Genomic DNA, 287211 nt, shown 5'->3' with positions numbered 1-287211 from the left:
GGAGGGGAGTTGCAGGGCAGAGGGGAATAAAGGGGGAAAATGGGACAACTTTAATAGTATAATCAATAAAATATACTTTAAAAAATCAAATAAAAAGCATTTAACCTTAAAAAAGGACAATCCTGGGAAAATCGTGGAGGAAAAAAACCCTGATACTTTTAAAAGTTGCCTTTGATAAGGAGTAAGATAGAATTAATGTTTTTGATTTCTGTTATTAAAATGAAATCCTATTTTAGGTAGACATTTTGGGAAAATCAACAGGCCTACATGAAGACTGTTTTCAGCAACATATCCTTCAGCTGGTGATGTTTGGATTTAATTCCCTCTCATTAGAATACAATTTGTTATTTTTCACTTTCCTTCTCATTTAAAGAGTTCGTAATAATTAGTATGTGCTGAATATATGTGACCAAGTCTCTTTAAAAAATAAGATGAATACATTTTTTCTCTGGTTGAAAATATACTTCTGTGTAAGAACTGGAATTATTATCACCATATTGAAAGTATTACACTGAGCTCTTTCTCCCTGTTCCTTTTTAGACAGCATAGGAACACTCTCTCATACTCAACAGCTAACCTTTAAGATGAGTGCCTTTTGAGATGTTTTTCTCCTTACTGTACATGCCTGAGTTGCCTCTTAACAGTGTGAGATTTACAACAGGTTTTCTTTAAATATTTCACATTCTCACACATGAAGTCATGCAGTATCACATATTTTGTAAAACATTTTCTTGAAAATGTAAAAAATATATAAAACTTATGTAACCAACTAATATATGATGCATGTGGTGTTTTAATATAACAATTATGAAGGGACTAAAAAGTAAAATGGAACAGTTATTAATATATACCAAGTACCACATTTAAATTTTTTCTTTTAAACATAAATTAGTCATTTAACTACAAAAACAAAAATCTCTTTAATCCTGAAAACCATGAGCCCGAGAGATTAAATGTTTCTCTCAAGTTTGCACAGCTAAGGAGGGACAAGAACAATATTTTTTAGTCCAATCTGTTAGTTCAGATACTAATCCACTGATTGAACTTTATTGGGCAAGAAAAAATATGGGATTATTCTCAAGAAAGACATGTTTCATTATGAACTACGTGCATGGCCTGATAAATTATGATCTAGTCAACTTACCTGTTTATGAAAGAATAGTTGGACCCAAGTTGTGTTTCTGGCAGATAAAATTAGTTATCTGTTCAGATGGCTAAAGAGTTTACTAATATTTGTGGGAAACACTTTGAAGGTTTTTCATTCATGTAGTTTTGAAATAGCCCCCACTCCTTTTTTCTGATAAGAATTATCTCCCTAAAGTTTGCATTTCAGGAGATGACTCTGGATTCATAGCCAAAACAGACAGACAAAGAATGTAAATTTTTCCATGCAGAGATTTTGTTTCCTAAATCCAGATATTTTACAATATCTTCAAGCCTTTGAGATGACTAGAAGAGTTTGGGGTTGGTAAAAGGGATACCGTTACATTATTTCTACAGCTCCAGTTCTATTCTCCTAAAGACTTGATTTGTAAAACAAGTGCAGTTGTTTTTAATTTCTCAGAGAATTGGGTTGTAACCTGAATGATATCCAGAAGCTGACCCAGGCATGCAGCTACATTATCCTTGATTTGCATCTTCATTTTTTTAAGTAAATTTTATTGATTTTGTTATTACAGTTGTCCCATTTCCCCCCCCTTTATTCTCCTCCACCTACACACCCCCTCCCACCCACATTCCCACCACCCTCAGTTCTTTAGCTTCTACATTTCCTATACTGTTCTTCACCTCCCCCTGCCTATTTTCTACCACTGTTTATGCTACTTATTCTTGGTACCTATGCCCCCTCTCTCCCCCTCCCACTCTCCTACTGATATCCCTCCCTGTGATCTCCATTTCTGTGGTTCTGTTCCTGTTCTAGTTGCTTGCTTAGTTTGTTTTTGTTTCTGTTTTTTAGGTTCAGTTGTTAATAACTATGAGTCTGTTGTCATTTTACTGTACATGTTTTTTATCTTCCTTTTCTTAGATAAGTCCCTTTAATGTTTTACATAATAAAGGCTGGGATGATGAACTCCTTTAACTTGACCTTATCTCTAAGAAGCACTTTATCTGCTCTTCCATTCTAAAGGATAGCTTTGCTGGATAGAGTAATCTTAGATGTAGGCCCTTGCCTTTCATGACTTGGAATACTTCTTTCCAGCCCTGTCTTTCCTGCAAGATTTCTTTTGAGGAATCAGCTGACAGTCTGATGGGAACTCCTTTGTAGGTAACTGTCTCATTTTCTCCTGCTGCTTTTAGGATTCTCTCCTTATCTTTTATCTTGGGTAATGTAATTATGATGTACCTTGGTTTGTGTTTCCTTGGGCCCAACTTCTTTGGGACTCTTTGAGCTTCCTGGACTTCCTGGAAGTCTATTTCCTTTGCCAGATTGGGGAAGTTCTCCTTCACTATTTTTTCAAATAAGTTTTCAATTTTTTGCTCTTCCTCTTCTCCTTCTGGCACCCCTATGATTTGGATGTTGGAATGTTTAAAGTTGTCCTGGAGGTTTCTAAGACTCTCCTCATTTTTTTTTTGAATTTTTGTTTCTTCATTCTGTTTTGGTTGAATGTTTATTTCTTCCTTCTGGTCCAAACTGTTGATTTGAATCCTGGTTTCCTTCCCGTCACTGTTGATGACCTGTAGATTTTCATTTATTTCACTTTGCATAGCTGTCATTTGTTCCTTCATTTTGGGATTGAGATCAATCAATTCTGTGAGTATCCTGATTACTAGTGTTTTGAATTGTGCGTCTGATAGGCTGGCTATCTTTTGGTCGCTTAGTTGTATTTTTTCCAGAGTTTTTTAAAATATATTTTATTGATTATGTTATTACAGTTGTCCCATTTTCCCTCTTCACTCCCCTCCACCCTGCACACCCCCTCCCACCCATATTCCCCCTTTAATTCATGCCCATGTGTCATACTTATAAGTTCTTTATCTCCTACATTTCCTATACTATTGTTACCCTCCCCCTGTCTATTTTCTACCTACCATTTATGTTATTTATTCTCTGTACCTTTTCCCCTCTCTCCTCCTCCTACTCCCCTGTTGCTAACCCTCCATGTGATCTCCATTTCTGTGGTTCTGTTCCTATTCTAGTTGTTTGCTTAGTTTGTTTTTATTTTTGTTTTAAGTGTGGTTGTTAATAATCATAAGTTTGCTGTCCACGTTTTTTATCTTCTTCTTCTTAGGTAAGTCCCTTAACATTTCACATACTAAGGGCTTGGTGATGATGAACTCCTTTAACTTGACCTTATCTGAGAAGCATTTTATCTGCCCTTCCACTCTAAATGAAAGCTTTGCTGGATAGAGCAATCTTGGAGGTAGGTCCTTGCCTTTCATGACTTGGAATATTTCTTTCCAGCCCCTTCTTGCCTGCAAGGTCTCTTTTGAGGAACCAGCTGACAATCTGATGGGAACTCCTTTGTAGGTTAACTGCCTCCTTATCTCTTGCTGCTTCTAGGATGCTCTCCTTCATTTTAATCTTGGGTAATGTACTTAAGATGTGCCTTGGTGTGTTCCTCCTTAGATCCAATTTCTTTGGGACTCTCTGAGCTTCCTGGAGTTTCTGGAAGTTTATTTCCTTAGCCAGAATGGGGAAGTTCTCCTTTATTATTTTTTCAAATAAGTTTTGAACTTCTTGGTCTTATTCTTCTCTTTCTGGGACTCCTATGATTCGGATGTTGGAATGTTTAAAGATGTCCTGGAAGTTCCTAAGCCTCTCCTCATTTTTTTGAATTCTTATTTCTTCATTCTTTTCTGTTTGGTTGTTTCTTTCTTCCTTGTGGTCCACTCCATTGATTTGAGTCCCAGTTTCCTTCCCATCACTGTTGGTTCCCTGTGCATTTTCCTTCATTTCACTTAGCGTAGCCTTAATTTTTTCATCTAATTTGTAACCAAATTCAGCTAATTCTGTGAGCATCCTGATCTCCAGTGTTTTGAACTGTGCATCGGATAGGTTGGCTATCTCTTTGTCACTTAGTTGTATTTTTTCTGGTGCTTTGATCTGTTCTTTTGTTTGGGCCATTTTTTTTTTTTTGTCTTGACACGTCTGTTACATAGTGAGGGGTGGAGCCTTAGGTGTTCACCCAGATGGGGCAACCCAGTCACTGGGTTGTAATGCTGTATGTGGGGACAGGGTCTGAGAGGGAACTATGGCACCTTCTCCACGCTCTGCTGAATTTCAGTCACTTCCCTCACTTCCCCCAAGCAAACTGGGCTCTTCTGGTGCTGATTCCCATGTGGGTGGGTTTGTGTAAGTTCTAGGACCCTGTGGGTCTCTCCAACGAACTCTCCTGTGAGGCTGGGAGTTCCTTCCAGCACCTCAAACCCCACAGGTGTTTTCAATTGGTGTTTTGAGACTTTATTTCCCCACGCTGAGACCCTGGGTTGTGAGGTCTGTCTCGCTCCCCAGTTTTGCCTGGTTTATCTGTACACGAATGTGGGATCACCAGGTCCACCAGTCACTGCCTTGCATGCTGAGCCCCTCCACAATCCACCACCCTGCTGGATCCACCCACTGACGCTTTGCACACCCAGGGTCCACCAGCCACTGCTTGGCCATGACCCCTCTCCACCCAACTGCCTGACTCTGCCCCTCCTACCGGTCTGGATGAATATGTCTACTTTAACTCCTGGGTAGTCGGACTTCCATACAGTTCAATTTTCTATCAGTACTGGTTGTTTTTTGTTTCTAAATTATTGTTGCCCTTCTTTTGGTTGTGCAAGGAGGCACAGTGTGTCTACCTATGCCTCCATCTTGGCTGGTTTTTCCAGAGTTTTGATCTGTTCTTTCATTTGGGCCATTTTTTTTCTCTTGGCACACCTGTCACATATAAGGGGTAGAGCCTTAAGTGTTCACCAGGGTGGGGCAACCCACGTGGCTGCATTCTGACACTGTATGTGAGGGAGGGGTCCCAGAGGGAACGGTACTGCTTGCTCCACTCTCTGCTGGTTTTCAGTCACTTCCCTTACTACCCACAAGCTTCCCAGGTGGGTGGGTGGGTTTGTGTTCATTCTAGGACCCTGTGGGTCTCTCCAACAAACTTTCCTGTGAGGCTGGGAGTTTCTCTTGCTGCCTCAACCCCCACAAATGTTTTTAGTCAGAGGCTTGGAGGCTTTCTTTTCCCATACTGGAACCCTGGGTTGTGTGGTCTATCTTGCTCCCCAGTTGTTCTTGCCAGTTTATCCACACACAAATGTGGGACCACCCAGTCTGCAAGCCACCACCTTTCCACAGTCCTCTCCACCTGGCTGCCCATGTCCACCTCTCCTACTGGTCTGGATGAATGTTTCTTCTTTAACTACTTGGTTGTTGGAGTTCCATGCAATTCAATGTTCTGTCAGTTTGGGGGTTTTTTTTGGTTTTTAAATTTTTTGTCCTTCTTTTCATTGTGTGAGGAGGCACAACGTGTCTATCTATGTCTCCATCTAGGCTGGGAGTCCTGCTTCTTTTTTCTTTTTAACATTTTATTGTTGTTCAAGTACAGTTTTCTGCCTTTTCTCCCATGCTTTCCCACCACCCCAACCTTCCCCATCTCCTTCCCCTCTTTCCACCCCCCTGCTTCTTTATATTGAGGAGATCATCAACTAAGATGGAAGTCAAAATATTCCTCTGTTCTAGATTTAGAGCTCTGTTTTCTTGGAATGTTTTAGTAAATCCTTCCATTCAGAGGCTTCAGAATGTTTTTCTTCACCTCTGGCTTAACAGTATCATTTTAGCCCTTGCCAGTTTCTGTCAGTTTTCCCAGGATCCCGGCCGGCGGCAGGCTCTGGAGTGAATGGAGTGTCCCAGCAGGCCTCATCCTGCTTCCCAGAAACTCTGTCTGGTTGCTCAGTGCTCCTGGCAGCTTACGAGTGTCTCCTTCCATTTCCTCTTTTGACATCAGAGATGTTAAGAGATTAACTGGAGCATATTAAACATTTAAAGAGTTCATCTGAGCAAAAATCAGTTCTAATCGAGCAGCAACAAACTAAAAAGTGGTGAGGAGTGCTCCACCAACAGGAGCTCGAGGAAGGACCCAACAATTTTTGTAACATTGAGTCTCCCCAGAGTGACTCATAATTACTTCAGACTGAGACATTAAAGCAAAGGGGGAAGAAGAAGGGGAGGAAAAGATGTTTTTAATTAAAAAATTAATTTTTCTAACATATCCATTGACAGCTGCCCAGCTATAGTGCTTTACTACCCTGGAGACAACCCCCCTCTATCCCTCTCTTCCTCATTAGCCTGCAGGGAGGATAAGGGGTGATCATGGTGGGAGCAGCCCCTCCCCTGAATAAAAAGCTTTCTCTCCTTTCAACTGAAGCCTCCCCCTCTCTGATCTACTGTGAAGTAAATGGATGAATCACAGGATTCCAAGTGTGAACAGCAGACACAGAGCTCAGACATTGGAATCAGACAGATATGAGTTCTTATTCAGTCACTTGGGACATGTGGGATTTGGCCAAGCTCACTGGCACCTTCCTATTCAGGTGAGGTCTTTGGGTCAGCAACATCAACATCACCTTATCACCCGTTAGAAACCAGAACCTTGTACTATACCCTAAATCACCTGAATCTGAATCTGGTTTTAATAAATCCCTGGTGACTCCTATGCACATTACATTTAAGAAGCCCTGCCCTAGTGGCTCTGAGCCTCAGCCATCTCCTCTGGAAAATGGAGATAATAACAACATCTGGCTTGCAGCTTAGTTTGTAAAGGATTATGAAAATGTACGTGAAAATAATTTGGCAAACTATAAAGCAAGAACCTACAAAAATGTTCACTACTTATTACCCTGAGCCATTCTGTTATTTTTGTCAAATTTCACATCTGGTAGCAATTCAGGAATTTGACCCAACAAGCCAGAGGCCTTCTGCTTTCCCAACACTTTGCTTCCTGTATCTGGGGCGCAGGCAGGAGTGTCCTAGAGGATCCAAATTGTTTGTAACCAAAGAACACTTGACTAGAGAAAATAAAGTCTCTTGCTTCCTGAAGCATCATTCAGGTCTTCCCCTGCCCCCAGCACACTAAGAGCTGATGGTGGTGGGTAGTGCTGGGGGTGAGGGCAGCTCAAATTCCAATGTCATAGGAATGCAGGTGCCTGATCTAGATAGATATCAACAGCCAAAGGCTCCAGTTTTTAACTTGTCATTCTTTTCTAGAGTTTTTCCTAAAGACATAATCTAAAGTGTGAGTAAAGCTTTATGCCATCAGGTTACCTCTAATTATGAATATTTGGAAATAGCACTGAGAGAAAGAAGTAAATGATAGTAAAGAACTAAAATACTAAATAACTTATAATGACAAGAGGAAATGTTTATGATGTACCGTGGGATACAGAACAGCTATGAATTCACATATTTTTTAATTGTATATATAAATGATGGGAGGGACTGTTTCTGGCCAGTGAATGCTGTTACACTGGTTTTCAGTGTCTCTACAAGCCCAAGTCCCATGTCCACGGGACCCTATGAGCAAAGCCCTGCTCCAAAGCCCTGCAGAAACCAATGAGAGGAGGGTATTTTTATTTTATTTTTAATTTTTTTATTGTTCAAGTAGAGTTGTCTCCACTTTCCTCCTACCACTCCCCCCATCACCCTATACATCCCCACCTCCCACTGGAAGGAGGGTATTTTTAGAGAGAGGAAGAGAGAGAAACATCTGTTTCCTTTTGCACGCCCCCAACTGGGGACCTTGCCCGCAACCCAGGCATGTACTCTGACTGGGAATCAAACTGGCAACCTTTTGGTTCTCAGGCCTGCTCTCAGTCCACTAAGCCACATCAGCCAGGGATAGGATGGTTCTCTAAATTCATGCTCTGTAGCCCTACCACTGACTCCCTCCCCTTTTCTGCAAACCTGTAACCAAGACAGAAAATTTGGAAAGAAACAAATGAAGACGGTGTAACCGAGAGAGGCCAGAGAAAGCTGGCTCAGGGACTAGATTTACAATTCTTACAAAATCATCAAGGGATAAGAGTCCTAAATGGCATATGAAAAATGGAGTAAAACCAAATTGTAGATAATAATTAAAAAGTAAATTAAAGACGTGATTTTGCACATGGGACCTCAGGGAATTTAAGTGAGCAACTGCAAAAGCAATCACTGTAGGAACAAAACAACAGAGAAGAACTTCCCAGCAAAATAAGCTTACAGAGCAAAATTTCGAAACATGCAATAAAGGTCGATACTAAAGCAAAGTAATTAAGTGCTGAGTATTTGCTATGAGTATTTACTCTGCTACGAACATTGAGGTGCATAGACTCTTTTGGGTTGGTGTTTCAGGGTTCTTAGGGTATAATCCCAGCAGTGGAATTGCCAGGTCAAAAGACAGTTCCATTTTTAGATTTTTGAGGAAATTCCATACTGTTTTCTACAGTGGCTGCACCAGTCTGCATTCCCATCAACAGTGCACTAGGGTTCCCTTTTCTCTGAATCCTCTCCAACACTTATTGTTTGTTGATTTCTTTATGATGGCCATTCTGACTTTTGTGAGGTGGTATCTCATTGTGGTTTTAATTTGCATCTCTCTGATAGCTACTGATGTTGAACATCTTTTCAAATATCTCTGGGCCATCTGTATGTCCTCCTTGGAGAAGGGTATCTGTTCAAGTCCTTTGTCCTTTTTTCAATTGGGTTGTCTTCCTGGGGTTGAGTCGTATGAGTTCTTTATATATTTTGGAGATCAAACCTTTGTCCGAGGTATCACTGGCAAATATGTTTTCCCACATGGTTAGTTCCCTTTCATTTTAATGCTGTTTTCTTTAGCCATGCAGAAGCTTTTTATTCTGATGAGATCCCATTTGTTTATTCTTTCCTTTATGTCCCTTGCTCTAGGGGACATATTGGTGATAATATTGCTGTGTGGAATATCTGAGATTTTCCTGCCTATGTTCTCCTCTAGGACTTTTATGGTGTCACAACTTATATTTAAGTCTTTCATCCACCTTGAATTTATTTTTGTATATGGTGTAAGTTGGTGATCGAGTTTCATTTTTTTGCATGTAGCTGTCCAGCTCTCCCAACACCATTTGAAGAGGCTATTTTTACTCCATTTTATGCTCCTGCCCCCTTTGTCAAATATTAATTGACCATAGAGACCTGGGTTTATTTCTGGGTTCTCTATTTTGCTCCACTGATCTATGTGTCTGTTCTCATGTCAGTACCGGACTGTTTTAATTACAGTGGCCTTGTAGTGTAGTTTGATATCAGGTATTTTGATCCTTCCTACTTTGTTCTTTTTTCTCAAGATTGCTGCAGCTATTCAGGGTCATGTTTGGTTCAATATAAATTTTTGAAATATTTGTTATAAATCTGTGAAATATGTCCTTGATATTTTAATGTGAATTGCATTGAATCTATAAATTGCTTTGGGTAGTATGGACATTTTGATTATGTTAATTCTTCCAATCCATGAACACAGTACATGCTTCCATTTGTTTGTGTCTTCCTTAATTTCCTTCTTCAGTGTTGTGTAGTTTTCTGAGTACAGGTCTTTTACCTCCTTGGTTAATTTGTTCCTAGATACTTTATTTTTCTTCTTGCTATAGTAAATGGGATTTTTTTCCCTGGTTTTTGTGTCTGATATTTCATTGTTGCTGTACAAACATGTCTTCAATTTCTGAATATTGACTTTGTATCCTACCATTTTGCCAAATTCACTTAGTAGGTCATCAAGTAGTTTTTTGGTGGAGCCTATAGCGTTTTCCATGTACACTGTCATATTATCTGCAAACAATGACAATTTTACTTTCTCCTTTCCACTTTGGATGCCTTTTTTTTTCTTATCTGATCACTGTGACTAGAACTTCCAATACTATGTTCAATAAAAGTGGTGAAAGTGGACACCCTTGTCTTATACTTGATCTTAGGGGAAAAGCTTTTAGTTTTTGCCTGTTGAGTATGATGTTGGCTGTAGATTTCTCATATTTGGCCTTTATTATGTTGAGATATGCTCCCTCTATTCCCACTCTGCTGAGTATTTTTATCATAAATGGGTGCTGTACTTTATCAAATGCTGTTTCTGCATCTATTGATATGATCATGTGATTTTTGTCTTTCCTTTTGTTTATATGGTGTATTACGTTTACTGATTTGCAAATATTGTACTATCCCTACATCCCTGGGATGAATCCCATTTGATCATGGTGTATGATCTTTTTAATGTATTGCTGAATGTGGTTTGCCAATATTTTGTTGAGGATTTTAGCATCTATGTTCATCAGCAATACTGGCCTGTAGTTTTCTTTGTTGATTCTTTACCTGGGTTTGAAATTAGGATAATACTGGCCTCATAAAAAGAGTTTGGGAGTTTTCCCTCTTCTTGAATTTTTTAGAATAGTTTGAAGATAGGAGTTGGCACTTCCTTAAATGTTTGGTAAAATTCACCTGTGAAACTGTCCAGTCCAGGGCTTATGTGTGGCATGAGTTGTTTGATTACTGCTTTAATTTCACTAATTTTTATTTGTCTCTTCAGGCTTTCTGCTTCTTCTTGATTCAGTTTTGGAAGATTATATGTATCTAGAAATTTGTTGATTTCACCCAGGTTTTCAAATTTCCTGGCACATAGTTGTTCATAGTAATTTCTTACAATCCTTTGTACTTCTGTGGTATCAGGTGTAATATCTCTTTTGTTTCTGATTTTATTTATTTGAATCCTCCCTTTTTCTTCATGAGTCTGGTTAAAGACTTGTTGATTTTGTTTATGTTTTCAAAGAACCAGCTGGATTTATTGATACTTTGAATTATTCTCTTAATCTCTATGTCATTTAATTCTGCTCTGATGTTGGTTGTTTTCTTCCTTCTACTCACTTAGGGCTTTCTTTGTTGTTGTTCCTCTAGTTCTTGTAGAAGTAGGGTTAGGATGTTTATTTGAAAATTTTCCATCTTTTTAGGTAGGCTTGTATTGTTATGAACTTCCTTCTCAGGACTGCCTTCATTGTGTCCCATATTTTTTAGGCTGTTGTGAGTTCATTTTTGTTTGTTTCCAGAAACTCTTTGATTTCTTCCTTGATCTTATTGTTAACCCAGTCTTCATAAATTTGAATGTTTTTGAGGTTTTTTTCCTTGGCATTGGTTTCTAGTTCCAAGCCATGTGATCCAAGAAGATGCTTGATATGATTTCAATTTTCTTGAGTTTATTGAGGCATGTGTTGTGACCTACCATGTGGTCTGACTTTGAAAGTGTTCCATGTGTATTTGAAAAGAATGTATATTTTGCTTTTTGGAATGAAAGTTTCTGTATATATCAATTAAGTCCATTTGATCTAGAGTATTGTTCAATGCCACAATATCCTTGTTGATTCTTTCCTTGGAAGATCTATCCATTTTTGACAATGGGGTGTTAAAATCCCCTACTATGAATGTGTTGCTGTCAATATCTTTCTTGAAGATCTAGAAGATTTTCCTTGTATATCTGGGTGCTCCTATGTTGGGTGTATATATGTTTACAAGGGTTATATCTTCTTGATGGATTGTTCCCTTGTGTATTATATAGTATCCTCCTTTGTCTCTTTTTACGGCTTTGTTTTGAAATCTATTTTGTCTGATATAAGTATTGCTACCCGGCTTTTTTTTTTTTTTAGCTTATTTTGCTTGGAATATTTTTTTTCATCCCTTCACTTTCGGTCTGTGTAGATCTTTTGTTCTGTGGTGGCTCTCTTGTAGGCAGCCATACGTGCAGGTCATGTTTTCTTACCCATTCAGCTACCCTATGTCTTTTAATTGGCGCATTTAATCCATTGACATTTAAGGTTATTAATGACAGGTACTTATGCATTGCAATTTTTCCCCTTCATTCTTGTGTTCCTCTCTCTCTCTCTCTTTTTTCTTCTTCTTAAAGCAGTCCCTTTAGCATCTCTTGCAATGCGGGTTTTCAGAAATGTGTTCTTTTAACCTTTTTTTGGTCTGGGAAGCTCCTTATTTCACCTTCCATTTTAAATGAGAACTTTGGTGGGTAGAGTAGTATTGATTGCATGCCTTTGCTTTTCATTACTTGGAATATTTCTTGACATTCCCTTCTGGCTTGTAGTGTTTCTGTTGAGTAATCACTTGTTAGCCTTATCAGGTCTCCCTTTATGTTACTAACTGTTTCTTCCTTAGTGCCTTTAATATTCTCTTTGTCTTTAAATTTTGCCATTTTTATTATGATGTATCTTGTAGTGGGCCATGTTGATTGGAAACTCTGTGCTTCTTTGACTTGCATGACTTTTTCTCTTATCAAGTTAGGGAAGTTTTCTGTCATTACTTTTTCTAACAGGTTTTCTATGCCTTGCTCTTCTTCTCCTTCTGGTTTTCCTGTGATATAGGTATTATTCCATTTCATGTTGTCCTGAAGCTCCATTAAACCCTCTTAATACTTTGTTAGTCTTTTTTCATTTTGTTGCTCTTTCTCTGTATTTTTTTTCTACCTTGTCCTCCAGCTTGCTGATTTGATCCTCTGTTTCACCTAGCTTGCTTTCAGTTCCTTCTACTGTGTTCAATTCAGAAATTGTATTCTTCATTTCCTTATGGCTCTTATTGATAATTTCTGTGTCATTTCTCATGCTGATGTAGTTCACAGTAAGTTCCTTGTTGCTTCCCTGTAGTTCTTTGTAGTTCTCATTGAACTTACTTATAACCATTATTTTGAACTCAGTGTCTAATAGTTTATGTGGCTCTATTTCTTTTAGTGCTCTTTCTGGGGATTTCCTCGGAAAGGCTCATTTTCTTTTGTTTGGTGGGGTTTTTTTGTCTCCCCATTTTAGGTAATCTTCTCATTTATATCTGCTTCTTAGATTGAACTGCTTTGACTCCCTGTCATCATGGTGTGAACCTCTATGGTAGGGAGCCTATGTGATTCTGTGGTACATTCTTTTTGATCTCCTAAACTTGATGCTTTTGGGATGCCCTTTATGCTGTTTATGTTAGTTCTCTGGTTGTAATTGGGTTTTGATTGTCATTGGGTCATTTTTTGGTGGGTCCTTCCCTCCAGCTGACTGATGGAGAGTCATTCCTCCTACTATATCTCGTATGCTATTGTGCAGGTTCACTATTTTTTATTTCTGGATCTGCCTCTGGTTATGTCAGATGGTGTTCCAGTCTGGCCCTAGGCAGTGTGTTTAAGACTAACAATGACCCACAGTCTGTGGCTGACTTCTTCCATTGTTAATCTAGTCAATCTGTAATCAGCAGTCAGGCTTAAGCACCACAAGGTGAGGCATATTAATTCCTGTGAGCAGGGCAATTGCTTCCTCTTAGGCACTTGGAGGGGAGTGGTCTGCCTGAGCAAGATGGCTCCTATAGCATGGGGAGTGAATCAGCACAGGGATCCTGGCAGCTGCTCTCTCAGTTCTCTCCCCAAAACCACCAACCCCAGTCTCTCCTCAAGTGTCTCTAGTCCATTCTGCCCCACCTTTTCCAGAGCCCAGTATAAGTGGCTACAAATGAAATGTTATGCATTGGCCCTTTAAAAGGCTCTCTGTGTTTCCTGCCATTGTTCTTGGCAGAGAGAAACCCTGCCATGCCCTGGCTGGTGTAGCTCAGTAGATTGAGTGATGACCTGTGAACCAAAGGGTTGCTGGTTGCTGGTTGCTGGTTTGGTTTGGTACACACTTGGGTTGCAGGCCAGGTCCCCAGCACGAGGCACATGAGAGGCAACCACACACTGATATTTCTCTCCCTCTCTTTCTCCTCTTCTTCCCTTCTCTCTAAAAAATAAATAAGTAAAATCTTGAAAGAAAGAAAAGAGAAGGAAAAGAAGGAGACCCTGCCACTTTTTGCAGCAGGATGTTATCTGGGTCCTTTTGTGCTCTGGTGCTATAGGCTGGGCAGGCCAGCTTGGGGTTTAGACCCCATACTTCTCAGGAGGAATCCCCTGGCCACTGAAATATTCCTCTGGCACTTCAGCTGCCACCCATGGGATCCCAGACAGCCCTCTCATGTCTCATTTGCACTCTGTGCCAGTCACATTGTGGTGAAGCTGTTTCTTCTGTCTGCCTATGGGTATAAGACTTCTCCCTCTATTGTTCAGCTGTTTATGCCAGATGATTTCTCTACAATTTAGCTGTAATTCCAGATTAGTCCTGGGAGGAGATTAGTGTAGCTTGTACTTACTCCTCTGCCATGTTGTGTCTGCTGCTAAAAAGAAACAATAAATTGAAAGATAGTATTAAGGAATTTACATAGAACACAGCATAGAAAAGTGAGGATATGATAGCTGCATTAAGAAAAACAGAAGATAAGTTGAAAGTTCCTAGCAAACACTAAATGGAATCAAGGGATGGGAAAGAAGCAACAGTCAAAAATATAAAATTAGATCATTTCCCAGTATTAAAAAAAAAAAAGGTAAGTTCTCAGGGTGAAAGTGAAGTAAACATTGAGTGTCTGGCATCAAAATAATCAGCTAATCATAGCTAGATATGGTAATAAAACTGAAGAATATCAAAGATAAAGATAAAAACTAAAGAGCTACTGAGCCCTGGCTGGTGCAGCTAAGTGGATTGAGCAAGGACCTGGGAACCAAAGGGTTTCCACTTCAATTCCCAGTTGGGGCACATGCTGGGTTGAGGGCCGGGTCCCCAGTAAGAGGTGCTCAAGAGGCAACCACACATTGATGTTTCTCACCCTCTCTCTCTCCCTCCTTAACCCTCTCTCAGTGAACAAATAAAATCTTTTTTTTTAAAAAATCAGTAAACTGAACCATTGATTATAAAATAATAATAATAATAATAATAATAATGGCTAAAATGGTGGAAGTTTTTAAGGTGTAAGATTCCACACAATTTTTTAAAAATTTTTTTACTTGTCTGAAAGGACAATATAGATACTGAATAACCCTTGACATTTGTTAGAAAAACTTATAGGTAAATGTGTATATTAAAATGTAAAAGTAACTAGCAAGGATTATAAATACAATTGATTGCTTGTAAGGCACAACTAATACAACATTTAGAAGTAAATGTATGGCCTTACATGAATTAATTAAAATATAGAAAAGATTTAAATAAACACATTGAGGTCTTTAACTCAAAGAGAAAGAAAAAGAACAAAAGAATAAATTTAAAGAAAGTAGAAAAACAATAAAGAGAAAGGTCATTTTTTTTTAAATTAGGAAACAGAAAGCAACAGAGAGGTGTAGCAGTCCAATTATTTCATCCCCCACAACTGTTCTGCAAAAGCACATCTTTACATGCTATAAAAATTTCATTCTAATTTTGTCTGTATTTGAAAGTTACAACGTGTATATCTGTTTTTTCCCCCAGGAGGTTTAATGATGGACTTTGGGTACAAGCTTAAGTGTTTTGACTAGGGGATGGAGGTAGAAATCCATGACAAATAATTTAGGATTCCTACTGCATTTGTATCCTGTCAACACCAGTGCAGTTGAAGGGCAGGGCTATCACTGAGAGTCAGAGAGGCAGAGACTTGTCTACGCTTGTCAGAGAGGCAGAGACTTGTCTACGCTTGTGCAATGGTTAGTGACATAGCTAGAAATAGAACCCATGTTTCTTCCCCATCCCCTCAGTTTTCCTCATGCCTCACCAGCCCACCACCCCATGTTATAGAGGGATTAGAAGTATTTTTCCTTGAAATCTCTTTCCTGTGCCAATTCAGATCACTCTTCTGTGACCTCATCAAGATGCCAGAGGTGAGAGAACCCAGGGGCCCTGGGACTACCGCAGAGCAGTCCAGGCTCCCCTGCCCCTTCCTTAAGAGCATGATAGATCTTCAGACCAGGAGAGCTGTATGCTAGCCAGAACACTGTCTCCATCACCCAGTGTTTGAGACTCAAGATGGCAGACAGACAGCAGGGAGTGGCTGGCGATCTTACAAGATCAGAGGCAGCATTTTTCAGGTAGATAGAAAAAAGCTGTGAAGAAAATCATTGTTCTTTGGATCTGCTTAAAATGAGGCCCAGCCATTGTCTAGTTAATAACTTCACTGACTGGGAAGAAAGGTAAATTATTGACAACTTTTCACTAGAATGACTTGGCCCAATGTTGTGGTTATAAAACCATAGATGGATAAATTCCCTCTTCTGTGGAATGATCTTGCCCAGAGAGTTCCTAGAGCACAGCAGACATCCAGCAACCTGAGATGTGTTAGAGGTGGTAACCAGGTTCTCTGTGGGGCCCACTCTACCACCTCTTTCTCAGGGGTGTTGGGAACCACCCTGACTGGTATTAGAAGCTGAGACCCCCGCCTAGGCTAAAGCTAAGGGAACGCCCTTGGAACCGTGAGCCGGCAAGGAGAAAAAAGCTTATCTCCCTGGCAGTAATGCTGTTTCTGCTGCTGAACCCCAAAAAAGCTTGGTCGGTTAGCCAAAGACGGGTAAGATTCCCCACGGGGGGAACAACCCAAGCCAGGCACGATCACTTTGGGAGGCCCCCCAAAAGAAGGACTTGGGGGGGCTGCAGCAAAAGGGGGGTGATGGACCCTCACTCCTCGGCTCTGACAAAGTCTGAGTTCTCAGCGTCCGGAAGAAAATCTCCTTATCTCTCCGTGGCTTTAGTTCCCGCGCTCCACCTAAGCCTGAAACAATGACGGGGAAGTACAGCTCGGTACTGGGAAGTGCGGATTTCCCGGGGTGATCGGGCCTAAGAAAGAACATGTAAATTACTGTGAAACCTTCTTTGTCCAAGAATGCTCTTAGTTGAATGAGGAGGGTCTTAGGAGGAAGCTAGTTTGTTCCTCAGCCTTACAGCTCTTTGACCCCCAACTCAATAGACCGGCAGAGTTCTTTGTTTTATATGTTCCTTACTTCCCCTAATGAGTATTGTACGTTACCTGAGTTATTATGTAGCATGAGCCCAATAAAAGCAGGTATGGACTGTAAATCGGCGCGCTCCCCACTAGGGGGGGTGGCCATTCTGTCCCTACTTCCCCACAGAAACTAGTTTGTCTCTGTGCATGTGTGTTTTTTCTCGCGTATTGTCGAGCCATCCACAGTGTGCCGTGGTCACTGCTGGCCGGTGACCCACGCGCAACAAGGGGCAAAAAGCTAATTGAGTCAAGATGTCATCTGACTGCCTACCATTCTCACCTAGTGGGTTGAACTCTTAAGCAGCCTTGGGGACAGTCACTAGCCTACTGGCCTGGGGCTTAGTCACATGCTTCCCTGGAGGATAAAGAAGGGTGCCCTCATTTCCTGATGTTTCAGCATGCTGGTCTCACCATTGTCCCACCCAGTTCTTGATGGGACACAGTCTTGATCACTGTCATGATCTTGGAAGAAAATGCTGTGCAACTTGCTTTTAGATTTTAAAAAAGTAATAAGCCACAGAGTAGGCAGGGCCAAAAGGAATCTCAGAGCATGACTGCTCTAGCCCTTATTATTCAGAGGACACAGGCCCAAGGTCACACGATGAAGATAAAGAGATACAGAGCCCTTGTCCAAAGCCCAAATCTATAGCCCCTGCAATCAGCATCTGCTGCCTACAGTTTACTCCCCCAAGGCCCATTCTCTGCTGCCAGGAGGGAAGCCTGTGGAGCTGGAGAGGAAGAGGCTGGGTAGAACAGAAACAGGAGCAGGAAGTGCCAGGAATTTGCTCAGCCCCTTTGAAAATTGATCAACTGTAAGCAGGTGAATGACAGTGGGAACCGCTGCTGGAACTACAGCTCCCCTGAGTCCCATCACTCAGTGACACAGTTATAAAGTGGCCAGGGCTGGAAAAATGCTATGAGACTCAAGAGAACTCAGTCTCTTCCCACTAGATTATAACCCTATTATTAACACCCCTGGGGCTTGTTCTGTCTCCTTCAACCCTAGCCCTGGAGATGAAACCTACCAGGGGCATCAGGAGGTAGGGGTGCTGGCTGATGGAATGCAGCCTGACCCAGCCCAAGGGCTAGCAGGGAAGGGAGGCAGAATGGGAGAAACTGACTTGTCCAGTGCCACACTTGCCATTGATATCTGGGGGTGACTCTTCTCCCTGAACCCCAACTCCAGTATCCACTGAGGTTTAGATATGCACTGGCTATGCCATAGGGGGACAAAGGGAGGAAGAACTGGGGGCCAGGCCTGAGGGTTCTGCTGTGCTTGGGGCACAGTCTTCACCAGCCAAAAAGTTAATGTACAGCAGAGATTGTGTGATTCAGCTGTGGATACTAAGAGACAGAAAGGGCCTTGAGGGTTTCAGAGGAAAGAAAAGCTTCCTGGGTGCTGTGAGGCTGCACAGGCTGGAAGGATCAGAATGCCATTATTGAACCACTGCCACAGGCTCCTCCCACACATGAATCAAAGAGCACACAAAGCAGCAGATGCCCGCTGTCATTCTATGTGTCACTCTCCCCAGCATGCCAGTGCTTCCAGGGAAAAGTCAAAGTCCCATCACATGATCACAGTATTCAGTAATACACAGACATGAAATTCGGATATGTGCTATAAGACAGATGAAATTTGAAATCATTATCCTATGTGAAATAAGCCATACACAATAGGACAAATATTGCATGATTCCACCTATATGCAGTACCTAGAATAGGCAAATTCACAGAGACAGCAGAATGGTGGTTGATTACCAGGGACTGGGGCAGGGGGATCATGGGAGAAGGGGAGTTATTAATGGGAAAGAGCTTCTGTTTGGGAAGATGAAAAAATTCCTGAAATACATGGTGATGGCTACACAACACTATGAATATACTTAGTGCCACTGAATGCACACTTAAAATGGTTAAAATAGTAAAATTCATGTCATATAATTTTACTACAATTAAAAAAATCTATCACGTGTGGCCATGCAAGGCCCCCACCACCATTTCCTAACTTCAGGAGAACATGAACCTAGAATGAGGGAGAATCAGAAATCTTGCTAACCACAGGCAATGCCACCACAAGCATATACCTCATCTCCTGAAGGGCCCTCTGTCCTAGCCACTGCAAACTGCCTTCTGCCTTCTGTAGACACCATGTCCTATCATGTCTCTGTGCCTTTGCACATGCTGTTTCTTTGGCTTGAAGTCCCACCTTCCCCTTCTCTTCCTAACTAATGCCAGCCTGTTCTTTGGCACTCTGCTGTAGTGCCATCCTTTCTATGAATTTTCTTCCACCCTGCTCCTTATACAAGCAGAGTTAGACTCACCCTGCTCTGAGAATCATGCCTGCATCAACATGTGCTGAATTTGTGGGTGCTTAAGATAATGCCACCCTCTTGAAGAGGGGCTAGACTGGGCATATACGGAGTGCATCACAGCAAAGAGTCACCTCCAGTAGGTGTTCTTAGTTAAAACAACAACAAGCTACATCACTGTTTGGAGGTAGAATTTGGGTGATTTCCCCAGCATTTTCTATATGAATGTAAGCCATGGTTCAAAAACAGTGTAGACAATGCTGTAACATTAGGACCAACCTCAGTATTAACTTTTCAAGAGAATGTAGTGATGTTTTGGTCTACCAGCAACAGAGAAAAAGAAGAAGACAATGGTAAGAACTTGGAGAAAATTTAAAAAGCAGCTAACCATGTTCATAGATTGGAAGAATTAACATAATCAAAATGTCCATACTACCCAAAGCAATTTATAGATTCAATGCAATTCACATTAAAATATCAAGGACATATTTCACAGATTTATAACAAATATTTCAAAAATTTATATTGAACCAAACATGACCCTGAATAGCTGCAGCAATCTTGAGAAAAAAGAACAAAGTAGGAAGGATCAAAATACCTGATATCAAACTACACTACAAGGCCACTGTAATTAAAACAGTCCGGTACTGACATGAGAACAGACACATAGATCAGTGGAGCAAAATAGAGAACCCAGAAATAAACCCAGGTCTCTATGGTCAATTAATATTTGACAAAGGGGGGCAGGAGCATAAAATGGAGTAAAAATAGCCTCTTCAAATGGTGTTGGGAGAGCTGGACAGCTACATGCAAAAAAATGAAACTCGATCACCAACTTACACCATATACAAAAATAAATTCAAGGTGGATGAAAGACTTAAATATAAGTTGTGACACCATAAAAGTCCTAGAGGAGAACATAGGCAGGAAAATCTCAGATATTCCACACAGCAATATTATCACCAATATGTCCCCTAGAGCAAGGGACATAAAGGAAAGAATAAACAAATGGGATCTCATCAGAATAAAAAGCTTCTGCATGGCTAAAGAAAACAGCATTAAAATGAAAGGGAACTAACCATGTGGGAAAACATATTTGCCAGTGATACCTCGGACAAAGGTTTGATCTCCAAAATATATAAAGAACTCATACGACTCAACCCCCAGGAAGACAACCCAATTGAAAAAAGGACAAAGGACTTGAACAGATACCCTTCTCCAAGGAGGACATACAGATGGCCCAGAGATATTTGAAAAGATGTTCAACATCAGTAGCTATCAGAGAGATGCAAATTAAAACCACAATGAGATACCACCTCACAAAAGTCAGAATGGCCATCATAAAGAAATCAACAAACAATAAGTGTTGGAGAGGATTCAGAGAAAAGGGAACCCTAGTGCACTGTTGATGGGAATGCAGACTGGTGCAGCCACTGTAGAAAACAGTATGGAATTTCCTCAAAAATCTAAAAATGGAACTGTCTTTTGACCTGGCAATTCCACTGCTGGGATTATACCCTAAGAACCCTGAAACACCAACCCAAAAGAGTCTATGCACCCCAGTGTTCATCACAGCACATTTTACAATAGCCAAGTGCTAGAAGCAACCTAAGTGCCCATCAGTAAATGAATGGATCAAAAAACTATGGTACATTTACACGATGGAATACTATGCAACAGAAAGAAAGAAGGAGCTCCTACAATTTACAACAGTATGGATGGAACTGGAGAGCATTATGCTTACAGAAATAAGCCAGGCATTCAAAGACAAATACCATATGATCTCACCTATAAGTGGAACCTAATCAACAAACAAAAAAGCAAGCAAAATATGAGCAGAGACATGGAAATTAAGAACAAACTGACAGTAACCAGAGGGGAGGTGGGAGATGATAATTGGGGGAAAGTGGGAAGAGTTTTCAGAAACATCTATAATAAAGGATACATGGACAAAACCAAAGGGGCTTAGGATCAAGGGTGGAAAGTGGAGATGACTGGGGTGAGGGGAGTGGTAATGGGAAAATGGAGACAACTGTACTTGAACAACAATTTTAAAAAGTTAAAAAAATTAAAACAAAAACAAAAGAGCAGCTAAAAGTTGTATTTACCCCCATCTCTCTAGGGGAACTTTTGAGTGGTTCCAACTAGAAGAGTTGAAAACGGGATATTAGCTTACAAACGTTATGATCTATAAAAGTGATAATTCACCAATCAAGATCTGGTTTCCTATTCTATTCCAAGATAGATGATGCTGAATTTACATAAATAAAATCACATTTTATGTATGCATATATACATAGAGACAGAGACAAAGAGACAGAAAAATATGAGAAAAATACTCATATTTTTTAAAATCCTTGTAAAATTACAATGAGACCTGCACACCTATACTTCAGCAAATACAGTATTGCATCTAAGTCCCTGTTTTCCCATCCAGACAGTAAGCACCTTCAGGGCAGGTCCCTTTGTGGTCCCAGCCCAAAGGAGTGTACACAGAGAAAGTAAACAACTGTCTGCTTTGTAACTTACCAAGTTATTCCCATGGTTAAACAGTCGAAGCTTAATACACATTGGGAAAAAGGAAAAAAAGACCTGACCATTGACAGGTTGTTCTCAACTGTAACATGGTCCCGTCTCCTGTTGTAAGCGCATGGAGAAGCAGAGCTGGTACACACAGGAGAGCTCTGTCCTGCCTCATTAGTTTGCCAGCACCAGCATTGGGGAGTGGATGGCAGGAAGGTGGCCTCTACTGCTGAGAAGCCAGACCGTGGCTCTGGGGCTGTGAAGGCTGAGGTGGGAGCTGAACAGGACTCTCTGTGAGCCAGGAGTAACTCAAAGTCTACAATTTGGATGATGAAATCCAAGTGACATTTCAAGAAGAGATTATTCACAATGGCATTGTTCATAACATAAAAAAAAAAAAGTCAGACAACTGAAATGCCCCATAAAAGGGAAATGGGTTCATGGGGTAGAGGCATCCTGGGAATGACTGGATGGCAATGAGATGAGGGAAACCACAGCTCCATACAACAGTGTGGATGAATCTTAGCAACATAATGGCAAGAGAAAAAGTTAATCTTGGCTTTGGGTCAAGATGGCAGTGTAGGGAGACATGGCTCCCCTCTTCCCACAACCACATCAAAATTACAACTAAAATATAGGACTTCTGGCCAAGATGGAGGCATAGGTAGACACACTGTGCCTCCTTGCACAACCAAGATAGGGACAACAACAATTTAGAAACAGAATAACAACCAGAACTGACAGAAAATTTAACTGTATGGAAGTCGGACAACCAAGGAGTTAAAATAGACAGATTCATCCAGACTGGTAGGAGGGGTGGAGTCGGGTAGCTGGGCAGAGAGGACCACAGCACAAAGAGCAGTGGGACTGAGTGCGTAAGGCATCCTGGGCACACAAGACCACAGAGGGCAGACCCTGGGTGCAGGATGGCAACTGGTAGACACAGCAAGGTGGCAACTGTGAAGCGAGGCACTGCATGCAATCCAGGGTCCAAGTACTGGGAAATAGAGCCTCGGGGCACTGATTGAAAACACCTGTGAAGGTTGAGGTACAGGGAGAGACTCCCAGCCTCACAGGAGAGTTCGTTGGAGAGACCCATGGGGTCCTAGAACATGCACAAGCCCACCCACATGGGAATTAGCACCAGAAAGGCCCATTTTGCTTGGGGGAAGTGGTGGAAGGGACTGAAGTCCCATGGAGAGTGGAACAAGTGCTATTGTTCCCTCTCAGACACCTGCCCCACATACAGCATCACAACCCAGCAACTGGGTTGCCCCGCCCTAGTGAGCACCTAAGGCTCCACCTCTCATACATAACAGGTGTGACAAGACAAAAAAAATGGTCCACACGAAAGAACAGATCAAAGCTCCACAGCAAATACAACTAATTAACCAAGAGATAGCCAACCCATCAGATGCACAGTTCAAAGCACTGGTGATCAAGATGCTCACAGAATTGGTTGAATCTGGTCGCAAATTAGATGAAAAAATTAAGGCTATGCTAAGTGAAACGAAGGAAAATGCACAGGGAACCAATAGTGATGGAAGGAAACTGGGACTCAAATCAATGGAGTGGACCAGAAAGAAAAAAGAAACAACCAAACAGAAAAGAACGAAGAAATAAGAATTCAAAAAAAATGAGGAGAGGCTTAGGAACTTCCAGGACATCTTTAAACATTCCAACATCCGAATTATAGGGGTACCAGAAGGAGAAGAGGAAGAGCAACAAGTGGAAAAGTTATTTGAACAAATAATAAAGGAGAACTTCCCCATTTTGGCAATGGAAATAGACTTCCAGGAAGTCCAGGAAGCTCAGAGAGTCCCAAAGAAGTTGGACCCAAGAAGGAACACACCAAGGCACATCATAATTACATTAGCCAAAATTAAAATGAAGGAGAGAATCCTAGAAGCAGCAAGAGACAAGGAGGCAGTTAACCTACAAAGGAGTTCCCATCAGACTGTCAGCTGGTTTCTCAAAAGAGACCTTACAGGCAAGAAGGGGTTGGAAAGAAGTATTCCAAATCATGAAAGGCAAGGACTTACCTCCAAGACTGCTCTATCCAGCAAAGCTTTCATTTAAAATGGAAAGGCAGATAAAGTGCTTCTCAGATAAGGTCAAGTTAAAGGAGTTCATCATCACCAAGCCCTTATTATGTGAAATGTTAAGGGACTTACCTAAGAAAAAGAAGACAAAAAACATGTACAGTAAAATGACAGCAAACTTATGATTATTAACAACCACACTTAAAACAAAAACAAAAACAAACTAAGCAAACAACTAGAACAGGAACAGGACCACAGAAATGGAGATCACATGGAAGGTTAGCAACAGGGGAGTGGGAGGAGGAGAGAGGGGAAAAGGTACAGAGAATAAGTAGCATAGATGGTAGGTAGAAAATAGACAGGGGGAGGGCAAGAGTAGTATGGGAAATGTAAAAGCTAAATGTAAAGAACTTATGACACATGGACATGAACTAAAGGGGAGGAATGTGGGTGGGAGAGGGTGTGCAGGGTGGAGGGGAATGAAGGGGGTAATGGGAAAACTGTAATAACATAATCAATAAAATATATTTTTAAAGGAGTAAAAATTACAACTAAAATATAGAACAACCATCACTCATAATCATCAGAAATCAAGTTAAGTGGAAGTCTGACAACTAGTGAATTAAAGAAACAACATCCATTGAGACTGGTAAGAGGGGTGCACAGTACAGGCTGGTCTCTCACCTGCATGTGATGGATACAAATTTGGGAGGGATATCTCAGGAGTGAGGAGTACCAGCACCACACCAGACCTCCAAGCCCAGGGTTCTGGTACCAGGAAGACAAGTTCCCACAACTTCTGACTGCAAAAACCAGCAGGGACTGAGTTTGTGGAAGAAACTGCTGGAACACCAAACATTTCCTGTAAAGAACCTACACAGAGTCTCATTTACTCTGTTGCACTCCCTCTGAACTCTAGCACTAGGGTGGCAGCTTGAAGGGCACCAATGGCATACTGGGAGAGGCTGAAGTGTCTAGTATCAGGGCAAGCAGAGGCCATTGTCCCTTTTCTGAGCCCTCCCTCTGCAGAGCCACGGAGCTGTCAGGCCAGTGCCATATCTGAGACCCTGTCAACCTGACTAACACTGTTTGACCCACCTTGGAGATCCCCAGAAACTCCGCCCCAACCAACTTACAGGTCCACCCAAACTGCTATTCCAAATGAATGGTTGGTCTTGGCTTATACTGCACAACTTCCTAAATTCTCTCAAATAAGCAACAGCTGGCCTCAGTGAGCCCTAAACCCAGCACTAGCAGTGGCCAGATTAGTTTCACAGCTTGGCCTTGCCTAGGAATCTCCAAACCCAGCACAAATAGAAGCCATCTCAGATTGCTTTGTACATCAGGAAGGGTGGCCCAGGCAAAACACAGGGGGGGTCTGACCTTGGCCTGTACCACCCAGGAAATCCCAGGGCCGCACCCCCACTGGACAGCTACAAACCATGTTGGAGCACCACCACCATGCCCCTGCACAGCTGATCCTCCACAGAGGTCAGAGGTTGGTGGTAAGTGGTCACAACCAATCATTGCAGCTGACTGGCCTGGGTAAATCCCTCCCATTGATCTACCAATAGCAACCAAGGGTCAACTACAAGAGGAAGATGTAGTCAGCCCACACAAAGGGCACACCTCGAATACCCAGCTTGGGTGATAGGGGAGGCTGTGTCACGGGACCCTACAGAACACCTACTACATTAGGCCACACTACCAAGACATGGAGTCAAAGCAGCTCTACCTAATACATAGAAACAAACACAGGGAGGCTGCCAAAACAAGGAGACAAAGAAACATGGCCCAAATGAAAGAACAGATCAAAATCCCAGAAAAAGTGCTAAAGGAAATGAAGATAAGCAATCTATCAATGCACAGTTCAAAATTCTGATTATAAGTATGTTCAAGGAACTTAGAGGGGACCTCAACAGCATAAAAAATATCCAGTCAGAAATGAAGCATTCACAAATTGAAGTAAACAACAACTTACAGGGAAACAACAGTACAGTGGATGAAGCTGAGAACTGAATCAATGATTTGGAACATAAGAAAGCCAAAAACAACCAATCAGAACAACAAAGACAGAAAAAAAAATAAGCAACCTCTGGGACAACTTCAAGAAGTCCAACATTCACATCATAGGGGCACCAGAAGGAATAGAGAAAGCAAAAAATTGGAAATCTATTTGAAAAAATAGTGAAAGAAAACTTCCCTAATTTGGCTAAGGAGATAGACATGCAAGTTCAGGTAGCACAGAAAGTCTCAGTCAAGTTGTACCCAAAGAGGACCACACCAAGACACATCATAATTAAAACACCAAAGGTTAAACATAAAGAATCTTAAAAGCAGCAAGAGAAAAGAAGAGTTACCTACAAAGGAGTTCCCATAAGACTGTCAGATGGTTTCTCAAAAGAAACTTTGCAGACAAGAAGGGGCTGGCAAGAAGTATTCAAAGTGAGGAAAAGCGAGTACCTACAACCAAGATTACTCCATCCAGCAAAGCTTTCATTTGGAATGGAAGGGCAGATAAAGTGCTTCCCAGACAAGGTAAAGCTAAAGAAATTCATCATTCACCAAGCCATTATTACATGATAAAGGTACTTATTTAAGAAAAAGAAGATCAAAACTATAAATATTAAAATGACAACAATCTCACGACTATCAACAAGTGAATCTAAAAAATAAAAACAAAAACAAACTAAGCAAACAACAAGAACAGGAACAGAATCATAGTTATGAGGATCATTTGGAAGGTTATAAGCTGGGAGGGATAAGGAGAAGAAAGGGAGAAATGCTTTTAGGATCAAGAAGCATAATCGGTAGGAACAAAAAATACAGGGGGTGGTTAAGAATAGTATAGTAAATGGAGAAGCCAAAGAACTTATATGTGTGACCCACGGACATGAGCTAAGGGGGTGTGATATTGCTGGAGGGAAGGGGGGTTCCTGGCAGAACAGGCAAAGGGAAAAAAATTGAGACAACTGTAACAGCACAATCAATAAAATATACTTTTTAAAAAGCTAATCTCAAAAGATCACTTATAACACGATGCCCTGTCTATAAAGTTCACCAATAAATGAAATCAAAAACACTGTTTAGGCCTCCACAGATACATGGTTGTGGTGACATTATCCATGCTCAGCAAGACCTCTGGTTCCTCATTCTTCCCAGGTACATGCCCTCCTGAAACTAGGGAAAGCCTGGGCCAATAAAATGTCACTGAAGTGCTCATGTGTCACTATTGGGTAGAAGAAACACCTAAGAACTGATGCTGAGTTCCTTTTTGTTTAAAGATTTTATTTATTTATTTTCAGAGAGAGGGGAAGGGAGAAAAAAAAGAGTAAGAAATATCAATGTGAGAGGGAGACATCCATCAGTTGCCTCTTGTAGGTGCCCCAAATGGGGACCAAACCCACAACCCAGGTATGTACCCTGACAAGGAATTGAATAGGCAACCTTTCGCTTTGTGGGATGACATCTAACTAACTGAGCACACGGGTCAGAACTAGCACTGAGTTCTTATTCTCCTCCCCTGCTGAAGCAAACCCCAGGTCTTAGTGTTGATAGCAGCATAGTAAGATGACTGCTGCACCCTGTTCTACTATGCCTGCAGTAGGCACAGGCCACCAGCCTGCACTGGTCATGTAGCAGGAGCGAGAAATAAACCTGTTGGGGTGAGCCACTGAGAATAGTGGTTATTTGTTACTGTGGCATCTAACTAATTTATCCTGGCTAATACAATAATAAAATTTCATTTTTAAAGGTGAGATAATTATAAACACAAAATTCAGTAATTACCTCTGTGGGGAAGTTAGGGGATATCATAAGAGAGGAATAAGCACAAGATAAGTGAAAAGATTGTTAAGACTCTAGATCTCAGGTTGAGTTCTGAGTTCTGACATATTCACCATGTCATTGTAAACAAATTAATTGATTAAAGTGGGCCTACAGGGCCAAAATTGAGAGTGTGTTATTAAGTAGGGCCTGTGATTTACCCACTTCTGCATACCTGAAGGGCATTTAAAAAGGAAAAAAAAAAGGAAAGGGAGTGCTGTTCCAACATGAACGGGAAACCAAGACACTCTACCTGCCCAAGGGATGCTGCTATCTCACCTTGTAGGCAAGGGACACACACAAAAGTGTGTAAGGAAGGGCAGGGGATGAGCTCAAAAATGTTAGGTTTTTTTTCCTCCCTAATCCCCTGAGATTCTATTCTAGACAGCCTCTCCTCCAGCCATACCCACCCCCCAAAATTGTCACTAGAGCCAGCTGCTTGGGAAGGTGGAACACGGGAGCATCACAGCACCTTTGTTCCTGGCAGCTTGTGAATCCTGCTCCCAAAGCCTCATTACAGTACATTTCATAAGGTGGTTTCATCACAGCCACCTCCTCCTCTCTGCCCCCACCCCAAGGGGCAGTGTAGGCCCAGACTAGGCTCAGTGACCTCACAGGCCCCTGGGCCAATCCCAAACCCCTTTAATGATATCATTATTTATGAGGAAGAATTCTGCTTTTTCCATCTGTGCCCAGGGCATCATGAGATTTACATACTTTTTCTCCCTCAACCTTGATGCTAAAAGTCATTGCATTCGATGAGAAGCCATTGGGGAGTTTTAAGGAAGAGGGGATGTGGTAGGATTTGTAACTTGAAAGCTGCTCTGGTTACCAGTGAGAGACAAGGGTAGAGGCAGGGGGACCACTGAGGCATTTGGACTTGGGTTGGGGAGAAGGGGAGAGGAGTTGGAGGCCCCTGGACAAAACCAAGAGCCACTGAGAAAGTAGAATCCAGAGCCCGGCAGGGAGTCACAGGGGTAAAGCCTGCCTACCAACCCATCTCAGGCACCGAAGCTCATAACTAAGGCTCCTACCAGCTGTGCCAACACCGCTCAGGGAGCTCAAGGTCACGAGTAAAGGAGAGAAATATCAGGGGAAATGGCTGCAAGTGGCCTCTGGAAAAGCCTGGGTCCAGAGGTGGGGGTGAGCAGAGCAGCAGCCATTTAACTTTGGACTTTTAAAACTATTTGCATATATCAATTTGACCCCCAACAATTCAACAACAACTTTTGAGTCACATTAGAGTCAGAATGCCTCAGTCATGTCTTCTTACACAGGTGAGCTTCAGGGAGTCGATAACCCTAAAAATTGTGCACTGAGAGGAGTATGTGAGTGCAGGTTTCTTCTGAAAATGGTCTAAAAGTTTATTGGATTTTCAAAAGAGCCTGTGACCTGGTAATAATTAACATTTATATAACATTATACTTCAGGCTGTACATCATTTAACCCTTATTTAGTTATATCATATACAGTCATTTAATTCTCACAGCAACCCCATGAGAGACATTCTACTGTCATTCCTGTTTTACAGATGTAGGTACTGAAGCACGAGGAGGTTGAGCCAGTGGCTGAAACTTGCTCAGTTAGTGAGATTTGAGCCCCCAGAATGTCAACCACTAACATGGACCTGGTCTGGTCCAATACTGAATTTGCCCCCCAAAATGAGCCCCCCACAGGCACCAAAGGGTTCGCTGTTCTCAGGTCTTGCAGACAATGCTAGTCAGTGAGACGGTAGCCTCTGTGCTCCCAGCCCTTCCCATGCCCCTAACCTCAAGAGTAATAGGAAATCTGCACCCTCACTGTCATCCCTGCCCACGGCAGAGAAGGCATGTTTGTGCCAGGACATCCCAGGAGCAATCGTGGGGGAAGAAAGCCCTCCCACCCACCAGCCCTCCAGCTTCCTCAACAGCCAGGCCTTATTATCTCCCTGGCCAGGCTGGAGACCCTCTCCAGGGAATGGTGGCAAAGGCAGAACCCTGAAGATGATTCAGGGAAGGAGGCTGCCAGCAGAGTAGAGCTGCCTCAGACAGCAATGAGGGCACTGTCCCAACAGGCATGTAAGCAGAGGCTGGATCCCCAGCCATCTGAGAGGCACCTGGACACTGGTCATACCCAGATCTCAAATTCCCCCCCTCTAGGACTCTGTGTGGGGCCTGGTGACACTTACAAGACATCACAATGGGGTATGCAAAGAACCCTAGCCAGACCTTGATTTCATGGAGGCCCAGAGAGGGACAAAGGCTTGCTCAAGATGCCACAGCATCTCAAGCTGCACTAGGGGAAGGGAAGTCCCAGGGTCTGGATGGGTGGAGGGTAGAGGGCTAGTGGGATGAGCTTGAAGGAGGGGATGGTGCCTTAAGCAGAAGGACCAGAGGGGCTTCCTGGAGGAGAGGAGACATACAGGAAGGATCCTCAAGGGAGGGAGAGTTAGAATATGCTGAGAAGGGGGTGGACCAAGAGTAAGGACACATTCAGGCAAAGCAGGAGATGTAGTAAGTGGCTAAGGGTCCCCTGATGGAGGGGACTGGGTGGAAACTGTGGACTGGAGTCCAGAGAGCTCTAACGTCTGGCTGAGCTGGAGAGGTGCCTACAGAGCTCTCTCAGCCCACCTAGGACTTCTAGAAGCCCATTCTGGTGCCTTGTCTCAGCCTGGCAGGGGCAATTCCTCACTTATCCTGACAGTGTGGGAGTGGGGAAAGGCAGATCTGAGACTACCTCTACCCACTCTCAGATTGGAGCCCTCAAGTCAGGGTTCTGTCTCCCCCACAGTCTTCCCAGGACAGGGCCATGTTCCTCACCAGGTCCATCCCACCTCTGGGCCCCAGCAGCCCACACCCACACAGGAGAGGTTTCCCTGGTTGCCCCCACTCCTCGAGCCAGACTTTCCCAGTATACAGAGCAAGAACAGAGTGAAATTTGGGCTATTTTGACAATCCAATATGGAATCACTGTCAGCCATGACAGTTGTGTCAAGTTCTATGTCAAGATTGGGGTAATGGGTATAATGGAAACACCTTTAAGAGGAACCCAGAATGGGTTCCTGATGGGTTTTAAGGACTCAGAGGTGTAACCACCCAATGCTCAAGCTTGGCTATACCCACAGGTCATGCTGGGAGCCCTGCTGAACTTCCACTCCACCAGATGTGTGCCACCATTGTAGCTGCCTGGCTTGAGACCAATGCCCATCTCTCTAACCTGCAGATGTTGCCAGTGGCTGGGACTCCTCACCAGACACTCATTCTGCTCGCTCTGCTCACTTCTTTCACATAAGTGCCACATCTGTGTATAACCCATGTGTGACTCTATTGGCTTATTAAAGAGATCTCCCCTAATAAGCCTAGAGTTGTGGAAAGATACAAATATGTGTGAGTGACTCCTTTTGGGGATACTCCCCTGCTCATGACAACTGGAGTAACTCCATATTAAACTGTCAAAATTGTCCAAAAGTCCACTCTGTTTTTCCTCTGTATATTCAGGTTCCAGCATCAGCCCAGAATCAGGCTATTTTTAGCAGGCTCCCCACAGCAGCACACTGGCTCAGAGTGGCCCCATACTGTTCTCAGCTTTGAGCTCTTTCAGGGAGTGATTCTCACACACAGCATGCTCCGATTACCAGGGTCACCTGAGCAGCTGCCTCAAATCTCCTGGTCTGCTGAGATCACTGGTGGGTGACATGAGAGGAGGCAGTGGGCAGGCTTCCCCACTACCTTTCTGCAGTCCTACTGCCTCAGGAGAGCCTGGGGGTAGGGGGTGGGTGGACAAGCGGGCTTCCTTGACTTCATTTGCATAAGGTATCTGGTGCTTCATGGGTTGTGAGTAACATTCAAGAAGTTCCACATACCTCAGCCTTTAGCAGAAGTTAATGCCCTGGAGAGTGGTGGGTCAGGTATAGGTCACCTAAGTGAAGAGAAACTCTGTGGTGAAGAGCCATACACTGCCCTTGACAGAGGTCAGAAACACAGCTGTTTTCAGGAAGTTCAACAGCACCAGGAGTACAATGATCTGCTTTGCATGTAAAGCAGATCATGCTGTTCATGCTGTTCTTCAGTTCCACAGAGGGATATGTGTACGCTGCAATGATAGAGCTTTTAGTTTTATAAGAATTCAGAATCCATTGTGGGGAATCTCCCAGGTTTTAAATGTTGGCAACCAGGTCAAATTTTAAAAGCATTTGTGTGGTTTCAACAAAACACATCCAGGAACCATGCTTGACCCAGGAGGTAGAAGTGGTGTCAACAGTGGAGCCCAGCTTCTCAATGCCTGCCCTGCCACATACCAAGATGTGCCCCTGTGGGAGAGCCTTCCAGGGGTAGGAGAGCTGGTCTTAGGACCCCAGATCCCAAAGGACAGGGCACTGCACTTTAGGGCCCAACCAGCATTTTCCAAAGAGTGGTCCAGGGAAGCTGGCCGCTAGAGCTATTCATAGCTGTCCTTATTCATGGGCAAACACTCCAGGAATCTCTGGGTTAAATAAAGCAAAACAAAATTCTTTTACTACATGACTTGTCCCAGCCTCTAACATATAACAAAGTGTCTTGTGAATTTCCAGGATATAGAGTATGTGCCGTGCTTCTTAAAAGAATTCCACATGATACCCATTCTCAAGGCATACCCATTAACTCCGGAGAGACACTACTACTGTTCCACTTTATGTGGTTCTGGGAAGTATAGCTCACCACACTAACCTACCTGTTCCACAGGCTCAAAATCCCAGGGGAGCTGGAGCACAAGACTGGAGATGGATGAGGAGGCAAGGAGAGGCTGGGACTACTGGCAGGCGATGGTCAGAAGCACGGTTTTTTTCAGAGGGCAATGGGAGCTACTGGAGAGTTTTAGGCCAGGAGGGACATGAGGGCAAAGAGCGCACTGCATGGAGAGCAGACTGCAGGAGGGGAACCAGGCCAGAGTTAGGGAAGCTTGTACAGACTGTCTAGCAGGTGAAAAGAACAGTCAAGACTAGGCAACTGGAATGCTGTAGGAGTGCAGCGGGGTGAGGCGGTGAGGATAAGACTAGGAAATGGCCTACATTGGAAGAGCCCACATGGAGGCTATGGGCCCCTGGTGAAGGGAGGAGTTACAGCCCAGGCGGGGGATCAATCCTTTCCACATTCCCTGCCCCACTACCCATCTTGTCAGGGAGCCAAGCTCAGGCAAACTTTAGCCACCTGGGGTTCCCATGGTAACTGTGGAGTGACATAGTGGAGCACCTGAGCAAGCAGGAAATGAAGAAGCTGGTTGAGGAGTGCCTGCTGGCCTGATCAGGGCACGGTGGGCTCCAGGGGTTCAGAACCTGGCCTCTCCTTCCCCTAAGCACCAGGCCATGGCACATGGTCCAAGGAGCCAGGACAGAGTATCCAGGCTCTGCCCCCAGGCTCCTTCTCTCAGAGACAGATTATGAGAGTGGTCTGGAGAAGCCCAACTCCACTCTGGGTCCAGGCCTGTATCTGTCATCTGTCAGCAGCCTTTGTCACTACCTCTGAAAGGAAAGGCAGGGGCAATTCCTGTGACTGTCTCTCCTGCAGCCTCCACAGCAACAAGGCTAATTTTAGCCCTGATATCAGGCTGCAGTCAGAGGGGTTGGGTTGGAGTGGACTCTGTATCTGCCCAGCTCTAAATGCAGGTGGGAAACCTGACGGGAGGGTCAGAGGGCTGGCTGCGCCTACCCCCCAGGCAAACAGAGCAGCTCAGCCAAACAGGCCCTCTTGACACTGCCACCTCCACTGCCTGCTTCCCTCTGGGCCTTTCTGCTCTCACCCAGACCCCACCTACCCCACTCAGCATCACTTCCTGCCAAACAAGAACCAAACTCTTAGCCACACACTTGCCCTTCAGGAGCCAGCCCTGCCCCCACCTCTTTTGATTAACTCCCACTGCTCTGTTCTCTCTCACCAACCAAGTTAGGCCAGTGAGTACTTAGTCCCCCATGCCCCTGCAGAGCCATTTCTCCTGCGGCACCATCTACATCTGCAGAGGGGATTTTTCCAGTGACCTAGCTAAAGTCTTTACTTTGTGGCTCAGATCACATATCACCCCCTCCATGAGGTAGGACTCCTACCCCTCAGTCAGAGCTGAATTCTCCCTCCCTTGTGCATCCTAAGCTTCTGATATCCTTGTATTTCCCACATATGGACACACTGTCATCCGCATGAGACTCTAGTTCCCTGAGAGCAGGGCCTCAGTCTTGTTCATCTCTGTTTTCCCCCTAAGCCGAACTTGGTGGTTGGTATACAGTAGGCATTGCTGGGGTCCTGGTGGAGGGGATGGGGAGAATGCTGTGTCTCAGCCACTAGTGACCCCCTGCCCCAATTCCCACCTTGTTTTAAGGAAGCCCACCCTGAGAGAAGAGAGTTCTGATCAAGACGGCAGAGTAGGTAAACACCATGCTTGCTTCTTCCCAGAACCACACTAGAATTACCACTAAATTATATAGCAATAAACCTAGATAATCATCTGAAGACTAGCTGTATGGAATTCTTAAAACTAAGGACATAAAGAAGAAGCCACATCAAGACTGGTTAGAGGGGCAGAGATGTAAAGTGGGCTGGTCACCTACACCTGCATGTGGCAGTTGAGAATCAGAAGGGGTATCTCACCTGCGGAGGTCCCCCCTGAGGAATAAGGGTCACAGCCCCACACCAGGTCTCCAGTCCAGAGTTCCAGTATGAGGAAGACAAGTCCCCAGAACTACTTACTGTGAAAATCAACAGGGATTCCATCCATCCTTGTGAGACACAAGGCAGCAGGAGTCCCAGGCATCCTCTTAAAGGGCCCGCACACAGATTCACTCACTCACAGGCACTCACCCTGGGCTCTGGCAGAGGGACAGCAGCTTGGAAGTGCCAGAGTCATACAATGAGAAACTGAGTTGTATGGCTTCGGGGCCATGCTGGAAGGAAAGCAGCCATGTCCCTGTGTTGAGCCCTACTCCTGCAGTTAGCAGGTGAGCACCATCTTTATTGTGTTGAGCCCTCCCCCAACACAGCCACATATGAATCTGCATTAGCCTGGTGAACTCCACTTGCACCACCCTGGTGACTCCCTGAGACCCTGCCTCAACAACTTTATGTACCACCCGAGGCTCTTTCAGCAGCTGAGGCTTACAGGCAGCTGGCAGGCCAAGGCAGGTCTCAGGGGCCCTGAGCCTTTTGCTGAGCAGCCCCAGGCCCTATACTGGTGGCAGCCATCCTTGGCTTGCAGCATGGCCTCCCCCAAGTGCCTCCAACCCAGCATGGGCAGGTACCAACCACAGATTTCTTTGTAGCTTCTACCAGTGAAAACCGGGCTAGTCACAGACATCGGCTGACCTTGGCCTGCTCTAGCCCCTCCCAAGAGGCCCCAGAACCAACACACGCAGTAGCCAGCTGTAGACCATAGCAGAGCACCACCTGATTAGCTCCATAAGCAGCACACCCAAACGGTGATCTTGGTAGGCTTGAGAGCCCACTGGGATACACCTTATTCCTTGGGGTCAGCCCATACATAGCAGCTCATACACTGTGGCAGTGGCCAGTACTGAGTCTGAGGGTCAACCCCACCCATTGACGTGCCAACATCCATCAAGGCTCAACTACAACAAAAGGACACACACAACCCACACAAAGGACACTTCTGGAGCCCCTAGCTCAGGTGATCAGGGAAACTGCACCACTGAGCCCCTCAAGACACCTACCAGATAAGGCCACTCTGCCAAGACTGGGAGATGTAGCAGCTCTACTTAATTAATATATAGAAGCAAACACAGGAAGGCAGCCAAAGTGAGGAGATAAGGTGAACAGGTCCCAAATGAAAGAACAGGAGAAATCTCCAGAAATAGGACTAAATGAAACAGAGGCAAACAATCTACCAAATACAGAGTTCAAAACACAGGTTATAATGATACTCAAGGAACTTAGTGAGAACTTCAACAAAGAGATAGCAAGCATTGAAAAGGATATAGAAACCATTAAAAAGAACCAGTAAGGGGGTTCTGGTCAAGATGACAACATAGGCAAATATGGTACTTGGAACCTCCCACAACCACATCAAAATCACAACTAAACTATAGAACAACCATCATTCAGAACCGATGAAATCTGGCTGAACAGAAATCCTACAACTAAGGATATAAAGAAGAAGCCATGTTGAGAGTGGTAGGAGGGGCAGAGTGGAACTGGCCGGTTCCACACCTACATGTGGTCATTAAAAACTGAGAGGGTTATCTCAGCTATGGAGATCACCCCTGAAAAGCCAGGGGTCCCAGACCCAAACCAGACCCCCCAGCCAAGGGTCTGAGTGCTAAGAAAAGAAGTCCCCATAACTTCTGGCTGTAAAAACCAGTTAGGATTGTGGCTGAGTGAGACAGAAGTAGCTGGAGTCTTAAGAATTCTTTCTCTTTTTTAAAAAAGATTTTATTTATTTATTTTTAGAGAGTGGGAAAGGGAAGAAGAGAGGGAGAGAAACATCAATGTATGGTTGCCTCTCACATGCTCCCTACTGGGGACCTGGCCCACAACCCAGGCATGTGTGCTGACTGGGAATTAAACTGGCAACCTTTTGATTTGCAGGTTGGCATTCAGTCCACTGAGCCACACCAGCCGGAGCATCAGGCAGCTTCTCTTAAAGGGTCCTCACATGAACTCACACCATCTGAACTCCAGCACTAGAGCAGCAGCTTAAAAGGCACCAGGGCCATATTGGGTAAAACTGAAGTGTCTGGCATTGGGATGAAAGCTGGAGAAGAATTGTCACAGAGAAAAGTGCTGGCACAGACCATTGTTCCTTTTCTAAGCCCTCCCCTCATTGAGTCTTCAGGGGGCTGTCATATCTGAGTCTCCATCAACCTGGCTTATATTGTTTGCTTCACCTTGGAGGTCCCATGAGACTCCCACCCCCGCAATTTGTGGGCCTACCCAAGCCATTTCCAGTAGCTTTTCCACACAAATGGCCTCTCTTGCCTCACAGTTCAGACTTTCCTAATATCTCTCAGACAAGTAGCATCTGGCCTCTGAGTACCCTATACCTTTTGCTAAGTGACCCCATGCCTATCATTAGCAGCAGCCAGCCTTGGTTTACAGCTTGGCCTCTCCTGAGCACCTCCAAAACCAGCACATATAGCAGCCATCTGCAGATTGCTTTGTAGCTTGTGCTGGGTGGCCCCAGGCAGGGCATAGATGGTGATTATCCTGAACAACCCTGGAAGCCCCAAGAGTCAGTGCACCCAGTGGATAGCTTCTGACCATGCCAGATTTCAACTTCACTACCTCCATGAGCAACAAACTCAAGGGTCAGATGTGGTGAGCATCAAAGTCCAATGAAGCAAAAACTGCTTCGTAGGGTCGGCTCCTACACAGTAACTCCTTTGCTGTAGTCACAGCCAATTCTTGCAGCCAATCGGCCTGGGGTTGGGGGGTCAATCCCTCCCAGCGATGCCCACTCAGAGGCAGGGTTAGCTAACCCTCACTTTATAGACCAGCTGCCAAGGCTCAGAAGTCAGGTGGCCCTGAAAGGGTCATGCAGCATCTTCTCTAAGCTAGTGTTCCTCCCTCCATCCATCCCCCGACATGAGGTGCCTCACTTTAGGGAAAGTGGCAGAATTGGGCTGTCAGTCCCAATCTCCAGCTCTGTCTTTGCTTCTCTTCACATAAGATCTGCCACATCCTGGCTCTGACTCTCTATCTGGACCCCCTCTGTGTCTCTGGGTCTGCCTGGCTCTCACTGTCTCAGTCTCAGTCTCTCACACATCTTTCTCTGTCTCTTTCTTAGTGTCTCTGCATCCTCTCACGCCCTGTCTCTGTGTCTCTCTGCACTCCTACCCAGCCCCTCCCCCCACTCTCCTGGCTCACATCCTTTCGCTCTCTCAGAGTCCCTGTTTTTTTTTTTAATATTTATTTACTTACTTAGTAATTTATTTATTTATAGAGGGAGGGGAAGGCAGGGAGAAAGAGAAGGAAACATCAGTGTGTGGTTGCCTCTCGTGTACCTCCAACTGGGGACCTGGCCTGCAACCAGGCGTGTGACCTGACTGGGAATGGAACCGGTGACCCTTTGGTTCACAGGTCAGCCCTCAGTCCACTGAGCCACACCAGCCAAGACCCTCAGAGTTCCTGCTTTTGTCCACTCCTGCCACCCTGACTTTGTCTTAGGGATGAGATCAGGGCAGGGCTTTGGGGAGCTTTTCTGGTGTTCAGGAGGGTCTCTCTGGGCAGTCGAGTAGTTGTGTCTCTCCTGACCCTGGCCTCTGAGCCAATAAACACACAAAGAGGAAGTGGGACTGAGGGTGGAAGGTTTCTAGAGGCAGATTTCTACTCAGTGAAAGACAGTGAGTCCTCCAACCCCAGAACTGTGCAGAGGGAGTTCTGCAAGATTTCTGCGCCATCTAACTACTTGTCTTGAAGGATCCATTGGGTTGCTGTTGGGATTTGAGCTGGGTGATGGGGTCCCTGGGCCTTCCCTAAGCTAAAAGGGTTAATGCCCTGGGCCCTGAGGGTCTTCCAACATGCTCCCACCTCCTCTTCATCTTCACCCCTCCAGCTGCCCCTCCTTCCCTCTCCCTTGTCCCTCTCTTCCTCCTTTCTTCCCTTTCTCCCTCTGTCAGAAATGATAAGAGTTCATTAAATGCATCCTCAGCTCCCGTCTCACTTCCCCCAGGGAATTATCCTTGAGCCCTGTGAGATTCCAGGAACATACCACTGTGCACTCTGTTGCATGGACCTGTGCATGTAGGTATTCTTGCATACAAAGGGCACACTGTGTGCTTCTGCCTGTTTCTGCAGGTTCATCAGTGTGGACACAGCTGCGCACAATCCCATATGCACCTCTGGGTCTGCAGACACATCAGGTTGTGTGTATGAATGCGTGCAGGAGTCTCCTGGTATGGGTGCTGGTCTCCATTCTGCCTGTGCACTTGTGTGTGTGCACTGTATGTCTTCACATCTAAGTCCACCTCTGTGTGTACACAGCTCCATATTGATTCTGTGCTTGTATGGCCTCTGGGTGATACATGTTGGCATGCTAGCCTGTTTGGGTGTAGAAATGTTTCTGCACTCTACATGTGTGTATGTGTGTACATGTGCATACACCTAGCTGTGTACATCTTACCATGTGTGAGTGTGTGTGTGTGTGTGTGTGCGCCACATGTGTGCATGGACATGGGTGTGTATGCAGTGTACACACACCCTGACACCTTACACACGCACCTCCTTCCTAGCTCCCCAGCAACAGCCATTGTTCCTCATCTCTGGGGTGAGGACGGTAACGGCAGTGGCAGTGCAGATGGCAGGAACTTGAAAGCAGGACAGTGGCAGTGGTACAAGGAAGATGCTCACTAATGAGGCCACTTGCCTTGCCAAGCTGGAAGCTGGTGCCACTATTATCGCCTCAGTAAGCAGCTCAGCTGCTGCCTGAGTCCTACTCTCCTCCTCCCCAGGAGCCCTTTTCCCCACCTCTTCCCTGTCTTGAGGTGCTGCAGGAGCCATGGGCACCAAGAGGGGCAGCCACAGCACAGGGTTGTGCCTAGTCCCACCAGGAGACTTAGGTACCTGCCTGCCTGCCCATCATTCTGCTGCCAGGAAGTCACTGTACTCTGAGCACTCTCCAAAAGGCCTCTAGGGACCCAATGTGCTCCTGGAAGAAAGAAGGCCTCCACACACAGTGAGCATGCTTCTGTAAAATGAATACTAGGTGGGGAGCCAGGTGGGCTGGCTGATAATCCCAGCACTGTGTGACCTTGGGCAAGTTCCTATACCTCTTGGGGCCTTGGTACCCTTGCCTGTAAAATGAAGGAAGAGGACTAAAGCCACTTTATCAAAACATGGTGTGTGCATCCTTGGTGAGAGACAAGACTATTGCAGATAGTATGCAGATAGCATTTGCTATTTTAACTATGCATTTCTTAATTTCCCTTTCTAATAGTTCATTATTGGCATATGAAAATGCAAATGAGTCTTTCCATACATCTATTCTCACGTGTTTGTTTAGCTAGCACGTCAGATACCTGATTTCACAAATATTACTAGTTTAAAGAAAAATGTTAAGTAAATAAGAAAGGCTGGCATCTGAGCATAACAAAAGTCATGGTGGAAGCTGACAAAGGACTACGGCCTTGTGCCCACAGGTCTCTGAGGCTTTCCCTCCCTGAGAGGTAGTGGGTTCAGGGCTCCAGATGCCCAGGAATGAAATTACACAGGCCAAACCCTGGTTCTCACCTCATCCTCACCATCACCAAGATGGACTGTCACATGCAGTACCAGGAGAAGTTGGGGCAAGTGGGTGGTCCCCCATAAGATCTCAGAGGACACAGAAAGTATCCATACATGTGATCCCTGGGGTGATTCAGGCCAGATCAGGCAGGGGCACAGGAATGGCTGAGATTGAAGGCTGAGGTAGCCAGGTCTGGGCAGAGATGACTCAGCTTGGATTAAGGTGTCCTAGGGTCCTCAGCAACTGCATCTCCTGTGGAGCCTATGAAGGGGGATGTCTGAGCCCCTAGGTCCCATGAACAGGCTACTCCCCCTGTTTTGCTCAAGGGAGAAGAGCCTGTCCATAGCCTGAATGTCTTTGTCTTCTAAGAGGCTGGACATGAATCACAGGAATTTACAACCCAGCCCAAAGTAAGAGTTATGAGTCTGTCTCAAGCCTGGCTGGCAGAGACTGGCAGCCTGTAGGTCCCCCATTGCCACTGATTGATGAGGCTGCTTCCTTTGAGAAAAAAAACCTTCCATGGCAGACAGCAGAGGAAAAGGCTCCTGGGCCCAAAGGCCAGCTCATCACTCTCCATTCTTGTCCCAATCTGAACTGCTCTTCCACTCTCAGAGTCTACACCTCCCCCTGATCGCCCCCAGCTCTCCACAGTACCAGGCAGGAGGTGTACCCAAGGGGCCAGGCTCCCTGGCCATAGCTCAGCCCTCCCAAACCTGCTGCTTGCTCACTCCTTCTCATTGCCCTTCAGAACAATCCATCCCAGGGCCAAGCCAAAGCTGGACACACCAAATCCCAGAGCCAGGGACTTCCAGCCAAGATGGAGGCATAGGTAGACACACTGTGCCTCTTCACACAACCAAAAGAAAGACAACAACAAATTTAAAAACAAAAAACAACCAGAACTGACAAAAAATTGAACTGTATAGAAGTCTGACAATCAAGGAGTTAAAGAAGAAACACTCATCCAGACTGGTAGGAGGGGCAGAGATGGGCAGCTGGCGCAGAGAGGACTTGCAGCAAGGCAGTGGCTGGCAACCAGGTGAGGCGGTGGCTGGTGGAGAGAGAGGTCCCACATTTTTCATGCAGATAAACTGGGAGGAACAACTAGGGAGCAAGACAGACCCCATAACACAGGGATGCAGTATGGGGAAGTAAAGCCTCAAAACCTCTGACTGAAAAAATCTGTGGGGGTTGAGGCAGCAGTGGGAGAAACTTCTAGCCTCAAAGGAGAGTTCATTAGAGAGACCAACAGGGTCCTAGAATGTACACAAACCTACCCACATGAGAATCAGCACCAGAAGGGCCCAATTTGCTTGTGGGTAGTGGAGGAAATCACTGAAAGCCCACCAAGAGCTGAGCAAGCAGCATTGTTCACTCTTGGACCCCTCCCCCACATACAGCATCAGAATGCAGCCACAAGGGTTGCCCCGCCCTGGTGAACACCTAAGGCTCCACCCCTCACTACATAATAGGAGCACCAAGACAAAAAAAAAAAAAAAAAATGGCCCAAATGAAAGAACAGTTCAAAGCTCCAGAAAAACTACAACTAAGTGACAAACAGATAGCTAACCTATCAGAAGCACAGTTCAAAATACTGGTTATCAAGATGCTCCAGGAACTCACTAGGTACTTCAACAGCATAAAAAAGACCCAGGCAGCAATGAAGGTTTCATTATGTGAAATAAAGAAAAATCTATAGGGAACCAACAGTGATGGGAAGGAAACCAGGACTCAAATCAATGGTTTCGAGCAGAAGGAAGAAGAAAACATTCAACCAGAACAGAATGAAAAAACAAGAATTCAAAAAAATGAGGAGAGGCTTAGGAACATCCAGGACACCTTTAAACATTCCAACATCCAAATCATAGAATTGCCAGAAAGAAAAGAGGAAGACCAAGAAATTGAAAACTTATTTGAAAAAATAATGAAGGAGAACTCCCCCAATCTGGAAAAGGAAATAGACTATCAGGAAGTCCAGGAAGCTCAGAGAATCCCAAAGAAGTTGGACCCAAGGAGGAACACACCAAGGCACATCATAATTAAATTAGCCAAGATCAAAATGAAGGAGATAATACTAGAAGCAGCAAGAGAAAAGGAGACAGTTGCCTACAAAGGAGTTTCCACTATACTATCAGCTGATTTCTCAAAAGAAATCTTACAGGAAAGAAGGGGCTGGAAAGAAATATTCAAAGTCATGAAAGGTGAGAACGTACATCCAACATTGCTCTATGCAGCAAAGCTTTCATTTAGAATGGAAGGGCAGATAAAGTGCTTCTCAGATAAGGTCAAGTTAAAGGAGTTCATCTTCACCAAGCCCTTATTATATGAAATGTTAAAGGGATTTATCTAAGAAAAAGAAGAAGGTCAAAAATATGAACAGTAAAATGACAACAAACTTGCAGCTATTAACAACTGAACCTTAAAAAAAATAATCTAAGCAATCAACTAGAACAGGAACAGAATCACAGAAAGGGAGATCACATGGAGGGTTATCAACAGGAGAGTAGGAGGGGGAGGGAGGGGGCAAAGGTACAGAGAATAAGTAGCATAAATGGTAGGTACAAAATAGACAGGGGGAGGTTAAGGATAGTATAGGAAATGGAGAAGCCAAAGAACTTATATGTATGAACCATGGACGTAAACTAAAGGCAGGGAATGCCGGTGGGAGGGCAGAAGGGAATAAAGGGGAGAAATGGGACAAATATAGTAGCATAATCAATGAAATATATTTTTTAAAAAATTCCAGAGCCAGAATGGATCTCTGAGGTAATCCAGAATATACACAGATATTTTACAGATGAGGAACCAGAAGTCCAAAGAGAGGCCTTGCCCAAAGTCACACAGCACCACAGTGGCGTGGCTGAGACATGAGCTCCAAAACATCTGGACCAGTCACTTCAGTGTCTGGTCATAGTCAATTGTCATATGGCCATGGGAATAATTTTCATCTCCAAGTGCAGGCCCCTCTCCAGAGAATGGATGGACCTGGGTTTGAAATCCCTGCTCCACGACTGTGTGTCTAAAAGTTACAACCTCTCTGCCTATTTCTTTACCCAAAAATTGGGGCTCAAAAATTACCCTCACCTCCTGTGGCTGTCATGAGGTTCAAGTGATATAATGCAGGTAAAGTCTCAGGACCGAGTTGGGCTCCTGGCAGGTGCTCCCTGCTTAATGAAGATGGTCCTTCATCATCATCCTTATGTCTCAAGGGGCCCCACTGCCTGACTTGCTTAGGGGTGGGGGACATATCAGGGCAGATGCAGCAGGAGGAACAAGAAGAGATGTGTGTAGGGCTTCAGGGTAAGAGTAAGGCTACTTCCTGCTGGAGGAAACACTGAAAGACTTGCTGGAGAAGGTGGCTTCAAGCGGAGGATTCAGAACTCCATCTCTCTTATCCTGAGGCCCCTTAGGGGCTTCCTGAAGACTGCAGGGCTCAAGGGAGGCACCTGCCCTGAAAGCCAATACAAGTCCAAGCTTCTAGCCTGGGTATCCTGGGGGTAAGTCCCTCACTTCTCTGGGCATCTGCAAAACAGGGCCGGAGAGGACCAGACCACCCTCCCTTAAAGATGTCTTCCAGCTCCGACCCTTTTGCAATTCCATCCATACCAATTCCCTGCAGTATCCAAATCTTGCCACTGGGAGGCATTAGGGAACCGAGCTGGAGTCCCCCTCCTTCCAGCTGCTGAGGCTGGGACTACTGCTGGACAATCTCTCCCCCAGCACCAGGTGTTCTTTGTTCCCCCACATGCTCAGTTGTCTGTCCAAGGAACCAGAGCTGGGTGAACATACACATCCAGACATTTGATCCTTCCCACAGCCCTGCAGAGCAGCCAGTATTCTCTCCACTTTTCAGATGGGGAAACTGAGGCCCAGAGAACAGAGGATTTATTCAAGGTCACATACCAGACATGGCACAGCCAAGTCTCTAGCCCTCTTTCCCATCCCCAGCCCCAGAGCAGAGGCTGTGTGAAGGGAGGATTAGAGTCAGATAGATTTGGGCTGGAACCTTGGTGCCCTACCCCTGGCTGTGTAGCACTGAGCAGGTCACCCACCCCTCTGACTCAGCTTATGTAAGTGCCTGGCACATGACAAGTCCTGAACACACGAAGCCACCGCGATTTTTTTCCAGCAGATTTTACAGCCCATGAGAACAGGCACTTGTCTGTCTTACATTGGCATCCCCAGAGCCTGGAGGCCCCCTCCCTCCTGGGCCCTGCCTGGGACTCAGTGTAAGGGTCGCCCTCCTAGAGCCCTTTCCAGCACCCCAGACCAACTCTTTCATTTGCCTCCTCCCCCTGGCAGCCCTGCCCAGTGCCCACACCCACCCGGGCCCTGCGGCAGGGCTCTTGCTCACCCGCCCCCCCTTTCTCCCATCTCTCAGTTGCCTTGTCTCTGTCCCTACCATTTTCTCAGTGCTTCTCTCCTTCTGAACCCCCACTCTACACAACACGCTGTGTTTACAACAACAGTTTTTTATTTCTCTTTTGTCTCCCTTCCTCCCCTGAAGGGAAACATGCTTCCACACTCCTAGGAAAAAATGAAGCTCCAGAAGAGAAGAGCAAACAAAGGACAGTGAGCATGTGGGTGCCCCCAGCCATACCACCCACAGGCCACCCCACTCACAGGCCTCCTCTTGTCAGGGCCTCCAAAAAGGGATCTGTTATTTGCAGAGTAATTAAATGTTGATCTTTATTCTAAGGATAAATAGGGCAGAGGGATACAGGAGCAAGAGGGAGAATGAAGGAAAGGAGAAAAGTAAGCCGGAGGTAAGCAGAGAGATGTGGAAGGAGAAGAGCCAGATGGAAGACTGTGGACAGAAAGAGAAGGGAGAGGAGAAGCCAGAACAGGACTCTCCGCCTGCAGGGAGCTTGGGGATGCAGCTGCTGACCCCAACCGGGAATCTAGGGACACACGCCCTCCAACCAGCGATCCTGACCCCAACAACCCCACCAAGGACGAGAACCTGGAGGGCTGGGTGGCAGGAGCTCCAACTCTAGTCAACCCATCCTTGGGCAGCCCCTCAGGTGGGCATCTTTGAGTGCTGGGTCTGGCTTATCTTGGTGGGCAGGGCCATGTGCACCCCATCTAGATGTAGGACCCTAGTCTGGAGGTCTGGGAACCAGCCAGCAGCAACTCTAACTGCAGGGCTGGGAATCACACCCCAGCTCCTTCCTGAGCACAGAAACCCTCCTGGCAGAGGGAGAGTAGGAGTCATTCTCTTCATCTGTCTATATTATTCTCCAGGGCACTGGGCAGTGTGAGTGAGCTTGGGTGGACACAGGTGTATGCATGAGATAAGGGGGTGTCTAGAGGGAAAGGGGCATGCAGGTGTGGTAGTAACAGGTGTGTGTAGTGTATGCTGTGGTATCTAAGTATGTGTTGTGTCTGTCTTTCCCTATGAGTATAGTATAAGGCCAGTGTTTAAGTATGTCTGGTATTGCAGGGTGGGGTCTCTGCCTATGAGAGCAAACACATGTGCGTACACACACAAGCGAGCATATGCAGTGAGGAGTGCCGGTCTTGTCTCTGTATGTATGGGTAAGGGACATGAGTTTGTGTACAACTCCAACCTATGTGCCTGTCTGTGGTGCATTATTGTTTCCCTGAAAGCAGGTCCCCAGCTTTGCTCCTGGACAAGTGCCACTATCCCCCCAGCTCCTGTGAGCCAGAGTGACAACTGGCCCTTAGTGTCTCTCCAGCAACGATACAGTGAGAGAGACCAGCCCCTGAGCCAGTGGCAAGGAGGGTTACATGACTATAGTTTTACCACCCAGCTGTGGCAGGGGTGGCCCATGGAGTGAATGCCCTGGAAAGAAAGGAGAAAGCTCTTGTGGGCACCCTGCCATACCTTCAGTCTCATCCACTGAGCCCTGGCCCTGCTCTCAGTGAGCCCCAACCCTCCTCACACTGAGCCCCAACCCTGCTCACACTCTGAACCCTGACCCTGCTCACATGCTGAGCCTTGACCCGGCTCACACATAGATCCCCAATCCTGCTCACAGGCTGAGTCACAACACTGCTCACACTGAGCCCAACCTGGCTCACATACTGAATGAAGACCTTTATTTAGAGACAGGCATTAAAATGTCATACGGCCAAAGTTATTTTCCTAGCTCTGCACCTCAGTTTCCTCATTTTTCCACTGACAGTCCTTTGTAGGGAGGGGATTGAGCATTAAATCAGAAAACCCTTATTCGATGGTGGTGCCTTGTAGCTCCTCTGACCCAGTGACACAGAAGAGCATCAGCTGCTGCCACCAGCCAGCCCCCACTCCAACACTTTCAGACCAAGCATCAATAATTTTTGCAGCCTTCATAATAAATAGCATTGTCAGCAAAATGACATCTTTCTAATCTGCTGTAAGACAGATGGATCCCTAAGCTTACTCACTCACTCCCTATCACGCATGCCCAGCCCAGTCTTGTTAAAGAGTGTGGGACACAAGATAGACACCATACCCCAGATAGGGGCTCCTGCAATGCATCCCAGTATCCCCACCCCTCATTCAGAGCGGGGCCCAAAGGAAGCAGTCATGAACATTTGCAAAGGAATAAATCAATAAAAATATTTAATACCTTCTGTGTGCTAAATATAGTAGGTGCCAGTTCTGCTACTCAAAACCATGATCAGTTGATCAATTTGGTATAGAAAATATCATCTGTGGGGAGAACTGGGTGAGTACAGCACAGCCTGAGGGGACTCAGTCATGAATGTCAATGACCAACGAGCACAGATGGGGTGAGTGTTTGATACCCATGGTGAAAGCAGGTGTGCTGGGCTTGTGTATTGTGACCTGCTGGACATCATGGGAACCTGGGCCAGGCTGAGGTGTGTGGTCCATTGGGTAGGTGAAGCGCTTGGCCATGCTGTAGATGGGGCTGCGGTTCTGGTAGACAGATGGCTCAGGTCGGGTATACATGGCTGGCCCAGGACCTCCTGCCACATTCTTCTTGTAGAACCAGTTCTGGTCTGTGGAGGCCAAACTATAGCAAGGAGCAGCTCGGCTGATGGGGTTGTTGGGCCCCAGCAAGCGTGGCAGATGGTAGCTGTTGGGGGCCGGATTGGGGTCCATCACTCTGTATGGGCACCGGTAGCTGAAAGTGTACTTCGGAGCCCTGCGTTCCCCAGGAGGGTGGGTCTTCTCCAAGCAGTAGTGGCAGGAGGCTGGGGTGGAGCTCAGGCCTGAAAGTGGGTGAAGGTGGGGAGCTGAGGCCTTAATCAACCTGACGTGACTTCACTAGAGCCTCCTTAGCTTTGGGCAGGGACACAACCAAGCCTGCACAGGGCTATGGGCAGGGGAGGGACTTAGGCCATCCTGACATCAAAATGTAACACTATTGTCATAATATAAAACCCACAAGTGTCAGCAGAACATCACCCTTGGGCTATCAGCATTCTGACATTATCCCTGTGATGGCACCAAGGAAACACCCTAAAATCACAACAGCCCATGAACTCACTGGTACAGCAAAATTGCTGCCCCAACATGAGCCCCATTTCTATCATAACAATCGCCCTGTGACATATATGTGTAATGTTGGCTTCAAGATAGTAAGTGCTATGACACAGACATGGTGACGTTGGTGTCTTAATGTGACATTGCAGGGAGATGCCAGCATCCACAGACACACCTAGAAAGGGGAGTTATGGCCCTTTGTTCCTGCTCAGGTCCTAAGGGTATAGACCTCCATCCTTCCACTTCCCGAGCCCCGTCCCCTCTCCCATCTTACACAGGTTAGAGATGCGCTCTTCCATGGGTATCTGTGGGCAGCTGGACATTCCAAACCGAGTTATTTTAGGATCCAAGAAATAACAAGGTCCAGGGCTACACGTGTCTGTGATTCCTGCAGGGCAGCCAAAGAGCTCAGTCAGCAACAGAGGCTGCCCCAGAGTGAGCCTGGACTGTGCCCACGTGAGACCCTCCTCCCCAAGAGAAGAACTAAGGGTTCCCTTTTGATAACTTGGGATCTTGGGTGTTTTGGGAACTTTGATTTCCTCATCTGTAAAATGGGACTTTCAACATTCTCAAGAGCTTGCTCAGAAGGACAGATGAACTAACAGATGAACAGCAGCTTGGTTCACAGGTCAGAGACCGGTGTCAAGGGTCGTAATAGCCACATATGGCGACTGTTAGGGTTAGAAAAGGTCCCAGCCTCAGCCAGGGTTTCGCCTGCTGAGGTGAGGGTGTCACCCGAAGAAGGGACCTAGCAAGCACCCTAGATCTCAGACCCCATGTACATACGCCTGCCCAGCCCTCCCTTTTGCTGGCCTTGGCCAGCAGCCTCAGCTCTTCTGTGGCTCTCTGCTCCCACCCTTCCAGGAGGTTCTAAGCCACCCAGGAACGCTTAGGGGCCGCCACCTTTACACTCTTTCCCCATTCCCCAGCTATTCCTACTCAGCTGCTGTGGCAAGTGCACCCATAATAGCCAGACTGAGGGGCCTCAGCCAATGACCAGACAGAAGAAGACCCCAATCTGCCAGCTGGACAGTGACAACATTCCTTTCAAGTCCCCTCAGGTGGTCGAATTGGGAGACACCCACATAGTCACCTCTGTGGTGGGGTGGGTCACTGGGCATCTCAGCCGACTTCCTTCTGGACCCAGCAGATCACCTTGTTGTCCAGCTCAGGAGAGGCTTGGGTTCCCAGGGGCCTATGGCTACAGATGATGGTCCCTTTCCACTGCCACCCCCAAACATACAATAATAATAACCCTCTACCCAAGGGGGTGATGAGCGTGGGGGCACTCACGCTTCTCTGCGTGCCGCATGTGCAGACTACAGGCTGGCTCCCGGAACATGGAGCTGTCATGGCCCAGGTGGCCTATGCAGGATGGCCGCAGGTATTTGGCAGGCCCTGGACCTGTGAGGAGAGACCACCAGATCAGAAGCAGGAAGCCCCCAATACAGTGCAACATTTAGGTCTTTGCTCCCTTGATGTCACATTGCCACAAATCCCACCATCAAGCTGCTTCCTTGAGTGACAGGAGGTGCTCCCAGATAAAATGCAGTTTCTCTTGGGCAGGCAATGAATAATAAGAAAGGAAGAAGTTACAATTAACTGACAACTTATTCTGTGCCAAGTACTACACTAAGCATTTTATATGGATTATTTCAGTTAAGCCTCCCAACAACTCTATAAGATAGAGACTACCATTTTTCCCATTTGACATATGAGAAAATTGAGGCTTAGATATATCAATTTCCCAAAGTCACACAAGCTAGTAATGTGAAAATTCTCAATCAGCCAATAGAGCCCCAATATTTAATCTCATACTAAACCAGCATAGAGCAATAATCAGTCATTAACAATGTAGTAAAAATTAGTATTTTTTTATATCTTATTTATTTATTTTTAGTGGGAAAGGGAGGGAGAAACAGGGAGAGAAACAGCGGTGCCAAAGAGAAACACTGATCGGTTGCCTCCCATGTGCCCTGATCGGCAATGGAACTGGCAACTTCTTGTTCTGCAGGATGACACCCAACCAACTAAGCCCTACCGGTCAGAGCTAAAAATTAGTATTGCTGCTTTCATTTGAGAATAAGATTCAAAGGAAGTGAGGAAAGCTAGAGCTGGGGTGAAGGCTCCAGTAAGTCTCTAGTCTTTTCCCAAAGCTGTTTTCACTTCATGCCTCATGCTGCCCTTCTCTCCTACCTACCTCCCCCTGAAAATTCCCAGCTGCTAACCACTACTGGCAAGATTCAGCTTGGAGGCACAGATCTTCTGTGGGATTCAAGGGGAAATTTTAGGAGGCAGAGCTGGAAGGCTGGAACACCTTCAACAGCCCTGAAGAGAGAGGAAGGAGACCAAGCTCAGGGCAGAGGGGTCTGATCTTACCTTTGATCATTGTCATGATCATAGGGGTCTGCTTTACCTCCTGCCATAAGGGCACCTTCGCCTTCTTCTTTGGGTGCTGCCCATTGAACACAGAGTTCTTGGACCCCTTAGGCAGTTTCATGGCTAGGGGCAATAGCAGCTACTGAGACATCTAAGCAGCAGACAAGGAACTGGACTTGTGTGGGCTCTGTTCCAGGTGCCCCTGCCCAAGCCCTTGTGTCCACAATCTCCCCCACTTCAGAGGTGGTTTTGGGACTGAGAAGGAAGATACTACTCCATCCTGAGCAGCTGAAACCATCTAGGGTACAGCTACCACAGGGCCTAGCAGGCAGGAGCTGGAGATGACATCACTACAGAACTTAGACTGTGAAGCCGTGTTTATTTCTGTCTGTTGCCATGGTGCCTGAGCTGTGATGTAGGGATTCAATGCTGGCAGATCAGTTGTGGAACCCTGAGAACTTGTCCCCACTGCCCCCCCAAACTGGCTACAGAGTCTAAAGAGTCCCCAGGGCCCTGGGTCATTGAAGGAAGAGGGAAAGGAGGAGTGACAGGGCCAGCTCTTTAATCCTGGTGGGAATCCTAAGACTGGGGAAAAGTATAGAAAGAATGAGTCAGTCATGGGTCAAGCATTCCTACAGCCCTCACAGCCCCCTAAAGTGGCCTTTTACCCCCTATCCCTCTCACCTATCTCCCCAATTTCCCACCTATGACCGCCCTTGTACCAAATCCATTTTTCCTTGGGAAAGGATCAAGCCAATTATTTCACACTAATAATTCAATAATTCACTAATAACACTAATAATATTTCACACTAAGGTATAACTGTCTGATAGCTTCCTAGACTCTAATCCCAAGGCCAGTGTCTGTAGAAATCCATGTCTAGCTCAAGGAATACTTGCCTGTTGCTGATATTTCAGGCAGAAAATGAGAATCAAATAAAGGGAGATGGTGGGAGTGGTGCTGAGGCCTTAAGAAACCACTTCCTGTGCCTGTGGTCAGGAGCAACCTAGGATGGTGGGGTGTGAGAAGAAACACTGAATGGTAGGGAAGATACCCAGCTGCCATATGGTTGATATGTGAGCCCCAGGGCCGAAGAAATGCTGGAGTCTTCATCCCTAAAAGCCCAAGAGTTTGGGGGGCCCGGGGGCCTGCTTGCACCACCAGTTCATAGCTCAGATGGGATTTGATGGAAACCAGGAGAGAGGGGTTTCCCTCTAGGGAATATTGGGACTAGATGACAGCTGGCTATAGAAATGTCTGTCACAGCTCCAGTACATACATAAGAAAGCTGAGAGCCAAAAAAGAGAAGGACTTGCCTAAAGTCTCTCCTCAAATCAGTATCAGAGACATCATAGCCTCTCGTCTAATGGAAACCAAAATATGCTGTGCCCTCATTCCCACCAGCAGGCACAGTAAGGAGCAGACCAGGCATGCATGCTCAGAACAGCAGGTAGGGGTCCATCCCAACAGCAGCAGACCTGACCACTCCCCTCACAACACCCACAGAGGAGCCAAGCCTCTGATTTCTGGAGAGGCGAGGCTTGGCAAGGTGGGGATTGGCCCAGCCTCCACTGGCCTGGGGCCACAGGCAGTGCCGCCTCCACACCCCCATTCTCATCAGATTTTCCTGGAGGAAGAAGCTGTGGGCCCGCTGAGCCAGAGCCCTGATGGTCCCCTCGTGCCAATAAAGGCCAGATGTGGGGCTGGGACCTCCACCATCTTGGTCTGGGGGCAGTTTTCTGATATTTCAGACCCAGGGAGCCTCCCTGACACTTCCCTCTGCCTGCACTACTCCTGTCTGTCCTCCTTGTGCACAGTTCTCTCAGAAAAACGGACCCACTCCACACCTCTGCTTCTGCTCCAAATGCTCTCCTCCCTCCAGCATTCACAGACACCTAGCTCACCCCGAAGACAGCTATATGTCCTTTCCAAAGCTTGTGTCTGTCTCCCATTGCCCCTTGCCTGCTCAGTACCCACCAAACAGTGTCTCCTCCCTGTCAAAAGCACCACTCCTCCAAGGGTTCCGGCATCCAGAGTGCCCCTCCTCATCTCCTCAGAGCTGCCATCTGTCCTGGCTCAGACACCTGGTAGCCCTGGCTCATGGTTTCATCCCCCATCTCCCAAATTCCTGCCATTATCCTTGTGGCTTACGTCTCCCCAGGGACCTCCACCAATCCTTTGGCCTCCCAGTTGCCAGACCTCCTCATCTCCAAATACCTCCTCTCCACTCCCTCTCAGCCACCCTCCCCCAGCACATCCTGGCCTTCTCCCTGCCTCACTGGCACTCACCATCTGCCTCCCTTTGGAACACAAGCCCACAGTGCCACCTCACTTACACTAGTACTCACACACAAATTGCCTGCTATCACCGAGACCCTGCCCCTGACTCTGCACTTTCTCCCCGTCCTTCAGTTCCCTCCTGCCTTCATTGCCCTCCTTACCAACATTTTTCCTGGTAAATCACCAGGACTGCCTTGTCTACCTGCACAAGGCAGCTAAAAGTTCATGGCCTTTAAACCCTGGACTTGCCTTTGTGCCACTCAACTGCCCATCTCCACTCTGGTGGGCTTGTTGTCTCCCTCTCCGGAGATCATTTCAAGCATGGTTCATTCCCCTCTTCATGCCTGGCCCTTCCTCCAGCCCCTGCTCCACCTCTTCCTCAGCTGAGAAAAGAGAGGCCCCTCCCCGCCTCATCACCAGTGCCACTGGTTTCCATGGTCACCTGCTCCCACTTCCCTCTGGGGCTGGGAAGGACCCCCACCCCCACCCCACTAAGACTGCCCATCTCCTCTGCCTCTTCAAGAACATTTTGTTCTCCATAGTCCCTTTCTTTGCTTTCACCTCTCATCTGACCCCTTACTAGCTCACTCTACATACCCTTCATTATTCCATCTATCAACTCCCTGGCCCCACATACCTCCTTGTCATAGCCTGGATCCCTCTCCTCCAGTCCACAGACAAACTTCCCCAAAGTAGCGTTTTCCTGTTGTTCTCGCCTCCCTTTCACACTTCCACTGTTCTCACACCTATCGCTCCACTTCAGCTGTGACCTGCATGTGGAAGCTGCAACCAATAGACACTTTCACCCATGCCCAGCCAGCCTCTCAACAGCCCAGAACCAAACTGACTGACCTCCCTCCTCCTTGCAGTACCTCCTCCTAGTTCCAAGATGTTCTGGTCTTCCTCCCATATCCCCACTGCACCTTCACAAGCTTTCTTCCTGGCTCTTCTTCCCCAACCTGACCTTTCAATGTTGGCACATGCCTATTAATTGCAAAGGGAAAAACAGCAACTTTACTGGGAGAATCCTGACAGTCACCACCTCCACCAAGTGACCTAAGTTAGCATCATCTGCAATGGGACAGAGAGGTGCTGTGTACCTCCAGAGAGGGTGCGCTGAGGACACACCATCTCCTCTGGGCTGTTCCCACCAAAGATGCATAATCTGAATCCAATTATGAAGAAACCAGATTAAACTCAAATCAAGATCCACTTTACAAAATAACATTTCCATGGGGTAGGGAGCAACCAGGGGGATGGAGGGATTGAGCAAAAAGAAAAAGAGAAAGACCTCATTGGCAACAGTGTGGTGATTGCCAGGAGGAAGGGGTGGGGAAAGGTGGAGGAGGGTAAAGGGGGATAAATGATGATGAGACTTGACTTGGGGTGATGAATACACTCTACAGTGTACAGATGATGTGTTGTGGAGTCGTGCACCTGAAACGTGTATAATTTTGTTAACCAGTGTCACCCCAATAAATTCAATAAAAAGGAAGAAATATATAAACAGAAAAAATAACATTTCTGAAATGTCATGAAAGACAAAGAAACACCAAAGCATGTTTCCTGATTAATAGTAACCCCAGAGATAGGACAACTAAATGTCACATAGGAGCCAGAATATTCCTTTACTATCAAGGATGTTATTGGGGAAATGGGCAGAACTGGAAAAAAGTTTATGGCTAGTTAAAAGTATTGTACTAATGTTAGTTTCCTGATTTTAATCACTGCACTCTGATTATGAAAAAGAAAGTCCTTTGTCTTTAGAAAATATACACTGAAATATTTAAGGGTAAAGGAACATTACATCTGCAACTTACTCTCAAACAGTTCAGGAAAACACATGTATGTACATAGAAAAGAATTTAAACTGTGGTGAAACATTAGCATTTGGAAAATCTAGGTGAAGAATATGTGAGAAATATTTATAGTGGTCTTGCTAATTTTCTGTAAGTTTGAAATTATGTCCAAGAAAGTTAAGAGAAAAAGATGCTGATGTGTCACAGTTTGATCCCAGGCCTTCCTCTCATCCACCACCCTCCTTGTGACTGGGTAGTCTCCTCTTCTCTTGTTGCTTCGGTCCCATCATCTGCACCCCAATAATTCCTGGATATATGCCTCTGACCAAGACCTTTTTAGGAGTTTTAGACCCACATATCTGACAGCCTGCATAGTGTCTCCTGGGTTTCTCATAAACATCTCAAAATCAACATGCCCAAAGCTTTTGTCATCAGATGCCCCTGGGCCCGTTTATCTCAATGAATGATGCCAGCACCCATCCAAGTGCCCAAGCTATGTCCTAGGCATCTCACTTGTCCTTAATCACTAACAATCATCCAACAATCACTAAGTGACATTGGGGAGCCTGCGAGCTCCCAAAGACAGTTTCTGTCATTTACTCTTTGTGTCCCTAGCCCCCAGCATATGGTAAGTGCTTGAGAAATATTGTTGAATGAATGAATGAATGGATGAATGAGTGAATGAATAGATCCATTGCTTGATCAAGGAAGCATCACTCCTCAAGGGAGCAGAGTCTTACTTTCTGAGTCCCAGACACATTTTAATTCTGACTCACTGGACTACCAGTTATAGTTGTGCAGGTTTATATTAGTTATCTATTGCTGCATAACAAACTTTCCTCAAAACCTAAGCTGTTTCTGTGTGTCAGGAGTTCAGGAGTGGCTTAGCTGGATGGTTCTGGCTCTAAGTCTCTCAAAAGTGGCAGTCAAGATGTCACAAGTAGGGTCTGGAAGTTTGGGTCTGGCAAATCCACTTTCAAGATGGCACTCACATGAATGGTGACTTGATGCTGCCTGTTGGTAAGAGAACTCAGTCCTGTCCACATGAGTCCTCCACAGGCTGCTTTACTCTTCTCAAGTCACTATGCATGGCTTCCTCTGGAGCAATCAGTCAGAATAGAGCAAGGCAGAAGCTTCTGTGCCTTTTATGGTCTCCCCTTGGAAGTCATAGTCCATCATTTCTGCAATGTCCTATTGACCGTGCAGGTCAGCCCTATTCAATGTGGAAGGTGGCTACACAAGAGCATGAATGCCAGAAGGTGAGGGCCATCTTGGAGGCTCGCGACCACAGGTTTTTACTGCTCAAGGACTTCTAGCCACCAGGGCAGAAATCCAAGATCTGTGTTCTTGTGTAGAGTGGCATATCTACCACTCCCCACACAGGCTGATCACAGACAGCCCTGTCTGCTGGTTCCAGCTGACTTTTGGTTGTTAGTCTTGCTTCTCCTCAAAGGGACTCACAGGAGTCATGTGGAGAGCAGGACCCTGGTATTAACACTTCCCATCAACATAACCATCAGGCACTGCCCTTCACAGTTTATGAAGTCCTAGCACCTCTGTTGGAGGGTATCATCCAAGCACCATGGTGGTTCTACAATTTACAGGTGAGGGGAATGGAGCAAAAGAGGTGCAGTGACTCACCAGAGGCCACACAGAGAGGCTTGGCAGAACCAGACTTCTGGCTTCTAACCCTACATTCTTTCCACTGCCATGCCCTGCCACCAGCTCAGACTCATGTCCCCTAACACCCATTGAAGCCTCATTCATAATCTTGAGCAGGTATTTCTCATCCTTATGGGAAGACCTCCCCAGCCCTGGACCCTGAGCAAGTATATGCACAGGTTTTCCATTCAAACGGGGACTGACCGTTCCCCTCCCCTCCCCTCCACCAGGCTCTCTCTGCAGAAAGCCAGATCTCTACTGGTAGTGCACAGCATGGGTTAACAACATGAACCAATATTTAGAAATAGTGCAACCCCAGGGGAAGTCAGCTGCAGCCAGCTGGTCATAGCCACTGTAGCCGCAGCCTTTGTGGACGCAGTATGGAAGATGAGTGTCTGCTCCTGGGAACAGAGGCTCTGAGAGGCTCCTCCCACCCCCAGTCTGTCCCCCCCAGTAGGGCTTAAGCATGGCTCAGGCCCTGTCCCTGGCCAAGGCAAAGTCCTGCCACTGGCCTTCAGTCCACATCCAGCCCCCGAGGTCAGCAAATAAAATTTTTCAGCTCCTAAATGTTGTGATTGTTGGGAGTAGCTGCCCCACCCCTTCTGTGCCTGGCTCCTGCACTTGGAGTAGCTCCATCAATACCTTCAGCCTAGAGCAGGAGCAAGATCATTCCTAGCAGAGGCCCCCGGTCAGAGGCCCAGGCCCATGAGACTCCAGGGCCATAGAATCGGGGCCAGAAGCCTGTGTCCCCTTACACTGTAGTGGCCTGAGCTCTGTGTTCATGGAAGAAGGCCAATTCCCTGACAGCAGGACCTGGGCAATGGGAGCATACCCCGACTCAGGTACCATCCCATCTAGGGCACAAGCATCACCCTTTACCAGCAAACTGACTTTGGCTACAGGCTTTTGGGTGGGGCTCAGGCGGTCAGGGTGCAAAACATAGAGGCATTCAGAGTGCCAGGCCTTGGCCAAGGCTACTGCCAGAGTGAGCACTCTTCGTCCCAAAGCATTGAGGGTAAGAGTGACCAGGAGGCCCTGGCCAGCTCTACTCAGGGCCAGAGTTTCAGGGTCTCAGGGAGCATGCTAAAGAGGCTAGGGAGGGAGCAACTGAGGAGAAGGCAGCAGGCACTGCCCAGTCCAACAACTTGCTCTGACACAGTGGGAGGTGGTCAGGGACCAGTTCAAAAGCAATGCAGGGTCCCAACTTTCTGACAGTCTGCCTGGCATGATGCCTCTCCGCACTGCTCTGGGATTTAAATGCTGGACTGCAGGCTGAGCCAAGGCCAGGCTTGTGTGTGCCAGAGCTCCAGCATCACTCTTCCACTGCAGCCTCAGTCTTCTCATCAGTGAAAAGGGAACACTGTCTCCAGACACACCACCTCCCAGGGTTGTCAGAAGACCAGATGAATGTTTTGTAAACCAGGAGGCCCAGCAGAGAAGTTGAGTTGCCGTCATTTTTCTGGGCCTATTTCTTTCCCTAGCGAGCAGTAAGGTAGGTGGGGCTTTGAGCTAATCCTGACTCCATTCAGAACTGAGGCTGGAGGTGCCACAGTGGACTCCTGGTAGGTAAATTTGTATGCATAGCGATCGAGCAGAGGGCAGGAGATGGAGAAGGGGAAGAATGGCAAGATGGGGTGCATGGAAGACTCCACCTAAGTTTCCAATTCATAAATAAGCAAAGGCCTTCTCCAATCTTCCTTTGCCATTCCTAAAATTAAAGCTCTATTCCTCTAATCACAATCTTCCCAGCAATCCCCATGCCATGCCCCAGGCCCACACTTGGGCAGTAATTAACCCCTAATAAGGACCAGGTGCCTTACTGACTTGGGGAGAAGGGGAAAAAAGGGACAAATTGTGGAATCAATGGTTTTATTGCCACTGAAATGAGCTGAGCACAGCCCTGCCCCAGGCCTTTTAGGGTGAACTAGACAGGACTTCTTAGGTTTGCCAAAATTCCCATAGAACAGAAGCAACTGGCTTCTTAGTCAACCCTGGAATGCATTTATTGAGTGCCTACTATAGGCAGCTGCCTCCGAAGAGGGAAGGAAGTTCAGCCTTTAAAGGCTGAGGGTTTTCCTTTAAGGGAAGTAAAGAGGGTAAAACCTATGCTAACGGAAACACAGGAGGATGGGCAGCAAAGGAGAAAAGGAGAAACAAGGACTAGTATTTCTGAGCACTTGCTTTACACCAGGCCCTGGGCTAGGCCCCTGAGGTACATTAAAGCATTTAACCCTCACAAATCCAATTTTAGAAATGAAGAAACCAAGCCACATAAAGGTAAAGCAACTTGCTCAAGTTTGGACAGCTAATTATTTAGCTGGATACCATGGAATTGAGAATCCTTCCTGCCCTGTGGGCAAGCGTAGCACATCTCTCCTTTACAGACTGGGAAACTGAGGCCCTCCCTGCATGGCAGAGAAGGTCAAGCTGGAGTTTGAAATCAGGGCTGGATTCAAGACCAATGCTCACAACCACCTCACAGACCTCAGCTGCCGCACTATGCCATGATGGGAGGAGTGCTGGGCTGGGGGTCAAAGACCTGGCTCCAGCTCTTAGCAGCTGTGGACACTTACCCAAGTCCTGTAAGTTCTCTAAGTGTCGGTCTCTTCATCTGAAAATGGGGCTCAATTTTGTTGCAGACTGTAAAGTTTGTACACATGGTGGGGATGTTACTGGGTCAAGGGGGAAAATTGGGGAGAGTGTACTTGGTGAGACTGATGGTGGGCTGAAGCAGGCAGGTGGGACAGAGAGGTTCTGATGGAAGAAGGGAGAGCACTCCAGGGGCGCTCTGCCCCCCACTCACTGGACATAAAAACTGAGGCCAGGCAATGCTGATGCTGGGGCCAGCAGAGAACAGGCAGAGCCTCTAGGCCCTGGAAGCTCTGCAATAATATGGCATTTTCTCCTCCTATTTGGGACAAGGATGATGTTGTTGCCTGGGAAGGAGCCAAGAGGAGCAGGGCCCCAGCCCGAAGCTGTTAGGTAGGAGCTAAATCCAGGGCCAGATTTCCAGGAGGCAGCCCCAGAAATTTGAAACATCAAATTCAGGAGCCAGGAGGCCTGGAGTCCTGGTACCAAATGGTCAGGGGCCTCATCTCCACCTGGGGGCCTTGAAAGAACCACTTCCAGCTCTGAGCCAGTTTCCTACTCCATGAAATGGGGGACGGGTGGTTTTACCCACCTGGCAGTGTTATTTTGAGGCAAATGATACCATGGAATTGAGAATCCTTCCTGCCTTGTGGGTGAGTATAAAACATCTCTCCTTCACAGACTGGGGAACTGAGGCCCTACCTGCATGGCAGAGAAGGTCAAGGTTGCAACACCAGTGAGCACAGAGCCAGTATAAAACCTCAGGCTGGTGCCTCTCTGCACAAAGAGTCCTGAGGAGACCTCAGAGCCAAAGAGGCCCCAAAGCAGTCTGTGTGGTGGGGTCCTTTCTCCTAGGCCTAGTGTGAGGACCCCTCCACCACCACTACCAACCCTTGCAAGAGCAAAAGAAGAGAGAAGTGAGTGGGCTAGCCCAACTCATGTGGGTCTGGTGTCCTCTGGGACTTTGGTCCAAGACTTCAAAGTGAAGCCTGAGTCTGACTGAGCTGTAAGGATCCCCTGACCCCTGCATGGGAAAGAGCAGCCCAGCACTGGCCCTTTAAGAAGGTTGTTGGGGGGGCAGGCGGGGAGCCCCAGCCTGATGAAACCGGAGCGCTGGTCTGGCCTGGTCGCGCCTCCCGCTCCGCCCCCCGAGTTAAGTCAGCGGCAGACACCAGGAGCCCAGCCCACACCAAAAGAGCCTGATCTCTCAACTGGAGACTTTGTTGCCCAGGTTCTGGATCCTGCTGGGCTCCTCTCAAGTCCTGCCACCAGCCTGCTGTGATGCATCCAGGCCCTCGGCACCCAAATCTGGCCCCTGCCCTGGCCCTGGCTTTGACCTTGGCTATGTTGGCAGAACCAGCATCTGCAGGTAAGTGAGGGGCCTGAGACATGGACCCAGACTGGCAGGAACTGTGGCAGATTTCTTAAAGAAAAGGGGCAAGAGGGCCCAGGAGTGGCCCCCAGACCAGGAGACAAGGAGGCTGCGCTTCTGCCACCCTAGGCTGGGGTCTCCGGGAGTTCCAGCAGGCACCGACACTCTCTATCTCAGGGTTACATGGGCTCTGGTTTCCTGAGCTTGGCCCCAGAGTGGGATTGCCTAGGGCATGGCTCTGTCCAGGATTGTTCTCCATACCCAGTGGAGCCACCTCAATGCCACCTGGGCTCCCTGAGCCCAGCAGGCTTTCCGTGACCACATACTGCCCAAAGAATACCCAGTGAGAAGTACCCCAGCTTCAGCTACCCAGGCCAGGAATGGGGAGTACTGCAAAGCAAGAAATGGGGATACAGCCACTCTGCCCCACCCTATGCTGGGTGGGGTGGGGCACAGACACCTCAGCCTCCACCTCCTCCAGCTGCCTCCCAGCTCAGCTCCTGTTCCTCCTACCCCCACTTGTAACCAGGTGAATTTTCTGTCTGGCTTCTTCATCACCACCTTCCTCCTGCCCTCCTCTTCCCCTTCCTGTCCTTCTCTCTCCTCTCTCCTCACTGAGAAGACCTGGTGGATGACAGACAGGACCACCCACTCTCCAGCCTCCTAGATGCAGGGATGGTGCCCTCCATGTCCTACCCTCCAGCATGCGCTTGTCGCCCAGACAGCCCTGTGCAACCTCCCTGTCTCAGGCATTGGTGGCTGACCCCAGCAGAGGCTGAATGGTAGTCTGCCTTCTGAAGGGTGCTAGGATATGTCTCCTCTCAGTCACATGCCAGAAATCCCACCATTGCAGCATTCTCCCTTTAGTTAAGGCATAGTCTAGTTATTCCATAAGAACTGTAGCCTCATGTATGAATTAGTGCTTCAGCCTACAGATTTCGGGACCATTCCCAAGAGCAACTTTGAGCAGAGAAAGAGCTGAGTCTCCCTTCCAAGAGCCCAGGACATGAGAAGGGAAATGAGTCAGGGGAAGACCCCCCACACACACACTAGTGTGAGTCAGAGCCGGATCCCCAGGCTTTCTGCTACTATTCCCAGGGATCCCATTCTCCAAAATCTCAGGGCCTAGGTGATGGGCTGAGCCTTTAAGGAGGCGGGAAGGGGACAACTTAGGTGATTGGGGACGTCCGTTCATGTAGTTCCCCAACCTCTAGTCAAGGGAAAGGTTCCAATACCACTACTTTCTTGGGCTTCAACTTGAAAGAGCCTCTCAAAATGTCTTTGGCATTGACACCATGCTGGACAATGAGGAGTACACAGAATGCACAGGCTGAACTTGGATTCATTCAGGAGGCAGAACAGCAAATTAAAAGTCAAACAGCAACTCCTATCATTTCCATCAAGATCCAGAAAAAAAAAGTATGGAGAAGAGAAATGCAGAAGCAAGCTGAAGCAAGACAGAGAGTGACCCTTGGGCTAGGACTTGGAGGGTGTGAAAAGGTCGGGACTCCAGGAAGGGTCTCGGGGAGCAGAGGCCCTGGGCACGAGCAGAGAGATGTTGAGCTGAAGGCCTGGCTGCAAGGCACATTTTGAGCACAAGCCAGGGAAAGCAATTGCATTGGGCACAGAAACCTTAAATGGCAAAATGCCTTCTTGAGGAGCCACCTATGTTTTCTTGAGGAGCCACCAAAGGTTTTAGAGAGGAGAGCTGCATGTGCCAGTGGAACTTTATAATGTTGAACCAACTCCTGCCTTTAGGAAGGACTTGAAAATGGATAGGGAGTGAGTGAGCCGGTATCCTCTCCTCCTCCCAGGCACAGCTCCCCTCCAAAAACCCATCTTTGTCACCATGCCTGGCCTTGCTCCCCATCCTAGTCTCTGCAATAGGGAAGCCCCTGCCTGAGGAGTGTGTCCCTCCCACCACCCATGGACATCCCTGGCCCCAAAGGCCTGCAAGATCTAGGTACTAGATTGACACATATTAGGCTTTCAGGTCATAAGGCCTGAGAGTCAAGCACCCTTGGAAACAATCTAGGCCAACCTTCCAATTGTACAGACATGGAAACTGAGGGCCCAGGGAGGAAGCAAAGTGCTGTAAGTCCCACAGAGGAGCCCAGCTACTGAGGAAGAACTCCCAGTCTTGCTTTGAGGAAGTTCCTGCCTTTTTGGGGGGCTAGGCTTGGGCCACTCTGACTAGAGGTGACAAGTATGGCATCCAGCTCCTTCAGAGCACTGTGGGAGGCCCTCAGCAGAGTGACAAGCATTGAAGAGACTGGGTTTGAGCTGATGTGGAGAGGCAAATCTAGAGGTCAGAGTAAGCACAGGGCCAGTGGCTCCTGCATCTCTTCCTTGGCCGGCATAGCTGACTTTGAAAGGTAGAAGATGAGGGGCTAAAGTGGCACCTGGAAGGGAGGGTTCCTGTGTAACCTGGGCAGGGGGAGAGGCTCTGAACTAACAGGGGTGTCTTAGAGAACATAGGGGGATCAGGTGCAAGGAATTGAACCAGGACAGACTCTGAGGGTATTCTGGGGTAGGGAGGGAACCAGTGATGTTGGAGACAACCTCTGAGCCACGCACATGCTGCCCTGAGCCTCTGGGGCAGGGAAGGGGCCAGGGCCCTTGGCCCAGCCCACCAAGACTCTGGAAAAGCTGTTCCAGAACCAAGTATAAATGAGCCCCCAATGTTTGCCCACCGACCTGGGCAGGACAATAAGGGCCTTTCAGCACAGCCACCTTGGGGGCCCAGGAGGGGCCGGGCCAGGTGGTCCAGGCCACTGGCCCTGGCCATGGCTAGGAGGGAGTAGTTTGTGTGGGGAGCTCTCAGAGGAAGTATATAGGCTTTGTCTGGGAACTGGGCGTGCTGCCCAGGAGGTGGCCAGCAGGGGAGGGCAAGTTGGAAATCACCCCCACATACACACTCACCGGTGCATACAGATGTGGGCTCACGCACGAAGACAGAGAACCCAGCACACAGCCAACTGCACTCACAGACCTGGGTGGGTGGCTGCTGCCTCCTACCTGGGTGGTGCCTGGATGAGGCAGGTGAGGACAAGATGAGGGGAGGGTGCTATGTTGGGCTGTGGCTCCTATTCAGTGCCCAGAGCAAACGAACAACAGGGCCTTTGGGCCTAGGACTTGAGCCCACTCCCTCCGTGGTCCTCTGCTCCTTCGATTCCTGGCCCTATCCAGCTCCCCTTTGCTTCCAACATGCCTCCAGCCCCAACTCCAGTCTAGTTCTGTAGAGCCAGAATTCTAGTGTTAGGATTCCTTCTTCAGGAGCAGGCTTGGGCTGTATTCTAGAAGTACTATGTTACCATTATTGAGGCATGTGTAGGAATAATTTTTTAATTAACTGAATTAGTATGAACAATTTTGTACTTGGATATTCTCTGGGGTAGGGGGTCCTAGTTCTTCCTGCTTCTCACGAGGGCCCATAACTGCCACCAGGGGAGAGGGTGCAGCTATGTTATAACAGGGCCCCTACCTCCAGAGATGGCCTGGGGAGTGCGCCAATCACACTGCTGCAGCCTCACAGCCCTGCACGCCAAGAAAATCCTGTTTTACAGTTGAGAAAATGAGGCTCAAGGCCCAGGAGGGGCTGGCCTCAGGTCACTGAGCACACAGGCCACGGCACCAACAACAGCTGGCTTTCCAAGTTATGGCCAGGTGGACGGCCACCCACCAGTAAGCTCAGGCCCCCAAGCAGGGCAGAGAGGTCTCCCCGAGGCCCCTAGATCTCTGTTCCCGTCTCCCCATTCCCCTTCAACATCCCCTCACCTCTCCAAATTTTCTCTACTTTCTGAAAGAATAGGTAAATACTCTTCAAGAAAGCCCACTTCTCCTCTAACAGCTGAAATGGCAGAGGAAGCCACATTTGTCTCAGATGCAGGGTAGTGGCTCTGGGGAAGCCACAGCAAGGTGACTTGGTGACATATTTTAGACAGTGCCTATCCTGTCGACCATGTCTTCCTCTCACTCAGCTCCTGCCCAAGCCCTGCCGGCTCCCAGCCTGTGAAGGAGCTGGTTCTGCCAGGCCTCCCGCCACTGCTCCTACTAAATTGTCTCAGTGTGTGTCTCTCCCATGGTTTAACTGTCATGGTGGGTCAGCAAGACCACCTCCCCTCCCAGACCTTACTGCAGAGACTCCCCACCCCAGACCTCTGCCCCATGGTTCACAGGGAAACCAGGGCCCAGAGAGGGGCAACTACTCTCTCAGAGTCACACAGAAAGTCCTTAGCAGAGTAGGGATTGGGCCTCTCTGCTCATTGTCCTTATACCCTGGTTTGGGCGTGGCCTTGCCACAGGACCAGCAGCTGCCCAAGGACAGACCTCCCACCTGCTTTTCTCAGGGGTCTCCACTATCTTGCTGCACACAGGACTGGGCCCTCAAGGGGCATAGAGATCACTGAGCCTACCAGGGGTTTGCAGACTCTACCCAAGGTACTCCAGGGCTCTACAGCCGTGTCTGTGGAGAGGGAATGCATGTTCCACTCTAATTCATGCATAGAAGCTCTGCGGGCATATGGTTATAGAAGACTGGGGTTTTGTTTTTGATAAAGTGTTCTATGACAGGGAGGGAGGGAGGGAGGGAGGGAGGGAGGGAGGGAGGAAGGAAGGAAGGAAGGAAGGAAGGAAGGAAGGAAGGAAGGAAGGAAGGAAGGAAAGAAGGAAAGAAGGAGGGGGGGGGGAGGGAGGAAGGAAGGAAGGAAGGAAGGGAGGGAGGGAGGGAGGGAGGGAGGAAAGAAGGGAGGAAGGGAGGGAGGGAGGGAGGAAGGAAGGAAGGAAGGAAGGGAGGGAGGGACGGAGGGAGGGAGGAAGGGAGGGACAAAGAAAGGCAGGCTTGAAAACCAATAAATTGCTTTGAGTTAAAACATACTGACAGCAGGGGAGATTCAGGTCAGACACAAAGAAGAACTTCCTGGCTTTCAGAGAATCCAGATCATAATATAACCAAGGACCCCCTAAAAGCTGTCCTTTCCCAGGTGGAGCATAGTCTGGGGGCCCAAAGGCAGGGAGTAAAACACAGTCCCAGCTATCTTCCAGCCAGTCCTGGAGGCCCAGCTTATCCTGCCCCCAAATCCCATTCCTACCCTCCTAAAGCCGAAAGGAACATTCCTAAGCATCCAGGTAGGCAAGAGCCTCATGGTACCACCTGCCTGCAAAGGCACCACGGCTGGGCTGAGACCCCTCCCCTGCTTCATTATCAGCCTCTGCATTCAAGGTGATCCTGGGTCCCACAGCCTGACTGATGAACTAGGTCATCAGATAATAACCATAGCCCCTGGGACCCTTTCACTTTTGCCCAACCTGTTTCCTGCAACTTGGTTTTCATTTTTCCTCCCCAGTCTTGGAGGTCCAGCTCCAGCACCACCACCTCTGGGAGCCTTTCTAACCATTGATTGCTGAGGCTCATAGCCTGGTCTGCCCTCATTCTGAGCCCCTGGACTGTATCTCTATGAGGTTACAGACCTTTCTTCCCCTACCCACACATGGCCTTTGTCTCCTGGTCATGACTTCCGTCAGTATGATGTTCAGCATGCACATACTCACACAGTGTTGCTCAGCGACCTGGCTCAGTGCCTAGCAGGAAGAGTATTCTCCTGCCCCTGAGACAGAAGTTCTGGGGAAAATCCCTAACTCAGGACACATAGCCTCTAGCTCCACCACCAGAGCAGAGCCTCTGGCCTGAGCCAGCCTGCTCTCTTGGGACTTAGAGGAGGCTGGGGAGAAGAGACCCACTTCCATTCCCATTTAAGAGCAACACTTCCCCACACACACACACCGCGGCCCCGTCCACCCCCACCCCCATATTTCAGGAGGGAAAACTATAAATATCAGTGGGCCGAGGATGCTGATTCCCATGACACCAACCCCTCCTTGTCCCTTCCCTCATGCACAGTGACTGAGACCGGCCCAGCTCTCCTGCAGCTGAAGGCCAGCCAGGCAGGCCTTGGGCCCAGACACACACATGCACACACACAACACTCTTCCTACCGTGGTCAGGGAAGGAACGAATCACCCTTTTTGGGCATCTCGGAGAAACTAGAAGTAAGCTCCTCTTCCACCCTCAGTTCTGACTCAGGCCCCACCTCCCCCCACTGAGAGTACTCAGCTCTGGAAACCTCCACAGGGCTGGAGGAGGAAGGAGGCCAAGCACCTAATGGTGGAGAACAGTGTTAGAGAGCCTATGGTTTAACTGCTGTCCTATGACTGGATGCATGACCTTGGGCAAGTGACTCGGCCCTTCTAAGCCTGTTTTCTCCTCTCTAAAATGGACGAATAATTCCTCCCTCCTCTGTTTGTTAAGGATGAAAGCCCTTTGCCTTGAATAAAGGCTTAGTAGGTAACTGCTCCTGAGACTGCTATTACTCTATTTCCATCTCCTTCCAGAATGCAGGAAGCCCTCACAAGATGAGGGCTCCTGCTTAGGAATCTTTCACAAAGGCCCGAGGTGGGGATTGGATGTGGTGACCCTGAGAGAAGGTCTGTGCAGGACAAAGTGACACAGACAAGAGGAGGTAGGCTTCTAACGGAGCTGTCAGCCAGCAACTGATAGCCTTCCCAGGACCCTTCAGAAAGGGGGATCAGGAGGGGGATATGCATCTGACAGACCACCGGGCAGAGACCCACACACCCCTCCCACTATGAGGAGAAGCAGAACAGCCCTCCCAGCTCCACCCCAAACCCTGACAGTCCCTGGATGGAGATCCCTGAGCTGGGGCACAACACAATCAATGTGAGCTGAACAAATGACCCCAGGACACTTGGACATGACCCAAGAGAAGATGAATGAATGGGGACAAATAGAGGACCAGGCACCAGAACCTCCTACATGATGGGGAGCCTAACCATCTGTGTTGTCCCCACCTGCCTGACCCTTGGAGCCGTTCTGGAGGTAGGTAGGGGCAGAAGGCCAGGGCCATGAGGTAGCTCAACTGCCAGAGTTGCCATGGGGCTGTTACTACCACTCATTAAGCAGTAGTGGCTACACAGTGGGAAGCAAAATGCAGACTGAAGGAGTGAGGGACCCTCTCTGCCCTGGGCTGTTTGGAGCCACTGGAGTGTTGGTGATGAATCCCTGGACGTGCAAGATCAGAGTTGGTAGAGGTAAGGGAAAGTGAGTCTCAGGACACGAGAAACCCAAGCAGGTGCTAGAGGGACAATCAGGATAAGAGTCTGGCCGGGGTCTGGGCCCCCAGCTCAAGATCCCCATGTGTGAATGTCCTCTGCCTTCAGCACTATAGGGTCGACTCTTCTCAACTGACCTTTGTGCAGAGCCCAGCTAGCTTCCCAGATGTGTGCTCATGCAATCCAGGTGCCAGCCACCGACTGAGGCTCCATTTCTGGGCATCTGGTGCCCACGTACTTCCAGCTGCCCATCTGGAGCCCAGCTGAGCCCCTCTATGGGCAGGTACAGTCGTCCCTCCTTCTCCCTGGGGGACATGTTCCAAGACACCCAGTGGATGCCTGAAACCACAGGTAGTATCAAACCCTATATATACTATATTCTTTCCTAAATGGTACACCCAGTTTTATTGTGCTTCACAGATATTGTGGTTGGTTTGTTTTACAAATTGAAATTTTGTGAAGACCCAGCATCAAACAAATCTATTGGTGTCATTTTTCATATCATGGGTAGCATTTTTTAGCAATGAAATATTTTTAATTAAGGTATATATACTTTTTCTAGACATAATGCTATTGCACACTTAGTAGACTATAATAGAGTGTAAACATAACCTTTATATGCATTGGGAAACAAAAAAGTTCCTATACCTCATTTTTTTTTTGCAATATTTGTTTCATTGTGGTGGTATAGATTCAAACCTTCAATACTTCCAAAGTATGCTTATACATACACACATTTTCACTTAAAGGAAACACTTTATACCTTTTCTTTTTTTTAAGATTTTATTTCTTTATTTTAGAGAGAAGGGAAGGGAGGGAGAAAGAGAGAGAGAAAAACATCAGTCAGTGCCTTTCATAGGCGTCCTAACTGGGGACCAAACCTGCAACCCAGGCATGTGTCTGACCAGGAATCTCCCAACCCAATGAGCCACAGCAGTCAGGCTGCACCACTAATCTTGCACTTCGGGGCCATTAAGTAAAGTAAGGGTGACGAACACAACAATCGATCTGATCATTGAGCCAGCTAAGTGATTAAGAGGTGGGGAACGTGTACAGCATGGAGAGGCTAGACAAAGGGATGACTTTTCATGCTACTCAGAATCGTGCACAGTTTAAAACTTATGAATTATTTCTGGAATTTCCATTTAATATTTTTGTATCACGGTTGACCACAGGTAACTAAAGCCACAGAAAGCAAAACCACAAATAAGGAGGGACTTCTGTACTCAGATGAGAGCCTGTCCCTCTAACTGTTGACAGCCCTGGGGCAGGGGAGATATAGGAACCTGAGCCAGCTATGTAGCTCTTATGTAAGATACCTGGACTGCTGCGTGGCATTGGGCAGACTTCTGTCCCTCTCTGGGCCTGTAGGTAGAATCTTCATTCTCCAAGGTCAGCTCTAAAATTCTGAACTCAAGCTTCTTAGGAACAGAACAGGGGACTCTGCTTCTGTCCAGAGAGAGCCAGAGGCTTGTTCTGGGCCACATAGCAATGTGTGATGGGCCTGGGAAGGGGCTGAGAGGCAGCCCAGCCCGCCAGAGCTCCCTGGCATTGGGAAACTACTTTCCTTTGTGGCACAGGGCCCTGGGGCTCTCCCAGAATGAGAGTAGTAGCTCTTCTCCATCCCCAGTTCCCATCTTCCACTCCCTGACCCCAGCCCCACCCTATCAAAAATAGACCCAGTCCACCCCACCTTGTACCAGCTAGACCCACCCAACCCCTCCAGAGCCAGATGAGTCATGGCTTGGAGATGCTTCTTTTTTTAACTGTCTGAGTCACCAGTTGTGGCTTTGGCTCCCTGAAACTTGCCCCAAGCTACAGCCCCCCAGTGGTCCAGCCTAGGAAGGGGTCAGAATAGAGGCTGGCAGCAGGTGTGAGCTCAGACTAGAGCCTATACCTGCATCCCTCCAGGCCTAGGATCTCACCCCCTAGCAATACAGAGCCCAGATCTGCCCCGGGTGCTCCCAGTGTTACCCTGCCCCATCTACCCAGGACAGTCATTCAGGGATCTTGGTGACAAAGCCCAACTGCATTGGCTATGCTTCTACAGAATTTCTTTGCCTCCAAACAGGCTTGGGCCTCCCACCCTGAGATTACAAGGAACAGAGGGCCTCTAGGTACTGGGCCCTGCGGGGTAGGTGTGGGCGTGGCCTGGCTTTCTGAGGTGAAGGCCATGGAGATGCCTGATTCCTGCCCTTCCTCACTGGATCCAACTCAGACTCTCACCACTCTGCCCAGAGCACCAGGAGGACTTTCTGTGGGTCAGAGGCCCCATTTCAAACCTTCCCTTGCTCCCTGTATATCCCCCTTCCACACACAGGGTCATCTGGACTACAGACCTCTTCCCCATCCTGTCTCTCTCTCTGTCTCTGTCAGCCCCCTCTCTCTGGCCTTGCTCTATTCCTCCCTTACCCAGTCCTGGTGGCAGTCCAAAGTGTTCCCTCTACACTGGGCACCTCCTCAACTCCTTCTTTGCTTTCCCAGTAGACATGACACACCTCACCTCCACCCATTCCCACAGGAACTCTGGGCCCCAGGGACCAATCCAGAGAGAAATTTTCCATCCTCCTCACCCAAGTCCCCTCCTTCCCCTGTCCCCAGCTGCAGCTACATCCTGTCCCAGGGAATGTCAAGATCCCACAAGGCACTTCCTTGGCCACTGAGAATGGGTGGGGTGGGGGGTAGGGAAGGCGTGGGAGGCCCCACCCCCAGCCCCCGTGGAGCCTGCACAGCCTCAGATTCCATCTATCTCCCGTCTGTGGCTATGGCCTCCAGCTATAAATAGGGGCTGTGATTCTATTTTCTTTAAAAATACGCACCAGACTGTGTCACCACAGGCCCAGAAAAGCACTCCCTGACTGGGCAGGGTAGGGACATTTTGTCCAATCCCCTGCCCCTGCGCACAGCAGAAAACTAGAAAGAAGCCTTGCAGGTGAGACAAGGTTGGGGGGAGCTGGTCAAGCCCTCCGGTGCAGCCCTTGCCAGCAATCCACAAGCGAATGTGGCTGCCCCTCCCGCTCTGCTGGGCCCTCCCTCTTCTCTTCCCATCTCCTTTCACCAAGCAGCCAGTCTTGTCCCAAGACTCACAGTGTTAATGGAAAGAGGTGACAGTGACATAAATCCCCAAGCCACAGCTGAGTACCTTTGCATTCCCAATGCAGAGGAGCTTTGGGCTGTGGGGAAGGGTGGGGAGAACTTTTCTGAAGGAGCATGAGGCCATTTCACAGGCAGAAAGGAAAGAAGTGCTCGCCAGATAAAAGGCCCTGAGCAGAGGCCAGGAGCTGGGACCTAACAGGTGTAGATGGAAAACAGCCCAAGGTCTGCTGAGGGTGGTAGGTGGGGTGTTTGAGGGAGGTGCACAGGAAAGCCTGTGGAGCAGGAGCGAGGCCACCCAGCACCAGGCATCAGTGCTGTGCGAGAGGGCTGGGGCTTGATCGTGAGGCCGTGGGGAGCCATTGGAGGCTTCCAGGCAAGAGAAGGATGATGGAGTAGTTTCCATTTTAGGTTAACTGTGGCTACTATGAGCAAAACAATGCGGAAAACTTATTAAGCCAGGCAAGGGATGGTGGCCTTGTGGGATAGCACAGAGGAGCAAGAGGGAGACAAGAATTTGAAGGAGAATTTAAGGGTAGGATGGGCAGACCATGAGGAGGGACAAGGAGAATGTCTGAAACAACATTTGGATTCCTGCCCAGAAATAGGTGGATGGTGAGGCCTTCACTGGATGGGGAGCAGGTTTGGGGAGAGATGACACTGACTCTGGCTTGAGATGGGTGGGCTTGGGTTTGAGGGCTCCTAGGGATGTTCCTGGTATTATAATGTCTAGGGGGCATTGGCAGGTGCCAGAGATAGAGATGGGGACCATAGCAAAGGGGTGGTGCCTAAGGCCAGGAAAGAGATGAACTAGGGAGTGTGGCAGGGTGGGCACGGCTCGGAGTTGTAGACAGACTTCGGGGGGGCGCGGTCTACAGAGTTAGTGGGGGTGCTAGGCAGGAACATGTGCCAGGAGGATTCAGGCCTATGGTGGGGAACTCAGTCTGGGGATCTCTGGGGCAACTGGTTAGCACAGAGGCCACTAGCAAGGACACTGAGGTTACCTGGTCTACCTTCCCAGGCCACACCTTCCAGCCAGCCTGCCACCAGTACAGGAGCTTCTGCTTTTCCAGTCTGCTATCAGCTCTGCCGATAGAAAATCATTTATATAGGCCAAATGCCACCTCCATTTGGTCCTCATATTTCCTTAGATACTGATGCTTCCTCTATCAGCACATGTGTATGGTTCTCCTGGATGACAGATGCCCTGGGCACAGGACACAGGCTCTGGGCTCTGTCCTTAAGAGCTTCCAATGTGGCCAGACCTGTGGTCCCTTAGGCCAGAGGTAGCTCTGCTGTAACCACTGTAGTGACCACATCTTTTCACCAGCCAGTTCCCACTGGCCTGGGTGGGCTGAGCTGGCCAGGGGCCAGGTGTTTGTGTCAGTCTCCCACCCTAGGTCCCTTTCCACAGATGGGAAAACTGAAGCCAGAGAGAGTATGGCAGCATGTGGCTCTGAGTGTGCGTGTGTGTGTGCACATGCGCACATGCATTGTGCGTGTATGTTGTAGGGTGAGGGGAGCTGTGTCCTCTGTTTCCCCCAGGTGTTCTGGACATGGGACCTCTGTCTGTGGGGCCATCCTACCTCCCTTTCCTATATTCAGATGGAAGAAGTAAGGCAGAGATACTGGTGGCTTCTCTAAGACACACAGCCTGTTGAGCACAAGCCAGGTCAAATTGATCCAGACCTCTGTCCAAACCAACAGTCATGGCTTCCACTGTCCCCCCATCCCAGCCCACACCCTCACTGTCTCCAAGCCCAGTCTGCCAGGCTCAGGGAGGCCCTGAGCCCTCTCTCCAACAGCCTGCCCTCAGCTGTTTCTCATCGATGGGCAGAGCAGAAGGGATTCTGCCAGAGGGGGGATGGCCCCTCAGGCTCCTGGGAGCAGGCTTCGCAACCCAGGTGGAACCCAAACCTCCCGCCACTCCAGCCTCTTCTCTGACCTCTAAGATCTCAATGGGCTGGTGGGTCAGGGAGAAACGTTCTTCAGGCCTGGCTCAGTTATCACTGTTTTTTGGAACATGCCATCTTCAGCCAGTCCTGGAGAAGGTCCCTCCCTGATCCACCAGGCCCCAAACCAGACCCTATCCGCTGGGAAGGCCAGCTGCCAAACCACTCATGGAAAGCCAACACTTCCCACTGCCTCACTCCCACCCTCTCCACCCTGCTCCCCACCCCCTCAACCCTGAAAGAAGGAGGCTTGAGGACAGAAGGGGAAAAAGTGTGTCTTCCCCAGGCAGGGGGCCAGTTCTCACACCCAGGCAGATGTTCCACTTCCAAGTTCCACATAACAACCAACACCCCCTTCTCTGTGCCATACCCTCCCTGAGACCCACAGCATCACACTCCACACTGCTCTTTAGGCCCTCACACAAGTAACTGCCCTCCTTGCCTCAGTTTCTACAGCTATAAAATGGGAGCAATCTCACAGGGACCCTGCTGGGGGTGGGAGGCTGGGCAGGCCCAACGCCAGGCCAGCTCTCTCACTCTTCTTTCCAGAACCACTACCTTAGCCTGGTCAACTGAGATGAGGGACCCATATTTCCTTCAGAGTCAGGAAAGCCAGGGGAAAGAGGATGTGAACAAGGGCCTAGAACTCCTTCTGTATAAGGAGGAAAGTACAAGGCAAGGAAAAGCCTCTCTGAATTGCTCCAAGCCACAAAAGTTCCACCCTTCCATGCCTGGAGCTTGGAGAACAGCAGCCTTCCACACACTCCACTGCTGGCCCTGCTTCCTCCTGCTCCAGCCTTCCAGCCTGTGTGAACACTGGGCTGCTTCTTCCAGATAAACCTCTCATTTCATTTCCTCTCTCACGTCCTCTGTGCCTCACGTGGTCCCAGGGTAGAGACACAGGGCAGAGAGCCCAAGGCACCAGCCCTGACCCATCAGCATCTGTGGACCAAGCTCAGCATCCCATCCCACTGGTTCCCTGCTTCCTCTCCAGGGGCACTCACCTTCCAGAGGGGGTCCCTAAATTGGACATGTTCCTCAGTATATGCCCAAAGCATGGGTGGCCTCCAGGTACTTGGTTAGAGGACCAGTAGCTGACATCAGTGACCAGGGTCAGGAAGCCATTGCTCTGCCCTTGTGTTTGGCCTGCAATCAAACACAAGGTCAAGTACCCTGAGATTGAGTCTTGTTGCTCAATAGTTCTCCAAGTGAGGAAAGACAGGGCCACTTTGACCACAGCTGAGGTCCTATAGTGTCAAGAGGTAGAGACAGTGGTCTGCCCACAAGCACAGGAGCCTAGTAGAGCCACACTCTACTAGGGCAAGCTCTTGCCTCCTGAGAGGGACAGGAACAACTGCTGTTTTAAGTTCCCCGTGGCACTGAACTAATCTGCTGTTGTTCCTATGGCCATGCCTTGTGGGTGCTGGCATGCCCTGCACTATGGACTCAATCAGGAAACCAGGATGTAGGTAGTGAGCACTGAGGATCTGCAGGCAGCCAGCCCTGGCAGGGGGTGAGTCTTCTTCAACTTGGCTCTTGCAACCCCGATGTCACCACTGCAGGCAGGTTACGTTGTACCTTTGGTCTGACACGAAGTCTGCCTTTGTAACTTTGCCCCTTGTTACCTTTGAAGGCAACAGGCATGGGGGAAAGTGTAAGTTTGGGAGGGCCAACCTTTGAACCTTGGGGGTGAGGGGCTGTAGGACATGCTGAGGGAAGGGCTGACACTTGAATAGACACAGTGACAGCTTCTCCCTTGCCCAGGAGTCCAGATAGATGTGGATGGCCAGGAAGGGCCATGGTCCAGTATTCAGAGCACCAAATCCTCCCTTGTCCTACACTCAAATCTACCATTACCTGCTGTGCAGTGCAGGGTCTGCACTGCCCTGAGGAACTGAGTCCTCATTCCAGTATGTTTGCTCTCCCAGCTCTGCAATCAGAGGGGACAGCATAGGGAGAGCCAGCCCCACCAAGTTGTAAATCAGAGGGAATTTTCACCCTACTTCTGCTTCCTCAGAGGTTCCCTGGCTTGGGGAACAGAGCACTGGGGATCTGGCATGAGGTCCAGAGAGCCTGGTGACCATAGGGAGGGCCCAGCTGCAGGGGAAGGGCACCTGGCCCATCCCTGCTCTCACACAGGGCCACTCACACACACATCTGCGAGGGAAAACAAAGAATCCTTCATCCTTGTCTTGGCCCTCCCAGAACACCCCACCCCTCAGCCCCTCAGACTCCCAGTCAGTGGGACTCTCCCAGTCTCACCCCTTCCTGCTCTGAGTCTGGAATCAGGATTTGTCACCACCGGTGACAAAAGCTATGGTGCAAGAGTCCACCTTCACCTAGAGCAGGAGCCCCTCCCTCCCCACTGGCCGGTGGTGCCTCTCCTCACCCTCCTCGACCCTGTCCACAGTAGCAGGCGCACTGCCCACATCCGGCCTTTTCTGTCTCTCACAGGTTTTTCCTCCTCCATCTCCCTCAGGCCTCAGTCTGGACCCCTAGGTTCAGTCTTTGTGGAGGGTCTTAATTTTCCATTCTCAGTTTTAATATCTTTCCCAGGCTGTCTTTTCCCAGGTCTGTTCTCCTTCTCTATCCCCATCACTCCAGTATTGTATTTGTGAATGAATGAATGAATTTACATTGTTCCACCCTCTCTTCCCTCCCATCTCGCAGTTTCTGCTCCATCTTGGCACTAATGTGTCCCTCTTCAACAGACACGTGTCCAGGTCTCCCACCAACCACCCTGACTGTGGGCCCAGGCAATCCCCACATGCCACCCTGCCCAGTAGCTCTGGGCTCCAAACTCTCCCTTATAAAGTCAGGCAGCAGCAGACACCAAGGAATGCTGCTGTTGCCCATGACTCATGCTGGCTGCAGGGCTGCTGGCTGCCTCCAGGCCACCAGGAATGCAGTTGGAGCTGGCACACCGGGATTGATTGCCAGGGAGGGGTGAGCTGGGGTGGGGGTTCCCAGACAGGTGGCAGGGCCAGGACTGCAGGTTTTCGAAGAAGTGGGAGCCAAGTCCCCCACTGTAGGCAGAGCTGCAGAGAACCCTGATAGTGTGGAACTCATTAAGCAGGAAGTGGGGATGCAGGGCTGACAGTGTGGAATTGATCCCCCGGGAAGTGGAGAACCAGGGATGAGGAGGCAAGAGGCCCAAGCCAGGCTCCCTAGACTGTTCTGGAACAAGAGTGATGCTCCCATCTACAGCTAGGATGAGGCAGAGGGAAGAAGGGAGGCAAAGACAAAGACAGGAGGAGATGAAGAAAAGCAGAGGAAGAGACAGGCAACAGGGTGACTGAGAGGCCAAGACAGAGACAAAGACAGATGGGACAGAGCCATGGAGACAGTCTGGCTAGCCCTAGGGGTTCTGAGAACTCAGAAGAAGCAGGGCCTGCAGCAGTCCCCACACAAGAAAGGCACCCATGTGTGAGACCTGCCCCTAGCTAGCCTGGGGTAGGGACCGCCTGATAGGTACATACTCTGCCCCTTGTCCCAAGAACCTGTTGACAGGCAGACAGTTGGGCATTATGATGAAAGTAAGCCTCGTGTTTGTGGTCCCCCAGGAGCAGGGACCAGGTTCCCATTCATAAACATCCTAGGAGTGCCCCCTAAGGAGCCAGAAGATACCCATGTAACCATGCTCTGCAAGAGGGAGGCTGACTTGCTAAGGGCCCATGTGAGAAGGGGGTTGGTAGGGAAGGACACAGGCTCTTTCTGTGTTCCCAGCCCTTGTCTTGGGAACAGGGATAGAGCCACCCAACCCTGGGCCCAGACAGCAGTGCCCTGTTCGTGGGCAGGAAGGGTGGGATGTTATGGGTCTTTTCCACCTTCAGTAAATGTCTCGGATGGATGGGCGCTGAGCAGGAGGGGCAGGAACCCTCCAGGAACACAGAGCTCCTTTCATGGAGCTGGCGCAGCCAAGTCATGGTGGGTAGGCACCAAGGGGCAAGACAGGCCTGGGCATAATCGCCGCTCTGTCCTGGCAGCTCCCAGCCCACACACGCACACATGCACAAACACACAGCCTTACATAAATCCTAAACACACCCAGCAGCCACCCACACACTTGCACACACGTGCAAATACACATCTCTGTAGCCCTGGACACTCACCTATATGTCTTTTTCCAGGCAGAGAAACCCATACCCAGGGGGCTCTTCCCATGCCTTCACTTATCTCCAGACCCTGTGGCCATCCTGCTCCCCCTATTCAGAAGGACTGGCACTGCCCAGGCAGCCCACAACATGAACTCTCTGCATACCCATATGCAGATGGGGGAGGGACCTCCATTAGTAATCCCCAGACAGAAGGAGGGAGGAGTGGGAAGGAGTACTCATTTCACAAAATGGTGAACTGGAGACCAGCACGCAGCCCTTCTCCAGCTGCTGCAGGCCTGAGCTGGTGTTTTGATGAAGTCCAGGGAAGATCTCCAGGCAGTGCTGATGCCTCCTCTCTTCCCCCACCACCCAACACCCCATCAGGCCACTAAGCTTGGCTTATGCATGTTCCCTTTCCCTCTATTCCTCTGTCTTCAACTTTCCAGACCCTCTATATTTCTGGCAGGCTCCCACTGTCCTTGCTATCCATTCTCCTCCCTCTCTGCTCCTCTACACCCCCGAGGAAGCCCTTGGGGATTGACCTCTAGTTCATTACTTCTTTTTTTTCATCCTCATTTGTGTACACAATAACTGATTTTAGAGAGAGAGGAAAGGGGGGAGAGAGAGAAAGAGATCAATGTGAGAAACTGATTGGTCCTAATGGTGAATAGAACCCACAACCTAGGCATGTGCCCTGACCAGAAATCGAACCTTCCACCTTTCAGTTTATGGAATAGCTCTCCAACCAACTAAACCACACTGGCCAGGGCTAGCTCATTACTTCTTTATCCTGCACCCCCTATCCATTCAAAGTCCCTTTCCCACTGCCCTCCCTCCAGGACAGAGTCTAGGTTCTTGCAATTGCAGCCCATCAGAGACAGTAAGAGAAACAGAAGGAGGCCAGGAAGTAGGGGTGGTGGGGGTGTAGGGGGCACTGTCAGAGTTTCCAAAACCCTGGCCAGCAAGGCCTCAGAAACCTCTGTTGCGGCAGGGTGGAGGGGCTGCCTGACCTATGCACTCCCAGCATAGCACAAGGCTGCTTGTATGAGTCCTTCCCCGCCTGGTCTCACTGGAAACAGCAGGGCCCAGCCCCTCAATGAGCCCATTCAGACTCTAGCCTTCTGGAAAGTACCTCTACTTCCTGCTGCCCTCCCACTTAGGCCTGGAAAACCAGGCCAAACTGGTCTGCTCTGAGGGCACTGGAGGCAAGTTGCTCAGTGGTTAGAGCCAGCCAACTACTTTAGTTCCTGCCTGGTCCAGAGCCCTGAACTTGGCCATGCTCAGAAGGTTTATATCCACCTTTAGCAAAAGGAAGCATGGATGGGTATGTGGGCTCAACTCCCATGCAGGACTCACTCCTTATGGGTGGCAGGCAAGTAAATGTTTAGCAACAGCCTCTCTGGGAGACAGGGAGCCCTAACTTGTCACATTGGCCTCTTTCCCTGGTATAAACATTCTCACTGGGCAACATCACCTGGCTCACAAAAATCTCTAAAAATTTACGATCACCTCTTGCCAGCTGCTGTGATCTCTGGCCCACCATGTTGGTGACTCTGTTCTGCAGGGACCACATGCCCCACCCTCTGCTCTGTAGCTGTGGCTGCCCTCAGTATAGCGTGCTGCATTTTATTCTAAAGAATCAGTGGTCTGCTTAGCTGGGTAGCTCGGTTAGAGCATCATCCTGATACACAAAGGTTGCAGGTTCAATAAATACCTGGTCAGGACACATACAGGAATCAACCAACGAATGCATAAATAAGAGGAACAACAACCTCTCTCCCTCTCTCTCTCTCTCTCTCTCTCTCTCTCTCTCTCCCTCCCTCTCTCCCCCCCCTTTCTCTCTAAAATCAATAAATAATTTTTTAAAAAAAGGAATCAATGTCCTTGCAGATAAGTCACCCCATAGGTGCCCAGCACCTGCCAGTCCCCTGGCATGTCCCTCACCAACACTGAGGTCTACCGGGCCTGCTGGACCATGAGGGCCAGATGGTTTTTCAGTTCTTATTTGACTCTTTTAGCTTCCAAACTAAGGCTCTGATGTTTCCAACAAGTGCTGGCAATGGAGATGATTAGAGGGCATTTGGACCCAGCCCAGGGAAGAGCCCCTCAGGTGGTGCTGGCTGCCTTAGGGCGTGCAAGCCTCAGACTCCTCCAGTGGCTACTTCCTCAGGCACATGTCAACTGACACAGGTTGGCCCAGGATGAGCAGGTATGTAGCTGGTGCCAGATCACCCCTATAAAAGCCATCAGCCTTTATTCACTCACACATGGTTTAAGGGAAGCCCAGTGGAGATGAATCATCTCTTTAACCCATTCCTGTCTGCCCTTCCCAGCCCTGGACATCTGCGGGACAGACTCAAAGTTATATTTGGCCCTAATCTCCACAAAGGAATAGACCAGAAATTGTGGCAGCTGGTTGGAGGTCGAGGGAGGTTAACTTTGGGAAAAGGCCTGGAAGGAGGTGTCAACTTAAAAAACGGAAGCGTCCCAGTATGAGACAAAAAGGACGCTGCACAGTGAGCTTTCTGCCTTGGGAGGCCCACTAGCCTGCCCAGCAGACCTTTAGCATCTCCTAGGCCTTGACTTTAATATCAGACCCAGGCTTGGAGAACCCAGCTGTTGTCATTCCTGGCTCCTTAGCCATGGTGGAAACAATGGGACCGGATCTGACTGCTCATCAGGGACCATTAATAGCTCTATAGCAGGATGCAACATGGAGTGATGTAGGAAGTTTTGGCCCATTTGGGGTCCAGCACTGCATGTGGCCTCCATCTGGCTTTAGAACATTTGTTCTTCACTGAACTCAGGCCAACAAGCTGCCTCTGCCACCCCCCAAAGGCAGCTGGGAGCATGGCCCAAGAGAGAAGCAAAGATGGGTGGGCTGCCTGACAACACCACCACCAGGCCTCAGCAATGGCCCCAGCCCACCTACAGAGGTAGGACAGAGCATGGAAAGCATGGCCAAAGTATAAGGGCACTTAGGAGAAGGAATCTGAGCTGGGGTCAGTTGGGTTCTTCTGGAACTCCAGTCCTGGGATCTGTGAACACCAGGCAGGTGATCATGCCAGTGATGGTTCCCATTGGGCCAGGGAGGAGCCAGACCCAGGATGGAGATTCTGCTGGAGTCCAGGGGAGGAGAGCCATTGTTGGCAGAGGCCCCTAGCCCCAGAAATCTCTGAAGAGGAGACCCAAGTTGCTTGGAATTGCTGGGTCTGGCCTTCTTCAGAGATAAGATCTAGGCTGGGCACCTTACAGCCACATGGAAAAACCATGAGGGTGTACCAGCATAAAACCCTTCCCTAAAGCCCACCTATCAACTCTGTAGTACCTCCCCTTCTCCAGGCAAGGGCCTGAGACTTAACCAAGACTCCTGCTCCCACACAGCCTCCTTCTTCGGTGAGAACCACCTGGAGGTGTTTGTGGCCACAGTTCTGACCAACATAGACCTACAGCTGCAGTTCTCCACATCCCAGCCTGAAGCCCTACTTCTTCTGGCAGCAGGCCCAGCCAACCACCTCCTCCTGCAGCTCTACTCTGGACACCTGCAGGTCAGTGACAGTTCCCTGCTGGACTCCAGCTTTCAATGGCCTGTAACCAGCTGTGTGACCTTGTGCAAGTAGTTCCCACCTTGGGGTCTCAAGTTCTCCACTGTGAGATGGACAACAGTATTCCAGAAGCTGTGAGTCCCTCCTGCTCTCCAGCCTCACTTCTCACCACAACTGTATGTTGGGGCCCACCCTGCCTGGTCTCAGGAAGCTGTAACCCCGGTGACTTAGGCTGAGTGAGAGACCTCCGAACCAGGAGCCACTAAGGAGACAAAACTTATTTCCCTGGCATGAACTCTGCCTGTTCTGTGCCTGGCCTCCTATGCTTGATCAGTTAGCCAATGACGGGTAAGATTTCCCACGGGGGGAATAACCTAGACAGGCATGATCATGAAGAGGCCTCAGGGAAGAGACTTGGGGCTGTGGAAATGAAGGGGTGATCGACATCAATCCCTGCCCCCTTGGCTTTGTCACAGCCTGAGTCCTTGTTCTTAGTTGCGAGAATTTCAAGTCTCCTGGCTGCCTTTGTCTCCTCTGGCCAACTCAGGCCTGCAGAAATAACAGGGGCGGTGCAGCCCAGACCAGAGTCAGCGGACCCCTGGGGTAATCAGGCCTGGGACATAGAATATGCAAAATCCTGTGAGATCTGCTTGCTGGAGGATGCTCTTGAATTAGAATATGAAGGCACGGGCAGGAAACAAGACTAGCCTTTTAGGTCCTGTAGTGATAAAACCCCAAACTCTGCCCAGAATCCCAACAGGAGTTCTGTCAGACCCTTTGAAAATTACCTATTCCTTTTTATCTTCCCTGCCAGACTGTTAATCCACAAACTGTGTCTGTATTCTTAATAAAAACTTGCCTGGGCAAGAAAACGGGACACTCTCCACTAGAGAAAGTAGCCATTTCATCCCAATCCCCCACAGGACTCGGTTGTCCCTGTGTATGTTTTTCTCGTGTTTCAACGAGCATCCGCAGCAGGGATGGATACTGCTGGCCAGTATCCACCACAACTGTAGCTGGCCCTTTGGGTGCTGATAGCACTAATGGCTTTCAGTTCCCTGGTTGTCTATGGTCTCTTGCTGCCAGGCCTTTCCTCACTCCACTCCCTCTGCCTGGTTCCTGTCTCACCCACTCCATGCACCTGCCCAACTCTAGCCTCTCTTTCAAGTCTCAGTGTGAACATCCCACCCGCCCCACCCCACCCCACCCCCCATGCTAACCTAGGCTCTGTATAACACCAGTCATGCCACAACTTTCTCATCTTTCCATTTCATCCTTCAAGTCACCACAGGCTATATTGCAAGGATTATCTGGCACTCTCTTGAGGCTCCCCCCTAACCATGAAGGGTTTGAGAACCCAAGGTCTTAGTCCAAGTGAGAGCCATCTGTGTCCACACCCCACTGTGGCCTAGTCATCCACCAGTCCATCTGCTGCTGCCATGGCTTCTCACTGCCATAAGGTGTCACTGTTGAACATGGCCTGGTACAGCCTAGTGCTTATAACCTTCCTCTCTGTCAGAATCAGTGAGGCCACACCCCTACTGAGGGGCTCCATACTTGGACTCCCAAGGTCTCAGTCCTTAATGCTCTGCTATTTCAGTTCCCCTACTCTGCCACCAACCGTCCTACCATCTGGCTGGGGGCAGCACTTCACCAAAGTCGGCTCTGGTGTCCATGTCCTGTACACAGAACCGTGTTCCTCTTCTCTCCCCAAAGATCTCCCCTCACTTTAGGTCGGGGAGCTTTTCTTACTAAACCTCTACGATGCAGAGCCTCTGACTGGACTCCGCATCCCTGAACAGTGAGCCTGGCTGCCTCTGTGACTGCCTTCCCTGCGCCCGCCCCATCTTTGCCCCACTCAGGGCCCTCAGCAGAGAGTTTCTAGGTGCCCATGATACAATCTTGTGTATACTAAGGTAATTTTTCTGGCATCTCTCACCCAGAAAAAGAGGGAAAAATAGCCCAAGTTGGTGTGGCTCAGTGGGTTTAGCACCAGCCTGCAAACCAAAAGCTTGCCTGTTTGATTCCTGGTTGAGGCACATGCCTGGTTTGTGAGCCAGGCCCCCAGTTGGGGGCATGCGAGGAGCAATGGATTGATGTTTCTCTGACACATCAGTACTTCTCTCCCTTTCTTTCTCCCTCCCTTCCCCTCTCTCTCTAAAAAAAATAATAATAATAAAATCCTTTTCAAAAAATGAAAGAGAGAAAGAATAAAAAATCCAGGTTGAATGTCTAGGACAGCATCTTCTAGATGTCAGTTATTCGTGGACAGGGACTATGTCTGACTCATATTAGGGTCCAGAGCCTGTCCAGGCCTCCCAGGGATTACTCTGGTGAGTGTTTATGGAGTGAGTAAGGAGAGAGGGGTGGCATGAGCAGCCCTTGTCCTAGGCCCTCCTCTGCAGACCCCAAGCATTCCTGGGGACCAACTTTGCTTTTCCAACAGAAGTGATAGATTCATAGTGCTGTCTTCCCCAATCCCTGTCTCTCCTCAGGTCAGACTTGTGCTAGGCCAGGAAGAGCTGAGGCTACAGACGCCGTCAGAGATGCTGCTGAGTGACTCTGCCCCCCACACAGTGGGGCTGAAGGTGTCCGACGGCTGGGCCTGGTTGTCAGTAGATGGGCTCTTCAACACTTCAGCCCCAGTCCGGGGGGGCCCTCTGGAGGTCCCATATGGGCTCTTCGTGGGAGGCACTGGAGGCCTGGGCCTGCCCTATCTCAGGGGAACTGGCCGACCCCTGAGGGGTTGCCTCCATGTAGCTACCCTCAATGGCCACAGCCTCCTACAGCCACTGACCCCAGATGTGCATGAGGGCTGTGCTGAAGAGTTTTCTGCTGGTGATGATGTGGCTCTGGGCTTCTCTGGGCCCCACTCACTGGCTGCCTTCCCTGCTTGGAGCACTCAGGTTGAGGGCATCCTGGAGTTTATACTCACCACGAGAAGTCAGCAGGCACCCCTGGCCTTCCAGGCAGGGGGTCAGCGTGGGAATTTCATCTACTTGGATATATTTGAGGGCCATTTGCGGGCTGTGGTGGAGAAAGGCCAGGGCACTGTGTTGCTCCACAACAGTGTGCCTGTGGCTGATGGGCAGCCCCATGAGGTCAGTGTCCACATAGATGCTCACCAGCTGGAGATCTCTGTGGACCAGTACCCAACACGTACTTCCAACCGTGGGGTCCTCAGCAACCTGGAGCCTCGAGGCAGTCTCCTCCTCGGGGGGCTAGATGCAGAGGCGGCTCGCCATCTCCAGGAACACCGCCTAGGCCTGGCACCAGGGGCTGTCAGTGTCTCCCTACTGGGCTGCATGGAGGACCTCAGCATCAATGGCCAGAGGCAAGGGCTCCGGGAAGCCTTGCTGACTCGTAACATGATGGCCGGCTGCAAGCCTGAGGAAGACGAATATGAGGAGGATGCTTATGGCCCCTACGAAGTTTTCTCCACCCTGGTACCCGAGGTTTGGCCAGCCATGAAACTGCCTGAGCCCTGCGTGCCTGAACCTGGACTGCCTCCTATCTTTGCCAACTTCACCCAACTGCTGACCATCAGCCCCCTGGTGGTGGCTGAGGGTGGCACAGCCTGGCTCGAGTGGCGGCACGTGCAACCCACCCTGGACCTGAGGGAGGCCGAGCTGCGCAAATCCCAGGTGCTATTCAGTGTGAGCCGTGGGCCACGTCACGGCAAGCTAGAGCTGGACATTCCAGGTGCGCAGGCTCGGCAAATGTTCACCCTCCTGGATGTGGTGAACCGCAAGGCCCGCTACATCCACAGTGGCTCTGAGGACACCTCAGACCAGCTGGTGCTGGAGGTGTCTGTGACGGCTTGGGGACCTGTGCCCTCCTGCCTCCGGAGGGGCCAAACTTACATTCTGCCCATCCAGATAAACCCTGTCAATGACCCACCGCACATCATCTTCCCGCATGGCAGCCTTATGGTGATCCTGGAACACACACAGAAGCCCCTGGGGCCTGAGGTTTTCCAGGCCTATGACCCAGACTCCACCTGTGAGGGCCTTACCTTCCAGCTCCTCAGTGCCCTGGCTAGCAGCCCTGTGGAACGCCGAGACCAGCCCGGGGAGCCAGCAACAGAGTTTTCCTGCCGGGAGCTAGAAGCGGGCAGTCTTGTCTATGTCCACCGTGGTGGGCCTGCCCAGGACCTGATATTCCGGGTCAGTGATGGGCTGCAGGCCAGCCCCCTGGCCACACTGAAGGTGGTAGCTGTCCGGCCAACCATTCAAATCCGCCACAACACGGGGCTGCACCTGGCCCAGGGCTCAGCTGCACTGGTCTCGCCCGCCAACCTGTCAGTGGAGACAAATGCTGTAGGGCAGGATGTGAGCGTGCTATTCCGAGTCACCGGGGCCCTGCAGTTTGGGGAGCTGCAGAAGCAGGGGGCAGGAGGGACAGAAGGCACAGAATGGCGGGCCACACAGGCCTTCCACCAGAGGGACGTGGAGCAGGGCCGAATGAGGTACCTAAGCACTGACCCACAGCACCGCACGGAGGACACAGTGGAGAAGCTGGCCTTGGAGGTGCAGGTGGGCCAGGAGATTCTAAGCAATCTGTCCTTCCCAGTGACAGTCCAGAGAGCCACTGTGTGGATGCTGCGGTTGGAGCCACTACACACTCAGAACACCCGGCAAGAAACCCTTACCACAGCCCACCTGGGGGCCACCCTGGAGGAGGCCGGGCCAAGCCCCACCACTTTCCACTATAAGGTGGTTCAGGCCCCCAGGAAGGGAAATCTGCGGCTCCAGGGCACACGGCTGTCAGAAGGTCAGAGCTTCACCCAGGATGACTTGAAGGCTGGTCGGGTGACCTATGGGGCCACAGCACGTGCCTCAGAGGTGGTTGAGGATGTCTTCCATTTCCGTGTCACAGCTCCACCACACTTCTCCCCACTCTATGCCTTCCCCATCTATATTGGCGGTGACCCAGATGCTCCCGTACTCACCAATGTTCTCCTGTCAGTGCCTGAAGGTGGTGAGGCCGTCCTCTCTGCTGACCACCTCTTTGTCAAGAGTCTTAACAGTGACAGCTATCTCTATGAGGTCATGGAGCAGCCCCGCCATGGGAGGTTGGCATGGCAGGGGGCACAAGATAAGACCACCACAGTGACATCATTTACCAATGAAGACCTCCTGCATGGCCGGCTGGTGTACCAGCATGATGACTCCGAGACCACGGAAGATGATATCCCATTTGTGGCTACCCGCCAGGGTGAGGGCAGTGGTGGCATGGCCTGGGAAGAGGTACGTGGTGTCTTCCGAGTGGCCATCCAGCCAGTGAACGACCACGCCCCTGTGCAGACCATCAGCCACATCTTCCATGTAGCCCGGGGTGGGCGGCGGCTACTCACTACAGAAGACGTGGCTTTCAGCGATGCTGACTCCGGCTTTACTGATGCCCAGCTGGTGCTTACCCGCAAGGACCTCCTCTTTGGCAATATTGTGGCTGTGGATGAGCCCACTCGGCCCATCTACCGCTTCACCCAGGAGGACCTCAGGAAGAGGCAAGTACTATTTGTGCACTCAGGGGCTGACCGTGGCTGGATCCAGCTGCAGGTATCTGATGGGCAGCACCAGGCCACTGCACTGCTTGAAGTGCAAGCCTCGGATCCCTACCTCCACGTGGTCAATGGCTCTAACCTTGTGGTCCCTCAAGGAGGGCAGGGCACCATCAACACAGCTGTACTCCATCTGGACACCAACCTAGACATCCGCAGTGGGGATGAGGTCCACTATCATGTCACAGCTGGCCCACACTGGGGGCAGCTGCTCCGAGCAGGCCAGCCAGCCACAGCCTTCTTTCATCAGGACTTATTGGATGGGGTCATCGTCTACAGCCACAATGGCAGCCTCAGCCCCCATGACACCCTGGCCTTCTCTGTGGATGCAGGGCCTGTGCACACAGATGCAACCCTGCATGTGACCATTGCCCTAGAAGGGAAACTGGCTCCACTGCACCTGGTTCAGCACAAGAAAGTCTACGTCTTCCAGGGGGAGGCGGCTGAGATCAGAAGGGACCACCTGGAGGTAGAGGGCTGGGTGGTGGGCAGGAATATGGGCCTTCATGCTGTGTGTGCTTAGATGTTTCAGGTGTACCTGCGGTGGTTTCTGAGTTGGGTGTGTATGCATACCTTGCATCTGTGTGTTGTGTTCTCAAGGGTTTCTGGGGGATCTGTTGTACATACAGCTGCCTATGTGTGTGCATTGTGTGTGTTCCACGTAACATGTGCCTATGTGTACATGCTGCAACTAGCCGTTCAGATTCCTGGGCCCCACCCAGACCCTGAAACCTCTGAAATTGAGCCTCAGAATCTGTATTCTACTAACAACAATTTCTCTGAAGAGTTTTCATGGGAACAACTCTGAGGACTCTAGGCCTTGGAGACAGCCTTAGCTGCCCACTAGGCTCCCATCACCTCAGTTCTTTTCCCAGACCTCAGGCCAGGACCCATGGTCTGGAGAGGGCTGCTGACCCCCAGTAGCCTCATGGAGCAACTGTACGCCTCCCAGCAGGCCCACGAACTTGCTGTGTGACCTCAGGCCAGTCTTTTGCCCTCTCTGGGTCTTATGCTCTTGTACTGCTCATTTCTGAGCCCCTTGCGGTTCTGGCTGTCTGGACTTTCGGGCAGAAACATGTCTGGCATCAGGCTGTCTTTGTCCTGTAGGAAGCAACAATTGAACCAGGTTTAGAAGAGTCTTCTTGGGTTTCAATAACAGGAAATGGGGAGAACTGTAGTACAGGCAGAAGAAATGGTCCAGGCAAAGGCACAGAATCAGGAATGTTAATTTGGGGGTGATGAACAGATGAGGGAGCACCCAGCAGCCCTTGGTCTGGACTGAGTCTGCAAGCTCCACAGAGCCTATAGTGTCTTAGAGTCTTGTGTCTTTAAAGAGAACAGTGTGCTGTCTGGTGGTGAGAAGTGGCAATAGTGGGGGTGGGACAACTTGTGTGTGTGTGCCTGTGTGGGATGACCTTGTGTCCCTGTTCAGATGTCAGTGCTTGATGAGATTATATGTTTGTGTCACTGAACCTGAGGATGTGTGATTGTGTACATCTCAGGGAGTGTGTCTCAGAGGCCATGATGGCCCCCTTCTGTGCCTCTGATGAGTCCCCCTGACCCTCTGTTAACCAGGCAGCCCAGGAGGCAGTGCCGCCTGCAGACATTGTGTTCTCAGTGAAGACACCCCCAAGTGCCGGCGACCTGGTAATGTTGTCTCACGCCACCACTGCGACCGAGCTGCGCAGCCTGGACCCTGTGCGAAGCTTCTCTCAGGAGGCAGTGGACGCAGGCAGGGTCCTATACTTGCATTCCCGCCCTGAGGTCTGGAGTGACTCCTTCTCCCTGGATGTGGCCTCAGGCCTGGGTGCTGCCCTTGAAGGTGTCCACATGGAGTTGGAGGTGCTACCTGCCACCATCCCACTGGAGGCACAGAACTTCAGTGTCCCCGAGGGTGGCACCTGCACCTTGGCCCCTCCACGGATCCGCATCACCAGGCCCTACTTCAGCATGCTGCCAGACCTTCACCTGCAGGTGCTAGAGTCACCCCAGCATGGGACACTGCAAAGAGAGGGAGACCCTCAAAATGAGACCCTCAGTACCTTTTCTTGGAGAGAGGTATGCTGTCAGGGAAGCCCTGGGGAACAGTTCAGTTCTGGGGGCAGAGTGGGGGAGCCCTAGGGATGCCCAGCCTGGGGATGTAAGCAGAGAGGAAGCATGGAGCCCACCTTTGCAGAGTACATCTGTTTTCGATGCCGTGGCTCATTCCTTCTTCACTGGGCAGGTAGAAATGACCATTCCCCATTTCCTTCATCCCTTTATTCCTTCCCTCTGGGAGAAAGGGTTGTCCCCACCTGCAGAAACTGAAGCTCTGAGGGACTCAGTCTCCTCCCCTTCCCAGAGGCATAGTAGGAAGAGTGCTGAATGTGACTCCTAGCTCTTGGCTGGCCTATAGGTGGAAGAGCTGCTAATCCACTATGTTCATGATGGGAGTGAGACACAAACAGACAGCTTCATCCTGGTGGCTAACGCCTCAGAAATCAACCGCCAGAGCCATCCAGTGTCCTTCGCCATCACCATCCTTCCTGTCAACAACCAACCCCCAATCCTCACCACAAACATGGGCCTGCAGGTGAGAGCGATCTAGGACTTCCTCCCACTGTCCCTCCTGGAGAGAGGCCCAATGCCTAGCTTCCCCCTCTCTGAGTCTTAGTTTTCCCCTCCTTAGAGTAGGGACACTGCCACATGCCTCACTAGGTTGTTGGAAAGAGAGAAGAGCTACTGCGCTGAAAATGGAACACAGGTGTGAGGCTTTGCTCTCGGACACTTTAGAAGACCTGTAAACAGCCTTGTGAGTGGCCACACTGGGCCCTGCTCTTTCCAGGACTCACCCTCAACAGGAGGGGTTTTCTGTGGCTTAGGACCAAACTCCTGAAGAAAGTGCTTTCAAGCCCTTAAGGGCTGACTCCAGGTGCAGAGCCACTACATTCCCCACTTCCACCCTCAGCAAGTAAAGCTCGCAGCCTGGTTTCCCAAGCCCCTACCCCTTGCACAGGGCACAGTGGTGGTGCTGTTACCCAGCAGAGGTGAAGGTTGAGGCCCAGACAGGTGACAGAACTTCTCCACAGTCTCAAAAGTAATTATAGACGGAATGGAAAGAGTGTGGCTTGACCAAGGAGTGTGGCTTGACCAGCAAGACAACGGATGAGTAGGACCTTGAATGCTGACTTCTAGGGTGTGGGCTGCAGATCAGCAGGAGCCTTGGAAGCTTCAAAAGAGGGCTGACAGGCTGTCTGTGACGTGAACATTGGGTATTTTGTGGGACAGTATGTGCCGGTCGAGAGCAGCCCAGTGATAGGAAGACCAGCAAGGGCTGTGAGGGCTGCCCAAGGACCACAGGCAGGTCATGCTCTGTGGAAGCTCAGCCACCAGGGGGTGCTATCCACCTTGTTCGCACCAGGAACCTCTATGCAAAGTGACCCTCCTCCTAGAGCTCTGGTAGGGGTCAGCCTGGGGCTGGGTAGGGGAGCCCTGCATGGCAGAGGGCTCAGTTCTCCAGGTATGGAAGCCCCTCCTTCAATACTGCTCACAAGTTGCTAACTCAGCAGGACAAGTAACAGGGCTCTGGGAACAGATCCTGCCCTGCTGGCAGGTAGGAGGGCTGAGGGGCATTCCCCTCCACTCTGAGCATGGGGTGGGGGGAGGGGGCGGGGGGCATTCTGTATCCAGGTGTCCCTCACCCACCCTTGGGGGCTGCTAACTGCATTGATCCCAGTGCTGCTTCAGCTCTTCCTGCCTCCCACCCAATCCCTCACCTGGAAGAGAAGCCCATTTCTAAGTATCCTAGGCAGGCAAAGTCACTGTTCCCATAGACTGCCCAGCCCCTGCCCAGACTCACTATGGAGGGGCTCAGGGACACCTGCCCTGCCTGAGAGACAGCCAGATTGAGCAGTGCTGTTGATCAAGCTTGGGAGTCTTTAGGGGTGAGAAGTCTGTGAGGTAAGAGCTGGGAGCTTCCTGAGGTAGACGGACAAGAGCTGCCCTTGAGGGACAGTCGAGATTAGGGCAGATGGGAGCAGGGAGCCTGGGTGTGGGGGCCCTGGGACAGCAGGGAAAGGTGAATAGTGTGGGCCACTTTGTGCAGGGGGGCCCCATATGGCGCGGTGGGGGCAGAACCTTCACAGGCCTGTGTCCCCAGATGTGGGAGGGGGCTACTGTGCCCATCCCTACGGCAGCCCTTAGGGGCATAGATGGCGACTCAGAGCCTGAGGACCTGGTCTACAGCATCGAGCAGCCCAGCAATGGACGGGTAGTGCTGAAGGCGGCACAGGGCACCGAAGTGCACAACTTCACACAGACCCAACTGGACAGTGGGCTCGTGCTGTTCTCACACCAAGGTGGGTGCCAAGAAGGGGAGGCCCTATGAGGGTCGGGCACCCTGAGGGTGGGCATGGACAGTGAGACCCAGTTCTCCATCTGACCTCAGGGGCCCTGGATGGAGGCTTCCGCTTCAGCCTCTCTGATGGCAGGCACACTTCCCCTGGACACTTCTTCCGTGTGACAGCCCAGAAGCAGCTGCTGCTTTCACTGGAGGGCAGCCAGATGCTAACTGTCTGCCCAGGTGGGTCTGCCAAGGGTAGGTGGCATGCCAGGGTCAGGGTGCCTCTCCAGCAGTCACAGGCCTTGCCCTGGCTCCTGGAAAAGTCTGACAGGCCCCTTTTGCCTCTCACAGGGTCCGTCCAGCCACTCAGCAGTGAGAGCCTGAGAGCCAGCTCCAGCACAGGCTCCGACCCCCACCACCTACTCTACTGGGTGGTGCAGGGCCCTCAGCTTGGCCGACTGTTCCACACCCAGAAGGGCAGCAGTGGGGAGACCCTGGTGAACTTCACTCAGGCTGAGGTAAGGGCCCAACTCTACAGCCACAGCTCAGGTGGCCCACTCTGCCACAGATTCACACGTGGACATGGGTACCTGCTCCAGCATCATTTGCGCACTTCCCTGAGCCTCCTGTGGTCCAGGTCATGCACGCCTTGCCCTCCAGAAGCCACTAGGCCCAAGCAAACAAGGCTTACTATTCCACAGTGAGAGACAAGTATCACCATGAAAAACATCCAAACCTGTAAGAATTTTTATGAGTTTATTTGAGCCAATCTGACAATTGCCCAGAAGCAAAATCTCAACTGATTAAGAAAATGCTCCATAGAATGGCAGTTATTTTATATCCAAGGGGAAGCTATAAGGGGGTTACATAAAATTCACTGATGATAGATTAGGGAGGTGGGGGAAAGCAAAGTGGGGAAAACCCTGGGATTGGATAAAAAGGAAAAAGAATAGACACATACTTCTTTTACGTAGACCAGTATAAGACAGTTAACAGTTAACAATTAACATGATAGTAAACCCTGGCTGGTGTAGCTCAGTGGATTGAGTGCCAGCCTGAGAACCAAAGGGTCACTGGTTTAATTCCCAGTCAGGGCACACGCCTAGATTGCAGGCCAGCATCCCCAGTAGGGGGCATGTTTCTCTCCCTCTCTTTTTCCCTTCCCCTCCCTCTAAAACTACATAAAATCTTTTAGAAAACAATAAACATGATAATAATGACATATTCTGGTGGAAGATTGTGCCCTGAGGGGTCTAGAAAAAGGGATTGCTCAGACATTCCAAAGCTATGTTATCATAGGTACAAAAAATAGACAGGCTCAGTCAAGGAGGATACCAGCCTAGGACATGACTACCTGCCATGGCTCACTTTTAGTTAAGAAGTTTTCATTTCAGAGCATCCTATGTGGTTACTTTAGGTCTCTGAGTTTGTAAGGCTGCCATGCAGGATACAGGCCTCCCCTGAGCTTGTCAGTTTAATATGTGACCCCTTTTTTGTCCATACATCCCCCTTTTGGTCATAAATTAATCCAACACATGTATTGATGACCAACCTTTTGTTTGGATAACAGGGTCCCATGGTGTTAGGAAGCCTCATTCCTAGAAGTCTTAGTTTGTCTTGCTGAACAATGGACCACTGGGAAGGGAGCAGGACTGTAGCCCTGGATGGAATTCAAGGCTGAATTTTTCTCAAAAAATGAAAAGCAGATAAATGGGAGTCAATCAGGTCTTAATAAAGGTCTGATAGGCCTTTATTAAGAAAAACACTCTGGCCCTGTCTGGGGTGGTTCAGTGGATTGTGAACCAAAAGGTCACTGGCTTGATTCCCAGTTAAGGCACAGGCCTGGGTCGCAGGCCAGGTTCCCAGTTGGGGGCATGCAAGAGGCAGTGTATTGATGTATCTCTTGCACACTGATGTCTCTCACCATGTCTTTCTCCCTCCCTTCCCCTCTCTCTAAAAAAGGGAAGGGAGGGAAGGAGGGAAGGGAGAGAGGGAGGGAGGGAGGGAGGGAGGGAGGGGCTCTGGATCATTTCTAACCTATCAGCTATGACCCAGGTTTTGCTGTCTGTCTCACTTGTCTCTATTTTCCATCTAATATAACATTTTCTTAGTTTGAGGGCACACCATATACCTTTTCAGTTTTCATAATCTGACCATGAGATGGGTTTCTATTTACTATGCCCCATACTGCCCATTGGAAGCACTCAGGTGTTATTATTAATCTGATTCCTCCTAGTTGTACAGGTGGAAGCTGTAACCTTAAGGTTTAATCAGAGCCAAGGCTGTAAAAACACAATGTTATAAATTACAATTACCATCTAAAATTCCAGAGGCCAGGAGGACAGTAAGTTTTTTTTAAGAGAGATAAACATTGATTTGGTTTTCCATTTATTTATGCATTCATTTGTTGATTCTTGTATGTGCCCTGACGAGGATTGAACCTGCAACTGTAGCATAGGGGGGCAACACTCTAACCAACTGAGCTATTTGACCAGAGCCAAGAGTTTCATAAATAAATTTCCTGTGCCTCAGCCCCAGTTACAGAGAGCAATGTTTTTATAGCCATTTCAGCTTCTATAGTTGGCAGTCCCGTTATCAGTGAGTTTGCGTTTTTGTCTCCTGGATTAAAATAATTTAGACTAGGGACATTGATAAAAGCAAAGGCAGATATATTGAGGTTCTACAGAGGGTGAGAACACTGAGATAGAGCCTCAAGTTCTTTACCCCAAATGTGGGGCTTAGGGATTTTTAGCTTTGGGAATGTGGAAGTTGCATGGTTAACCAAACAGCATATAGTTTGGCTGGCTTTTTCCTTTTTAAGAATGCTGGGGTCCCACTGAAGTCCAGGTATACATCAATAAACAAAGGCATTCTGGGATTGTGCAAGACTTATGCGATGCAGGAAGGGGCTTCCCAACCAGGTATTGAGTGTTGTCTCTGGGGTTTGTAACTTGGCTTTAGATCTGAAAACAAACTTAAGAGAAGTCATGGTAGTTTCTGTCCCATTGTTTTATAGCTGCCTATTGATGACTGTCAGAGTTCCGATGGGGCTTGACTTAACAGAGCAATTTAGGGGAACATTTTATTCTACCTGTTTCAGTCCCTGTTGGGTTAGGAGATAAGCATATTTCCATAATTAGGTTCTGGCATTTATATATAAAATTTCTTTCTTTCTTTTTCTTTCTTTCTTTCTTTCTTTCTTTCTTTCTTTCTTTCTTTCTTTCTTTCTTTCTTTCTCTCTTTCTTTCCAAACTAAAGCCAAGTTTATTGTTTCATTTCTTGCACTTGAAGTATTCCTCGATGACATCTTTGCCTAAGACTTGGCGGGAAAAGAGTAAATTTCTTTCTTAATATTCCTTTTCCACTAACCTTCTACAAAAACAGCTTATTAGGACAAACTACTCCGGTTTAACTTCTCTTAAAAATATACGCGTCCTTTTCCTTCTCTTCCCAATAGCATTTCTTCTAAAGTTCAAAACAGAAACCATAAAAAAGATATTAATAATACAAAAGTTATTTTATACACCTTCAGCAATTATTAACATCTGGGCTGTATACACAAGGTTTGAGAAAAGCCTGAAGAACAAGTACAGTTATTACTACTAATGTTAGCAGACAGGTAAGAACAATCAAATGGCCTGACTGGTGTGACTCACTCAGTTGGGCAGCATTCCACAAAGTGAGAGCCCACTGCTTTGATTCCCTGCCAGGGCACACGCCTGGGTTGCAGGCTTCATCTCCGTAGTTGGGGCACTATGAGGCAACCAATCAATGTTCCTCTCTCATATCTATGTTTCTCTCCTCTTTCTCCCTCCCTTCTCCTCTCTCTTAAAATAAATAAACAAAATCTTTTTTTAATCAAAGTTCAACATCAATTTGTAGGTATACAGGTCTTATCAATGTCTTGAGATAGCTGTCTACCTCTGATGTCAAAGGCTTCTCATCCTTGAGAAGTCTTTGATCTTCATGGTAGGTGGAGGCAAGTGTCAGAAACAGGGGCAGATGTCCATTCTAGGTTAGGTACCTCATAAGGTTCCTTCCAACAATGTTGGAGAGAGTCTTTAATTAATGTGTTTTTTTCCAATGGACAAAAATCTCCTGATTGTAAGTTGTGGTCTTCAAGGTGTTCATCACCTGGGAGCACACTGTGAAATGATAGTTACTAATTTATCAGTCTCTGTAGGCTGATTAATGAGCCCATGACAATAATGCAGAATGTTTCCTTTCAGAAAAGTTGATTTGCATGTCCCTTCATTCAGATTCCTAGAGTGGCTACTAGCTATTTCATAAGGAGAAATGCTGTTTACCAAAAGCAGATTTCAGGTGGAGGATCAGTATAGGGAAAGCTTTTGGCCAAGGGAGATTAAAAGCTTCTGAAAATTACCTAGTTGAGTTTTAATTGTACTGTTTTATGTTCTACCAATCCAAAGAAATGGGGATGATAAGCACAATGAAAATAATGTAGAATGGGCCAGATATTACACGTGGATTGCATTATTTGCTCAGTAAAATGCATCCCTCAGTCGCAGTAACTCAGAAGGAATTCTCCAACTGGAAATTAATTTTTTCCTAATAATGTACAGACCATAAGGCTGTTGCTTTCCTGCAAGGAATGTCTCAACCCATACAAATCATAACTAACACATATTTGTACTCATGAAATGATAGTATTTGAATAAAATACAATTACTGTCCCTCAAAAGGATCTGAAGAAAGTGGGAAATGTTCTTGAGACCCATGGAATGATTTTCCAGGGTTATTATTGGATATATAAAATCTGCTGTACACTTAATGGGCTGCAGTACCAGTAATGCTGTTTACTTCATGAAATCATCTCTCAGGACTCTGTTTTAGCTCATGCACATGTTAAGGTGCAGGTAATTAAGCCCCAACTGGTAAGATTGGTTTCTGACTGGGTTCAAGCCATATCTGTTTGCCTGGGACAGAGGTTCCCTCTTTTTGTTCCCATATTCTCTTTTCTTCTGCAGCTGTCCATTTAAATTATAAAAGAGAGTCTTTTGTTGGTTTAGTAGAAAGCAAGGAATAATCTCAGGTCTGGATAACTTGGTTGTTTAATGTTGCTGGTCTAGCTGCAGCATCAGCTAAATAACTTCCTTTTGCTTCCATGGTGGCAGTTTGAGAATGTCCTGGAATTTTTGATAATTGCCAATTGTTTTAGTTTCTGTATGACATGTAATAATTCTGCAACCTACTTTCCATTCCTTATGGGCTACCCTGAGAAAATTAAGAAGACTTGCTGCTTTAACAATATTCTAAAGTTATGAGCTATGCCAAAGGCATAACTACTATCAATGTAAATATTGGCTATTTGATCTTTGGCCAATGGACAAGCCCGAGTTAGAGCTATTAATTAGGCTTGTTGGGCAGATCTTATTCAGTTAAACAAGAATCTTCAATTATGCCCACCAGGGAAGTTATTGCATATCCAGCTCAGTAATGTCCCTGTTCATCTTTCAAAATCCATCTGTAAATTAAGTCAGCGTTATCAACAGGGGTTTCCTGTCAACTATTCCTAGGAACAAGAATGTGATCAGTAAGCAAAACGCAATTGTGATGTCTCCATCCTACAAAGAAGGTAGCAAAGTCACTGGGTTAAGACTGTTACATAGAGTTCCAGTTAGGTGCAGAAGGCAAGAGCCAGTCAACTGACAGAAGTGTTAAGTGTGATAAAAATTCAGTGGAGATTTACTAGTAACAGAATGGGGAATATAAACAAAGGAGAGCCTATAACTGGCTTTTCTGTTTGTTTGCATAACATGTCTACAACAGAGATGGTTGTCATGCAGGGAGGGAGCCATCTGGCTACTGAGACCAGTTGCTGACTATCATATCCTATAGGTCTGTGATGATCACCATGTTTGAGTTTAAACTTCTAAAGTAGTTCCTTCATTTTTATGTATAAAAAGTTATAAAGTTTATAATTAAGGTGTCTCAGAATGGGAGTTGTAGATAACTTTTTAGAGATTTTACAGGTTGTTTTCCTTCTGGGTTCCACTGAATTAGATCAGGTCAATTTGATTTTGATAAAACATATAAAGGCTGGGCCATTACTAAAAAATTGGAATCACCCTGGCTGGTGTGGCTCAGTGGATTGAGCACCGGCCTGCATAAGAACCGAAAGGTCACTGGTTTGATTCCCAATCAGGGCACATGCTTGGGTTTCGGGCCATGTTCCCATTTGGGGACGTGCAAGAAGCAACCAATTGGTATTTCACTCCCTCTTTCTTTCTCCCTCTTGTCTCCTCTCTCTAAAAGTAAATAAATAAAATCTACAAAAAAATTGGAATCCAATTATGACTATATCCAGTCAAACCCAGAAACTCTCTGTTGTTGTTTTTTTTCTGCTGTTCATTTGCTTGTTTTTAGAAGAGGAAAGGATATTATTCCTTTGAGTTTTCACGGTTAATTAGTAGCCCATGTTTAGATATTAGATACCAAAGTATTTTACCTGGAGTAAACAGAATCAGAACCTGTCCTTTGATATCCTGTGTCCCTTTATAGCTAGCTGTTGTAATAGATAAATTGTGTCCATTTGGGAGTCTAGTAATTTCCTAGAGCATAAAAACTAAATCATCCACATTCTGGATTAGAGTAGAATCTCTAGGAAATTTAACATCATTTAAATTTTCTTTTAAAAAATTGATTGATTTTAGAGAAAGGAAGGGAGAGAGAGAAACATTCATTTTTGTTGTTCCACTTGGAATATTTATTCATTCACTGGTTGATTCTTATATGTGCCCTGACCAGGGATCAAACCAGAAATCTTGGCGCTTCAGGACAACACTCTTACCAATGAAGCTATCTGGCTGGGCTAAATCAGCTTTTAGTATCTAAGACAAGAGGTGGGACTCTGAGTATATTCCTGGGGAATTACTATCCAAATAAACTTGTTATCTTCCCAGGTGAAAGCAAAGGGATATTTCTGAGGTTTTGTTGTTGTTGTTGTTGTTGTTGTTTTACAGAAATGCTGAAAAGGCACTACATAAATACTTGCAGTCCACAGGAATAGCTGATAATAGGTTTTATGGATTAGGAACTATAAGATGTTTGGGAATAACTATTTAAAGCTAGGAGATTCTGTACAGATCTCCATCCTTTCCCACTGATTTTTTTTTTTTACTAGAAGGATAGAAGAATTACAGGGCTTGTATGTGGAATTATAAGCCCCTTTTTAAAAGTAATCTTGTATTGGGCTTAATTTTAGCTTGTGTATAAATGATATCAGTGACTGGAAAAGTCCTGAAGTTGACCCAGAACATCCTGTACAAATGTTCAGTCTCAAGACTATATTCCTCCTGAGTAAGTTCCTTTAAAGTCATTATCTTCCCAATTGGTTCAGGATCTGATTTATTTATTTCTAAATACATTTCCCCCTCTGGAAAAAGGATATGTGGGCATCATGGTTTCAAGAAAAGCTTACCCTATCAGGTGACTTGGGGCAGATTTGATTAGCAAAAATATATTGAATATACTGCCACGTAGCATTCCCTAGTTGGAGGGGACAGGTTATGGCTCATTTATTTATTTTAAAAGATTGTATTTATTTATTCATTCATTTATTCATTCATTCATTTCCAGAGAGAGGGGGAAAGAGGGAGGAAGAGGGAAAGAAACATCAGTTGGTAGCCTCTTGCGTGCCCCCAACTGGGGACCCCGCCTATAACCCAGGCATGTGCCTAGACTAGAATCCAACCAGTGACCCTTTGGTTCACAGGCCAGTGCTTAACCTACTGAGCCACACCATCCAGAGCCAGGTTCTGATTTAAAAGCAGACATTGGTTTATAGATAGCCCTACCATTTGCACAGAATCTTTATTTCAAGGGAGGAGGCAACTTCATTTGGTTTAGTTAAGAAAGATAAAACAGGCTCTGGCTGGTGTGGCTCAGTGGATTGAGTGCTGGCCTAAGAACCAAAGGATCACCAGTTTGATACCTGGTCAGGGCACATACCTGAGTTGCTGGCCAGGTCCCCAGTTGGGGGCATGTGAGAGGAAGCCAATCAATGTTTCTCTCCCTCTCTTTCTTACTTCCTAACCCCTCTTTCTAAAAAATAAATAAATAAAATCTTTAAGAAAAGAGAGAGAGACTTCCGGCCAAGATGGAGACATAGGTAGATACACTTTGCTAAAAGGACAAAAACATATTTAAAAACAAACAGAACTGCAAGAAAATCATATGAAAGTCCAACAACCAAGAAGTTAAAGAAGAAACATTAATCCAGACTGGTAGGAGGGGTGGAGATGGACAGCTAGGGCAGAGAGGACTTGAGGCAAGACAGCAGCTGGTAGTCCCACATTTGTGTGTGGATAAAGCAGAAGGAACAACTGGGGAGCTAGACAGGTCATGCAACCCAGGGTTCCAGTGCAGGGAAATAAAGCCTGAATAAAGTCTTTGACTGAAAAAACCTGTGGGAGTTGAGGAGGCAGGAGAAACTCCCAACCTCACAGGAGAGTTCATTGGAGAGACCCACAGGATCCTAGAACATACACAAGCCCACCTACCTGGGAATCAGTATCAGAAGGGCCCAATATGCTTGTGGATAATGGGGCAAGTGACTGAAAACCAGCTGAGAGCTGAGCAAGTGTCATTGTTCCATCTCAGACCCCTCCCTACATACAGCACCACAATGCAGTGGCCTGGGTTGCTCCACCCAGATGAATACCTAAGGCTCCACTCCTTACAGAGTAACAGGTGCACCAAGCCAAAGAAATATGGCCAAAGTGAAAGAACAGATCAAATCTCCAAAAATAGAACTAAGCGATGAAGAGAGAGCCAACCTATCACAGAGTTCAAAACACTGATAATCAGGATGCTCACAGAAATGGTTGAGTATGGTCGCAAAATAGAGGAAAAAGTGAAGGCTATGAAAAGCAAAATAAAGAAAAATATACAGGGAACCAACAGTGGAAGTAGGGAAACTGGGACTCAAATCAACAGTTTGGACCAGAAGGAAGAAGTAAACATTCAACCAAAACAGAATGAAGAAACAAGAACTCAAAAATTTAGGAGACTCTTAGGAACCTCCAGGACAACCTTAAACATTCCAATATCTGAATCATATGGGTGCCAGAAGGAGAAGAGGAAGAGCAAGATATTGAAAACATAATGAAGGAGAACTTCCTCAATCTGGCAAAGGAAATAGACTTCCAGGAAGTCCAGGAAGATCAGAGAATTCCAAAGAAGTTGGACCCAAGAAAGCACACACCAAGGCACATCATAATTACATTAGCCAAGATGAAAGATAAGTAGAGAATCTTAAAGGCATCAAGAGAAAAGGAGACAGTTGCCTATAAAGGAGTTCCCATAAGGCTATCAGCTGGTTTCTCAAAAGAAACCTTGTAGGCAAGAAGGGGCTGGAAAGAAGTATTCAAGGTCATGAAAGGCAAGGACCTACATCCAAGATTACTCTATCCAGCAAAGCTATCATTTAGAATGGAAGGGCAGATAAAGTGCTTTTCAGATAAGATCAAGTTAAAGGAGTTCATCATCACCAATCCCTTATTATACGAAATGTTAAAGGGACTTATCTAAGTAAAAGATGATAACAAATATGAACAGTAAAATGCCAACAAACTTGCAACTATCAGCAGCTGAACATAAAAAAAAAACACAACTAAGCAAATAACTAGAACAGGAGCAGAATCACAGAAATGAAGATCACATGGAGGGTTATCATTGGGGAGGGGTAGGGAGATGGAGAGAATGCGGGAAAAGGTACAGGGAATAAGAAGCATAAATGGTAGGTACAAAATAGACAAGGGGAGGTTAAGAATAGTATAGGAAGTGGAGATGCCAAAGAACTTATATGTATGACCCATGGACATGAACTAAGGGGGGAATGCTGGGGGTATAGGGGGTACAGGGCAGAGGGAAATAAAGGGGAGGAAAAAATGGGACAACTGTAATAGCATAATCAATAAAATACACTTTAAAAAAGAAAAAAACGATAAAGTAGCCCCAGTATCTATAAGGGCCTCAGTAATTTCCCCTTTTATGGTAATTTCAACTTCTCCTAAACTATAAGGAGAAGGAGTAAGGCCTTCTCAGTCCTCAGAGAAAGTATATACTTGCTCCTGTTTCTTTTCTCTTTCTAAATCCCATTTCAATTTCCTATAACTCTTCTTAAGGTGACCTGGCTCTCTACAATAAAAACAGATTCTTCTATAAGAGTTTCCCAGAAAAACCCTATTTAGTAATTCTCTTGCTTTTACTCCCAGAAGCTAGTAGGTAGATTAATTGGAATAGGTCAGAATAGCCTCAGGATCACATATTCTAACAGTTAAATTAAATTTCTTTGCAAACCCATCAGGGTCCCAGAGAAAATTGGGGAAATCTGTAAGATTTAACATATACAATTGGATATGTTCCTAAAACTCGATTTTTTTCTAAGGGGGCTTCTAGAATTCCTGGATTATCCTTGTCTGAATTCCTATTCTTGTTGTCCCCCAGGTCAGCAGGGAGCGGTAGTGGAGGAGATGTAGAAGAGACAGAGGGAAAGGGAGGGGGAGGGCAGTCTAGCCAAGGAACCTCAGAGAGCAGAGAATGTAGTGGAGAACTATAGAGGGGGCAGGAATGCAGTGTTGGCATTTATTAGCTTTAGAAGCCTCCTTTAGTTCAAAGACAGTCTTTAAAATTTTTTATTAACTTTTTAAAAAACAAATATATCTGTGCCTCTCCTGGAAGCTTCTAATCTCTAATCAAGATGCTTCCCTTTCATTCCATGTAATTTTAGAACCTGCATTTTCTTTTTTTTCTTTAAGATTTTATTTATGTGCTTTTGGAGAGAGGGGAAGGGAGGAAGAAAGAAAGGGAGAGAAAAATCCATAGTTTGCCTCTCAAGTACCCCAACTGGGGACCTGGCCTGAAACCCAGGCAGGTACCCCAATCAGGAAATGAACTGGCGACCTTTCAGTTTGCAGGACATTGCCCAACCCACTGAGCAACACCAGTCAGAGCTAGAACCAGCATTTTCTAATTTTGGATGCAAAAAATTAATTTAGCCTCCCCCCCCCCACCCTGCCAAAACCCCTCCATTTTGGCCATCTTATATTGATATAATTTCTAGTTAAATCTTCCCATTTCTGTAAGTATTTGCAGATAAAGGCTTCCTATTTCTTTTGTATCTGCAGAAATGTTAATGGGAGCTGGAGGCTGGGAGTTTCTGACCTTGGAGGCATGATTTCCCATGTTAATTTTGTTTTATTGTGGGATCTGTAGAGCCTGAACAAATTTCTAGGGATATTGTGTGGTGGGTTGAAGGGTGCTACTTATGGGTTGAGTTCCAGAAGGCTGTCACCTCTCACCTCCTGAGTCATGTCAAACACTCTTATGTGTCTCAGTTTCTCTCACCAGCTGTCTAATACAGCCATGAGGACTCAGAGTGTTAGGTAACCAACCTTCATGAACATATTCCCAGACGAGTCAACTTAATTACAGTCGAGTTGGAATTTCTTATAGGGCTCTTGCACATCGTGAGATGTACCCTCTGACACTTCCACATAGATTCTTGGCCACCTAAGAATACTCAAAATTTGAGCTGGAGGAAGTGCTTCTTATCTCTGGACCCAGCGAGTTCAGGCTCTCATTTGCCCAGCAAAATGTTTTTTGTTCAGACTCTCAGAAAGCAATTGCAAATGAAAAGACCAAGTTAAAAAATCAGCCACCTATTTTCCCTCTTGTACTGCCTTAGCCTATGTTCTCTCAACCCTTAACCTATAGTTTTACCTCAAGGAATTTAAAAAAAAAAACAAAAACAGCTCAAATAAAAACAGAGCCTCTTACCTTAAAACAGGGAGGTCTGAAATTCCACGTGAAACTCACCCACATTCACCTGATGCAAAATGAGGAGCAGGTGGAACACAATGGGTCCCTGCTGGTACCTAGGATGGGATCTGGGTCTGCAAGGTGGTCCTGGGTGGGCTTCTTTGGAATCCTGTCGCACTATGCCAAGTAAATGTCAACATAAGAAATGTCCAAACCTGTAAGAATTTTTATGAGTTTATTTGAGCCAAACTGACAATTGCCAATTGCCAGGAAGCAAAATCTTAACTGATTGAGAAATTGCTCCAGAGAATGGCAGTTATGCACCTTATTTTATACATCAGAATCAAAGGAGAAGCTGTAAGGGGGTTATAAGAAATCCATTGGTAATAGATCAGGGAGGTGGCAGAAAGCAAAGCGAGGGAAATCTCTGGGATTGGATAAAAGGTAAAAGGAAGAGACAGACACATACTCCTTTTACACTGGGTGGTTATAGGATAGTTAGCAGTTAACTATTAATGTGATAACCATAACAATGAGGGTATCCCCGGTCTTGCACTCTGGTAGGAGATTGTGCCCTGAGGGGTCTGGAAAAAGGGGTTACTCAGACATTCCAAAGCTATATTATCATAGATGCAGAAAGACAATAGACAGGCTCAGTTAAAGTAAAGATTGACCTTTGTCAGGGAAGATAACTGCCTAGGACGGGACTACCATGATTATTCGCTTTTAGTTAAGAAGTTTTCATTTCAGATCATCCTATGCGGTTTCTTTTGGTCTCTGACTTTGTAAGGCCACCCTGCAGGCATCCCCTGAGTTTGTCAGGTTTAGCGTGTGGCCCTTTTTTGTCTACAGAAGAATGCAAGAGGTCAAGATAAAAGGGGTTCTGATCAGGGATCGGGTCCTGGGGCTTGGCTTCCACAAGGAAGCAGCAGTTGGACCTAGGGGCTAAAAATGTGTACTGGGTGGGGGGACACTAGTGGCTGGTGAGGGGCAGTGCTTGGTCTAGGGATAGAGTATGAGTTGAAGAAAGCTGTTGGGACTGTGGACAGAGGTGTGAGCCTGGGGCTCAGGTCAGGGGCCAGCAAGAAGCAGAGTGGGTCCTGGGAGCTTATGAGTGGATGGAAGGCAGCTGAGTGAGTCTATCACTGCAGTGGCAGGGTGTGACAGTCCTAGAGCACAGCAGAGGCTATCAGTAAACACTCAGCCTGCAAGGCTGCTGGGATCACACGGCTCAGTGCTAACTGTACCTACCAGTACCAGCAACCATCACTTAATGCCCCTTCTAGGGCAGAGCAGGTGAGTAGCTTTCTGGCCTCAGGAAAGGAGGGCCTTTAACAGGGGTGGGAATGGTTTCTTGGGTCTCTCCTATCAAAAAACTCCAGGCCTGGGTTCTCTGTTCTCCTATAGCCCTGGCTTCTGCTGTGCCCCCTTCCTGCCCTTCCCTACAATGAAATACTCAGCAGGCTGGTGGCTACAGCAGCTGTACACCCTAAGTCCCTGGGAACCTTTGTCATCAGATGCCCAGGAAGTTAGAGGGACTGACCCAGCCTTCAGAGCCCTGCCCCCATCCTACATTGTTTTCCCCACAAACCCCAGCAATCTGAAAATGGCCACCAGGAGATGCGCTGGCCGTGTCATGAAGGAAAGCTGGGAGGAAGCTGCATGGCAGAGACCCATCTGCCCTTGGGGAAGGAGGCCAGGCAGGACTTGCTGGTGTCTGACATCACCACTGCCCCACAATACCTGAGCTGGGTGGGATAGGGAACAGGTGAGGAAATTTTGTCCTCATTTTGCAGATTAGGAAAGTGAGGCTCACAGAGGTCCAGTGAATTTATTCAGAGAACATGACCAGTAAGAGGCAAAGCCAAGAATGTGCCTTCTGATTGTTAGTCCAAGGTTTCTTTCCCCAGATGACACTGCTTGCTCTCAGAGCTGTGGGACCCTCTCTACCTTGTCTGTGACTTGCTCCACCCTCACCAGATCCCTCCCACCCAAGATGCTTCTATACCCAGGCATCCAGCCTCCCAGGGGTCTTCATTTCCTTCCTGCCCACCCTTCAGCCTGAGCCAAAGGTTACAGCTGGCCATCCTTGCAGGCCACATCTGGCCGACAAATGTGTTTTAACTGGCCTGCATATGCATTTAATATTTTTTAATTAATGGTCAACATACAACCTTTGGGAGATTTCACCAAAAAACCTAATTTCCAGTTTCTAGGCCTGTGTTCCCTCTTACAGCAGGCATCTGAGAAGCCTCCACCCTCCAGCTGGGCTGTGCTCCCCAGCCACCACAACCCCGCTCTCCTAGAAGTCTCCCGCACCATCCGTTTCTGTCTTGCTATTGCGCAAGTCCTATTTTTCTGAGAGAAGGAAAATAGTTCTGTGTCTTCTAAAAGGAGAAAACAAAAGATAAGCCAAGAGGACACATTTGGATCAGAAGGGGGTAATAGGGTCACAACAGGGTCTCTGCAGTCAAATGGTAGGCTACTGCATTATCTGAGCAAGAGTGATATAACCTTACTTTTCAAAAGCTTACTCTAGATTTTGTGTTAAAAACAAACTGTAGGGGAAGGGAGCAGGGGCCAAGGCTGGGCCACAGTTAGGAGGGTACCTGCTTAATCCAGGCAGATATGGTGAGGCGTGGGGAGAGGAGGGAAGTCAGGATTGATGCCAGAGTTTGCCTTGAGCCTTTGGAAGAACACAGCTGCTGCCTTCCACAGTGGGAGGATGGAGACGTGGGCAGATCAGGAGTCCGCATGGCACATGCAGAGTTGGAGATGCCTACTAGACAATCCCCTAGGAGCTGCCAAGGACACAGGTGGATATGAGAAGCTAGGGTTCCAGAGGGAGCAGTCCAGGTAGGAGACACACATAAGGGGGTCATCCACAGAGCTGGCACTGAGGACTGAATGAGTGTGCAGGGGCCTGCCTGTCGATGGAGAAGAGTCTCAAGGCCCATCCACAGATGCTGGGGAGAAGTAGAGGGACTAAGAGAGTCTGTGAAGTAGCAACTACTGAGGTAAGAAGAAAACCAAGAATGGAGTATTTCTTTCCCCTGAGGCTCAGAGAAGAGATTTGCCCAAGGCGGCAGAGTTCAGATTTGACACAGGCATCTGGCTGTAGAACCTGGGTCTTCACTGCCACATGACCGTCTAGTGGTGACCCACTTAGCCAGTGATGGAAAGTGCAGGTTACAGATATACAGGCAGACACAACTGGGAGAGCCTAGATGGAGGCTGGCACTGAGGGGTGATCTGGGGAGGTGTCAGAGTGCTCAGTGCCAGCCTGGGAAGGGGCTGCTGGGCACACAGTTTGGACCTGCCTCACCCTAACAACATGGATCTCCCACAGGTGTATGCTGGAAATGTTCTCTATGAGCACAAGATGCCTGCTGAGCCCTTCTGGGAAGCCCATGACACTGTGAAGCTTCGGCTGGTCTCGCCCCCTGCCCCCGATTTGGCCACCACCCTTGCTGTGGCTGTGTCTTTTGAGGCTGCCTGTCCCCAGCACTCTAGCCGCCTCTGGAGGAACAAAGGTGAACAGCATGACAGGCTGACAAAATTAGGGGGACACTGGGAGAGGACCAGAGAGGAGGGGACACAAAGCCAAGGTCAGCCCCAGGACCTGGGATGTTATAAGGAGGGTGGGCAGATGGAGAGGCTTTGAGGTCAGAAAGGAGACATGGCCCTTATTCCTCCTGGAACCTCTGAACCCCATCTTTGGGTACCTGGTCTGAGGGGGGAGGCAAACCATGCCTTGGGGGCCCCAGTCTGAGGGTCCATGACTCTTCATTGGACTGGACCTTCATAGCCTGTGTTCTACCCCCAGGTCTCTGGGTCCTCAAAGGCCAGCGGGCCAAGATCACCAGAGCTACCCTTGATGCCTCCAACCTCCTGGCCAGTGTCATGTTGCCGCAGCGCCCAGAGTACGATGTACTGTTCCAGGTCACGCAGTTTCCCACCCAGGGCCAGCTGTTGCTGTCTGAGGAGCCCCTCCATGCCCGGCAGCCCCACTTCCTGCAGTCCCAGCTGGCTGCAGGACATCTGGTGTATGCCCACAGGGGTGGGGGCACTCAGCCGGATAGCTTCCACTTCCATGCCCACCTCCAGGGGCCAGCGGGGGCCTCCTTGGTGGGACCTCAAACAGCAGAGGCCTTCGTCATCTCAGTGCAAGATGTGAACGAGCAGCCACCTCAACCACAGGCCTCTGTCCCACTCCAGCTCACCCGAGGCTCCCGCGCCTCAATCTCCCGGGCCCAGCTGAGTGTGCTGGACCCAGACTCAGCTCCCGAGGAGATCGAGTTCAAGGTGCAACGGGCACCCCACAATGGCTTCCTGAGCCTGGCAGGAGCCAGTGCAGGGCCTGTGACCCACTTCACACAGGCCGATGTGGATGCAGGGCGGCTGGCCTTCGTGGCCAATGGGAGCAGTGTGGCAGGCATCTTCCAGCTGAGCGTATCTGATGGAGCCAGTCCACCCCTGCCCATGTCCCTGGTTGTGGATGTCTTGCCATCCACGATTGAGGTACAGCTGCAGGCACCCCTAGAGGTACCCCAAGCCTTAGGGCGATCCTCACTGAGCCGGCAACAGCTCCAGGTGGTTTCAGACCGGGAGGAGCCAGATGCTATATACCACCTCACCCAGGGGCCCAAGTACGGTCATCTCCTAGTGGGTGGGCAGCCAGCCACAGCCTTCAGCCAGCTCCAGGTAGACCAAGGTGAGGTGGCCTTTGCTTTTACCAACTTCTCCTCCTCCCATGACCACTTCAATGTCCTGGCACTGGCCAGGGGTGCCAACACATCAGCCACAGTGAATGTCACTGTGAGGGCTCTGCTGCATGTGTGGGCAGATGGGCCATGGCCCCAGGGTACCACCCTGCGCCTGGACTCCACCATCCTAAATGCAGGTGAGTTGGCCAACCGCACAGGCAGTGTACCCCGTTTCCGGCTTCTGGTGGGACCCCAATATGGCCGCTTGGTCCATGTGCCTGGGGCCAGAACAGAGCCCAGGGACAGCCGGCCTGTGGAGCACTTCACACAGCAGGACCTTGAGGATGGAAGGCTGGGGCTGGAGATACGCAGGCCAGAGGGTAGGTCCCCAGGCCCTGCAGGTGACAGTCTCACTCTGGAGCTATGGGCAAGAGGTGTCCCACCTGCTGTGGTCTCGCTGGACTTTGCTACTGAGCCTTACAATGCGGCCCAACCCTACAGCGTGGCCTTGTTCAGTCTCCCTGAGGCTGCTCAGACAGAAGCAGAGAGGCCAGAGAGTAGCCCTCCAACTGGCGAGCCAGGCCTGGCGGCCTCCAGCCCTGTGCCCACTGTGGCAACAGAGGGCTTCCTGGGCTTCCTCGAGGCCAACATGTTCAGCATCATCATCCCTGTGTGCCTGGTCCTCCTGCTCCTGGCACTCATCCTGCCCCTGTTCTTCTACCTCCGCAAACGCAACAAGACAGGCAAGCACCATGTCCAGGTGCTGGCAGCCAAGCCCCGTGATGGCCTGGCCAGTGACACGGAGACCTTTCGCAAAGTCGACCCCAGCCAAGCCATCCCACTCACGAACTTGACTGGCCAAGGGCCCTCGCCAGGGGGCCATCCAGACCCAGAGCTGCTACAGTTCTGCCGGACAGCCAACCCTGCCCTCAAAAATGGCCAGTATTGGGTGTAAGGCCTGGCCTGGGCCCAGACACTGAAGGGCCAGGAACAAGCTTCCTCAGGCCCCAGCACCACTGCTCCCATGCCCTGGTGCTGTCTGAGTGTCCCCAGGGCCACAGAGACCTGAGGATGCCAGGGATGGAGGGTGCTGGGAGAAATCTGCAGAGGTCCGGGACAGAGTACAGTCAAAACTGGCATCTCCCCAGCCTATTCCATGCAGAGAACTACAGGGGCCAAGGGCAGAGGCAGGCTCAGAGAGTCAGTCCCTTGCCCTGGAGCTACTTTGAGCTGTCAAAACCAGAGCAACCTCCTACATGGGTGAGAACTCTGGGTCCTGGATCTGTGACCTTGGGTGAGTCACTCCTGATCCTCTTAAGGACGAGGAGGAGAAAGGGAGGGGCATACATGGGTTCCTGGGTGTTCCCTCCACACCAGGCCTCCCCTTGTCTCTGCCCCAGGGTTCAGAGAAAACTTTTCCCTCTGGTCTTTTAGGGAGATGGCATTCCCCAGAGCAGAGAGCAGAAAGAAAGGGACCCTTTACTCCCTGGAAGGCATAAGCCAGTAGAATATGTTCAGAATGCAAGTTTGGTGGGCTGCTCTAGGGACAGGTTTATTTAAGGGGGATTACAAGGAAGCTATTTAACACGGCGCTTAGCTAGCCCACACTGATGGAGCCCCTGGCAGTGTGAGATGGAGGCCAATTCATTCACAGGCTGAGAGCTAAGCAAACGGGTCTGTGGCCCTGCAGAGGGTTAGGCTGGGGAGCATGCGGGGTCTGAGGCCACAGACACTGTAGTGCCTGTATTCCCCTGACAGCTGGGGGGCAGGCAGTTGGGGGCACTTGGCTCCATGCGGCCTGGATAAACGGTGCTTCAGAGGTTCTGGACAGCTTGTGTGTTGTTTGTCTGACCATGCACTGGACCCTTGTCCTCACCAACCTGCACTCCCTTAAGCCTCAACCAGCAGTGTGGCCAGGGCCACAGGAGCCCTGTACTTCTACCTCCTGGAGCCTTCCAAATCTCTGCCTCCTCTTTGTGGGATGGGACCAAGTCCTTTGGTTTAGTAGACATAGGCTAGGCCCTCTCCGAGGAACTTAAAGCAAAAAAGGAAACTAAGGGATGTTCAGCGTCCAGCCCTAGATTTTTTTAGCCTGAGTTTTGGCCTCCCAAAACTCAGGGACGGCTCTGTCCCTCCCCACCCACCTCGCAAGAGGTCAGAACAGAAAAAGTGAGGAAAGTGAAGGGAACATGGGGACCCCAAGCCTGGACCCTGGTGCTGATGAGTAGGCTGAGGCACTGCACCCACAGGTGCCTTCCCTCAGCTCACTGGAGATTTTCACAAGGAAGATTTCTGCTGGCCTCTACCCTTCCAACAAGAGGCCCAAGGGGCACTACTTCTCAAAGGCAGAGTAAGCAGCAGGATTCTGAGAGCTGTCCCTGTGTGTGGCCTGAGAGGTTGTCATTTGATTAGGAGTGAGTTTGAGACACAGTGTCTCCAGGAGGCCCCTATGAGTTCCTGTGGAGCCACCGCCCTCTGGTTCTTTCCCCTTTGAGGGTCTCTCCCAGGGTTGCAATGGAGACAGATTGTGGGTCCCAGGGGATACCCCACGTGAAGTCCCCAGAAGCAGCATGAGAGGTGTCTGAGCTCTGGGGTGGGGTAGGAGGCAGGTTTCTGAGCACAGCCAGATTGGAGATCAAGTGCCCCAGACAGCCTTTGGCTGTTGACCTGCACCTGGGGAGCAGAGTCACCTCTTCCCTGTGCTTCGACATCTGTCACATCTAAACCAGGAACTAGGGCTAGAAAGAAGATCCCCTCTTCTCCACAAGCTGTCCCTGGACCACCCCTCCCTCTAATGCCCTTTACATCTCAGCATCTGGCTGCCTTGATCCTCTCCACTCTCTCAGAAGGTTCAAGAGGGCCCCTGGAATCCTGGCATGTCACTGCTGAAAGAGCCCAGGGATCACAGGGAGACAGAGTCAGAGAGGGAAAGGGTGTCACACTCAGCAAGGCAGCAGTACAGTAGACCAGACCCCTAGGCCTAGCCAGCTCTTGTTGCCACAGTGAAAAGCTTGCCCTGGAGGGCAGCCAGGAGCCATAGGTGGGGAGGCCCACAGAGATCCCTCAATACCCACAGCTCAAAATCCTGGCCCGACTTCTGGGTCTCTTCAGCACTCTCTAGGCCAGCCTCATACAGGGCCTTGTCAAGGGTGTCTACAAGCCATACCCCATGCTTTGCCCAATCTCTCCCAAAAGCCCAGGACTGGATCCTCGGGGCCCTGGTATCTGGGACCAGTCTCCACCCAGAGCAACCAGTTTCCTTGGAACTGTAAATTGAGACAAGGGTGACAGTCCTGAGAGGCAGGATCTGGCCTCAGCTTGGATTTCCCCCAGAGGACTGACCCAACCCTCTCTGTTCACGCAGGCCAGCCTGCCCTGCCCCCAGTGTCTACTCCAGCTCCTCTAAACTTCTGTTGGACAGTGGGCTGGCACCCAAGGCTTGGGGCCAACAGCTCTTCCAGGATCTTGCAAATTTCAGATATGCCTCTGAAGCTTAAGGGGGTTGCTATCCACTTCACTAAATAATTCACCACCTCCTTCTGGTAAAGAGCCAACTCCTCCCAGGCACTGAGGATGGAAGCCAACCTGTATACAAGTGATCAGAAATGTCTGGAAGCCTCTGACCCTCTTTCTCACATACACACAATGTGCACTTGTACAAACAGCTGTGCACCTTCAGCTCTTCAGACATCCAACACAGAGATAAACACCTACCTACCTAATACATACTTGTACACACAAACTTTGGGGATATATGCTTCTTGCCTGTGGCCTTCCCACAGTCCCAGCAACTAGCACATTGAGCCAAGGGCCATGATGCCCTGCCCATCCAGGGAACCAAGGTGACATCAGCAGATTGGGGAAGTGCCCCACAGTGGGAAAGGTGGCATTGGAGTGAGTGTGAGGAACAGGATAGGGGTTCCAGAGAGATCCCCAGCTTAGGAGCCCTGCCCACCAACGTAAATGGTTTAACCTCTTAAGTGAGAAAGGACTCACTTTCAGCCCCTCTCCTCATTCTAGAGGCTGGCCCTTTAAGTGGAGTTGCTATTGCTGCTGGGAAACACAGAGTTAGAACCATCATTCTCCGATAGGAAGCAGGAGAAATGGTCCCCCACTACCACTTCCTGCTGACCAATGTGAACTGCTGACATTTTCCTCTGGGCCCTGAATATTCCATATCTTAAAGAAACAGCAGACATACTTGTGCAGCTCCCCAGAGCTCCCTAGTTGAGTCTCCTGTTCCCGGCCATAACAGGTGAGGGAGCCCTAGCAAGTGCGTGGAGCAGGAGCTCTCTCCACAGCACCTGGCCCACTGTAGGTCCTCTTAGTTAATGTCATGTAGTTACTGCTATGATTATTCAGGTGTTGCCAAGCTCATTTTGTGCCAAAACTGCTGCGGGAACTGCAAATAGGAATCCCTCCATCCCTTCCTGAAGAGCCCCAGACCTGCCAGTGAGTACCTAGCACACCATGATGTATGCCCTAGCCCCGTGGTTGGAGCTGGCTGATGAGGCGGAGCTCAGAGTGAGAGGGCAGCTGGCTCTGCCTGCATCCTTCTCTCCTTAAAGAGTGTGGGATTTTCCTAGGAAGGGGCAGCCATGCAGCTGCCAAGCCTAGCATGCCCAGCTTACCTCCTGATTACATTTCTATTCTCAGTGCAATGAGATGCATAATTTAACTGAGAGCTGCTATCCTCATAAAGGGTGCCAGCTTCTCAAAGGGCACCTGTGGCCTCTAGGATAACTTCTAAACTTTACAGTGTTCCTTCATGTTTCAGGTGTCCTAAGAGCTCCTAAAGACTGAGGCAGCCCTTGGTTAAATCAACCAGTGGCCAAGAAGGGACTTTTCTACCTAAACACAGCCTTACTGGGGGCTGGAGGAGCTCCCCGGCTTCAAAGCTTGGAACTGCCAACTCTGTTAGCCTGGAGCTGGGAGCTAATCCCAAGGCTTCCTTCTGATGGCTGGTAAGGTCACAAAGGACTCAAGTGACCAGTCCTGAAGGCCCAAATTCAATGAGTTCTCTAAGTCTTTACTGCTCAAAGTAGGGTCTAGGGACCAGCAACACCTGGGAGCTTGCTGGAAATGAGGAATCTCAGGTGCACCCCAGAGTTCTGAATCACACACTGCATTTGAACAAAGTCCCAGGTACTTAGAACACAACCAAAGAGCAAAATTGAAGACACACTAAGTCTTCCCCCTCAACCACTGGGGAAACCGAGTCAGAAGAGACAGGGACCAGGCAAATGTCACACTAGGCAGCGATTTTCAATCCTTTTTTTCATCTCATGGTACAGAAACTAATTACTAAAATTGTGCAGCACACCAAAAAATACAATTTTTGCCGATCTGACAAAAAAATAGGTATGAGGAGCAAAGGGGGGCAATCAGGACAACTGTAATAGTATAATCAATAAAATAAAATTATATTTTTAAAATATAATTTTGATTCATTCACACCAAATAGCTATTGTTGTATTGGATGTTGTCATTTTTTATTTGACGATCTAAAGGAAAAGAGGTCAGTGCCCCTGACTAAAAGAGTCAGGTTCTGCATGTCGTAAAAAACTTTTGTGGCACATGGTTGAAACTCATTGCACTATGGCAGTCACTCAGCCTGGAAGGAGGTCAGACCTTATGACTCTGTTCCACTGTCTTTCACTCCACTCGAAGTGGATGTTCATTGAACATCGACTAATCTCTCCTCAGCCTTTTGGCTAAGATCAAGAGTAGTATCTGAACATCTACTAACCACCTAACCCTGGGCTCCCTGTCCTTCTCCCCCACACTCCTTTGAAGTGCCTATATACCGCATATATTTGGGGGGATAGGGTTCTTTTTATAAATTTTTTATTTGTTTATTTTTATTTTTTAAGATTGTATTTATTTATTTTTTAGAGAGGGGAAGGGAAGGAGAAAGAGAGGGAGAGAAATATCAATGTGTGGTTGCCTCTCACGTACCCCCTACTGGGGACCTGGCCCGCAACCCAGGCATGTGCCCTAACTGGCAATCGAGCCTGTCACCCTTTGGTTCTCAGGCCGGTGTTCAATCCACTGAGCCACACCAGCCAGGGCTGGGAATAGGGTTCTGATGTGGGGGTTCCTACTCCAGGGGCCTCCAGGCAAAGAAGGAAGCAGAGGAGGGTGAGGCTGGAAGCCAGGTCCAATCCAGCAGGGAGTGTCTTTAGGAAGAAGCCCACTCTCACCCTTACGTCCCAAAGACTGGTCCCTGTGAAGTGCAGCAGCTCCTTACACCCTGCCTTCTGCAACCCAGCTTGGTCCTCTCCCTGGCTTCGACCCACCTGTCTGGGTCTCACATACAGAGTGAAGGACAAAGGGAGGTGTCCAGGCAAAGTCACCAGCTGGTCACCTGTCTCAGCCATGGCAGAGCAGAGGGGTCAGCAGAGACAGGGGAGGAGCTACCTGTTTGTCAGGCTTCCACCAAGCCTGGTCAGGAAGGAGGGGCTGGGCTCCCAAGAGTTCTCTGTCCCACAGAGGGTGGAAGCTAGAGACACTGCTACACTAACTGTCCCTTCTGTCCCCCAAAACAAATATTGTCCATGACCCCCAGTCTAGGTGCTGCCCTGGTCCTAGGACCCAACTCCCCTCCCCTTCCAGATTGCTGTGACCCTGGCATGAGTGAGGTTCCTCAGTACCTTTTACAGTAAACATAATTCTTTGCTGTGTGCTCCTTCAGGGCAGTACCCAGCCTGGCCCAGGGTCAGGTGTACAGTAGATGTTCAGCAAACATCTATCACCCGACTATAGCCCCTCCCCACATAGGCCAAGAAGTCTCTAACCACCAATTCCAACTGGACCTCCTTTCTTGAGTTGCCACTGGTTCCCCTGCTTCCCTCATTCCCAGGGATGCTGGCTGGGCTCCCAGTTGTTGCTCTGGCTCCCAGATACCTTTCAGGGCCCAGGCAGAACTGACCCCAGGCCCTAAGTTTCTAAGGAGCAAGTTTAATCTGTCCCTTTCAGATTCTTCAGAGCTCACACCTCTCTCTCTCCCTATGGCTCCTTCCAACCCAGATATCCCAGATCTATCCACTTTCACCAAATCATACATGAGAGCCCACCACAAATAGAATCAAAGTTGATTACATGGGGCAGAAGGAAGAAACAAGGCAGAGACCCCTCCTACTCAGCCTTCTCCTGCCCTACAGCCCATCCTCAGAATCTCCTGTGCCAGCTGATCTAATGACTACAGCACTCACCTGACCTAACCTTCAAGAGGAAGGAGCACAGTAGAGCCAAAGGTGCCCCCACTGCTACCCACCCAGAGGACTCTGCATGCAATCGATCGGAGGGCTCAGAGTCCCAGCCTTATGGGAGTAACTGTCACAACCACACAGAATAATTTCTAGAAGCTCAGAGCCCCTCCAGATGCCAAGGACACATCTCTCAGCAGTGGAACCCTGGGCACCAAGAGAGGCATTGGGTAAGTGTGAGTGGGCCAGAAATATCAGACACTCTGGCCTTGGCAGTGACCTCCAAGAACCAGGGTCTTGTTGGGGAAGGTGGAGCCTGTTCTAAAGGGTCATTGAGCGAGCAGGCAGGTAGGCAAAGCTGGTAGAGTCGTGGAAGTGACTCAGGACAGAAAGGCCCCTTCTGACTCAACCTTGGTAAGAGGTCTCCTTGTGGGCATGGCATCCAGACAGGCAAGTGGGGCAGAGCCCATGAACCCCAAGAAGATTCCAGACCATAGGACCTCAGACCCTCTGTCCCATGATCTACCCTGAGAACCTCAGAATCTAGGGACAGAACCCATGACCTAAAGGAGGGAGGGCAGGGCTGGTGACTGTCTCTGCTCAATGAACTTGTGCAAGTCCACCTACCTACTCTAACTCAGGTGGGATCATTAACCCAAGACAGTATGGATCTAAGCCTGGAGGAGCTTGGTCCCTGGTTTCTGCCTAAAGCCCCACCCCCTGTCTTTATTTCTGCCCCATTGCCCATCCATATCGGTACCCATGAGATGTGGCTAGCAGGTGGCCCCAGACCAGGTCCCACTTATCTGTTGGAGTTAGGACCTATCAAAACAGAGCAACTGACCAAGATTTCTTTTCAAATAGTCTTTGTTGTGAGAGTGCTCTTAGAATAGCATCATACATAGTAAATGCTTAGTAAGTGTTCACCATATGATTAGTGTTGTTATAATGGTGATGATTTTGAATTGCCTAGCACATGGGAATTGTCTGGCATATTCTAGATGCTTAACAAATGTTCAAAGTTGATATTTTTGTTATTATTATAATTTACTACAGCCATCACTAGTGCCTGGCACATAGTAGGTGCTAAACAAATGCTCAGTCATCCTGGAAAGTCAAATGCATGCATTCCCCTTCTGGAAAAGAGCACATCGAGGCACTCATCTCTGCTGGGTTCTGGAAGGGAGAGTAAGCTGTGCAGCAAGGAGTTAAATTCTGGGGTAGAAGCTAGCAACCCCACTCTGACCTCCCTTTCTCCACCCCTCCCCCGCTGATTCAGAGGACTACCCCTGAGGTTGGGGGGGGGGCGGCTGGGACCATATGGCCTACCTTGGAGGAAGAGGGCAGGATGGGATGGGTGGGTTCAAGGAGGGCCAGAACACAGGCTTCCTGGAGGAGACCGGGGCTTTGGGGACCAGGCTGAAAGAAGCTGCGAAAGGCCCAACCTGTTAGGGAGAGGCCCCAGGAGTAAACCTCGTACTGGACTGGAGGCATGTTCTTCCACCACTGCCCACCTCTCAGGGTCAAATTCTTTAAGATGAAGAAATGGGGGGAGGGACTGCTAAGACCCTGGGCCAGAACTTTGTACCCAGTTGCCCCTAGTTTGAGTGGCCTCAGTTGTCCAACTACCCAGGAGTCATCCTAGGAGCCTCAGGAGTTGGCCAGGAAGGGATATCCCCACCCTGCATACATGCATACCCTATACCCCACCCAGCCGATGCCAGCAATACTGGACTGAGCTTCAGTGCCAGGGAAGAAGGAGGTTTCCCACTCTGCCAACTGGGACAACACAGCCTCCTGTTAGCCAGAGAAGGACAGGGAAGGGCTCTCTAGGCCACCTTGGCTTCAAGCCAGCCTTCCAGAGGGTGGGGCAGGGACTGGCGCTTACCCTCTCCTATCCCTTCACACCCATGCCTTGCTGAGAAAGACAGAAATACTCCCCAGAGCAAGTCCTGGGTCCTGGAAGGTGGGAGATGATGTCAGGGTGGAAGCATGCATTCAGAACCCAGTTGCCGTGGCAGCACACATGCACACGCACACATATTCTTGGGACTGCCCCATGCAGCTGTGCACAGTCGTGTGCAGGCGTACTCACTGGCTGCAGTGGGCCTGTGCAAACTAGAACCTGAACACACCCTCCTCGGAGACCTGAGACACAGCCTAGCAGGCATCTCAAATCACCTGCTGTGAGCCAGGTACTGTTCTAAGCACTGAGGACACAGCAGTAAGCAAGACAGACAAACGTCAACTGCCCTGAAGGCTGCCTCCTAACAAACAGATACATGTAAAATCTAACTTTTGCACTGAAGTATTTACAGATAAGATTGTGTGATATCTGGAGTTTGTGGGAAGCAAAGGATGTGGGAGAACAAAATATTGCCCAGGGTTGAAAACTTGAGTCTGAGGTATAGCACATGGGGATCCACTGTACTGTATTAGTTTCTCTATTGCTGCATGTTTGAAGCTTTCCATAATAAAAAGTTAAATACATACACGTATATAATTGGCAGTTGGTAATAAGTAAAACAAAGAGAAAAAGGCAGGGTGTGGGAACAGAAGACTGACTAGAAAGACTCTTTGGATGATCAGGAAGCCTTCTCCAAGGAGATGACATGTAAGCAAAGACCTAAATTAACTGAAGTGTGAACCAAGCAGACACTGGGAGGAAAAACATTCTACATAGAGAGGACAGCAAGTATAAAGGCCCTGAGGCCCAAGCAAGCTTGGCCTATGTAAGGAATAGCCAGCAGTCCAGTAGGCCTGCAGTTCTGTGTCCACAGTGAGATTAGAGGCCTTGTGGTCTGTGGTAGGAGTTTAGAATCTATGCTACAAATGGCAGGAAGCCCTGGAGGTTGAAAGCAGGGGAGGGACATAATTTGATTTAGAACATGGTTTTAAAAAATCACTCTGGCTCCTGTTAGACTGATGTGGAGCAGAAAAGAGGGCAGAGAGCAGCTTGGAGGCTGCTGTAATAGTCCAGGCAGGCGTGTCTATGGCTCAGGTCAAGCAGCGAGATGATGAAATGGGTCAGGTTTGGGACCTCTTTTGAGGATCTAACAAAGTTTTACTGGTGGAGGAGATGTGGAGTGTGAGAGAAAGAGAGGAGCTGAGCGTGATTCCAAGGCTGGGTGGAGCCCTGGGGTGAGAGGTAGCTCACCCAGGCTGGAAAACATGCGCCTGCAGCCATAACGTGCCTCCCCGAGGATGGTACAGTCAGGCCCAGGTGCTCACAGATGCACTCAGCCACCACACAGCTGGAAGCACACACTCCAGGGCACCAGGCATATGCACGGACCCCACCACTCAACAACTCAACATCTGCTGCTTCACTCTCTCCCACATTGAAGCCCCCAGGTCAGAGCTCTCACCCACCCCCATCTTTCCCAGCTCAGCCAGGTCACTCACAGGACATGCCCCCCACCCCAAGTGTTTCTCTATCAACCCGCACTCCTGCCCATACTGGTTCCTTTAGCAAGGAGGTTCCTGATTCAGATTCTTCTCAGAGATCAGAGTCTGGCCCCTGACTCCAGCTCCTTCCTCCATTATCAGATCCTGCTCTCACATTCCAACCTGAGGCCTTACAGAAAATAATCCCTCAGTAAATATTTGCTCAGTGCTCTCTCTGGGCCAAGCCCTCTGCCCTTTCACCCTGACTTGAAGGCCCACAGCCACATTCACCCAATACCCACCACCTGCCCCCCACTCTCCTCAGTTCCCAGCACCTCTGCATTCACTTTGCAGGATGGCCGCCCCCTACCCTCCTCCCACCATGGAGCAGCTGCACAGCCAGCCCCACAGACCCACACAGGGCACTCAAAGCCTCTGAGTCTCTTCATCTGCAGGGACAGGTCAGCAATAGTTCTCACCTGTCAGACTGTCATGGAAGATCCTTAGCATGATGTTTAGCACATAGTAGCTGTTGTGCACTCAAGGCACCCCTGCCTTACTGGCCTGTGCGGCTTTGAGGGCCTAACACACCTGGGACAGTGGCAGTGCCTGCAGTCATGATTTCACGTCCCTGTGTAATTGTGCTTACCATAACTTGAGTGATGTGGAGGAAAACCGAGACGGAGTGGTGACTTCGCCTGAGGTCCCCCAGTGAATCCACAGAGGTAGTCCTGAGGTGTGAGCCTGCCTCATAACCCCTGGGCCATGCTATCCTGTGTCAGTGGAATATATGACAGCATGTGGCCCAGTGGATGCCTCCTGCCTTGTACTGACAAATAATGTGACAGCCTGGAAGCCCCAAGAAGTCTGCTCTCACGAAGATACAGTGGCAATATGTGGCAAGGCTCAAGGTCCAGGAGTAGCTGGGGCCTGGTCCCAGGCCCAGCCCTGCCATTTACCCTGAATGTGGCTTTGAAGGTTTCATCCAGTCAGTTTTCTCACCTATAAAATGAAGCTCCCATATTCTTGGCCTAAACTGCTCTAAGTTTCTGCTCAAAGGCTTATAATCCCTGAGGCCCATTACTAAGTACTTGCTACATGCAGGCACTGACCCGCTGACCTGTTTTGTTTATGTAGCTTTTTTTTTTTGCTAAAAGCCACCTGACACTCCTGTTATAAATGGACTCATGAAAGCATGGGTCAGTTAAGAAATATCCCTAAAACAAGTATGTACAGGGCAGGATTTGTGCTTGGGCTCAGCCACTTGGGTCCTGACTCTGGATAGAGCAGGGAAAGAAGCCAGAGAGCTTATCAGTATCTGGGGGACATCGTGGCTGTCTAGCAGAGCCTCATACTGACCCACTCCACCCAGAGCCTTCCTGCCACACTGGTGGACCAGAAGAGTCTCCAGATTCCTCGAGGCTCTAACCAGCCTTCTACCTCAGGCATCAGCTACTTCCCTCCCAGCACCAGTGGCCCAGGACTGCACAGGTGGTCTCACACCAGCCTTGGATGCTCCAGCACCTGCCTCGCTGGGCTTCATTTCCTCGTCCCTTGTACACAGGGTGGTTATGAAATACTGACCACCCAGTGTCCGTCACGGTGCTGCCTGCACTGGGATAACAGAGGGTGGCAGTGTCTCTAAGCAGCCCCCAGAACTCCTTGTGCTTGACCGTGAGATGGGAGCTTGGGATTGATGGCCACAAGCCCAGAAGGAACACTGCCATCCCTGCCTGTCCCCACAAGGTACAGGGGCAACTGAGGGCCAAAGCAGAGAAAGGGCCAGCCCCAGAGGCCTCAGGATGGGAAACAAAGCAGGTGGGAAGGCTGCAGGTGAAAAGGCAAAAGAAAGAAAAGACAAAATCAAAATTAATAAAGTTTAATTAAAATCTATAAGACATTGTCGAGTAGCAATGAACTCAACTCAAGTAGGTATATATTAATGACTTTTAATGTGGAATGCCAGCAAAATTTCCTGTGTGACAGAGTGTGGGGCTTGGCCTGTAAAATTCAAAGTGCCAGGGGCCTGCCTATGGTCTTCAAATGTGCCACCCCCAAAACATAGATGCATTCCCTCAAGAAAGAAGCAGTCCCCCTATGATCTGAGATTAATTTTCTAACATGTGGGGCAATGAAACAGCAAGAAAGGAACTCAGGTTAGTTACAGAAAAATGAAGCGGTGCTTCTCAGACGTTCATCTGTAATGCAGTCCAAGTCCCTCCGTGCGATGCCGCCGCCAGCCTCTTCATCTCTGGGGCCTGGTGGGGCCCACCTACCCTTGAGCCCTTCCCATTTCAGCATTTGGGTTCACCAGCCTTCCCATTCTTTCCCACCTCTGAAATAGAAATCTGCCACCCCCTCTTTCTTTGAACCTAAATGAATTAATTTAAGGAATGAAGCCAGAGAGCTGGATTCAAGCCTAGAGGCCTCAGACTCATCGTGTGAGTCTAGGCAGATCCTATCCTCCCTCTGGCCAAGTCTTGGTCTTTTGTCCATGAAATGGAATAATGATGCCTACCTAGCAAGGCTGCTGTAAGGACCAAGGAGGCTGTGGCCTCCTGGGGCCTCCACAGCTGTGTGAGAGACACCGCTTCTTAAACAAACTGGACTGCATTGAGCTTTGACTAACAAAATGAAACCTAAGGAAAAATGGTTTGTGTTAAGCTATGTTGAACCCCAAAGAGGCGTTTCACAATTGGCCTTCCTGAGCTAAGTCTGGGGAGGTGAATTTTTATTGTTCCCCATGATCTTTTTGCTAGGACTCACCATCTCTTTCTACCCTTCCCAGTGAGAGAGGTACCGGAGCTGAATTGGTGGGGAAACAGTTTTAGTGGGGAGAGGCAGGGAACTGAGGCTTGGCTCCTGGAGATCTGAGTCAGCGGGTAGGCAGTCAGGGCGGGCCCAGTCCTTGCATGCTTGGGGAGATGGTGCAGGAATGTTCCTCCAGCCCAAGGCCTGGGCTCTGTCCACTGCATCCTGGCTCCTGTTCTTATGGACACAGCTGCCTCAGCTCTGATTCAAGAAATGGGAGATGCCTGGACACTTGTTTTGTGGCTTCATCCAGGGGACTTCAGAGGCAGTCCGAGCCTATTGACTGGCCTGGGCATGGGTGGTGTGGAGGGAAGCAGGCAAGGCCAGGCCACATAGCCTACAGGGAGCTGAGCGCTAGCTTGAAGCATCCCCCATCCCCCGGGAACTCTGGGTAATGCAGCCAACTTCCACCAGCCACTAGAACTCAAGTTCCTTGTGTGTGCACGAAAAACTGGACATGGTAGTGTCGGGTGATGAATGATCCTAGGTGGCTCCCCCAGAAGGTGGTGCAGGTGTGGTCCAGGTACAGCTATGCGTGTGTGACACCTTTGCTATGTGCATGTGTGACTTTGTGGTAGTATGTGTGTATCACTGTATGAGGGTATGACTGTGTGCATGAGATTGTGGAATGACTGTGAGTGATGACACAGTGGACACTGACACTGTGAACAGATGACATGTGTGGACGTGGCTGTGAATGTGAGTGTGTGTGGCACTGTAGCTAGGAGTACAACTGTGAGAGCACATGACCATGCATACATGTGCATATCGCCAGATGTGACATATGTGCCTATAGAGGAATTGTGCAGCTGTGTGTGACTATGTGTGCTTTGGGTTGGGCCAAAGTGTCTGGGACCATGTGGATATATGGATGGTTTTGTCACTGAATGGAGGGGCAGTGGTGGACTGAGCCTGGGACCACAGGTCTCCCCTAGCCCCTGCTCTGCTCCAGATGTGGCACAGTGGTTCACAGCCCTCCTGTGTCCAGGAGACACCAGGATGCAGGATCTGAGAACCACCTCTCCACCCCACATACAGCCACAAAACAGACTCCTTCCCTGGATTGTGCCAAGACTGGGTATCAGGGGTCCCAAACCCTCAGGTCCTGGTAGTTGCACAGGGCAGAGAGACCTTGTTTTCCACTTCTCTCAGAGCAAAATGAGAGAGGGGACTGGAGGCAGCATGGCCCAGTTCAATCTGGAACATGTGCCTGGCATGTAACTGAGGCCAGCCAGCAAGCCATGTTACCACCAGGATACTCCCCACACTATTCTCCCAGCCCCAACAGATCTCAAATTCCTCCAACACCCCAACCCACACACAGATAGAAAGAAACCAAAGAGAGGGGCTGTGATATTCTCAGCGCCCACCACATATGATATCTCAGCCTAGAGACCTCAGGATACCTAGAGTAGGCCTGGCCCATCCCAAGACTTCACATTCTGGTTCTTCTCCTAGGTCCAACTCCCTCTCCCTGAGGAGGAGAGCTATAGGAGACCACCCCTCTCAAGGAAGGGATACAAGAGGGCAGTCCAGGGCAGGAAGTATGAATGGGGACTTTCCAGGCACTGTGGGTTTAAGAAGAGCATTCCCATCCCACCCAGACTGGCCTCGAGAAGGAGCCATCAACCCCCCAACCCCCACAGGCCCCTTGCTGTGGTCAGGTTGCCCTCTGTAAAGGGACGTGAACGTCAAAGCTAAGAAAAGATTAAGGTAGGAAAGGTCCTCAGAGGAGATGGAAATGAGGGGAGGAGGGCAGGGAGGAAGGAGAGGCAAGGTCCACAGAAAGTCCCAAATCTGACCTAACTTTGACCCAGGATCAAGGGCCCATTCGAGACGTTCCTCTGAGGACGTTCTGCCCTGAATAAGGAGCCCTTGTTGCCTGCTCCCCGACTCCAGCTGGCCCGAGCTCCTGGGCCCCTCGCCTGGCCAGAGACTCCCCTGATGCCCAGACCACAGCACTCCTCCCTCCACCAAGTCTCCATTGCCCCCAAAGAACACCATGGTTTCACCACACTCCTCTTTCCCAGGTGTGAAGATTCCTGTTCATGCTGCCTGGGACAATCCCAAGGGCAGGGCTGGGGTGTCCTCAGTGTCCAACACGGAAGCTACCACATGGCTGGATACCCAGGACAGCCTGGGAAATGACAGTTTCTGAGCTCCGTCCCCTTCTCCTGGACTGAGGTCTCCTGGTGAGAGGAACCCCACCAATTAGGCTGTCCTGGGACATAGCCTCCCATCCCTTCCTCGTGTAACACTTAGCCATAGATAAGAGCAGCAGAGTCAAACCCCTGGCAGAACTCCACCGCTGGTGAGATGTGAGTGAGGTCTGGGAAGGGTGTGCATCCAGCTGGGGTCCTTGGCCACCTCTAGATCCCCAGATAACACCTCCCACCAGCACAGCCCTCCCCCCAGCTGTTGAGGTTATGGGGTAAATTTTGTGCCTCGGGGACAACTAGGGTTCTATCCTTCCCCCACCCTCATCCTCTCTAGGATGTAAATTAAAAAGTCATGTTTTTATTATCTTAATTGTAAAAGGTTCATCAGAAAAAAAAAAAAAGAAAAAATATTCAAGCAGCAGCAGCCAGGAATAGCCATGACCTCCTGGAAGGGCTAGCAGTAGCACTTGTCAGTTCTACCCAACCCAATGCTGGACCAGGCCCTGGCCTGGGGGGTAGGAGTATCCCCCTTGAGGATGTAAACAACTGGCCAGGACCCAAGTGGGCATTGCAGTGAGGCTGGCCATGGGTGGGCAGGCTCAGGGTCCCTGGGGTAGTAGGCAGGTCAGCCTGTCTTTTCCCCTTGGGTTTCCTACCATGCACCAGGAAGGGTTCCAGGATTCACAGGGCAGAGGACCCCAGAAGCCTGGGGGTGTGAGCCTGCTGGAGTGTGAGGAGTTATTGCTGGTGAACTCAAAAATCTGGTACTTTTTGGATGTCCCCACCAGGAAGACAACAGCAGGGTCCTGGGGTCCATGACTTGTCTTAGCACCTGGAGCCCAGGGGAAAGATGCTGCATGGTCCCTAACCAAGGGCAACAGGGGCTTAGCAGGTGAATGGGGGTCAGGAGGGAGTTGGCCAGCAGCCTATCCCACAAGGGGTGGGGGTTGGACCGGGAAAGGGATGATGAAGGAGCAAGGAAGATCCCTCCCCATCAAGGTAGGGAAGCAAGGTAGGAAAAGTGAGGGGGAGAGGAAGGGTGTTTTCATGCCTCCATACCTTTGCTCATGCTGTACCTCTCTTCTGAATGTCCTCCCATCTACTGCACTCATTTACTACCTAACAGGTCCTTGTCATTCTTCAGGATATCACTTGAATGTCACTTACACCATGGAGTCTTCCCTGATGGGTAAAATGAGTGGTCTCCTCTGTGAGCTTCCAGGGACCCCTTATTTACTGTGGGTAATTCTGCACTGCCCCCATGTGTTTCTGTGTCTGATCCCCACCTTGACTGGGGACATCTTGAGGGCAAGCATGCCACAGCCCTGGTGTCTAGCATCCAACCCAGGACCACAGCAGGCCCCGGTGTCTGCTGAGTGAATGAGTGGGTGGCAGCCAGGAGAACAAGCTCTGAAGGTTCTAAGGTTGGCTAAGACCCTGGCCTGGCCTCAAGTGACTGACCAGCAGCCCAGGCTTCAGCCTGGAGGGTTCCTGGCCCCATTCTCACCCCTGTTGTCCCCTGACCTCTAAGGGGTAAGAGACGACCCCAGGGGTAACCATGACTCTTCCAGAGCCCACCCCCAGCTACTGCTGGTGCGGGAGGTCTGGAAACCAGAGTACATTGCAGTGACCAGGCAGAAGGCAGGGTGGGGCCAGGTACTTGAGATCAGAGGTTGTCGTACATGCGTAGTGTCTTCTCCAGCTGCTGGCCTACCCGCTGGTAGAAAAGGATCTGCTGGCGCAGGTAGCTCTGCATCATGTGCTTGAAGTCGAGCTCACGGCGCTGGTGGAAGTGGTTCATCTCAGCTTGCAGGGCGAAGCCCACCACACGGCAGCGCCTGCGAATGCCATCTGCTTCGTCCTGCACCATGCGGCCCTCGTCACTCATGCGTTGGCTCTCCTTTACCTTGGCAAAGGCGCCTGGCACAGGCAGAGCGGAGGACAAGGGAGGTTAGGGCTCTGGTCTCCCCAATATGTTCCCTAAACCCTCCACGAGTCTCCTCAAGGGCAGACAGCACCCTTATCAGACAGTACCTTTATCAGCTCCAGCTCCAAGACTCCAGACCCCTGGTCCAGCCACTGGGTATCTCCACCAGGATGTCCTCAATCCTCACCCAAACCTGTGGCATCAGCAGCAGCTCACACCCAAGTAGTCACAGCTCTGCTTGCTACATTGATTTGTAGGACCAGGACATCTTAATTCAGCCCAAACATTACCTCCAGAAAGCCTCCCCAGTATCCCCACTGCATTAGGTGCTCTCAATGCTCCCACAGCTCTTACCACCCTGTGGTTTCTCTAACTGCATCCCTCTGGGCTGTGAGCTCAATGTTTCAAACACCCAGAACAAAGCCTAGCCCACAGCAAATCCTGATATGTGTCCACTGAGCTGATCCAGCCTGTTCCTCACTGGACAACTACAACAGCCTCCCATGGCCTCCCCACCTCAGTCCCGACCTCTGAGAGGTCTTCTACAGCACCTGAAGAGCAGCTACGCTGGACACCCAAGCCTTCCCTGGCTCCCCTGTGTCTGCAGATCAAGGTTCACACTCATTCGTGAGGCCCTCTGGGAGCTGGTCCCTGCACCCATTCCACACTGACCCCATGTTCATCAGATTCACCCTACTCTTTCCTAACTTCATCTCTCTGCCCCCTGGATCCCTATGAACAATTTAGTGCCTTTCATCAGGTACACCAGAAGCCTTCCTCAGAGCTCCCAAGCATAATGCTTCCCACCCGACCACACTGCTGATTCTAAAACAGAGCCTCAAAGGCCACCTGGAGATTTCCTTTGTGTGTGTCTCCCCCACAGACTGGTCCTGGCCCCTCCTCACTCCAGCTCCCAGGGGACTAGAGGAGGCCATTGTAATAACCAGGTGACAGATGGAGGGCAGGAGATAAACCTGGGCAGGTGACCCACTTTGGAAGAATCTGAATGAATCAACAAGCAATTGGAGAATAGATTCCAGTTCTGAATTAACTGGTATTTGACTAATTCTGCATTGAAGCTGGTGGAGACAGTTGCTAAGAAGAGGAGGCAGTTTGGCAGTGCCCGGCACTCACTACTTGCAGGGCTGTAGAGAACCCACTGTGCAAAGAATGAGATGGGAAGGGTTGGCACAGTGGGCAGCACCCTCCCAAGTACTTCAAAAGGATCCACTGCACAAAACTAACATGCTCATTATCCATGCTTCCCATTTCTTCTTTAAGAAGGCTTCTCAAGGGTCTTCAAATTGTATTCTTTTTCCCTTCAAATTGTTCACTTCATTCAAGATCAATTTACTGATCATTTACTATATGCCAGGCCCAGGGCTCTAATTCTGGAAATAGCTCTGGAGGCTTTTAGAACTGGCAGCACCCATATTAGTAATCAAGTACATAGCTAATTGGTTAACACTGGCATTTTGAGCAGACAGACTCAAGGTTGGACTGTCTCCACGGCTGCTCGCTGCACTCGTGGAAACTCTGCAGTCACCAGCTCCCAGCCCATTCAGTCCTGTTCCACCCCAATTGCCCAGACCTGAGCAGCAGAAGTCGCATCAATTCAAAGCCTGTAATGAAGATCAATACAAGCCTTCAGAGCAGGAGAGGCCCTAGAGGCCAGATGCTCTGCCTATCTGCCAGGCCCCTGCTAAACAGAGGAAACTGAAGCCAAAAGGGAAGGGACTTGCCTAGGGGCTTCCACCTCTTTCCTGCCCCTCACATGGGAGATGCCTGGCCCAGAGGTATCCCTCCACAGCTGGGGGGTAGACATGACTTCTACTGCAGGGTGCCCGTACCAGGTCAGCCAGGCATTTGTGTGGGGCCACCAGACAATGGACTCGGGGATTTGAGAAAGTCCCGAGGGATAAAGAAGGACTATAAAAAGGTAGAAAACAACAGGACAAAGAAACTAAAGTTAAGCTTTAGCAAAAGGAACCTACTGGAAGAGGAGACACAAACTAGCCTGGATTCCACCTGCTGAGAAAGTCCAGGTACAGTGAGGGTGGACCTGTACTTGAGGGGGTACTTCTTGCCCATGGCCTTGGAGGAAGGAAAGGCCCCTTTTGTTGATGAGGAGATTAAGGCCCAAATAATAGAAATGAATTTACTGCAATTGCTAGGTATCCACAGACAGGCAAGGAGCCAGGGAGTGAGGGGAAGGGGGAGGCCCCACCCTGCTCTCCATCACCTCTCCACCCTGTGACTCAGATCTGGGGCCTAGACCAGCTAACACGAACATGCCCCAGAAACTGGCTGGGAGTCAGGGCTTAGGCCTGTCCAGCACTCACCCTTCATTCTAATGTGGACTCAACCTGAGAGCTGAGGACCCAGGGGAGCCTCCTGCCATGGCAGTTGTCCTGTAGGCGGGGTCCCAGAAAGAGGGGAAGGGAGGCTGGAGCTTCAGAGCTCTAAGGTCCCAGGCGTAGTCCCACCTTAATCAGTCTTGTCCCACCTTTTGGAGATTGTTACCATCTACTCCAGGTTGCAGGCAGGAGTCCTAAGTCCTGGTCCTCACTGTGTCACCTCTAGCAAGCCACTCCCCTTGCCTGGTCTACAGGTCTCCCAATGTCACAGGGGTCAGGTTGGACTAGATATGATGTTACTGCCAACTGCTCACAGCAGAATAATGCTTTAGTTTCCACATCTGAAAAATAGGTAAGAGTACCTTTCCTCTAGTTAACTGAGGTTTGACTGAATTAATGCATGAAGTACTTAGGACGGCAATAAGAGTTCAAGATGCTGCATGCAGCTGTGTGCAAACTGCTTTTTAGTCACAGCAAGAACCAGCTGGTGGGGTGGTTCATGGAGATCATTCTCTTTGTTTATGGAAGCCTAGGATGGCTGGTAGAGGGAGGGTTAGATGATGGCCCAGAACAGAGGGCCCACCTGACCCAAGGCGGGTGCCTGGACTGCAAGGGCCACTTTACTTTGGCCAGTCTAGAAGCTCCTTGGCCCCTCCATGCATGCTCTGTGATCCTGGGACTGCCTCCAGCCCACCGAGCATTCTAGATAAGTTAGCGCTAGAGCATCTAAGCCTCCCTTTCCTCTCCTTCCCCTCTTAGCTCATCTATGACAAGCAGCCATCCCTGCGGGAGCTCCTTCCCTCATCTGTCAGGCACAGTGGACACAAGGCTGTGGAGTCAGACACACCTGGGCTCCAATTTCTGCTCTGCTCAACATCCCACCTCACTGCGCCTCCTCTGTAAAAAGGAGGGTGTCACAGTGGCCTTCCTGGCTTGGAGGTGATGAGTCTTAGGATGGAGCCATGGCTCTCAGGTGGGAGCCCTAGACGGTCACTGTCTCCCCTCATTGTTCCAAGGTAACTATTATCAGAGCCCCCTTACACCCTCAAGACTGCCCTGGTCTGGACTAAGTCCAGGGGCTGGACCAGTGGGCAGACAGGCTAGTGAGCCTCATCTTAGCGTCACCCAGACTCTGTGTCCCATTTTACTAAGGTAAACACTGATGGGAGAGAACTCTCTCAAGGTCACCCCAGAGACAATGTTTGTCCAAAGCCTGGTCTCCTGATCCGATCTAGGCCTCCCATTCCTTTCTTCCATGGCCTCTCCCACACCCTCACCATATTTCTGATGTCCAGACAAGCTGGACAGAATCTTGAGCACCCAATTTTCCTGCTCCTTCCTCTGAGAAAAGGCTCTAGTGCAGGGCCAGCATGGGATCTCTCCTCCTTCCAGCAGGCTATCAGCCTATAAAACCTGCCCAATTCTGTGTCAGCCAGATTCCAAGCCCCCTCCCTAACTCACCAGAACACAGGCCTAGGAATGACAGTGCAGAGTCCAGAAAGAGAGAGAATAAGCCCAGAAGGGGCTCGCTTATTGGGGAGGTGGGCTGGACTCTGCCTAAGCTTGAATACATCATGCCAGAGGACTGTTGGCCACTCATTCTTAGAAACACCTCAAGTGGAAAGTCAGAAATGGCCTCTCTTAGTTCTGTCTCCCTGCACAAGGGTCAGAAAGGCCAGTCTGGCTTCACTCCCTTCTATTTCAGTACAAGCCTGGGAGCCCTGGGTATGGGGCTGCCTGACGCACCTAGCCCTGCCCTGGGTGAAGGTCCCCAGGCACCCCACGGCAGTGGTTTAGAAGCACTTTAACCACTATGCCCTTGCTTCCCCCTCCCACTGCCCACATAGAAACATGCCATCCAAGGAACTGGTTAAACCAGCTTTCCCAGGCCCTAAGGCTGCAGTGGGTGTGGCTCCTCTTTGAACCAGGGAGACACCTGCCCCAGTGGGCCCCAACCAGCCAGGCCATCTCCTCTGCCCTATCCCTGCCCAGAGCTCAGAGCTAGATCTCAGGCATCACTGTCCTCAGTCAGACCCTCCGCATTAAGTCTCCCTCCCCAAACCTGGGCCTAAGAGCTCACTGAGTCCACTCTCCCTTGTTTTATAGATCAGGAAACTAAGCCCCAGAGGCAGGAAGGCACTTTCCAGGGGGAAGAGCCAAGACTAGAGCTCAGGCCTCCTGTCTCCTAAAGCTGAGAGAAGACGAAAGGAGGAGGAGGGGAATGGGGAGATGAGAGAAAAGGGCAGAGAAGAGAAAAGAGAAAGTGAAGGGAGAAGGGAAGCTTGGAGCTACAGAAGTCAACCTCCTCCTAAAGGAGAGCAGGGCTGGTTTGTACCACACTCTCCTGGATACTGAAAGCCACCTGGGCCACCTGGGGGTGGCCTTTGCTGACCCCCAGGCATTATCCAGAGGTCCGACTCCTGGCCCCACCCAGAGGAAAACTCCCTACCAAGCCAGGCCTGACCTCAATGCCTAGGGGCCAAGGAGCCAGCCCCACGCCCTACAGTCTTCCCGAGTTACTAAGCAGCCCCAGGGAGGACCACACCTTCTTCTGACATCTGACCTGCCTGTTGTCCCCAGAACTCAGTCACCGCTAGGTCAGGTCAGCCCACTCACTGCTCAGGCAAGAAGACAGCTCAGGAAGGGGGAGTTAGATGGGCCATGAGACCCTGGTTCCTCCCTGGCCCAGCCTAGGTGCCCCTGGGTAACCCGGGATGAGTCACTTCCCTGGCAGTTCCTAGACAACCCTGCAGTAACAGAGAGGGGCCCATCCTGTCCCTCCCCTACACAGGGTCCGTGAGAACTGAAAACATGGCCAGGTTTGGGAGGTGGCCAACATGGATGTGTGCTTGGGTAGGCACAGAAGGAAGGGACAGTTTCAGCTGGGTCATGGGCTCCCTGTGCAACCACTCTTCCGTGGACACCACCTTCTTCATCTGCAAAATGGGGACCACTGACCTTTGGCACACAGATTGGGAGCTTACAGATAGGACATGCAGTGGTGAGAACAGACTCTGGAGGGAGGTGAGCTTGTGACTTAGTGGGAAGATAGGCCACATTGTGCTCGTTGTCTGGGTCTATAGCTGTGTAAGCTCCTCAAGGGCAAGGTCCGGGCCCTGGTCATCCCATGTTCTCAACTCCAGCCAGATACCTTGAAGGGTACATTGTATAACACATAAATGAGAAAGTGAGACAGAAACAGAAGAAAGCAATGAAGAAAGGAAGGAAAGGGCAAGAAGGTAAACAGCAAGCTCCATGAGGACAGAGACCAGATCTAGGCACAATAATATCCCTACACCTAGAATAGCACCTGCCACATAGTGGGTGCTCAACACACTTGTTGAATGAATGAACAAGACAGAGACAGAAAAACTCGAGTTGTTCTATCTGTGTAGGCCATGTTCATAACCCCACATCCAGCAGACAGCAGACTCACTGCAGGTCTCCAGACACTCTACACTGGCTCTTACCTTTCTGCAGGTGGATGATGTCTGGGAAGTTGGAGAGCAAACCCTGGTAGAGAGACAGCATGTCAAGCATCTGGAAGAGGTCATTCTTGGGCTGCTCAGCAAACATCTCACCGACAGCTTCATAAGTACGGCCCGTATGAGAAATGGCACTGTTGAGGGCCTCAGAGCTAAAGAGGGGGTCCAACTGGAAGGCATGACTGATGGCTTGGAAGGCATTGCCCAGCTTTTGGAACTCTTTGCGGAAGCCCCCTACATGCTTGCGCACCAGCTCCAATGCTACAGTGCTGAGCTGCAGGACGCTGTCGTCCATCTTCTTGCTGAAGGCCTTGAAGGTGTCCACACGATCCTCCACATCCTGCAGGTCCTGGTGCTCTGTGGGGATCTGGAAGGTGAGAAGGAAGCTGGCACCCACCATCTCATCCTTCTCTGCCCGGCGTTTGCCCATCTTCCACTGCTTGTCATCCAGGCAGCTGAGAAAATGCTGGAAGCCCTCATACTGGGATAACACAGGGTGGCTGGTCATGTGGTCCATCCAGAGGATGAGCCGCCGCTTCCGCTTCTCAATAAAGTCCTCCTCAAAGCGGCCTGTGGCCTGCTTCTCTGGCAGGTGGGGCACAGAGATGACAGTGAATTTGTGAAGCAGGCGGTTATAGAGCCAATCAAAGTGCTTGTATCGCCGGTAGACAGGGGAGCTAGCATGGGTGGGTGTGAGCTTGTAGGAAATGTAGCTTTTGATGCCCTTGAATTTGGTCTGTTTGGTGGGTTCCTCCACGGAGCAGGCAAACGGGTGGGGGTTGGCCTTCCACTGGGGGCCACGAGGGCCCATTTCAATGGAGTATGTCTCAGTGATCTTAGCCATCATGGGCACATCGCCCAGGATGAAAGCCTCCACTCCAGAGCGCACAAAGCATGAGAAACGGTTGAGGTTGCGTCCCACCACACTACCTCGCTTGGCAGATGCCAGGCTGTCCTGTCTCTCCAGGGATGGCTTGGGCCGGAAGACCATGTGCTGGCTGGGGTAGGCACCAGGGTAGGAGAGGTTGAGTGGGGGGTGCCCATTGGTGCCCAGCCCACCAGCCCGTGGCTCCTCCATTACTGTGCATCCATCGTCCCAGTCATCCCAGTCATCATCATCGTCCTCCTCGAAGCTACCCTGGTTTAAGAGGAAGCCACTGCCCCCACCACTCCCAGGGCTGGCTGCACTGGGGCTGTCGTACAAGCTCACCTGGGTGCCTGGAGAGCCTGCGGGGCTGCTGGAGTAGTCAGCATGGTTGAAACTAGTGCCAGAACGGATGATCTCCACATAAGAGGCAGGGAAGAGCCCTGTCTCACCGCGGCTGTTCTGGCCCTGCAGCCAGCCATCTAGTGAGGTCTCACTGAAGATGACCAGGTCCTCACCCTGTTGGATGTTGATTTCCTCCTTGTTCTCGCTGTGGAAGTCATAGAGGGCTCGGCCTTTTAGTGCCATGGCTGGGCCAGTGGTAGAGAAAGATGAGGAGAGGGTCCTGCCCAGAACTGAGGTGTCCAAGAAGGTACTAGCAAACCAATGCCTGCCCCAGCAGCTCAGTCTCTCAGTCCCTAAGGCAGGTCTCAGCACCCAGAGATGCTATCTGGCCTTCTTCTCTTCAAAGCTGTGCCCATGGCCCAGAAACATCCCTATCAAGTCCCGCAGCACGTGCCTGGGGGCAGGGGGACCTCATATCCATAGTTTTCCTCCCTTCCCTTGGCTGCCCCTTAAGGGGAGTCTCTCCCTCCTCCCACTCTCAGTAGAAAAGTCAAGTGACTCGGAGAAATCAGCCCTGAGAGGGCAAGAATTCCACTTTCCACTGGAACAACGTTCTGAAACAAAAGAGAATCACTCCAAAACGGTTCCAGAATGCCTGCAGCTCTGGCTCCCAGCTCCTTCTGGCTCCTCAGGCCTTGGAAGACTCTGTCACATTCCTCCGAAGTTCTGCTCCTTCCTCCTTCCTACTCCTCTTGGGCCACTGGGTTTTCAAAAATCCAGAAAATCCAAGAAGGGCAAGGAGAAAAGCAGTGGCTTCCTGAATCGAGTCCAAGGGTGGATGTGTCCAGCTTCCCAACGAGCCAGGCTGGGAAAACAAGGACTGAGGCTTACACAACAGGCCGCCAACTCTCGGACCAGACGGGCCAGGGGGTCCCGGGCAGCTCGGGCACCCGCTCCTCACTCAAGTGGCCAGCCCCCACCCAAGGGAAGGAAGGGAGCAAAGTGACGTTCAGGCGATTTCTGTCCACCAGTTGAGTGGCCTCTTTTGTTTGCCTAATTATTCAGCAGTTTATGAGCCTGAAGCTGACCTGATCCGAGTCCGAGGACCCCGTCCAAAGGTAAGCCGCCCAGCGCCCGGCGTACAGAACCCCTGCCCAGCCCTGCACGCATACACTCAACAGGAGTTAGCAGAGTGAGCTCCACCGAGCAGATGGCGTGGCGGGCCGTCGGCCTCCTTTCCGTGGGTCCCGCAGTGGGCGGTAGGCTGCGGCCCCTGCGCCCCAGCCGGCTCCTCCAGCACTCGCAGACCCTCGGCACAGCCAGCGAGTGGCCAGCTCCAAAAAGTAAAAAATAAATAAAATAAAAAAAGTCGATTCCGGGAGGTGGCGTCCTGGAGGAGGAAACAGCCGCAGGGGAGGAGCTGGGTAAGGAGAGGCGTGGAGAGAGGGAAAGCAGGCAAACTCCACTGCTCTCCCGAGCTGCGCAGGGCAAGGCAGGGACGTCGGCTCCGCCCTCCCCGCCCTCCTGCCCTTAACTACCGCAATGCTTTGGCCCATCGCTAGCTCCTTTATCCGGATACGGGAAGACCCGGACCCGGCTGGGGGTAGGGGGTGGGGTACGAGCCTCTAGGAACAGCCTGCCCTCACGGAGAAAAGCCTCTGCCCTGAGGGTCTTGTGCATCTTGAACTCTCTCCTCCCCTGACAGCCACTGCCGCCTCCTCTCTTCCTAGGATCCAGTCACCCTCCTTGCCTTTTCCATGACGCCAGTGGAGAACTCTGAAAGTTTGCAAAGTGAGGGGCTGCAAGGAGGGTGCCAGTGCCGGGACCACGAGAGGCGATTAAAAGAGGGTGCCTGGTGAGTCACAGACGTTCCCCACCTCAGCTCTGGTGGGACTGGGCAGTGGTGGTGCAGCCGGAGATTTTTCTCCGGAGGGGCCCCCAGAGGCGGCAGCACCCTCATGGAAGAAGCCTCAGTGGCCTGGGATAGTGGCCGCTGCGGGTCCTAGTACCTTAGCCAGTAAGAGCCAGGAACTGCCTTGGGAAGTTTCCTTCATGGAAGTTTTTTGATTGACATGTTGTAGCGACAGAAACAGGCCCAGGTACCACACCTGGTTCCTTGTTGCTTCGTGACGCGGTGGGGACAGGGTGTTCTGTCTGCCAGCAGCTGCAGAAGCCGGGAGACTTCCAGGAAGAGGCAAGGGGGATTTGACCCTTCATTGGCCAGCTCATCCAGAACATTTTGGGTACTGACTGCCAGGCACTGTTCAGGGGCCCTGGAATTACAGCACAAGGCAGTCTGGGTTCCTGCTCTCAAGGGTTTACAGTTCACCCTCTTGACCTTAATCCATCCTTTCTGTCTCTGTCTCATTCATCCCAATCATGCACTCAAGAAAACATTAACTAAGTAGCTTTTTCAGTACCAAGTCCCTGGACTACAAAGAGGAATAAGACATTGTCCTGACTTTCCAGATGCTCAGGTGTGTCTGGAGAGGTAGACAGATGCTCCCTGCCCAGTGTGACCAGTCCCATGAAATGTACTACAGATCGAAGCCTGTATGGAGCAAGAATCAAGGAGCAGGGAAGTCTTCCTGGAGGAGGAGATGTGAAGCAAAGGCTTCAGTTCCTACTCCTCTTCCTGGCCATGCCCTGGAACCTTACCTACCCCTCTAGCTAGGATTTACTTCCCACTCATTCTCACTCTTCCCACTTGTTGCAGATTAACTGGGCACCAGTTAAGGTGGACACCTTTGGCTATTTTGAGGGATGTGATCTGCAGGCTTCTGGCTCTAAACTCAAATTCATTGGTGCAGTAAATAGATCCAATACCCTCCCTGTGCAAGGCTGGCATTTGACCCAAATAAAGTCCTTTTTTAAAAAAATATATTTTATTTATTGACTTTCAGAGAGAGGGGAAGGAAGGAAAAAGAGAGGGAAAGAAACATCAATGTGTGGTTGCAAAAATCCAAATTTTTGCATCAGTAGATAGAGGCAGTTTGGGCTGCTCCTTGGGAAGCCCAGGTACCAGAAGGTTAGCACTGTGAACCAGGAACCCCCAGGAGAGGAAAAGAGAATGGTATGACAAGTCTGTCAACCAAGAAACTGTAAGATCTTATCCCCCTCTGTGGTAGCAGCCTTGATTCTAAGGACTCAGTTTAGCCTAGTATCTCTATGACCAGAGCATAAATACATGTTTCTCCCAGCTGCTTTGAGAGGCCTCTTTTCTGTGATCTCTCTTCTGTTCACAAAGCCTCACTCCAAGCTAGGTGTAACAATAGCAGCTACTTCCTTAGTGCCTCACACTGTTGTAAACATTTTATCTTTATTAGCTCACTAAATACAATTGGGATTTCTGCTCTCATATGTCTAGGGTCCTACTTCAGTTCCATCGCCCTGAAGGGCCCCCAGCCATCACCTTGATGGTCTTTGCTTGGTTCCCAAACACTTCAGTCACACATTTACAGGCCAGCCGTCTTTGATTTACTCCCACATCTGCTCTGGGTGGGTTTTTCTAACTCTCAGGGGCCACCCTTATTTCCAAGTTCTTAGGGAAAACTCACTCTTCAGCCTCACAGACATTTCCAGAGCTTTTATCCTCCATTCCCACCCTTCCAGGGACTCTCTTCAAGCCTAGGAGTTACAGAGCCTCTGGTCACACTTCCCAGGAAACCACTAACCTTTGTGGTTTCCCTACACTCTGCCCATTAGTTTGGGGAAAGTTCCTTTATTAAATTATCTTCACATTATTGTAATTTGAGTTTGTTCTCTCTTTCCTGCTGGGACTCTGATTCCTGCACAGGAAACAACATCCATCCCCCCATCCAGGCATCCAACTTCCTTCCTTAGGAAAGGAGTGAGCAAGGGAGAGCCATGGCCAGTGGTTTCCAGGGAGACCTGGCCAGTGGCAGCCCAGCAGACACACTGGACATTACTACAGTAATGCAGACAAGAGATGATGAGGGCATGAAACAGGGCAGGAGTAATGGGCTAGAGAGAAGTAAATATGGGAGTTTATGGAGGTGGGACAGATAGGAATGTTAATCAACAATATGTGGGTATTAAGGGAAGAATCAACCCACACAGTAAAAAAAAAATTGATTCCTCTCCCCTACAAGCTACTGCCCCATTTCTCTGTTCACCTTTGCAGCAAAGCTCATGCAAACGGCACCCATACCAACCAGTTGCCTACAATTAAAAAACCCTTTTTCTTCTTAAACCTCTCTCGCCATTCTTTCACCTTCACACTCCACTGAAACTAAGCAAGGTCATCAATGACTCACTAGTTATTCTCAGTCCTCCTCTTTCTACTCAACTTAGTAGCATTTGACCAATTTGGTAATTCCTTCCCCTTGCATACACTTTCTTCACTTGCTTTGGGGAGACCATATTCTCCTGGTTTCCTTCTACTTCCCTGATTCATCCTCTTCTTTCCAATAATTCTTAACACTAGAGTGACTCCAGTATTGTGGCCCTCTTATCTTTAGACTCATAGCTTCAAACTCCATTCATCTGCCAATAACACCCAATTTCTTTTTTTAATCTCCACCCCAACCCTTTCTCTAAAACTCCAAATTCACATCTTTCTCTTTGACTTCTCCCCTTGGATATATACACATCTCCAACCCAACATGGCCAAGATTGAATTTCTGGTCTTGCCCCCCAAAACTGTTCTACCTGGCACCCTTCCCTATGTCAGATAATGAATACTTTTTTTTCAGTTGCTCAGGCCAAAAACTGGAGGCATCCTTGACTTCCCTCATTATCCTGGGACTCCTCTAATCATCGTCTCACTGCTACTGCTGCTCTCCTGGTCCCAGCTACCATCTTTCTCGCCTGGATCACTGCAACAACTTCCTAATGGTTTGTTTCCACCTCTGCCTCCCGATAGTCTGTTCTCAACATGGCATCGGGGTGATCCTTTTAAAACGTAAGTTAGATGTCAACCCTCTGCACAAAACCCTGTAATGTTCTTATCTCACTCAGCAGAAAAAATCCTTACATAGGCCAACAAGCTTCTTTATGTGAGTCCCCTTGCCTGCCTGCCTAGCCCCCTTTGCTTCAACCAAGATGGCTGTTACTCCTCTTCTGACATGCCAGGCACATTCCTGTCTTAAGGCATTTGTACTGTTGCCTCTTCCTGAAATGCTCTTCCCCTAGATATGCACATGACTACCTATTAAATACCACTTCAATAAAACCACCCCAACATGCCCTATTTAAAATTATAGCCCATCTTCACCCCAAGCCCTTCTAAATCCTGCTGAATTGTTTCATGATACCACCCACTAACATATAATTTACTTATTTATCATATTTGGGGAGAAGTGCTCCAGACATGTTGAGCAAGAGCTAGAAGGGAATGAGGCTAAGGGAATATGAAGGGTAGAGATAAAGTGCAAACTGGGAGAAGATATTTGTACCATATATAATTGGTTAAGGATTAATATCCAGGATATATAAAGAACACCTTCAAATCAACCAGAAAAAAAAAAGAAAGCCATCTATATAAGTTTGTTACTGTAGTTATTGTAACAAATTACCACAAACTTAATGACTTACGACAACACAAATTTATTACCTTACAGTACTGGAGATCAAAAATCCAAACTCACAGGGCTTAAATCAAGGTGTCAGCACAGCTGTGTTCCTTCTGGAGACTCTAGGGAAAAATCCATTTCCTTGCTTTTATGGGTTTACTAGAGGATGACCATATTCCTCTAGTAAGGACCCCTTTCATCTTCAGAGCCAGTGATCATATCACTCAGACTTTTGCTTCCATCACCATATCTCTTCTGGTTCTTCTGTCTCTTTCTTTCACTTACTAGGACACTTGTGATAACAGGGCACCCACCCAAACAATCCAGGATAATTTCATCATTTCCAGATCCTTAATTTAGTTATATCTGCAAAATCCCCTTTGTCATGTAAGGTAACATACTCACAGGTTCTGGGTGGACATCTTTGGGGGTGGGGGGCATAATTCGACTTACTATACAGTCTAATAGAAAAATAGACAAAAGACATGAAAAGACATTCCAAAACGGAGTAAACACATCAGGGAAATGAAAATTAAAATTACAATGAAATACCATCACACACTCTCCAAATTACTAAAATATTTTAAAAATAACTGAGAACGAGGAACAAAGGACAACACTTTCGTTAAATATTTGACAGTATGTAGTAAGTTTGAACATGCACATACTTTACAACTCAGCAATTGGGCTCCAAGATATTAGAAGTTATTATATGTATATGTGCAAAAGAAAACCTACAAGAATGTTACTGGCAGCACTGCTAAAAAAAAAAAAAAGTCCCTCCAGCCCTGGCTAGTGTGCTCAGTGGATTGAGCGCTGGCCTGTGAACCAAATGGTTCCCAGTTTAATTCCCTGTCAGGGCACATGCCTGGGTTGCTGCCAGGTCCCCATTTGGGAGCAAACAAGAGGTAGCTAGTCAATGTTTCTCTCCTTCACTTTCTCCCTCACTTCTCGTCTCTCTGAAAATGAAAAAAATAACATGGCTTTTTTTAAAAAAATAGTCCCTTCAAAAAAAATCCAAAAGGAAAAAAGATTAATAAATTGGATAGAGCCAAACAATGGAGTATTATGCAGCAGTAAAAAACAACTATAGCTACATATAATTCCATATGGTGTGATTCCTTCTAAGCAACACTTCTCAAATGTTGGTATATATACAAATTACCTGGGGATCTTGTTAAATGCAGATTCTAATTCTGTAGCTCAGGAATGGGGCATGAAATTCAGCATTTCCAATGAGCTCTCTGCTGGTCCACAAGCTACACTCTGTGTGAGAAGGATGCATATTTAGGGATGCATGTATAATGATAAAATTATTTTTCTTTCTTTTGTTTTTGCCAGGGCAAATGCAGTTTCCCACTACCAAAAATGATGCAGTGGTGTCCTGGCCAGTGTAGCTCTCAGTTGGTTGGAGCAATGTCCTGTAATCAAAAAGTTGCAGTTTCCATTCCCAGCCAGGGCACTTGCCTAGGTTGTGTTTCCATCCAGGTCCCTGCTCATATGATCTCACTCCAGGCATGTATGGGAGGCAACCAATGGATGCCTGTCTCTCACATCGATATTTCTCTCTCTCCCTTCCTCTCTCTCTAAAAGCAATGAAAAAAATGTCCTCTGTTGAGGATTAAAAAAAAATTTTTTTTAATTATGCAGTCGAGTTTCCCACATTTGGGGAAATTGCTGGGGTCAGCACATCCAGGGTGCAATGGATAAACCTCACTCTGAGAAAAACCACCTTTGTGATTATAGTATCTCCCCAGCCAGTTAAGTATAAAACTGTTTTTCTTTTCTTTCCATTTAAAAAAAAAGTTACTTATCCATTTTTAGAGAGATGGGAAGGTAGAGAGAAAGAGAGGGAGAGAAACATTGATGTAAGAGATACAGCGATTGGTTGCCTCTCACACACCCCCAGCTGGGGGTCCAGCCAGCAACCCAGGCATGTGTCCTGATTGGAAATCGAACCCTCAAATCTTTCCCTGTGGTACTCAATCTACTGAGCCACACCAGCTAGGGCTAAAACTTTTTTTTTAAACAAAAAATTCAGAATAGATACTTTTACCTCTATTTAGGAGACTGGGTGGGAGACCTGGTGACATTAAACTGGCTGTTGGGTTTATAAGTATTCATTATACTTTATAACTTACATATGATACAAATTCTATTTATCATATACCAAATATTATACTTTAAAAAAAAGCATACAAAAAATGATCAGCGAAGAAGCTAGGTGGCGTCAAAGGCTTGGACAAATAAAGAGGTTAGTCTTGCAGCCTACACGCAGGTATAGGTTAGAAATAACTGAGTTACCTTTGTTAACTCAGTATTAGGTGTGACCGGATATCCACCCTGTCAAACAAATTCGTTTGAGTCTGCACTGAAGGGTCAAGACTTGTACCTACTACCCAAGCTTCTCAAACTTGCTGGGTTTTATGAATCAAGTGGAATCCTGCCAAAATGCAGGTTTCCAGGTAGCTCCCATACAGATCCCGATTCTGTGCATGTAGGAAGCGGCCGGAGAATCTGTATTTCACAGGTTCACTGCAGCCCAGCCCCATTTAGCAGGAAAAAAACGTTCCGCCCTCCCGCGAGGTCTCCCACAAACTAAAAAGAACCTAACGGTCAGCACTACGTAAACCCAACGAAACAAGCGCCGCCTTCCCCCTTCCTCGCAACTGGCCTCTTAAGCTCTTGTAGGGAGACTCTCCTATGAGTCCCTAAAACACATCCATCTGAATGACAAAAAATGATCACGGTAGAAACAGACGGGCTCCTGGCAATTCAACTCGGCTCCGCCCTCCCGGCCCCGCCCAGATCCCTCTCCCTCCGGGCGAGTGAGGGAAAAGAAAAAACGCGAGATACAGTGTGGAGGCGTGGCCCCACCCTGACCAATGGAAGCTGGGGGCGTGGCCATGGGCCTTCCCCTCATTGGCCCAGTTGTCCGAGTGGGCCATCGTTTGTAGAGGCGGAAGTCACGCTGAACCCGGAACGTGTGCTCTGCCTAGCGTCCTAGGGATACTGCAGCTGCCGTCATGGTCCGGAAGCTTAAGTTTCACGAACAGAAGCTCTTGAAGCAGGTGGACTTTCTGAACTGGGAGGTCACTGACCAAAACCTACATGAGTTGCGCGTGTTGCGGCGTTATCGGCTGCAGCGGCGTGAGGACTACACGCGTTACAACCAGCTGAGCCGTTCAGTGCGCGAGCTGGCGCGGCGCCTGCGCGACCTGCCTGAACGCGACCCATTTCGCGTGCGCTCCTCCGCCGCGCTGCTGGACAAATTGTACGCTCTTGGCCTGGTACCTACGCGCACGTCACTCGAGCTCTGCGACTTCGTCACGGCCTCGTCCTTCTGTCGCCGCCGCCTGCCCACCGTGCTTCTTAAGCTGCGCATGGCGCAGCACCTCCAGGCTGCCGTGGCCTTCGTGGAGCAGGGCCACGTGCGCGTGGGCCCCAATGTGGTCACCGACCCCGCATTTCTTGTCACCCGCAGCATGGAGGACTTCGTTACTTGGGTTGACTCATCCAAGATCAAACAGCACGTGCTGGAGTACAATGAAGAGCGCGATGACTTTGATCTGGAAGCCTAACGGGTCTTCTCTCGCCACTGCTGCATTTTATAGGTTGGGAAGCTGAGACCTGATGTTGGAGATTCTATAAGGGCGCTTTTCCCCAAGTGTGTCAGCCAGTCCTAGCACACTCGGAGCCAAAGGGTACGCCCCTGATTTCCACGAAATTTTCCTAGCCCTTGGACTATTGATAATTAAATGTGACTACCTTGAAACAACGGGAAGCGGTTTTGTGCCGCGCTGGGGAATTATTAGGTTCAGGTTCCTTTAACATTGTAATGTGAAAGCAAAAACTTCGCATCCCACCCCTGCTTTCCTCTTATGCCCTAGCGGGACAGTTTGGTTCATTTAATTCTAATTTTTGTTGCTGTTCATGGTTAAGCTATGTGCCAATGTAGAGAATTTGGTCTTAAGTTTTTATAAAATGGGTAAGACTTTAGTGAACAGTATCCCGTCCCTTGTTTAAAGGAATGCTTTTTTTTTAATGCTAATAAATGGTCCAACTGCTTTGTAAGTACAAATTTTTGCCTGTTTGATTTTTTTCAAGTGAAGTCAGATCTACAGGTCTCCTTGGCTCAGGAACCTAGAGAAAAGTAATAGGGTCAGCAGCTGCCTGCCGGTAAGTGAAGCCCTACAACGGGTAGCATGTAAGGTTGCAGGGTGTTTGTTGTACAGACTGAGCAAATTTGTCATTTTACCAATCTCCTTTGCAATGAGTGTTTCCACAGAGCTCTTTCCTGTAGAACTTCCTGTTGATATTCCAGCCCAATACTATATTAGAGGGCTGAAGTGTTTGCTTCCTTAAGGAAATAATCGACCTGTAGCTTGGCCATCCAGCCACTGGCCCCTCCAGTGGCCCAGGAGGTTCTTGAAAATGTAGATGTTACTAGGCGTGGGAGAGAATTGGAAAGAAGAGTAGGGAGACACTTTGTTTTTCACACCAGACTTCTCCAAGAAGAATAAATAGAATGCCAAAACCAATAGAATGGCTTTTACATGTACCTCTTCCATATCCCCTGGCAAGAGGCAGCTCTTGAAGAATCAATGAAGGGAATGAGGCACAATGAAGGGATGACAATAGCAAATGTGTTACATGCCAGGTATGGTTTTAAGGACATTACATATCTTAACCATTTCATCCAATACTCCTATGAAGTAGGGAATCCAATTACTGTATTCTACTTTTTAGGTGAGGGAACTGAGACAGCGATGGGTCAAATTACCCCAGATTGCATAGCCAGTAAGTGGTGTGGCTGGAATCATGCTCCCTTAAGAAACTCAACATTGGCACTGCTGACACTTAGGATGTGTCAGGTTTTCTTTAAGGTCTCAACTATGCCTCAAATATTAATAAGATGCCCTATATACATATTTATTTGCTACTAAAAATTGAAATAGCTCACCAAGAAATATATTACAGTTCAAATTTTTGAAAACCAGAGAATTGAATTAATGTACCCTGCACTAATCATACTCTAGCCAAACCACTCCATGTTTTCTTTTCTATATTCCTTCTACACAGGTCACTTGCTTTTAAATCTTGATTTTGGGTGACATCTTACTGACTTCAGGCTTTTAAAACACAACACCACCCAGACCTATTAGTGCTTCTTTCAGTCAAATGAAAAAAGGAAGTGTATTGAAGTCATTCAAATACAAACTACATATTCTTTATAAATTACTGACATCAAGGTAGACAAGGAAAAGATACAAGAAAAAGACATCACAAAATTTCTATAATAGGTTGTTAAAATACTGATATGCAGCCCTGACTGGTGTAGCTCAGTGTATTGAGTGCTGGCCTGCGAACAGAAAGATTGCTGGTTTGATTCCTAGTCAGGGCACACGCCTGGGTTGCTGGCCAGGTCCTGGTTAGGGGGCATGTGAGAGGTAATCATGCAGTGAAGTTTCTCTCCCTCCCTCCCTCCCCTTCTCTCTAAAAATAAATAAATAAAATCTTTTTTAAAATATTGATATGCCGTTTATCCTAGCATAGAGTAGCTTTTCCAAGCTGCTGCATAATGACCTTAAAATTACTAACAAAAAAAAAGTACAAGAATGAGGTTTATGACTAAAGTGGCTCCATGTCATAATTATTCCCCATGCTAATATTATCAGAAGGATCTCCATGATATAGGCAATAATGACAGCTACATCTACATCTAGATTTTCTGAATCTTGATTCAATCTCAGGTTTCCTGTGAGTTTTGTTTTTAGAGAGAACGTTTATTAAAGCTGGGGACAGTGAAACAAGGAACAGCCTAGGATAGGGAAGCAACAGAAGAGACCTAGGCGGGGCTGCTTTGGCTCTCTAGAAATGTTATGGGAAAGAAGTGAGCCAAGATAGAGCTACTGTCAGCTCGATGAGAAGTCAGACAAAAGGGGCTTAGTGAACAGTTAAGGGGATTAACCCAGAACAAACTGCTGCTGCCCATTGCTCCCTTGGTTGCAAGTCTCATGGAGACCCTTAAGAGTTTAGGAGTTGCATGGAAGGGAAGAAAGACATGGGTATGCTTCCAGGTGGGAGAGCATGCTGGAATGTGTGGGTTCTTGACTCCTTGCAGAAAAGGTTTCAAGACACTAGTCCAAGTGATTTTGAGAGTACGTTTATTAAATCTGGGGTCAGTGAAACAAAGGAAGGGTTTAAGATAAAAGAGACAGGATCACAGCGACAGGAATGAGCCTAGACGGGGATGTCTAATGAAGGAAAGGAAGTCACAGTAACAGAAGTGAGCTGGACTGCATGGACTGAGGAAAGGAAGTTACTGAGGTAAAAGGAGGGCCCTTGGAGACAGATTCAGGGGGTTAGACCAGGATGGGTAGCCACTGCCTGCTGCTCCCCTGATTGCAAGTCTCCTGAGAACATTTAGAGTTTAGGAGAAAGAAAGCAAAAGTACCTGCCTGAGGAAAGGGGTCTGGGGATGGGTGTGTTCAAGAGAGAATACACACTGGGTCCTTTGTCTTGAGGGTTCTTACCTGTTGGGGGTTTTTTTAGGATTTTATTTGTTTCCTTTTAGAGAGAGAAGAAGGGAGGGAGAAAGCAAGAAACAACAGTGTGTGAGAGATACATCCATTGGTTGCCTCTCACATGCCCCCAACTGGGGATCTGGCCCAAAACCCAGGCATGTTCCCCATCTGGGAATCAAACTGGCAACCTCTCAATGTGAAGGCTGGAACTCAGTCCACGGAGCCATACCAGCCAGAGCTTATTTGTTTTCCAAAGGCAGGAGTTTTAGGGGAGAATTTCAACAATATTCAATAGGTTTCCAGGTGTGTCCTTTAATATGCTGATGCATCAAAATGATCATATAGGAGAGTTTGGGATCATTCTCTGGTCAGCTTCACTGCTTTACTTTTATCTTGGATTTGGGTCTAATTGAGCTTTTTTTGGTTTTTATTCCCCTGACTTAATTCATTCTGGGGTTTGGCTGGCACTAATGCCACCAACTGGGTCTCTGTTATCTAATCTCCGTAACCAGGATGATTTAATCTACTCACTCTACAGTTAGGGAAGAGAGTTATAAACCATCTGCTCCTAAGTATCCTTGGTTAGGGAAGATAAGATCTTGTGACTTATTAGCTGGCTACTAGTTGCTCAGCCTTATTTAACTATCTTATCTCTGTTTTCCTCATTCCACTTGCCAAGGAATTTTCCTAGCTTCTTACTATTCTGCCTCAAGGCAGCAGTCGCATCATGGAACAGTCTACTACAGAATGTCATGTCTGATAGGAATGCCTCTGTTTGCCTGGTGTCCTGGGACCAGTCAAATAGCAGCAATGGTGGGAGCTCTGAGCCACACCAACAATGTGACGTAGGGTGGGAGCTTTGGGTCCTGTAGCTGGACTTCTTGACAGGCTGGAAATTGAGATCAGCCTCATGGGCAGTTAACTGTTTCTGCATGATGGAACCTTAATAAAGACTCTGGATACCATGGCCCAGTGAGCCTCTTTTGGTGGCAGTACTCCACAAATACTGTCACACACTGAAGCTGAGAGAGGTATGCTGTCCTAACTATATGGAGAGAGCACAATGGGAGCTCTGCACTATGTGCTTCTTCCCTTGGCCTGATTTGTATCCCTTCTGTTTCTCAACTATGAGCATAGCAGCTTTTAGTGAGTTTGGGGAGTCTTTCTAATGAATCTCCAAATCTGAGAGTTTGGGGAACCCCCTGAACTTGTGTTGTCCAAAATGGGGACAGTCTTAAATTTTTTTTAAAAATGAGGACAGTCTTGTGTGGATGGGCTGTATGCCCTAATTTTGCAGTTGGCTAAACTCTCATAACAATTATTTTCTCAGTAATTTTCTTTAAATCATATTGCTTTTCTTTTTACTTAAGTTTTGTTTAAAAGTAAACTGCCCAAAGAAAAGCTTTAAGGATGTTAACCAGTCATATCTGAGAGTGAAGGCAAGACAAATTGCCTTGATGCCTTCGGATTTAATCATAAGTTTACGGTGTTCTATAATAGTGAAATTACAGAATTTACAGAATAAAGTATCTGAAGTTATAGCAGGTGGGTTAACATGTTTCCCCATAATTAACACCTAGTAGCATTTGCCTGAGGTGAATGATACATTCTACAGGTTTTAACTGGAAGCTTTTGAAGTTAGGATGTCTCCAAAGAACTTTTTTTTGTTCCCCTCACTTCTTTATTTTTTTTCTTTTCTTCTTATTTTTCCCCTCAAGGAACTTCTTGAAGACAAATTAGCCAGGCCATTTCATGAAAATAGGAAAGTGAGTAAGCACTAATCAAACAAGAAGGGATGTTCAAGGTAATATTATTTTTATTTTTACAGTAGTCAATAAAAAAAGTACTTCAAGCACTTACCAGTTCTTCTTTTTCTCTTTTTTTCTTTTGAGGTAAAATGCCTGTAACATGAAATTTACCATCTTAACCATTTTTAAGTGTACAGTTCACTGGCATTATATACATTTACATTCTTGTGCATCATTGGCACCATCAATCGCCAGAACTTTTTCATCCTCCCAACTGAAGCACTGTCCCCATTAAACACTCACTCCCATTCTTACTTCTCCATCCCCCTTCCCCACTCCAATGCTTCTACTTCTGTATGAACTTGACTGCAGTGGTTACTTAAAGAAAAAATCTGTTTCTCTTCTTTACTCTACCACACACTACTCTCAGAATACTTCACTTTGGGCACCAGAATATATGTGTGTAATGACACTCTGGGCACCAAATGTATGTGTGGGGGTGAGTCACACATCAAGCAATTCTGTCAGATGAGTTTCCTACAATTCAAAGCTGGATGGCTGCAATTCAGCTCAGCTCCAATACATGGATGTGGTGTAAGAGTGATACAGAGAGAGCTGATCAGATCACTGGGAAGGTAGGGAGGGGCTGTAGGAGGAGGTTGCCCAAGGCAATGGTAAACAGCCCAGGACCAGATTGGCTGAGAAACTGAATGCCACCAGAGCCCATGGAATTATGGGTAAGAAGATTTGAAATAAAAGGAGCGCTCTCTCTTTCTGTTGATAAAAACCTTCCATTTATACAACTGCACTTGGAGTGCTCTTCCAGTTGCCACAATCCATTCATCACTTAATAAAGCCAATTAGATTTCCAAATTTATTCAGATAATGTTTTTTCAATTTTTATTTATATTTTAGAGAGAATGGGAGAGAGAGACAGAGAAATGATTTGTTGTTCCATTTATATATGCATTCATTGGTTGGTTCTTATATGTGCCCTGACTGGGAATTGAATCCACAACTTTGGGGTATTAGGATGATGCCCTAACCAACTAAGCTACTCATCCAGGGATGGTGAATTTTGTTTTTAAACAGTATATACCACCTTTTTAAAAATCTACTTATCTGTCTCTGGGCATTGCTTTTGCTTTTTAGCTGTTTTGAATAATGCTGCTATGAACATGTACATACAAATATCTGAGTCCCTGCTTTTAATTCTTTTGGGTACATTCAGGCTTCCTTTCTGTCATTCATTCTCATTTTGTTGTGACTCTTATGTCAGTTAACCTATGGTAAACTTAAGTTTCTTATGCAATTGACCCTTGAATGATACGGGTTTGAACTGTAAGGGTCTGTAGTAGACAGTTAAGACAGGCATGAGCAAAGCAAGCATGATAGGCCAGGTATAGAAAGTCACCAGTGAGGAAAGCCCTGCATACCTCACAATGGGCAAAACTGAAAACAAGGACTTCACCCCTGGGGCTATCCTTCTTCCCCTAGCGTATCACTGGAAATGCAGTTTAGACCATGTCATTGGTCATATGGTTTGGACTCTCCCCTGACCATTTCTTTCCTAGCATGTCACTAGTGATGTGGTAGACTCCCTTAGAGGAGGAACTAGAGGGCTAGAAAATATGTATTTTGCCATGTATAATGCACTCCCATCTATGATGTGCACCCATGTTTTTATGTGCATTATACATGAAATTATTAGATCCCATTATTATATCCAGGGTATGTAACCATTATATCCAAGTATAATACACATCCTTGTTTTTTCCTCAAAAATTTGGGCAAAAAAGTGTGCATCATACATGGCAAAATATGGTATCCTCATAAGACTCCCATAGAAACCCTTGTCCTTAAGCATTAAACCCTCGAGACAATGAGGTTATGACCCATGTCAAATACTCTTAGGATCAAAGCCTCAAGTCTGGGTCAGTTGACCACAGAGACACAGTTTTGGTGCAACTAAAGATGACATTTAGGCCTCAGTTGTATTTCAGCTCCAGGCTCATAAAAGCTGCAAAACCAGACACCATGGCTGACATCAGGACTAGCTGCATTGATTAATCACCCCCCTGCCCTGGCACCAACCACTTAGCAGAGACCATGACCCTGAAAGGACACACCTGGAAAAGCTGATGAATATTTCATTGAGATTCTTCCCTGGGACATTCCCTAAGATCCCCACCTTTAGAGAGTGGATAAAACCCTCAAGAAGTGCCTTTCCTCACCCTATTCTTCCCCAGGGAGGGTGGGGGGACTCTCTCTTTTTCTCTCTCTCAACTCTCTCAACTTTCTCAGGCTCTTGCCTTTCTCCCTCTTTCCTTCCCCATGGTGCATTTTCTTTGCCTTTCTTTTTCCTAAGTTCCAAGGGCCCTTCTTTTGCCTCTGTAATTTGTTTCCTGAGCCCATGCAGCCCAGCTGGTTTACTTCTTCCAGGCCTCACTTCTGCCTCTGTGACTTTCTAAATAAACTTTTGCTTGTATTTGAGTCTTGGCTCTGAATTCTTGCATAGCCAGAACTCAAATACCAACATTGCTGATCTGAGAGGTCCAATTGCTGGTAACATTGTGGTGCCATTTTGCTGCTAAGGAGTCCACTTATATGGGGAAATTTTTTTTCAATAAATATACACTTAGCCATCTGTATTCTTGGGTTTTACATCCAGGATTCAACCTGCTATGGATTAAAAAAATATTTTTGATTCTCAGTTTGGAATCCTTGAATTTGGAGGGCTCATTTAAGTTATATTAGACTTACAGGAAGGGGGAATGGGGTGGGGTGGGGTTCAGTGTCCCTAATCCCTGCATTGTTCTTAACCTATTGTATAAGTTAAGTGAGGATTTACTATGTTGACATAAGAAATCTCCAAACCTGTAGAGAATTTTTACAAAAGTTTATTTGGGCCAAACTGATGACAATTACTGGGAAGCAAGATCTCAAACACTCCCAAGGATGAGATAAAAAATGTGACTACTGACACTGACCTGTCCAATTAGGAATTGATGATCAGATTACTCTGTGAGGTTATGTTCCATGACTGGACTTGTCAGTTTTATTATAGAATCCCTTTTCATACACAAATGTATACTCAGAAGTGGTAATTACTAGATCACATGATAATTTTATGTTCAATTTTTTGAGGAGCCACTATTTGTTTCCATAGTGGCTGCACCATTTTATATTCCCACCAACAGTGTGTGAGGGTTCCAATTTCTGCACATCCTCACAACATTTATTTTATTTTTAACTTATTTATTTATTTATTGGGGTTTTGTTTTGTTTTGTTTGCTTTTTCCCTTTAACTTTTTTGTTTTCTTTTTGTAAAGGCAGAAACATTTTTTAAAGATTTTACTTATTTATTATTTTAGAGAAGGGAGAGACAAAGAAAGGGAGAAATATAAACGTGTGATAGATACTTTGATAGGTTGCCTCTCGCAGGCCCCCAGCTGGGGACCTGGCCTGCAACCCAGGCATGTGACGTGCCTGGGAATCAAACCAGCAATCTTTCTGTTCATGGGCGGGCACTCAATTCACTGAGCCACACCAGCCATGGCTGTAGACAACTTTTGTGAGAGTTTATTTGAGCCAAACTGACCAGATATGCAGGGATCAAGTTCTCAAATGCTCCTGAGAATAACAGTTTTGCATCTTCTTTTATGCATTTGAAATTAAGGAGGGCATGTAAGGAGGATTGGAGAAAGCAAGGCTGGGATCAATTACAGGATAGTTAACAAGATTTTATGTGCTCTCTTAAGAATTAATATCCTTTTCAAGGTATATTACTTCTATCATTTCAAATGTGTGTTAACCTAGATGCTCCAGAACAATGGACCAGACAGAGCTATAAGAATTCATAGGCCTGCGGCATGACTACCCACCATGCCCTGCCCAGTTAGCAATATATGATCAGATCACCCCTGAAAAAGTTACTTTCCATACAACCCCCCTTTTTTGTCCACACTTTGGACTCAAAATGTGCCAACTTTGTATATTTTCTTTCTGTAGGACAGACAGTAATATCCAATTTCTAGGTCAAATATTCAGCAAATTCAAATATTTTGCTCAAAAGTTGGTGTGACTTAGGAGTTACTTAATCTCTCTGGGCTTGTAGATTAAGTGAAATAATACACGTGAGGCAGTGTCTGGTAAATGTAAGCATTCAATAAATGGTACTCCTATTTGTATTTTGCATCTCATTAGTCATCTCTTTTAGAGGCCGCACTGTAGTTTGATTAGCTCGCCTTGTATCTGGGCGCCTTCCCCTAGCTTTGTACTGAATGCTCACCACTTAAGCAGGAATCAGCCATCCCTGCCTTTGCCCAGCCCCCCATCTGATAGGAAATAGGCTCCCAAACCAAACAAGACAGGTCTTCAGGTCCGGTTCCAGGGTTGCACCGGCGAACCCGGAGCGGGTGTGAGGGGTGTGGGGAGACAGTCACGGACCGGGCAGGGAGAGGGGCAGGTTGTCGGAGGGCAGTGCACCCTGAGCGGGTCTGGGGCAGGACCCACAGCTGGAGGGCTCAGAACTCCCGGGACCAGGTCGGGGCTCCGGCCGTAGGCACGAGGAGCCCAGGAGCTTGAGCTCCCGGACAAGGAAGCGGGGAGGCCCGGGCACCACACCCAAAGGGCTGGGAGCCAACGACACGACACCTTCAGCCCCCGGGGCCGGAAGTTGCGAAATTGTAGAAAACGCAAGGCGGCGGAAGGGCCGGAAACTCTGCAGTTGGGGCTTGTGGGCCGGCCCTTGGCTGTCGAGGGGCGGGACGTCTTTTTCGGGCGACGGATTGGCCGCAGCGGCGGCGGCAACTGGGCGCGTGGAACTGTCACCTCGGCCGGGTGAGCTCTGGTTCGAGCCTGGGCCCCATCAGCTCGATCTGCCCCTCGGTTCAGGCTCTGACTTGCTGCGGCCGGCTCTACACCCCTAGCCACCCGAGGTCTCCCCTTCAGAGGCGAGGCCTGCCAAGCCCCGGCGCGCTTCCGCTTTTCTGGTCCGGGCGGTGGGGCGGGGGAAAGGGGGAATCCCGCAAGGCCAGAACAGCCCCATCCCGAGGGAAAGGCAGTGGCGGGGACAGAAGTTGGAGTGGACAGACGCTCGGTGAGAGATGCCCTGCAGGCCTCGACCCGGGCTGGAGATGCGCGGCTGGGACCTCGGCAGAAGAGTAGGGGGACGCTGGTGTCGCGCGGGGCGCTGGAGCGCGGGGGAGGGGCCTGGATGAGTCGGAAATTTGGGAGTTATTTAGGGGGCAGACGCAGCTGGAGGATGGGATCACCCCAGCTAAGGTGAGAACCCTTCAAGAGGAATGGTTCAAAAAGCAGGAGCCAGCCAAGAATAGTACAGGGAGCCTTCCCAGTATCCAAAGCTACGATTAAGGATTTTTGTGGTTCTGGGTACAGCAGGAACCCACAGCTTTTATTATGGAAGTGTTCAGACTTATACAGAAGTAGAGAAAAATACAGAAAATAGCACACCATTATGGTTCCCAGCTACTCATCACCTAGCCTCAAACACAAATGACCACCCTGGTTGCATTACAAGTGTGTTAAACCTCAAATCAACAGAGGTAATATGTTCATTTCAATGGGCTATGTTTTGCTAGATGAAAAGAGTTCTGGAAATCGATTGCTCTAAAGTGTGAATGTACTTAACACTACTGAACTGTATACTTAAACATGATTAAAATGGTAATTTTTTTGTTTTGGTTTGGTACAGTAAAATGGTAAATTTTATGTCATGACTTTCTAACCACTATTTTTTTAAGCTCTTTCCTTTTCTTTCCCTTTTTATTGACTTTATTGGGGTGACGCTGTTAACAAAATTACGCAGGTTTCAGGTGCACAATTCCACAGTAAATCATCTATACACTGTATTGTGTCTTTACCACCCCAAGTCAAGTTTCATCACCATTTATCTCTCCCCATACCCTACTCCACTCCTTTGCAATCACGACACTGTTGTCAGTGTCTATGAGTTTTTTTCTCTTTTTTCTTCTTTTTTGCTCAGTCCATCTACCCCCTCAACCAGAACCTCCCCATCCCTCAGCTTTCAGCCTGCTCTTTAATAGTCTGTCTTTATTTTGTTCATCAGTTTATTTTGTTCATTAGATTCCACATATGAGTGAAATCATATGGTACTTGTGTTTCTCTGATTGGCTTATTCCACTTAGCATAATGTTTTCCAGGTCCATCCATGCTATCCCAAATGGTAAGGTTTCCTTCTTTTTTACAGCTGAGTAGTGTTCCATTAACCACAATTTTTAATAAGCTCCTTTCAAATAAAAAAATGTAATGATGAAAATTAAGAAAAAATATCTGATTTCAAGTGCACAAGGGAAAGTAAGTCGTTGCCAAGTAGAGGTCCATGAAGTTGTACTTTTAACTATAGAGGCTCTGGAATGGACCTGTTAGTTGTAGTGCTCCAAGCAGTGGAACCTGGCCTGAGGTGGACTTTAAGCACTATAATGCCCACTAGAACTGAACTAGCACTAGAACTGAAGGGCTAAGCCAGTCCAGCTGTGTGAATCAGACTTCTCTCAAATGTTTCTATTTTCTTACCTTCTGAGGCACACCTTTAACTGTTAGGCTAAATTTGCCACCTTATACCTTTAATTACAGGAGAGTGATTGAAGTGTGAATTCACCTCTTTCTCTCCAGTTTCATTCTTTAGGATCTACCTGGGTAGTCTCTCTCCCATATGACCTCTGCTCTTTGTTCTCCCAAAGGTACATCAGTCCTTCACTTTATTTATCCTCACTGGAGGACATGGTTATTGATTTTAGAGAGAAGGGAAGGGAGGAAGAGAACCAGAGAGAGCAGTATCAATTGATTGCCTCTCCTCTGCGCCCCAACCTGGGACTGAACCTGCAAGCCAGGCATGTGCCCTGACTGGGAGTCCAACCCTCAACCTTCTGGTTTACTGGAAGATGCTCCAACCAACTGAACCATACCAGCCAGTGCCTGTCCTTCATGTTTCTAAAGCACATGGTATTAGCCAGTAGATAGCCTTCCACATTCTAACTATCATTGTTTTTGTTTCTTTAGCTATTATTCTTCCAGTGTATCATTCTATGTATCATTCTACATAGGTAGTCCTGAAACCTTTCTTCTGCCCTTCCCAAACAAACAAAGTACAAAACGGGAAAGTAACGGCCAGGTTTGGGTTTTTGGTTTCATTTGTCTTCCTCCAGGGAGCCCAGAACCAGTATTTTTCCTGGAGCTAAATCTTCTTAATATGAATTGTAATTTATTAGAGAGTTAAACAACCAGTTGAATAAAATTTGCATCAGAAAGTTATATTAGTTAATAAGTAATGACTAACTAGAACTATTAAGGAAAAAATTAAGTACTTGATCACATCATTGGTTAACAATGATGGTAAGAAGGAATTAATGACATGGTGATAGATGACAAAGAGCAAAAGTTAGATTCAGTCACAGGTGAGTTTGCTTAGTGACTAATGGTTAAGTTTATACACTTAGAACTATCAGAAGGAGCATTATTGAAATATCTGCAAGAAATAATGTAATTGCTCAGCTGTAACTCTTTTTAGCCTTTAACTTCATTTTCCCATGGGAAGAGTTAGGATTTTGGATTAAGTGAGGTTTTTTAGGAATGTAGCCATGATGTCATATTATAACTACCTGTACATAGGAGGTAATATGAAATGAATGAACCATTTTTTTATGTTTTCCCTTGTAGGGAAAATGGAAGAGCTGAGTCAAGCCCTGGCTAGTAGCTTTTCTGTGTCTCAAGATCTGAATAGCACAGCTGCCCCACACCCCCGCCTGTCCCAGTACAAGTCCAAGTACAGTACCTTGGAGCAGAGTGAGCGGCGCCGCCGGTTACTGGAACTGCAGAAACTGTAAGGGATGCTTTAACTCCCTGGCTTTTTTCTCTAGCCTGGGCATTATGAACTGTTCAGGAGGTTCTAGGCTTGCTTCTACAGAACCACCTTCAAAGTAGACCCTTTGTAAGTTTATCATCTTGTCCACAAGGTTGGGAGCAGTAAATCCTGGCAGAGGTAGATGTCCTTTACACCCAGAGGTTAGGAAAAGAGGAGGAAGTTTAAAAGTAAAGTTCAGTTATTTGGTAAAATTTTTCTTTTTTTTCCCCCTGGCAGCAGTACTGAGCTTTGTAATTTATGGACTTGTGAAAGTCACACCCAGACTTCCACTCCCCACAGTCCCTGTGTGGCTTCTCCCACATTCTGAATCCTGCCATTGGTGTTGTCTTCCTGTCTGCCTGCAGTCCAAATGTTTTTGTGGAGCTCTTGGGAGTTCCAGACAAATAATTCCACAGGGGACCTGAGGACATGTCTTCCATACATGCAATTCTCAGTGTCAGGATGAGCACACAGGGAAAGAGAACAGGATAGGAATGTTTGAGACTGGTCTGCTCTGAATGTAGGGCCTGTTCTTCTATTCTCAGAGCAACATGGGCCTCTTCTGGGTAACCATAAGGAATTGAAAATCAAGAGCAGCTATTAAGAGCTGTGTTTGCCCAGTGCTGCATCACTGGGTGTATTTAGCAGAAGTGGTTCCCATGGCCTTTGGGCTACTTGGAAATTACACTCCCAGATCATCCCCACCACACCTTTTAACAAAAATTATAATTTATATGTTTTGAATATTGAACTATGAATACATTTAGTGAATATTTTACCTGTTGCAAAATAATTGGTGAAATATCTTCCTCCTAATTCTGTCCCGAGCCATCCAGTTCTTCTTCCATTTTATTAGTTTCTTGTGTATCCTTGCAAAGATATTCTCTGCTATATGAACAAGTGTGTGGTGACCTTTTTTTTTTTAAACAGAAGTAGAGTGTATGGTACACTGTCCTGCACATTTAGTTAACAGTGGTATTTTGCAGAGGTTCTGTATCAGTTCATAAAGTGCCAGGTATTCCATTGAATGGACAGTTCAACCTAAGCAGTCTGCTACAAACAAGTATCTGGGTAGTTTCCTTCTGTAGCGCTTAAGACAATGCTTAGGAAATAACCACAGAAATGCACCCTTTTGCACATGTACAAGTAAATCAGCTCTCCCTTATTGTTGAAACAAAAGACCATTGTGCTTGCATATGCTCTCTGGTGTGCACCTTTGTGTGCATGAACACGTGTGTGAGAAGAAACCAGCTGAGCTGGTCTCATTCTCTCAATGCTTGATCTCTTGGCTTTAGCATTGAAGAAACCAAGCTTAGGAGGTTATGTGGTATCTATAAATCACTTTGAAACAGTTAGTTTCCACAGGTTGTTTTTCTTCCTTCTCTCTTCCTAAATTTTCTACAATGTGTAGTTTGTTTGTTTTTTAAGATTTTATTTATATATTTAGAGAGAGGGGAAGGTAGAGAGAAAGAGGGGGAGAGAAACATTGATGTGAGAGAGGAACATCCATCAGTTGCCTTCTGCACGTGCCTGCAACCCAGACATGTGTTCTGAGCGGGAATCAAACTGGCGATCTTTTTCTTTGTGGAATGGTGCTCAACCAACTGAGCCACACCAGACAGAGCCAATATGTAGTATTTTAAAAAGAGGAAGATAACAATAAAAGGAAAGAAATAAGTAAAAGACATTAAATTGTAAACTAAGTGGCTTTTTTCGAAAGTTAGACAGGAGCTGGAGAAAGGCTTGGCTTCTTCTCAGAAAACTGTATAAAGTGAAAAGCCCCAGAAGCTGCCCTTTTTTAACATCCTGACTGCATCTTAGTAAGTCCTCTCTTCAGTCCCTGGGAGCCTTTGGACTAGATATCTAGCCAGACAGAGAAGTGTCAGCTGTCACCTGGGTTGGAGGTAGGAGTGAGATCAGTCTTTCCAGCTAGTGAGCCTTGAAAGTTCCTTTAAATATTTCACTTTGCTCATTTGAAGGAAACTCTGAGGAAGGTTGTGTGTGTTCAGAGTGGGTGTCCTATTTAGGACCTGCAAGGAGGCGGTCACTGGTTTAGCTTTACAGAGGAAATTCTGTCATCTCTTATTCCCATCAGAATCCCCAAATTTCTCCTGAATTTGGAGCCTTTGAATTTAATCAATCTGTCACATTGTAAGGTGTCTTTCTATAAGACATAAAGATCTGTCTGTATACCTTTTCTTAAAAAAAAAAAAAGAATTTGTATTTAGAGAGGGGAAGGGAGGAAGAAGGCGAGGGAGAGAAGTATGATGTGTGAGAGAAACATATATCAGTTGCTTCTTGCAGGGCCCCCAGCTGGGGACCTGGCCCACATCCCAGGCATGTGTTGTGACTGGGAATTGAACTGCCAAACCTTCGGTTCACAGGCCAGCACTCAGTCCACTGAGCCACATTAGCCAGGGCATGTATGCCTTTTCTTTCTCCAGCAAGCGGTTGGATTATGTGAACCACGCCAGAAGACTGGCTGAAGATGACTGGACTGGGATAGAGAGTGAGGAAGAAGAAGATAAGAAAGATGATGAAGAAATGGACATTGACACTGCCAAGAAGTTACCAAAGCACTATGCTAATCAAGTGAGTATTCCAGAGAAGATTAGGCCCAGCTATTCCCACTCCCTTTACTATGCAGTCAAACCCCACTGCAATAAATGTTGCTATAAAGACAGGAGGAGGCAGGAAAAAGGAATGAGACCTGCAAAGAAAATGCTGATGTTTAGAAAGTTTACAGATGAAGAGAAGAGATGGTTTACAGTGCCATGTGCTGACCAGGGATCACTGATGAAAACTGAATAGTCAGGTTTGGGAACCATTAACCCAGGCTTGCTCCTGATTGACTAATGGGTTTCATGCAATGCATTTCTTTGGTAGTCATTCCTAGCCATCCTGGATTGGACCTGCCCAGTCCAGCACACCTAGCCTTTTCCAAGCAATGGACTAAGATGTCAGCCTTGGAACTTCACATTCACGTGGTGTAAGATGGGAAGTAGAGCTGCCTCTGAATATAAGGAGCCTGAGCAGCCACCCCGGGCCATCCAGTTGGCCTGTGGGACTGAGACCATGAAATAACAGATCACTGTCACAAACTTAGAACTGAGTGCCCTGTTGGTTCAAGAGAGGAAACCAGTGTGGCTTCTGGTGCCATAGGGGAAGCAGGCAGGGAGATTGTCCAGTGCTCTAGGCAGTGTAGGTAACCCAGAAGGCAGGGTGGGGACCTAGTAGGGGCAGGGGTCTACCCTGCTATTGTATACTTCTTTCCATAACCTAAGTGTCTTGTCACCTGAGAATCCTCCTCTGCCTTCAGAATATGGTTCCTGAGTACATTACTCCCATCATCTCTGCTCCAAATACAGAACACATAATATCCTCTATGACAGCATAATTTAGTTCCGTTCAGCAAACATTGCTGAAGGCCCTGTGTTAAGCTAGGCTATGCTGTGGGGGAGGTAGACATGGGTCAGAAATATCCCTGTACTCCTGGAATAATTGTTGGTTATGGTTTTCACTGTAAGAAAGCGAGGTTAACTTCCAATAGGCAAGAAAGCAGTATTGTGAAATCAGGAAAAAGTTAATAAACAAGGGGTCAGCTTTGAAGCATGGGTAGGACATTGATAGGCAGAAGTGCAGGGCATTCCAAGTAGTAGGAACATTCTGAGTAAGAGCCCAGAGGTGGGAGAGGAGTATATGGTATGTTCACGGGCAGTGAGAATGGGACAGCATAGGGTGGGGGGAAGATGGTATAGAAATACATGCAAGAATTTCAGCTGTGTTTTAGATTGTGGGGAACCACTGAGAACTTTTGAGCCAGGGCAGAGTTGAGACTTCATGTGATGACACCCACATCAATGTACAGAAGGGTCTGGAGAGCAATAGGGAGCTTAGGTTTTCTAAAATGGTCTGATGATGGGCAGAGAAAGTGGGAGGGAAATGAAGTCATGGGTATAGGAAATGTCAAAATGTTGCCAGGAAGAATGGACAGAATTTAGCAGTGGGTTGAAGAGGCACTATGAGAAGCGATTAAGGGTTTAAACTCTGAACTGACCTCAAAGCTATGTTCTTCGTTGACCTCGAGCAAGTTATTTAACCACTCTAAGTCTCTTGGGTTTCTTATCTGTAAAATGGTACTTGACTCACAGGATTATTAGAAGGATTAAATGAGATAGTGTAACATAAATGCTCCCTGAGTGTTAGTTGCTACTACTATTTTTTTAACAGCCACATTGAGATATAATTCACCTACCATACAATTCACACACTTACAGTGTACCATGCAGTGTTTTTTAGTATTTCATAGGGCTGTGCAGTCACCACCACTAATTCCGGACCATTTTCACCATCCCAGAAGAAACCTCATACCCATTAGCAGTCCATCTCCATTCCTCCTTTCCCCCAGCTCCTAGCAATCACTAATCTCCCTTCTGTTTGTATGGATTTACCTATTCTGTACATTTTATGTGATTGGAATCATATAAGGTGCATCTTTTTGTGTCTGGCTTCTTTCACTCAGCATAAGTTTTTTCTTTTATCTTTCTTTTTAAAAATTACTTAAAGTATATTTTATTGATTATGTTATTACAGTTGTTCCAATTTTTCTCTCCCTTTTATCCCCTTCCTCCCTGCACCCTGCCCCGACTCTCCAGAAACCCCCCTCCATGGTTTATGTTCATGGGTCATACATGTAAGTTCTTTGGCTTCTCCATTTCCCATACTATTCTTAACCTCCCCCTGTCTATTTTGTACGTACCATTTATGCTTCTTATGTAAAATGACAACAAACTCACAGCTATCAACAACTGTAAAGGTACAGGGGTATCTTTCCCCCATTCTTCCCGTTCCCCTCCCCACTGATAACCCTCCATGTGTGATCTCCATTTCTGTGATTCTGTTTCTATTCTAGTCATTTGTTCAGTTTTTGTTTTGTTTTTTTAGGTTCAGTTGTTGATAGTTGTGAGGTTGTTGTCATTTTACTGTTCATATTTTTAATCATCCTCTTTTTCTTAGATAAGTCTTTTTAACATTTCATATAATAAGGGCGTGGTGATGATGAACTCCTTTAACTTGACCTTATTTGGAAAGCACTTTATCTGCCTTTCTACTCTAAATGAAAGCTTTGCTGGACATAGAAATCTTGGACGTAGGTCCTTGCCTTTCATGACTTCAAATACTTCTTTCCAGCCCCTTCTTGCCTGCAAGGTTTCTTTTGAGAAATCAGCTGATAGCCTTCTGGGAACTCCTTTGTAGGTAACTGTCTCCTTTTCTCTTGCTGCTTTGAAGATTCTCTCCTTATCTTTCATCTTGGCTAATGTAATTATGATGTGCCTTGGTGTGTGCTTCCTTGGGTCCAAGTTCTTTGGGACTCTGATCTTCCTGGACTTCCCGGAAGTCTATTTCCTTCACCAGATTGGGGAAGTTTTCCTTCATTATTTGTTCAAATAAGTTTTCCAATTCTTGCTGTTCCTCTTCTCCTTCTGGCATGACTCCTATGATTTAGATGTTGGAACTTTTAAAGTTGTCCCAGAGGTTCCTAAGCCTCTCCTCATTATTATGAATTCTTGTTTCTTCTTTTGTTCCAGTTGGGTGTTTATTTCTTCCTTCTGGTGTAAATCATTGATTTGAGTCCCAGTTTCCTTCCCTCCACTGTTGGTTCCCTGTATGTTTTCCTTTATTTTGCTTTGTATAGCCTTCATTTAGCGACCATACTCAACCATTTCTGTGAGCATCCTGATTACCAGTGTTTTGAGTTCTGCATGTGATAGGTTGACTCTTCCTCACGTAGTTCTTTTTTCTGGAGTTTTGATCTGTTCATTCATTTGGGCCATATTTCTTTGTTTCCACATGCCTGGTATGTTGTAAGGAGTGGAGCCTTGGGTATTCTGCCAGGGCAGGGCAACCCACGTTGATGCCTTGTGGCGCTCTGTGTGGGGAGGGGTCAAAGGGAGAGCAATGCCAGTTGCTTAGCTCTCACCCCACTTTCCATTACTTCCCTCGATTCCCACATATGGATTGTGCCCTTTCAGGTGCTGATTTGCAGGTGCGTGGGTTTAAGTGCATTCTAGGACCCTGTGGGCCTCTCCAACGAACTCTTCTTTGAGGCTAGGAGTTCCTCCCACCACTGCAACCCCCACAGATTTTTTACAGCCAGAGGTTTCAAGTTTTTAGTTTCCTGCACTGAAGCCCTGGGTTTCAGAGGCTGCCTCAACCCCCATTCATTCCTCTTGGCTTACCTGTGCACAAATGTGGAATAGCTCAGTTAGCCAGCCCATGCCTTACTAGCGTGGTCCACTGTCTTGTTATGTGTCCTCTCTGTCCCACTACCCATCTCCACCCCTCCTACCAGTCTGGATGAGGGCTTCTTTAGCTCCTTGGTTATCAGAATTCGATACAGTTTGATGTTCTAGCAGTTCTGGTTGCTTTTGTTTTTAAATTGGTTGTTATCCTTCTTTTGGTTGTTTGAGGAAGCAAAGTGCTTCTACCTACGCCTCCATCTTGTCCAGAATTCCAGCATAAGTTTTTCATAGTTCATCTGTGTTATAGCATGTGTTCGTTCACTTTTTGTAATCACATTTTGTTTATTCAGTCATCAGTTGGTGGCCATTTGAGTTGTTTCCACCTTTTGTCTATTATGGCTTGCTATGAACATTCCTTTACAAGTTTTTGTGTGGTCATGTTTTCATTTCTTTTGAGTATATACCTGGGAGTAGAATTACTCAGACATATGATAACTATGCTTAATCTTTTGAAGACGGCCAGACTGTTTTCCAAAATGATTGCACCATTTTATATTCTCACCAGTAGTATATGAGAATTCCAGTTTTTCCACATATTTTGTCAATACTTTTGTCTGTTCTTTTAAGTATAGCCATCCTAGTGGATGTGAAGTGGTATCTCATGATTTTGATTTGCATTTCCCTGATAACTAAAGACAGCATCTTTTCATGTGCTTATTAGCCACTTCTATACCTTTTTTGGAAAAATGTGTATCCTTTGCCCATTTTTATTTTTTTTAGAGATTTTATTTTATTTTTTAGACCGAAGGGAAGAGAGGGAGAAAGAGAGGAAGAGAAACTTCAATGTGTGGTTGCCTGTTTTGTGCCCCCTACTGAGGACCTAGCCTGCAACCCAAGCATGTGTTCTGATTGGGAATCAAACGACAGCCCTTTGGTTCACAGCCCACGCTTAATCCACTGAGCTACACCAGCAAGGGCTCGCTTTCTTTTTTTTTTTTTTTTTAAAGATTTTATTTATTTATTTTTAGAGAGGGAAGGGAGGGACAGAGAGAGAAACATCAATGTGCGGTTGCTGGGGGCTGTGGCCTGCAACCCAGGCATGTGCCCTGACTGGGAATCGAACCTGCAACACTTTGGTTCGCAGCCCGCGCTCAATCCACTGAGCTACGCCAGCCAGGAAGGGCTCGCTTTCTTGATGGTATTGTTGGCAGCACAGATGTTTTAAATTTTGTGTAGTCTAATTGATCTATTTTTTGTCACTTATGCTTTTAGTGTTGTATTTACCACTCTTCTTTAAGGGAGTGTTTTATGCCTTGGGTTTAAGATTTAGTAGCAGAGATAGTGGTGCTGCAGTGAACAGGGCTACAGAGTGCAGGAGAAGGGTGGGTGTTTCAGGGTTAGGAAGTATTTGGTCAACAGAAGGCAGTGAATTTAGTTTTGAATATGCTGAGTCTAAGCTAGAGAGAAGACAAACAGAGAAAGAGGTATCAAATGGCCAGCTTGAAATATACATGTGGAGGTAAAAGGAAGGAAATCTGGATGTGAAAAAGAAAGCAATTGGGAAGCATCCTCTTAGAATGAAGAGTGAAGATATAGTAGATGATGAGATCCACCCACAAGGGGGCGGTATCTAAGAGAAAAGCAAAGCAGGGCCTAAAATAGCCTCCTGAAGATTATCTACATGTTTGAGGGAGCGTATGGAGGAATATTTGGAGGAAAAACAATAGAAGTATGTCACCAGGACAAGGGAACATGTGTCAAGGAGGAGGATGTGCCTGGTGGCATCACAGGGGGAGTGGAAGCAGAAGGATAAGGAGGTGAGGGAAGAGGTACTTGATTCAAAGAGATTACTTATGGCCTTTAGCAGGGCTTGTGGGGGAGCAGTTTTAGACTGAGAGTGGCAGCGGGCAAGAACATAGCAACAGTAGTTTGAAAAAAAGGAGAAAGTAGAGTAGCTTAACAAATGCACAGTGATAAAAGGTTTTCATTTTTGTTTTGGTTTTAAAGCATAGGGGTTAAGTATTTTGTGGGCTGAGGGGAAGAAGAGATGAAAGATTCAGTGGGGTTAATTGATAGGCCTAAGTTTATGTAGATGGGAGGGAATATAAGTGATGAGTGGAAGTTAATCTTTTCAAATTCATTTCACCACAGCCTCCCCTCACCCCTTTTTTGAGGCTGATTTCCTAACACCCTTTAATATAGTATTTGTGTCATTATAGTTTGGAAAATAAGGATCTAGTTTAAAAGCATTTCAAGAAGAAGGACCTTATTCATCTTTGAGGTATAGTCTTTACAGGATAATTATGGTAATGGTAGGTGGGTGGACAAAGTAAGAAAAGAGGCTTCCATCACCTGGATACAGAGGGTGAGGTAGTAAGAATGGGTATGAACTCAGTAATGAAGGTGAGGAGAGAAGCTCAAGTTCACAATGAGTGGCCTCCATCCTATCAGTTGAGCAGAAGAAGAGTTGACTGCTAAGAGTAAGTGGGGTGGAAGTTGCACTGTCCGTCTTTTCTACCCTCATTCATTGACTTGTATTTTCATTGTAGATGTAGGATATGGATTCTTTATCATTGTAAATAGTGTAACAGCACACCCTTGTTGTTTTTTTTCCCCTGTTAATTTTTAACACCATATTTTGTGTTGCCAGTTGATGCTCTCTGAGTGGTTAATTGACATCCCTTCAGATTTGGGGCAGGAATGGATTGTGGTCGTGTGCCCTGTTGGAAAAAGAGCCCTTATTGTGGCCTCCAGAGTGAGTAGCTGCCTCCTTTTTCTATGCCACCTCCCCAGTCTGTAGCAAGAGGGATTCCTTTTTTTTTTTTTTTTAATCCTCACCCAAGGATATGTTTATTGATTTTAGAGGGTGGCGGGGATGGGGGGAGAGAGAAACATTGATCGGTTGACTCCCATACAACCCCAAACCAGATATGGAACCTGCAACCTCTAGGTGTGTGCCCTAACTGGGGATCAAACCCACAATCTCTTGGTGTATGGAGTGATGCTCCAACTAATTGAGCCACCCACCCAGGGCGCAAGAGGGATTCTTGCACTCCATATTCCTTGTCTGCCACAGCAGCTCTGCCTGGCATGAGGATTGAGACACTTTTCTTCACGAAGATTTTTTGAGAGCCATTTTTGGGCTAATGACACCCCTGCAGAATGTGGAAGCAAGAGGGTGAGGAGACCAGATACCTAATGAGAATGGTGTCTTTCTTTCCAAACAGGGTTCTACCAGTGCCTACACCAAGAGTGGTTACTGCGTCAACAGGTTTCCTTCACTTCTGCCAGGGGGCAACAGGCGAAACTCAACAACAGCAAAAGGTACCTACATAAAATTCTTTTTTAAAGTTTTTTTTTAATATAGTTTATTGACTGTGCTGTTAACAGTTGTCCCAATTTTCCCCCTTTGTTCCCCTCTGCCTGGTACCCCCCTTCCTTCCTGCAGTCCCTTCCTTAGTTCATGTCCATGGGTTGTCCATAGAAGTTCTTTGGCTTCTCCATGTCCTATATTATTCTTAACCTCCCCCTGTCTATATTGTACCTACCACTTATGCTTCTTAATCCCTGTACCTTTTTCTCTATTCTTCCCCTTCTCCCTCCCAGCTGATAACCCTCCAAATGATCTCCATATCTGTGATTGTGTTCTTGTTCTGGTTGTTGGTTTAGTTTGTTTTTTATTTTTTTATTTTCTTAATTTTTACATAAATTTTATTGATTATGCTATTACAGTTTTCCCAATTACTTTCTCCCCTTTATCCCCCCTCTGCCCTGCACACCCCCACCCTCCAGCATCCCTTCCCCCTTAGTTCATGTCCATGGGTCATACATATAAGTTCTTTAGCTTCTCTGTTTCCTGTACTATTCTTAACCTCTCCCTGTCTATTATTTACCTACCAATTATGCTTCTTATTCCCTGTACCTTCCCCCCCATTCTTCCCCTCCCTGTCCCCACTGAAAACTCTCCATGTGTTGTTCATTTCTTGGGTTCTGTTCCTATTCTAGTTGTTTGCTTAGTTTTTGTTTTTGTTTTTAGATTCAGTTGTTGATAGTTATGAATTTATTGTCATTTTGCTGTTTGTGGTTTTTGATCTTCTTCTGTTTCTTAGATAAGTCCCTTTAACATTTCATGTAACAAAGGCCTGGTGACAATGAACTCCTTTAACTTGACCTTGTCTTGGAAGCACTTTATCTGCCCTTCCATTCTAAATGATAGCGTTGCTGGATAGAGTAATCTTGGATGTAGGTCCTTGCCTTTCATGACTTCAAATACTTCTTTCCAGCCCCTTCTTGCCTGCAAGATTTCTTTGGAGAAATCAGCTGACAGCCTTCTGGGAACTCTTTTGTAGGTAACTGTCTCCTTTTCTCTTGTTGCTTTGAAGATTCTCTCCTTATCCTAAATCTTGGGTAACTTAATGATGATGTGCCTTGGTGTGTTCCTCTTTGGGTCCAAGTTCTTTGGGACTCTCTGAGCTTCCTGGACTTCCTGGAAGTCTGTTTCCTTCACCAGATTGGGGAAGTTTTTCTTCATTATTTTTTTCAAATAAGTTTTCAATTTCTTGCTGTTGTTCTTCTGGCACCCTTGTAATTTGGATATTGGAACATTTCAGGTTGTCCCAGAGGTTTGTAAGACTCTCTTTACTTTTTTGAATTCTTGTTTCTTCTTTTGTTCCAGTTGGATGTTTATTTTTCCCTTTTGTTCCAAATCATTGCTTTGAGTCCTGGTTTTCTTCCCGTCATTGTTGGTTCCCTGAATATTTTACTTTATTTCACTTTGGGTATCTTTCTTTTGTTCTTTCATTTTTCAACAAAGCTCAATCAGTTCTGTGAGCATTTTGATTACGAGGGCTTTAAATTCTCCATTAGATAGGTTGGCTATCTTGTCATTGCTTAGTTCTCTTTCTGCAGTTTTGCTCTGTTCCTTCTTTTGGGCTATATTTCTTTGTCTTGGTGCAACTGGAAAGTTGTAAGGGGGTGGAGCCTTTAGGTATTCACCATTGCAGGGCAACCCTCTGTGTTGCACTGTGGTGCTGCCTGTGGGGGAGGGGCCAGAGAGGGAACAGTGCAGCTTGCCTGCTCATCTCTAGCACACTTTCCAATGGATTCTCCTGTGAGACTGGGGGTTTCTCCTACCATGGCAATTGCGGTAGTCCACAGTCAACTCTGAGTCTCAGTTTTGCCTTCAGTCGGCCCCACACACATAGCCTGCCACCTTGCAGCAGCCAGTGCCCACCCGCCCCGCCCCTTCTGCAACCTTGCAGCAGTTTTTCTGAGCTGGCCTACTCGGTCAACCGCCTTACTAGTCTAGTTGTTCTGGTTGATTTTTTCTTTAATTCTTTGGTTGTCAGAGTTCATTGAGTTTGATTTTTCTGGTGCTTTTGGTTGTTTATTGATTTTAGATTGGTTGTTATCCTCCCCATGAAGCGAAGGGTTGCTGCCTGTCTCCATCTTGGCGGGTGATTACCAGTGTTTTGAACTTGGCATCAGATAGGGTGTCTATCTCCTTGATGCTTAGCTCTTTTTGTGGAGTTTTGATCTGTTCTTTCATTTGGGCCATATTTCTTTGGCTTGTCACACCTGTTATGCTGTATGGGGGTGGGGCCTTAGGTATTCACTAGGGTGGGGCAACCCTCTTTGCTGGGTTGTGGCATTGTCTGTGGGAGAGGAGTCAGAGAGGGAACAATGCTGCTCACTTGCTCCACTCTAGCCCCACTTTCCAAGGAACTCTCCTGTGAGACAGGGAGTTCCTCCTGCTGTCACAACCCCTGCAGCAGTTTACAACTACCTTTGAATCTTTAGTTTCCTGTTCAGCCAGCCCCACCTCACCCATGCAGTTTCTTTAACTCCTTGGTTGTCAGAGTCCCATGCAGTTCGATTATCTTGCACTTCTGGTTGCTTATTGTTTTTAAATTGGTCGTTATCCTTCTTTTGGTTGTGCAAGGACATGAATCATTTCTACCTACACCTCCATCTTGTCAAAGCTCTCTCTTTTTTTAAGCTTTATAATTATTAAGTCTTATAATCAGTAAAAGATAGTGTAAGTTGTTCTGTCAGTTGTTTTAAAGTTCAGCTTCGAAAGCATACCTTTGAAGTTGCATAGACACTGTCCTTCCACTGAACTTAGTCTATCTTCTTCAATGTTTGCCCTCCTCAGCTGCAGAATAGATGCAGCCCAATGAAGCCTGCTGGACAAAAACACCCCTGAATGAAAATCAACATGCCTTTCCCATGAACCACCATTACAAGCTGATAGCTACAGTTGGGGAAAGGTCCCTCAGAATGTTGAGTGTAATGTACAGTAAGCTGTTGCTGGGGCTTCCCTGCCAAATTCCCTTTTCTGCTTTATTGTTATCCTAACCTAAGCTTTTTCCTCCCACCTGAACTTATCTGAGGAGACTATATCATGGAGGTTAAATAATTTGCTCATGGTCATTCAGTGAGGACCTTCGGCTGAACCCTGCTCTCTTCCCTGCCTGCTCAGCTCCCTTGATGGTTCCTCATTATCCTCCATACTGAGCTCAGACTTCTCTATTGACTTTTAGAGCCCCTCACACATTGGCTTTGGTCCACCCACCCTTGTATCTTTTCCCTACTCTCCATATCCATCATTAGCTCTGTTCATCTGGTTTGCCTCCTTGCTCCCAACATGTACCCAGTTTATTCTACCTCTGGGCCTTTGCTCATGCAACTTCAATACTCTGGCCTGGAATGCCCTCCCACCTCCCCTCTGCCCTATTGTTTTAATTCTCTTATCACAGAAGACTCTGTTCATATCACATGTCTTTAATGAAGCATTTCTTGCTTGCTCCAGTCCCTCTTTTTTTATGAAATTGACACTGTTCTCAGTTTGTGCTATATAGATCATCTCTCTCTCTCTCTCTCTCTCTTTCTCTCTCTCTTTTAAAAAAAAGATTTTACCCATCTACTTTTAGAGAAAGGGGAAGGCAGGGAGAAAGAAAGGAAGAGAAACATTGATTGGTTGTCTCTCATATCCTCCCAACTGGCCTGCAACCCAGGCATGTGCCTTGACTGGAAATTGAACTAGGAATCTAACCCGTGACCGTTCAATTCCCAGGTCAATGTACAATCCACTGAGCCACACCAGCCAAGGTGATCTCTCTCTTTTTTAAAAAACATTTATATATTTATTTATTTATGGAGGAAGAAGGAAGAAAGAGAGAGAAACATTACTGTGTGAGAGAAACATCGATTGGTTGCTTCCCATGTGTTCCCCCAACCAGGGACTGAACCCAAAATCCACGCTTGTGTCCTGACAGGGAACCAGCAACCTTTGCTTTGTGAGACGACACTCAACCAGTTGAGCCACACCAGTCAGGGTTGTATAATTCATCTCTTGGTTCTTTCCTCTGTGCTCATCTTACCTCCTTAACTGGATTATAACTTCCTAAAAGGCAGGGACTAATAGTTAATATCACCATATAACATAGTGCCCTGGATGGGAACTCAAAAATTAGTTGTGGCTCAGTTGGTTGGACATTGTCTCACAAAGCAAAGGTCGCTGATTCGATAATCAGTCAGGGCACATAACTGGGTCACAGGGTTGATCTCCAGTTGGAGTCCGAACGAGAGGCATCCCATCAATGTTTCTCTCTCACATTGATATTTCTCTCCCTCTCTTTCTTCTTCCCTTCTCCTCTCTCTTAAAATAAATTTAAAAACTTTTTAAAATATATTTATTGATTATGCTGTATAGTTGTCCCATTTTCCCCCCCTTCATTCCCCTCCACCCTGTACACCCTTTCCTACCCACATTCCCCCCCTTTAGTTCATGTCCATGTGTCATACATATAAGTTCTTGGTTTTGACATTTCCCATACTATTCTTACCTTCCCCGTCTATTTTCTACCTACCATCTGTGCTACTTATTCTCTGTACCTTTTCCACCTCTTTCCCCCCCTCTCCCCCTCCCACCCCCTGTTGACAACCCTCCATGTGATCTCCATTTCTGTGGTTCTGTTCCTGTTCTAGTTGTTTGCTTAGTTTCTTTTTGTTTTAGGTGTGGTTGTTAAAGATTGTGAGTTTACTGTCATTTTACTGTTCATATTTTTTGATCATCTTCTTTTTCTTAGATAAGTCCCTTTAACATTTCATAAAATAAGGGCTTGGTGTTGATGAACTCCTTGAACTTGACCTTATCTGAGAAGCACTTTATCTGACCTTCCATTCTAAATGAAAGCTTTGCTGGATAGAGCAATCTTGGAGGTAGGTCCTTGCCTTTCATGACTTGGAATACTTCTTTCTAGCCCCTTCTTTTCTGTAAGGTCTCTTTTGAGAAATCAGCTGACAGTCTGATTGATTGTCTCCTTAGAGGAGGTAACACCATTGTAGGTGTTACTGTCTCCTTATCTCTTGCTGCTTCTAGGATTCTCTCCTTTATTTTAATCTTGGGTAATGTACTTATGATGTGTCTTGGTGTGTTCCTCCTTGAGTCCAACTTCTTTGGGACTCTCTGAGCTTCCTAGACTTCCTGGAAGTCTATTTCCTTTGCCAGAATGGGTAAGTTCTCCTTTATTATTTGTTCAAAGAACTTTTCCACTTGTTGCTCTTCCTCTTCCCCTTTTGATACCCCTAAAATTTGGATGTTGGAATGTTTAAAGATGTCCTGGAAGTTCCTAAGCTTCTCCTCATTTTTTTGAGTTCTTGTTTCTTCATTCTTTTCTGTGTGGTCGTTTCTTTCTTCCTTCTGGTCCACTCCATTGATTTCAGTCCCAGTTTCCTTCCCATCACTATTGGTTCCCTGTGCATTTTCCTTTATTTCACTTAGTGTAGCCTTCATTTTTTTCATCTAATTTGCAACCAAATTCAGCCAATTCTGTGAGCATCCTGATCACCAGTGCTTTGAACTGTGCATCTGATAGGTTGGCTGTCTCTTGGTCGCTTAGTTGTATTTGTTCTGGGGCTTTGATCTGTTCTTCTGTTTGGGCCATTTTTTTTTTGTCTTGTCACGCCTGTTATGTATGAGGGGCGGAGCCTTAGATGTTCACCACTGTGAGTTTACCCAGTTCCTGGGTTGTGACACTGTATGTGGGGGAGGGGTCGGAGAGGGAACAATGGTGTTTGCTCCGCTCTCTGTAGGATTTCAGTCCTTTCCGCTGCTTCCCCCAAGCAAACTGGGCCTTTCTGGTGCTAGTTCCTGTGTGGGTGGGTCTCTCCAACAAACTCTCCTGTGAAGCTGGGAGTCTCTACCAGTGCCTCAACCCCACAAGTGTTTTCAATCAGTGTTTTGAAGCTTTATTTCCCCCTTGCTAGAGCCCTGGGTTGCGCTGTCTGTCTCGCTCTCCAGTTTTGCCTAGTTTATCTGCATGTGAATGTGGAACCGCCCAGTCCACCAGCCGCCTTGTGCACCTCGCTGGGTCTGCCAGCTGCCACCCCAAGCCCAGGGTCTGGCAGCCACCGCCTGTGTGCCCGGGTCTGTCAGCTGCTGCCTTGTGTGCCAGGGAGTCCACAAGCCACCACTTTTTTTTGCCACGACTCCTCTCCACCCAGCTGCCCGACTCCGCCCTTCCTACCAGTCTGGATGAATGTGTCTATTTTAACTCCTTGGTTGTCAGACTTTCGTACAGTTCAAATTTCTGTCAGTTCTGGTTGGGTTTTTTTGTTTCTAAATTTTTGTCCTTATTTGAGTTGTGCGAGGAGGCACAGTGTGTCTACCTATGCCTCCATCTTGGCTGGAAGTCTAAATAAATAAAATCTTAAAAAGTAATTTTAAAGTTGATCTTCTCTAAGGTCACTAAGTGTTCCAATTTATCTAAAGTTCAGAATTTCCACCTGGCTTAAGGGTTGCCTGGATCCCTCCTGTGCTGTCCTACTCGAGGTCACCCTTCAGCTGCATCATGAAGAATGCACTCCCTACTGAATTCTGATTCCTCAGGGCTGGTGCTTGCTGCTAGCATTGAGGATTGTTGGACTCAGTTCCTAAGCCCTAAGATGTGGCTCCGTGGATTGTGATGTAGGGATCCTGATTGGAGGGGTACCGTGTAACGACTTTCTGCATTGTATCCCAGACTACACCATTTTGGACTGCATTTATAGTGAAGTGAAGCAGACCTACTATGTGCTGGATGTGATGTGCTGGCGGGGGCACCCTTTTTATGACTGTCAGGTAAGGATTGATAATTCCCTCATGTCTTGTTTTCTCTCCTCCTGGGGAAATGGCTCAGTATATAGGTTCTTGGTGTGTAGAGGATATGGTATATAAAGAATATTACTCAGTGTTTCTTTGAGTGTGTTTAAATTAGCTTTTTTTTTTAATCCTCACCTGAGGACATGCTCACTGATTTTAGAGAGAGGAAGGGAGGGAGAGAAAGGGGGAGAGAAACACTGTTGTGAGAAATGTCTATTGCCTCTTGTACGCTCCCTGACTGTGACCAAACTCCCAACCTAGGTATGTGCCCTGACCAAGAATCAAACCTGCAACCTTTTATTTCAGAGTACAGGATGATGCTCCAACCAACTGAACCATGCCAGCCAGGGCAAATTTGTTTCTTTTTTTTTTTTTTAAAGGAGAAACTAAGGGAAGTATAGCAAGTTTTTTTTTCCTTAAGATTTTATGTATTATTTTCAGAGACAGGGAAAGGGAGGAAGAAGGAAAGGGAGAGAAACATCGATATGTGAGAGAAACAGCAGTTAGTTGTATCTTGCACACCCCCAACCAGGGACCGGGCCTGCAACTCAGGCATGTGCCCTGATTGGGAATCGAACTGACAACCTTTCAGATCACAGGCTGACACTCAATCCACTGAGCCACACCAGCCAGAGCAAATTCTTGATGGGAGGAAAGAGAGAAACAGAGCAGAGGGTTAGGCTGGGACTTTGTAGAAGCTGCAGCTGCCTGTTGTCCTTTCCAGGGTGTGGGAAGATTGCTGTCAGGGAAGATTGTGGGTGAAGGGGATGCCTTTGTACAAAAAAGAGAAGGTAGAGTGTAAGACATCATCCAGTGGACTCTTGCCACCTCTACTCCTTCACCAGCTACATCCTGACCCTGAATATGTCAGAACCTTTCTGGTATAACACAAAGCCTTGAATCTGAGGTAATAGCTGTAGAAGGAGATTTCCCAAGTGAGGAGAGGCCCCAGTATTCTTTCCTCAAGTTCCAACATTTTTCCTCAAATTGGTGATTCTTATAAGTGACAATAATAGTCATTGTGATGAGGCAAAGTCAGCCCCTCAGGCTCCATTTCTGTTGCCAATAGTCTGCCAGCATTGTCCCAGTTTTACAGTGGTGAATTTTTATTTTCCCTGTCAATTAGTTTATTGTAGTGGTTCTCAGTGTTATTAGAAATGCAAATTCTCAGGAGTTCCTATCACAATAGTAGAGTAGGTAAATGCTGTGGTCACCTCCTTTCATGACCACATCAAAATTGCAACTAAATTGGAGAACCATCTAAATAAAAGCTGAACCTACCTCCCATAGTAAGCATATACAGAAGCAGCCATACCAAGACTGTTAGGAGAGTCAGAGATGGGGAACAGGCTGCCTCCACACCCATGAACTGGAGAAATCTCAGCTTCACAGGACCCCCTTAAGAACCAGAGGTCACAGCCCCCCACTGTTCACTCCCCCTTCCCCCTGCACCTACTGCTCACCCCAGCCCTGAGTACCAGTGCCTGGAAGAGGAATCTATATAATATCTGGCTGTGAAAATCAGTGGGGATTTCATCCATATAGGTGAGACAGAAGGCTACTGTAATACCAGGTGTCCTCTTAAAGGGCCCGTGCACAGGCTCCTGCTTACAAGCAGTCACCCTGGGCTCCAGTGAAGGGACATCAGCTTGGTAGATGTCAGAGACATAGGGAGAAACTGAGTTGTGTAGTTTCAGGGTGAGGGCTGGAGGGACAGCCATCATTGTCCCTATGTTGAACACTTCTCCCATACAGCCAAATCAGATTCGCATTAACCTGGTGAACTCCACTTGCTGTATTCTGATGATTCCCTGGACCCCACTCCACCTACTTCGCATACTGCCAGAGGCTCCTTCAGTGGCCTTGGCCTGAGCTTTGGGTTTTCTTAAAAAACTATGAAAGGTCTGCTGGCCCTAGGCTGGTGGCAGCTGGCTTCAGTGTACCCTGTGCCTTTTGCTCACTGAGTGTCTCCAGGCTCAGCACTGCTGCAAAATCAGAATCTGCATTAACCGACACATTATTTGCAAGACCCTGATGACTCCATGAGATGCCGCCTCACCTAACTTTTATACTACCTGAGCCTCTTTCAGCAACTGAGCCTTACCAGCAGCCAGCAGGCAGAAATAGGTCTTGGGGTGCCCAGAGTCTTTAGCTGAGTGTCCCCAGGCTTGATACTGGTGGCAGCTGGCCTCACTTCGCAGAGTGGCATCTCCCGTGTGTCCCCAGGTGTAGCACTGGTAGGTACCAACTGCAGTCTCTTTGTAGCTCCGACCAGGTAGCGCTGGGCTGGTCATAAGCAGGGGCTGACCTTGGCCTACACTGGAACCCCTGTTAAGAGGCCCCAGAACCCACATACCTGGTGGCTGGCTTCAGACCATGACAGTGCACCGTGCAATTAACTCCCCAAGGAGCACATACAAAGAAAGGGTAGTCTTGGCAGACATCAGAGCCTGCTGGAGTGATCTCACTCCCTGGGGTCAGTCCCCACAGGAGCTCCTATGCTGTGGTCATGGCCAGTACTCACAGCCATTCAGCTTGATGGTCAATCCCACCCACTGACGTGCCTAAAGTAATCAAGGCTCAACTACAATAGGTGGGCACATACAACCCACACAATAGACACTCCTGGAGCACCCGACTCACGTGACCAAGGAAACTGCATGACTGGGCCCCTAGGACACCTACTAGATAAGGCCAGTCTGCCAATAATGGGAGACATGGCAGACCTAATACATAGAAACAAACACAGAGGCAACCAGAATGAAGAGACAAAGAAGCATGTCCCAAATGGAAGAAGAGAAAAGTGAGAAACAACTAAATGAAGTGGAAGAAAGCAATCTACCAGATACAGGGTTCAAAACACTGGTTGTAAGGATGACCAAGTAACATGGTGAGAACATAACAAAGAGATAATAAGCATGAAAAAAGACATAGAAATCATAAAAAGGACCAGTGAGAAATGAATATAATAACTGACATCAAGAATACTCTAGAAGAAATCAATAGCAGGTTAGATAAAACAGAGGATAGAATCAGCAATTTGGGAGACAAGTAACAGAAAACATCCAATTAGGATGGCTACTATTTATTTAAAAAAAAAAAAAAAGTAGCCCTGCCTGGTGTGGCTCAGTGGATTGAGTGCTGGCCTGTGAACTGAAAGGCCACCCGTTTGATTCCCAGTCAGGGCACATACCTGGGTTGGGGGCCAGATCCTAGTTGGGGGCATGTGAGAGGTAACTGATTGATATCTCTTGCACAGTAATGTTTCCCTCCCTGTATTTCTCCCTCCTTACTCCTCTGTCTAAAAAAGAAGAAAGAAGGAAAGAATCTTAAAATCAGAAAGAGAAAAGCAGTTATGTAAAAGGGAGCTCCTATAAGACTGTGAGCTGATTTCTTAACAGAAACTTTGCAGGCCCAAAGAGATTGTCATGAAATATTCAAAGTGATGAAAAGTAAGGACCTACAATCAAGACTACTCTACCCAGCAAAGCCATCATTTGAAATTGAGGAGGGATAAAGAGTTTCCAGAAAGAAAAAGCTGAAGGAGCACCACCAAACCAGTATTAAAAGAAATGTTAAAGGAACTTTTTTAAGGAGAAGAAGGAAAACAAAAAGAACAATATGAATAACCCAGGCTGGAGTGGTTCAGTGTATTGAGTGCTGACCCGTGAACCGAAAGGTCACAGGTTTGATTTCCAATCAGGGCATATGCCTGGGTTGCTAGTTGGGTGCATGAGCAAGGCAATTGATTTTATGTTTCTTTCCATTTCTTTCTCCCCACCTTCCCCCCTCTCTAAAACGGTAAAATCCTAAAAGAACAAATATGAATAATAAAATGGCAATAACTATGTACCTATTGATAATCATTTTGAATGTACCATATTTTGCTGTGTATAATGCACATCCATGTTTTTGTGCACATTATACATGGGATTATTATACCCATTTTTATACCAATAGTATGTAATCATTATTCCCATTATAATGTACACCCTTATTTTTCCCTCAAAAATTTGGCAGAAAGTACATATTATACATGGAAAAATATGGTAAATAGATTTAATGTTCAAATCAAAAGGGTACCTGAATGGATAATAAAATAAGACCCATACATATGCTATCTACAAGAGACCCATTTCAAATCAAAAGACACACAAACTGAAATAAAAAGATAGGAAGAGATACTTCATGCAAATGAAATGGGAAAAAATGCTGGGGTAGGAATACTTATATCAGACAAAATAGACTTGAAAACAAAGTCTGTAACAACAATGTGGGGATTGCAGGGACAGGGAGGAGGGTGGAGGTAGAAGAGTGTATGGGGGGATAAATGGTGATGGGGAAAAGGCTATAATAGAAAACGAAGGAAATTTCATAATAAAGGGATCAATCCAACAAGAAGAAATAACCCTTGTAAACATTCATGCACCCAACATAGGAGCACCTAAGTATATAAAGCAAATATCGATGGACATAAAGGGAGAGACTGACAGAATTACAGTCACAGTATGGGATTTTAACACTCCATCGTTACCACTGGATAGATCTTACAGACAGAAAATCAACCAGGAAATTGTGGCCTTAAATAACATTAGATCAAATTGATTTAATTGATATTTTTGAGTACTTTACCCCAAAGCAGCAGGAAATACATCCTTTTCAAGTGCTTATGGAACATTTTCCAGGATAGACCACGTTAGGCCACAAAACAGTTCTCAAAAAATTTAAGAAGACTGAAATCATAGCAAGCATCTTTTCCAGCCATTATGGTATGAAACCAGAAATCAAATACAATTTTAAAGATTTTTACTTACCTATTTTTAGAGAGTGGGGAAGGAAGAGAAAGAGAGGGAGAGAAACAGCAATGTGTGATTGCCTCTTTGGTGCCCCCTACTGGGGAACCTAGCCTGCAACCCAGGCAAGTGCCCTGAGTATCAAACTGGCGACCTTTTGGTTCGCAGGCTGGTGCTCAGTCCACCAAGCTACAGCAGCCAGGACTGAAATACAATTATTTTTAAAAAGTGGGAAACATTCAAGCACATGGAGGCTAAATAACATTATTAAATAATGAATGCCGCCCTAGCTGGTGTGGCTCAGTGGATTGATTCCCAGCGTGTGAACCAAAAGGTCACTGGTTTGATTCCTGGTCAGGGCACATGCCTGGGATGCAGGATAGGTCCCTGGTTGGGGGCTTGTGAGAAACAACTGATTGATCTGTCTCTCACACATTGTTTCCCTCCCTTTCTTTCCCTTCTCCCTTCACCCTCTCTCTAAAAATAAATAAAATCTTTTCAAAAAAAATAATAAATGCATTAACAATGAGACTAAGGGTTTCTTGGAAAAAAATGAAAGTGAACAAACAATAACCCCAAATCTATGGGACACATTGAAAACAGACCCAAGAGCCAAGATGGAGGCGTAGGTAGATACACTTTCCTGCTTCACAATCAAAAGGATAACAGATTAAAAACAAAAAATAACCAAAACAGCCAGAAAAATTGAACTGTGGAAGTCCAACAACCAAAGAGTTAAAGAAGAAACATTCATCCAGACCAGTAAGAGGGGCAGAGATGGGCAGCCACTGTGGAGAGGACTTACAGCAAGGCAGCAGCGGGTGGAGCGGATGGTCCCACATTTGTGTGCAGATAAACTGGGAGGAACAACTAGGGAGCCAGACAGACCCGGGAAGCCAGGGTTCCAGTGCAGGGAAATAAAGTCTCTGACTGAAAAAACCTGTGGGAGCTGAGAAGGCAGGACAAACTCCCAGCCTCACAGAAGAGTTCATTGGAGAGACCCACAGGGTCCTAGAATGTACACAAAACCACCCACCCGGTTGGTATTCAGCACCAGAAGGGCCCAATTTGCTTGTGGGTAGTGGAGGAAGTCATTGAAAGCCCACCAAGCGCTGAGCAAGCTGCATGTTCACTCTTAGACCCCTCCTCCATGTACAGCACCACAGTGCAGTGACCTGGGTTGCCCCACCCTGGTGAATACCTAAGGCTCCTCCCCTTATAATGTATGCAACAGGTGCGATGAGATGAAACAATATGGCCCAAATGAAAGAACAGATCAAAGCTCCAAAAATAGAACTAAGCGATGAAGAGATAGCCAACCTATCAGATGCAGAGTTCAAAACACTAATAATCAGAATGTTCACAAAAATGGTTGAGTATGGTTGCAAAAACAGAGGAAAGAGTGGAAGCTATGCAAAATGAATTAAAGAAAAATACACAGGGAACCAACAGTGAAGGGAAGAAAACCAGGACCCAAATGAACAGTTTGGACCAGAAGGAAGAAATAAACATTCAACTGGAAAAGAATGAAGAAACAAGAATTCAGGACTTCCAGCAAGATGGAGGCATAGGAAGTCCTGAATGCACCGTACCTCCACACACAACCAAGATTAGAACAGCAACAATTTAGAGGCAGAGTAACACCCAGAACTGAGAGAATTTATCTGAATGGAAGTCGGACAGCCAAGAAGTTGAAGTAGACCCGTTCATCCAGACTGGTAGGAGGGGTGGAGAGGAGGAGTGGTCATGGTGCGTGGAGATTGGGGAGAACTGGGTGCATAAGGCAACCGATCGTGTAAGCCTTCTGGGACGCGCAAGATTGCAGCGCAGCGGTGGACCCTGAGTATGCAAGCGGCGGCTGGCGGACCCAGTGAGGCGACACTGTGGACCAGGGCAGAGCGTGCAACCCAGGATGCCAGGGGGGTTACTGAAGCCCCAGGAGGGCGGCGCTACCAATATTGTTCCCTCCCACCCCCACCCCCACATATAACGTCACAATCTAGCGACTGGGGTGCTCAGCCCTGGTGAACACCTAAGGCTCTGCCCCTCACTGTAACAAGAGCGACCAGACTGAAAAAAAAAAGAGAGAGAGAGACATGTCTCCAACAGAAGAACAGCTCAATCCCCCAGGACTCATCCTTTTGAGTGACCAAGAGATAGCCAATCTATCAGATGCACACTTCAAAACACTGGTGATCAGGAAGCTCACGGAATTGGTTGATTTTGGGCGCAAATTACATGAGAAAATGCAGGTTACCATAAAAGAGATGAGGGAAGATGCAGGGAAAACCAATAGTGAAGTGAAGGAAAGTGGGACTCAAAACAATAGAGTGGACCAGAAGGAAGAAAAAAAACAACCAAGTACGAAAGAATGAAGAAATAAGAATGCAAAAAAACGAGGAGAAGCTTAGGAACTTTCAGGACATCTTTAGACGTTCCAACATCCGAATTATAGGGGTACCAGAAGGGGAAGAGGAAAAGCAACAGATTGAGCATGTATTTGAACAAATAATAAAGGAGAACTTACCCATTCTGGCAAAGGAAATAGACTTCCAGGAAATCCAGGAAGCTCAGGGAGCCCCAAAGAAGTTGGACCCAAGAAGAAACACACCAAAGCTCATCATAATTACATTAGCCAAGGTAAAAATGAAGGAGAGAATCCTAGAAGCAGCAAGAGATAAGGGGACAGTCACCTACAAAGGAGTTCCCATCAGACTGTCAGCTGATTTCTCAAGAGATCTTACAGGCAAGAAGGGGCTGGAAAGAAATATTCCAAGTCATGAAAGACAAGGACCTACATCCCAAATTGCTCTATCCAGCAAAGCTGTCATTTAGAATGGAAGGTCAGATAAAGTGCTTCTCAGATAAGGTCAAGCTAAAGGAGTTCAGCATCACCAAGCCCTTATTTTATGAAATGTTAAAGGGACTTATCTAAGAAAAGAAGATAAAGAAAAAACATGTATAGTAAAAGGACAGCAAACTCACAATCATTAACAACCACACCTAAGCAAAACTAAAAGAAACTAAGCAAACAACTAGAACAGGAACAGAACCACAGAAATGAAGATCACATAGAGGGTTAGCAACAGGGGAGTGGGAGGAGGAGAGAGGGGGGAAAAGGTACAGAAAATAAGTAGCATAGAATGTAGGTTGAAAATAGATAGGGGGAGCCCTGGCTGGTGTAGCTCAGTGGATTGAGCGTGGGCTTGCAAACCAAAGTGTCACGGGTTCGATTCCCAGCCAGGGTACATTCCTGGGTTGCAGGCCGTAACCCCCAGCAACCGCACATTGATGTCTCTCTCTCTCTCTATCTCCCTTCCTTCCCTCTCCAAAAATAAATAAATAAAATCTTTTTAAAAAAGACTGTGATAATCTTAAAAAAAGAAAGAAAGAAAATAGATAGGGGGAGAGTAAGAATAGTATGGGAAATGTAGAAGCTAAAGAACTTCTAAGTATGACACATGGACATGACTAAAGGGGGGGGTATGGGTGGGAGAGGATGTACAGGGTGGAGGGGAGTGAAGGGGGGAAAATGGGACAACTGTAATAACATAATCAATAAAATATATTTTAAAAAAAGAAACAAGAATTCAAAAAAATGAGAGGCTTAGGAACCTCTGGGTCAACTCTAAACATTCCAACATCAGAATCACAGTGGTGCCAGAGGGAGAAAAGAAGAGCAAGAAATTGAAAACTTATTTGAAAAAATAATGAAGGAGAACTTCCCTAATCTGGCAAAAGAAATAGGCTTCTAGGAAGTTCAGGAAGATCAGAGTCCCAAAAAACTTGGACCCAAGGAAGCACACACCAAGGCACATCATAATTACATTACCCCAGATGAAAGATAAGTAAAGAATTTAAAAGCAGCAAGAGAAAAGGAGACAGTTTCCTACAAAGGAGTTCATATAGGACTCCCAGCTGATTTCACAAAAGAAACCTTGTAGCCAAGAAGGGGCTGGAAAAAAGTATTTGAAGTCACAAAAGGCAAGGACTTACATCCAAGATTGCTCTATCCAGTAAAACTATCATTTAGAATGGAAAGGCAGATAAAGTTCTTCCCAGATAAGGTCAAGTTAAAAGAGTTCATCATCACCAAGCCTTTATTATGTGAAATGTTAATGGCACTTTTATAAGAAAAAGTTCAAAAATATGGATAGTAAAATTACAACAAACTCAGAACTACCAACAACTGAACCTAAAAAAGAGCAAACACAAAAATGAGCTAAGCAAATAAGTAGAACAGGGACAGAATCACAGAAATGGAGATCACCTGGAGGTTTATCAGCAGGGAGGAGGGGAGAATGGGAGAAAATGTACAGAGAATAAGAAGCATAAATGGTAGGTAGAAAATAGAGGGTGAGGGAGGTTAAGAATAGTATGGGAAATGGGGAAGCCAAGGAACTTATATATATGACCCATGGATATGAACTAAGTTGGGGGAATGATGGTGGGAGTGGAGTATAGGGTGGAGGGGAATAAAGGGGAGAAAAAAAGGGGCAACTGTAATAGCATAATCAATAAAATACATTAAAAAAAAAAAAAGAAAACTGCCCTGAGAGGGAAGTTCATAGCATTATAGGCCTACCTCCAGAAGCAAGAAAAATAAACAATCTAACACTACACCTAAAGAACTAGAGCCCTGCCTGGTATGGCTCAGTGGATTGAGTGCCAACCTGCGAACCGAAGAGTCACAGGTTCGGTTCCCTCTTTAGGGTACATGCCTAGGTTGCTGGCCAGATCCCCAGTTGTGGTCATGCAAGAGGCTACCACACATTGATGTTTCTCTCCCTCTCCTTCTCCCTTCCCCTCTCTAAAAGTAAATAAAATCTAAAAAAATAAAGAAAGAAGAACTACAAAAAGAACAGCAAACAAAGCCCTGAGTAAGTAGAAGGAAGAACATAATAAAGGTCAGAGTGGAAAAACTTGACATAAAGTCTGAAAAAACAATATAAAAGATCAATGAAACCAGGAAATGGTTCTTTGAAAATATAAACAGGTTTGACGAACTTTCAATGGGACTCATCAAGAAACAGAGAGGACCTAAATAAGTAAAATCAGAAATGAAAAAGAAGTGACAATGGACTTTTTGCACAGAAATGCAAAGGATTATAAGAAAATATTACATCTGGCCAAGATGGAGGCATAGGTAGACACGCTGTGCCTCCTCACACAACCAAGATAGGGACAACAACAATTTAGAAACAGAATAACAACCAAAACTGACAGAAAATTGAACTGTATGGAAGTCGTACAACCAAGGAGTTAAAACAGACACGTTCATCCAAACCAGTAGGAGGGTCAGAGTCGGGCAGCCAGATGCAAGTCGCAGAGAGCAGAGAGCGTTGGGACCGGGCGCATAAGGCATCCGGGGCATGCAAGACCACAGTGGGTGGACCCTGAGCGCATAAGCGGCAGCTGGCAGACCCTGGCTGAGGGGTGGCAACCGGCGGACTCAGAGAGGCGGCAATTGTGAAGCAAGGCACTGCGCGCAACCCAGGGTCCCAGTGCTGGGAAATAGAGCCTTAGTACATTGATTGAAAACTCCTGTGGGGGTTGAGGCACAGGGAGAGATTCCCAGCCTCACAGGAGAGATCGTTGGAAAGTCCCGCAGGGTGCACAAGCCCACCCACACAGGAATTGGCACCAGAGGGGCCTGGTTTGCTTGGGGGAAGCGGTGGAAGGGACTGAGGTCCATCGGAGAGTGGAGCAAGCTCCATTGTTCCCTCTCTGACCCCACCCCCAATACAGCATCACAACCCAGGAACTGGGTTGACTCACAGTGGTGAACATCTAAGGCTCCGCCCCTCATACATAACAGGTGCGAGCAGACCAAAGAGGGCGGGGAGAAGATGGCTTAAACAGAGTTGAAAGCCTTACAGTCGGTACTTTTAAGCGACCGAGAGATAGCCAACCTATCAAATGCATAGTTCAAAGCACTTGTGATCAGGATGCTCACAGAAGTGGTTGAATTTGGTTGCAAATTAGATGAAAAAAATGAAGGCTCCAATAAGTGAAATAAAGAAAAATGCACAGGGAACCAACAGTGATGGATGAAAGCTGGGTCTCACATCAATAGAGTGGACCAGAAGGAAGAAAAAAACATACAATCAGAAAAGAATGAAAAAACAAGAATTCAAAAAAAAGAGGAGAGGCTTAGGAACTTCCAGGACATCTTTAAACATTCCAACATCCAAATTATAGGGGTACCAGAAGGAGAAGAGGAAGAGCAATAAGTGGAAAAGTTACTTGAACAAATAGTAAAGGAGAAATTCCCCATTCTGGCAAAGGAAATAGACTTCCAGGAAGTCTAGGAAGCTAAGAGAGTCCCAAAGAAGTTGGACCCAAGGAGAAACACACCAAGGCACATCATAAGTACATTACCCAAGATTAAAAAAAAGGAGAAAATCCTAGAAGCAGCAAGAGATAAGGAGACAGTTACCTACAAAGGAGTGGCCATAAGACTGTCAGCTGATTTCTCAAAAGAGACCTTACAGTCAGGAAGGGGCTGGAAAGAAGTATTCCAAGTCATGAAAGGCAAGGACCTACATCCCAGATTGCTCTCTCCAGCAAAGCTTTCATTTAGAATGGAAGGTCAGATAAAGTGCTTCTCAGATAAGGTCAAGCTAAAGGAGTTCATCATCACCAAGCCCTTATTTTATGAAATGTTAAAGGGACTTATCTAAGAAAAAGAAGGTGATCGAAATATATGAACAGTAAAAGGACAGCAAACTCACAATCATTAACAACCACACCTAAAACAAAAACAAAAAGAAACTAAGCAAACAACTAGAACAGGAACAGAACCACAGAGATGGAGATCACATGGAGGGTTAGCAACAGGGGAGTGGGAAGAGGAGGGGGGAAACATACAGAGAATAAGTAACATAGATGGTAGGTAGAAGATAGACAAGGGGAGGGCAAGAATAGTTGGGAAATGTAGAAGCTAAAGAACTTACGACACATGGACATGAACTAAAGGGGGGGAATGTGGGTGGGAGAGGGTGTACAGGGTGGAGGGGAATGAAGGGGGGTAATGGGACAACTGTAATAGCATAATCAATAAAATATATTAAAATAAACAAACAAAAAAAAAAGAAAATACTACCATTCCCAAAGCTGGACAATTTGGAAGAAATAGATACATTTCTAGTAACGTACAATCTTCCAAGAATGTATCAAGAAAAACAATATCTCAATTGACTGATTACTACCAACCAAAATTGATTGAGTAATCAAAAACCTCCCAAGAAATGAAAACCCCCTAGACTGGATGTCTCACAGATAAATTTTACATACATTTAAAGAAGAATTAAGACCTATCCTACTCAAACTATTCCAAAAAATTCAAGAGGAGGGAATGTTCCAAGTTCATTTTATGAGGCCAGCACTACCCTGATTCCAAAGCCTTACAAAGACATTACAGAAAAGATAATTATAGACCAATATCTGTAATGAGCATAGGTGCAAAAATCCTCAGCAAAATATTGGCAAACTGAGTTCAGTAATACGTTAAAAATATTTTTTAAGGACCAAGAGGGACGAAGAGGGATTTATTCCTGGAATGCAAGGCTGCTTCTATATATGCAAATCAATTAATGTGCTCCACCACATAAAATAAAAGATAAAAATCTTATGATCATATCTGTAGATGCAGAAATAGCATTTGACAAAATTCAGCACTATTTTAGTATAAAAACTCTCAGCAAATTGTGAATCAAAGGAACATAACTGATTACAATGAAGGCCATATAGGTATGACAAACCCACAGCTAACATCATACCCAATGGAGAAAAGTTAAAAGTACTTAAGGTGAGGAACAGGGCAAGGATGTCCATTTTCATTACTTTTATTCAACATAATACTGGAAGTCCTAGCCATAGTAATGAGATGAGCAAATGAAATAAAAACATGTAAATTTCAAAGGAAGAAGTAAAAGTTGCTTCCTTCAGCAGTAGATGTACTAAAAATGAAATGATACAGAGATTAGCATGGCTTCTGAGCAAAGATGACATGCAAATTCGTGACGTGTTCCATATTTGGGGGATTAAGAAGTACCAATTGACAGTTACAGAATAGTCATGTGGATATGGAGTGCAGTATAGGGAATATAGTCAATAATCTTTTAATAACTATGGTGTCAGATGGGTACTAGATATATCAGGGTGATCACTTTTTAAGGTGTTGGGAAAACTGGACAGATACATGTAAAAAAGAAGTAGACCACTTTCTTAAACTGTATACAAGAATAAACTCAAAATGAATTAGATAGTTAAATGTTAGACCCAATACCATAGAAGTCCTAAAAGAAAACATAGGCAGTAAATTTACTCTCTGACATTGCTGTAATATTTTTTTCTGACGTATCTCTTTGGACAAGGCAAACAAAATTGAAAACAAAGAAATGGAACTGTATCAAACTAAAAAGTAAACCAAACTAAAAAGGAAACCAATATCAAAACAGAAAAACCATTGAACGGGAGAACATATTTGCCAATGATACAACCAATAATGGGTTAATATCCAAAATTTATAACGAACTCATGTAACTCAGCACCAAAAATCAAACAATCCAATTAAAAAATTGGCAGAGGATCTAAATTGACATTTCTTCAAAGAGGACATACAGATGGTGAATAGACACATGAAAAGATACACAATGTCTCTAATCAGAGAAATGCAAATTAAAATCACAATGGGATATCATCTCAGGCCTGTCAGAATGGCTATCATCAATAAATCAACAAACAAGTGTTGGTAAGGATGTGGAGAAAAGGGAACTCTCGAGCAATGTTGTATTGCAAATTGGTGCAGCCACTGTGGAAAACAGTATGTGGAGTTTCTTCGAAAAATTAAAAATAGAATTACTTTATTACCCAGCAATTCTACCTCAGTACTTATCTGAAGAAATTCAAAACACTAGTTCAAAAAGATAGGTGTTCATTGCAGTGTTATTTACAATAGCCAGGATATGGAAGCAAACCAAGTGCCCATCAGTTGATTGGATGAAAGAGAGGTGGCACATGTTATTTGGCAATAAAAAGGAATTCTTACCATTTGTAACAACCGGGGATGAACTTAGAAGTTAATATGCTAAATGAAATAAGTCAGATATGGAAATACAAATAATATATGATTTTACTTACATATAGAATCTAAAGAACAAAAGAATGATCAAACACAACAGAAATAGACTCAAATACAAAAAACAAACTGATTGTCAGATTCGAGGGATTTGGGGGGCTGGTTTAAAATGTGAAACAATTAAGTAAAAATTGTCAGTTACAAAATAGTTATAGGGATGTCAAGTACATAGGGAATATAGTCAATAATCTTGTAATAATTATATATGGTGCCAGGTAAGGTAATGGACTTTCAGGGGGATCACTTCATAAATTACATAAATGTCTAAACACTGTTGAATGCCAGAAGCTAATATAAAATAATGTGGAATTTCAACTGTAATTGAAAAAAGAAAAGAAATGCAAATTCTCAGACCTGCTGAATCAGAAACTATGGGTGTGACTTATGTTTTAACAAACCTGCAGGTGATGCAGGCCCAAGTGTGGGAATCATGGTTATTACCATGGGCTGTTTCTTTTCATATTCCTCAAAGCTAGGTTTCTTCATTCTGTTCAGTGGCCATACTTCAGAACTCTAACATGTACCTCCTTCTAACAATAACTGCCAGGACTTGAATCGCTAAACACTTTTAGGAATTATCTCATTGAAATTCCTTATAACGTCTCTATAAAGTAAGTACTGTTATTCCTAATCATATAGACATGGAAGTTGAGAGCCACAGATTTAATTACCTTGCTCAAGTGCAGAGCCAAGCCTAAAACTCAGAAGTTGTAAATTTGGTCCAGAACATATTTTCCTTTAATCGTGTTGAAGGAAGTTTCCTAATATGCATTTATAACATATGAATTTGGTACCTGGAACCACCTGTTTGGGTTTTTTTTTCCCCAAAAACATTTTTTCATTGCTTTTAGAGAGAGAGGGAGAGAGAGACATTAATTGGTTGCCTTCTCATATGCTCCCCGACCAGTGATCAAACCTACAAGCTGGGTATATTCCCTGACCAGTAATCGAACCCACAAATTTTTGGTCTATGAAACAATGCTCCAACCAACCAAGACACACCGGCCAGGGCCCACCAATGTTTTTATAGCATAGAGAAAAGACTGGCCCTGGCTGGTGCAGCTCAGTGGACTGAGTGCCGGCCTGCGAACTAAAAGGTTCAATTCCCAGTCATGGCACATGCCTGGGTTGCACACCAGGTACCTGGTTGGGGGCGTACTAGAGGCAACTGATTGATGTATCTCTTGCACATTGATATTTCTCACCCTCTCTCCCCTCCTCTGTCTCTAAAATTAAATAATTAAAATCTTTAAGAAAAAGAAAAACTGTATCTTTTATAATTTCCAAAATTTAAATAATGTAAGGGGAAAAAATGACATAGATAAGTACAGAGAGGTACATATCAGTGATTCAGAGAATAAAGTAGTTTATGAGAATTTGCAACTATATAGTAGTTTCTAATTCTCGGGATTAAAATAAAACAAAAGATGACCTAATGTGATTTGGAGTTGCAGAGTCCTGGTCCCTTAAGTATTTTTTGTGTGTACCTGGACAAGTGACATAATGTCTCTGAGCCTCCGACTTCTCACTTGTAAAATGGAGATGATGATAACACCACTCTCACAGGGTGGTTGAGGATTAATGAAATTATGTGTATAAAGTTCTTAACTTGATGCTGGACATGTAGTAGGTTTTCCATAATAAATATTGGGTCGACTGCTATTAATAATCCTACTAGATTGTAAGAAAAGAATATTCAAAAAAGAAAAAGAATATTCAGGCCTTCTTCCTTTTCATAGGACCCTGCCAACATGGCAGGTGCTTCCTGGAGGTTGGTTGGGTGGCCTATGTTTCCTTTGGGCTTCATGCCAGGAAGTTGGTCGCGGTTATAGATGTTTGATAAGAACTGGGCTTTGGTTGATGGATCTTGCACTTATGGAGACAAGCTTTGCTTTTCAAATGCATGCAGTTCACTGACTTTATCCTCAAGTTCCCACAAAGTGCCTGCCAGAAGTATTTCTAACAAGCCTGGCAGAAAGCAGATATCAGTACAAAATAGGCAGCCATGCCATGGACCAAGAAAACTGAAGCCAGAGAAAACAAAGCCCAGATGACTGACTTTGATCATTATAGAGCATGAAGGTAAAGAAAAAGAACTGAATAATCGAGCTTGAAGTTAGGAAGCTTCAGAAGGCACCTCTGCTGAAAGCTTCTCCCAAAAAAGCATGTGCTGCTAAAAGTGTAGCTGCTACAAATGTTCCAGCAAAAAAGGTGACTGCTGCAGCCAGAAGGCAGCACCTCCCAAAGTTCAAAAGGGTCTGAAATCTCCAGCCCAGAAAGCATCTGCTCCCAAGGCATCTGTCAAGAAAGTATAAGAACATAGGAGGCTATTATAAAAGTAATAAAGGTTCTTTTTGCATACTGGCAAATCACAAGAAAAAGAAAAACTCTTCAAAGATTTTCTAAGTATCTTCTTGACCTTATGGCAATGTGAGGGAAATGAGGGTAATGATAGAAGGGCTTGGGTCTTAATAAATCAGACCACTATTTAGAATCGGGTGTTCTATTATAGTTTGAGATGAGCAGTATTTAATCTTTCTCTTTCCCTTCTCTGTGGCAGACTGATTTCCGATTCTACTGGATGCATTCAAAGTTACCAGAAGAAGAAGGACTGGGAGAGAATACCAAACTCAATCCTGTAAGACCTGGGGTTAGGGTTGCCGATTTCTTTATGGGATTGGTTTGGGTTGGTTTATTATCTAAATATAATCATTATGAATGAAATTATCTATTTTTGAGACAGTAGGCATAATAGGAAGTTTATAGGCTTAACAGTCATCCAGATCTGGATTCTGGTTTTGGCTTTAAAGATGACTAGGGTAAGTTAAAAACATCACTTGACCTTAGTTTCTTCATTTGTATAATAAGGTTAAAAACACCTACTTTACAGGGTTATTCTAAGAATCAAATGATAAAAATACACACCTCCTCCTAGCACGTCCTACTTATGGTAGGCTCTCAATGAATAGTGGTTGATGTAAAAATGCTAATAACTGCTTTTATTAATAACGTATTTAGAATTCTGGTACCTTGGTTCACTACTGTAGCATGTATCAGCAGCACCAAGAGGCCTGGTAAAAAAGACTTCTCTGTCTTGATTACCAGAGTTTCTCATTAGACTTACATTTCTAACAAGTTCCCCAGTGATGCTGAAACTGCTGGTCCGTGAACCACATTTTGATATCTGAGCTGAGAGTGACCTCATCTAGTCAGTTCCCTCATTTTACACATGAGAATACAGGCTTGGCGAGGGACTGCCTTCCCCAGGGTCCCGCAGTACAGGATGATAGTCCGAGTGTGTTTGCTATCTGATCAATGATTAAATATGTCACAGCTGTTTTGAGGGCATTTTATTAGGTAAGCCCTGTAGATTGGTATTTGCCTGGATTGCTTACAGCATTTTTAAAGGCAATTGGATAACAGAGGACAATAAACGGGGTCAGTATAGCACTTCCACTGATGTATCAATAAGGTCCTGGAAACAAGTATATTGAGGAAGGAGAACATGGGAGCTGTTCTGAGTGCTCTACACGTATTGTTATCTCACTGTATCCACACAACAACCCTGTTAAGCAGGTACTTAATTATCCTAAGTAAATACCTTTATTATCCCATTTTACAGATGGGAAAATGGAGGCATATAGAGATTAAATGGTTGGCAGAGCTGGGAGTCAAACCCAGGCGATCTGACTTTAGAATTTGTTGTCCTTATTGCTTAGTTATACTGCTTCGATATAAAAATCCTGGCTGCTGTGAAAGAAGTTTCAGTAGTCCTTTATTAAAAGCAACTGCCAGAGGCCTGAGAGAATAATATATAATCCCTAACCCTAACACAGGACTGTGGTTCTTCATCCTGACTGCATGTTAAAATTAACTGGAGAACTTAAAAACAAAAAGAATACCTGGGCCTCTCCCAGACCACTTCAGTCAGAATCTCAAGTTAGGGCCTGGGCATCAGTAATTTTTAAGAGTTCCCCAAATGATTCTCCTGTATTTAGCAAGGTTGAGAACCAGTGACCTAGAAATTTAGTGGGTAAATGGAGGGGAGGTGGTTTGGAAGAAAGAGACTGAAAACTTTTCTTCTTTGATACAGCTTTTCAGTTGCTGGGACAATATTTGTAATATTTACTAATTTGTTCTAATTTGTATTTTAGTTTAAATTTGTGGGGCTAAAGAATTTTCCTTGTACCCCCGAGAGCCTGTGTGAGGTGCTATCTATGGATTTCCCCTTCGAGGTAACAAAACCATTGTCTTTATTGTTCTGATGTGATTGCATGACACAGGAAAATGTGGTTACTCAGCGTCTTAAGATACCTTCTGACTTTGCTGTGTCCAAGCATCAGAAAAGGGCTAAAAACTAATTGTTGAGAAGGGATGCACTCACTGCTACATAGGTCAGGATGCCACACCTGGAAGGGCCCTGAACAGACAACTCATCTCACTCCCTCATTTTACAGATGCAGAAACTGAGGCCCGGATTGGGGCAAGGCTTCCATTCCTAGGTCGTTCTTTGTCTCTGCCTGCTGTAAACCTGAGAACCAAGCCCTTTGTTTGACTGCCATGCAGGTTGTAAAGTCTAGAGGGGCTTCTTTGACCACAGGGGTTTGAATTCTCAATCCTTCCTTCCTAGGGAGAGCAAATGGGCCCTAGGTATATCAGTGCTTGGAGAGCAGTGACATGGAGCAGGTGACCAACTTGTCCCAGTTTGTGCCCCAGACTTTCCCAGTCTTAGTGTTGAAAGTCTCACATCTCCAGAAGCTCCTCAGTCTGGGGAAGTCTTTTGTCAACCTTAGAAGCTGCGATTATTCTCTCCAGGCTCAACAAGCAAACTTTCCTTTGCCCATCATACCCTTTGCAATTCTGGCTGGTGTATCTTTCCACAGCATGCCCCTCTCCTTTCTTAGTGAATAAAAACTTTATTCTCTTAAAAACAATTCTTTCTAGCATTCCAAGTTTTTGCTTGAACTGGATATAATTTTGCAGAAAGAATCACATCTTCCTGCATGAGAAAATAGCAAAGGCTGCATTGCCTTCATTTCTGGGAGTCAATTAAGGTGGTAAGAACGTGTCACTTTATTTATAGCATAAGGGCTATAAGGACAAGAAATGCTTTTAGAGTGGAGTCGATGATTCCTGGAAAAGAAAATTTGGACTATAGAAGGTCTTCCTGTTGAGAAAAACTGAGTTTCCCAGAACATAGCTCACAAACAATTTAGGGGGAGATTTAGGCCCCCAACAATGGCTTGGGAAGCATGGCTTCTTGATAGCCAGTTTCCCCTGTGTGCAGCAGTCCAGCATCTCATAGGGGTCTGTCCAGTTCTCCTGCTTTGTTCCCTATGTAGAACATATACCCCACTATGAGACCTCTGGGTGGTGCATGGATTTGGAGAGAGAAGACATGGGGTCAGTTGAATTTCTGTTTCATACTCACTGTTTGTTTTTAGAGAATCCCCCAGAACTTTGAACCAGCCCCATCTTGAAAGTATGCTCATCGTGGTAAGAGGGTGAAACAGTGGTAGGAAAACACCCTATCAATAGGAAAGTACTATTTATGTTCTTATTTTCTAAAATTTAGTATTCTAGGCCATTTCTTCATTTAGAGAAATTGTATGTGTGAGAAACAAGAACTCTTTGGCAATGAGCCAGGAACAGGATTTGGACCACAAGAGCTGTCCTGTGTATATAGGCTTTCTTGGAAACATGTGGCCCCAGAAGTCATTTTGATCCCTGGTCTCCTTTCTTGTAGGTAGATGGACTTCTCTTCTACCACAAGCAGACCCACTATAGTCCTGGAAGCACTCCTCTGGTGGGCTGGCTGCGCCCGTACATGGTGTCAGATATTCTTGGTATGGCTGTGCCAGCTAGCCCGCTGACCACCAAACCAGAATATGCTGGGCACCAGCTCCAGCAGATTATTGAGCACAAGAGGAGCCAAAAGGAGGGCATGAAGGAGAAATCTACACACAAGTCCTTTGACAACGGGCACTATGAGCTAGAGCACCTGTCTACCCCTAAGGTGAAGAGCAATCCCCACAGCCCAGACCAGCCTGGGACCCTCATGGAGAACTAAAGAGGGCAGCCTCCTTTGAGAGTCATGGGACAGTGCTTGGTCCCAGAAAGAAGGTTGAGGAGGAGGACAGGTACAACAGGTGACTTTATTTTAGAGTGGACTTTTCAAGCCGCTCCACTGGAACCAGCTTAATTCCTGTAAAAAGTGTATCTTGGACCACAATGTAAATACATACAATTCTTAAGAAAGAACTTGTGACTCTTTATTTTTTCAAGGGATTTTTTAATAAAGATTTTATTTATTTATTTTTAGAGAGGGAAGGGAGAGAGAAAGAGAGAGAGAGAGAAACATCAATGTGCAGTTGCGGGGGGCTGTGGCCTGCAACCCAGGCATGTGCCCTGACTGGGAATCGAACCTGCAGTGCTTTGGTTCGTAGCCCACGCTCAATCCACTGAGCTATGCCAGCCGGGCAAGGGACCTTTTATTAGCAGTTGTACAGGTGACTGTATCAATCTGAAGATTGCTTTGTGGTCTAACAGCCAAGAACTTGCCCTGGTCCATGTGGCTCAGTTGGGTGGAGCATTGCTGTGTAACCAAAAAGTTGCTGGTTTGATTCCACATCAGGGCACATCCCTAGGATGCGGGTTTGGTTTTTGGTCTGGTTGAGTACGGGAGGCAACCAGTCAATGTCTGTCTGTCTGCCTCTCTCTCTCTCTCTCTCTCTCTCTCTCTCTCTCTCTCTCTCTCTCTCTCTGTCTCTCTAAAAGCAATGGGAAAAATATGTTCTCTGGTGAGGATAAAAAATAAATAAAAATAAAAGCCAAGAACTTGTGACTCTTAAATCTTGAACTCCCAGGCTCCCTAAACCATGGCCCATTTCACTCTGGTTTTAGCACTTAAGCATTCTGCTGAGTGTCTAGTTGCTACTGTTGCTAATGTCATTTTCTAAGAGGTCTTACCAAGAACTGCAGTTCTTAGTATTTGAATATCTTCCCTCTTCTGAGAAGACAAGTGTGACTTTCTTTGGTTTAGACATTGCCAGAGATAAAATGCAAATGGTGTTCATTTACTACTTCAACAAATGTTTGAGCACCTTCTAGCAAATAAGCCCTTGTGCTAGGCCTCAGTGATATAGAGTGGGTTATGGAGCTAGAGAGGACCAGTGAGAAAACAAACCCACCAGCATATAGAATGAGTGAAGATGGTGAGCTGACTGCTGTAGTACAGGAAAGCCATAGAGCCTCGGGTGCTGGAAAGAGCAGAGGGAGGTTTCACAGAAGAGATCAGAGCCGGGCTGAAATTCAGAGGAGGGACAGCAATGTGCTCTGGAGACAAGGTGGTTAGGAGTCCTCACAGAGGCAGGAGTGTACACAGCTGCCCTCCTGCAGGGCAGGCAGGGTAGGGCAGGGCTTACTGTGGGACCTCAAGTTGGTTTAGCATGGCTCAAGCATTATGTAGAATTGGAGGGCTGTGGAAGAGGAAGCTACAAATAGAGATAGGCCTGATTGTGTTATACAGAGGTTTTGAATTTTATGTTATGAATGTAAAGGAGCCTATGAAGAGCTTTGAGCAGAAAAGATCCATTCAGATTTATGAAATAGAGCTCTTTGGCAGCTATAGGAATGGAAGGAAGGTGGTGTCTGCCCTATGTTCAGGAAACATGTATCATTTCCCATTGGCTGGAATCTGCCCCCACACTGCTTTCCATCTTCCTAGCACTTACCTTATTGGACAGAATAATTCACTATTCCACTCCAGCAACAGTAGTGTCCTGTGGACAAAATTTATAGAGGGATCTGGATCATATGTGTTACATGCAGTTGTTCTTTTGTGATTAATTCTGGGAACAAATCTTGGTGGGACTTGTGGTTGAGAGGAGCCTAATTGTAGGTTCAGCACAGCAGTGGACTTGGCCTTCCTGCTGGGCTCTTAGACAACTGCTCAAACCAACTCTGTCAAATCCAAGATGAAGCCCTGCCTGGTGTGGCTCAGTGGACTAAGTTCTGTCCTGCAAACCAAGAGGTTGTGGGTTTGATTCCTGTTTGGAGCACATGCTTGGGTTGCAGGCCAGGTCCCTGGGTGGAGGTGTGCTAGAGACAACTGATTGATGTTTCTCTCCCTCTTTTTCCTTCCCTTCCCCTCTCTCTAAAATAAGTAAAATATTTTTAAAAATCCAAGAAGCCTCCTCCCCCACACCCAGTGATGTTCCTGCTGCCTGCATATTTCAGCATGTCTATATCAATAAGCTCTTTCCTAAATTCCAATAGGGTCAGTTCTGCAATAGGAACCTCATGTTCCTCTTGTCAAGAAGGATCTCGTTGGCTGCCTAGATATTTTGTCTCTGTTTGATCACCTGCCTTCTGAATCTGTAGTCTGTATTCTCAGCAGCTAGCTGTGTCATTTCAGGAGCAGTGCATGCTAGCTAGCATCAGTGAGACGTGGCTGGGCTCTGCCCAGAAATAACCAGGTCTGGAAGGACTACTTTCCCATAGGACACTCTGGGGACAGATACATCAGTCAAAGAATGTATTGGCCAAAATTATTACCATGCACAACTTGATATTGTTGAATGGTTGCTGGAAGGATGTTTCTCAGAGGAATGCCCCTTCTGTTTTTAACTGAGGAGCTAGTATTATCGATTACTGATCAGAATGTATGTCCTGGTATGTACTTCTTTGTAAAAATGCCACCTGTTACAAAGATATTGGTGTTATATGATACTGTGATTGGATATTAGTTTTCCGGCCACTCTTCTGAATAGCTCCCAGCTTCTTTTTTGTAGAATTATCTCTTCCCCAGGCATTATGGTATGGTAGGAGTATAATTTGGGGTAACTCCCTTCCTTAGCCAACCATCAGGCTCATGACTCAACTTGGGACGATCACATGCCCCTCACCAAAAATTCATGTCTTGAGCAGAGAAACAAAGGGAGTGACCAGTAGGAATTCATTTATTTGGCCCACTGAGGGGCTAGGAGTGTTTCTTATTCTTGTTACAAGACCTGTAAACATCCAGTAAATTTCATCTTATTTAAAGTAGCCAGAACGGATTTCCTGATACCACTGCTCAGTGTGGCCTTGCATTGCTTGCTGTGACTGGAGGACCAGCTTGGCATGTGGTAGCAAAGAACTACTACAGTGGTTGCGATCACCTATTTTAGCTGAAGTGCCATTGGAACCCATGGACCTAGAAAAGACCAGGCAAAATAAGAAGTCTTGGTTACTTTAATGTTAGCTGAGAAAAGCTGTGCTGGAATCTAATGCCTGCATGAAAGAGTTGATGTCAAACAAATCCAGTTGTATTAACAACCATTTATTTCCTTCTCACTTACATTTCAGCCCACTGAAATCTGACTTGTTCATCCACTTTAAGTGCTCTCATCAAGGGACTGGTTGACTCTTGTGTTCCAAATCTAAGGGATATTTCCCAGGATTTCTCTTACCTGGCTTTACCTGCCCTGTATATGCTGATGCCTCCTCTATCTTACTGTTGGCACTGTATATGTATCTAACTTATTACCAGACATTTCCTAATCATCTCAAAGTTAGCATGACCCAAACTGAACTCATTATCTTTCTCCCTTAGTCCTGCTCTTCCTGAGATCCTTGTCCCTGTTAATAGTGTTTAGTCACCTTGGCTAGGAAACTTTCTCGTGATCTGGTCTTAGTGTATCTGTCTGGTCTCATAAATAATCTTGTCTCTTTTGCTGTCTCCTTTCTAGTGATGCTGCTTTATGTTCTCTGTACATGTCTGTTTCATAGTCCCTCTGCCTCTCCACCCCTACAGACACTATTCCTCCTTATTCTGATTGCATTTACCTGGTGACTGTACCTACTCATCTTTTAAAAACTCCATTCAACAGATACCTATTTGAAACTTTACCTCTGTAGGTAGAATTAACCATTTTCATCTTCGTGCCCTCAACATCCTACTACATGTCTATCAACCAAAGTTAGGGATGATCCACAAGAACACCATCATTTTGACACTAGTTACAAGTTAGGGATAGCCCCCAAGACCATTCTTAGGTTTGATAATTTACAAGATGGATTTACAGAACTTACTGAAAGCTTTTATACACGATAAGTTTATCATAGTGAAAGGAAACAGATTAAAGTCAGGCAAGAGAAGAAATGCATGGGGCGGAGTCCAGAAAAGTTCCAAAGGTAGATTTTCCAATTGTCTTCTCCCAGTGGAGTCATGGACAGCATTAAACTTTCTTGGTAACTATGTGTGACAATAGAGTATTACCAACCAGGGACTGTCTCCTGTGCCTTGGTGTCCAACATCTTTATCAGGGCTTTGTTGTCGTAGACCCATGCAGCGGTCTAGCTGGTAACATGGGATTTAAAGTCCCCCTCCCCTAGTCTCATTGCTGGACTTTTGGTAGGGCCAAAGACCCACAGGTAAACAAAGACACTACTATTAGATCATTCCAAGGACTTTTAGGTTAATTCCCAGGAGCCAAGGGCAAAGGCCAACCTTTTTCTGGGCAAGGTTAAATTCTTGACTACACACTCCTTGTCTTCGGTTACAAGCTCCTTCAGGTCAAGGACTTCTTTTTTTTTTTTCTTCTTTTCAGGGGAAGGGAGGGAAAAACAGAATCACTGATGTGTGAGAGAAACATCAATCCATTGCCTCTGGCACGCCCTCGAGTGGGGACCTGGCCCACAACCCAGGCATGTGCCCTGACCTGGAATCAAACAAGTGACCTTTCGGTTCGCAGGCTGCCACTTAATCCACTGAGCCATATCAGCCATGACTGGGATCTGATCTTAATTCATCTTTAGATCCCCAGTGCCTGGCATTCTGCCTGGCACTTTATCAATAAATGTTGGTTCAGTAAGTGAAATGATGAGTGGGAATGAGAACACATTTTGGAGGAGAGCCCCCTTTCCTCTCCCACTGCACAGAGGGGTAACCCTGGAGAGAGGAAGCCGATTGGAGGTGTGTGGCTGGCTGCTAAACAGGTGGTTGGATGTGCTGCAGACTGCTAATAATAAGTGTATTTAGTTCTGCGGGTGTGATTAAAAGTATAGCCTAAAAACTTAGCACTGTGTACACTGAAGGAGGGAAAGAAACAATCTTCTTAGCTACAGACTTCCTTTCTAATAAGGGGATGAGTAAAAACCACTGCACAATATATTTGTAAAGCAAATGTATCTTTTGTTTTATGCCTTTTGATATGTAGGGCAGGAAAAGCAGACTGCTTGCTTTGGTAAGATGAGGTGGTATTTGAGTCCCATCCTGTCTTGCAATTTTGTGATTATACCCAATTTTTACATCAAAGGAGAACCAAATGAATTTTTTTATGTTTCTTTACCAAGTGCTGAGATATTTGGTTTGGGGTCTTGATTTGATTGTGCCTTACCTCCTCCCAACTCCCCAAAGGGCCCACCGTCCAATAAAAAGGCAGAGGCAGGTGGAAAGGACCTGGGAGAGCTGGAAGGCTGGCAGTAGGGAAGGTGAATAAAGAATGGCCTTAGATAACAAATATGCAGGAAGGGGCAAGTGTACATTTATTTCTCACATCCATTTCAAGTGATGGTGAGTCTTTTGAAAAGATGAATTTTCATCTCTTTTGCAGAGGCAGAAAAGTACCCGGAGGCAGCCTGGGCAACTGGAAGGTGAACCTCACTGTTGACCTAGCCCAGAGGCATTCTCTGCTTTTTGAGGGACAGTGTGGGATCCAAAGAGGCAAATTTTGAAACCTAGAGATCACTTCTGGCTAGAACTTGACTATTTGCATTTGTAGCCAAGTTGCTCCCTCCCAGTGGGCTGGCAGTCTTTCAAGTCTTTTGTCTCTCTGCTTTTGCCCTTGTGGTTTTCTCTGCAGTCAGCCTGGGGAAATAAAATTCAAATCTATCAGTTCTGCTTCTCATTGGCAACTTTAGCAAGGGAAGAAATTGAAACTCGCTTAAATAAGGTTCTGTCTGTTCTGGCTTCCCCATTAACACACGTAAGTCAAAGTGAGTGAAAGTGATGTAATCTAATTCAGATGGTTCCTCTCTGTTATAGTGAATGTTTTTCACAAGCAACTAAGTATCCACCGTAATCAAACCTGTTTGTTTGGTATTCTTTGGTAAGAATTGGACTTTGCTAGAAAAGGACAAATCCATTCTTTCAGCAAACACCGACTGAGCACCTCCTACTGTGTACTGTATATTGTGCTGGTTCTGAAGCAAGAGTAATAAGACATGGTCCCTGCCCTCAAAGAAGTCATGGTCTAATGGGAGAGACTACCAAGGAAGCAAATAATTATAATTCAGAGTGTTGTACAAACTCTAGACACAAGTATCAGGTATAAAATTAACATAGTATAGTGATTAACCTATGATCTGAGAGTGGTAAGTAGGAATGTCAGATGAGAAAATTATGTGAGGAAAGAGGCAGATCATATTTTAATTAAAAGAAACAAACAAAGAGAATAGGCATGGTAAAGACCAGTCCCTGCAGTAATGGGGCAAAATGTAATCTATTGTACAATGGGATAAAATTTTTCAACTTCTTTATAGAGCTCTCCTTCAGCCATCCTAGTGATTATATAGACGTGGCTTATGCGTAAACAAAAAATATTCACCCTAAGACACTGGTTAGCAGTATGACCTCTTTACTCTGTATCTGTTTGTCTTTTGGAAAAAATGGCAATAAGAAACAAGAGTGCGGTGTGATCATGGGGAAGCAAAAGAAAACAAGTATGCGATCATGAAGAGAATGCTTAGTCTGAGAGATCAGAGGCTGAAAGAAAAGGATAGATTAAAATCTAAAAAGAAAGAAAAGAAAGATCCTAATGCACTCAAGGAAAGTGATGTTCTCCAATACCCTTTCTGCTTATTCTTCCAATATAACACACAACTGGGCCCACCTTACCACATCCTGGTTGATACCAACTTCATCAACTTTTCCATTAAGGCTAAACTGGACTTAGTGCAGTCAGTGATGGGCTGTATCTATGCCAAGTGTATCCCTTGTATAACTGACTGTGTAGTGGCTGAAATTGAGAAACTGGGGCAGAAGTATTAAGATGGATCTAAGGATCCATCTAAGGATGGATCTCTAAGGATCTCCAAGGATCCAGGATTTGAACGATTACCATGCACACAACAAAGGAACCTATACAGATGACTGTTTAGTACAGAGAGTAACTCAGCACAAGTGTTACATTGCAATCACAGTTGACCAGGACCTTAAACCAAGAATCGGGAAGACCCCTGGAGTTCCCAACATGTACATTTCTAACCATAGGTACAATATTGAGCGAATGCAGATGATTTTGGAGCCCCTCAGTTCTAATACTTAAAAAACAAAGTTCCTCTGCTTTCCTTCAACTAACTTTCTCTGTTGCTGGTTTATTGAACATGCTACAGAATGAGCTATTATTGCTCCACTCACCCATTTGCTCTGTTATGAGCTAAGTATGGTTAAATGCACTCACTTTTTTATGTTGTTTTGAAAATGGTATTTTGTATCATTTTAATATTTGTTACATCTTTTTATAAATCAGATGACTGCTCAAAAAAATGACAATAAGAACTTTGGATTTTTTATAGCCAAAGCACATCTTATATAGCACAATACACGTCTCTTTCATAGGCAGTAGGTATTTGGAGCAATATTTTGAGAGGAGCTTTGGATTTTAGAAGTAAAGTTGTTTTGGGGAAAAGATTATAAAATTCTAATCACAACTTTGGAAGTATCTCCATTCTTAGACAAGAACAGATATAAACTAGGCAGGAGAAAATGGTAAGACAGAGACTTCAGAGTTAAGATGACTGTTTTCATTGATTTAGTTATTGAACACACATTTATTAACACATTTAGTTATTGAACACACACATATCTAGTAGTGCCTGCCTACTAGATGGTAGGCTCTAGCCACTGAGGTTCCAGGGGCCAACAGGACAGGTGTGGTTCCTACCTTCCTGGAGCTTACAGTTTCATAGAGCAGACAGACACTAGGCTAATGAACAAATACACAACAGCAAGTTGTGATTAGCTCTCTGGTAAAAGATAAGATGGTACTGTGAGAGTAACAAACAGGGAGTCTAATTCAGTTTAGGGAGTAGCCACAGAAGATCCTCCTGAGGAAGTGACTTCTGAGCTGAGACCTTAAGGATGAGTCAGATTTGTCTGGTGAAGGAGGTAAGAAGAAGGGGAGGATAAGCTTTCTAGACAGAGACCTGAAACATATGCTTTAAAAGCAAAAAACAAAAATAGAACCCATAACACCCCCTCCCGGTTCCCTCTTTATAATTTATTTTCCACTTTCAGATTTTAGTTGATGTTAATTAATTATATTAAATGTATTGGGGAAAACATTGGTTAATAAGTTTCAGGAATACAACTTTATAATACAACATGTATACTCTATTGTGTGCTCACCATTGGAAAGGTAGTCTCCTTCCTTCACTTTGTATTTGACTGCTTTCATCCTCTTCCTTCTCCCCCTACCCTGGTTAATTTAATAAAAATGTGATTTTTGTCACCTACACTCCCCCAATCCTACCCTAGCCTTTCTTTAGAGGCTCTGCAGCTAAGCATTTAAAATTGCAAGAAGGCTATGTCTATACATATGGATCTACCTTATATGCATTTTTTTTGTAAAACAAGGATCATAATTTCAGTTATCTCATACTATAGTGGTGAGAATAGATTAATGCAAATCATTTAGAACAGCGTGGCATATGTTAAGGACGGAATAAATGTGAATTTATTATCTCAGTGTGTATGTGTACTATATTTACTGACTTTCCAATTGATAGGCCATTATGTTGTGCCCATTCTTTTGCTATTACAAACCATTTTGCATCTCTTAAGGTTTGATTGAGCAGGATGACAGTACCATACTTGATTTCCTTGGTTTGAGCCTACAGTTATAGACAAGACTTTGTACTCTGATTATCCTAAGATTTACCTCTCAGAGTAAATTTAGCCAGCTGCCTTGAACTTAGTTTGTTACCCACATGTCTCTGCTCAGAAACTTCCAAACATTGTCCTGTGAGTTCCGAGAACTGTTCCCTTTCACACCCATGTGCTCCCATACACAGCTGTGCTGCTTAAACCACTGCCGAGTTTTCTCTCCCAGTTCACTCTGCTAAACTTCTCCCTTTATTAATTTTCCTCACCTGATCCCTGCACTAGTCATTACAATGCCTGGGTTAAAGTTTTAGTTCAATACTAATTCATTAGCTATGTGACTTTGGACAAATCACTGACCCTTGGTGTACTGAGTGAGGTTCACTGGGCAAAACAAATACAGAACTGTAAATAGTGGATTGAGAGACTTCATCCTCTCCTGTGTCTACTCAGTGGTTTGTACTACTCAGGTCCTGCCATTTCTTCCTTCAACCATTTGCCTCCCTGGGGGAGAAAAAGTATACAGTAATTTCCACCTGTAAATAGACCTGTGCACTTCAAGTCTGTGTTGTTCAGAGACCTCCGGCCAAGAAGGAGGCATGGGGAGACACACTGTGCCTCCTCGCACAACCAAAATAGGGACAACAAAAACTTAGAAGCAAAAAAAACAACCAGTACTGATAGAAAATTGAACTGTATGGAAGTCCAACAACCAAGGAGTTAAAGTAGATATTCATCCAGACAGGTAGGAGGGGCAGAGTCAGGCCCCCAGGCGGAGAGGGGTCCCGGCAAAAACAACAACAACAAACCTGTGTTGTTCAGGGTCAACTGTGTTGTTACTATTTAAAAAATTTTTGGAAAAGGTCATGTATACATCTATATGAAAAACTTACACAGTGCTGTTACAACCCAAGAGTTACTCTGAGGAAGGTAGTGACTTGGGGGTAGTGACTAAGGTCACTTTGGCAAGTTGAGAATGTTCTATTTCTTTTTTTTTTTTAAGAGGGGAAAGGGAGGGAAACATCAATTGGTTGCCTCTGGCTTGTCCCCAACTGGGGACCTGGCCCACAATCCTGGCATGTGTTTTGACTGAGAATCTCATCCGGGAATCCAACCAAGGCCCCTTCAGTTGGCAGGCTGGCACTCAACCCACTGAACCACACCAGCCAGGGTGGGAATGTTCTACTTCTTGATCTGTTTGGTTGTTACATGAATATGTTAAGTTTATGAAAGTTCATCTTGCTGTTCAACTTACATTTTCACCTTTTGTGTATATGTACTTCAATAAAAAGAAAAAAAACCTTAAAATGTACAAAAGAGCATATAAAAAGTTTCCCTATCCCTTCTGATCCTGACTCCCAGTTCCCCCCTTGAGAGACAACCACTGTTACCTTTCTTTTGCGTCCTCCCAAAGCTTTTGTATATATAAATAAATTTACAAATGTATTTTTTCCTTTATACGTATGACAGCATATTACACACAGTATTTGAGTCTTTTTTTTTTACTTTATAGTATAGCTCAGGGATCATTCCAAATTCTAACACGTGGAAGTTGCCCCAGTGCACAACCCAGTGCCTGACAAAGAAATATACTTGTTAAATAAGTAGTATCTTCTGGGAGTAGTATCTCCCAGGGGAGCGCTTGGGTGTAACACAAACTGTAACTTCTGTAAGGGGTATGAGGTCAATCCAGAGTCAGCCTTATTGGCGCCAAGAGTAAAATAACGACCGAGTACCAGGGATGTCTTCTCTAACCAAGGGCAAGCACTGAAGTTCCTGTGGCTGTCAGGCAGAAATGAGGCTAGGTCAGAGGCTGCGTTTAAAGTTCCGGAAGAAGCATTTCTTCAGCTGTCTGAAGACCCTCGGTTGGGTCTCTCCCAAGCTCTCCAGGGCTCAGCCCTTTATATTGTTTATTTTTGGTCTGGGATGATGCAGCAACGGAAGAGCCCTCTGCCTTCCCTGTGACTCCGAACCGGCCTAGGCCACACTGTAAGACCCCACTCGCGGTACCGCCTTAGGGGAACCAGAGGCTTGTAGAAGTTGCGGTGTTGTGGATGAGGTTTCCAAGTGCGAGGCTGCTGTAGCGGGAGAACTAAAGTTAGCTACGTTGGCAATGAAGTCCGGGATAACGCGGCGGAGCGAGAGCTGGAAAGGGCTGACCCGGCTTTAAGTCTACCAGTGACGGGGACAGGTGCGGAGGATTTGTCCCTCACTTGCGCCACCGCAGCGACGCGCCCCACCGCAGCTCGTTTCTGAAAGATTGTACTCCTCTCCACGGATCTTCGCCTCACAGAAAACGCACACTCCCGCCTTGCTTTTCCTCCTCCCGCCCTTCTTCCTTCTGCTTGAGCGGCTCCTCTCTGTCGCCCCCTCCCGGGCTGCGTCCCAGCCCAGCGGACCCAGCTCGGCCCGCCCATTAGCGAAGGAGACGCGCAGTTTCTCAATGGAGCCGCGCGGAGCTCAGGCGGCTGCAAGGTCCTGCCGCCTCCCTGTCCCTCGCTGTGGCCTGCGCGGCTTCTGAGGAGCTGCGCTGAGGCGGCCGCGGTGGCCAGACCGGCAGCGGGAGGACCCGTCACGCTCGGGTGGCTGCGGGGCGCCGCTGCCGAGGCCTCTAACGTTCTTCATTTCCTCCTACTGCCTCTCGAGGACTCTCAGCTCCTGTCTGCTGTTTTCCGGGAGAGGAGTGGGAGTGAGCGAAGGAGCGGAGAAAATACACAAGGATTTCCGCCCAGAAGACGGCGACACTCGGGAGCCTTTGGGCGAGGAACGGCGGCGCGGGACCAGCATGCGCGGGCCGGCCCGGGACTGCTGAGCGGGCGTCGCGCTCCCAGTGGGTTGTGTCCACCGCGGCTGCGGGATGGAGCCGGCGACCGCGCCCCAGGCCGACATGGCGCCGGAGCTGACCCCGGAGGAGGAGCAGGTAAGCGGCCCGACAGTGGGCGTGTCGGACCCCCGCCTTTGCGCGCCCCAGCCCGCGGGGGGTGTCCGCGGCGGCCGCGCCCCTGCCATCCTTCCCCCTAGGCCTCCCGGGCCCTAAGTTTGCGCAACCCCTTGCCTCCGGCCTTGCCTCCTTAAACAGGTTTTACTTCCTTCCGTGCGAGTTTGTGTTTTTTAGGACAGGAAATACCCCGGTTGGGCGGCAGGGCTCCTGCGGGGACCTCCTGCTCTCTCGAGGATGCACTGGGTCTGCAGACAAGAGCCGCGGGCTCCGCGCAGCCTGGGTAGCGTGCGGGCACGTCGTGAAAGGTGCAGGCCTTCCCAGACTTCCGAAACCCCGGCCTGGAACGCCCTGTGCCGCAGGCCCGCTGCCCGACTCTGTCTCGTTCCGGTCTCCATCTTTCCGGAGCCTGCGTGCAGCTCCATTGTCCGTTAACTCTTGGGACCGTCATTTCCCAGAAGGAAGTGGTTTGCGGTATCATTTTGAGGGCTTTGGTACGGGAAAAGCCAGGCCTTCTAACTCCCTCTCGCACATTTTTGCGGAGCAGACAGGGACCACACCTTGGGGGGAAGATGGGACCCCTACCGGCTTTTCCCTGCCTTTCTTGGCACTGCCCATACCCGGCCTTAGAGCCATGAGTTTGATTCTATGTTTTAATAAAAATCTGAAATAAGATGGTAACCCTCTTCAAACTCTCCAAACCCTTGTTTCCAAGAACCACACTTGATAGTGCAGTGTCCAGTGTGGAGACAATCTGGTTTTACAAAGTAATATTGGTTAATGGGCTTAAGACCTGATTTTTTAAAAGCCCCTTTCTCCTCATTTGTGGAGATAGTACTTTTCATGTTTGGCCTCAAACTGCAGTCTTGCCTTTTGACGCTTTGAGACAAAATCAGCATGGGGGAAAAATGCTGCTGTGTTGTACAAGCCATGGTAACATTCTGGTAACTGAAATTGAGCGTTAATAAAATGCTAGTCAGGGCCTAATACAAGCAGGTGGCCAAGGAACCCATCCTGCCAAAATTAAAGAAATACTGTAGTACTAAGGTGTGATGTGTTAGGTTGATTTTAAGAAGTGATCTTATTCACTCCTCTTTTGGAGGGTTAGTGAAATTTGAAGTTTCTATGTTTCTGAGACTTAATGACATCAATATTCCACTATGAAAATGGCATTAGGTTGCAAGTATTAGGAAACAAATATTGATAGTATTGATAAAAGTATAGAGAAAGTGTGTTTAGTAAAAATCTTTTACATCAAATGATCGTGATGGGTATTACAAGAACTGGATAGAAACAAAATCAAGGAGTTACGTGTTTTTTTAAAATAACCATCTGCTTTTCTACAAAATACCAAGTTCTCTACTGACATTTCAAAATGTTGAAACACAAACATAAAAGCTGCATATTTTCAAGTACAGTTCCAGTTATTGTAAAGCTTGATGAAATTTCATTATTTTACTTTAATATCATGTATGAATATTTTTAACTGTTAAGGTTTCTTTAAAATATTTAAATTAAGTAGCAAATGCATGTTAGTCTTATCAAAGTAGTCACCATGGGAAATGACACATTCATTCCATAATGCTAGCCCTTTGCCGAAACCAGTTTTACAACTCATTTGGAGTTGATTTTAAAGCTGTGGCAGAATCTTTGTAGAAGTATCTTCAATGTTGGAAAAATTTTGTATTTTTGAAAGTCAATTTGATTTTTGGAAATAGCAAAAAAATCCTTTGGAACCTGATTTCAAAAGTAAAATAGGGAATCAACTGAGTTAAGGCAAAATTGAAATGCATTTAGGTCCTTTTTGGGGTGTGGGAAATTGCCTTACAGATGCTTCTGGAGCACACCCCTCCTGAGTGGTACCTGTCTTTCATACAGTATTGTGAATCAGAAACCCAGAAGTTCTCTTGAACACTGTTCTCTTTCAGCCCCTGTGTATTATATGGATACATCATCAGATTTTCCTGAATACCTCTTAACTTGTTTTTCTTCCACCACCACCTTCATCACCCTACTCCCCAACTGTCATATCCTGACAGAACTTGTTTCCTGCTTGACACATCTGCTTTCCTTAGCTCTTATTCCTGAAGTCAAAGACAAACTGCAGATCTGATTGCATCTTCCCTTCAGCCTACCTTCCCCCAAAATAAGCATTCATAAAACCCTTCAGTGGCCTTTTCACTGCTCTTGGATCATCACAACTCTTGAATGTGTTCTGCAAAGCCTCAGCCATTGAGTGGTCTAGAGCCCTTGCTAATGCTCAAACTTCCTCTTTGCCCCAGACACACAGGCCTTTTGATTCTACCTCTTGCCAGGTGCTACAAGGTCTGTGTACAGACTGCTTTTGTGTGTCTAGAAATACTCTCCACTGCTAACTCCCTTTTTATCCTTCAGTTCTCAGCTTTCACTTTCTCTGGAAGGCCTTCCTTGACATCACCAATTAGGTTAGATCTCTGTTATTGGCTCTCAGAGTACCATGTACTGTCCTTTACATCACATATAACAAATTTACACTCTGCTCGATTTCATGACCAGAAGCTCCATAAGGACTAGAATTGTGTCTGCTTTTGTTCCCCGTCATATGCGCATTGCCTAGCATAATGTCTGGCACTTTATGGACATTAAGGAAATATTTGTGGAATGAATGAAAGTAATTCTGCATGTGGATTGTACACAGACAGTATCATCTCCTTTTAGAATGGCTTATAAAAATAAGGACATTGTTCATTTTGATATGTATTGAAGGCCATCATTATTATTATTTTATAAATATTTTATTTATTTACTTCTAGAGAGAGGGGAAGGGAGTGAGAAAGAGGGAGGGAACATCAGTGTGATTGAGTCTTGCTTGCCTTCAACTGGGGACCTGGTTGGCAGCCCAGGCATGTGCTCTGACTGGGAATTGAACCAGTGACCTCTTGATTCTCAGGCCAGCACAAAATCCACTGAGCCATGCCAGCGAGGGTAAAGGTCATCAGTCATCATTATTACTTCATAGTCTCATTATTTGTAACTTTGATGTTTCTTGCCTTTACTTTTTCAGGTCTCAATTACAAATCTTACAATTGAGTTACAGGAAAAATTATGCTTTGCCTTTGAGGAGCTTGCACGAACAACAGCAGAGTAATAGCAGTAACTATTTCCTGACCTCCTTCTTTGAGTAAGGCTCTGTACTGGGCATTTCACATACAGTTAATCCTCATAAGATTGGAGCTATTACCTCATTTTGCAAATGAGAAAACTCAGACCAAGAGAAGAAAATTGCCCAGGTCACATAGCTAACAAGTGATGCAGCAGTGATTTCCACCCAAGTTTAAGTTATTCTGCCTCCACTGCAAATGTTGCCTCTATTATATACTATATAACTTCTCATGAAGCAATTAGCCAATTTACCTAGATGCCTATATGGATATGTGAAAACTAATTTTGTGGGTTTTAATATTGATACATGTGTTTTGTTCTGATGATGCTTCTTAAAATATGGTTTAAAAAAGTCCGGCAGAGGAAAAAATGTGGAAACCTTTAGTGAGACCTATATATTGCCAGCAGAAACATCATACAGTCTGTACAAGAAATTGTGATGAAATTTTTCTTGAAGGAATTTTGTTCCTTAAGATAGAGTTGGCAGCTCTCCTTTTTGAGGTGTAGTCAATAAAAATTGTAGTTTTAAAAAATTATTTATTTTTGGTAGTATATATAAAAGGTTTATTTTTTTCCAGTTATAGTTTATATTATTATATTAGTTTCAGGCATACAACACCATGATTAGACATTTATATAACTTACTAAGTGATCCCTCCCATAAGAATAGTATCTGCCTGGCCCCATATATAGTTAGTACAATATTATTGACTATATTCTCTACACTGTACTTTACGTTCCTGTGACTTTTGTTTTTAAATATTTTATTTATTTATTTTTAGAGACAGGGGAAGGGAAGGAAAAACAGGGAGAGAAACGCCAATGTGTGGTTGCCTCCTGTGCACCCCCCATAGGGGACCTAGCCTGCAACCCAGGCATGTGCCTTAACTGGGAACCGAACCAGCAACCTTTTGGTTCATAGGCCCATGCTCTATCCACTGAGCTACACTAGGCAGGGCAACTTTTTTTTTTTAAGTGAGGCATTATTTTACTTCTTATTCAATTTATTGGGTTGATACTGGTTAACAAAATTATATAAGGTTTCAGGTACACAATTCCACAACAGTTCATCTTCCCCATGACGATTTTGTAACTGCAATTTTGTAGCTCTCTTACCCATCTTGCCAATTCCCCTCTTCTATGGCAAATATCAGTCTTTCTCTGTATCTATGAGTCTATTTTTTGTTTTCTTTTTTTTAAGATTTTTGATTTACTTTTTATTTTTAGAGAGAGGGGAAGGGAGGGAGAAAGAGATGGAGAGAAACATCAATGTGTGGTTGCCTCTCATGAGCCTGCTACTGGGGACCTGGCCAGCAACCGAGTTGTGTGCCTTGACTGGGAATCGAACCAGCAGCCTTTTGGTTCCCAGGCCAGCTCTCAGTCCACTCAGCCACACCACCCAGGGCATGTTTTGTTTTTTATATTCCACATAGAAGTGAAATCGTGGTATTTTTCCTTCCCAGTTTGACTCATTTCACTCAGCATAATGTCCTCTAGGTCCATCCATGTTGTGCAAATAGTAAGATTATATTCTTTTTTATGGCTGAGTAATATTCTACTGTATGCATATGTATCATCTCTTTATCCACTCATCTATAAATGAACACTTAGGTTCCTTCCATATCCTTGCTATTGTCTATAATGCTGCATTGAACATAGGGATGCATATGTCTTTTTGAATTAGTGTTTTAGATTTCTTCAGATACTCTGTGGAATTGCTGGGTCATTATATAGTTCTATTTTTAATTTTTTGAGGAACCTCCATACTGTTTTCCACAGTGGCTACATCAATTTACCACCAAGAGTGCAAAATGCAATTTATATATCTTCTTTTTCTTTAGTAAAGGAGAAATAACTATTATTGGAGCCAAATATGAAGAATATTATCTCTCTAAACTGTAAAAACCTAGGCATTTTTTTGTCAGGAATACATCCTTTTTGATGTCTTTTTTTTATTTTTGTAAATATATTTTATTGACTATGCTGTTACAGTTGTCCCATTTTCTTCTCCCCTTTATTTCCCTCCATGCTGCACCCTCCCCACCAGCATTCTCCCCCTTAGTTCATGTCCATGGGTCATACGTATAAGTTCTTTGGCTTCCCCATTTCCCATACTATTCTTAACTTCCCCCTATCTATTTTGTACCTACCATTTATGCTTCTTATTCCCTGTACCTTTTCCCCCATTCTCTCCCCACTGATAACCCTCCATGTGATCTCCATTTCTGTGATTCTGTTTCTGTTCTAGTTGTTTGCTTAGTTTGCTTTTGTTTTTCTTTTTTTTTTCCTTTGGTTCATTTGTTGATAGTTGTGAGTTTGTTGTCATTTTAGTGTTCATATTTTTTATCATCTTTTTCTTAGATAAGTCCCTTTAACATTTCATATAATAATGCATATAATAAGGAGTTGGTGATGATGAACTCCTTTAACTTGACCTTATCTGAGAAGCACTTTATCTGCCCTTCCATTCTAAATGAAAGCTTTGCTGGATAGGGCAATCTTGGAGGTAGGTCCATGCCTTACATGGCTTCAAATACTTCTTTCCAGCCCATCCTTGCCTGCAAGTTTAGAGAAATCAGCTGCTAGTCTTATGGGAACTCCTTGTTAGGTAACTGTCTCCTTTTCTCTTGCTGCTTTTAAGATTCTCTCCTTATCTTTAGTCTTGGGTAATGTAATTATGATGTGCCTTGGTGTGTGTTTCCTTGGGTCCAACTTCTTTGGGACTCTGAGCTTCCTGGACTTCTTGGAATATTTCCTTTGCCAGAGTAGGGAAGTTCTCCTTCATTATGATTTCTTCCTTTTTTAAAGGATTTTATTTATTTATTTTTAGACAGAGGGTGAAGGAGAAAGAGAGGGAAAGAAACATCAATGTATGGTTGCCTCTCATGCTCCTCTCCAATGGGGACATGGCCTGCAACCCAGGCATGTGTCCTGACTAGGAATCAAACCAGCGACCCTTTGGTTTGCAGGCCAGTGCTCAATCCAATGAGCCACACCAGCCAAGGCTCCTTCATCATGTTTTCAAATAAATTTTCAATTTCTTGCTCTTCCTTTTCTTCTGGCACCCCTATGATTCAGATGTTAGAACATTGTTTAAAGTTGTCCTGGAGGTTCCTAAGCCTCTCCTCATTTATTTATTTATTTTTAAGATCTTATTCATTTATTTTTAGGCAGAGGAGAAAAGAGGGAGAAAGAGAGGGAAAGAAACATCAGTGTGTGATTGCCTCTCACTCACCCCTCACTGGAGACCGACCCAACCTGACCTGCAACCCAGGCATGTGCCCTGACTAGGAATCAACCCAGCACCCCTTTGGTTTGCAGGCCGGTGCTCAATCTATCGAGTTACACCACCCAGGGCTGAATTCTTGTTTCTTCATTCTGTTGAAGAAACATCGGTTGAATAAACATTGGTTGGATGTTTATTTCTTCCTTATGCTCCAAATTGTTGATTTGAGTCCTTGTTTCCTTCCCTTTACTGTTGGTTCTTTATATATTTTACTTTATTTCACTTTGCTTAGCCTTCACTTTTTCCTCTATTTTGTACCATATGCAACCATTTCTGTGACCATCCTGATTATCAGTGTTTTGAACTCTGCATCTGATAGGTTGACTATCTTTTCATCACTTAGTTTCTATTTTTTAAGCTTTGATCTGTTCTTTCACTTGGGCCATATTTCTTTGTCTTGGCGCACCTGTTATGCTGTAAGGGGTAGAGCCTTATGTATTCACCAGGGCGGGGTAACCCAGGTCACTTGTTGTGGCGTTGTATGTTGGGGAGGGGTCAGAGAGGGAACAATGCCACTTGCTCAGTTCTCAGCTGGCTTTAATCACTTCCCCAGCTACCCACAAGCAAATCAGGCCCTTCTGGTGCTCATTCCTGGGTGGATACGTTCTAGGACCCTGTGGGTCTCTCCGGTGAACTCTCCTATGAGATTGGGAGTTTCTCCTGCTGCCGCAGCGCCCACGTGTTTTTACAGCCAGAGGTTTTGAGGCTTTCTTTCCCTGCACTGGAACCCTGGGTTTTGGAGTCTCTCTGGCTCCCCAGTTGTTCCTCCCAGTTTATCCACACACAAATGTGGGGCCACCTATTGCTACCTTGCCGCATGTATTCTCTGCCCTGGCTGCCTGTCTCTGCCACTCCTACGAGCCTGGATGACTGTTTTTCCTTTAACTTCTTGGTGGTTGAACTTCTATACAGTTGGATTTTCTGGCAATTCTGGTGTTTTTTTGTTTTTAAATTTGTCGTTGTCCTTCTTTTGGTTGAGAGAGGAGGCAAAGTGTATCTACCTATGCCTCCATCTTGGCTGGAAGTCTGTGTTAATCCTTTTTTGATGTTTAACATGCTGGCAAAGTTTTAAAGTTGGCAATGTGATGGGTAATTTCTATATATCAGTACTAATCTTTAGTCTGTGTTATTATCTTAACTTTACTTTTCCAAAGCATGTACTCACATTTGTAACTTGACCTGAAATTTTATTGAATTTGCTAAATTATGATTAACGTGACCACTAAGGATAGCTAAAAGTATTTTATGTCATATGCCTGTGTTCTTATGTTCTATGTTTGTGTAACCTACAGAAAGTTAAATGAGGTTACTTAGGTTACATGTATTTGGGCATAAGTTGTGAGTAGAACTCTCTCTTTTTAATAAACCATAGAACAAAAACCCTTAACTAGGATTCTGAGGATATTTGAATTCAACAGTTATAGCCTTTTAGGATCTTTTGGTTTGGCATGGATTTCCCAAGTAGTGATTGATAGAATAAACTTTCTAAAGTACTTAGGCTTTTATTGATATTATCATTTTAGGCAAAAGATGGTTTTAATAACTCATATAGTGCTTCTCTTACATTAAAAAAATTCATGAGTTCTCTAAAGTTGCTGTAACAAATAATCTAATATTTATTTTCAGAGCATCTAAAGAAAATTCCTATTTTAGAGTTTATATCGTTTGGAGCTTATAGCATTGTGGAAGGCTTAACAAACAAGTACATGTAGAGCATGTGTCCTGATGCTTCCATAGTAAACCCTTAGTGAAGTCAGCCACTTTCGCAATGCTGTCTTCGAACAGTGAAAGATTTTAGAGCTAAGTTAGCTTAAAACAATTCCAAGGGGGAAAAATATTCATATTTCCCTGGGGATCGTCATTTAGCATGGATTTTTATGAATACCAGAAACTAGTTATCTTGCAACTTTATAGTGTAGTTTTCAAAAATCTATTCTAATTCTGTGCTCTGGTTTGTGATCTTAGAATCTTCTAAAGCTAAAAATTTAACTGTCTTGCAGTAGAGTTAAGAGATTTTTGGAATTTTTTCCAAGGCCAGGGGTTTTGTCCTGGTTCTTGTGGCCAAGAACTTCTCTTTTCCCACAGCCTTGCATGTCCTGTGCTAAATGTCAGCTGTCTTTCCGGAAGTAGCCATATGTCAAGAACAACATGATTTATAATGTTAAGTTGAAGTCTTCCAGAGAGGCAAAGGGGAGAGGAGGGAGGGATGAAGAATTCTCATTATTTTCGTTATTACCAGTTACTAATGATACTGTAATTAGCAATGAGGTAAAAATCTCATTTGGATGTAAGAATTTTACTCTTAAAATATCTGAGCATATCAAAGGTCTTGGACTTTAGTTTTGCAAATGGTAAAGAACCTGGAGGTTTTTCTCGCAGAAACCTGGACTTAAATACTTATTAATGAATTGAAAAGTAAGACAGACCCTGCTTTAGAACAGAGCTGAACTGTTTTTACAGAGGTAACAGTTAAAACTCATTGTAGGCTAGTATTTTTGAGTCTTTCATTTGCTGACTTGTGTACCTTTATTGTATTGGAAAAAACAGTAATGTTGGGATACTTCAAGTTCGTTTTCTAAATATTAAGTCCTATTTTTATAGCAGAATGGCTGGTTTGCTGCAGTGTCAAAATTAGACATCACACCTCCTAATTCTGATTATTTGTTCAGATACGAAAACCCTCCAGTGTAGTTTCAGCCACTTCACACCTGTTCTGTCATCTGCCTTGATGTCTCAGACAACTAGGGGGTACTTTTTCCAAACCAATCAATATCACATTCCCCCTTTACACACCTCCAACTCAAGAGCTCCTTGTTGCTTTTTCTGGCACTGGAATAGTCTTCTCCTGCAGTAGGGGCAAATGTTCCTAGAACAGGTAGTTTAGCCTGTACTCTTCAGTGCTGGAGGGCCTGTGCCTACTAGAATGAGCATTTTAATATTTGATTTTGAAAGACACTTGAGAACCTAACTGAGATGGCGTGGGGATGGTAACAGTTATAATAGTTCTTACATTAAAAAAATAGTATATATTTTAATTTGTTTCTTTTTAGAGAGAGGGGAAGAGAGGGAAAGAAACATTGATGTGTGAGAAAAACATTGATTGGTTGCTTCTCTCACACTCCCCAACCAGGGATCAAATCCACAATCCAGGCATGTGCCCTGACTGGAATCAAACTGGTGACCTTTGGCTTTGCAGGATGACGTCCAACCAACTGAGCTACACCAATCAGGGCTCAGTTCCCACATTTTAGTTAAAGGTGGGTCTTTAGTCAACACATTTAGTATTCAAATAGGTGTCCTCAGATACCGGTTTCAGTGATTGGCTTCACATACTGAAAAACTCTAGTCTAAAACTTAATTATTTTGCAGCATAACCATCACAGAGGACAAAGGAAGTCATTTGCACAGCCTTTGAGAGGGTTCTCAGAAATGGAGCAGTTTATATGACAGCAGAACACTACTGTGCCCTGCCATGGAGTGGAAAAAATGGGAAGTGTCACTTTTGGTTTCCCCTCCAAATGAGTGTTGCTGTTGTGAAGTATCTTTGTTCTTCCAGTGAGTGAGGTGGTTATTACTATTTTAAAAAATTTTGTAAAGATTTTATTTATTTATTTTTAGATAGAGGAGAAGGGATGGAGAGAAACATCAATGTGTGGTTGCCTCTCATGGTCCCCCACTGGGGTCCTGGCCCAAAACCCAGTGCCCTGACTGGGAACCGGCAGCTTTTTGGTTTGCAGGCCAGCACTCAGTCCACTGAGTTACACCAGCCAGGGCCTTGAGGTGGTTATTATGTATTTATCTCTTTTCCTTTTCAGGTTAATGTGGACTGAAAGTTAAGGTTTTACAGATCATAAACAGAAAGACAATTTGTTTATTCACTCAGCAATCATTTATTGTCTATTGCTGTCTGCCAGGTTCTTCTTAAGCATGGATTGGGGGTTCTGTCCTTGAGGAATTCTCTTCTAGTTCTGTCTAAACAGTTCTTGAATTGTAGGGTACCCAGCAAGGAGGAGAACTTTTTATGCATATGTACAGTGAAGACAGGAACTTGATCTTCTCTGCATCTTTAGTGTACATTGTGAAGCTTCAAAATATGTTTGTTAAAGAATAAATGAAACTGTATTGAAATTATTTATTTCTTACTCAACCCATGAAGTGTGTACTGCTTTGTTTAGGATGGTTGGTTATCTTTATGATACAGGGATGATGTTCAGAGGCTTTCAGTAATTTACCAAGGAATGCAGCAGTGGGACTCAAAATCTTCTTATTAAATGCAGCATTCTCTCTAGTAAGCTTCATCTATCTTAACTATGGGTTTCTGGATATGACATATCTAAATACATATACAGTTCTTGAATGTCTTGGTTCTTGAATAGTTAGTTCTGTTCCCCACCAAGTTGTTAACAGAAAAAATGACTTGGTTGTCTAACAAAACTTCAGGTCTCTTCTCTACCTGACACTTTCATGCCGATACCTGTATGACCAGTCACATGTCTCTCAGGCGACAAAGGAGATTCAGTTTTTAAACAAATTGTTTCTCAAACATTTTTCCAAAACAAATTAAATTCGAGAACTAAGGTTCTACTATAAACCAGAAACAGCTCTCTCTTGGCATTTGTGAATTGAACATTCCTGGTTTTAGCCATTCACAAGTTTCTCTACAGTGATGTGGCTCCATTGTTCCTAGTGGCTTGTTGTATATTTATTTATGGAAGAAATTATATGCTTTTTTAATGGGGTTAGTGAACTTGAGTGTTTGAACTATAGCTCTTTGGCTGTACCTCTCAAATGTCATAGGCCTGCTGTTTGTCTTTATAAAACCAGTCTTTAGTTTTCTGTTGGTGGAGTTTAATTTTTTTAATATTATTATCAGCATAATGGGAAGTATATATAACTAGGATGAAGCTATAGCTTTTTTTTAAGATTTTATTTATTTTATTTTTAGAGAGGAAAGGGAGGGGGAAAGGGAGAGAGAGAGAAACATCAATGTGCGGTTGCTGGGGGCCGTGGCCTGCAACCCAGGCATGTGCCCTGACTGGGAATCAAACCTGCGATGCTTTGGTTCGTGGCCCGTACTCAATCCACTGAGCTACACCAGCCAGGGCGGCTATAGCTTTTTTAATTGTTTTTTTTTTTTTTTTTTTCACGATACCTTCACTTTGCCCATGTTTTTGTCTGTACTTGAACTATTACTAGATTTTATTTCTCAACTCTTGCCATTGTATGAAAGTTGAAGAAGAAAACATTTGCAAAAACAAGGTGTTTTTCTCCTGTTTATCTACTTCCACATTTTTCTTTCTTATATTCATAAACGAAGAAAAAGAGTTACTGACTGAAAGGCCTGAAACCTTCTTTAGTACATGATGTAATACATGAGCACAAGAAAACAGTTTTATTTGGGAATAGCTGTTTGTCTTACTGAGGCTTTAGCTCTTCCATATCTGGAAAACCCAAGTGAAGTGAAAAAGGTATTTCTGGTGAGGTAAGAGACCTGAAAGTAATATAGCTAGCAATGTTTAAATATATAGGCTTTTCTAATATACTTTTGTTTTCAAAAATCCTTTTATAAAAGTTTTAGGAAAACCATTTGACATTTATTTTTTAAGATTTTATTTATTTATTTTCAGAGAGAGGGTAAGGGAGGAAGAAAGAGGGGGAGAGAAACATGGCTGTGTGAAAGATACATTGATTGGTTACGTCTCACACGCCCGCAACCGGGGACCTGGCCTGTAATCCAGGCTTGTGCCCTGAGTAGTAATTGAACCAGTGACCTTTTGATTCGCAGGCCAGCACTCAGTCAACTGAGCCACACTAGCTAGGGCCCATTTGACACTTCTTAAACTGAATGCCCGTGCACTATTTTGTCTATAGGTAAAACTCAGCATTATTTGGAATTAAATTATAAGAGATGTTTTTATTTTTAATTATTTTAAAGATTTTATTTATTTATTTTTAGACAGAGGGGAAGGGATGGAGAGAATCATCAATGAGTGATTGCCTCTCATCGGCCCCCCACTGGGGACCTGGCCCACAATGCAGGCACGTGCCCTGACTGGGAATCGAACTGGCAACCCTTTGGTTCACAGGCCAGAGCTCAATATACTGAGCCACACTAGCCAGGGCAAGAGATTTTTTTTTTAATTGAAAACAATTCTTTTTTTTTTTTTTCAGCTACCCAAATAGTCATTTTCTTCCTTCATCCCTTCCTCCCTTTCTTTCTCAAGATTTCATTTATTTATTTTCAGAGAGAGGGGAAGGGAGGGAAAACGAGGGAGAGAGAAACATTGATGGAAGACAGAGATATCAGTTCGTTGCCTCTCTCTCATGCCCTGACTGGGGACTGAACCCACAACCCAGACGTGTCCCCTGACCAGGAACTGAACCTGTGATCTCTCGCTTTTCTGAATGATGCCCAATCAACTGAGGCACATCGGTCAGGGCAAGAGTCCTTTTCTTCCTTAATTGATACCAAGCTACGGAAATGCTAGCTTTGAAGATGGTTTTCTGAGAAAATTAGACACAACTGGGAACATGTTTTAAATGAAACTGCTAGGACCACTTGAACTTGTAAACTAGTCAGAGCCTCTGATTATTGTCATGATGCCCTTATAGTGCTACAAGTATTGGTAAAAAGCCGTATCAAAACTTGTGATGATAATAGCGGCTAAGCACTACCTACCAAGATGACTAATTAAAAAAAGAAAAGAAAAAGTGTTAGCCTTGCTGATGGCTGTGGGAATGTAAAATAGTGCAGTCACTGTGGAAAACAGTTTGTCAGTTTCTCAAAAGATTAAACATAGAATTTCCATATGACCCAGCAATTGCACTCCTAGATGTAAATCCAAAAGAACTGAAGGCAGATGCTGGAATGGATACTTGTAGGTCCATGTCATAGCAACGTTATTCACAGTAGCTGAAAGGTAGAAGCAGCCCAAGTGTCCATGGACAGATGAATAGATAAACAAAATGTGGTGTATATTATTCAGACTTAAAAAGGAATGAAATTTTGCCCTAGCTTAGTGGATTGAGCACAGGCCTGTGGACCAAAAGGTTTCTGGTTCAATTCCCAGTCAGGGCATATATGCCTGGGTTGAGGGCCAGGTCCCCAGTTGGGGGTGTGTGAGAAACAACTGATCAATGTTTGTCTCACACATCAATGTTTTTCTCCCTCTCTTCCCCACTCCCTTAAAAATAAGTAAAATATTTTTTAAAGATTTAAATTTTAATATATGCTACAATATGGATGGTTCTTGAAAACATTATGCTTACTGAAATAAGCCAGACACAGAATGACAAGTGTATGATTCCACTATACTAGAATAGGCAAATTTACAGAGACAGAAAGTAGAATATTAGGGGCTGTGGGAACATTTGGGAAGGAGGAGTTATTGTTTAATGGGTACAGTTTCTACAGGGAGTGATGAAAAATTTTGGAGTATAGATAGTGGTGATGGATACCCAACATTGTGATTGTATTTAATACCACTGAATTGTATACTTACAAAATTTTTAAATGATAAATATTATATATATTTTACTACAGTAAAAATAATAATGGCTAAATATTATTCTAAGCATGTTACAGGTTTTAATTCATTTAGTGAATAATGCAGCTGGTGAGGAAAGGAAAAGAGAATAGGCATTATTTCCACTTATAGTTTGATAATGTAATTTTACTGATTTTTAAGTGTATTTTCTTAATTATGCTATTACAGTTTTTCCCCTTTTTTTCCCTTTATCCCCCTACCTTGCACCCCACAACCCTCCAGCATTCCCCCTCCTTTAGTTCATGTCCATGGGTTGTACATATAAGTTCTTTGAATTCTCTGTGTCCCATACCATTTTTGACCTCTCCCCATCTATTTTATACCTACCAATTATGCTTCTTCTTCCCTGTACCTTTCTCTCCATTCCTTCCCTCTCACTCCCCACTGAAAACCTTCCATGTGTTGTTCGTTTCTCTGATTCTGTTCTTATTCTAGTTGTTTGCTTAGTTCGATTTTTGGACTTTTTTTAGGTTCAGTTGTTGATAGTTGTGAGTTTGTTGTCATTTTGTTGTTCATATTTTTTACCCTTTTTTTCTTAGATAAGTCCCTTGAACATTTCATGTAACAAGGGCTTGGTGATGATGAACTCCTTTAACTTGCTTGGCCTTATCTAGGAAGCACTTTCTCTGCCCTTCCATTCTAAATGATAGCTTTGCTGGATAGAGTAATCTTGGATATAGGTCCTTGCCTTTCATGACTTGGAATACTTCTTTCCAGCCCTCTTCTTGCCTGCAAGGTCTCCTTTGAGAAATCAGCTGATAGCCTTCTGGGAACTCTTTTGTAGGTGACTGCCTCCTTTTCTCTTGCTGCTTTGAAGATTCTCTCCTTATCTTAAATCTTGGGTAACTTAATGATGATGTGCTTTGGTGTGTTCCTCTTTGGGTCCAACTTCTTTGAGACTCTCTGGACTTCCTGGAAGTCTATTTCCTTTGGCAGATTGGGGAAGATTTCCTTCATTACTTTTTTCAAATAAGTTTTCAATTTCTTGCTCATGTTCTTCTCCTTCTGGCACCCCTTTAATTTGGATATTGGAATGTTTAAAGTTGTGTCAGAGGTTCCAAAGCTTCTCTTCATCTTTTTGAATTCTTGTTTCTTCATTCTGTTCCAGTTGGATGTTTATTTCTTCCTTTTGTTCCAAGTCATTGATTTGAGTCCTGGTTTCCTTCCTGTCACTGTTGTTACAGGGTGCAGCCAAGAGGGGGGACCCCAAATGGGCATTTGAAATGGGGTCCAGAACTTAAGGTGTCCAGGAGATTTTAAGATGTCTCCATCCCCCCACCCAGGGTGTGGGTTGGGGGAAGGGACAAATGGAGCAAGGCCATTGAGAGCTGTTTTGCATAGCAACAGCCTTGCAGCTACCCTCTGGCATGGTCATTTAACATATCTATAGCCTTTGGCTGGTTGCATGGATATGTTAAATAGCTGTGATCATCTCTGAGCCAGGGGAATGGAAGTAACTTCCCCACCAAGACGTGACTGGGGGCAGATCCCCCAAGCTACAGCGCCTGCGTGAGAGCTCGGAGAAGATTGGCTCCAGGACATGGGCCACACCTGCCCAGACTCATGATGGCAGCCCAGTAAAGCTGGCAGGATATGAATTCTGTGAATTCAAGTGAAGCCGAGTGTGGGAGGAGTCGGAAATGAGGCTGCAGAGGAAGATTGGCCGCAGGGATTTAAAACCCAGACTTGGTGGCCATTAGAAGAGAGAACCGTGCTGCTTGAGGAGGGAGAACTATGCGTCTTTAGCAGAGTGGAGACTACCGCAGCCCTGACAGAGAGAGAACCATGCGGCTTTAGCAGAATAGGGAGGACTTCAGCCATTGAGAGAGAACCATGCTGCTTTAGGAAGGAGAGCCATGTGCAGCCCTGAGAGAAGAGAGAACCATGCGGCTTTAGCAGAATGGGGAGAACCTCGGCCATTGAGAGGAGGAGAACCATGCTGCTTTAGGAAGGAGAGCCATGCGCATCCCAGAGGGGGAGAACCATGCGGCTTTAGCAGAATGGGGAGGACCTCAGCCATTGGGGGAGAATCGTGTTGCTTTAGGAGAGAGAACCACGCGGCCTTGACAGAGTGGAGACTCCCGCAGCTTTAGAAGGGGAACCACCACCTGGTTTTAGCAGAGATCCCGGCGACTCAGCGGAGGGTGCCGGGAACCCAGGGAGGTCTCCCAGTCGAGATGGAGGACTAACTAAGAACCAGAGGACTGCCTGAGCCATGGGCTTCTATTTCCTTTCCTGAGATACGGTACTCTGGACTGGGCAAAGGGGGGGAAGGAAGGAAGGACTGTGTCTGTTTGTGGGTGTTTTAAGGGACTTTGGGATTTTGATAAAGACATTAGGTCACTACTTTAAGTTTGAATAGCATTAAATAAACATTTCCTTTCCTTTTCACGAATCTCTGGCATTGAGAGACGTCTTTCCTCTGGCGGCGGGCGTAACGGACCCGAGGCCTTCTCTCAGTAATAGTATATTGTCTCAGGCCCCCCCTTGTCTGTTCTGTAACACTGTTAGTTCTCTGAATATTTTGCTTTATTTCACTTTGGGTATCTTTCATTTGTTCTTTCATTTTTCGACCAAGTTCAATCAGTTCTGTGAGCATTTTGATTACCAGGGCTTTCAACTCTCCATCAGATAGGTTGGCTATCTCCTTATCATTTAGCTCTCTTTTTGAAGTTTTGCTCTGTTCTTTCATTTGGGCCCTATTTCTTTGTCTCAGTGCACCTGTCAAGTTATAAGAGTGCAGGGCCTTAGGTATTCACCAGGGCAGGACAACCCTCTTTGCTGCACTGTGGTGCAGTCTGTGGGGGAGGGGCCGGAGAGGGAACAATGCAACTCACCTGCTCAGTTCTAACCCATTTTCCAACAAACTCTTCTGTGAGGCTGGAAGTTTCACCCACCATGGCAACCACAGTAGTCCACAGTCAACCCTGAGTCTCAGTTTCGCCCTCAGCCAGCCCTGTCCACCACCTCTCTATGGTTTTTCTGAGCTGGACCCACCCGCACAGCCTCACGGCTATTTCCTACTGCTCTGATTGTTCTGGTTGATTTTTTCTTTGATTCCTTGGTTGTCGGAGTTCCATGTAGTTTGATTTCCTGACACTTCTGATTGTTTACTGATTTTAGATTTGTTGTTATCCTCCTTTTGGTTTGCGAGGAAGCTAAGGGTTTCTACCTATGCTTCCATCTTAGCCGGTACTCCATAATTAGGGTCATTATGTGAGAACATTTTTGCTTATCTATGGTGGAGGATATCACAAAAATTATGCACAGACCTTTTGCTCATCAGTTTTTGTTAATGTTTGTGTATTTAAAGTGTGGCCCAAGACAACTCTTCTTCCAGTGTGCCCCAGAGATGCCAAAAGTGTGGACACCCCTGTTTTGTTTTGTTTTTAAGATTTTATTTATTCATTTTTAGAGAGAGGGAAAGGGAGAGGAAGAGAGACAGAAAAACATCAATGTGTGGTTGCCTCTCGTGTGCCCCCCCACCAGGGACCTGGCTCTCAACCCAAGCATGTTCCCCGGCTGGGAATATAATCCACGATCCTTTGACTAGCAGGCCAGTGCTCAGTCCACTGAGCTACACCAGCCGGGGCTGGACACCCCTGTTTTAAATAAGAACATTTTTGAGTACTCACTGTGTAGGGTTCTATGCTGGATGTTTTAAGAATTTGATTGTAGTTCCCAAAATACTGTTATCCAGATAGCTCAGTGTAAGTCCTGTTAATGATTTATCTTTCATGAAAAACTTACACTTAATGTGTCCTCTCTGAAAAAACTTGCTATTTAGTGTATTGATTGGTAGAGAGGACCTTAATGAGGGAACCATTGAAAGGTAGAAATTCTTTCTCATTTGAATATGTGCACTTAGGAATTGTATGTCATGTTTTACGTAATAGGAAGTGTGAAATATAGAATTTCTTGTAGCTAAGGCCTGTACTAGGAATTAGGAAAAAATTTAGAGACATTAAAATATCCTATAGTTTATCTGACTTTTTGAAGGCAAGCATTAGAAAGTAAAACAAATTTTTAAAAGAGGTTGTTCTGTGGAAATAGAGCAGGTAAATAGGGACAATGAAGAAAAGGGGGTAGGACCGACTTGAATATACTGTAAATACTTTGAAAAAAATAAAGTGAAGCAGGTCTGATTGCACACACCACCTCCACTATCTTCCTGTATGTATTTTCACCTGTAAAAATGATCCAGGAATTGACCCCAGCTGAGGTACACTTGGAATGCAAATGATAAATCATTGAAATGTTAAGTTTTTTATTTGGTTAGTTGATCTGTGGATCTGTGATTTTTTTAATTGAAAAAAAATTTTTCTTTTTTAAAAATAAATGATAAAGTTCGTTATTGCCTTTAAAATGAGAACCATTTATAGTTAGAAATGGCTGCTTAGATTTGGTTTTCACTTTCAACTTTTTGGGGGGTTGGAGGAGTTTAGAAATTTTGAGGGCTGCCCATTGGAGGGACTCCCACCTTCCACCATTTTTAGAAAGTTTTTAGTGGTAGTAATAATTATAGTATAACTTAAGTAATATTTATAGTGACTTAAGTAAGCAAACAGAACTATTTTGGATTTAATTTGAAATTCATGTATATTTTTCATTTTCTTTTTTTCTAGAAGAAAAGTGTTAGAAAATGTGCAAGCAAAAGAATAAAAGGTTTTTGGTTCAGTGTTTTATAGATTGTCATGTTTGGGGTCCTTAAGGTTTTGTTTTGTTTTCTTATCAGAAAACTAAGAGTGATGTACTTTTTTTTATAAGCTGAATTTTTTTTTTAGATTTTATTTATTTTTTAGAGAGAGTGGAAGGGAGGGAAAAGAGGGGAGAGAAACATTGGTGTGTGAGAGAAACATTCATGCCCCCAACCGGGGGACCTGGCCTGCAGCTGAGGCATGTGCCCTGACTGGGAATCAAATCCTCAACTCTCCAGTTCACAGGCCAGCATTCAACCAATGAACCTCACTAGCCAGGGCTAACTATGATGTATTTTGATACCTGCATAGTGGTCCATTATGTAGAGATTCACAATTTAAAAAACATTTTTTTTTTATTGATTGAGAGAGAGGGGCAGGGAGGGAGAAGGAGGGAGAAAGAAGAAGAGAAACATTGATCAGTTGCCTGTAGTATATGCTCTGTCTGGGGACAGAACCCAGCTGAATCCTAACTGAAATTGAACCTGTGACCTTTTGGTTTGTGGGATGCCCAAGCAACTGAGCCACACAGGCCAGGGGTAACATTCATAATTTTTTAATTTCCCTATGTACAAGGTCTGTTGGGAAAAGTCCAGCTGTTGTTGATATAATGAGAACAGTTTGTGTGGCATCGATGTAACCTGGCAGCTGAGGAAAGTGGACTGGAATGCACATATGTGAACAATGAGGACTTCACTGTACTAGTCAGTGGGGGTGGTAGACACCGTTGAGTGAGCATGTGTACTGTGTGACTGTTCCATTAAAAATGAGTGAATAGAGCAATGAATCTGCATCAGATTTTGTGATAATCTTGAGCATTGCTCTGTGGAAACTTCTGATGATTCAGAAAGCCACAGCTATGGGCAACTGGTGATTGGCAGCTCTATCACTGACAATGCACCTGCTCGTGTATCACATCTAGTGCAGAGTTTTTTGGTGAAACATCAAATCACCCAGGTGGCTCAGCCCCTGTACAGCCCAGGTTTGGTACCCTGTGACTTCTGGCTTTTCCCAAAACTTAAATCACCTTTGAAAGGAAGAGATTTCAGAGTGTTGATGAGATTCAGGAAAATACAATAGGACAGCTGGTGGTGATTGGAATAACTGTGTGAGCTCCCAAGGTGCCTACTTTGAAGGGAACTGAGGTGTCATTATCCTATGCACAATGTTTCTTGTGTCTTGTATTTTTTAAAAAAATAATAATGCTTCTATTTTTCATAGTACATGGCTGGATACTTTCTGGACAGATCTGATATTTCTGGTCATTTAGGCTATTTCTGATACTTTGCCATAGGAAACTGAAGATTAAAAACGGAAACATCATTTATACTGTATCTGGGAGTACCTGTGGGGTATCTTTCAGGCCCTACCACTCATCATCAATGATCCCAAACAGGAAGAGCCCTTATTGTCCATCTCCAACAGGAAGATGCTTTTCTACCCTACAACTCCAGTGGGAAGAAGGAAGATCTTCTCTCCCTGGCTACCTGCCATTTAGCCAGTAGAAGACTTAAAACTCACCCAGTGAAAAGCTACTTTTAAAACTACCAGTTTCCTCCAATGGACTCTGTTTACAACAGCCCCTCTGAATATCTCCTGTCCTCTATAAGGCAACTTTCCTCGCCTTTGTACTTTGGATTGCACGTGTTCACCATTAGACGGCATGTCTTAAAGTAGAATTCTCTGTTGTTCCCAAATAAACCCATTTTGCTGGAGAAATATCTGGCTGTCTATTTGTTTAGGGTCAAACAAAGCCATGCTACAGTGAATAACCATATATCAATATTTACTGCAGCATTGTTTCTGATAGCAAAATGTTAGGAACAACATAGGTAATCAACAGATATATAATGCCTTTGTTCCATCACACTTATATTTTTGTACAGTAGACTCCTAGAAGTGGAGGTGTGGGTCATAGGGTTTGCACATTTAAGACTGTGCTGGTTAAATGCCATATTGATATGAAGAAGTGGTGTGAAATATGTACTTGCAACATGATGCAAAAATGTCCATTTCTGTAGTATTGCCAGTACTGTATGTTAACAGTCATTTTAATTTTTGTCAGTTGATAGAAATGGTGTCCCTTTTTAAAATTGATCTTTTTTTGTACATTTTATTTAGCTTTTTACTAGGTTATATAAGGACCTGGTTTGAAAGACATGAAACTTTATAGTTTACCATCCTATCATGTTTCTTGGCCCCAATTTAGTTTCTCTCCCCAGAGGTGACCAATATTACCAGTTTTAAAATAAATCCTCATACAAGTATTTTATGCACATATTAACAAACTCATATAAAACACTTTCTATTAATTGGCATGTGACTTGAATCATTCATTCATGTGTGTGTGTGTGTGTGTGTGTGTGTGTGTGTGTGTGTGACTAAAAAAGTATATACGAGGGAGGACCCCCCAAAAGCTGGTATTTATTTAAAAATTGTGTATTTATTCTTACGTTTTTTTCCACTGCTCAGTTTTAGAACTTGTCGATTTTGATGTCTTTTAGTGCTTCTGCTGTTTTTGTTTCACCTCTTTCCCATCTGTAAATGTTTCCCTTGGAGGACTTTTTTCATCTGAGGAAACTAAAAAATGTTTGGGGCAAGATTGGGCGAATATGGAGGGTGGAACACTGGATCACAGTTTTTGGTCAAAAACTTACAAACATTTGGTGCAGTGTGGGCAGGCATAGTCATAAATCACCTATCATGAAATAGGCAACAATGTTGAAAGAATCTTCCAGAAAAATTCACTGAAGCCCAGTGCAGCCTCTTACAACAACACCAGCTGGTACACTGGTACAGATGGGTTACTAGAACACTCACCTAGTGGGAGAAGCCTGTACTACAAGGGACCCACCCTCTAGAAGGTAATTCTGGTTTTTGTTTTTGTTGTTGTTTTTTTGGGGGGGGGGTACCTCCTAATATACATAGGGTTATTTCTGGGCTCTCTGTTTAAAATTTCTGTCTTTATGTATCAGGTTTCTTGTCTTGTTGCATTATATAACATTCAATACAATGTTACATAGTGGTGGTAATAGAAGGTTTCCTGGCTTTCCCATCTTTAATAGAAAAAAAAATACTTTGAATGTTTCATCATTATCAATAGTATGATAATTGCTTGCTTAGGTTTCTATTAGATAATCTTTACCAAATTAAGGTAGTTTCTTCTGTTCCTAGTTTGCTAAATTAAAAAAAAATCATGACGGGTACTGAATGTTACTCAGGGCATTTTTAGTGTCTGTTGAGAAGATTGTATGTACTTTTTCTGCCTTGGTATCTGTTAATATAGAGAATACTTTGCTAGATCTCCTAATAGTAAACCATCTGTTCATTCCTGGGATTAGCACTCTTTGGTTATAATGAATATTTCCTCTGTTGTACTGCTCTTACTATAACAAGAGAGTTATTTATACTGTGAAAGTTTAATAGAATATGGAATAAAAATCATCTGAACCTGTTGGTGTTATGATTTTTTTGTAGGGGATATTTGACAACTCTCATTTTTTAATTTACATATTTTTGTTACTTAGTGGTCATAGTATTTCTAAAAGTAAGTCAGAAGTTCCTTGGCATTTCTCTTCTGTCTGTCCTGTAAATGTAAATACTTTGGAGTTCTGTTGTTTATTATTCATCTCATCATACATATTTATTAGGAAATACTAGTAGAGATAGTTATTTTTGCTAGGCACAGTGCTAGCAATGAGGTGAATAAAATAGACAAGGATCCCTACTTACAGGGAACATTCTTTTTTATTTTATTTTTATTTTTATTTTTAAATATTTTATTTATTTATAGACAGAGGGGAAGGGAGGGAGAAGGAGAGGGAGAGAAACATTAATGCGTGGTTCCATCTCACATGCCCTGCACCAGGGAACCCGGCCTGCAGACCAGGCATGCGTCCCTACTGGGAAATGAACCAGCGAATCCTTACTTCTCAGTCTGGCGCTCACTCCACTGAGCCACACCAGCCATGGTTCTTTTTTTAATTTAAATATATTTTATTGATTAAGTTATTATAGTTGTCCCATTTTTTTCTCCCCTTTATTCCCCTCTGCCCTGGACTCCCTTTCCCACCATTGTTTCCCTACCTTAGTTCATGTCCATGGGTCTTATATATAAGTTCTTTGGCTTCTCCATTTCCTATACTATTCTTAATCTTCCCCTGAATTTTGTACCTACCACTTATGCTTCTTATTCCCTGTACCTTTTCCATCATTCTCCCGCCCCCTGCCCACTGAAAACCCTCTGTGTGATCTCCATTTCTCTGATTCTGTGCCTGTACTAGCTGTTTGCTTAGTTTGTTTTTGGTTTTGTTTATCTTTAGGTTCACTTGTTGATAGTTGTGAGTTTGTTGTCATTTTACTGTTCATATTTTTTATCATCTTCTTTTTCTTAGATAAGTCCCTTTAACATTTCATAGAATAAGGGCTTGGTGATGCTGAACTCCTTTAACTTGACCTTATCTGAGAAGCACTTTCTCTGCCCTTCCATTCTAAATGAAAGCTTTGCTGGATAGAGCAATCTTGGATGTAGGTCCTTGCCTTTCATGACTTGGAATACTTCTTTCCAGCCCCTTCTTGTCTGAAGGTTTCCTTTGAAAAATCAGCTGATAGTCTGATGGGAACTCCATTGTAGCTAACACTCTCCTTTTCTCTCTCTTTTTCTAATGTATTTTATTGATTATGCTATTACAGTTGTCCCATTTCCCCCCCTTCACTCCCCTCCACCTTCCACACTCCTTCCCACCCACATTTCCCACCTTTAGTTCATGTCCATGTGTCATACATATAAGTTCTTGGCTTCGACATTTCCCATACAATCCTTACCCTCCCCCTGTCTATTTTCTACCTACCGTCTATGCTACTTATTCTCTGTACCTTTTTCCCCTCTCTCCCCCTCCCACTCCCCTGTTGATAACCCTCCATGTGATCTCCTCCATGTGATTTCTGTGGCTCTGTTCCTGTTCTAGTTCTTTGCTTAATTTTTGTTTTTGTTTTAGGTGTGGTTGTTCATAATTGTGGTTTGCTGTCATTTTATTATACATGTTTTTATCTTCTTTTTCTTAGATAAGTCCCTTTTACATTTCATATACTAAGGGCTTGGTGATGATGAACTCCTTTAACTTGATCTTATCTGAGAAGCACTTTATCTGACCTTCCATTCTAAATGAAAGCTTTGCTGGATAGGGCAATCTTGGAGGTAGGTCCTTGGCGTTTCATGACTTGGAATACTTCTTTCCAGCCCCTTCTTTCCTGTAAGGTCTCTTTTGAGAAATCAGCGGACAGTCTTATGGCCACTCCTTTGTAGGTAACTGTCTCCTTATCTCTTGCTGCTTCTAGGATTCTCTCCTTATCTTTCATCTTGGGTAATGTAATTATGATGTGCCTTGGTGTGTTCCTTCTTGGGTCCAACTTCTTTGGGACTCTCTTAGCTTCCTAGACTTCCTGGAAGTCTATTTCCTTTGCCAGATTGGAGGAGTTCTCCTTTATTATTTGCTCAAATAACTTTTCCACTCTTTGCTCTTCCTCTTCTCCTTCTGGTACCCCTATAATTCGGATGTGGGAACATTTAAAGATGTCCTGGAGGTTCCTAAGCCCCTCTTCATTTTTTTGAGTCCTTGTTTCCTCATTCTTTTCTGTGTGGTCGTTTCTTTCTTCCTTCTAGTCCACTCCATTGACTTGAGTCCCAGTTTTCTTCCCATCACTATTGGTTCCCTGTGCATTTTCCTTCATTTCAACTTAGCGTAGCCTTCATTTTTTCATCTAATTTGTGACCAAATTCAACCAATTCTGTGAGCATCCTGATCACCAGTGCTTTGAACTGTGCATCTGATAGGTTGGCTGTCTCTTGGTCACTTAGTTGTATTTGCTTTGGGGCTTTGATCTGTTTTTCCATTTGGGACATTTTTTTTTTTTGGTCTTGTCGTGCCTAACATGTATGAGCCTTAGGTAGGTGTTCACCAGGGCAGGGCAACCCACCTCACTGGGTTGTGACACTGTGTGTGGGACGGGGTCTGAGAGAGAATAATCGTGCTTGCTTAGCTCTCTGTCGGATTTCAGTCCCTTCTGCCACTTCCCCCAAGCAAAGTGGGCCTTTCTGGTGCTAATTTCCATGTGGGTGGGCTTGTTATGGGGTAGGACCCTATGGGTCTCTCCAAGAAACTTTCCTGCGAGGCTGGGAGTCTCTCCCGGCACCTCAGCCTCCACAGGTGTTTTCAATCAGTGCTTTGAGGCTTTATTTCCCCATGTTGGGACCCTGGGTTGTGCTGTCTATTTCGCTCCCCAGTTTTGCCTGGTTTATCTCTGCACAAATGTGGGACCACCAGGTCAGCCAGCTGCCTTGTGCACCATGCCCCGCTTCACAATCGCTGCCTTAATGGGTCTGCCCATTGTCACCCCATGCCCAGGGTCTGCCAGCCACTGCCTGCGCACCCAGTGTCCACCCGCTGCTGTCTTGTGCACCAGGGGTTTGTCAGCTGCTGCCTTGTGCGCCCAGTGCCACTGCTTTTTTTTTTTTTTGCCATGACCTCTCTCCGAAGGGAGGCCCTACTCCGCCCAGAGGCCCGACTCCACCCTGAGGCTCGACTCCACCCCTCCTACTGGTCTGGATGAATGGGTCTATTTTAACTCCTTGGTTATCGGACCTCCATACAGTTCAATTTTCTGTCAGTTCTGGTTTTTATTTTGTTTCTAAATTGTTGTTGTCCTTATTTTGGTTGTTCAAGGAGGCACAGTGTGTCTACCTATGCTTCCATCTTGGCCGGAAGTACTAAAAAGATTTTTTTAAATTTATTTTTAGATCAAGGGGAAAGGGGAGAGAGAAAGATTGGTTGGTTGCCTCTTGTCTGAGCCCCAACTGGAGTCCAAAGTACCATTCCCCAGGCATGTGACCCAACTGGGAATCAAACCAGCAACCTTTCTTTTGCAGGATGACTCCCAACCAACTGAGCCACGCCAGTCAAAACTGAAAAGTTTTTTAAAAATTGTCCTAGAGAGAGTTCAAGTCCCAAAGCACTGTGTTCACTGATCTGCCCTAGAACATATCAAATTATATGATAGTAACCTATTAATAAATCTGTCTCCATATTTAAATGACTGTCAGCTGCTCAGCATAGAGTCTCTATCTCTCTAAATTATGTCTCTTCAGCAGCTACTGTACGCTTAGCACTGAGTAGGCCCTCAACAGAGACTTACTTGTAAATGCTTGACTGATTACATGACTGGTTGCCTGAAGGAGCTCTACTGTTCTGTTGCCCTGAAGGGGAATACTACTGCTGCTGGGCATGACAAGTTGCCAAAAAGGAAATGATTTTCTGACTAGAATAATATATATTTGAAAGTTTGTCTTTCAAACTTTCAGGATTGTTTTAGCTGCCAAATGTTAAGCACTATGGTTATTTGGAAGCTTAGATAGATTCAAACCATTGACCTTGAGTTCAGGGGTTTTTTTTGTTCGTTTTTGGTTTTTTGTAAGCTATGACTGATCTTTTGACTCATTCTTTCTTTCACCAGGAAATACAGTGAATATTTATTTCAGGATTTTAATTATCCTTTCTGAAGAGTGTATTGCTCATTAATATATTTGAATTGTCTGAAAGCTTTGCTTTTTGTTTTCTGGTAGCCAACAGGACCACAGCTTGGTCTGTACTCACTGACTGTACCAAAACCATGTGTAAACACGAGTGATCTGAATAACTGTCTAGAGGAAGGCTATTTAAGATGCGACCATCCCGCCCTGACTGGTGTGGCTCAGTGGATTGAGCGCCAGCCTGTGAACCTAACTGAAAGGTCACCAGTTCCATTCCCCATCAGGACACATGCCTGGATTCCAGGCCAGGTCCCCAGTTGGGGGTGTGCAAGAGGCAACCTGTCTTTGTATATCTCACACACTGATGTTTCTCTCCCTTTCTTCCCCTCTCCCTAAAAATAAATGACTAAATGAAATCTTTTTAAAGAAAAGATGAGACCATCCTTTCTGACTTTTTTTAGAGGGATGGGATATGCAGGAGGGTGAATCTGAGGAAGGCAGTATGTGTTTGCATCTGTAAATACCACATCGTTGCTTACAGTACACTAGATTCTCCTCATGCAGGAGCTAGACAGACCAAATCAGGAATTATTCCCTTGCTTAAAGCCAAGAATAACACCCTGACCAGCAGGGGACAGAGGTCAGTTCAAGGCAACAGCTCTTGGGAGCCTTAGGACATTAAGAACCTTGAACGAGCTGAATTTAATAGAAGGTAGCCAACCAAAACATTGAAAGAAGTGTTTGAAACTTGTGTCTTTCTTATTGGGGCATGGCTTACTTATGAAAACTTGTCATAACAGATATATGATGAATTCATATAACCAATCTTTTGGTCATTTAACTCTTCTGCCTGCAATGAAAAAATGTATATATATTTTTCCTCTTGCCTGCATGTTGATTTGCCTATTGTTTTTATTAGAAAAAGAGGAAAAGGATGGTCTACTAATATTCTGGTGTTTTATTCCACAAGCAACCTCAGAAATGCCCAGGAGAGGGCAGGATTTGAAAGATGATGTGTTAATTAAAAAATAAACATCCTTTACAACAGGGGTCCCCAAATCCAAATCTGGGCTGTGGACTGGTACCAGGTCGGCCTGTTGGGAACCAGGCCACTGAGGGGAGCTCCCCTGAGCTCCTCCTTCTGACCCTGCCCGCCCCACCTCCACCTCCTGTCCCCTCCCCGCCATTCTTCCCCTCCTTGTCTGTGGAAAAACCGGTCTCTGGTGCCAAAAATGTTGGGGGACTGCTCCTTTACAAAGTCTCCTGGGGACCTTCCCGGCTGGCTGAAGTTTTGTTTCTGGGATCTTTCTGTGCCCACTTCTCTCCTTTTTCCATTCAGTTCTTCCTCATTCTGATGCTGGCTGCTCACCCCACTGAGACTATTCACACTGTTTTCTGGGGAGTATTCTAAGTTTGTCTTGTCTTCTTTAGGATTCATTTTTCTGGTCCTACTTCAGCTGGTTCTGGGCCAAAGTGATCGCCTGAAAGCTTTTCTTCATGGCCTTTATTTCTTGGTTCATTTAATGTTCTTTGCCTGATTTGTTTTGCTGCTTCTCTCCTTTTCCAGTATTGTAAACTATGTTGCCTCGGGCCTCTTAGATTTTGCTCTAGTTTGTAAAGTGCCTTTTTCTTTTCCTAAAAATTGGGGAATGAATAAATCAGGTGTTTTGTGGTGAGGGGTTGCTAACTCTTCTAGGACTCTAGTTTGCTACTTGTTTAAACACATAGGTGGCAATTTGGATTGTACTTGCAAGGTAGGACTTGTTGCCAAGACTCTAAAGTAGGTCATTGCTGTTACCCTTTCTCCCCTTGTTTTTCAATAGAAAATTTAGCGGTAAAGAGAGAACTGCCTTGTCCATGGACACATAGTAGTAGTGAAACCAGAAAAGAGACTGGCGTTCATGCTGCCTACCACTACCAAACCCAATAAGCAGTGACAGCAATTGAATCTTTATAGGCGCTTTATTCAGATGGCCGGGGATCTGAGAAGATGGTGTGTTCATACCCTAACAGACCATCTTGTCTTCTTTTTCCAGACCAGATTTTTTATAACGGTGAGGGGGGAATGAACAAGGTGTGGTGAGGGCTTTGAGATTCAGAAGCTGCAACATTGCTGTCCTGGGCAGTTAGTTAGCTGTTTCCAGGGGAGGGTGGTTGTCTGTCTCTCCCTGGAACACAAAGGTCCAGATGCCTCCAGTTGTCCCCAGGCAGTAATCTTTAGCAGTGCCCCAGGAGGTCAGCTGTTTTCCCAGGAGCCAGGATGGGCCTCATCTGTAGTTTCTGAAACAAAAGCTTTAACATACACATTACTTGCTAGACTTATAACTTTTTACCTTAAGCTAAAATTTTCCAAGTCTTGAGTCCCCTTTCAGTAGGTTGGTTGTAACACCTTATGAAGCACGCCTAATTTTTGTATTCCTTATAATTCTTATCATAGCTATTAACAAATAGTTAATAAAGAACACAATAGTTTAATATATATACATTCTAACTGTGGATTGATTACTTAATTAAATTTCAGATTTCTCATCGAGTTGATCTCACCTTTTAGACCAGTATGTGAGAACAGTTTTTGAGTGGAAAGAACTGAATAGCTCTGCAGAAAATTTTTAAAAATTTACTTTTTTGTGTGTGTAAAAATCCTCATGTAAATCCTATTTGTAATGAAGAAAAAGGATAGTACAGCTAGAGTGGAAACTGGTTAAAAAGGTAAGGAGGAATAGGATGAGAGAGGATAAAAGAATATGGGTTAATCAAGAGATAGGAACAAAGAGGCATCTTGCCAGTTTGGTATAAGGCAGTAAAAGTGAAAATTTACCATCCTCCCCCCAATATCAGGCTCCCCACCGTGCCCCTCTCCCAGACAGACCATTATCAAAGGGCTATAATGACTCTCTCTGGTCACTCATGTCCGGTTTTGGCTGCCATGGGAAGCATGAAGAGGGCCTGTGGGGTCAGTCAGCTGCAAAGAACAATTGTCCTTTTGATTTGTTAAGTTCTTCATGATAGTTCTCAAATAGTACTCTCAAATAGTACTACTAATTCCAAAGCCAAAACCATTTTCTGATTGTTTTGCTGTGCCCAGTCAGCTCGTGGGACCACAGCAGCAGCTGAGATTCCTGTACTATTTAGCATGTCGTGCAATAACCCTTCAGAGGGCCCATTTACCTTTTTTTAACCTTAAAAAAACAACAAAAACAAACTTTACTTTTGCTTTGGGGCCAGTAGTTTGCATCTCATTTGGGATCCTTTGTCTCCCCCCTTCATCTGGGTTCCATGAGTTGTATGAATGAATTTCACTATTTCTGGTTTTAGATGTGTTTCCAACTCTTGTCTTTACCTGTTCCCTGTAGTAAACTATGGTTCCAGACTTGCTTGGGGAGAGGGTGATTGATTTTTTTCTTGCTTGTTTGTTTTTTGATTGAGCAAATATGTTCTCTACTTACTCATTATTCTTTACTTTCTTTGTCAAACAGGCCACCAAGCAGTTTCTTGAAGAGATTAACAAGTGGACAGCTCAATACAACGTTTCCCCTCTCTCTTGGAATGTGGCTGTAAAGTTCCTCATGGCCCGGAAGTTTGATGTACCCCGTGCCATAGAGCTGTTCCACACCTACAGGGTATGTAGCTCAGGGGTGGACCAGACCTGTGGCAGCTGTGCTCTCTTATATTCCTGTTTTCTTTGCCACTCTCTACACACAGTGGTTCTGCATGTTCTCCCCACTCTCATTTAAAAAAAAAATGTGCTGGCTGTTGTGGCTCAGTGGATTGAGCACCAGCCTGCAGACTGAAAGATTGCTGGTTCGAATCCCATTCAGGGCACCTGCATGGGTGTGGGCCAGGTCTCCAGTTGGGAGCATGCAAGAGGCAGCCAATTGACGTTTCTCACATATTGATGTTTTTGTCCCTCTATTTCTCCCTCCTTTCCTCTCTCTCTAAAAATAAATTTAAAAAGTGGGTCGGTATTCAAGAGCTCTATCTTGGCATCAGAGAGTTTCTGTGAAGACATGTCTCCCTAAATTAAAAAAAAAGAGAGAGAGGCATAGGGGTTAAGAATCACTAGGACTGGTTTAAGACAAAAGCTCCTTAGGCCTATCTTATGGGTCATCTTCTTCTGTATTTATTCATTTATTCAGCAGAAATTTATTGTATAGTGCTATGCTCCAGGTATAGAGATTACTATTTAGAAAGACAGAGTAAACAATCAGTTATAGAAATGTTATTGATAGGGCATTAGTGGGTTCTGTGCAAGTCTTTCTGAAGGAAATGACTTCTAAATTAAGATCTTAAAGAATGAGTAGGAATCAAAAAGGTAGAGGAAAAAAGTTCACAAAGGTATGACAGAGGTAATAACAAGCTTCTGGTACCTAGGGAGAAATTGAGCTAAGCAGAAACACTGACTGGGAGTCGGGGTATGGCAAGAGATTGAGCAGCAGAGGTAAACAGGGTCAGATAAGGGAGTATCTATCTGCTTTTTCTTTTTTTTTTTTAATTTAATCTTTATTGTATTTTTTCCCATTGCCATTTAGTCCCCTTATACCCCCTCCCCCCAGCAATCACCACACTGTTGTCTATGTCCATGAGTCTTTTTTCCTTTTTGCTCAATCCCTCTACCCCCTAACATCCCCAACCCCCACCACTAGCTGTCATCTCTCCACCTATGAGTCTGTCTCTGTTTTGCCTGTTAGTTCAGTTTGTTCATTAGATTCTAAATACAAGTGAAGTCATATGGTATTTCTCTTTCTCTGACTGGCTTATTTCACTTAGCATATATTCTCCAGGTCTATCCATACTGCTTTTTCTTATGGCATAGAAATTCACTGAAGGTATAAACAGCAGAATGACTTCATCAGATTTGCATTCTGGAAAGATTTTTCTTACTGTACTTTAGAGAATGGATCAGAATGGTAAGCTAAAGCCAGACAAATTTTAAAAGACTCATGTATGCCCTGGCTGGTGTAGCTTAGTGTATTGAGCGCAGGCTGCGAACCAAAGGGTTGCTGGTTCAATTCCCAGTCGGGGCACATGCCCTGGTCCCCAGTGGGGGCCACATGAGAGCAACCACACATTGATGTTTCTCTCCCTCTCCTTCTACCTCCTTTCCCCTCTCTCTAAAAATAAGTAAATAAAATCTTTTTTAAAAAAGTATAAAATGCTCTTGCACTTATTAGAATAGAGATGATTGTGGTGTCTTTAGAAATAATGTCAAGTGGTAATAAATAAAAAGTGGTCTGATTCTGTAAGTAAAATCAGTAGGACAGGGTTGCTTAAACTGTTGTGTGAGGCAGGAGGAGACCAAGGTTCCAGTTCTGTTCCTTGGATGACAGGGTACATGTAAAGGGTGTTCACTCATATAGGAGACACTGAATGGGTGCAGGAAGGTAGACAGAGAAGGCCATGAGTTCCGTTTGGCCATATAAAGTTTGAAGTGCCATTGGGATATCTACATAGACATGTGCTCTAAGCAGTTGGACTATAAGTCTAGGGTTTAGAAAAGAAATCTGGACTGCAAGTGGAGATTTGGAGTGAACAAAGTAGAGCTGAATGTTGGAACCATGAGAATGGGTGAGGTCATCCTGGGAGAGTATGTAAGACAGATTCTCACCTCAGACTTTTTGCTTTCTTTGGTTGAAAAGTCCTTTTAAAAGCTGAATTGGAATGCTTTAATTTAGGTAGGGCATGTACTCTTCTGTGATCCCAGCACTGATACTGTCTTCACCTGCTACTGAAGGCATTTGAATTTGATTTTAGAGATGGACTGAGGAAGACCTGGTTTTGTTTTATTCACCAGCATGTTCCTAGCACTCAACTCAGTGTATGGTACATCATGGTTGTTCTACAAATATTTGCAGAATAAATAAATGAGTGAATGAGCAAATGAATAATAATTTTTTTAAAGCCCACAAAAGAGACTTAGAAGGAATAGTTGAAGAAATAGCAAAACCCTGAAAGTATTCTCTGTCAAAGGTAGAGAATGTCTCAGGAAGAAGGGAATGCAAGTGGTCAACCTTGTCACATAAAGGAGGACGAAAAATGGCCACTGGATTCAGTGACAGTAAGGACCTTCTGTAGTTAGACAAAATGAGAATGCAGTAGACTGCGCTTAAGGGAGCTGAGGGTAAGCTTAAAGAATCTGACCGTGGCTCTTCCCCAAAGCAGCCAGAGGTGACCTCTGAAAATAGTTCACTATTCACTTGACCCAGAAAACCCCACAAAATCATATAAATCACGAGGTTTATATCTTCGTGTTCACTTCAAGAACTCATGAAACTGCCCAGGCCATCAAGGGCATGCATATTTGAAAAGCCACCAAGTATGTGAAGGATGCCAGTTTACAGAAGCAATGTGTGCCTTTCCGTCATTACAACGGTGGAGTTGGTAGGTGTGCCCAGGCCGAACAGTGGGGCTGGACACACGGTCGGTGGCCCAAAAAAGAGTGCTGGATTTTTGCTGCACATGCTTAAAAGTGCAGTTAATGCTGAGCTTAAGGGTTTAGATGTAGATTCTCTGGTCATTGAGCACATCCAGGTGAACAAGGCTCCCAAGAAGCAGCGCAGAACTGACAGAGCTTGTGGGCATGTTAACCCACACATGAGCCCTCCCTGCCACACTGAGATGATCCTGCTGAAAAAGAGCAGGTTGTTCCTGAACCAGGAGAGAACGTTGCATAGAAGAAAAAGATATCCCAGAAGAAACTGAAGAAACAACACCTTATGGCCTGGGAGTAAATTCAGCATAAAATAAATACTAATAAAGTAAAAAAAAAAAAAAAGAATGTGGCCATGAGGATGAGAAAAATGGAAAAATGAGGTGATGGTAGCTGTTGTTAAGAGTATTGAGGGAAGAGGAGGGGAAACTCGAAGGAGAGGTTTGTGCCTGGAAGATGTGTGAAAGTACCTGCTTACGGAGAGCTTTGGGTGAATATTTAATATCCTGGTCCAATATCTGTGCTGCTGCATGTTTAAGAAATTTGACCCTGTATGCTAATGATACATATTGATTGGTCTTCAGGGTTAGGATTCTCCCTGATTCATAGGGAACTATTCTACCTAAGGAGCTGATAAGGTGTCCTTAGGACAGGAATTCTGGTAACACTTAGTTGGTCTGGAAGGGTGTTACAAAGGAGTTTATGATTCAGTTAACTGACTTGTAAAGTCCCTTATCTCTGAAATTTGGTGATTGTATAAATCTGTTCTGGATATACAATGTTTTGATACTAATTTATCTTGCATGCTTTATTTTTAGGAAACACGAAGGAAAGAAGGCATTGTGAAGCTGAAACCTCATGATGAACCTCTTCGTTCTGAGATCCTTAGTGGAAAATTCACCATCTTAGTGAGTCTTCATGGACCTCTTGTAATGTCTCATTATTTCCTTTTTTTTTTAACTGGAGAAAAATTAAAGATTTATTATTTATTTATTTTTCCTTTTTTTTTTTTCATTATTTCTTTTTGTAGCTGTTGTCCTCTTTGGACTTTTTTCACTGGATACTGTATCCCAACTCTAGAGCATCTCAGCAGTTGGGAGCAGATGTGAAGCAGCTGTGTAATTTGGCACAAAATTATTCTAGTAATAATTGAAACTATTGGGAATTAATTGTACAGTAGATTTAGAAAAGTTTCTTCATTGGTTTATAAGTTAGTAAAGGCTTTTGGGGTGGATATATAATCTCTTAGAGGCCCATCCTACCTTACTGAATGTAAGATCTCTTCACTTAGAGGCCATAGCCTTTCAGGTAAGGATTTATACAATGGGTGGATTTTATTGTTTTCCTCTGCTATTTGTTTGGGCATCCTGCCTGGGAAATTAGCCAGTCAGCCAGTTAAGATAATGTGTTTCTTTCCTGTCACCAATATATAGTGGGGGGCAGAGGGTGCAAAAAATCAGGCTCAAGATGACATAAACTTTCTTCCCTTTCTGGAGCAATTGACGCAAGCCAGAGAAGTATTGTCGGTATCTGTTCTCTCTTTATTGGAAAGCTGTATCCAGGATATAAGAAGTTGTAGTGATTATCGGGATTTTCTGTTTGATTTCTAAATGTTTCTTGTTTTATTTACTCTAGAATGTTCGGGACCCAACAGGAGCCTCCATCGCCCTCTTCACTGCCAGATTGCATCATCCACACAAGTCAGTCCAACATGTGGTACTTCAGGCTCTGTTTTACTTACTAGACAGAGCTGTGGATAGGTGAGCATGGAGATTATCTTTTAGGTGGGCTGCATCCAGGTGGGAAAGGGACAGTTCTTGATTTGGTAAAACTTAGCGGTCCCTTTCCTATGCCCCTTGGATGTGCCCTGGGCAGAGAGTGCTGTGAAAATAACCCATGTCCTTAAAGGCTTGACCTATTTCTAGGTACTATCAAGATGGTGGGTTTCCTGTATCTTTACTTGCTTGGCTCTTTTCAGGATTACAGAAGTTGGGAAAGACAATTAAATAGCATTCCTCAGTGTATTAAGAATTACTTTTTGAGAAGCCCTGGCCAGGTAACTCAGTTGGTTAGAGCATTGTCCCAGTGTACTAAGCTTGTTGGTTCAAACCCTGGTTAGGGTGCATACAGTAATCAACCAATGAGCCCTGAGTGGTGTGGCTCAGTGGGCTGAGTACCAGCCTACAAACTGGGAGGTCACCTGTTAGATTTCTGGTCAGGGCACATGCCTGGGTTGCAGGCCAGGTCTTCAGTTGTGGGCATGTAAGAGACAACCAACTGATGTTTCGCTCTGTTTCTTTCTTTCTCTCTTCCCCTCTCTAAAAAATAAATAAAATTTTTTAAAAATTAAAAAAAGGAATCAACCAGTGATTGCATAAATAAGTAGAACAACAGCACTAGCTGTTGTAGCTTAATGGATTGAGTGGCAGCCTATGCATCAAAGGGTCACCAGTTCAATTACCAGTCAGGGCATACCACCCGGGTTGCAGGCTAGGTTTCCCATAGTGGGCGTGCGAGAGGCAACCACACATTGATGTTTCTTTCCCCTCTTTCTCCCTCCCTTCCCCTCTTTCTAAAAATAAGTAAATAAATTATTTTGATTTGAACCTAAGGCTACTAGAGAAACTTGGATCTACCTCACAATTAGAGATTTTTGAAATGCTACTTCATTAGTGAGTGCTTCCATCTTGGATTTTATTGACAGGAAAAAGGTATAGAGGCTTATGAGAGTTAAAAAAAAATTATTGGGTTGGCCAAAAAGCCCATTTAGTTTTTTCTGTAAAATAAAAGACACATTTTTTTATTTCATGAATAACTTTATTGATTTGGATATTTTGAGTATGTCAGCTATCTCCCACATGGTGTGATGCTGATTGTTCTCAGTTAATGTCTCTGTTTGATTGCTGCCAAATTCATCTGTTCTTCCCAACTGTGGAGCATCATCCAGTGAGAAATCTCCAGCACAAAACTTCACAAACCACTTTCGACATGTTTGATTAGTCACAGCACCTTCTCCATACACTGCACAAATCTTTTTTTTGTCAGTTGTGTTTTTTTACCTTGAAATAATAAAGCATAGTATGCCAAAAATGTTGCATATTTTCTTCCATCTTCAATATTAAAATGGCTACACAAAAATTCACCAGTTTTGATAAGTTTTGATGAACACTGATCTGACAGTGGTCATAATACTATCTAACAAAATTGTTTTGAATGACATTAAAGACAAGTAAGCACCACTAGAGACATCTTAAGGAAACAAACAAACTTTTTGGCCAATCCAATAGTATACAAAATAACATGGGACCCCTAATTTCAGGATTGTGTTTTGTGCCAAGACTTCTCAGTTTTAAATACAGTGGTACCTTGGTACTCATCAGCTTCAGAATTGGTCAAACCTGGTACTTGTATTTTGATGAGGATAAGTTTCAGAACTCGGTGCTTACTCACCACTCTTTGCACTTGCTACAACTTCTATGAGTCACGACACCACTCTGTAATAGAAAACATTTCATCAATAGTTGTATGTTCGCCACTTGTCAGAATAAATTAATGATGAGTACTGAGGTACCACTGTAAATGTGAAAACTGGTGCTGTCATCTCTGGATAATCCAGTCAAATAATTTATTCTGTGTACAGAATAAAGCAAATAAGGATCTGGCTCGGCGTAGGGGCAATTTTGAAAAGTCCTTAGGCATTTAGGAGATTGCACTGAGGAATACTTTTGTATCTGCATGTATTCCTAGCTTCAATTTGGGAATAGGCTGATCACCTTTCAATTCACTTTTGAAGATATTTTCCAAAAACCCTTTTTGGGTTTTCTTCCTCCAAGTCAAAAGGCACAAATTCACAATCATTAAGCTTAGAGTTTTGTTTTACAGTTTCTCACAGTCCAAAGTATTTTCTGAGTGATAGCTTCCAGTCCACTGTATTACAATTCAGTGATCATTCACTGTGGACCTGTGTTGCACGGACTGTGCTGGGGACTGTTGGGGATAACAAATGAACAAAATACACTTCCTTCTAGGGGAGAATCAGATAGCCACACAAAGGTGGCACACTTTAAGTGCCACGATGAAGATCCACAGAAAGATTTACAGGGTTCAAGAAGGTGAAGGATGGTAGTACATTTGATTACAATTATTAGGGAGATCTTCATGGAAGAGGAAACTTTTGAGCTAAACATGGAATGTTATAGAATTTGTATAGACATTCAGAGACAGGAAGAAACAGTTCAAATTTTGACAACTTAGATGCTCTGGAACATTCTTAACTTACATGTTTGGTACTTGATAAATCTGGACAAATAAGCGTCAGTAAGTATAATTTCACTTTCAGTTTTAACATGAGAGGCTTTCCCCCACACCACACAGTTTTTCAACACCAGCTCAATGTCCCACAATTTACCTCAGTTCTGAAACTGTCTACCTAGAAACAGTGTCAGGTCTCCCTCAGGTTAAGGGTTTATAACACTGCAAGACTGTCTCTTTCCACCCCCTTCAGAAAACAATGGCAAGTTTAGGTTGTCACCACTGCTTCTGACCAACAGTCTATAAATCAGAGGTTCTAACCTCTCCCTTCTTGGGTTTGATGAATTTGCTAGAATGGTTCACAGGATTCAGAGAAACATTTTACTTACTAGGTTAGCAGTTTATGATAAAAGGATATGTCCAGAAACAGCCGGGTGGATGGGATATAGAGCAAGGTATGGGGAAAGAGCATGAAGTTTCCATGCTCTGTCTCTGAGAGGGCCATTCTCCCAACACTTCAACATGTTCACCAACCAGAAGAAGCTCTCTGAACCCTATCCTACTGAGTTTTTATGGAAGCCTCATTACTTAGGCATGATTGGTTAAATCATTAGCCATTGGTGACTGAACTCAGTCTCTAGCCCCTCACCCACCCCTCCTGCCCAGGTGGGGATGGGGGGTAGTATTGAAAGCAGCAATCCTCTAATCAAGTGGGTGGTTCCCCTAGCAACCATCTTCATCCTAGGTGACTTTAGGACATTCCAGCAGTCACCTCATTAACATAACAGACACCTTTATTGAGATCTTCACTTAGGAAATTCCAAGAATATTCAAGGTCAAAGACTAAATATATAGTTCTTATTACAAGTCACAATATCACAATAACCAAAGATAAATCATCTTTCTTTAAGACCAGTGTTTAGGGAGGTTGTTATTTTGGTCCCAAATGTGTCCCATATTTTAGCCCCAGGCTTTCAACTGGCCACATTCATGTGATTACTTAAATATTTTTGTTCAATGGTTGGTTTACAGCTTTGAAACTCAGAGGAATGGACTGGTGTTTATCTATGACATGTGCGGTTCTAATTATACCAACTTTGAGCTGGATCTTGGCAAGAAAGTCCTAAACTTGCTAAAGGTAAGGCTGTGACAGGGTCTTCTCAACTGTCCTACAATGGTTAGGATACCTTTTTCTATTCTTTGGAAGATTTATGAATTATGTAAACTTTAGACATTGTGTTCTATTTAAAGGTCAACCTGTAAATGAAGACTAATACTTGCTTTTTCAGAACAAGAAATGGTCTTACAAGTAAAGTGGGAAGAATTTAAATAAGAATGTACAGGAACATTCTGAATCATCCTGGAATTTGGCAGAATAAGAGTAAATGAAGGCCTAGGTATGGCCAGTGTCCTTGAAAAATGTCACCTAGCCAGTGACTTTCAGACTTTTTAAACATAATCTAGTCAGAAATATGTTTTATATTATGACTTAGTCCACAAAAGTATTTGTACATTTAAACATATATGTAGAGTTGCATACATAAATAAGGTTCTTAATCTCTTATCCCAAACTATTAGGTCCAGGGGTGTTTTTTAATATTTTGAACCTTAGATTTCATTTATTTATTTATTTTTAGAGAAAGAAGGGGAGAGAAACAATGTGTGAGAGGCAAATTAATGGTTGCCTTTCGTATGCCCCCAACTGGAGACCTGGCCCCAGGCATGCACCCTGACTAGGAATTATACCGGCAACCTTTAAGTTTGAAGGCCAGCGCTCAATCCACTGAGGCACATCAGCCAGGACTGAACTTTAAAGGATAATATGTATGCCACTCTATAATCCAACATTAATATTTCTGCAGTGGGATGTATTATTCTTAATGAGTGGAGAAGAATAAGGGCTGTAAATGGCCTAGGGCAGTTCAGGTTAGCTATTGCTGCCCTGTGAATTTTGTACCAAACTTACAAAAGAAACTTAAGGTTTTCAGAGTTATTTAGATTTCAGAATCTGAACAGAGGTGTGTGTATGTCTGTGTGTACATGTTTATAAAACAAAAAAAGTTAGTTACACAAAGTAAGCTTTATCCTTACTATAGGCAGTCACTTTGATTATTCCCTTTTAGTTCATATTTTAAAAATATTAGTCATCATCTATAAAATTAATTTCAGGACCCAGTGAGTGACAACAGAGAGAAAGAAAGGGAGCAGGGGAGAGAGAGAAACATTTATGGGTTGCCTGGTGTACGTGTCCTGACCAGGGATCACACCTGCAACCTTTTTTGTGTACCAGATGATACTCCAAACAACTGAACCACCCAGCCAGGGCTAGAGATGTTTATTTACTATTGCAGCTTTATAATAGAAAGTGTATAAATAAAGTATTACACTGCATGCTGTTTTCTGGAACTCACTAATCATTATTTTATTAAAATTCCTCTTGCAGCATGTAGCTGTGACTCATTTCTTTTTATTGATGGTTGAAGGACTGTTACCTTTTAATTCCTTATCTATTGGTGAATGTATCAGATTATTCATCTACTCTTGTACTGATGGTTGCTTGGATTGTTTCCTGATTTTTGCTATTATGAACGGTGCTTCTGTGAATAGTTTATACTTATCTTCCAGTGCATGTGTTTCTCAACCATTTTTTCATTATTACCTCACTAAGGAGCCTGTTGAAGACATTCCCTACCCTCACCACCAGTTCTTTTAATGAAATTCTAACACCACAGATGTACTATATATATCATGATGTACTGAATGCATATCTGTGGTTTATGCAGAAAAAGATTATGATGTTTTTGCCCATTCTCCACTCTCCTTAAAACTCATTTATCCCCTTGGGGGTGGTATCATCACCCCACTGGGAATGCATGCTCATACACCTAGAGTAGAATTACTGGGTGATAAGGTCGTGAAGATTCAACTTCATAAAATAGTGTCAAATTGTTTTCCTAAATGGTTGTATCCACCTGCCATGTGTAAAATTTCCATTGGCCCACCTCTTCTTCAACACTTAGTGATGTTAGACTTGTTAGTGTTTTCCCAATCAAGTGGGACAAAATGGCATCTTGTACAACTTGCATTTCTCATGGTAATGAGATTTATCTCTTTATACATTTATTGGCCATATATGTTTTCTTTTTCTGCAGAATGCCTGCTTGTAGCTTTTACCCAGTTTCCTATTGGTTTGTCCATTTATGTAGTTTTTTATATATTATTAATCCATTTATATATCCATATGTATTAATATGTACTGTCTTAGTTTATAGCTTGTGTTTTCACTTGTCTTTTTAACTAATAGAAGTTCTTTCTTAACTTTAATATGGTTAAATGTGTCTGAATTTTTTTTTTGTTTCATATATTTGCATCTTAAATCCTTTCATATTCCAAAGTCAGAAAAAATATATTAACTATGTTTTTACTGCTTTACCACTGATTACATATGTATTAATTTTTTAGTTGATTTTTTTATTGTGGTGAAATATACATAATAAAATTCACCATTTTAACAGTTTTTAAGTGTACAGTTTAGTGACGTTAAATACGTTCACAGTGCAACCATCACCACTATTCATTTTCAGAACTATTTTGTTATCCCAAAGAAAAAGTCTGTACCCATTAAACAATGTCTTCCAATAACCCCAACCCCCCAGCCTCTGGTATTTTGCCTTTTCTAGGTTCTCATTGAAGTAGAATCACACAATATTTATCCTTTTGTGTGTATTTTATTTTACTTAGCATAATGTTTTCAAGATTAATTTATATTGCAGCATATATCAGAATTCATTTTTTAAGGCTGAATAATATTTCATTGTATATATGTACAACATTTTGTTTATCCAGTCACCTGTCCATAGACATTTGGGTTGTTTCCGCCTGTTGGCTGTTGTGAATAATGCTGCTGTGGACATTGGTGTGCAAAGTATCTGTTTGAGTCCCTGACTTCAATTCTTTTGCACATACACTAGAAGTGGAATTGTTGGATAATGGGTAATTCTACATGTAACATTTTGAGGAGCTATTTTCTTTTTTTTATTATTATATTTTATTGAGTATGTTATTACAGTTGTCTTGATTTTTTTCCCCCTTTGTTCCCCTCCACCTAGCATCCCGTATTTCCACAGGCAGTCCCACACCTTGGTCATGTCCATTGATCATGCGTGTAAATTCTTTGGCTACTCCATTTCACATACTGTGCTTTATATCTTCATGGCTATTCTGTAACAACCTATTTGTACTTCTTAATCCCCTCACCTCTTCACTCATTTCCCCATAATATTCACCCACCTGACAACCATCAAAATGCTCTCTGTATCCATGATTCTGTCTCTGTTCTTCTTGTTTGCTTAGTTTGTTTTTTAGATACAGTTTTTTATCGTTTTATATTCTTGCCCTTTCATTGTTCATAGTTTTGATCTTCTTCTTTTTCTTGAATAAGTCCATTTAACACTTCATATACTACTGGTTTGGTGATGATGAATTTCTTTAGTTTACTCTTATCTGGGAACATCTTTATTTGCCCTTTGATTCTAAACGATAACTTTGCTGGGTAGAGCAATCTTGGCCATAGGTCCCTGCTTTTCATGACTTTGAATATTTCTCACCAATCCCTTCTAGGCTTCAGTTTCTTGAGAAATAAGTTGACAGTCTTATGGGGACTCCCCTGTAGGTAACTAACTGCTTTTCTCTTGCTGCTTTTAAGATTCTCTATCTTTAACCTTTGGCATTTTAATTATGATGTATCTTGCTGTGGACCTCTTTGCATCTATCTCGTGTGGGACTCTCTGTGCTTCCTGGACTTGTATGTCTGTTTCATATATCAAGTTAGGGAAATTTTCTTACATTATTTCTTCACATAGATTTCTAATTTTTTGCTCTTTCTCTTCTCCTTTTGGCACCCTTATGATGCAAATGTTGGACCTCTTGAAGTTGTCCCAGAGGCTGCTTATACTCTCCTCATTTTTTTGGATTCTTTTTTCTCCTTGCTGTTCTGATTGGTTATTTTTTGCTTCCTTATGTTCCAAGTCATTGATTTGATTCTTGGCTTCATCCACTCTGGTGTTGTTTCCCTGTAAATTGTTCTTTGTTTCAATAAGTGTATCCTTCGTTTCTGACTGGATCCTTTTTATGCTGTTGAATTCCTCACTAAGTTCCTTGAGCATCCTTATAACCAGTGTTTCAAACTTTGCATCTGATACATTGCTATCTCCATTTTGTTTAGCTCTTTTTCTGGAGTTTTGATCTGTTCTTTCATTTGGGCCATGTTTTTTTGTCTCCTCATTTTGGCAGCCTCCCTGGATTTGTTTCTATGTATTAGTAGAGCTGTTTTGACTCCATGTCTTGGTAGTGTGGCCTAATGTAGTAGGTATCCTGCAGGGTCCAGTGGCACAGCCTCACCTATCATCCAAGCTGGGTACTATTGGTGCACGTTCTGTGTGGGCTGAGTACACTCTCCTATTGTAGTTGAGCCTTGGTTGCCACTGGCAGATCAATGGGAGGGATTTACCCAGGCCAGTGAGCTATAAGGATTGGCTGTGACCAATTAGCACCAACCTCCACCCTCTGTGGAAGATCAGCTGTGCAGGGACAGGGTGGTGATTCTCTAGTGTGGTCTGTAGCTGTACACTGGTGTTGCTAGCCCTGGTGTTTCCATGGTGGTACAGGCCAAGTTCAGCCTCCACCTGTGTTGGGCTTGGAGATTCTTAGATAAAGCCAAGCTATGAATCTAGGCTGACTGCTGCTGTATGCCTGGCCTGGGGCTCAGTGAGGCCAGCTGTTGCTTGTTTGAGAGGATATAGGAAGATGTATAATATGAGCCAAGACCAGCCATTCGTATGGAAAAGCAGCTCAGGTGGGCTGGTAAGTTGGGTGGGGTGGAATGGAGTCCCTGGAGATATCCCAAGTGGATCAAACAGTGTTAGCCAGGTTAATGGAATTTCAGATTTGGTACCAGGTTGCCAGCTCTGTGGGGCGAAGATTCAGAAAAGGATCAGTGGCCTCTGCTCACCTTGATGCCAGTTTCTTGCTGTATGCCACTGGTGCCTATCAAGCTGTTCCCTGGTGCTGTAGCTCAGAGGGAGTGAGTCTGAGTAGGTGAGTTCATGTGTGAGTTCTTTAAGAGGAATTGCTTAGGGCCCCATCAGTTTATTCTACCAACTCAATCCCTGCTGGTTTTTGCAGCCAGAAGTTGTGGGGACTTATCTTCCTGGAATTGGAACCCTGGTCTGGGGGGCCTGGTGTGGGTCTGGGACTCTTGGCTCCCAAGTTGTCCCTCCTGAATTTTTATTCACCACACATGGGTGCGGGACTAGCCCGTTCTGTGTCTGGGCCCCTCCTACCGGCCTGGATGGATGTGGTTTCTTAAATCTGTAGTTGTCAGACTTCCATTCAACTCGATTTCTGGTGGTTCTGAGTGATGGTTGTTTTATATTTGAGTTGTAATTTTCATGTGGTTGTGTGAAGAAACAAGCCATGTCTGCCTATGCCACCATCTTAACTGGAAGTCTCTTTTCTTTAAAAAAAGGTTAAAATTTTGTTTTTTTATAAACTTATATATCTAGAATTGATTTTTTGAGGGCCATTTGTTTCTAGTTTATGGAGTTGTTTTTACAGTGTGGTACGAGATGTAGGAATCTTATTTTTTCCCCCATGTGGATAGCTATTTTTTTTCCCCAGTTTTACATATCAAATGGTCCCTCCTTTTCACGACTTAGACTCTCAGTTTTAACAAAGTCACAATACCCTGGTAAGTTAATGTACTATAGACAATTCAATTAACCATCTAACTTTCTGTGTTGTTCAGGTTGTTTAAATAATGCTTTTGTGATCATTTTAGCTTTTCCTTTTAAATTACTTTTAAAAAGATAATTCTAAGACTTGGATTATTTGGCTAATGATTATGAATATTCTTATATCTCTTGTATACATCACTAGGTTACCCTTGATACAAGTGGAAAGGAACACATTGTCATCAACAAGTATGAGTTACCTGTTTCCTTGAACCATCCCAGTACTGAACTCTAATTTTTCTATATTTTTAAAGTTAGCCCTGGCTGGTATAGCTCAGTGGATTGAGTGCAGGCCTGCAAACCAAAGGGTCACCGGTTCAGTTCCCAGTCATGGCACATGCCTGGATAGCGGGCCAGGTTCCCAGTAGGAGTTGTTCAAGAAGCAACCACACATTGATGTTTCTCTCCCTCTCTTTCTCCTTCCCTTCCTCTCTTTCAAAAATAAATAAATAAAATCTTTTTAAAAAGTAAAGTTAGAAGTTCTAAAATAACCTCCTTTTTTTTATTTGTGCAAACCCCTTTAAGTAATAACAAAGTTGTGTCCTTTCTCTTTTCCAATTCTTATGCAGTTTGTGTGTCCTTCATTATTTTGAACCAAAGTAGATATTCTGCTGTTTTTGCTATATAAATTAAGACAGGCTGCAGTAAAAGTCCTGTTGCTTTAGAATCTGTATATCATGGTCTTATTAGTGACTTAATTGCTCTGTCATTGTGAACAGATACAATTTTAAATATAATCCCCTACCATCTTCATTCTCATGAAAGTTGTAAATAGAAGTTTATCTGTAATGAACAGTCTCATACTTTAGATTTCTATTTAGCACAAATTAATTTCCAGCAGTTACTGTGATGAGGATTTGGGTCAAAATATGACACTGGAATAAAAATAATAATCTTTGACATCTTAAATTGCTCTGGGTAGATTTTAACATCTTCATAAATTTCATAGGATTAATTCTCATTTTAAACTTCAAAATGCCATAATCCCTATTGTTGTCATCATCTGGATTCTTAACTTTAATTATTCTTTTTAATTAATTAATTTCTCACCTGAGGACATTTTTTTATTGCTTTTAGAGAGAGAGGAAGGGAGAGAGGAAAGGGAGAGAGAAAAACACTGATGTGAGAGAGAAGCATTGATGGGTTGCCACCTGTATAAGCCCGGACCAGGAATCGAATCCATAACCTGGGTATGTGCCCTGACTAGGAATGGAACCCGCAACCTTTTGGATACTGCTCCAGCTGACTGAGCCTCACTGGCCAGGGCGTTAATTGTTATTTTAGATGAACCATTTTAAACCAGACAATGTGGACTTCACCCCTGAAGGATACATCTTTATTCTTCTGATTATGAAATGCATGGTTGAAACACATGGCTAAAATATATAGGTTTAAAAATTCATTAATGCAGACATTTATAAAGCAATAATTATTCTTACTGAGTGCTTTACATCCTGTTCTAAGCTCTTCTCATACTTTAAAATTAATTTAATCCTGACATCTGTACTGTGAGGTGTGATGGCTATTAGTAATACTATCCCCATTCTACCTATCTGGAAACTTAGACCTGGAGACTTTAGGAACCTGTCAAAGGTAATACAAGCTATTACATGACAGCTAAGATATTATAATCCTTGGATATTATCAGTATAAAGAGCTTGATTGAGGCTTTCAAAGTATATGTGTGTGTATGTGTATATAATTTTTTTTGTTACAATTATGGACTTGTGTTATATCCAGTGATTGGCCAATTTTTACTTAACAGTGTTATGTTCTTCATCTTTCTATGTCAGTATATATAGCTGTTACTCATATTTTCTTCACTTTTTAAAAAAAGTTTTATTTATTTATTTTTAGAGAGAAGGGAAGGGAGGGAGAGAAGGAGAGAAATATCAATGTGTGGTTGCCACTTATGCGCCCCCCACTGGGGACCTGGCCCACGACCCAGGCATGTGCCCCAACTAGGATTCGAATCAGTGATCCTTAGGTTCCACAGGCTGGCACTCAGTCCACTGAGCCACACTAGCCAGGGATTCTTCACTTTTTTTAATGGTTGCAGATATTTGGAGCAGAAAAATGAAGTACATGCCTTTTTTTAGGGGTGGGTGGTTATTCTAAAGGCTGCAGTGAACGCCATTTTACATATAGTTTTGCATATTTGACCAATCATTTCTTCAGGGTAAATTGCTGTAAGTAAATTTGTACAGTCTAAGAGTACCTATATTTGAAATTTTTTTTAAAGATTTTATTTATTTATTTTCAGGGAGGGAAGGGAGGGGGGGAGAGAGAGAGAGAGAGAGAGAGAGAGAGAGAGAGAGAGAGAGAGAGAGAGAGAGAGAGAGAGAGGGAGGGAGAGAGAGAGGGAGAGAAACATCAATGTGCGGTTGCTGGGGGTTATAGCCTGCAACCCAGGCATGTACCCTGACTGGGAATCGAACCTGCGACACTTTGGTTCACAGCCCGCGCTCAATCCACTGAGCTACGCCAGCCAGATATATTTGAAATTTTGATAAATATTGCCAAATAACCCTCAAAACTTGGTTCAAATTTACACTCCTATTAACTCCTTTTTTGACTAATCTCATCAACATTGATTTTATCATTCAGATTTTAATCATATTCATGTTTTTTTAAGGTTTTATTTATTTATTTTTAGAGAGAGGGGAAGTGAGGGAGAGAAACTTTGATGTGATAAAGAAACATCTATTGGTTGCCTCTCACATGCCCACAGCTGGTGACCTGGCCTGCAACTGAGGCATGTGCCCTGACCAGAATAGAACTGGCAACTTTTAGGTTCACAGGCCAGTGCTCAGTCCACTGAGCCACACATGCCAGGGCTAATTATTTATTTAAAAATTTTTTATATGCTTTACCCATTTTCCTATTGAAGTATTTCTCTTACTGGTTTATAAGACTTGTTATTAGGAATATCATTAGGGTCCTTGCTATTGTGGCTCCATTGGAGTGTTCTCCCATACACCGAATGGTTGCAGGTTTGATCTCTGATCAGGGCAAGTACAGGAGACATGCAATTGATGTTCCCCCCCGCCCCCTCTGTAAAATCAGTAAACATTTTTAAACATTAAAAAAAAATATTATTAAGTACATGTTACCAGCACTTTTTGCAGTGTATGATTTGTTCAACTTTATGGTGTCTATTGTCATACTATTTTCTTTATTTTTCATTGTAATTTTTATATGCTATAGTATATGTATTATATTTAATAATATACCATTTATATTTGATATATAATATAGTTAAAATAATTTGCTATCAAGTAGTTATATTGGCAACATTTACTAATTAATAGATTTTTCCTACTCACTTGGGACAATACCTTTATCTTGTACTAGATTCCTGTATAGTTGGTGTTTCTATTTCTGGGCTCCCTGTCCTATTTATCTAGCCAGGTAGGCTAATATATGCACTGTTTTATTTATTGCAGCCTTATAATAAAGTTTAATATCTTCTAGGATAAGCTTTCTCATAATCTTTTATTTCTAAGTAGTTTTCACTGTTTTACAAGTACTTTATATATACTTTCATGTGCTTTTATTCAAGTGTTTATGATATATATAACATGCATACTTAAAATGAAGTTTACAACTAGTTGTCTTAATTATGAAAACAATTTAAGGAAAAGTCTCTGATTCCCCTCCCTTAGCCACCCAAGAGCCATTCCCCAGAAGTAACTTTTTCAAAATTATAAATCTGATGAAAAAATTTTTTTAAATTTTGTTATCTTTAGATTAGATGAACTTTAGAGTCATTTAGTCAAATTTTATGAAATAAAACACTTTGGGATTTTATTTCAATATAGTGAATTAATAAATTAATTTAGGGAGGATTGACATCTTTATAGTATTTTATTCTCCCATTCAGAAATGCTAAGCTTCTTAAAAGTCTTTTTGTTATGCCATTCAATAAAGTTTTAAAGTTACTTATCTTGCATGTTTTTTAGATTTCTAAAAATATATACATACATTTATAAAAACATAGCATACACCAAGGATAAATAATCTTTTTTCTAAGACCAGTGAGTTATAGGGAGGGAGAAGGATGAGCAGACAGGGTGTGTGAGTGCTGTGTGTGCACAGCTGCTGTTGTAACTCAGGTGTTCACCATTATACTTTCATGCTTATTATTTATAGGGGGGCTTATTTTGTCATATATACAGTTTGCTGTTTAAAATACTATTATAATTAGACAAAATTTGATTGTGGAAAATGTTGGACAACTGCAAATATGCATTAAGAAGAAACATTACCTTTGATACTATCATGCAGAAATAACCAGTTTACATTTTGGTGTATGGCACTTCTGGAGGTTTTATAATACAGTCTTAATTATGTTTATATAATTTTCATATACAATAAGCTCCATCTTTTTTGTGAGCAGTTGTAATTGCTGAGTATTACTCTATCCTGTATTTACTGAAAATTATTTAACCATTTCTATGTTGTTGGACTTTTAAATTTCTTATAATAAGCATTTTTAACAGACATTTTTATATCTGTATTTTGTTTGTACATTAAATAATTTGTTTGCAGTGAATTTCTAGAAGTAGAACTACTGGAATAAAGAATATAAACATTTCAAATAAGATTGTAAAAAAATAAAAATAATACAAAGTATTATAGAAAATAAAATGTAAAGAATAGAATTAAAATTACTCACGATCCCACTTATAAGAAGTAAACTATTTAGCTTTTGATATAATTTTTATAATCTTTTTTCTGTAAAAGTTTGTAATTTTTTATCCTTTTGGTTATGCAAGGAAGCAAAGCATATCTACGTATACCTCCATCTTGGCTGGAAGCCTAAAAAATCTTTGAAATCTTTATTTTAAATAGCAGTCTTAATTAAGAGATACACCATTTTTGTTAGCCACTACCCATTTTCCGACATATATTATTTACAGTTTTAAAGTATTATTTTTAACTGTCAAAAATAAAAGTATAGCCCTGGCCAGGTGGCTCAGTTGGTTGGAGCACCATCCTATCTGCCAGTAGGTTGTGGGTTTGATTCCCAGTTGGGGCACATACCTTGGTTGTGTGTTCCCCAGATGAGATAAAAGTTTAGTAAACATTTTTATTTATAAATCTTTGTATTTCTCATTATTTCCTTAGAATAGAGTCTCAGAAATGGAATTACCCAATCAGAGGATACACATTTTTAAGGCCATATATACTGCCAGATGCCTTCTAGAAGGTGTTACTAAGTTACATCAGCAGTATCTGTGTGCCAAAAAAGTCATTTTACAGAACTAGGTCTAAGTCTGTATCTCTTTGCCCTGAAAGCAGAGGTAATGGCTTCCACTTTCTATTTATCATTTTGTGGAAACATAGCCGTTTCTTGAGACTGGTTTTTGATCTGGCTGTTAAAGGGGCCTTGGCCATATATATTTAGGCCCTGAAAATAAATTGTTGCATCTTTCAGGAAAGATAAATGAAAGGTAATTTTTCAGACTTTAGTGAAGAGGCCTTTGGAGAACTTTGTTCTGGATGCTGTATATTCTCTATAGGGAATGTTTGGAGACCCCAAAATTCATAGAACTGAAGTGTACCCACAGCGTGATGTCAAATTAAGACTCAGCCTTTCGAAAAAGAAGAGGGACAAAGTGATAGAAGATATTTAGCTGTAGTTTCCTCTCTTATTTTTTTATTTCCTTGGGAACAATTTCTTCTCCATTAGGTTGCCAATATTACATGGTATCTCTGCCTATGAGAAGGGCTGAGATACTGAGAAACTAAAAGAAACCTAGAGCGTTGGATTACAAAGTCATTGTTTTTCATTCTTATGCCTCGTGCAGATCATCTTTTCTTTTGGACCTCATTTGCACCTGGGCCCACTAGATTGTATTTATCAATTAAATAAATGAATACATAGATAAAGAGTTCAGTAAAAAAAAATTAAAAATACACAGATACCAGAATAAAAGTAAAATTATGAGAGAAGTGTTTCTTTCATATTCAGTTGATTCATGATCTAATTTTTCCTTAAAGTTTTAATACGCAAAACTTAAGGATACACACATATCAGAGAGAGCACCCCTCCAAAAAAAAACGTAATTATCTTCTGGAAGGCAGGCCCCTTTAGTACAGGCTTCTTCTTTCTAGGTAAGTGTTCTAGGAAGCCGTCTGTGTCTGTATACCTGCTGTTGTGTTGTTGTGAGAGGTTGTGTTTGGCTTTAGTGAATTTTTGTTGAAAACTCTTTCAACATGTGTACCCATTTCATGATGGGTGATTTACAAGCACACCTGCCCACACTGCGCTGAGTGTTCAGTTTTTGACCAAAAACAGCACGATTCCTGTGCCCTACCCACCCTGTTCACCGGATCTCGCCCATACCAACTTTTGACATTTTTTTGTTTCCCTGATGAAAAAAGTCCTCAAAGGGAAACATTTTGAAGATGTGGAAGAGGTGAAACAAACAAACAAAAAAAGTCAGAGGCACTAAAAGGCATCAAAATCGATGTGTTCAAAAACTGTTTTTAGCACTGGAAAAAAACATTTCCATAGATGTATTGCATGAAATGGGGAGTACTTCAAAGGTGACTGAAGTTTAAACATGTAAGAATAAATGATTTCTTATAAATAAATTCATTTTGGGGGGTCCTCCATCATATGCTGATAAGTCAAAATAGTTTTTGATCTATAAAGCTTATATCTACAAGAATATAACATCATTACTTTTAAAGGTAATCGGCTTTTAATTTCTTTTTAAACTACTTTTTCTTCAGCTACTCAAGTGAAACCTGAATTAGGCTACAGACTCCCCCTGCTGGGTAAGAATGGAGAGAAGCTCAGAAAACCTATACCTTGGGCCTAATAGTCACAGCTTCCATTAGGTTCTGTTGCAGTGCCCAGTGCCCAGATCGGTATCTTGAAATCCTCACATGTGTTCTCCACAGGGAGCATTTCCAGCTCGTTTGAAGAAAGTGCTGATTGTGGGAGCCCCCATATGGTTCCGAGTGCCCTATTCCATTATCAGCCTCCTCCTGAAGGACAAAGTCCGTGAGAGGGTAAGGCAAGCTAGCTTTATTTTATTTGGAGGTGGATAGATAGATTCCCATTCCTGCTGTTGAAACCTACCAATTAATTTTCTGCCTTCAAAAACCATCCTGCTGTCTTGTCTGCTAGAGCACTTTCTGCTTCTGTCAGTGCATTCATGTGTCTTCTCTGCTTTGTTCTTTCTCAGCTCAGCATAGGCTGGCTCTCCCACTGTACTACAAGTTCCTTCAAGTCAGGAACTGGACAGACTTTATGTTGAGTACACCCCCGTCATAGCACTTTGCATAAACATGGTACTGAAGGAATGTATCCCATCAGTATCTTAGTGATAGCTACTACCAAAATGTAGCCTATTGCTATAACAGGCCTTTAATATTTAACAACATGTAATATAATTGCATTAGTTGAACTGGTGTTTGAATTTGTTCAACTGGAAATACCACTCAGTCCTTTGACCACCACGTGGGGCAGAGGAGAGTCTCTCACTCTGTCTCTACTTATATTCCAGACATTTTCTTTTAAAACAGCTTGTTGCTTCCTAACTTCAGAAGTGTTATCTAAAATTATCTTAATTTTGTTATCGTCAAAATTAAGGGCTGGAACATTCATCAGCCCTGAATGTTCCAGGACTGAAAGATTATGGTTTTACTCATTCATTTCTACCATTGAAAGAAAGGGCATCTGAAACATTTAATGATAGGATAAGATAATAAAGTTGTGAAATATTATCAGATTTTTGTAGCAAAGGATTTTATGAGGCTGTATGAATAATAACAATGCAGATCTTTATAGCTGGGGTGACTTGAGGTTGAGAGAGGAAACTGAAGATGTTTGGTTCTGTAGAACTGCTTAGAGATCTAGTGACTCAGAATAGGAGATCTTTCCTAGTATAACTCTTTGAGAAGACTCCTTAGGCAAGTTCTTGCACTTTTATATACAAGCATAAAGGCATGTATAAACTCAAAATATATTGAACACCTTTACAGTCCAGGCTCTGGGCCCTAGGAATGAAAAGTTGATCAAGACAGTCCTTACCTCAGAGGTGCTTGTGGTTCTGATAGGGGACACAGATAGACAAGTGTGGAGGACTGTGGTTCTGCAGGAGCATGGAGGAGAACATTGCCTGGGCAGATGGGCTTCTCGTGCTGTAAGCTGTCCTCAAAGAGGGCATTCCAGGAAGAGGCAACAACAAGAGAGATCAGCACCTTCATTCCTCATGGATTTCAAGAACAACCAACTAGGCTAATATGGTCCAGTATGGCTGTGTTCCAGCAGAGAGCAGAATTAGGTATTACTATGACTTCTCTAGCATTTTTCCTGGACTACTCTGAGTTTGGGTGGTTGGTCTTATCTTACTTTCATAGAAACCTATCTTTGAGAACATCCATACCAATCTATGAGTAAAGCAAAAGCTAATAGACGTAGTATAAAGTTGACAAAAATAACCATTACCTATGCACTATTGGTAGTCAAAAGGTGAATACCTGCCTCAAATGATACTGGGACGCCTTGCTAATAGTATAAAATAATACCTTTGTTCACTTTACCTTTCTTTAAGAAGGCATATAACAGAGCCCCTAATTCCAGGAGTGAATTTGATACACGTTATGGGAATTGTCTGAGAAATTCATAGGACTTTAATCTCAGGACTGTCTACTTTGACAACTATATCAAGTATTTCAGGCCATCTCATCCTATTATCCAAACCTAATATTATTTTATATTAGTTTCAGGTGTACAGCATAGTGGTTAGACAGTCATTATTTACAATGTGATTCCACCCTCCCCCAAATATTTCAAGTACTCATCTGACACCATACAGAACTATTACAATGGCATTGACTACATTCTCTGTGCTGTACTTTACATCTCTGAAGGACATCTGTTCTTTATCTTCACTATGTCTTTTTCCCCCCACATACTCACATGGTTATTTCTGATCTTCCAGATTCAGATATTGAAAACCTCTGAGGTCACCCAGCACCTGCCCAGAGAGTGCCTTCCAGAAAACCTGGGTGGGTTCGTCAAAATGGATCTCGCCACTTGGAATTTCCAGTTCCTACCCCAGATGAATGGCCACCCGGATCCCTTCGATGAGATCATCCTGCTCTCCCTCCCTCCTGCTTTAGACTGGGACTCAGTGCATGTTCCAGGTCCCCATGCCATGACCATCCAAGAGCTGATGAATTATGTTAGCACCAGGCAGAAGCAGGGGATATATGAGGAGTATGAAGACATTCGTCGTGAGAACCCTGTTGGCACTTTCCATTGTTCCATGTAAGTAGGAAAAGTTGGTCCAACCACCATGCTCTGGCATGTGCTGGCAACAGCTCCTGCACTTCAGGGCCTGTGTTAGAGAGCATCACTCTCACTTAGGTGATGGTTTCTTTCCTCCAGGAAGAGCAATGTCCTCCTTTGGTGCTTTTTGCCCACATTCTATGCTCTGAAATTTCTGATGGTCTTTGGTAACAAAAGAGAAACCCTGTAATAATGGACACATTGTCTTAAGTAATATTTTCCTGAAATGCAGGCATTTTTAGGAAAAACACAAAAGTGTAGACTCTCTGTTCCTGTCCTTAGTGTGATCTCTGGTCCTTTCATTTAAGCAGTTTCTCTCTAGAGTATTTATAGTATAACATTACTCTCTGAGGGAGAGGTATAATATCCTTCAAAATAGTTCACAGGAGCATTTGATAAATTGTTTCCCAGAAATTGTTGTCAATTTTGGCTCATACTTTTTTTAAAGTATATTTTATTGATTATGCTATTACAGTTGTCTCATATTTTTTCTACCCTTTATCCCCCTCCACCCTACACCCCTCCTCCCTCTAGCATTCCCTCCCTTAGTTCATGTCCATGGGCTGTACATATAAATTCTTTGGCTTCTCTGTTTCCTATACTGTCCTTAACCTCCCCTGTCTTTTTGGTACCTACCATTTATGCTTCCTATTCCCTGTACCTTTTCCCCCACTCTCCCTCCTTCCTCTCCCCACTGATAATCCTCCACGTGATATCTATTTCTGTGATTCTGTTCCTGTTCTAGTTGTTTGTCCCGTTAGTTTGTTTTTGTTTTTGTTTTAGGTTCAGTTGTTGATAGTTGGGTTTGTTGTCATTTTACTGTTCATATTTTTTATCATCTTTTTCTTAGATAAATCCCTTTTGCATTTCATATAATAAGGGCTTGGTGATGATGAACTCCTTTAACTTGACCTTATCTGGGAAGCACTTTATCTGCCCTTCCATTCTAAATGACAGCTTTGCTGGATAGAGCAATCTTGGATGTCGGTCCTTGCCTTTCATGACTTGGAATACTTCTTTCCAGCCCCTTCTTGCCTGTAAGGTTTCCTTTGAGAAAGGAAACAGTCTTATGGGAACTCCTTTATAGGTAACTTTCTCCTTTTCTCTTGCTGCTTTTGAGATTCTTTTCCTATCTTTAATCTTGGATAATTTAATTATGATGTGTCTCAGTGTGTTCCTATTTGGCTCCAACTTCTTTGGGACTCTGTACTTCTTGGACTTGCCTGTCTGTTTCCTTCACCAGACTGGAGAAGTTTCCCTTCACTATTTTTTCAAATAAGTTTTCCAATTCTTGCTCTTCCTCTTCTCCTTCTGTCACCCCTATGATTTGGATATTGGAACGATTAAAGTTGTCCCACAGTTTCCTAAGCCTTTCCTCATTTTTTTTTGAATTCTTGTTTCTTCATTCTGTTCTGGTTGAATGTTTATTTCTTCCTCCTGTTTGAAATTGTTGATTTGAGTCCCGGTTTCCTTCCCGTTACTGTTAGTTCCCTGTATATGTTTTTTTTTTTTTATTTCACTTTGCATAGCCTTCACTTTTTCCTTTATTTTTACATCCATGCTCAATCATTTCTGTGAGCATCCTGATTACCAGTGTCTGAACTCTACATCTGATAGGTTGGCTATTTTCTCATTGCTTAGTTCTTTTTCTGGAGTTTTGATCCGTTCTTTTATTTGGGCCATATTTCTTTGTCTCAGCACACCTGTTACATTGAAGGGGGCTGAGCCATAGGTATTGACTATGGTGGGGCAACCTGGGTCTCTGCATTGTGGCGCTGTATGTGGGGGAGGGGTCAGAGAGGGAACAGTTCTGCTTGCTCAGCTCTGGCCCCACTTTCAGTCACTTCGCCTGCTACCCACAAGCGAATTGGGCCATTCTGGTGCTGATTCCCAGGTGCGTGTGTTTGTATATGTTATAGGACCTCATGGGTTCCTCCAACAGACTCTCCTGTGAGACTGGGAGTTTCTCCTATTATCACAACCCCCATAGATTTTTACAGCCAGAGGTTTTAAGGCTTCAGTTTCCCACACTGGAATCCTGGGTCGCACAGTCTGTGTTGCTTTCCAGTTGTCTGCACATGAAAATGGAACACCTGGTCTGCCAGCTGCCTCCTTGCCACACATCCTCTCCACCCCAGCTTCCCATTTCCACCCCTCCTACCAGTCTGGATGAATGTTTCTGCTTTAACTCCTTGGTTGTCAGACTTCCATACAGTTCAGTTTTCTGGCAATTGCTTGTTTTCTGTTTTTAAATTGGTTATTATCCTTCTTTTGGTTGTGTGAGGAAGCACAGTGTATCTACCTATGCCTCCATCATGGCCAGAAGTCTCAAATACATTGTTATAAAAATTCTCTACAGGATTAGATATTCTTAAGTCAACACATATTATGGCTTCCTGGCAAGAAGGGAGAGGCGGCTAGGAGTTTTAATAATAGTTTAATTCAAGGTAAACAAGTAGTTGAATCTATTTCCACATGAGTGTCTCTTCTAAATATGCTCAAAGGGAAAGCTTTTTGGAGTTTTTCCTCATAAAGCTGCAGCCACATCTCTGGATGCCATATTAAGTCAAAGTAACTTTATACAGTTGTGTTACAACACAGTACTCCCCACTGTTTTCTACCAAAGAACTAGCTGTGCCCTGGCTGGTGTAGCTCAGTGGATTGAGCGCAGGCCTGCCAACCAAAGGATCACCAGTTCGATTCCCAGTCAGGGCACGTGCTTGGGTTTTGGGCCAGGTCTCCATTAGGGGGCATGCAAGAGGCAACTACACATTGATGTTTCTCTCCCTCTCTTTCTCCTTCCCTTCCCCTCTCTCTAAAAATAAATAAATAAATAAAATATTTTTAAGAAAAAAGAAAAAGAACTAGCTGTACATATTATATACTTGAAATTCTAAATTTCCATTTCTCTCTTATCATTTACCTTTGTCTAACAAATCATAACTGTGGACATTCCTGGTTCCTGCATACTGCAAAGAATCAGCCTTGTCAGCAATTTTCTCATTTGTGGTATTTCTCTTCTCCCTTGTGCCTGATTTCTGGCTACCCTAATAGCAGCCTCATAACATGCTACATGGACACCAAGCCTACACATCTAATGCTCAGTTTTTCATATTCTCTCACCAGTCTCCATTCTTTGCTTTCAAGCAGCATATAGCACACCCTTTCAAGAAAAAACCCTGATGCATTGAACCATACACGGACAGAATGCAGTACCTCAAGTTTTCCCACTTCTGTGGGAGGATTCAAAATTTCATTTTATTTTTTTTCAATTCAATAAACCTTTATTGAGCTCCCATAGGTGCATGAATCTAGGATCTATAATTTACATAAGTAGAAAAGTGTTACTTTAGCCCCTATAAAAAAAGCAAACCAGAACTTCACTATATATGTCAAGTGAATCATTTAATGAGAGTGAGACTCAGTTTGATATTACCATAAGCATTAACATAAGAAAATGGGAAAGTATAAACATTCTCACTGCTACCAGAAAAGAGTTTGATGCCAGGATAAACTAACCTGTTTGTCTAACAATAGCTGATCAGAAAGGGTAGAGAATATGGATGAAAAAAATGTACTTAGAAAGTCTTTTGTCTTTTGAAGGCTCATTCCCCTGAGGGCAGCAAAATGGTGAAAAATTTAATGGCTCAAAAAATATATTGAAAGTATAAAAAGAAGAGTTAGTTACAGCTTTGGGGAAAAAATTGAGAATAGGTGACACTAAATGTATCTGGATTAAAAATTCTAAAGTTTCCCTGGAATTGTAATAGCACTCTGAGCTAACCGAAGGGGCCACAGACTCATGCTCCTTTGAATAGGGTGGTTTTAAAAGAGATTCTCCAGTGCACCTACTGTATTTTCCAGTATAATTCCAGTATTTGTACCTAGCAATACAGAAGCAAAGCAGCAGGGAGAAAGTGTCGAGTATATAGGACCTAAAAGGATTTGGCAACTCTAGAATTTCCCAGTTTGAGTCTTTTTCATCAGGAAAATCACATTCTGGCTCAGTCCAAGGTGATGCTGGAGGCAGTGCCCTTGATGGCTTATGATAAGCAGGAGGCAACAGTGAAAGTATGGACTCCTTGCTCTCTTCTTTCATCTGTTTGAAGAATACATGGGACAGTAAACTGCTTCCTTTTCTCAGATCTTGTTGCAAAGAGAGCTGTACCACACTAAAGAAAGCAGGGGAGAAAGTTTTTGAGGATGGTGTTTGCAATCTGTCACTATTTACTGTGTGAGTTCCACTGGAGACAAGCACACTTTCTCCAATCCCAGAATCTGTATCTGATCAAGAATTCTTCATTCTGGATTCTGACTGAGGGAAAATACTGATATCCAATGGGCTATAAGAAGGACCTTTCAGTTACTGTAACAGCATCTGAGTTTTTAATCCAGATACATTTAGTGTCACCTATTCTCAATTTTTTCCCCCAAAGCTGTGACTAACTCTTCTTTTTATACTTTCAATATATTTTTTGAGCCATTAAATTCTTTCACCATTTTGCTGCCCTCAGGGGAATGAGCCTTCAAAAGACAGTGTTTCTAAGTACATTTTTTTCATCCATTTTTTCTGTGCATATCCTGGAAAGGTACTTGCTCAGTGGCCAATTCACATGGTATAATCCCAACACAGTAAATATCTGACTTTACATTATATCCATGTAAATCCTGTCTCAACAGTTCTGGACTCAGCCACAGCTGCAGTGATGTGCTGAACTGTGGGAAATCATACACAGCCCTATGTCTCTGTCCGTGCTTAACCAAACTATGCAGATGGAACAGGCCAGTAAGGGTCACTAGGCCCTTCACCAGAAATGAGGATATGGTTGGCTTTAAATCTCCTATGAATACAGTCATTTTGGTGCAGCTGGTTCAGCCCTCTCACTGCCCCAAAGAGAGTTTTCTTATTAAAGTTTCACTCTTTCTTTCAGGAAAGTAAGTCCTCAGTAGTCAGCTTGCTGAACCATAGGCCATAAATGGAGAAATAATCCAAAGCCAACTGCCAACAGTGAAAAAGAGTCCAATAAGTTGTAATGTTGGGGTGCCAGAAAAAGTGGGATAGAATCACAGCTTTCTGTAAAGCTTTCAGGTGTTCTTCAGTGCAGTTTTCCAGATTTGAAATTTTTATAGTCACCAGTGTTCCTACAGGAGTGTGCCATGCAAGATGGACAGAAGTCATGTTGTCAAATCCTCTTCCTATTTCCACTTAGAGTTCGTAGTGAGAAACGTCGGTGGAACAGAGCACTACACTGCATCTAGTGGGTGGAGGCAACCTGGAAAGGGTTGGCTCATCAACCAAGTTTTGATGGATACCAGTTTCTGCCCGTTTTTCAGGTCTGAGTAATTAAACTTGTATTCGTGAAGTGCCGAAACAATTCAGAAGAGACATTGAATTGCTTTAGTTCACAGAGAGGGACAGAAATCCATGTATTGCAGAGAATATTTTGCCTTATCTTCAAGATGCAGAAATATCGTACCTGGAGGTGATCACGGCCAGTGACTCTTCCTAAGGTGGCCAGTGGTAGGAGCCTGGTCTGCTGAGGAGCAGGGAAGGCACTCAAGGCCCACTCCCAGTGTGGGGTGCAGGAGGCTGGCACGACCTAAACTGGGGCATTGTGCCAGGAACTCTGCCCCAGTCCCAAGCTATCTCCAAAAATTAATTTTAAAAACATCTTCCTCTCTTGAGATGATCTCTAATAACTCCAGATCTAAAGCCAGGCAGATGTTCTACAGTGCTTTGTGAAGGCATAGAAATAATCCCTAGTTTGTGAGGAAATGCCTCTGGTTCTGACAAAAACATTTCCAGTTACTACAAGTTGTATTTCAGGGAACCGAGTCTCAGAAATCCTCTATGATTATGATTCTTAAAGACACCAGCAATAGGCCTTACAGTTAAGCTGTTTCTTTAAGCATCTGGTTTCCAGAGAAAGACAAATTAGTTGAAATATCTCCCAGCAAAATATATCTTAACAACAATAAGGCTTTTTGAAAGAAACACAAGAAATAGAGAAAATTGCAATGCTGTATTTTCTTTGATCTCTTTGTATTTTTCTTCATACACTATTCTGGGACGCCTTCAGTTGTACTTTGCAAATTTGGGATTTAGAATCATGAAAGAACTTAGTTTGTGTTAGTGTCAGGGTTGACAACAGCAGCAAGAAGAAAGGGACTATAAATGGCCTCCAAAAAGAGAAAAACAAAACATAACAGAAACAAAGTAACTCACAGTAAGAGAGAAGAGTTGCCTCTTAGGAATTTAGCCTCATAAGATTTTCCTTCAACCCAAACTGTACCACAAAAACACCTGGTTAGTTTATAACTGGTTAATAGCTACTTGATAACTACTGATGGCAATAGAACATAGAGCATTTCTCTCACTGCTGCTATTATTTTATTTTACCATGTCTTTGTGGACTGCAGCAGAAATTTTTTTTTTCTGCAAGTCAAGGTCTGTCTGTTGAAAATTGGGGAAACTGTTCCAGTGGCTCCCAGGCTTAAATTCCAGCTTAACCATAATGTCCTCTGTGACTTCACAAGTTCGTTTCCCCTCTGCACTTCAGCTTTCCTGTGTTGTTAGACTCTGATATCCACCTACGTGTCTACCTTAAATGTTTAAGGAATCCATGATTCTTTTAGTACCTCTTCCCCACTGTAATTCCTATCTCTAGTCACTGTGCTGTAAAGAAGATGCAGGGAGAGAGTCTTTTAGCAAAAGGAAGTAGGGAAATAATGAGTTAGGAAACAGGTAAAGGAAGTAAGAGAGAAGCAATTGAGAAAAAAGTTGATAAGCAGATCAGAAATGCAAAGGAAAATGAAAGAAGAAGAAGCAGAGCGTGTATCAAGTGGGAGAAGTATTCTTTTCTCCCAAATGGCTCTTGTTTCTTTCATACCAGTTCAAAACCCCTATGTGCATCCAGTATTTTTTCCCAGTTTTTTCCCCTTGTTGTTTTGAATCAGAGATATATTGTGGAGCAGGGAGGAACTCTGGGCTACTCTAAGAGAATTCACACTTGTCCTGGGAATTCTTGACTTGCTCTGGGAACTTCTGCTGTGGGGTCCTGGAGATGTCATTCTGCTATGGCCTCCTTCCCTCCCATTAAAAAAGCAGGTTTGACGTCACCCAAACCAGCTATTATGTTACAATTGGAGAACACATCCCAGTCCTATGGAAGGACATCCTAATCTTTTCTATTTATTGAATGAATGAGCCTCCTACATCAGGAGCTGGAACCTAGAACCCTCACCAGCTCCAGGCCTCTATCTTACATCAAGGTCCAGTTAGAGCTACTCACAGAACAAACTCTGCCTTGGCATTTTAGCTGATGAAGTAGATAGCAAGGTACTCACTGTTGTCCAGGATGCTCATGGACCAAGAGACTTTCTCTCCCTTTTTTTGTCCCCTTATACACCATTTTTCAAAAAGAGTTTTTAAAATCTTAACTTTTTATTATGAAATAATTGTAGATTCACGTGCGGTTACAAGAAATGATACAGGGAGATCACATGTACCCTTTCCACATTTTTTCCATGGTAATGTCTTCTAAAAGTATAGCATAATGTTATAATAAATCCTGATATTGATATAATCCACCAGTTTTATCAGACATTTCCAAGGTGTGTGTGTGTGTTTAGTTCTATGTAATTTTTATCATACACGTAGGTCTGCGTGTCCATCACCACAGGAAAAGATACAGAAGAATCCCATTACCACATACTTCTGTCCCATTCCTCCCCATCCCTAACCCCTGCAACCACTAATGTATTCTCCATTACTATACTTTTGTAATTTCAAGGATGTTATTATATAAATGGAAACATGTGTATATAACCTTTTGGGATTATCTTTTTTTATTCAGTACAAGTCACTCAAGATTCATGTAAATTGTCACGTGTTTCAATACCTGGTTCTATTTTACTTCCTGCTGAGCAGTTTCATTTGGTTTGATTTGGTTTGGGGTTGTTTTGTTTTGTTTTGTTTTGTTTTGTTTGTTTTTGCAGGGTGGGCATTTAACCATTCACTTATGAAGGACATCTGGGTTCTTTCCAGTTTCTGCTTATTACTAGTAAAGGTGCTATGAACGTTTGTGTCTACGTTTTGTGTAAATATAAGTTTCCATTTCTCTGAGATAAATGTCCAAGAGTGCAATTGCTAGTCATATGGTAACTGTATGTTTAGATTTATTTCTCATTTATTTCTCAACTGCCTAGCTGTTTTCCAGAGTGGCTGTACCATTCTGCATACCTGCCAGCAATGTATGAGTGATCCATTTTCTTTTCATCCTCAGCAGCATTCAATGTCAGTTTTTTATTTTAACTCTTCTGATAGGTGTATAATGACATCCCATTGGGGTTTTAATTTACATTTCCCTAATAGCTAATGCACATCTCTTCATGTACTTATTTGCCATCAGTATATTCTTTTTGTAAAATGTCTTTTGCCTATTTTCTATTAGCTTTTTAAAAAAACTATTGAGATTTTAGAGTTCTTTATTCTAGATATTGATTCTCTGTTGGGTACGTAGTTTGGGAATATTTTCTTCCAATCTGTTCATCCTTTAACAGGGTCTCTTACAAAGCAAAAGTTTTTGTTTTGATGAAGTTCTTTTACCTCGATTTTTCCTTTTTTTTTTTTAAGATTTTATTTATTTATTTTTAGAGAGGGAAGGGAGGGAGAAAGAGAGAGAGAGAAAGAGAGAGAGAAACATCTATGTGCGGTTGCTGGGGGTTATGGCCTGCAACCCAGGCATGTACCCTGACTGGGAATCGAACCTGAGACACTTTGGTTCACAGCCCGAGCTCAATCCATTGAGCTACGCCAGCCAGGGTTGGTTTTTCCTTTTATACATCATTACGCTCTTGACACCAAGTCTGAGAGCACTTCACCTAGCCCCAGATTCCAAAGGTTTTCTCCTGCTGTTTTTTATTTTCTAAAAGTGTTACAGTTTTATGTTTTACATTTAAGTCTTCAAGTCATTAATTTCTGTATGATGTATAAGGTTTAGGTTGATTGGAGAAGGGGTGGAGCTATAATTGCTCCATCACCATTTTCTGAAAAGAGTATCCTTCCTCTATTGGATTTCTTTGGAACTTTGTAAAATGTCAGCTGGGCTTATTTGTGTGGGAAGAGGGAATTTTTAAAAATATGGAAAAGTACAGTATAATATGACAAACAACTATGTTCCCATCACCAGAATTGCTACTGACCATTTTTAATATTTAAAGATTTATTTATTTATTTATAGACAGAGGGGAAGAGAGGGAGAGAAACATCAATGTGTGGTTGCTTCTTGTGTGCCCCCTGCTGGGGACCTGGCCTATAACCCAGGCATGTGTCCTGACTGGGAATAAAACCAGTAACCCTTTGGTTCGCAGGCCAGTGCTCAAACCACTGAACCACACCAGCCAGGGTTATCTTTTTTATTATATACAAGAAAGTATTGTGAAGTTGAAATGCCTTCTGATCCTCACCATAAATTCTCATTCCCAGAAGCAGCCCCTAATATGCATATGGCATGTTTCTTTCCAGTCCATTTTGTTTATACTGTCCCATATATGTGAACAGTGTAGAGTATTATTTTATATCAGTAGTCTTTGTAATTAATTTCCTTGCTTTAATCAATATGTATGTGAATAATATTTTTCAAAATAGTAGTAAAGAAAAATCAGTGCCAGAATAAATAGCAATCAGCCTTAACCTCAGTTCCACTCCCCTCGTCATCCGTTTTCAACTCTTGTAGCTGTTTCATCTGGTATTTCTTCCATAAGTCTAAATAAAATGCTTAAAATACTTACATTAATTTTTATAGTAAATAAGCATTTAACACTTATGACTGTCTACAGTTCCCTTTTGACTATTTTTCCAATGTATTTATGTCACAATTTATTATAAACTCAGTTTTTACATGATTAAGACTGTAAATTTTTTTTAACTACAGAGCTAAATGGGTTGCTATGACACAATCAAATATATTAACTCTCATTAATCCATTTTTTGTTCTGGAGTTAGTGGTCTTACATTTTATTGGCTTTTAGTCTTCTATGTTCCTATCCTATTTTTTCTTATGCTTAGTTGTTTAAAATGTTACAATGAGTCCTGGCTGGTGTGGCTCAGTGGATTGAGCATGGGTCTGCAAACCAAAGGGTCACCAGTTCAATTCCCAGTCAGGACACATGCCTGGGTTGCGGGCCAGGTCCCCAGTAGGGGGTGCATGAGAGGCAGCCACACATTGATGTTTCTCTCCCTCTCTTTCTCCCTCCCTTCCACTCTCTCTAAAAATATATAATCTTTAAAAATAAAAAAAATAGAAATGTCACAATGCTGTGCCTTGGCATGGGGTCCTTTTTTTTTTTTCATTCATTTAGTTATGTACTTGATAGGTTCTTTTACTCTGAAGGATTATGTTCTTTAGTTCTAGGATTCTGTAACTTTTATTTTTCATTCCTTCTTTCCTTGTATTATGTCAGTTCTTTCTGGGATGGTCCTGTCAGTCTGGTTGAATTTCCTGGAGCAGGGATTGACAAACTTTTCGCTCTAAGGGCAAGATGGTAAATACTTAGGCTTATGGGCCTTTATAGTCTTTGTTGCAAGCATTCAACTCTACTATTATAATGTGAAAGCAGTCACACTGACAGTGTTCAGCTGGTGGGCTTGGCTGTGTTCCAGTAAAACTTGTATTTATAAAAGCGGGCAGCCAGGCCAGTTTGCCAAGTCCTATCTAGAATGATGCTCTTATTTTCCATATATTTTTTCTTCACTTTGACTTTTTGTCCTGTATTCTGGGAAATTTCCTCAACTTTCTCTTTAGTTTTTTCTATTAAAATTCTTATTTTAGATATAATTTTTAACTTCTAAGAGCCTTTCTTCTCTGTTTCTTTTTTATACCATTGCTAGTCTTATTTCATGTATGCAATATCTTTTTCTCTTCGAGGTTATTAATTAAAGTCTTTTAATCACAGCTTTGATTAACTCTCTTTTGTGCTTTTTTCTTCTAAGTATTTGAATTGGTCCCCTTTGCGTTATGAGCTTTCCTAAATTATCTGGAGATCTTTGGCTGTTCACACTTAGGAGGAGGGTTCTTAAACACACTTGGAAGCACTGTTAGCGTGAATGATCTTCAGATCAAAAGGACCAGCTAGCTTGTTGTTGTACTCCAAATGACAGAATTCTTTTATGTAGGTCTATTCACTTCCTCCACTCTTTTGCCTGGTAGTGTAACAGGGTGCAGCCAAGAGGGGGGCCCCAAGTGGGCATTTGAAATGGGGTCCAGAACTCAAGGTGTTCAGGAAATATTAAGATGTCCTCACACCCCCCACCCCCCACCCCCCACACATACAGGTGTGGGTTGGGGAAAGGAACAAATGGAGCAGGGCCATTGAGAGCTGTTTCGCATAGCAACAGCCTTGCAGCTACCCTCTGGTGTGCTCATTTAACATATTTATAACTTTAGACTGGTTACATAGATATGTTAAACAGCTGTGGCCATGCTCTGAGCCAGGGGAATGGAAGTAACTTCCCCACCAAGATGTAACTGGGGGGCAGGTCCCCCCGAGTTACAGCACCTGCATGGGAGCTTGGAGATGATTGGCTCCAGGACATGGGGCCACACCTGCCCAGACTCATGATGGCAGCCCAGTGAAGCTGGAAGGGTATGAGAGTGCTGGCATGTGAAGCCGAGTGTGGGAGGAGTCGGAAATGGGGCTGCAGAGGAAGATTTGCATGGGGATTTAAACCCAGACAAGGCAGCCATTGGAGAGAGAACCACGCAGCTTTGGCAGAGTGGGAACTCCCATAGTCCTGATGTTACAGGGTGCAGCCAAGAGGGGGGACCCCAAATGGGCATTTGAAATGGGGTCCAGAACTTAAGGTGTCCAGGAGATTTTAAGATGTCTCCATCCCCCCCACCCGGGGTGTGGGTTGGGGGAAGGGACAAATGGTGCAGGGCCATTGAGATCTGTTTTGCATAGCAACAGCCTTACAGCTACCCTCTGGCATGGTCATTTAACATATCTATAGCCTTTGGCTGGTCACTTAGATGTGTTAAATAGCTGTGATCATCTATGAGCCAGGGGAATGGAAGTAACTTCCCCACCAAGACGTGACTGGGGGCAGATCCCCCAAGCTACAGCGCCTGCGTGGGAGCTCGGAGAAGATGTAAAGTAAAGCTGGAAGGATACGAATTCTGGCAAGTGAAGCCGAGTGTGGGAGGAGTCGGAAATGAGGCTGCAGAGGAAGATTGGCCACGGGCATTTAAAACCCAGACTTGGCGGCCATGAGAGAGAGAACCGTGGTGCTTTAGGGGGGAGAACCATGCGCAGCCCTGAGAAGGAGAGCCATGTGCAGCCCTGAGAGAAGAGAGAACCATGCGGCTTTAGCAGAATGGGGAGGACCTCGGCCAGTGAAAGGAGGAGAACCATGCTGCTTTAGAAAGGAGAACCATGCGCAGCCCTGAGAAAGAGAGAACCATGCGGCTTTAGCAGAATAGGGAGGACCTCAGCCATTGAGGGAGAACTGTGCTGCTTTAGGAGAGAGAGCCATACAGCTTTAGCAGAGTGGAGACTCCCGCATCCCAGAGAGAGAGAACCACGCAGCCTTGACAGAGTGGAGACTCCCGTGGCCCTGAGAGAGAGGACCACGTGCCTGTGCCAGAGTGGGGATCCCAGCAGCTTTAGAAGGGGGAACCACCACCTGGTTTTAGCAGAGATCCCGGCGACTCAGCGGAGGGTGCCGGGAACCCAGGGAGGTCTCCCAGTCGAGACGGAGGACTAACTAAGAAGAACCAGAGGACTGCCTGAGCCGTGGACTTCTATTTCCTTTCCTGAGATACGGTACTCTAGACTGGGCAAAGGGGGAAGGAAGGAAGGACTGTGTCTGTTTGTGGGTGTTTTAAGGGACTTTAGGATTTTTGATGAAGACATTAGGTCACTACTTGAAGTCTGTATAGCATTAAATAAACATTTCCTTTCCTTTTCACAAATCTCTGGCATTGAGAGACGTCTTTCCTAGGGCGGCGGACATAACGGACCTGGGGCCTTCTTTCAATAATAGTATATTGTCTCAGGCCCCCCTTGTTGTGTTCTGTAACACTGAGAGAATCACCATGCAGCTTTAGCAGAGAACCGCTGCTCAGCTTTGGCAGAGTGGCGACCCCTGCCCACTTGCAGCCATTGAGGAAAGAGAAGCACATGCCTTTGCCAGAGTGGGGACCCCCGCAGCTTTAGAAGGGGGAACCACCACCCGGCTTTAGCAGAGATCCCAGCGACATAGCTGAGGGTGCCGGAAACTGAGGGAGGTCTACCAGCCGAGCACGGATCACTGGGAAGAACCAGAGGACTGCCTGAGCCATGGACTTCTATTTCCTTTCCTGAGATACGGTACCCCAGACTGGGCAAAGGGGGAAGGAAGGACTGTGTGTGTGTTTGTGGGTGTGTTAAGGGACTTTAGGATTTTTAATGAAGACATTAGGTCACTACTTTAAGTTTGTATAGAATTTAATAAACATTTTCTTTCCTTTACACGAATCTCTGGCATTGAGAGATGTCTTTCCTCTGGCAGTGGACATAACGGACCTGGGGGGTTCCTTTTGGGTAATAGTATATCGTCCCAGGCCCCCCTTGTTTGTTCGGTAACAGTAGGGTCCAAGCCTGGATAGGAGTTTAAGACAGTGTAGGACAGGGAGAATGGGACAGGGTATTCTCACTGCCTGTCCTTCAGATTTTTATCTGTTCCTCTGGTTTAGCCCTCTGCCTCACCTTGCCTCCCAGGGTATGGGGTTTCTAGGGGTGAGTCATTTTGTCTCGCTGTAGATACTTCTGTGGATCCTAGCTTTCTGTAATTGGCCAAGTCAGCCAGAATCCTTCTGATTTCTCTCTGCCCAAATGGGTTTAATTCTGTTGGTCTACTTTTGGGTTTGTGTACTGATTAGTTCATTTTTTTAAATGTTAATGAGGCAGCTGGATGGAGTGGCATCAAACATGTGTTTCAACCTACTATATTAAGCTGGAAATTAAGTGATTTATTTTGAACATCTTTTGGGAAATAAGTAGTAGAAAATTTTATTTTATTTTTTAAAATTTTTATTTATTTTAAAGAGAGGGGAAAGGAGAGAGAGAGGGAGAGAAACACCGATGTGCAAGAGATATATCTATCAGTTGCCTCTCACATGCCCACTACTTAGCCCGCAACTCAGGCATGTGCCCCAACTGGGAACCAAACCAGCAACCCTTCAGTTCACAGGACGGCACTCCGTAAACTGAGCTACACCAGCCAGGGCAGTAGTAGAAAATTCTATTTGTAGCTAAATTTTGTTGGTGCTATACCTCTATTTCTCTTTTCCTTTTTTGAATGGAAATATGTCCATAGTAATACATGCTTATCATTAAAAATATTAAATGATATGGAATTACCTAGACTAGATAACAAAGAGCTCTGTGTCACCACCCCTGACAGTAATTGACACTCACCTTGCACTACCAGGCTTTGTACATAACACATACACGCTGCCCCCACTTTTTCTTTCTTTTTATTTGCATTGTTTGTTTCATTTTCTTCAGGTCTCCTGGAAACCTAGAGAAGAACCGCTATGGGGATGTACCCTGCCTGGACCAAACAAGAGTGAAGCTGATAAAACGAAGTGGCCACACTCAGGTAGACTGATAAATGCCATCTTCTCAAGAGCACTGAGGGAAATTTAAGACACTTACAAAGTGTAGTTTACTGATGCTATGATTGAAAGAACATGGATTCTAAGCCAGAGAGACAATATTTGAGTTGTAATGTTGCTACAAACTAGTCTAGTGTTACCATAGGCAAGTCCCTGTATGCTCATCTGGTAGTATTAAGTGGAAATTAAATGAAATGCTTTATGTAAATGCTGATAGTACAAGGTCTGGTATGTTGTAGGTGCCCGATTATGTTTGATTATTTCTCCTTCTACTCCTTAGTTGTGCGGTCATGGTCATATCATTCATCATATTGGTGAGTGTATATGCATCAATCAGTACAAGGCAACTCCGATTATAAATACCTCTGATTGTTCAGTTTAGAAGATTTGAAAAAAGTTTTGGACAGCTAGTGTATAAATAAATATCTAAGGATAGGGATGAAATGGTCAGATGATTTCACTATTTAATATGTTAATTTGGTCATATCTACGCATATTAAAAGCACATGTAATATATTAGTAGAGATATTTAGAGAAAATGTTATTCAGACATATAACATCAGTGTTGGTGTCATCAATTGTATCTACTTTTTTTTTTTTAAGATTTTATTTACTCATGTTTTAGAGAGAGGAAGGGAGGGAGAAACAGAGGAAGAGAAACATTGATGTGTGAGATATACATCATTTGGTTGCCTCTCACATGCCCCACAACCCAGGCATGTACCCTAACTGGGAATCAAACTGGTAACCTTTCAGTTCATAGGCCAGCACTCAATCCATTGAGCCACACCAGTGAGGGCCTTTTTTTTTTTTTGTAAGAACATTTTGTCAATTATGCTATTAAGTTGTCCTATTCTTTTTTTCTCCCCTTTATCCCCCTCAACCCTGTACCTCCCTCTCCTTCCAGTATTTCCCCCCCCCCCTTAGTTAATGGGTAGTACATATAAGTTCTTTGACTTCTCTATTTCATATACTATTCTTTTTTTTAAGATTTTATTTATTTATTTTAGAGAGGAAGGGAGGGAGAAAGAGAAGGAGAGAAACATCAGTGTGTGGTTGCCTCTCATGCACCCCCAGCCACGGACCCAACCTGGACATGTGCCCGGACATGTGCCCTGACTGGGAAGCAAACCAGTGATCCTTTGGTTCACAGGCCAGTGCTCAATCCACTAAGCCACACCAGCCTGGACCCTATACTATTCTTAACCTCCCCCTGTTTATTTTGTACCTACCAATTATGCTTCTTATTTCCTGTACCTTTCCTGCCAATTTTCCTCCCTCCCCTTCTTCACTGACAATACTCCACGTGATCTCCATTTCTGTGATTCTGTTCTTGTTCTAGTTGTTTGCTTAGTTTGTTTTTTTTTTAAGTTCAGTTATTGATAGTTGTGAGTTTATTGTCATTTTACTGTACATATTTTTATCATCTTTTTTTAGATAGGTCGCTTTAACATTTCATATAATAAGGGCTTGGTAATGATGAACTCCCTTGACCTTATCTGGGAAGCACTTTATCTATCCTTCCATTCTAAGTGAAAGCTTTGCTGGATAGAGTAATCTTGGTTATGTAGGTCCTTGCCTTTCATGACTTCAAATACTTTTTTCCAGCCCCTTCTTGCCTGCAAGGCTTCTTTTGAGAAATCAACTGAAAGTCTGATGGGAACTCCTTTATAGGTAACTGTCTCCTTTTCTCTTGTTGCTTTTAAGATTCTCTCTTTATCTTTAATCTTGGATAATGTAATTATGATGTGCCTTGGTGTGTGCTTCCTTGGGTCCAGCTTCTTTGGGACTGTCTGGGGTTCCTGGACTTCCTAGAAGTGTGTTTCCTTTACCAGATTAGGGAAGTTCTCCTTTATTTTTGTTTTCAAATACGTTTTTCAATTCTTGCTCTTCCTTTTCTCCTTCTGGCACCACTATGATTCGGATGTTGGAATGTTTAAAGTTGTCCTGGAGGTTCCTAAGCCTCTCCTCATTTTTTTTTTTAATTCTTGTTTCTTCATTCTATTCTGGTTGAGTGTTTATTTCTTCCTTCTGGTCCATGTTATTGATTTGAGTCCCGGTTTCCTTCTCATCACTGTTGGTTCCCTTTACGTTTTCCTTTCTTTCACTTAGCATAGCCTTCACTTTTACTCTATTTTGTGACCACACTCAACCATTTCTGTGAGCATCCTGAATACCAGTGTTTTGAACTGTGCATCTGATAGGTTGGCTATCTCTTTATCGCTTAGTTCTATTTTTGGAGATTTGATCTGTTCCTTCATTTGGGCCATATTTCTTTGTCTCAGTGCACCTGTTACATTGTAAGGGGAAGAACCTTAAGTATTCACCAGGGTGGGGCAACTCAGGTCACTGCATTGTGGTGCTGTCAGTGGGGGAGGGTTCAGAGAGGGAACAATGCCACTTGCTCGGCTCGGCTGCCTTTCAGTCACTTACCTGCTTCCTACAAGGAAATTGGGCCCTGCAGGTGCTGATTCCTGGGCAAGTGGGTTTATGTATGTTCTAGAACCCTGTGGGTCTCTCCAATGAACTCGCCTGTGAGGCTGGGAGTTTCTCCTGCTGCCACAAACCCCACAGGTTTTTACAGTCAGAGGTTTTGAGGCTTTCTTTCTCTGCTCTAGCACCCTGGGTTGTGCGGTCTATCTTGCTCCCCATTTGTTCCTCCCAGTTTATCTGAACATAAATATGGGACTTCCCTGTCCACCAGCTGCCTCACCAGCCCCAGTCCTCCAGCCACCGCCTTGTCATGAGTCCTCTCCACTCCAGCAGTCCATCTCCACCCCTCCTACCGGTCTGGATGAATGTTTCTTCTTTAACTCCTTGGTTGTTAGACTTCCGTACAGTTGGATTTCCTGGCAGTTCTGGTTATTTTTTTGTTTTTAACTTTGTTGTTCATTTTTTGGTTGTGCGAGGAGGCACAGTGTCTACCTACATCTTCATCTGGGCCAGAAGTCTGAAGATCATCACTTGAGTTATGATCCTTCTCAATACTGTAAATATTGGCAGAGGTTTTATTTCCATAATAAATGGAGGATTCAGATTTATTAGTGAATTTTTCACCAGATTTACTCCTGGAATTATAAAGCTGTTAGTCATTGAATATTCAGATAGTAATGGAGTCTGGCTGAGTGGCCCATGATGTTGATGGTCCTAGATATGAGGTATAGCTTTCTTCCTTCATAACTCACAGTTTTGCCCTCGTGTGTTAGCAGCATTGATGGGGAGTCCTGCTGAGTTTCCTAGGCTTGCCTCCCTTGTGGTTCTAAGCTGTAGTCCTGCAAGTCTTAATGGATTCCCTTTTTTGTAAATAATAGGTTTATTGATATATAATCAACATACCATACAATCTACCCATTATTAAAGTATATAATTCAATGGTTTTTTAAATGTTTTTACAGAATTGTGCATTCATCACCACAATCAACTTTAGAAAATTTTTATCACCTGAAAAACAAACTCCATTTTCCCAAGTAGAACTCCTATGTCATTTGATAACTGTTTGTAACATTCTGAGGTCCCATCAGGCTCTTCCACAGTGACTATACCATTTTACATTCCTGCCAGCAATGTATAAGGGTTTCAGAGTTTCTCCACATGTTTGCCAAACTGTTCTCTCTCTCTTACCGGTAGCCATCCTAATGGGTATGAAACAGTATCTTACTGTGGTTTTAACCTGAATTTCCTTGGTGGCTAATGATGTCAAACATCTTTCATGTGCTTGTTGACCATTTGTACATCTTCTTTGGAGGAATGGTTATTTTAAAAGGGGTTGTCTTTTTACTATTGAATTGTGAGATTTTTTTATATAGTCTAAAAGCAAATCTATTATAAAATACATGTATTCTGTGGGGTTTTTCACTTTCTTGATGATATCATTTGAAGCACACAAGTTTTCAATTTCAATGTAGTTGCATTGATCTGTTTTTTTTCTTCTATCATTGCTTGTGCTTTGGTATCATATCTAAGAAGGCCATGCCTAACTCAATGAAAAAAAGATTTAATTGATGTCAAAAGGATTTAATCCTGTATATTCTTCTAAGAACTTTTTAGTTTTAGCTCTTACATTACACCTGTGATCCATTTTGAGTTACTGTATTTTGCTGTGTATAATGCGCACCCATATTTTTGGCCAAAACTTTCAGGAAAAAATCTTTTGTTTTAATTTTTTAATTCAATTTTATTTACTTTTATTTAGAAACAAAACCTGTTATTATATTCTAGGGTATTATTTCACATACAGATATCATTATTGCTTTCCAGTATTACCCTTTAACACATAAGCATAAAAATAATTAAAAACATTTATATAGATACGAAATTAGTACTACTCATGTATAATGTGCATCCTTATTTTTCCCTCAAAAATGTGGGCAAGAAAGTGCTTATTATACATGGCAAAATATGGTAGTTTTCGTGTATGGTATGAGGAAGGAGTCATCTTGATTTTTTTGTTTGATTTTTTTTCTGCATGTGGATATCCACTTGTTTCAGCAACATTTATGGAAGTGAGGTTTTGAGTTGGCTCTTTTGCTTCTTTTTTCCCCCCGACAAGAAGAGACTATCCATACCCTGGGTTTTATTTACCTACCAGTACATCATTTTCCCACCCAAATGGTATATTCCACACAGCTGCAATGATGTTTCCTTTTTATCATTAGACAGACTACATCAATGCCAGTTTCATGGATGGCTACAAGCAGAAGAATGCTTATATTGGTACACAAGGTAAGTTAGTCTGCCTCTCACAAGCTGGTTTTGAGTCATCTACCTGTGATTCTTATACCAGAGGATAGCACAATTTTTAAAGAAAATGGTTACTTAATGTGATGTTGTGGCCACTATATCTTGGCCTTTCATAAAGATTAGGGGTTATTGAGGAAGGCAGTTGAGAAGCATAGAGTTTCATATAAGCTATGCCTAGAAACTCACTGCATAGAGATAAACTGGAGATTTGAACACACAACACCAATACAAGTTTTTGGACTGTGTCTTTTATTGCCAACCCAAGGGGATGGAACATCAGAACTCTTTAGCTAGTGAGGTGTTCTTATAGCCAATAGGAGGCCAGGAGTGGCAGTGGGACTTCCCAGAAATTGAATCTAATCTGTGAATGGGTGTTGCTATCCTAAGAGGCTTTGCTGATCCCTGTACCATCACAGGGCACCTCAGCAGTCTTCCAAAATGGATAGTATATGCTCCATTTGACAGTGAAGTACTGGGCTTCAGGAGGATTTCATATGGAGTTTTTATAAATGTTGCTGTGGGCTCAGTACTCCTGACCTGGCCTCTGCCATCTCAAGGAGAATATTGGATCATCTTCTAAAAGGGTGGAAAGAAAACACAGGAGGACATAACAGTCCTCCATGTGGGCTTAAGGCCTTTTGACCATTGCAGAACGTGGTTAGCAAAAGATCCAGTGGATACTTCCTTAACCAAGTCAGTGATCAAACTTAATATCATCATTAGTGGACAAACATTAGTTAATATGTCTCCTGCTGTGAAACATTGAGAACTGTACCATATAACCTGTGTTATATGTTGCCAGTTTTTAAGTCTGAATCTAATTATGAGAAACAAACCAATCAAATCCAGATTCTGGGACATAGAGTAAGAAAACTTGTTTAAACTCTCCAACTTTAATGCCATTAAAAAGTAAAAAAAAAAAAAAAAAGATCAGAGAACTGTTCTAGATTAAAGGAGACTAAAGAGACATGATAACCAATGATAGTGTGTGATCCATGATTGAAACCTGCATTTGGAGGATTAAATGGTTAAGGACAAACTATTGGGATAATTGGAGACTATGTGTTAAATAATATTATTATATCCATGTGTAATTGCTTAAGTGAAATAATGGTATTGTTCTGTAGGGGAACATCTTTGTTCTTCTAAATATGTGTTTGAGCATTTATGAGTAAAGTGTCATAATGTCTGATACTTACTTATTTTTCAAATTATAAGAGAAAGCTTATTAAGAAAGTTACAGAGGTAGTACTAGTGAGCCAGCTAGGCTGCAAAGGAAAAGGAAACAAGTTACAGAGACAGAAGAAAGGGCCCTTGGAGCTTAGGAGAGGGAATGGCAAAGGTAACATCTAGGGGAAGGACGGGGGAAGGGAAAGGTACTGGCATGCTCCCAAGAGGGAGAGCACGTTGAAATTTATTTTTTTTTGTTTCTTTGATCAGAAATAAAGTTTCTATTTCTGGGCATTAGAATTACATTTTTGAAAATTTTCTGTTTTTTCTTATTCTTTATCATTTTTTCAAATAATTGAAACTTACTTTTAAATAATTCACTAAAAAAGAAAATACATGTGTATGTATGCAGCAATGTCCCCTTATCTGTGGTTTTCAGTTACCCATGGTCTACTGTGTTTCAAAAATATTAAATGGAAAGTTCCAGAGATAAACAATTCATAAGTTTTAAATTACATGCCATTCTGAGTAGCATGATGAAATCTAGCACTGTCCCTCTCTGTCCCACCTGGGATGTGAAATCAACCTTTGTGCAGTGAATCCACACTATTTAAGCTACGTGCCTATTAGTCACTTAGTAGCCATCTCAGTTATGAGACTGACTGTCACAGTATCACAGCGCTTATGTTCAAGTCACCCTTACAGTAGCCTGATGCTCTGTCACAATGCGTACGTCTTTCACCTCACTTCATCTTATTACATAGGCATTGTATCTTCTCACATCATCACAAGAAAAGGGTGAGTAGGATACAATAAGGTATTTTCAGACAGATCACATTCATATAACTTTTATTACAGTATATTATTAAAGTTATTCTATTTTATCAGTTATTGTTGTTAAACTCTTACTGTGCCTAATTTATAAATTATGTAGCATCTATATGGAAAAAACATAACATAAATGTAGGGTTTGGTACTGGTTTTAGGCATTCATTGGGGATCTTAGAATATATCCCCTGCAAATAAGGGGGACTAGTCAATAGAGGTAAGCAAATATTGTAAAATGATAGTTAAAACTGATAGCTTTTGAACTAAAGAATGTAAGAATATACTATAGTAGTATTTCAGCTTTCTGTTGGATTCCTGCCCCCCCCCAAAAAAAAATTAAAGTTGAGAGAGACAAAAGGGAAAAGGGCCTTTGGATTCTTGGTACATTGTTCATTGGTCTTATGATCACAGGTTTATTTTTTTCCCCTAGGAGGGACAACTCCCTCCAAAGGGAGTTCTTTTAAGACCCTAAGAAGAAACAAGAGAACTATCAGGAAAGATTTTTGGCAGGTATAGGATATGATGTGATCTGCTTGAGAGAGTAGGGCCTTTGCTGAGGAGGATGGTCTTGGTGTGGTTGGGCTTATAGGGAGTAAGGATTGGCTTTAGGGAGCCTCATAATGCTTCTTGCTCTAGGTTTAGAAGGCAAGGGCACTGCTTAGTGTTGGCTGATTATTCAAGGGTTGGGTCCTTTAGGCTGGTGCTGGAGGCTCTGCCCAGAAGAAACTCCTCCAGGAATATAGGACAGAGGGCTCTTGAGTCAAACACTGATCACCTTTAGAATGTGTTAACACCAGAAGATACAGGCCCTGTGATGTTGAGAAGGTTGGTTTGATTTATCAGACTAACCTTCTTGACTATAGTATTCTGATTCTTAATCATCATGTTATTTATAATAATAATACCCTGTCTATTAAGAATATGTATCAGATACATAATCTCTAATTATTATAGAGACTCTGCAAGGAAGTTTTATTTTATTAATCCATGAACAAACTGAAGCCCCAAAAGCTTAGGTGACCTTGTATCACACAGCTAGTTAAGTGGCTAGTAAGCCAGGATTTGAAAGTATGTCTGTTTGGGTCAAAAATCCTAGCAAGGCAAGTCAGTGGATTGTTTTACCCATGTCAGCACAAACTGGTGACTTAATTTTTTCAGAAAAGTATTCTGTTAAAAGAATCTTATCTGAAGAGTGCCACTTTTCCTTCCAAATCTCTCATGCCTTTGAGGAAATTATGACCTGTTCTGCCTGGCCTGAGTTTGAGTGTTATCTGGGTGATCAGGTGCTCTGAGAGGCAACACCAATTTGTCAGTGGTTTGAATGTGGAAAGTTAAGTATCTGAGAGATGCTGTGGTGCATAGTGGGGTGTGGATAAACCAGGGGTCAGAGATGGGGCAAGGGTATTCTTATATTCTTGATGTGCACATTATGGTAATGTGTATCCATTAAATGAAGATGAAAATCACACACCATCCTGAGACCCAGAGATAATGTTAACATTTTGCAGCATCTCCTTCTAAACCTTTTTCTATTCATATAAATAGGTACAGGCATATAAAATATGTAACAAAATGGGCTCCTTCTATACATTATCTGCTTTTTCACTTGATGGTATGTTATGCATATCTTTCCAGAGCAAAAAATACAGATCTTATAATACCTATCACCTTATAGACTGTTTAAATTTGGGGTATATGATAATTTAATCCTCCTTTGTTAGATATTTAACTTGTTTTCAAGACCGCACATGCTTTTGGAAGTATCTACTTATGCACAAGAGGAAATTCTAGTATTATAAAACGTTAGTGCTAGCCCTAGCTGGCGTAGTTCAGTGGATTGAGCGCGGGCTGTGAACCAAAGCATCGCAGGTTCGCTTCCCAGTCAGGGCACATGCCTGGGTTGCAGGCCACGGCCCTCAGCAACTGCACATTGATGTTTTTCTCTCTCTCTCTTTTTCCCTCCCTTCCCTCTCTAAAAATAAATAAATAAAATATTTTTTTAAAAAGAATGTGTTTGTACATTAAAAAAAATAAAATGTTAGTGCTTGCTAAAAAGGCTTTAGCAAAAATAATAGTGAAACTAGCAAACTTCCAGGACAAAAATCAACTCTTGTTACTTCCCTGCTTCCCTACAACCAGAGGAGGAAAAAGTACTGGGAAACTCCAAGGAGTTATCCTGAGTAGTTACTCCCTTGATTGAAAGGGAATTGTTGTATCAAGTATCTTCAGATCCCACAAATATCTTCAGAGTTATTGCTGAGTGCCCATCTTGTGCAGGTTCTAACGCAGAAGAACTTGACACCATAGCACTTGCAGTCAGCACCATGTTTGCTGAGATGTGATTAATTCTCACAAAGTAAAATGACTGATAGAAGATCACATACATTGTATTTAAGCTGTTTTGATCCAGCTGTGCCATCAAAATCTGTGAGGAGAGGAAACCCTCTGTGGTGGTCAGAGAAAGTTTCAAGGAAGAGACAGCACCTGAAAAGGAGTAGAAAATGAACAGCACTGGAGGTGAGAGAGATGGCTTGAGCAAAGGATGGAAACAGAAGTAAGCATGATGTGTCTATATTGTGATAAAACAATTTTTTAGAAAGATTAAAGTGGCAGGGGTATGCAGAATAGATTGGAAGGGAAAGTCCTGTTCAGAAAAGTAAACCAAGCCCTGGCTGGTGTGGCTCAATGAATTGAGTGCCAGCCTACAAACCAAAGTATCACCAGTTCAATTCCCAATAAGGGCACATGCCTGGGTTGTGGGCCAGGTCCCCAGTAAGCGCACACAAGAGGCAACCACACATTGATGTTTCCCTCCCTCTCTTTCTCCCTCCCTTCCCCTCTCTCTAAAAGTAAATAAAGTCTTTTTTTAAAAAAGAAAGAAAGAAAAGTAAGCCAAGATAAGAATACTGTAATTCAGACAAAAGATGATGTGGTTGGTTCTCATAGCAGTGAAGTTGAGCAGGGAGATCAGGAAGGGGACAAAAGGATAAAAACCACAAACAACTCAAAGGCAAATCTTTAGGACTTAGTAGATACAGAAAATAGAGCCCTGGCTGGTGTGGCTCAGTGGATTGAGCGCTGGCCTGCAAACCAAAGGGCTACTGGTTTGATTCCCAGTCAGGGCACATGCCTGGGTTGTGGGCCACGTCCCCAGTAGGGGGCACTCAAGAGGTAACCACTCACTGATGTTTCTCTCCTTCTCTGTCTCCCCTTCCCCTCTCTAAAAATAAATAAAATCTTTAAAAAAAAAGAAAACAGATAAGTCATAGTTGACTCCAACTTTTTAAGACTGAGTGCTTGGCCCTGGCTGGTGTGACTTAGTGGATTAAGTGCTGGCCTGCAAACTGAAAGGTCATAGTTCGATTCCCAGTAAGGGCATATGCCTGGGTTGCCAGCCAGGTTCCCAGTTGAGGGTGTGCAGAAGGCAACCGATCAGTGTCTCTCTCCCTCTCTTTCTTTCTTCCTCCTTTCCCCTCTCTCTAAAAATAATAAATTTTAAAAATCTTAAAAAAAAAAAAAGAAGAAGAAGAAGAAGAAGACCAAGTGATTGAAGAAGGCCAGTACTGTTAACAGAGATGGGAAAATGGAGAGAGAAAGCTACATTTGAAGGAGGGGGCTGAAAATATGTTGGGTCTGAGTTGATGATGGGACACAGAAGGGGACAATTCAATAGGCAACTGGGTGCTTATAAGGCTTAGCTTAGATGAGATGAAAACAGCTAGAGAAATGTACGTAGTTGACACTGTCAGTATAGATAGGATAGCTAAAATCCTGGTAATAAGGCCCTGAGAGAGTCTGTAACAGTGCTTCTCAAACTGTACCTGGGGTCCCTGTTAACATGGAGATGTGATTTTTAACATGCTCCCATGCTGTGTGCTGTGCTGGTGCTGGTGGTTCAAGGAAATAGCAGGATGTAGCCAGAGGAGCAGGGAGCCAGTATCTGTGGTTAACTCCAAACCACAGAAGAGCCAAGGAAGAAGTGCTTCACAGTTATATACCTTGTCTTTTCCAGGACCTTTGGAGAATACCTATCGTGATTTCTGGCTCATGGTGTGGGAGCAAAAAGTCTTGGTGATTGTCATGACCACTCGGTGAGTTCATCCTTTTTTTTCCCACCTCTCTGCCCCTACCCTAACACCAAGTATAGGTGATTCAAAAGAGGAATTTAGCTCTTAGAAACAATGAGGATTATAAAAGCCATGGCCATGAGTTTGAGATGATGTAGGGGTTTTTTGTTTGTTTGTTTGTTGGTTTGTTGGTTTGTTTTTTCAGTTGACTCAAAGATAACACAAGGTGTGGTGGAAATTGATAGCTCTAACTTCTCAAAGCTTTAATCCATGGCTCTGGTGACCCTGTGCCATTTACAGCCTATTCTGAGGCCCTGGCCTTATCCACTAAAGGAAGTATTGGGAGATATGGGGCAATTCACTTTTAATCTGGTCCATGCTTCCAAAGAGCAGCTGTCTTCCTGGCTTCCGAACTACCAGTTCCCCTTTGTTCTCCCTTTTCCTGCTACTTTGACTGTTTTCTGCTTCCTTAGGCAGGAAGCTCTTGATGAAAAGAATATTTTTGAAATTTTGATCTACATACCTGCCAAAACTTCAGGAATTACTATTTCATTAGTATTACCATAACCATTATGATAATTATAACCTATTTCAGATGAGAACAAAAAAATTAATTAGAATATTAGCTTATTTCCCTTTTTCATGGCACTGTTACAACACCCTTTGATTTGGAGAGGAGGTCATGGAAGAAGTACCATCTTGGAGTACTTTGGGGCCCCTGAATTGCAGTGAGGTAGACTTCAGGCCTTTATACAAACCTCCTGCTGATATCCTGGGAGCTGTGCCTTTCTCACTCCTCTATCACCCAAGGGCCCTCATTGGGGAAGAGAATGAACAGTGGCTGAGATATAAGGCAGTTCAATCTGGCCCACCATATTTTCTCTACTGTCTTTCTTTGTCCACTCAGTATTTATCCCAGGTATGTGTGGAGTGCCAAAGGTATCAGGAAAGAGGCAAAATGATAGGGTATGTTCCAGTAAATGTCTGCTAAAGGAGTACATGCAGAGACTTGCACTGGTACATCCATTTAGAATGAAGGCTTTCTTCCTTTTCTGCCAAAAGGCAAGAGTGTAAGTTAGAAGCAGTGCAAGAGATGAAGCTGCTGCAGGTCGTCTGTGCTGCTGGAGCACAGCAGGTCCTGGGGAGGGCGTGGTTAGTGCTGTGCAGAGGAAGGTTAGAAGACTTACCTTGCTCTATGTGTCTTCAGCTTTGAGGAGGGCGGCAGGAGGAAGTGTGGTCAGTACTGGCCTTTAGAAAAAGACTCTCGGATCCGATTTGGCTTCCTCACAGTGACCAATCTAGGCGTGGAGAACATGAGCCATTATAAGAAAACAACGCTAGAAATTCATAACACAGAGGTAAATCCGGATTTCTATTTTCTCACTTTTTTGAAGGTAAGGGAAGGTAAAGAAAGTCTCTAAAAGGAATAGTCAGGATTCCAGAGAGCTTATAAGTTACTTCCATTTTTCTGGGCATAAGCTGAGGATACTCAGTTCAGAGCCAATATAATTACATTGTCTTAACACAACAGGGGCATTATTTAGGAATGAAACTTAGAAGAAGTCTGGGTCCTACAGTTAGGAATTATGCCCCTTCTAGACATTAAACCTTTCCTTTGGGTTTGTAGAGAAGCAGTAGTGGAGAAAGTTGAGGGTGGTAGGCAGGAATCTTGGTGGTAGAGATCCCAGGGCATTGAGAACTGGAAAAGCCAAAGGTAGGGGAAACAGAAGTGACCTCACTAACTTCTGCTTCTTTTTCTATCCAAGGAACGGCAGAAACGCCAGGTGACTCACTTTCAGTTCCTGAGCTGGCCAGATTATGGTGTCCCCTCCTCAGCAGCTTCCCTCATTGACTTCTTGAGAGCAGTCAGGAGCCAGCAGAGGCTGGCCGTCAGCAGCATGGGAGCAGACTCCAAAGGGCAGTGCCCTGAGCCACCCATTGTGGTCCATTGTAGTGCAGGCATTGGCAGGACAGGTAATAATTCACCTGATGCAGCTGTTCAGAGTCTCTGGAGACAGTAAGGGAGGTGGAGGAATAACCAAGCTCTTTACTGCCAGATTGAGAGAATTTGATCCATTGGTGATGAATTGCCATGAAAAATTCGTCCTAAGCGTCCTTTTGGTAACCTTAGTGCTAACTGTGTGTCCAGAATATACACTTCACAAGCCAAGTCCTCTGGGACTGATGCTTTATACATCCCATTGGCATGATCATATTCTGACCCCATCGCTGTCACCTGGGTGTCCAGAGAGCTCAGCTGGGCTGTTGCTTCCTTCCCATCCCCCTCCTTGGGAAGGTTCTCATTTTGTTCTGTGTTCTCCATGCTGGATCCACTTAGCAACTTTATTCTTAAGGGATGTACGTTTCAGAGACTGCTGGCATTTCTTATCAGAGATCCCTGTGGGAGAAGGTCAACAAGAGTAGGTTTGCATCAGGTCTCTGGGGAGAAATTGTAGAGTCTAAAAATTAGGGCCCACGTGTGAAAGTGCTATTATTCTGTCTGGGATTTCACTTTTCCGCCTGTTGTTCTTATTTCCTCCAAATACATGACAAGAGGCCTTCTCATTTCCCTGGCCTCCAACGCTGTGTCCTCCCCCTTGAGTCCTTTCAGGCCTGAGGCCCCTTGCCTTTAAATTCAGTCATCCAGTGCTGCCGGGTTATTTGGTAGAGGCGCTGGGAGAGGAGAGACAGGATAGATATGACTATTTACTTTCTTCCTTCAGGTACCTTCTGTTCACTGGACATCTGCCTGGCACAGCTGGAGGAGCTTGGTACCCTTAATGTGTTCCAGACAGTATCCCGCATGAGGACCCAGAGGGCCTTCAGCATCCAGACCCCTGAGCAGTACTACTTTTGCTACAAGGCAATCCTGGAGTTCGCAGAAAGGGAGGGCATGGTGCCATCCAGCCACAACCTCTTGGCCATGGAGGGTCAGTAACTGTCCCATGAGCCTCCCACCTGCTGGCCAGCCTTCTTCCTTAAACTATCCCGGACACCACTGAGCCTGTAGGTTGCCATCAGTTACACTGAAGCCATGGACCAACCTCTTTCTTGTGTCTCCCGGTGCACGCAGAGCAGCCTTTCCCTTTGGCAAGATAGATGTGGTGAAATTGTTATTAGAAAGGGCCAGCAACAGTGTGTTCTTAAGTCCTAGCAACTGCCATTGAACTGTGCCTTATTATAACCAAATTGTGGCTATTGATTTTTGCTAGGGGCTCCAAGCAAGGTAAGTGGGAAAGGAAACTCCCTACTCTCTTTCCCAATGCCCTCTCCTTCTGGAGGTCTCCTTCCCATCCCTTCCCTTTGCTAGGATTTAATGGGGAGGTTTGGTGAGCATCTACCTTCCTTCCTAGAAAGCTTGACCAAGTTATATATTCTAGAGAACATCCCGAGTGCCAAGCACGTTTATTCCTAGAGTGTGTATTCCAGTCTTTTCTGTTATTCTGTGTGTGTGCGTGTGTGTGTGCACTTATGTGTATGGGTCCATATGTATGTGTGTATATAATATATTATTGTATGTGATAATATGGTCATATTCTATAAATACATATACACAGAGTTACTCCTTTGTAGAAGTTCCTGGGGCTCCGTGTTGCACTTCAGGTGTTGTGGCTTCTTGTACCCTACTGTTTATCCTAGACTAGCTGGGTTTGGGGATTATGTCTCCAGTTGTCAAATGACAGAATGGTGGAAGAGGATATCCACTTTCTATGTTCCTGCCACAGGCTTTCATCCTTACATCATGACTTATCTCTCTCCAGGATGCTATCTTTTGGAGCCAAGAATACTGGTTTGTGGTGACGCTGGTTTAATTCAGCAGCATAGATTGCCCTTACCTAATGATTTTTCTCCGTTTACTTTGCTGATTTTGGTAATAGACCTCCACTGTGATTTCAGACCCTCTCTTTCCTCCTCCTGTCCCTTGGGGATTGAAGCCTTGGAGTAGAGATGAACTCACAGAGCAGCTAGAGGCAAGAGCAATTGGTACGATGCCTTAAAAGGAAAGAAAGAGCCCAAGTATGAGAAAGGAAACTACTATGAGAATCCTTCCCTGGAAGAATTATCTTGGTTCCTTTCCCCCAAAGGTTCCTTTCCTTATGCAGCTTGGCCCTATCTACTCGGATGCCCATCTTTTTCTGCCTAGTAACTGACAGACCCTGGAGCTCAAGCTGGACGGATTCTGTGTCAATAAAAAGTTTTAACTCCTGGCTGGGTGAGGCAGTGCCCTGCAATTTCTATAACCCCACTCCCCTTTCACTTAATGTTTTCCTATCTGCTCCCAGCCTGATGTGCTAGAAGTGGAATGCAGTGCTCTACATTCCCAAGAAAATCCCAGGAACCCCTAAACCTTCCCCCATCACAGATGAGGTTGGCAACTGATCAGACCTCAATAATTTTATACTGTAATAAGCTCTTGAATGTATATGTTCTTATTTTTACAATCCTTTAATTTTGTATTTAATGTCAATTGACTGAGTCAGATTCAGAAAATAATTGTAAATGTTCATATTCAATATCTTACACCAATAGTTTTGTATTTACATATAAATATACTGACGTGATCAAACCCTTTTAGCTTCATCAATTTAGTAGCAGTGTGGGGCTGGGAAGGTGAGGAGGGAGTCTTAAGAGCTGGTCTGGGAGGGGTGGGGAGGCAGGGAAGGACCCATGTCTTTTTGTATCTGAGTCTTTCAGGTTTGACAGCCATCTACCTAGCCTGTAGGCCATGACCTTAGCTCTGGGCAGAAATAAAGAACCAGCACCAGTTGAGTGCTCGTGGGGTGTTAATCTCTATGTTTGGTGCTTCCCCCCACCCATTATCTTATTCAAACTTTACAGTACTCCAATGAGAGATTATTCTCCCTTTATTCTATTTCTGTATAGATGAGGAAGGTAAGGCCCAGAGGGATATAGTGATTTGCTATAAAACCAGAGCAGAAGCTGGTCTGCTTACAGAGCTTTTGGCCTCTTCACTACATTGCTATCTCAAAGATCCAGATGGTGGTTTTGTCTTTTGAAACTAGGGCTTTTTAATGGCTGTCTTTCAGAGTATAAACAGTTCTTAAAATTCCAGATAACTGATCTTAAGCTCATGTTGCATGTAGTAGACTAGAAGGGTGACAGAATTGGTGACTGATTATCCTATGTAGGACCTCCTTGTGTAGGGTCTTTAGGTCCCCAGAGTACTGAAAGGGTCATTCTTCCAGGGACACTCCATACCTATGGGTACGCTGGGATCTTGAGTCATTTGCATGTCTCTCTTAGAATAGAACCAGTAGCTTTATCCACGTAGGGCCACTCCCTATGCCATATAGCTACTCCCTGTTGACAGCCTGCCCAGTTGGTACAGTTCTGGCATGGAGTGTATGTTAATATATGGACATTCTTAATAAAAGTGATAGAAGTTAATATTTACTGGATGCTTAGCTGGCCAGGTACTGCTTAAAGTGTTTTCTATGTATTTCATTCACCCTCAAAACAACCTTTTGGGGTAGGTATTGACAGAAGAAAAAAACTGAAGCACAGGAAAGTTAATTTGCCACTAAGAGCCTGGACCATCTGACTCCAAAGTACCTGCTGTTAATGTTAACTGTTACAGTAGGTTCCCTCGAAGGATTCAGCTCCTGATCTGTCAACAAATTTTTCCTTAGTTTCTGACTTAAGAGTTGAAGTGTAGAGAAAATTAAACCAGTCCTTTCCTTGGATAATAATCCTTTATTCCCTTGGGGCAAGCAAACATAATTGATGAACAGAGATACCTGAAATCTGGGAGATCAGAGATGGTAGAGTTTTGGTGAAATGTGTAGGTAACAGGACTAAATGATATAAGTTCTGGAGGAGGTAAACTTAAACTGTCATTTATTTGAAGAAGCTATCACCCACTGCTCTGTAAATTCAGGAGCTATGCATAAGCACCTTTTTGAACATCTGAAGGTTAGCAAGGTTATCATTTGCAAGAGCTCCATGAAAACACAAGTTCCTGGGTCCTGCCTTGTACATGATACAGTGAGTGAAAGAATGAGCCAGATTTTGGAAGCACTGCCTTTGTGCATGTCTCAGACTCTGAGGAAAGTTAGCAAATTGATATTTTCCAAATCTGAGAGAAAGGGATCAACAGCCCCATTGCAATAGTTCATCTGTAGCTTTTACCATTGGGAAGATAATCAATACTCAGTTTTACAGGAGGTAGAGAAAGGAGAAGACATAGAAGAAGCCCCAGATCTGTTTGGGAAGTGAAGATTTTCACAGGAGATTTGGTGGACAAAGCAAGAGAGGGAACCCACAGTCAAATGATGGATTGTCCAATTGACAACATAAGATGAAAAAGTGTTCAGGACAGAGACCATCATGGGCTAACTCAGGCTTCTCTATCTAATTTGATTGCTGTTTTTCAACTAGCATATACTCCCTCTACAATTGGTCCCTTCACCTGCTAGGATGGAACTCCTTAGGTGAAGGGTTACCCAGCATCCTTAGCCTAGGAGGCCCACAATCTCTATGTCACCATTTGCAGATAAATGGCAGAATGGGACTGGTTCTTGGGAGATTGGGTTATTTTAGCACTGTAGCTTGAGGAAGATGGGACTCCTGCCCTTAAAGGCTCCCCATATCTAGGAACAACCACACATGTAGAAACCCACAAATCAGAGATCTCAAGGAATGTAGGCCGGATAAAAAAGCTTTCCTAGAGTGACTGAGCTCTTTGTTAATTTTGAGATCTCACCACTCAAGTCCTAGCTTCCTTTTGTAAAATAAGGGGCCGCATTCGATGATCCTGCTACAGGCCCTCCAAAGTATGAATGTCTGCAGAGGAACCATCAGGATCTTGGGGTAGGGCAGCTCCCACTTCCCTATATTCCCTACCCATTTGGAAAACAGGTCAAGTATCTCCTATAACCCATAGACCATTCATCTTTCATGCTGCTCCATGTAGGGTAGCTAAGGTGACTCAGAGTCAAGGAATGAAACAACTAAGAGCCCCCAGCCAAGATCACAGATTTGTCTCAGGTCTTGGTTGGTACCCACTCACCACTGTTAGCTTACCAAGGGCAGGAGCTAAAGCTCCCACCAGCTTTAGAACCAGATTTTTTCTTGGGAAGTATCTGCCCTGTAGCTACCATCACAAAATAGTCCTGAAGATAAAGTGTTTTCAACTACACTGCAAACTACAGAGAAGACTGGGTCTTCTTCACAAACAGAAATCTAGCATTCAAACCTGTTGCAGTGTTTCATTTCTCTCTGCCTGCCACCACAGCTTTTAGAAAATCCTTCCTTCTGTTTAATGTAAATGCTGCAATTTTTTAAAAGATTTTATTATTTATTTTTAAGAGAGGCAAATGGAAGGAGAAAGAGAGAGAGAGTGAAACATTGATTGGTTGCCTTCCATATCCACCCCGACCAGAGACCAAACCCACAACCTAGGCATGTGCCCGGACCCAGAACTGAACCAGCGACCTTTTGTTTTGTGGGAAGTCACCCAACCAACTGAGCTACCAGCCAGGACTACATGCTGTGGTATTATATACTCATTTTTTTTTCCTGCTAAGGCCAACATGGCCTACGAGCAGTGATTTCTTTTCAACACTTTAGGGTACTGTGTTCCTGATAGCACTGAGATGAAGATGAAAGTAGAAAAGCAAGACAGTGAAATAGAGAAAAGATGGTCAAAGAGTACACAGTGCCCCTCCCCTACTCCAGGTTCACTTCCTTCTACTCCTCCCTGCATCAAAACCTGGCCACTTGTCCAGTTAACGGAGTTGTCCAAACTCCATGACCAACCAGGTGTGCAGCCAAGCCTAGGTCAGGTAGTTTCTCCTTTAGGGTCTGTCTTTTACTTCCTCGATATTTAAAGAATTCCTGTTTTGTGGCCAGCAGCCAGTAGACTTAAGAGGTCTGATGTTGAAGGCAGGTACTATGCTGGCTATGTGAATTGAGGATTTTGTTTAGGTGGAAGCTAGGATCCTTGGAAGTATTTGAGAACAGAAGAGTGAGGAGGGGAATAAAAGAGGAGACCCCTAGGCGCCATAAACACTTAGGGGAGGATGAAGAAAAGCCTGTGAAAGGTTTTGATTAATTGAGATAACCAAGGACAAGGCCAGGATGTTTTCTCACAGACCTGAGTGGTGGGGAGTGGCTGGGATGAGTGAACAAAATTAAAAAATGTAGTTTTACCAGTCTTCTGGCAGAGGATGGGGGGTGGCTAACAGGGAGGAGGCATGAATGGGAGGTAAACAATAGAGACAGCAGTGCAGGCCATCTCTGCTTCAGCCAAAGCAAAGGCCACCTTTCTTTCACATATTAGGCCTCTGATTAATATTTCATTTGAATAAAGGAAACTGCTGTTTTAAAAACATTAAAAAACGATAAAGCCCTGGCCGTGTGGCTCATTGGGTTGGAGCATTGTTCTGTGAACTGAAAGGTTGCTGGTTCGATTCCCAGTCAGGGCACATGCCTAGGTTGTGGGTTTGATCTGTGTAGGGAGGCAATCAATGTTTCTCACACTGATGTTCCACTCTTCCCCCCTTCCTCTTCTTTCTAAAATCAATATATAAATTTTTAAAAAAGATTAAAAAACAACTGATACACAATAAGAAACGCTTTAAAAACAAAGGTAACTTGACTTATTTCCTAGATTTGGTCTGGAAGTGACCCAAATCTGTGCTCAGGGTAAATTAATGCTCAGTGAGGGGCAGGCATTTCTAGGCAGTGCATAGCAGTCTTAACACCCACTGAAAGATTCCAAGCCTCTGAAGCCACCCAGAAATCAGAAGTGTGGAATTTGTACATCCTAAACCAACTGGTTTCCAAAGAAATGGAGTTTCTTCACACGGTGGGATTGTTGGATCTTTTGGGCATGTCCTGGCTTCCTCTTCGACTGAAGCATCGGGGTGGGACTTTGCATTTGAATGGCCAGAAGTGGGAGTAGCGATTAAGGAGGTCTGAGAACACTTGACTAAATGCTAGGCATACTTTGTTTTTAATCCCACACTCCCCTGAAGTAGGTATTCTTATTCTAAGTTTATAGATAAGAAAGTCAAAAA

General features: G+C 44.9%; 6 protein-coding genes, 1 long non-coding RNA gene, 1 other non-coding gene and 5 pseudogenes across 11 annotated transcripts; 9 read left to right on the top strand and 4 right to left on the bottom strand.

Moving 5' to 3' along the window:
* Positions 1-46338: 46338 nt before the first annotated feature.
* ODF3L1 (outer dense fiber of sperm tails 3 like 1) lies at positions 46339-49594 on the bottom strand. The gene is made up of 4 exons (XM_045848734.1): positions 49474-49594; positions 48388-48498; positions 47369-47482; positions 46339-46820 (listed from the first exon to the last, which is right to left on the bottom strand). The coding sequence occupies exons 1-4, from the start codon at positions 49592-49594 to the stop codon at positions 46339-46341; spliced, it is 828 nt and encodes a 275-aa protein (XP_045704690.1).
* Positions 49595-59009: 9415 nt separating this feature from the next.
* CSPG4 (chondroitin sulfate proteoglycan 4) lies at positions 59010-110740 on the top strand. 2 transcript variants are annotated; one of them, XM_045848544.1, is made up of 11 exons: positions 59010-59172; positions 77464-77654; positions 78830-78993; positions 81486-85022; positions 86129-86611; positions 86949-87125; positions 88692-88890; positions 88980-89114; positions 89226-89392; positions 104008-104191; positions 104485-110740. In XM_045848544.1, exons 4-11 carry the CDS (start codon positions 81537-81539, stop codon positions 106317-106319), a joined length of 6666 nt encoding a protein of 2221 aa, XP_045704500.1. In that variant the 5' UTR covers positions 59010-59172; positions 77464-77654; positions 78830-78993; positions 81486-81536; the 3' UTR covers positions 106320-110740. The 2 variants fall into 2 exon arrangements, with proteins under 2 accessions (XP_045704500.1, XP_045704499.1); XM_045848543.1 differs by lacking the exon at positions 77464-77654.
* Positions 110741-117822: 7082 nt separating this feature from the next.
* Positions 117823-131332, bottom strand: SNX33 (sorting nexin 33). Its single transcript, XM_045848688.1, has 2 exons — positions 128684-131332; positions 117823-122849 (listed from the first exon to the last, which is right to left on the bottom strand). Exons 1-2 carry the CDS (start codon positions 130149-130151, stop codon positions 122596-122598), a joined length of 1722 nt encoding a protein of 573 aa, XP_045704644.1. The 5' UTR covers positions 130152-131332; the 3' UTR covers positions 117823-122595.
* Positions 131333-131353: 21 nt separating this feature from the next.
* On the top strand, positions 131354-143773 carry LOC123825295. The gene is made up of 3 exons (XR_006786867.1): positions 131354-131763; positions 134624-134832; positions 143688-143773. It is a non-coding gene; the product is annotated as an uncharacterized LOC123825295 (long non-coding RNA).
* On the bottom strand, positions 137065-137211 carry LOC123825331 (annotated as a pseudogene).
* On the top strand, positions 137354-139523 carry IMP3 (IMP U3 small nucleolar ribonucleoprotein 3). The gene has a single exon (XM_045848689.1). The coding sequence runs from the start codon at positions 138469-138471 to the stop codon at positions 139021-139023; it is 555 nt and encodes a 184-aa protein (XP_045704645.1). The 5' UTR covers positions 137354-138468; the 3' UTR covers positions 139024-139523.
* Positions 143774-148439: 4666 nt separating the features above from the next.
* Positions 148440-188184, top strand: SNUPN (snurportin 1). Of its 2 annotated transcripts, none has more exons than XM_045848554.1 (9): positions 148440-148559; positions 151419-151581; positions 154047-154194; positions 160495-160599; positions 161072-161168; positions 167870-167967; positions 184484-184561; positions 186078-186158; positions 187670-188184. In XM_045848554.1, exons 2-9 carry the CDS (start codon positions 151424-151426, stop codon positions 187991-187993), a joined length of 1089 nt encoding a protein of 362 aa, XP_045704510.1. In that variant the 5' UTR covers positions 148440-148559; positions 151419-151423; the 3' UTR covers positions 187994-188184. The 2 variants fall into 2 exon arrangements, with proteins under 2 accessions (XP_045704510.1, XP_045704509.1); XM_045848553.1 differs by lacking the exon at positions 148440-148559 and adding an exon at positions 148643-148818.
* Positions 180719-180822, top strand: LOC123825352. The gene has a single exon (XR_006786891.1). It is a non-coding gene; the product is annotated as a U6 spliceosomal RNA (small nuclear RNA).
* On the top strand, positions 182129-184238 carry LOC123825117 (annotated as a pseudogene).
* Positions 188185-194183: 5999 nt separating the features above from the next.
* LOC123825272 lies at positions 194184-195226 on the top strand (annotated as a pseudogene).
* A 3101-nt stretch (positions 195227-198327) lies between these two features.
* Positions 198328-283602, top strand: PTPN9 (protein tyrosine phosphatase non-receptor type 9). Of its 2 annotated transcripts, XM_045848555.1 has the most exons (13): positions 198329-199709; positions 229400-229543; positions 233169-233258; positions 233986-234110; positions 237634-237739; positions 250308-250418; positions 252356-252684; positions 267256-267349; positions 272021-272087; positions 278116-278194; positions 279378-279528; positions 279937-280144; positions 280894-283602. In XM_045848555.1, the coding sequence occupies exons 1-13, from the start codon at positions 199647-199649 to the stop codon at positions 281106-281108; spliced, it is 1782 nt and encodes a 593-aa protein (XP_045704511.1). In that variant the 5' UTR covers positions 198329-199646; the 3' UTR covers positions 281109-283602. The 2 variants fall into 2 exon arrangements, with proteins under 2 accessions (XP_045704512.1, XP_045704511.1); XM_045848556.1 differs by lacking the exon at positions 250308-250418 and having other exon boundaries at positions 198328-199709.
* LOC123825213 lies at positions 232108-232651 on the top strand (annotated as a pseudogene).
* LOC123825116 lies at positions 252776-258094 on the bottom strand (annotated as a pseudogene).
* Positions 283603-287211: the final 3609 nt, after the last annotated feature.

The sequence above is a fragment of the Phyllostomus hastatus genome, unplaced genomic scaffold (genome assembly GCF_019186645.2).
Source record: "Phyllostomus hastatus isolate PE091 unplaced genomic scaffold, TTU_PhHast_1.1 phas_contig_62, whole genome shotgun sequence".
In the NCBI taxonomy this organism is placed as follows: Eukaryota; Metazoa; Chordata; class Mammalia; order Chiroptera; family Phyllostomidae; genus Phyllostomus; species Phyllostomus hastatus.
The sequence above is the reverse complement of the archived record's forward strand: the minus strand, read 5'-3'. Positions and strand labels throughout refer to the sequence as shown.

What these genes read in the sequence shown, in the direction of transcription:
- ODF3L1 (XM_045848734.1), bottom strand. Translation starts at nt 49,594, where the DNA reads ATGAAACTGCCTAAGGGGTCCAAGAACTCTGTGTTCAATGGGCAGCAC. An exon ending in GATCATGACAATGATCAAAG is followed by an intron (nt 48,499 to 49,473) that starts GTAAGATCAGAC and finishes CTCTCCTCACAG; the next exon opens with GTCCAGGGCCTGCCAAATAC. An exon ending in CATGCGGCACGCAGAGAAGC is followed by an intron (nt 47,483 to 48,387) that starts GTGAGTGCCCCC and finishes GCTGCCCTGCAG; the next exon opens with GAATCACAGACACGTGTAGC.
- CSPG4 (XM_045848543.1), top strand. Translation starts at nt 59,085, where the DNA reads ATGCATCCAGGCCCTCGGCACCCAAATCTGGCCCCTGCCCTGGCCCTG. An exon ending in TCAGAAGGGACCACCTGGAG is followed by an intron (nt 85,023 to 86,128) that starts GTAGAGGGCTGG and finishes TCTGTTAACCAG; the next exon opens with GCAGCCCAGGAGGCAGTGCC. An exon ending in CGTGCTGTTCTCACACCAAG is followed by an intron (nt 88,891 to 88,979) that starts GTGGGTGCCAAG and finishes ATCTGACCTCAG; the next exon opens with GGGCCCTGGATGGAGGCTTC.
- SNX33 (XM_045848688.1), bottom strand. Translation starts at nt 130,151, where the DNA reads ATGGCACTAAAAGGCCGAGCCCTCTATGACTTCCACAGCGAGAACAAG. An exon ending in CATCATCCACCTGCAGAAAG is followed by an intron (nt 122,850 to 128,683) that starts GTAAGAGCCAGT and finishes TGCCTGTGCCAG; the next exon opens with GCGCCTTTGCCAAGGTAAAG.
- IMP3 (XM_045848689.1), top strand. Translation starts at nt 138,469, where the DNA reads ATGGTCCGGAAGCTTAAGTTTCACGAACAGAAGCTCTTGAAGCAGGTG.
- SNUPN (XM_045848554.1), top strand. Translation starts at nt 151,424, where the DNA reads ATGGAAGAGCTGAGTCAAGCCCTGGCTAGTAGCTTTTCTGTGTCTCAA. An exon ending in CAAAGCACTATGCTAATCAA is followed by an intron (nt 154,195 to 160,494) that starts GTGAGTATTCCA and finishes TTGTGTTGCCAG; the next exon opens with TTGATGCTCTCTGAGTGGTT. An exon ending in CTATGGATTTCCCCTTCGAG is followed by an intron (nt 186,159 to 187,669) that starts GTAACAAAACCA and finishes CCTTTCTTGTAG; the next exon opens with GTAGATGGACTTCTCTTCTA.
- PTPN9 (XM_045848555.1), top strand. Translation starts at nt 199,647, where the DNA reads ATGGAGCCGGCGACCGCGCCCCAGGCCGACATGGCGCCGGAGCTGACC. An exon ending in GTGATTGTCATGACCACTCG is followed by an intron (nt 278,195 to 279,377) that starts GTGAGTTCATCC and finishes ATGTGTCTTCAG; the next exon opens with CTTTGAGGAGGGCGGCAGGA. An exon ending in TGCAGGCATTGGCAGGACAG is followed by an intron (nt 280,145 to 280,893) that starts GTAATAATTCAC and finishes TTCTTCCTTCAG; the next exon opens with GTACCTTCTGTTCACTGGAC.